General features: G+C 41.9%; 2 protein-coding genes across 12 annotated transcripts; both read right to left on the reverse strand.

Annotated features, from left to right (window-relative positions):
* Positions 1-25,389: 25,389 nt before the first annotated feature.
* LOC144493698 (uncharacterized) lies at positions 25,390-80,471 on the reverse strand. Its single transcript, XM_078213056.1, has 5 exons — positions 80,256-80,471; positions 41,063-41,168; positions 38,481-38,950; positions 34,372-34,540; positions 25,390-27,982 (listed from the first exon to the last, which is right to left on the reverse strand). The coding sequence occupies exons 1-5, from the start codon at positions 80,316-80,318 to the stop codon at positions 27,816-27,818; spliced, it is 975 nt and encodes a 324-aa protein (XP_078069182.1). The 5' UTR covers positions 80,319-80,471; the 3' UTR covers positions 25,390-27,815.
* A 26,828-nt stretch (positions 80,472-107,299) lies between these two features.
* LOC144493700 (pumilio homolog 2-like) lies at positions 107,300-243,402 on the reverse strand. Of its 11 annotated transcripts, XR_013497774.1 has the most exons (22): positions 243,038-243,402; positions 215,905-215,973; positions 187,177-187,282; positions 179,837-180,024; positions 172,574-172,740; positions 169,822-170,098; positions 161,555-161,648; positions 156,479-156,604; positions 149,678-149,823; positions 149,252-149,387; positions 139,988-140,131; positions 130,594-130,884; positions 124,492-124,728; positions 123,384-123,651; positions 121,587-121,716; positions 118,458-118,586; positions 118,178-118,315; positions 113,027-113,152; positions 112,474-112,517; positions 111,150-111,271; positions 110,593-110,785; positions 107,300-110,069 (listed from the first exon to the last, which is right to left on the reverse strand). XR_013497774.1 is itself a non-coding variant. In XM_078213060.1 (21 exons), exons 1-21 carry the CDS (start codon positions 243,359-243,361, stop codon positions 109,938-109,940), a joined length of 3,543 nt encoding a protein of 1,180 aa, XP_078069186.1. In that variant the 5' UTR covers positions 243,362-243,402; the 3' UTR covers positions 107,300-109,937. The 11 variants fall into 11 exon arrangements, 10 of the variants coding, with proteins under 10 accessions (XP_078069186.1, XP_078069184.1, XP_078069187.1 ...); XM_078213060.1 differs by lacking the exon at positions 112,474-112,517; XM_078213058.1 differs by lacking the exon at positions 112,474-112,517 and having other exon boundaries at positions 118,452-118,586.
* Between the last annotated feature and the right edge of the window lie 544 nt (positions 243,403-243,946).

Below are 243,946 nucleotides of genomic sequence, written 5' to 3' on the forward strand. Positions count from 1 at the left end.
TCTATGTTTGAATCCCCCTAATAAGTTTCCACCCTGCCATAGAATCAAAGTCACAAAATGCATTTCCTACCCATCTTATCTCGACCTGCCTTTATGGCAGACCACGCTATCCTTTTCTAATGCCTCTCTGCTGTTGTCCAGCTGGGTGGGACTGCACTTGCCTGGTTGCATTTTTAGCTCTCTGGTCATGGTCAGTGAATCACTTGCATAGACTTCTCTTCCAGCTGCCTCTGCATTATCCCTGGTGTCCCCTAAGAATCTGTCTTTGCCCCTTTCCTATTTCTCATCTACATGCCTTCCCTTGACAACATCATTTGAATACACAATGTCAATTTCCACACTCAGCTCTATCTCACCACTACTTCTCATGACCCCCTCCACTGTCTCTAAGTTGCCAGACTTCTTGTCCAACATCCAGTACTGGGTGAACAGAAAATCCATTTGGCTAACTTTGTGAATCATAGAATCCCCACAGAAGAGAAGGAGGCCATTTTGGCCCATCGAGTTTGCACCGACCATAATCCCAGCCAGCTCCTATCCCCATGTATTTGAGCTGTTAGCCCCCCTAACACTAAAGGCAGAATTTTACCGGCACGTCTGCCCAAGGTTCGTACGATCCCTCCTAAGGCTAACGGAGAATTCTGTTTTCTGAGCCTTGTCCGCCCCGGAGTTGAGGCGGACGTGCCAGTAAAATTCCAGCCTAATCGGTAATTTAGCATGGCCAATTAATCTAACCTGCATATCTTTGGACTGTGGGAGGAAACCCACACAGACACGGGGAGAATGTGCAAACGCTAAACATCACCCCTGATTTTCACATCTTGATTTTCACATTCTTATATTTGTTTTCAAATCCTTACACAGTTCTCCCTATCTCTGTAATCTTCTCCAGTCCTGTATCCTTCTGAGATATCTGTGCTCCTCCAACATCTTGCACATCCCAATTGTAATTTCTCCACCATTGGTGGCGAGGCCATGAGCTGACAAGATGTTATTCCCTCTCTCTTTATCTCTCTGACTCCCTATTGTTGTGGTTCAGGTCAGAAAGTCCAAAGTGTTTTATTGCGCCCGCCTGGATCATATGTTTTGTATCTTGAATTTGGCTAGGATAAGCATGATATGTTTCACTTCAGGTGTGATTCAAATGACCCACCAGAGAGCTTTTATCAAACAAAGTTTGTTTAAGAATATAGTTAACATGTAAGGGAAGAAAATTAGCAATATTTTTTATCAATTACAAACAAAAACAAAACAACCACAATAATATATAACCTTAACAAATATATCTAAAATGTTCCAATCAAACAAAATCCTTGCCATAGAAAAAATACCCTTTTCACAGGTTTTACACAGCAAAGACTAATGTTCACATGGTACTGAACTTGAGTCCTTTGGATGAATGCTGTGGGTCTCCTGACACTCAGAACAGTTTGAAGTCAGAACAGCTTCCCAGAACCCCAGATAGACTCTGGTCAAGCCACCAACAGCAGATTCTCCCCTTCAGAAAGGCAAAACCTTGCTTTCAGATAACCAGCAGAATTTCCGAATAAAACAGGGAGAGAGAGAAACATTCCTTTTCAGTTTGCTGTCCCTTCTAAAAACCTGCAACTCAGAACTGAAACTGAAAGAGCTCCTATCGCCTGACCTGCTGACCAGTTTTTCTCCTAACAATGTAATGTAGAGTCATAAACATCCCAGTAAAAATAAACAAACCCCTGTTTAAGCAGCAATAAAAAAAACCTCCAGACAAACCGGTGCCGTAATGAGAAAACAACTGAAGCCAAAAAGGCCTGCTTACAACTGTAGAAAACATGATTTAGGAAAAAACATCTCGTAAAGGTACACTAAAGTCACACCTACGTTGCTTTTCTCTTTTAAAACCTACCTCTGACCAAGCTGTTTGTTAGGGCTCAAAAGGCCAAATAGCCTACTCTTACTCGCATTTTTCATGTTCTTATAATCTGCCAGAAGATATCTTTATGTGGATTAATGTCATGCTGTGAACACCTTAGGATGTTCTACAACATTGAAGGTGCTATATTGACACAAGTTGCAATTGTTTCTGTAGTTGATGATAAATCAACTTTGTACTTCCAGCATGTTCTACTTTTGTTTCCCATCCAATTAGGTACTGTCCATCATGTTGGAATTTCTGGTCAACTCAGGTGCAGATTCATGAGAATTGTAAATCTGGCAATATTTTTAATTGCAAACAATAGAAAAAGATCATAGCATGCAAGTGTTTTTTTTTAATGTCACTTAACATGTCTTCTTATTCTCTATGCCAATAGAATATCAACTCTGAACAACAACGTGGCTTTTCCTTTAAGAATCCAGTCTTAGAGATTCAGGGAGAACCCCTATTCAATTATTTCTCAAAATGCTTTTGACAAACAAAGCACCACAAACCGCAGCAATTAAAAAGAAAAGAAAATGGTTTGCAGGGAATCTCACTGCAGTAATATAATTTAATATAATAGTTAGTGGAGGCTCAAAAATGAACACATAGCTACAACTGGTCGTTACAAGACTGGAAAAGGAAGAACCTTTGTTTTGTGAAAGGGATTCCTCCAGTTCACGTTCCCACAACGTAGCTACTTCACATAGGCTCATTGAGATGCATTATTGTTGTTAAGAAATAATGTACATTTTGTAGCTCCATCCACAATGTCCACACACCTAAAAGTCCTGCAATGAATTACTTGCAACAGGTTGTGCAGGACTCTGTAGTGAAACAAGGGTGTAAAGGTTTGATAATCCAGTTGGCAGAAAACGAGCATTATTGAAGACCAAGGATAAATTCTGTGGATAAATATTTATCACTTTGGAATTACCTAAGAATTGAATACAAGCATCAATGAAAAATGACAGTGAAAAGTTATTCCCTATGGGGGAGGCGATGGCCTCGTGGTATTATCACTAGACTATTAATCCAGAAACTCAGCTAATGTTCTGGGGACCCACGTTCGATTCCCATCACAGCAGATGGTGAAATTTGAATTCAATTTTTTTTAAATCTGGAATTAAGAATCTACCGATGTCGATTGTCAGAAAAACCCATCTGGTTCACTAATGTCCTTTAGGGAAGGAAATCTGCCATCCTTACCCAGTCTGGCCTACATGTGACTCCAGAGCCACCGCAAAGTGGTTGACTCTCAACTGCCCTCAGGCAACTAGGGATGGGCGATAAGTGCTGGCCAGCCAGAGACACCCATGTCCTATGAATGAATAAAATAAAATGAATGTCCTGGAAGGCCAATGCTTCTACATTTACCCACTCAAAAATCTTGCTGTTGTGGTGTGAATAGTTTGCTTCCCTAATAAGCTTCTTTGGTTGCAACTAACAAGGGCAAGTTGTTGCACATTGATGGCTCCTACTGTACACAAATCACACAGCAAAGAATATCTTTATTTCAGATGTCAGACAGAAAAATGCCATTTCAATGCCATGTGTGTTTTTCCAATTGATTCTTTCAAGCTGTTCCATAATAGCTCTCATAAATGACATAGGCCATCAGGTAATAATCAGCATGAATCTGCTCTTTGATAAGGATTTATTTTTATGGCAGGAATTTTCTAAACTACAAATGAACTTCTCAGATGTTCAGCTACAGTAAATGACCAGGTTTCTTATTACAGAGGTGAGTGAAATATGTTGGAGCATGCAAAAGATTTGCTAGGAATGTTATAGTTATGTACAAAACATTGCAAACATAGCCAGGTTATTCTGCAGATGAAAACCACTGGCAGTCAGTTTGGTTGCAGTACTAATAGGAAATCAGATTTGTATCAAAATAGAAAATTAGAGCTGCCAAGTTAAATTTGCTTTAACTCTGAAGTGTTAAAACATTGTGACTGCAACATTTGGCTCTGTAGCACCATTTGTTGCAGCATTACAGGAACAGAACGATGGAAGGAATGATGGGGATTCTGCTCCCATCGACTTCAGCACGGCACGGGTTGATCACCAAGCTTGGAAAGGCATCCCGTACCTGTGACAGAAACATGGGGAGTGGGCAGGACATGATGTCAGTCCACATCTAATGTTGATTTGGCACCAGATCTGCAATTTCGGACCTCACATCTCCTATTAGCTTCCTATCTTAAACATGTAGAGTTGAACATGGATCCAGCTGCATGAGGGGGCCCTCACAAATGCTATTTGAAGGTATCAGCATAGGGTCCTCAGGTGAGGCACTTCTGACTTTCTTTTGTTGCTGCGTAAGTAATGGATTTGCTGTGTTATTGGAGGAGATGACAATAGTTATGTCAGAAGGGAGTGATGCTGGACCTCTGGAAGATGTTATATTGATTTAAAAGGTCTCTGAGCAGAAAACTTGCTCCTACTCATGGAAGCTATGGAGCTGGATCAGAGGCAGCTGACAGTGGAAAGGAGAGAAGAGGAGGGCACTGAACAAAAGGCCATAACCATCCAGCATTTTCAGGAAGCACTTCACCTTCTTCCACCTCAACCAGGAGCAATCAATGCAGTGGCTACAATTTACAAAGGTGGGTTCCTTTCAGGTTTCAGCCTCTGCTGCAGCCAGAATGCACCTATCTTTATGAGGCACGGACTGTCTTTAATAAGTGCAGGCAAGTTTTTAAAAATGCAAGCTGGCTTTAGAAACCATTGCAGTGCAGGAAACAGGGAAAGACCCCCTTCTGGGCACGCAGCCAAATGTTCAGCATGATGGAGAGGTTCTCCGACAATTCCGAATCTGGCATTTCCCATATTTGCGGGTATAGGACTGATGTCAGGCTGCAGTTTGCCTTTCCAATGCTGGTCATTTAAATCAGCAGCTGCCTCCTCAACCCGAGCTGTGTGAATCCTGAAGTACACGGAGCAGACCAAGTAAGAGGAGACCTGAACTTCCTGGATTCTCTGGCTAGACAAGATGCCCCTTTGGAGAGGTAAGGTATCCCTTTGAATAGAGTCCCACGACCTCTTTGGGAGAGGCAAGACACCCTTTGGGATTGTTCGAATTAAACAGTTGGGTTTTGATTGTCCGAGTGCATAGATGGTAAAAGGCTAGTATGCAGTTGCAGCAAGTAATTAGGAAAGCTAATAGAATATTATTTTATATGTGAGGGGAATTGCATACAAAGTATGGAACTCCACTTCTACAGGGCACTGGTGAAACCACATCTGGAGTACTGTGTATAGTACTGGTCAACTTACTTAAGGAAGGATGTAAATATGTTGGAAGCAGTTCAGAGATGGTTTAATAGACTAATATCTGGAATGGGTGAGTTGTCTAATGAAGGAAAGTTGCAAAGGTTAGGCTTGTATGCATTAGTGTGACTTGACTGAAACATATAAAATTCTGAGGGGCCTTGACAGAGTGAATGTGGAAAGGATGCTTCCCCTTGTGGGAGAATCTAGAACAAGGCGTCACTTTTTAAAACTAAGGGGTCATCAATTTAAGACAGAGATGAGGCAATTATTTTTCTCTTGGGGGTTGTGAAGTCCTTAGAACTCTCTGCCTGAATAGGCAATAGAAGCAGAATCATAAAATAGGTTTGAGGCAGAAGTGGATAGCTTCTGGATAAGTATGGGATGAAAGGTTTCCGGGGATAGGCTGCAATGTGAAGTCAAAGTTATAATCGGATCAGCCATGATCTTATTGAATAGTACAGCAGGCTCAAGAGGTTTAGTGGTCATTCCTACTCCTAGTTCATATGTTGCATGTATGTAACATGATTATTCACTTTTAATGCACAAATTAATTGGTACTGTCCGGCTGTCAAGGAACTGTCAAGTTGTCAAGGAATTATCAAAAAATATTGTCCCGCTCTCAAGAAACTGTCCAGCTCTCCATGAAGTGTCATAGCTGGTAAAGCTGTCTGGGAAGTGTCCAAGGATTATTGATGTGTTGGCATGGAGATGGTAAGGGCTAAGTGTGGGGCGTGGGTGTCAAGGGTTGGCAAGAGTTGGCACTAAGTTGGCATAAGGTGTATGAGTGACCATTGGGGAGTAGAGCTGTATTGTTTTGTACAGGTTGACATGGATGGTGTATAAGGAATGTGGCTGTAGTGAGGGGAGTCAGGGCTTGAGGACTGTTTTTTTATTCAGCTAAACATAGTGTCAAAGTACAATGGCAGGCCTTGTGCCTGGCATGACTGTGCAACTGGCAACCTCCACGTTTGTTCTATCCTGACTCTGCTTTCAGCCCACCCTTCCTTCTCCCCACCTCCCCCGTCCCACTCCCAACCAAACATTCGAGCTGTGGGCAGGCATTTTTAAAGGTCGGGATAGCCAAGCCATGAAATCTCGCAACTCTGTACAACTGACCCAGGTGGAAAATCTGGATCCTTGCTTTTGATCCCCAATTTGTTTTGAATTATCAAATTTCTGACAGGCTGGCCTCAGCACCCCTGTGTTAATAAGAAGGAAATTGTGCACAGCCCCTTAACCTCACTAAAAGTACACGACCGAGGACTGGGCCAAACATGCCCTCGGTGGTTTTGGCTTTGGGAATTCAAAACTTTAAAAAATAATTTGGTGACATTTTTATCCTTGAATCAGTGTCAAGGCTCAGACATAAATATAATGTTCACTTAACTCAGGTCCAAGTGAGAACCTAAAATCCATGGAATCATACCTCAGCAGGAGCTCAAGAATGGGGAGAAAAATAATGCCCTTTCCTTATTAATATACCCTTTGTTTGATGCATTCGTTGACAATTATTATGGCCGCCATAGTGGCACAGTGGTTAGCACTGCTGTCTCACAGCACTAGGGACCCGGGTTCAATTCCAGCCTTAGATCACTGTCTATGTGGAGTTTGCACTTTCTCCCCATGTCTGCGTGGGTTTCCTTCTACAATCCAAAAGATGTGCGGGTTAGGTGGATTGGCCATGCTAAATTGCCCCTTAGTGTCAGAGGGATTGGCAGGGTAAATATGCTGGGTTATGGGAAAAGGGCCTGGGTGGGATTATGATCAGTGCAGATTCGATAGGCCAAATGGCCTCCTTCTGCACTGTAAGTATTTTATGATCTATTCTATGATTCTATGAATTAGATCCAAAAGCTATGCATTCACTGTACAGGTTGGAAAACAACGATATGAAATGAGCACCTGGAATAGAACGATAACATGAAAGAAAGAGGAAAAGTAAGAGTCATTAGCTCTGGTACTGCTGTTTATTCTGTCACATGTCATAACGTGGCCAGTGTTTTGTAAGTAACACATTCTTCTTTGCGGATGTGATTTTTAAATGCCCTATGGTTCTAGCGGGCTCTGTCAGGATCCCTTTCGAAGTCTCCTTTTAGTTTTTGTACCATTAAGTTTTGATAAGACAAGCTTTCATGTTCTGTTTTGTTGTTACCAGAGAAAATCATAATCCGTGAACTTCCTCTTACTCAACTGGTTACACACAATTGAGAATGACTCACTTGGGATTTCTGCAAAGGCCAAATTGCTTTTAGATCACCGACAAAACAGCATTGGCATTTACAAAAAAGTAAAATTACCCTACATAAATAAAGATGATTTTTAAACAAAATGGGTTTTATATTGACTTTCCAGCTTTTAAAAATTAACAGTAACTGTAAGTTCCATATATAATATCCTTCTATTTTACCTGTTAATTTGACCAAAATCTTCCACTTTTACAGAATTGGTGCGATGAATTGCACCCAGCATACAAATGCACCTCTAAACCTGTCTCATCTGCCAATCTTAAAATCATTTAAATTATTTACTTTTGTTGTAGAATGTATATCACACTAACAGCCGTACAACCCAACAGATCCAGATGCCAGTGTCTATGCTGCACATCAGCCTCCATCTTCTCTTTTTTAATTCACCCGATCAGCATGGTCTTCTAAATATTTTTGTTGGATGCCCCAGTATTGACCAGTGGTCTGCCAGGAGTGGTGATGGAAATTAGATACATTTTCCCGCCCTGCCACGGTGGCCGAGTAGTGTAGCGAGGCAGGAAATTTAAGCGGGGGGCCATAACCAGGAATTGCGACTGGCCATGGCACAAGGCTGATTTAAATATGTATATCCTCATTTGAATCTGTTTAGTGAGCCCAGGACCCAATAGTCCAGATTCACTCAGATTTCCGAACTCACCGCTGGTCGTCCACACCAACAGGGATCACATATGGTCCGCAGCAATCGGGACCTGATGTCATGGCTTCATTGGTTGGACCAGAGGCCGTTGAAGTCTCCGGGAGGTCAGGGGCTGGAGGGGCAGTGCCCCTTGGGCAGTGCCAGCCTGGCACACTGGCACTGTCCACTGGGCACCCTGGCACTGCCAGCCTAGCACACTGGCAGTGCCCACTGGGCAGTGCCAAGAGCGTGGGGCCTGAGGGGGCAGACTCAGACAGAGGACAGGGAAGGGGGGAACACTGCATCGGAGAGTGGGGGTTGATATGGGGCTGGCAATTGGGGTTCACGGCCAGCAAGCAGAGGTTGGGGCCGGCCATCGGGATGTTGGCCATCAGGGAGGGGGGTATCGGGGCCTGCAATGTCTGGAGGGCCGGGGGGGAGTTGGGGCCAGCGATCTCCAGGGGAGGGAGGTTGTCATGGCTGGCCACAAGAGACCAGCGATCGGGTAGGGTTTGAAATGTTTTTTACATTCAAGGTAAAGGTTAAAGAATCTTCAAAGTATCATTGCATTCACACAATATGAACTTTGGAACTATAAATATGAACTTATGAAGTGTAAACAAAAAATGAACACTTTCCTGTGGCACAAAAATGGAGCTGAGTGGTCAGGTGACCTTTCTCATGGCAGAACACAAAACTGTAAGAGCACTAGGCTAATCTTCACATCTGGACCAGTCTTGATGAAGTCAGTAAAAAGTAAATGACCTTTACTGTAATAATTGCTGTATATCTCCAATTCATTAAAAAGACTAGATTCACAACAATGTTCCAACCTCTGTGACTCCAAATTTGCAATCCAGAAACAGAGGGTGCAAAACATTCTATTTTATCAAGATTTTATGCGATGAGTGACGTCCGGACTTCATTGTTTGACTGATCTATGACTATTAAACTAGTTATGAAGACAAAGGAAAAAGATGCTTGGCCTCCTGACAGAAAATTGCTGATAAGGATTTTAAGAAGATAAATTCCAGTCGGACAGGTGAAACATCTGTGCCAACAAAGGGAAAAGGCACTGCCTACGAACACTTGCTTTATGCCACATGTAGACAGAGACTTGATTTTGCCTTGAACGCTCTACCTGAGGAACCGTACCTGGACTCCACTATTGCACTTTGACTGGAGTATAATAAAAGAAATCTGCTACCGTGAACATAAAACACGTCAAACCTGTCCTCATAAACTAACAGATTGTTCTTTGGTGTACAAGATGGATTACAGACCTGCATTGTTTCAACCATTCACCCCATGATAGAGCAAGTGTAACACAGACTCTTGAGATCATACAACAGAAATGTATGTTAATTTTATAATCGCAATCTCTTTATGAGTGTGTGTGTATCCGTGTGAGGATCAACATGGGTAAAGTCATGTATATTCAGCTAGTGAACAATAAATATTTATCTTTCTTTTGAAATGTACCAAAACCTGCCACTTCCCGTTCCTGACAATTAAGGCACTCAGGAGTTAAAAAAAACCTTTATTTTTAAACACGCTGTGATCGGTCATTGCATAGGTGAAAAAGGAAGTCTTGACGATTATCTCTCCCCTGTCCATAACAATACATGTGCAACAAGGTGAACGGAGTGAAAAACATTCTTGGATTGTTTGCAATTTCTTCTTACGCAGGCAATTACAAATGAAGATTTTCTCTCTGACAGATTAAGTGACTTCAATTAATTTCTATTGTAAATCTAAATATTAAAACAACTCCAAATGTGAAACAGTGATGCTGCAATTCATGTTGATATTTTTAATTTATATTACATTAGGGTCCTCTCAATATGAAATTGAGATTGCATAAGAAGGTTACTCATTGACATATTAATGTTTTGCTACGTTGTACCATCAATTTAAAATGAGAAACATTTATAATAACTGCTTTGTTGTGAAAGATTATAATGCTGACAGAAATATAATTGTAATAACATCTAAATAGGCTGAATGAAAGGATTCAGTTGTAACCTCTGTGTCCTCATCATAGTATTTCTCAAGCTCTCACACAGTATCCTCTTGTATGACCCACAAGTGCATCTGACAATGAAATCTTGCTTTCACTGCAAGTTGACAATAATGGGAAACAAGAGCATAGGTCACTAATGCACGATCAATACCTCAGTAACAGCGAGACAAAGGTTTGGCTAATTGGAGAACAGGTTTGCTAGTGTATAGCAGGTCATATCATACATCATTGTACAACCACGTGACTTTAATCACTGTGTCCTTACACTAGTTAAACATTTCTTAGCAAAGTTTAGTCAATGGGATATTGTTAATACTTTCAGCAATTACATCAGAAAGCCCAACAAGGATGGCACACACCTTAATTTGGTTTTGAACTTTGCTCACCATTGAGTTCTTAAACTCAACTTTAGAAATAAGAGAAAATTGTTACTAATGCTAGGAAACCCTGAGGTATATCATGAAGCCAGACCAAACCTCAACAATTTTCTATTTTGGCATTAATGTGAGGAGAGGATGTTTCACTCCAGGAGGGATTCTACTGACAAACTAGGGAGCTTTTATCAAAACAAATGTTATTTGACAACACAGTTTAACTATAACAAATTAATTCACTTAAGTTTTAACAATTGAACAATACTTAAACATGGCAAGAAACAAAATTCTGAACTGTTAATCTATCATGATTAGTTCAAGTCAGGTAATGGGCCCAATTCTCCCATTGCGACCTGCAACGTTTCTGGCGGGTCCGGTCGGGAGAATCGCATCATTGGCCTTTTTCCGGGATTTGCGCATGCACCAGGAACGCATATGGATCTCCCAGAGCCGAACAGTCGGAGCCGAGACCACGCTGGAAATCGGCAGGAAGACAGATAAGTAATTTAAGTCTTTTTTTAATATGCTTTGCATGTGATTATTGGGAACTTGCCAGGCCCGATTGAATCTCCCACCCCCGCCAGGAGTACTTCATTCCGGCGAGGTTTAGAGTAGCTCCCCACGTTCGGGGAACTAGTGGGAGACCCTGCCAGAATGAAGGGGGAGCAGTCGGGGCCCCCAGGGGGTTGGGCGGTGGGGGGGTCCCTGGCAGTGCTAGCCTGTGCCCTCTGGCACTGCCTCAGGGGCAAAGTGCCCATGCCCATGGGGCACCTTGGTACTGCCCATTGGGCATTGGGAAGTGCCAAGGGGGTGGGGCCTATTGTGGGTGTGGCCTAGGAGCAATCGGTGGGGGCGGAGGGTCCTGCTGCCACTCTGTGTGGCAATCGGTCTGGGCTGAAGGGAGGCCAGCGATCAGGGTGGGGGGGATGGGGGTCTGCCAGATGGGGGGCCGATCTCCAGGGGGCCTGCCTCCCGGGGGGGGGTCTGACCCCAGGGGGTCAGCGGGGGGGGGGGGGCGGACATCGGGGTGCTCTGGGGCGGGCAGGGTCAGAGCTGGCCCGATAATTGTTGTGGGGGTCGCGACCGGGCCGTGGGGAGGGCTGGAGGGGGAGCACTGCAGGGGTCCCAGGCTGGCCAATGATTGAGCCAGCAAACGGGGAGTCTGACAGATCAGGACCACTGCTCATGCACAGATTTCTGGAGCTGTCAGACTCTGGTGAATTGGCCCCGCCCCTCTGGGTTTTTAATTAGTTTCCCGATTGTGACCTCTGCAGTGCACAGAGTGCGGAGATTCGAGTGTGAAGCTGCACTGAAAAAACAGTCATGATCTAGAACAGTTTTCCCACCAACTCAGCACTTTTGGAAGAATCGCCCCCAATATTTCTCTTAGAGACTTAAACCCCTCTTTAAAATTAGTTAGCAAAACACGGGCATACTTGTTTTGACTTAGATTAACAGTCTTGGAGCTTTCAGAAAGCCTCTGGCGAGAGAGAGAGAGAGAGACAGAGACACACTTTATTTTTCTATCAATTCGAGGCAGCAACTGCTCTTGGTTTAAAAATGAAAATGAAACTGTTCTTCCCTGCAAGCTTAGCTCTTTTCATTAACCACATGGGCCTGTCCCTGTCAATCAACCTAATCAATAACTCATATGACTCTGCACACCTAGTCTAAAATCCCAGGAGAACGCAAGTACACAAAATGTCCATTAACTCTATAAAGTAACACATTCCTAGCTAAAATTAATAATTATCCTGCATTCTTAGCATCTGCCTCATGTTTCGCAGACAATTTGACTCTTGTAACAAAACAGAGCCTCTTAAAGCAGCCCCGCCTTAAACATAAAATAAAGCAAAATAGCACAGTATCATCACACTAAATGTATCTAATGATACCAGGGAATATCTTCAGAGTTTGGTGCTTCCATTCCATGGCAGAACATAAGTCAGATTTATAGGCATGATTGAAACAAATTAACTTTTTGCCTTCAGCAAAACAGAAGCTCTAGTGGCACAATGGCTAGCATTGCTGCCTCACTGCTCCAGGGACCACCTGGGTTCGATTTCAGCCTTGGGTGACTGTGTGGAGCTTGCATGTTCTCACGTGTCTGTGTGGATTTCTTCCGGGTGCTCTGGTTTCCTCCCACAATCCAAAGATGTGCAGGTTAGGTGGATTGGCCATGCTAAATTGCCCCTTAGAGTCCAAATATGTGTAGGTTAGGTGGATTAGCTATGGTAAATACATGGGGTTATGGGGACAGGCCGGGGGAGGTGGGCCTTGGTAAGATGCTCTTCGGAGAGTCAGTGCAGACCTGATGGGCCAAATGGCCTCCTTCTGCACTATAGGGATTCGATGGTTCTATTACACAGTACGTGGTTTCTGGTTGGCTCCAGAATGTGTTTTCTAAGAAACAAGCCCAAAAACATTCTATGAACTCTTCATCTAAAATATCTTTGTCCGTCTGATTTTTCCAGGCTATATGTAAATTACAATCCCCCATGATCATTGCCCTACTTTTCTGATGAGCTCCCATTATCTCTTCTTTTATATTCTGTTCTACCATGTAGTTATAATTAGGGGGCCTGTGCACCAGTCCCACAATTGACTTCTTGCCTTTATCATTTTTCATCTTAACCGAAGCTTCTTCCACATCCTGGTTTCCTGAACTTAGGTCACCCCTCTCTAATGTGCTAATATCATCATTGATTAAGAGAGCCGCCCCTTCATCTCTTCCTAACTTCCTAAAAATCATGTACCCATCAATATTCTGGTCCCAATTTTATGTCACCTTGCGGCCATGTCTCTGTAATGGTGATCAGATTGTACTTATTAATTTCCATTTATGCTAACAGTTCACTGTTTGGTTTCAAATGCTATGTGCATCGAGATACCAGGATGTTGCCTGGTATGGAGGGGCTTAGTTATGAGGAGAGATTGGGTAAACTGGGGTTGTTCTCCCTGGAAAGACGGAGGATGAGGGGAGACTTAATAGAGGTGTATAAAATTATGAAAGGCATAGATAGGGTGAACGGTGGGAAGCTTTTCCCCAGGTCGGTGGTGACGTTCACAAGGGGTCATAGGTTCAAGGTGAAGGGGGGGAGGTTTAACACAGATATCAGAAGGGCATATTTTACACAGAGGGTGGTGGGGGCCTGGAATGCGCTGCCAGGTAAGGTGGTGGAGGCGGACACACTGGGAACGTTTAAGACTTATCTAGACAGCCATATGAACGGAGTGGGAATGGAGGGATACAAAAGAATGGTCTAGTTTGGACCAGGGAGCGGTACGGGCTTGGAGGGCCGAAGGGCCTGTTCCTGTGCTGTATTGTTCTTTGTTCTTTGTTCTATAGAGAGCTTTTAGTTCTGTTATTTTATTATTTTTATAGTGTCTCGCCCTATCTACTGATTTACTCTGAGATTTGTACTATATGCCCCTTGGGCGGCACGGTAGCACAGTGGTTAGCACTGCTGCTTCACAGCTCCAGGGTCCCGGGTTCGATTCCCGGCTCGGGTCACTGTCTGTGTGGAGTTTGCACATTCTCCTCGTGTCTGCGTGGGTTTCCTCCGGGTGTTCTGGTTTCCTCCCACAGTCCAAAGATGTGCGAGTTAGGAGTTAGGTTGATTGGCCAGGTTAAAAATTGCCCCTTAGAGTCCTGAGATGTGTAGGTTAGAGGGATTGGCGGGTAAATATGTGGGGGTAGGGCCTGGGTGGGATTGTGGTCGGTGCAGGCTCGATGGGCCGAATGGCCTCCTTCTGCACTGTAGGGGTTTCTATGATTTCTATTATGAAACAGTTTGTTTATCATTTCTCTCATTAGTACCTTTCTCTTTTGCCTTGTCCCCACTCTTTGGTTTACCACACCTTCTAAACTTGAAACAAAAACAGAACATGCTGGAAAACCTCAGCAGGTCTGGCAGCATCTGTGGAGAGAGAATAGAGATGTTTTGTGTCAGGACAACCCTTCGTCAGAGCTGACAGAGAGAAGAGAAATATTTCTTCGGGTTGGGCATTCCTGGAAGAGAAGTGGCAGAGAGTTAAACACTAAGGTAGAGGCAAAATGCTGCAGATGTTGGAATCTGAAATAAAAACAGAAAATGCTGGAAAACCTCAGCAGGTCTGACAACTTCTGCGGAGAGAGAATAGAGCCAATGTTTTGAGTCAGCACTATTTGTCCTGCCTACAAATGGAAGGATTGATTATCATCCTAATGGGTGCATGAGCAGTTTAAGAGCATGCATGCCTATGGCAACTGCTGAGACCTACCCAGTAAGTGATTGATAAGCAGTTTGTCCTGTAACTGATAGAACATTGAGAGCATGAAGTGGCTGCTACACGTTCAGTGCACATGTTTCCATCAGCGGCTGAGTCCTGCAACCCAAATTCCTGCCTGATATCACTCAGTGCACTCACTGAGTGCACTCACTCACTTACACTGTCTGATGCCATTATGAGTACCACTTTGCACTGAGTAGATGGTGCCACTTACCCTGGCGGAGTCAGCAGATCATTCATCCTTTTTCCATATTAGAGTCCGTTTCTTTTTTTGGGTTCTATGGGCACTAACCTCCACTGTGGCCTCCACCCAGGCTCCCTTTGTCAGAAGAGAGGGCCGCTTGCTGTCAGCCGTGGGGCACAGGATGGCCCAACCGTTTATGGAGAGCCTGGAAGAGAACCTGCAAGGAGGCATCATGAACCGTGGGGCCACACATCACTGCAGCATCACTGGCATGGTGGCACAGTAGTTAGCACTGCTTCCTCACAACGCCAGGGATTTGGGTTCAATTCCGGCCTCGGGGACTGGCTGTGTGGAGTTTGCACATTCTCTCTGCCTGCATGGGTTTCCTCCGGGTGCTCCAGTTTCCTCCCACAGTCCAAAGATGTGCAGGTTAGGTTGATTGGTCATGACAAATTGCCCCTTAGTGTCATGGGGATTTGTAGGATAGATTAGTGGGTTACGGGAATAGGGCCTGGGTGGGATTGTGGTCGGTGCAGACTCGATGGGCCGAATGGCCTCCTTCTGCTCTGTAGAATTCTATGATTCTATACACTGTTTACTGCAAGATGCAAGCACCACAATAATGGTGATGCTGCTGGCTTGTAGTGAGTGACTGGCCCTCTGGGTGCCTTTTACATATGGTTTCCGGACCTTTGACCCCCTCCCCCACTTCCTGAGGTAAGGGCAGGGATAATGACATTCTGCTAACCCTGCTGTGAGATTTGGTGTGCTCCTTGCACATTTAGCTGTAATGAGCTGACCAGCGCAAGATCACATGCAGCCAGTTGCCCCGTCCTGTCCCAAGCAGAAATCCCTATCATTTCCTGCCTCCCAACTCATATTCCCGAATAGAGATACCACCTCAAGACTCTATTACATCGTGCATTGTAGAAATTTGATACTTTTCAGAAACGGCTAATCAAATGACTGGAGACTGAAATGTATACATTTCAAAGGCTGTGTTCAGATTCTTAACCACAGATTAGGCTTGTTACCAAAAACAGTGCTTATTTCACTGCTAGAAAATTACTTCCTTTTAGAGAGACAGAGACTGAGAGGTAAATATCATTACATCATTGCTGTTTGCCCTCTGATGTATAGTTTATTCAATACAAGAGTGTGACTAATGCATGCGGAGACGTCCTACCCCAATGAAGAGGCAAAACAGATTGCAGAATACTGCGGCATATACCACAAAGCCTACATACATTGTACTACAATGGGACATTTTCTGCCTGCTGTTACTGAATAGGTATATACACAACATCGACTCGGGAAACATGATTGTGGTTTCACAATTGGCACCGGGCAGAGTGAGACACAGCTTGCTTTAAAATTCCACGGAATTTTAAGATCTTGTGCAAGAAGAGAGTGAAAGTATTCAATCAAAGGAAACAAGCCTGGTTTTCCAGTAAAATATCTGATCCCATGGGAGAGAAAGGATCTGTGCCGCCTCAAGACTGTTGCTGGGTACTGATGGAAAACTGCCAAAATAGGAAAAGGAGTAGGTCAGATCTATCAAATTACTGGTTTTCATTATGAACATGAAATGTTTATATTGAAGAACAACCTTCTCAAACTTGCATAGGCCCATAACTTCCTCACAGTGGCAACCTCCAGAAGATTGCCACTCTGGATGGACTTACCCACGTTGGAATTCCAAATCCCCTGTCTTGCCTAACCTCCCCCCTGAGGCTGGGTGAGACAGGAGCAGCAAAGCATACCCCCGGCTGCATCAGCGCAAAGTCACTGGGGTACAAAGAAGAAAGAGAGGGGCACGGTCGGACCTGGGGCTGGGGGGGAGAGATAGTCGACTGGGAGAGTTGGGGGAAGGTGGGACCGGGAGGGGTGGGGGGTCAGGGGTCGGACTGGGAGAGGTGGGTGGTGGTTGGATCAGGAGATGGTTTAAGTTTATTTATTAGTGTCACAAGTGGCTTACATTAACACTGCAATGAAGTTACTGTGAGAATCCCCGGGTCATCACACTCCGGCGCCTGTTCGGGTACACTGAGGGAGAATTTAGCATGGCCAATGCACCAAACCAGCACTTCTTTCAGGCTGTGGGAGGAAACCGGAGCACCCGGAGGAAACCCACGCAAACAGAGGGAGAAGATGCTGACTCCACAGACAGTGACCCAAGCCGGGAATCGAACCCGGGTCCCTGGCGCTGTGAGGCAGCAGTGCTAACCACTGTGCCACAGTCTGGGGGGGTGGGTCAGACCAGATGGGGGGAATGGGGAGAGTTGAACCGGGGGCAGGGGGGGGGGGGGGGATCGGATCGGGAGAGGTGGGGTGCGGTGCTGACTGGGAGAAGTGGGTGGTCATACCAGGAGACAGGCTGGTGATTGGACTGGGAGGGGTGGGGAAATAGGGTCGGACTTGGAGAGAGCGGGAATGGTCATGGAGAGAGTGAAGGCAGGGTTGGAACTGGAGAGGCAGGGAGTGTGACAGGGTCAGGCTGGGACAGGGCGGGGGAGTGGTTGAACTGGGAGAGGGGGGTGGTGGTCAGACCAGGAGGGTCGGACTGGGAGATAGGTGGATGTGGTTAGTTTGGGAGAGTGGAGGGATAGAATGACTGATTGGGCCTGGGTGACATGTTGGGATGGTGTGGGGGTCCCCTGGGGTGGTCATATGTACAGGATGTCCCATATGAGGCTTGGTCTGGGCATTTAAATAGCTACTCTGGAGTTAGAGGTGAGTTTTTTTCCCTTCTAACTCTTTCAGAGTAGCCATCAGGGTAAACTGGCAGAACTATCTGAAGTTAGCACTTATAAATGACTTTGTCAGATGGTTGCCAGCTTGTCCAGGAGAAGTTAGCGCTTCTGAACAATTGCCGGGTAGACATTTACATGGGAACTTCCTAGAGCAATTCTCCAGCTCATCACTGGGGTACCCCTAAACGTGAAGTTATGGGCCATCGTCTCTGCTGTTGACTGTCCTGGTGCAGAGGGATGTTCCTGTTTCCTGTAATATTTTGCATAGAACAGTAAGAGTGCTGTTCAGTAAATGGAAAAATATCCTCAGCAGATTACAATTGATATCTGATTTGAGGGGCATTATATTTTCACCAATTTTATATTCAGTTCTGACTATAAGTTCCTTGTCAACAGTTTAATTAAAAAGTAAAAGGAGCTCTAAACAATCATTTGCATCAGAAGTTTTCTTTTGCTTTTCATTCAAGCAGTTGCTCCTGAATTGTCACATACTGGCAATTTGATGAGCTTAAATCATCCATGCAAATCACTGACATTCATGAGGAACTTCTTGCACCTTATTATTCCCGGCAGTTTAATGAGAAAATGCCACAAAGCTATAATTTTTTTAAATTAAGCAACCGTAAAGATAATGGCCTGAATTTTACAATCACGGCACTCCCAAAGTCGGTGCGGGTGGGAACGGATCTGAAATCACTCCAATCTAAGACAAGATTGTTGACATATTACACTGAGTGGCCAATTAAGGCCTGTCCAGCGTGTAACGTGTCTGCCGGTTGGGCGTCTATGTGAGCAGTAATACATCGGGTGCTGGATCCAATCTGGAACTGGCAGTGGGGAATGGTTTAAAAGGAGAGGAGGCAGCTCTCTGAAGTCTGCCAGGAATTGTGGGAGCAACTGAGGATGCTGTGAGTCTCAAGACTAATCAGAGGCATGTCATCAACACCAGGAAGCCATGGGAGGTGGGATGGCAGGATAGGTGGGCTAAGTGCCCCCCATTTTACTGATGAGTGCCTGTCTGACCTGGTGTGGGGGGCAATGCCAGGTGCAACATCCTGATGCCCAGGGACAGCAAGAGAAGGTCACACCGCCTGATCCAGAAGGCATGGTCAGAGGTGGCTGCTAAGGTTACTGAACATGACATGGTGCACCATAGCAAAAGGTTCAACAATCTTCTGCAGTCATCAAGGGTAAGTGTAGAGGTGGCATGGATCTGTGCGGAGAGGTGTAGTTGGGTGTCCATTCCCCTGTGCACTCAGAGATCTGAGTGTGTATGCCAACTGGAACTGAAGCCTGCCGTCTCAAGGCTGGACTGTCAGCATAAGAGACTGCAGTGCATTGGAGGGAATGGTGTGGGGTGGGGGGTTGTGCTGTGCCGCTATGAATTGGCCTCTGGAATGGTTCTCAAGGAAGATGGAACCCTAATGATCCTTCCTATTGCCTCTATCAGGGGAAAACAAGTCACAATACTGTGGAGCATTGCCGAATTGATGTGTGGGTCCCATCTCTGCTGGTATTGATGAGGAGCAGGAGATATCTTCGAGAGCTGGACTGCCACTGGCCAGCCCGCACCCTCCATCCTGGTGAGATGGGAGTCTAGGATAAAGGCAAGTGTGTAGGTCCCAGATTTGTGTGCGGTGAGTATGGAAGCAGTCACAGCCAGAATGCCCATTGAAGCTCCAATGCAGATGGCACCATGCAGCATTTCTCCATCGTCTCATCAGGCTACCAAGCATGTAGAGTGACGGTGATTGAATTCACTGATGTTGTGCATTCCTTCTATAGATGAGCCGACCACACCAGCCACAGATGACCCTGAAGATACCCCGCTAGGTAACCTGGAAGACATCGTTCCTGCACCTGCGTCACACTGTCTCTCACAACATGGTACCAGCACAGAACGTCATCTCCATGGTTAATGTACAGTGGTGCGGACACTACTTTATGTGAGGGGATGGCAGAGGAAAAGAGGTGCCAGGGTGCTGATAGTGGGACACTGCTGGAGACCAGGACTGTGCTGAGTCAGAGGCAGATGACGATTCTCTGGAAATGTCCATTAGGTGGCAGATGCTCAATGTCCAGCAGGATGTACAGGGAGATCTGGCAGGGATCCATGAGGGTCTGCATGCCACGGCTTCCGTCATTGAGGAATCTATGCTGAATCATTTATTAACAGGGGGTCATTGTTTAAGAGCCGTGGGGTTATGCTGCAACTGTACAGGACCTTGGTGAGACCACATTTGGAGTATTGTGTGCAGTTCTGGTCACCTCACTATAGGAAGGATGTGGAAGCGCTGGAAAGAGTGCAGAGGAGATTTACCAGGATGCTGCCTGGTTTGGAGGGTAGGTCTTATGAGGAAAGGTTGTGGGAGAAAGGGCTGTTCTCTCTGGAGCGGAGGAGGCTGAGGGGAGACTTAATAGAGGTTTATAAAATGATGAAGGGGATAGATAGAGTGAACGTTCAAAGACTATTTCCTCGGGTGGATGGAGCTATTACAAGGGGGCATAACTATAGGGTTCGTGGTGGGAGATACAGGAAGGAAATCAGAGGTAGGTTCTTTACGCAGAGAGTGGTTGGGGTGTGGAATGGACTGCCTGCAGTGATAGTGGAGTCAGACACTTTAGGAACATTTAAGCGGTTATTGGATAGGCACATGGAGCACACCAGGATGATAGGGAGTGGGATAGCTTGATCTTGGTTTCAGATAAAGCTCGGCACAACATCGTGGGCTGAAGGGCCTGTTCTGTGCTGTACTGTTCTATGTTCTATGTTCTAACATGAGCACTGCATTAAACCTGAGCACTGAGCGCACGTCCCCCTCCATTGAGAGAGTGGCGACTCTCGTGGAGAGACAACTTCAGGGTGTTATAATTAAGGTCAGAAACTCCAAGTGTTTTATGAAGTCCACCTGGATCATACGTTTTTCTAGGGGTATCAAGATGCAGCACCCACAGACATAAAATTAAGGCACCTTAAGTAGAACAGGGGCATGTCACGAGTGACATTATTGGCATCCATTACCTTGAATTTCCTGTTAGGTTTGGTACATTTGAATGCTGTTTTATGTTCAGTCAGAAACATTTTCCTGAATTCAATGGGCTGAGTTGGCTGCAGGCTTTGTACATTGACCGTTGTTGCACAGGTTTGTAAACTGAGGGCTTTGTGTGATGCAGCATTTCTGGGTTGAGTCTTAAGGGAAGTTTTATTGCGAGTGAGTCATTGCCATTGGATTGAGTTGGCCTCCATTCTTTGGAAGCCTAGCTGAAAGTTCACTGGATCAATGTGTCCCTCGTGTCCCTGGCCCCCCTGAATGTTCCTGTCATCCACCTTGAAGTCCTCACCCTGTGCAATCCCAGGCTCAGCCTCAGATCCATCAGGGAGTCATCCTCTCTCTTGCTCTCCTCAGTCTCCTCTGGGTCCCCCTCTTGTCAGAGCTAAGGTGTGCAGGTTGCAGCATACAGTAACTATGAGGGAGAAATGCTCTAGAGGATACTGCAATGGACCCCTGGGTCAGTCAAGGCATCAACAGTGCATCTTGAGCAGCCCGATGATCCTCTCCACCACCATCCCTGTGGGTGCATGACTCCTGTTCTATTTCTCCTCGGCCCCAGTTCCTGGGTGACAGAGTGGGGTCATCAGCCCCTCTTCACAAGATGACACTTGTCACCCAGGAGCCAGCTATCCAATCTTGCAGGAGTCACGAACAGTCTTGGTACCTGGGAGTGCCACAAGATGGATGAATCATGTGACCTCCTTGGATAACAGGCACATCCTTACAGAATCGGTGTCTCATGGTCATAGACCATCTCTACACTCATCAAGTGATACCCTTTATCTGTCCGGTAGCTGATGAAAGTGTGGGCGAGTCTGAAGATGTAAAGGTCACTTGCTTGACACAACTGTGTGTGAATGATTGCAAGACACAGAGCAAATGCCACACAGAGGGAAGAACTGGAAGCATAGAGATTGAGGGCCACTGTGACCTTCAACAGCACGCACATGGGGTGACCCCCATGCAGTTGGAGGCAATTTCAAGACCTATCATTTTGCAAATAGATGTCACTGTGTCCCTGGATAGGCATAGCCTTCCACAGCACTGGACCTCAGGCATTTACAGGTAGTTGGTGCCCTGCTTGTATACTCTGACTGCGGGCTAGTGTGGTGTCTTTGGCGTCGCCTCCTATATTAGCCTCCCTGCACCAGTTGAGCCTTTCCTTTCTGCCTGGGATGCTGCCTGCACTCACGTGGCCTCCTCGCCCCCCTGTCCCTCTCTTCCTCATCAGCGGAGGTCCCACCAGCAGTGTAAACTATCCCCATTGGAGCAGATGCAGATGCCTTGCAAATGATGGCTCACTGTGCTCCAAACCTCAGGGAAACCTGCCAGGGAAGTCCTGAAATGCTGTAATTCATGCTTCAAATGTCTCCTCAAACCTCCTCCATGATCATCCTCAACACTGGTGCCCCACAAGGCTGTGTTCTCAGCCCCCTGCTATACTCCTTATACACCGGCCAAATTCCCCTCCAATTCGATTTTCAAGTTTGCTGACGACACCACCATAGTGGGTCGGATCGCAAACAATGGTGAGGCAGAGTACAGGAATGAGTTAGAGAATCTGGTGAACTGATGCGGCAACAATAATCTCTCCCTCAATGTCAACAAAACAAAGGAAATTGTCATCGACTTCAGGAAGCATAAAGGAGAACATGCCCCTGTCTACGTCAACAGGGACAAAGTAGAAAGGCTCGAGAGCTTCAAGTTTTTAGGAGTCCAGATCACCAACAACCTGTCCTGGTCCCACCATGCCGACACTATAGTTAAGAAAGCCCACCAATGCCTCTACTTTCTCAGAACACTAAGGAAATTTGGCATGTCAGCTATGACTCTCACCAACTTTTACAGATGCAACATAGAAAGCATTCTTTCTGGTTGTATCACAGTTTGGTATGGCTCCTGCTCTGCCCAAAACCGCAAGGAACTACAAAAGGTCGCGAATGTAGCCCAATCCATCACGCAAACCAGCCTCCCATCCATTGACTCTGTCTACACTTCCCGCTGCCTCGGCAAAGCAGCCAGCATAATTAAGGACCCACGCTCCCCGGACATTCTCTCTTCCACCTTCTTCTGTCGGGAAAAAGATACAAAAGTCTGAGGTCACGTACCAACCGACTTAAGAACAGCTTCTTCCCTGCTGCTTTTGAATGGACCTACCTTGCATGAAGTTGATCTTTCTCTACACCCTAGCTATGACTGCAACACTACATTCTGCACTCTCTCCTTTCCTTCTCTATGAACGGTATGTTTTGTCTGTATAGCATGCAAGAAACAATACTTTTCACTGTCTGCTAATACATGTGACAATAATGAATCAAATCAAATCAAATCAAAATAATAACTAGGAAACTCAAACTAAACTCTATACTCACACAGCTATAAACTCTATCACAGAGGAACTGCTGCTGCTGCTCAGGGGCCTTTTATCCAGCTTTTGGATGAGGAAATGACAAATCATGATGATTGTCCACCCGTTTTGTCTGTGCAACAAGCTAATAATAGCATGGACAGCATAAAATTGCTTTTTATTGGCACGTCATTAAGTTTCAAGGTTATGGGCCCAGTGCTGGTAAATGGGATTAGGTGGGAGTTCACATGTGTCGGTGCGGACTCAATGAGCTGAAGGGCCCCTTCTGCGCTTCATGATTATATGATTCAAAGGCCTTAATTGGCCCTTTAATTGTTGGCAGCCATACATCCGAATCACACATGTGCCCGCTGACATCAAAATCACATGCATGTGCAAAGATGCCAGGAAACACTCCCAGCGTCTTCTTGGGAGATTTTACGCACTTCTGCAACCGTCTCAGACACATAATATTCTGACCACTAAATGAGAAGTAATATATTTTGGAAGAAAAAATGATCTATAAATTAAATGGTGCAATTTTAAAGAGGCTGCAGGAACACAGGCATGGGAGTTTACATGCACAAATATTTGAAGGTGGCAGGACAAGTTGATAATACTGTTAAGAAAGCACACAGGATTTCTTGAACTTATAAATAGAGATGTAAGAGTTTATGCCAAACCTTTACAGACACAGCTTAATCCCCAGCTGAAGTAGTGTCTCCAATTCTGAGTGCCACACTTTTGCAAAGATGTCAAAGCTTTGGTGAGGGTGCAGAGGAGATTTACTAAAATGGTACTGGTGGTGTGGGACTTCAGTTAGGAGAGACTGGAAAAGCTGGAATTGTTCTAACAGCATACAGTCCAGGATCAGGAACAATGCTGGAGTGGAGTTGAGTGAACTATTCAGGCACTGACACACAGCACTGACCCATGACATTGCTTGCACCCAGGGAATCGTCACAAGTCTATATAGTGCCATTCATGAATGAATTTCTTCTCTTTGGTCTTCAACAGTTAACAATTGGATGAAATCCTCTCGACCTTTACATAATTTTCTGCAAACACTTGTCGGTTACAGCAGTTAGCTTCACCCTATACTAAAGGATTTTCTTTCTGCCATTGTGGATAATAGCACAGTCATGCAAGTAAATCCATGCAGACTGGCAGAGTGATGCACATAATGTCCCTAAGCAAGAACATTTTATTCTGTGTCACCAAGTCTTCCACTCACAACTACCAGCACCTGCCTTAGCATTTTCCAAATTCATCAAAATATCTGAATCACTTCTGCGCTCAAGGTTCATCTGCTCCAAAATGAGGGCCATGACTATAGTCCAGTCAGTGCAACTCAAAATGCCTAATAAATAAGCTTATCTCTTTGCATAGACAAAGACAAGCTTCAAATACCGAGACACAAAAGCTCTAAACCCCAATTCATCATCAGATGAAATAGCCCAACCATCTCATAATACTCATCACTAGAAGCTGGAATATGTTCTTTCACTTCCTCTAAATGATGCCTATCTGCATCAGTTGAGATTTAAAAACTATGAAAAATAGAGCTGTCTTTTTGTTTTCATATAAATCTAAGGAACAGTTTCAACCAACTGTGAGTTCTGTGAAATGATCCCATTCTAGATGGAGTTAATATGTGGAGACCCAGATTGACATGGACTTGACCTGGCTGTCATATTGACCAAGATATTCACCTACACAGACTTAACCAAGCTATCATATTCATACAGAAACATCTGCCTCAAAATGAGCTTTTGTTGCTTTAATTGCTTTGTTGACAAACTAAAGTTACTTGGGAATTAGAATTACTTATTTGAAATGCTCATAAGGATTGATGGAAGTAACACATATTATTGTAATCTCTCAATTGGAACCATTAGGCAAAATATGTGGAATAATAAACCATGTCAAAGATATGAACACTTCACTGCGCAGTGTCTAAAGCTTGGTTACTGAAAAGGGCAATGGTAGAAAAAATGCTTCAATGTATATATCACAATCCTGATGGCTAAGGTTCAGCTCTGGAGGTTTATTGGAATTTATTTCCCCATTATATTGTGAAGGTGTTCCAAAAAATAGGTCTGATTGCTTCATTTAAAAGTCCTGTTGCTTTTCAGATGTCAAGAAACAGAATGTATCGAGATATATAACCTCCACATGGGATGGTTTTATATTTGGTGAAGTACCCCGCTGTGTTAAGTCTCTGAAATTAACCAGTAAACTAAATCTGGCGAAGTAATATTAACCTATGTGCATTAGTCTGACATGTTATTTTTCACTTTCTGCAAGAGAGAGTAGCATGTTATCATGTGATGACCATTTAATATGTCCAGAGATTGATGCATCATAATCAGAGAACTTAAGGAATCAATGTCCAGAACAAGCCGCCCACCGCCTCCACCTCTACACTTGGGCTAGACACGGAACAAGCTACATCCTCTTAGTTCCTTTATACACACTTCTTTTCACAAAAATACAGACATAATTGAGAAATTAGAAACATTACATTGTTTACAACAGTTTGAAGGAAGAACTTCTCCAATTGAAATTACACAGTCAGCCCATAATGGTGCAATGGCAGGCGTCAAAGTCACTTGCTATATATATGTTCAGAGCCTCTCACAATCTCAGTATTGCAGCTGTAACCTGCGTTGATATAGTACTTATAAAGCAGTAAACAGCCTATAACACTACCAAGATGGGCTAGTTGCTCTTCAAAAACCAGATCCTATCCTTCTAGCAATTGACACAACTTATGACACTGTTTTAATTCCAGACTGCCCCATTTTAGCTAGCCTTAAGAATGTGAAGCTCCTCACCCAAATTCTTTACTGCATAGAGAAAGCCCATTAAATCAAAAGGCTATAAAGTTTGAGTCACAAGTTAACAATGAAAGAGTAAAGGGAGACTCTGTAGTAAATAGGTATTACCTGCAACTGTAGCAGAATTGAAGGGGATGGGAGTTGCAACTTAAAATCTATGTACTTGACCTCACAGCAGTTCTCAAGTATTTTAATTTCAGACCTCATGTTAAGTGGATTCTATCACCTTCATAAAGTTTTGACAATAATCAGTGTGTCAGTGTTCTTTTATTGTTTGATATGCATAGAAATTGCACAGTTAATAAATAGAAAGCATTAATGAAGTTACAGATAAAGTCTAACATTCATGAAAAAGTCCAGACTTGCACCAAGTCACAAAAACCATGTTCAATGAAATCTTTTGACATTGAGCCATTTTTGCGAGTCATAAATGATTCTAAGCTAAGATGAACCTCTAGTGCTATCATACAAAAATAATTATATTTGGTTAACTCTTTGTTAACTTTAGAAAATGTAGATCTTAAACTGCAGAGTTGTCAAGTTGCGATTAGAACTCAAATTTACAGAACGCTAACCAATTCTCGAAAATGGCAGTAATTCATCAACAGCAAGGGGCGTACACAGTTGTCTCCTTTACACAGCCATTTGTTCAAAAATTCATAACAGCTTTAAATTGTTAGATTTTTAAAAATATAAATCAGGGATGCAACATGCTTATGGTAGTTTGCAGGAACTATGTGGCGGCTGAAAAAGAAAGAACCACATCACCAATGACTGGATAAAATCCAGCTTTTAAACAATGCATTTATACAACAAGTTGTAAGACATTTTACTTAGACTACACAGGTCACATTCAACAAGTAACTCTATTTCACGTGTGGAGCTCAGAATGACTCAATATAAGCATTTTAGATAAAGCCTGTGAAATTAGATGGAAGAATTGTGCTTTACTAGTAGTAAGAAAACAGTATCTGAGAAAGATCAATTTTATTTAATTAATTTAGAAGGTCAAGGAAAATAAAAATACATGTCTGTGCAAAAAAAAAAATGGGGTGCCTGGGGAGGGAACACTGAACTTTACTTATTTTTTCACAAACTCAAGAGGCCCAGCTCTCTAAAGGAGTAGATCAGGTGCTTCAATAACTGGTTACAGTATGGAAGCATTATCAACTAAAGGAAACAGGCTGTGATAGCTTCAGGACCAAAAAATATATTTAACTCATGAAACTGACTACTGCCCTTCCACTTTGGTCAATTGAAATATTTCAAAAGGACACATTCCACCAATCAATCCTTCAATTGCCGTAAAACTAAAGGAATGATTCAACTTAGTAAATCTTTTTAAAAAATGAAATGCATCTTTTTCAATGAGCTGCAAAACACAACACAACAATAAAACAAAATATATAGCTGAGTGCAATGGGAATCTCTAATGTAAACCTATATTATTAGGTACACATCATCAGCTTTCATACAATTTGAAATCACAATGGTAAAAGATTCTATGCCCCCCTTTCTATCCCTCCCATTTGCTTAATACTTTCAGAATATAGAAATTTACAGGTTTAGGCAGTTTGCGGCTTTACAATATTGTATTGTATATCACCAACTGGGTTTCTTTTCTCATTTAAAAATAAACGTAACTATTTTACCCCACCATTCCAGAAGGCAGTTATCCTCTATAAAAATTGTAGTGAAAGTTTAACCGAGTCTCCTCACCCACAAAGCCAAATGTCAAACATTACACAAACATATAACTTCTGTCTGCCTCAGAGCTGTCAAAAATACAATCGTCATGGCAATAGAGTTAGACCGGCATTTTTCCGATTCACTTTCTAACCCAGGCAAGAAAAAGAAAAGAAAGTGTTCACTTTGCATAAAAGATTGATACAGAACTTTTAAAAATACATTTATGCATAGAATTCCTCTTGACGTTGTGGCTTTTGGTAGGCTACATTTGGCTGCTTGGATTCATCCAATGTATAACTTCCTTCGTCCTTTTTCTTCATTCGATACACCAACACTACCACCAGCAGAACAGCAAGCACAAGTCCCACAAATCCTGCAGCAACAGTAGCTAAAACAATAGAACAAAACAAAATCAAGTTTATCAAAGTGCATTAATAGTTACATTTGAGTGGTTTCTATACTGGTGAAAAAATGTTCCAAGTTCTAATTTCCTCTTGCTAAGTCACAAAATACACAGATCAAATTGCAACAGCATGCAAAACATCTATCAGATCTATCACCTCTCAGTAATAATCCCCAATGTTTCTTGTCCTCCTGGTTCTCAGAATTTGACTCATGAGGAAGAAAGCAGAAAGGTAAAGAGATAATAACCACACAAAGAATTTAGCTTTGTGAACTGGAAATGACAGGGTCTTCAAACAGGACTATTGGTAAGCATGCATATGGAGAGTCCAATTGAAATAACAAATAAAAATTTTAAAGGAGCAAATGCCAAATCATTGCCTTCCTTTCAAATATTTTCATCGCTTTTAGCATTTCAATTTTCTTTTAAGGACAAGAGGCATAAGTTTTGCTTCTTAGGAATTGAACAAAGGTTTTTTCACATAATTTCCCTCTTGTCCTATCAGCCTGCACCCTTCCCCATTTGAACGACCACTCAAAAGGGTCATCTAAATCATCAGTGTTTGGAACTATTGTTTAGTACATACATTGAACCTTACTGTCAAATATTCATATTGAACCCTCTGCAGTAATTTTCTTCACTGCATAAAAGTTACAATTAAGTCTAACATAGAATCCCTATGGTGCAGAAGGAAGTCATTTGGCCCATTGAGTCTGCACTGACCACAATCCCACCTAGGCCCTATTCCCATAACCCCACATATTTACCTTGCTAATCCCTGACACTAACGTTAATTTAGCATGGCCAATCAACCTAACCTGCACATCTTTGGACAGCGAGAGGAAACCGGAGCACCCGGAGGAAACCCACGCAGACACGGGAAGATTGTGCAAACTCCACACAAACAGTGACCCGAGGCTGGAATCGAACCCGGGTCCCTGGCGCTGTGAGGCAGCAGTGCTAACCACTGTGCCATCATGCCACCCTGTGCCCTGTTCTCACAAATTGCTTAAACTGGAAATGCTGAGACTTTGAAGTGTGATTCCAGCTGGCTCATTTTCCTTGTTCATTTATCTATTCATTTGTCAATTTCAGCAAAATAGAATTTGTTTCAATTGTCCGGTCTCAAAACAACACATCAGACAATTTGCTAATTATAAAGACAAATGGTATAATTGTAGAACAGCAAATTTCAGTTGACCAGGGAGGGAAATCAATATATATGTGGCATGAAATCCGTTTACTACTGCAGTTGAAATTATCTATATTTGACTGTAATTTTTTTCCGACAAGACCTTCAATTGATCTGCCAATTCACATCTTGCGGAAGCAGAAAACAACTCGAAATGACAATGGAAAATTTCAAATTATGCTCTTTACCACAACTTTTATTTTGCCACCTGCTGCTTTAATTGCCTTTATCTACATTTTGATGTCAGTTGCTCAAATCTAAAACAAGGTGCAAAAAGTGGGTCCCGGCAGGGAATCCCGGCAGCGGGTGGCATTGCCGGCTGGAGCTGAAGTGGCGGGTTGAAAGCAATTGCAAGCAGCCGGCCAATTGACAAGGTGGAAGAGTGAGATCTGGTCATTCAAGTGCTGGGGTGGGAAGGAAAGTACCGATCCCGGCTTCAGGGGATGTGAAGGCAGCTGCTGGAAACATTTTCAAACAGCAGCCAGCCCTACTGCAGAGTGAATGAGGATCCAAGAGCCACAGAGATCTGACCTTGTGGCCCCTGAAGAGCTTTCCTCACGTGCTGCCCCAGAAGGATGATCAACCTCCAGCGAGCAGAGCACCAACAATAAAGTGTTACAGACAAACGCGAGAAGGAGCATTTCACAGGGTAGACAAAAGGTCGCTTCATAGTTCAGCAATGCCTCCCTTGGATTCCCATTCTGTACAGGAACAGCAGGAGGCTCTGTTCCCTCTGCATGGGAAGAAGCGACCCTTCTGTCTGACCAAGGGAGCCTGGATGGAAGTCAGCAGCGTTTGAGTTCACCAACATACATGAGTGCAAGTGAGTCAATGGCCTCCGCTGCCAGGGCAAGTGTAACTAAATGCTCAGAACGTGCTCTTGCGTCCATGTGGACAAGATGCAATGAGTCTCAAAATGGGGAGGGATGAGCACGGTAGGCAAAATAATTTTGTGTGGCAGAAGCAGTTGCCTCAAGAGGAATGGCTCCATGTGGGCGTCAAATATCTGCCTCTTAGTGTCAGCACCTTCCAAATCCTGTGAGAGTGAGCAGATTGATGAGATATGCATAAACCCCCATCATGAGTCAAAGGGACACCAGCTGATTTGGGGATCAGCAGGTCATTGTGTGGAGATTAACGTTCCCCTCCTCGCTGAAAAGAGCACACAACACAAAAGAGAGGGTGAAGATGGGTAGAGGTGTGATGGACATCCAACCCTGACACCTTCTGAGGTGGAGGCTATTAATCTGCCCAGAGAATAAAGCAGCCAGGCAACAGGAGATGGCAAGATCAGAATGTGGAGCGAAGCAAGTGAGGAGGCTTCAAGCTTGGTGCCTGCATTGGGAGGAAAAGAAACATCCATTAGGCATGGATGGGAAGTGGGAACGGAAAGACCTTAGCCATAATTGTTTCTGTTGTCTTGTGCAGGTTTTTGCCGTCGAATTCTGAGGAGGACGGATTCAGCATCACATCATCCCTGCACCCTCCACCAGTGCAGATCTGTTCGTGTCGGTCGGTATGTGTTCATGGTTCGATTCGGTGTCACAAGCTGGCAAGGACCTCACAGTCAGGCTTGCACGAACATGGAACCTACTGGAGTTTCAGTGGGAGGCAGGGGAATGTCAGGTGGAGTAACGCACAGCCATGCACAGATGATGGAAGAGTCCATGCAGGCCTTTAGCGCTGCCATCGAGTGTGTTATCGCATGGCTACCTCCATCGAGATGTTGGTGACCCTCATCGAGAGCCACATACACCAGATTGCCCTTTGACTGACAGATATGTGCGCAGATCTGCACAATGTTGCGTTGGCCATGAGCTCAAGGCAACAGTGGCTAGACAAGAAGGGTTGAGACTCCAGACCTCACCTACAGGTATCCCTCAATCTCTGGTAGATAGCAAGGAGCCATTATGTACCGTGGGAGGAGAAATGGCCGCTAACTACAACTAGGGGCTCTTCTCAAGACTCTCCAAGGGTGGACTGGTGCTCCTCAGCTCTTTTGCCTGTGAGCTGATCACCTCCAGTAAATGCAGCCACAATAGAGGCAGCTGCACCAATGCAGGAACCCCTTCGCGTGCTGGGGCCCTTCAGGCTGCGGGCACCCAGGGGTTGATCACTAACGTCATCTCAGGCCACGGGGCACTACCTTGAGCAACCTGCCCCCATCTCAGCTGCAGATGCCAAGGCCATATCTCATCAGACCACTCTGAGGCACATTAGGGTAGAATTAGTGGTTACATTCTGTACAAGGAGGCAGCTCACCACCACCTTCTCAAGCACATCTAGGGATGGGCAATAAATGCTGGCCAGCCAGCGATGCCCATGTCCCATGTATGAATTAAAAAAAAGATTGGTGGTTGTATTTCAGTAGATGGGTTTTGTGTATTGATTCCTGCATCATTTATGCAGCAAGTGTTGTCTTCTCACTTGTAATGTGAACCCTTGCACCTTCATCTGCATATCTGTGCCGGAGAAGGTGGACTCTGTCCCTCTCCATGATTGGAGCATGGAATGGAAGGTTGGATGCTGGTAAGTACTAAGCGTGATGACATGTAGTGGCCATGTGAGTTGTTGATCTGATATAACAGGCATTGTGAAGGCATCATATCTGCTGGAAGCAGGTATGAATTATGTTCTCACAAGCCTCCTTTGCACATCTCTCCATGGCTCTTTCTTTGATGCAGGTACCTCGTCCTGCTGTCCTGTCTGCTCTGCCTCCTCCTCCACATCAAAAGATGAGTGAGGATCATCCATGTCCTCTGCCTGCAGGGCCTATACTCTCTGCTGCGCTAGGTTGTGGAGAGCACAGCAGACAACAATGATCCTGGAAACCCTCGCTGAGCCCATTGCAATTCTCTACCAGAAAGGTCTGGACAATAGAACCTGATCTTCAGCGGGCCAGTCACCATTGTGGGCCAGGCTAACTATTGTTCCCCAGTCTGTAGTGTGAGTTTCTTACTAGTGTCATCAGCCAGATCTTGAAAGGCACTCCCTATCAGTGAGGATACAGCCCCGAAAGCGTGTGTGGGCTGGAACAGCTGTGGCATCTGGAAATGTCAAGAGTTCATAGGCAGCATGGGTGCCCCTGAAAGCAGCCGCATACATGGAGGACTGGCATTGAATGGTCGCAGATAGGTTGGGCATTGATTGATTAGAACTCTTTCCTGTTTTTAAGGGCCACAGGCTGGACAAGATAGCTTTGATGGCCACTTGGTACAATTGATTACACCCAACTAGACTGATAACTGGGTCAGGATTTTCTGGCCTTTCCCACTGGTGAGATTGTCTGATCCTGCCGAAGGCAATGCCCCTGCAACAGAGTTCCCTGAGAGACGGAAAATCCTAGTCTTGAAATGAGCGGGTTGCCTTATGAGGATCGGTTAGGCAGAATGGACTTGTTTCCACTGGAGTTCAGAAGAGTGAGGGATGACTTGTTTGAAATATATAAGATCCTGAATGGTAATGACAAGGCGGACGTGGAAAGGATATTTCCTCTGCTGGGTGAATCCAGAACTAGGTAGCGTTATAATGTAACCAATGGTAACATGCTGTGAGGGTCAGCTGACCAGATTGAGGCTGTAATCAATGGTAAAATGATGTGGTAATCAGCTGACCAGCTGAGCCAGTATAAATAGAAAGCAGATGGGGATTGTGGGGAGCTGGTGTGGCCCAGGGTGTGGCCCGAGTGCTGGAGTAATGAAGTTTTTTACTAAACCTTTTTCTTTGATTTACTTTGTGAAGTTTTATTGCTTGCAACTGAAGTATCCCCACTGCCGAATGAACAGGGAGCACTATTTTAAAATTCGGGGTCACCCTTTTAGGACAGTGATGAGGAGATTTGTTTTCTCTCAGAGGGTTGTGCGACTCTGAAGTTTGGTTGTCGTCGGCAGCCTGCCCTCACTCAAGCCTCACACACTCATCCCACACCTCTCAAGAGACTGCAATACCCACATCACCATCAGATCCATCAGCCACTCACTGATGGGATGATGTGAGAAGCTTTCTCACTCAATTAAAATGAGGAATTCAGCTTGCAACTTAGTTAAGTGGCATTTTTGATTAACCGGCGCCACCCATTCCCAGAACATGCCGGATAACAGAAATTCTTCTGTACTTTAATCTTTAAGAAACCCTTTAGTGGAAATCTTTGCTAAATTAATATTTGTGTTACTAGATATAGAAATGCTAGGCATTAATTAAGCACACTAGAGTTGTAGAGATGCATTTTTAAAGCAGAGATTAAAAACACACGGAAATGTCAGACACACACTAGGTTTGTCAGCACCCAAAAAGAGAATAGGTTAACATTTGCAGCATTGACCCCCCCAGCAGAACTATAAACATAGAAAAATAGAAGCAGGAGGAGGCCATTCGAGCCTGCTCCGCCATTCATTGTGATCATGACTGAATATCCCACTCAATAGTCTGATCCTGCCTTCACCCATATCCTTTGATCCTTTTCGCCCCAAGTGCTATATCTAATCATAGAATCCCTACGGAACAGAAGGAAGCTGTTCGGCCCATCAAGTCTATACCAATCACAATCCCACCCAGGCCCTAGTCCTGAAATCCCACACATTTACCCTGCTAATCCCCCTAACTCTAGGGCCAATCTAGCATGGCCAATCAAGCTAACCCGCACATCTTTGGACTGTGGGAGGAAACCGGAACACCCGGAGGAAACCCACGCAGACACGGGAAGAACGTGCAAACTCCACACAAACAGCGACCCGAGTCCGGAATTGAACCTGGAACCCTGGCGCTGTGAGGCAGCAGTATTAACCACTGTGCCACCGTGCCGCCGCCAACGAACTGCTACATCTAATCTGCCTAATTATTCTGGCCAGAGGGTTACATGTGAAAGTGCAAAGGCATTGGCCGGGATTTTGGGGCCACCCGGCAGTGTGGTTTCTGGTGACCTGCCACTGGCCGCCGGCGGGGCTCTTCTGGTCCCGCCAAAATCTATGGCATTTTTGTATGGCTCACGCCACTGGGTAACCCACTGCGGGGGAGAGGGTGTCAACTTCAGCAGAACCGGAAGATCCTCCCAGCTGGAAAGACTGGAAAATCCCACCCATTGTTTCCCTTTACATATGCTAACAAACTGAGGTGTATTTGCAGCAGTTCCAGTACTTATGTATTGCATTAAAAAATAGTGGCTGTTAAATAGCAACATGCATACCTGCCAATAATTCACTTCTTTCCAGGAAACCCCTGGATGCACTGGCGTCACGTGGGTATTTTTCCTCTGGGGTTTTTGAATCTGGAATTCGACTTTCATTCTCAGCTATTTTGGTTTCTATTGTCTCAATGAGGTAGATATCACTGTCATTTTGCCCCATGTCCAGAACCTAAATGAACCGATGAAGATATTAAGGAATGAACAAAAGTCTTATTCAATCCAAGTTATTTTATATACTACAAGAGTATTTCAACATAAGAGGTTCCACAAGGGCATTTTAATATTTACAAGATGTATTCATGTGTACTGAATGTGAATCCCTGCTTCCTGATCTAGGCTGCTATTTTTGAGGCAAGACCGTGGCATGTTTCTGTGCATGCGTCTGGAGTTCCAGCACCCCTACATCATTGAAGAAAGGTATCCCCTTATGGCTAAATATTAAAGCTACGAGCCTGGAACTTCTGCATGCTTGTGTTTGATTTTTTAGAACAATTTATTTGTGCTCTGTAACTCATGTAATAGATTAAGGCCAGAATTTTACAGCTCCTCACACCAGTGGGATCTTCCAGTCCCACCGATGTGAGCAGAGATTCCAATGGCTCATTCCCACACAGGGAGGCTCAAAGATTCTGGCCTAAGTTTCCACTATCCTTTGACATAATTTTTAAAACATCACGCAAGGCAAAAGGATATTAATAAGTAATTTACTCAGGAACTGCCCTCTGTACCCAAGACTAACTGTTACTTTGATTAAAGTACTAACCTCCCAATAAGAACAGAGTCATAGAGTCATACAGTACAGAAGAGGCCCTTCGGCCCATCGAATGCAGTGAATAACTACATTAAATCTACACTAATCCCACTTTCCAGCACTTAGCCAATAACTTTTAATATTATGACATTTCAAGTGCCTATCTGTGTACCTTTCAAAGGTTTGTTATGAAAAAGGAAAAAGGTGGTCTGCAAAAAAAGGGTTTTGGATTGGGGCAGATTTTCTTAGGATAAGGTAGGATCTGCCCAAAGTAGACTGGGAGCAACTTCTTGTGGGAAAATCTATAGCAGAGCAGTGGGGGCTGTTCTAAAAGGAAATGGGGAGAGTACAGGCCAAATTGTGTCCTTTAGGGTGAAATGCAGGAGCAACATGCACAGAGAACCCTGGATGTCTAGAAATGTACAGGAATAGATAAAAAAAGAAAAGAGAGGCTTTTAGCAGGTACAAGGGAGCAAATCAGCGGAGGTCTTTGTGGAATATAGAAAGTGCACAGGGGAAGTTAAGAAAGCAATTAGGAAAGCAAAGAGGGAGCATGAAAAAGTGCTGATGGATAAGATTAGGAAGAATTGCAAGATATTCTATAAGTATATTAAGAGGAAGAGGATAACCAGAGAAAGAGTAGGGCCCATTCGGGCGTAATCTGTGTGTGGAGACGGAGGATGTTGGTAGGGTGTTAAACGAATACTTCACATCCGCCTTCACTTGGGACTCCACCTGTGGGGGGATGAGCCATTGAAATCTCTGTTCACATTGGTGGGACTGGAAGATCCTGCTGGCATGAGGAGCTGGAAAATTCCAGCCTTAATTTTTACATCAGTTACAGAGCTCAAATAAATTGTTCTAAAAAATCAAACACAAGTATGCAGAAACTCCAGGCTCGCAGCTTTAATATTTGGCCATAAAATGATACTTTTCATCAATAATGCAGGGACTCTGGAACTCCGGACTCATGTACTGAAACATTCCCACCTCTACTACCCTCCGAGGCAGTGCATTCCAGACTGCCACCACCATCTGGGTGAAAACGTTTTTCCTCAGATCCCCTTTAAATCTCCTGCCCCACACCTTAAAATTATGCCCCCTCATTACTGACCCTGCAACTGAGAGGAACAGCTGCTTCCTATCCACCTTGTCCATTCCCCTCATAATCTTATATACCTTAATCAGGTCACTCCTCAGCCTTCTCTGCTCGAAAGTAAACAACCTGAGCCTATCTAGCCTCTCTTGATAGCTCAAATTCTCCATCCCAGGCAAAATCCTGGTGGATTTCCTCTCCAGTCCAATCATATCCTTCCTATAACGAGGCAACCAGACTACATACAGTACTCCAGCTGTGGCTAACCAATGTTTTGTACAGCTCCAACGTAATCTTCCTGCTCTTATAATCTATGTCACGATTGAGTGTCCCGAGTGCCTTCTTAACTATTCTATTAACCTGTCCTGCCACTTTCAGGGATCTGTAGACAAGTACCTCCAGATCACACTGTTCCTATGAGCTTCCTAGTGTCCTGCCATTCATGGAGTTCTCCTTTGTCTTGTTACTCCTTCCAAGGTGCATCACCTCGCACTTTTCAGGATTACATTCCACCTACCACTGATCTGCCTATGTGATCAACCAGTCTGTATCTTCCGCAACCTAAAACCTTATTCACTATTAACTACTCTGCCAATCTTCATGTCATCCGCAAACTCATCTATATTGTTTATATATCACAAATAATAAGGGACCTAGCACTGAGTCCTGTGGTACATCACTGGAAACCACCCTCTGACTCCTACTGGAGATCAATTTTTTTCCTTCAGAATTTTCTCTAATAGCTTCCTTACCACTGATGTGAGACTCACAGGTCTGGAATTCCCTGGTTTATCTCTACCTCCCTTCTTGAAAAGTGGAACCACATTAGCTGTCCTCCAATTCTCTGGCACCTCCTCTGTAACCAGAGAGAAACTAAAAATATGGGTCAGAGCCCCTGTAATTTCCTCCCTCGTCTCCCACAGCAGACTGGGCTACAACTCATCCAGACCTGGGAATTTGTCCACTTTTAAGCCCACCAAAATCTCCAATACCTGCTCACTCCCTATGTCAAACTGTTCAGGAACCTCACAGTCCCTCTCCCCAAATTCTGTACCAACGTCCTCCTTCTCCCGAGTGAAGACAAATGTGAAGTATTCGTTTAACACCCTACCAACATCCTCCGTCTCCACACACAGATTATGCCCTGATGGGTCCTACTCTTTCTCTGGTTATCCTCTTCCCCTTAGTATACTTATGGAATATCTTGCAATTCTCCCTAATCTTATCCACCAGCCCTTTTTCATGCCCCCTCTCTGCTCTCCTAATTGCTTTCTTAACTTCCCCCATGCACTTTCTATACTCCACAATGGTCTCTGCTGATTTGCTCCCTTTGTACCTTCTAAAAGCCTCAATTTTCTTTCTTATCCATTCCTATACATTTCTGTGCATGTTGTTCCTGCATTTCACCCTAAAGGAAATAAATCCTGGACTCTCCCCATTTCCTTTTTGAAAGGCCCCCAATGCTCTGCTATAGATTTTCCCACAAGGAGCTGTTCCCAGCCTACTTTGGCCAGATCCTGCCTTATTCTAATAAAATCTGTCTTCCCCCAATCCCAAACCATTTTTTGCAGACAATCTTTTTCCTTTTTCATAACAAACATAAATTATACTATGTTGTGGTTGCTGTCACTAAGATGCTCCCTCAGTGCCACATCAAACATCTGTCCAGCTTTGTTCCTCAGAATTAGCTCCAGGACTGTGTCATCCCATGTTGAACCTTCTACATATTGACATAAAAAGCTCTTCTGAATACATTTCAAGAAATCTGCCCCCTCTAAATCACTACGACGATCCCAATTAATGTTGAGGAAGTTGAAATCCCCAAATGTAATTATCCTATTATTATTACTTTACACACTTCAGTGAATTGTCTAAATATCTACTCTTTTATTATCTGCTCACTGTTTGGGGGCTACACTCCCAACAATGTGACTCCCCCTTCTTATTCCTAAGCTCTACCCACAAAGCTTCATTTGAAGACCCTTCCAAGATATCATCCCTCCTTACTGTAGTAGCTGCCCCCTTCATTAATAATGCAATACCACCTCATCTTTTACACTCTCCCCTGTCTTGCCTGAAGATCCTATACGCCAGAATGATGAGCTGCCAATCCTATCCCTCCCTCAACCATGTCTCTGAGATGGCAACAATATCACACAATTCCATGTGTCAATCCACACCCTTAACTCATCAGTCTTACCTATAATACTCATAGAATTAAAGTAGAGACAATGGAATGTTATACTTTATTTTTAAACTCACCTCATCAATTGAAGCAGATTTTTTGACCATTGTGGTCATCATTTCATTTGTTGTAACTACCCTTGAGACAGCTAAGGATTCATCATTGGTAACAGTAAGCCCATGATCAGGGATTGTGGTATGAACATTCAGGCTCACACTGGTCACTTCAGTAAAATTATGTTTGGGTTCAAAACCACGTGGCTGTGAATTACCAATTCTGACTTTAGGAACAATGGGAATATCAGTGTCTTTTGAAATGGTGGTGGAAGATACAGGACCAGTCACTGTGGCTGCTGTTGTAGTTTCAACAACTGGCAAATCATGATGTTCTGGTCCAATGTGCACATGTTGTGTTGTGGTCATTTCGCTTGTGGTCTTAGCCATGGTCACTTGGCTTGATGAATATAAATGATTTGAAACTGTTGAAGGAAGCGTGTGATAAGTTGTATGCTCTTCATTGAAAAAGTTCTTCTCAAACACAATGCCATCTAAAAGCAAATAAAAATGGAACAGTTAGACTACTATCCATTTCTGGTGCAACATTGTAAAACTGATCAATTCAATATTTCACTATAATCTTTACTATTGTTTGAAGAATCTCTACAAATAAAGATATTGCTTTTATCCCACACGTGGAAGCTAACTAGGACAATGATAATTTATGCCACGATCAAATCGATATATCTTGCCTAACTCCTTAAGTATTCTTTCACAGGCCGTGTGCATCATGGACTTGGCCACCATTTGTTACATATGCCTAAATGCCTTTGAGAAGGTGGTGGTGAGCCATCTCCTTGAATCACTACAGTCCATGTGGTGTAGGTGCATCCAAAGTGCTATTACCCAGGGGCAGCAATATCGTTCTAGGTCAGAATGGTCTTTGACGTGGAGGGGAACTTACAAGTGGTAGTGTTCCCATGCATCTGCTGCCTTTGAACTTTGAAGTTCTAGAGATAGTGGATTTGGAAGTTGATGTAAAAGGAGACTTGGAGAGTTCCTGCAGTACATCTTGTAGATGTTGCACATTGCTGCCACTATGTATTAGTGGTGGAGAGAGTGAATATTGTGGATGGGGTGATAATTAAGTGGGCTGCTTTGTTCTGGATGGTGTCCAGCTTCCTGATTGTTTTTGGACCTGCACTCTTCCAGGCAAATGGAGAGTATTCCATCACACTCCTGATTTGAAGATGGTGTACAGGCTTTGGTGAATCAGGTGAGTTACTCATCGCACAATTCACATCCTCTGACCTGCTCTTATAGCCACAGCATTTATATGGCTCGTCCAGTTCAGTTTCTGGTCAATGGTAACACCCCAGGGTGTTGATAGTGGGGGATTCAGTGATGGTAATGCTGTTGAATGTTAAGGGGTGATGTTTAGATTCTCTCTTGTTGGAGATGGTCATTGCCTGGCACTTGTGTGGCATGAATGTTACATGCCATTTATCAGTCCCAGCATGAATGTTGTCCAGGTCATGTTGCAAATGGACACAAGCCACTTCGTTATCTGAGAAGTTGTGAATGGTGCAGAACATTGAGCAATCATCAGCAAACATCCTCCTTTCTGACCTTATGATGGAGGGAAGGTCATTGATGAAGCAGGTGAAGATGGTTGGGCCTAGGACATTCCCCTGAAGAACTCCTGCAGCAATGTCCTGAAACTGACCTCCAATTGACCACCTTCCTTTGTGCCAGATATGACTCCAATCAGTGGCCACTTAAAAGCCTTAATAGGGGCAAGGGCGAGTTTCCCGTCCGCGGCCATACCTGCCCCACTGGAAAATCCCATCCAATCCATGGTGGGTGGGATCCTAGAGGGAATCCTGTCAATGCGATTTCATGCTTACCCCCATCTCGAAACCCACCAGCAGAGCATGCCATTTGGACCAAGGAGAACAATGAAAGTTTGAGCTCAGGCCTAAGCTTGGACTGGAAGAAAGAACATCCAGGCTAAGCTTCACCTTTGCTAATGAATGTAGTTGGACATGAAAATTCCCAATCTATATGTGTTAATCAAAAGAGTGCGAAAGGGGAGAGAAAGGACAACGTGTTCTATCAGAGAACAAACTAGGTAAGGTCACTGAATGAGGAGATCCCACAGGAAGCTGGAAAATCCTTTTCTGTTAATCATTTAATTTCTGTTTTCTCTCTTTCCTGCTCTTTACAGGAAGTCTCAATGCATTTTCTTGGTATGCCCCCCACATGTTGGTGGCCCAGTCACAGAACTATACAGATAATATAATACATCTGCAAACAGCCAGTTGGATAACACTCAATCTTCCCTCCTTCCTTGTAGCAGCAGTTATGCTCTGGAACGTACCCAAACCTTTTGTCTTTGGGGTGGTGGTGCTGAGGGAGCGGGGGCGGGGGTGGGGGGGGGGGGGGGGGGGTTGCGGGTGGGAGACAGGGAGAGAAGATGACAATGGAAGTAACAACAACTTCCGGTCATTCTGTCGTCTGTAGCGTGTAATGTTATTTTGTTCCAATCTTCATTGGTAATGATTTTATAAAGAACTGACTGCGGTTGAATGTCATCTGCAACTGAATTTATCATTTTAAATCAAACACCAGAACCATTATTTGACACAATAAGGAATGCTCACCACCAGAACCAGAACCGGAATAAAGATCATCGTCTTCAGAATCTGTGCCAGACCCTTCCAGTTCATCGTCAGTCAAGCCTTCAGGGATTTTTGTTGGAGTGATAGCCTATTGCAAAGAAAAGAATATTAATATTGTGCATTTTTTTTAAAAAAGGGAATGTTTCATTTTCTCATTTGAAGATTATTCTCACAGTTTTTCTCATGTTGCTGCATTCACGTGGGCTTGGATTTTGGCTCTGATTTCAGAGTAAAGAAAATGAAGAATGGCCAAAACATCTTGGTTTTGTTTTATTCTTCACACAATTAAAGCATTACATACCAGTGAAAAACAAGTTTCATGGATTTATGAACAACAGTTTTCCTCAGAAAATCCCAATATCCACTTCATTCCAATGAGATAAGGGACTTGAAGTGGTTAAATCTCCTTTGAGGTTTTACATTGGAACAAGCCTAAATGAAGTACAATAGGCCAATCTGTTCCACAGTATTTACCACAGTTCAGTTGCAGACATTAAATAAACCATTTCAGACAAAGTACTGGTAATTAAAATCATACTGACTCAGCATGCAATATGTGTGGTTTCACTTCAAAACTAGTACCTTCCTGTTTACTGAATCATGTTTCCTTCCGCCTCCAAAACACACAAGAAGCTACATTGGCCCATCACTTTTTGGGGTTTGTGCAAAGGAGAGAGAGGGAAACAAAATAGTCTGATATTGGTTAGTCCTTAGTTTGATGTATGATTCTTCAGAACAGGATCCAAAACAGCTTTTGAAAAGAAAATGGATAAGTACATGAAATAGGTTACTGGGAAAGAAAGTGGACTGAGTGGATTGCTCTTTCAGATGAAAAGGGCACTAGTGCTGGGGTACTGACAAAGCTTCCACTTATGGCATCAGATGTAAGCATCAAGCAATTCCAAGTCAGATACAACTGCAGCTTCCACTGTTCTATTCCAGCTGCAGGCTTGTAGTAACAGTGAGCATCCTTGTTCATCTTCTTTCCTACACCATATTAACCAATTGTTCTTATAGGAGATGCGATGGAAATATTAAGATAACTTACAATATGCTTGGATGCAGGTTTGAGAGGGTGAATGGCTTATATCCTACAGATTTTGTTCCCATGTATACGATACAGCCTTTAGTTTGAAAAAAATCATGAATTTATTTTACACTCAAAACATTTTTGACCCAATTGGCTTGAAAACATAACATTTTTACAAATAACAAGCTGTATAACGCTAGGTGCATGTACTTTCAAGCTTCATCTGTGTGCACAAGCATCTAGCTGTCAGCAATGTGTTTCTACAAAACTGAAGAAATTTCATAATATTCTGACATCTTTACCAAGAGTTTCAAAACAAAATCATCAAATCTGTCTCAGAGGTTGACATGCTAACATCAATGCTTGTAAAATAAATCATTCCACTCGAGGCTTCTGTGAGCCCACAAAACTTTTTTAAAAAATCTATTTTATTATTTAGCAGATTATTTTATTTATATGAGGGGAGAGAAGGAAGACATTATAATCTGAAGTGTTTTTGGGAAGGTAACATAGCCTGAGAAAACCTACAGTACAAGATTACATTGCGCAGGGTACTTCTCTATTGCAGTGTGACGAACAGCAATTAAAATCATTTGATTGCAGGTTAAGAGGCTTTCATTTCTGCTGGAAAGATGCTACTGGAATCAAATAGTAACCTGTTCACTTCACTTTCACCAACCGCTTACTCCACTTCAGGTTCCCAGGGAGTGGAAGCCTATCCCAACAGACACCTGGCATTAGGTGGGATACCCCCAGTCTATTGCAGGGTAGTACCTTGTTCATATTATACTTAATAATAGAATAGGAAATCGACTGTCTTCCTCGAGATTATCTCCAAGATTGGCAAAACTAAAAATTCATTTTTGTACTCTTATTTATAATCAAATATGTTTGCTGGAGGCTGCCAGCTATCTATGGGGCAGTAAAGAAGGTAACGTTGTACATTATTACCCAAAGGTACTAAGGTCATCTACAACATTATTATCATGTCTATCAGAGCAAAACCCAGACATTGAACTTGGCAGCTTTCTAATCTGTGAAGCCCAGCTCTAGAACAGATTGTACATTTATCTACTAAACCTATCTAGGAGCAACAGTTCTACTTACAGAATGGCATTGAATATCAACACATCTCCAATGTTAGAATCAAATTACAGGGAACATTACATGGACTTTGAACCATTTTAATACCACCTCATGGCCATATATGAGTTTTGCATTGCACAGAACAGGTACTATATCCAGCACAATTCTGATAGAAACTGTCTTTTCAACTTAGGGACTTTGGGAAAACTTTGCAATTATAAAATATTTATATATATATATATATATATATATATATATATATAAAGGAGCAACAAATGTATGGATGTGTTGTGCATTAAGTATCACATTTTGAGGACAATACTTTACAGATTACCACCAGGCAAGGTTTAAGCACTCATTGGCAAATATAAATTTATAGTGCCTGATACCCCAAAATTAATTTTGTATATTGATACAAGGGGGGAGAAAAAAGCCTTGATTCCTAAACAAGCTTAGTAAACTACCCAAAGCAGATTATATAAAGAAAGAACTGACATTTTATTGGCACTTTCAAGAACTTGGGATGTCCCAAAAAGTTTCACAGCCAATGAATTATTTCTGAAACACGCTTTCTGTTTTAATGGAGGAACGTGGCAGCTAGTTTGCACACAGTAAGACCCCGTAAACAGTAATGAGACAATGACTAGAACATTTGCATTTTTAGTGGTGTTTGTTCTTCAGGCACTCAACATAGACCCCCAGAATTCAAAGCTCTGAAACAAAAAGTAATCTGGAAAGTGAAATTATATGGCCATAGTAAGAGAATCCAATCCTCTACAAACATTAAACTGAAATACATCAGACACACTGGGTCAATATATTTTATACCTTTTAATAATACATATACTTTGTACTCCAAACATTTTCTCCTTCTGTAAACACTATCAGTATAGGTAAATGGTAAGTTAATTGTGCCAAGCAAGGAGTGGCAATGGACTTCAGACTAAAGATTAAATCATGCCCTGATCATAGTTAGGAAAAATGGAGCAACAAAGGCAGCAGAAAAGTGAAGTAAACACATGAAAACTCACAGAAGGTCCAAGAACCAATTGAACTCCATTCAGAAGTACAGATCCCATTTTCAACATTTTTTTAATGGAAAAAAGATTTTTAGCCTGTAAAATCCATTCCACCAAAAAGGTAGTTACTTTTGCAGAACACCATGCGTCAGAATTAAAGTTACAGTGTGGAAACATTACCTCAATTTCACAATTCCTGTGACAGTGGAATCTCTGTTGGAAGCATTGAATCATCCCTTTAAATTCGAGAATGAGCTCTACTCTAAAATTAATGTTTTAGCATTTGGTGTAAAGACAGATAGAAATCCAACATACTGTAAACATACTGTGAACTGAAAACGTAGAACTCAACACCTTTAATTAGATTTTGGAATGTGATCACAAAATAGCGATAGGATTTATTAATCCATAGAATCTCTATGGTGCAGAAGGAGGATATTCGGCCCATCGAGTCTGCACCAGATCTCCAAAAGAGCATCTTACCCAGGCCTCTCCCCCAGCCCCCCCACCCTTTCCAGTATCTCCATGCAATCCGCCTAACCCACACATCTTTGGACACCAAGGGGCAATTTAGCATGGCGAATCCACCTAACCTGGACATCTTTTGACAATGGGAGGAAACCGGAGCACCCAGATGAACCCCACACAGACATGGGGAAAATGTGCAAACTTGATGCAGTCACCCAAGGACAGAATCAAACCTGGGTTCCTGCTGCTGTAAGACAGTAGTGATAACCACTGTACCATCGTGCCACCCAATCTAAGGATGATTAATCGATTTGGAAACCAAAATGTTAATTTGGCTCATTAACGTTAATTTCAATATTGCAAGGAAAATAAATTATTTCCTCACAAACACCTGAGTAAATTTAATGCAAGGTTTGCTTATTTTTAAAACAGAAACCAAACTTACTCTATTCTACCTGTGAAAACAAGGACACTCGGTACAAATTTCAGATACAAAATTCTTCACATCAAAAACATCTCCCCTAGTTGACAGAGATTACAACCGAGTTGAATCTTGTTTGTTCAAAGTTGGGTTCTGGAGATGAATGGACAACGCTGTAGCATGGCCACTGATCTAATATAGGTTGTCAACCTATCAGAGGAAATTGCTTAGGTATCTGTGGCAACAACTTGTATTTATGTAACACTTTTAACATGGTATAGCCTCCCAAGGATAGTAATCAAACAAAATTTGACACCAGGCTGTGTAAGGCAGATAACCAAATGCTTGATTAAGAAGGTAGATTTTAAGGAGTCTCTTAAAGGAAGAAAGAGAAGCAGTGAGCCTCAGCGATAGAATTTCAGAGCTTACGGTCTTGGCAGCTGTGGTCAAGGTCACCAAAGGTGGAGTGATTGTATTTAGGGATGCTCAAGAGACCGGAATTGGAGGAGCACAGATACTGTAGCGGATAACATACAGAGGGGTCAGGCCCTGGAAGAATTTGAAAATGAGGATGAGAAATTTTAAATTGAGGCATTACTTGACAGGTTGCTAATGCAGGTCAGCGAAATTTGAATGGGCAAACCTACACTAACAAAGTATGGAGAAAGGGAGGTCATGTTTCAGGTCAAGATGACCTTCAAAGAACAGTTCTGCTGAAAGGTCATCTCTCCTGAAATGTTTGTTTCTCCCCACAAATGCTGCCTGGCCTGCTATGTATTTCCAAAACTTGAACATACTGAGCAGGTAAGTGGCACTTGAAATTAGATCTTTGTTAATTATCACATTTACATTGCTAGAAATGCAAGATGCAGTCCACAAGGAGCTGAACTAAAATTATTATGGAACGAATCATAGAGCCATTGAGTCATGCCAGATTGAAGGAGGCCATTTAGCCCATCGAGTCCACACCGGTCCTCTGTCGAGTTATCCCGTCAGTCCCATTCCCCTGCTTCGTCCCTATAGTTTTCTTTCCCCCAAGAACCTTTCTAATTGAATTTTGAAATCTTATGATTGTCTCCATATGTACCTGGGCAGCAAGTTCCAAGTTATTATCAGTTGTGGCGTAAAAAGTTCTTCTTCATATTCACCATGCAGTTTTTGCCCAAAACCTTAAATTTGTGTCCCCAGTCGCTAATGGGAACAGTCTATCTTTGTAGATCCTATCAAAACCTGTCATAATCATACGCACTTCTATCAAATCTCCCCTCAGTCTCCAAGAACAAGTGCCAGCTTCTCCATTATAAGAAGGATTGGAAATACATTTTTTGGTACCCATTTTTTAATCAATCCACTGACAGGCTGCTTCCGTTTTGCTAATGTGGACTCTCTCATTTAAAAACAACGCAAGCTCTCTGGGCACATGGGAAATGTCGGTTAAAATTTAAACAAAAGCTGTAATCCAAGTTCACCTTCACGGATTAGGCACAGCTATTTGCAAGGTCAACATGCTTAGTCAACCACAATTTATGTGAAAAGGGATTCAGCAACTCCTCGATAAAATTACTGAGTAGCCCGATAAAAACTGAGCTCAGAATAAAATGAAAGTAAATCACACCATAAAAGATAACAAAAAACATAAGCACCTCAAATGTAAATTCAAGCTCTAAAATGTGAGTATTCACAATGGGTTAGTCAATGTCCAAGAGACGGGCAGATAATTTCCAGTAGACAAAGCAGATGAAAGGTTGTACTCAAAATATTAGCTTTGATCGGCTTAGTGATCCATTGAATAATCGAAGCTTTGTTTTACTTGGTGGGTAACCATGCTATTCCATGGTAGAAAGTTTGTTACTTCAAACAATTGTAAAACTCCATGAAAAAGTTAAAAAGCAGGGATAAAGGTTGGCAGGAAAATTACACGATCCAACCAAACCTCAACATATGCCTTAGTCCCTAAATTCTTTCTGCTCCATTATTCTGCCCAGAGTTCAGGTTTAAGAGACTGTATTGAATTAATCAGATAATAAAAGAACCGAATGTTTACTCTGCAAAGAAACATGAATGGAAACTTCTCATTCTAGAATCATGTGTAGATTCAAGGTGACATTAGTGAAGTAAAAATGTTCAATGTTTTATAATATAATTAGTGGCTTTCAAGTACTTTGCAAGATATTCAAATATAGCTTTAGCTGCTTGAAGGCAAAACCAAATCAGTGAAAAACAAAATTGTAGCATACTCACTTGTCATCTAAGTTATTGGAATATAGTTACTTGTGTTAACGTCAAGTTGACCAACTGCATTCTGATTTAGTTCCACTAATAGTCATTCACTATAATATACATGGTTAGACCAATGAATTCAACCTCTCTTTTATTCATTCATGGAATCTGAGTGTTGTTGGCAAAGTCAGCATTTGTTGCCCATTCCTAATTGGCCTTGAGAAGATGGAGTGGGCCGCCTTCTTAAACCATCGCAGTCCATGTGGTTTAGGCATATCTACAGGATTGTTCGGGAAGGAGTTTTAGGTTTTTGACCCAGCAACAGTGAAGGGAGAACAATATAGTTTAAAGTCAAGATGGTGTGCTGATTGGAGGAGGACTTGCAGATGGTGGTGTTCCAGGGATCAGCTGCCTATGTACTTCTGGGTGGTAGAAGTTGTGGATTTTGAACATGCTGTAAAGAAGGCTTGGTGTGTTGCTGCAGTGCTTCTTGTCGATGGTACACATGACAGGCACTGTGCACCAGTGGTGCAGGGAATGGATGTCCATCTTCAAGAGTTTTGTTGGAGCTACATTTATCCAGGCATGTGGAGAGTATTCCACCACACACCTGGCTTGACAAGTTTTAAAGTTATAACGTTTATTTATCAGTGTCACAAGTTGGCTCACATTAACACTGAAATGAAGTTACTGTGAAAATCCCCTAGTCGCCACATTCCAGCGCTTTTTTGGGTACACTGAGGGAGAATTTAGCATGGCTAATGCGCCTAACCACAACTTCTTTCGGACAGTGGGAGGAAACCAGAGCACCCAGAGGAAACCCACGCAGACATGGGGAGAATATGCAAACTCCACAAAGACAGTGACCCAAGCCGTGAATCGAACCCGGGTCCCTGGCGCTGTGAGGCAGCATTGCTAACCACTGTGCCACCATTTTGGGGAGTGAGGAGGTGAATTACTTACTGCAGGAATCCTAACTTCTGTTCTTGTAGGTTTATGTGCATTTAGTATTTACGTGGCTAGTCCACAGTTACATTTCTGAACAACAGTAACCCCTGAGATATTATCAGTCAAGTATTAAAATGGAGACAGAAACAGGAAACATCTTAATATCAAAATGCATGTTAAATCTCAGCTCTTATCAAGTTGACAACTAATCAAAGAAAGGTAGGGATAAAAACCAATCGGAAAGTCAGTAGGAAAGAGAAAGAAAACAATGGGGGAGCATCAAAAAGGAGCATTAAGTGGAGCAGTAGTTTTGATGGAGGTGTACACTTCAACAGTGATACTGATGCAACAATCAAACCACTATTGTGCTGAATCTAGATTACTGATGGAGTTGATTTTCATAATTACAAATGTAAAATATTCCATAAACGAGTGCAATAGAACTTAATTGTTTCTGTTTTGCTGTCCATTAATAGATGTTCCTTGATGTATTCAAGAACAGCAGCCTGGCAGTGTTTCACTCATACAGCTGAAAATAAGTTTTTCAGAGAAAATAATGATTTTTTTAAAAGGGTGTTTAATCTTCCACCTGTGGATAATCAGATTTAAAATCAATGAAAATGACTTTAAAAGTATACTGAAACCCCACTTGCTAGGTTAATGCATAAATACCGGTCAGTTTCTTAGTAAATTAGATATTTTTGACAGTAAAAGGTTTTTAAAACATGCCTGTGTGCCTCAGAAAATGACTGCAAATTAAAGAGCTTTCCTGAACAAAGAAACTAGATGGAATCTCACAATTTCAACTTGGGGCTGTAGTCAGTTTTATGGGCAAGGTTTGAATCAAATCTTGAACTAGCAGGAAACATTACAATAAAACACAAGCGCAAACGATTTCGACACTACTCGTGTATGTTGAAAATTGCCCGATCTTTTGTGCTGGTTCGGTTAATTCTAACCGAATTGTTCTGATAGAGTCATAGAGGTTTACAGCATGGAAACAGGCCCTTCGGCCCAACTTGACCATGCCACCCTTTTTCTTTAAACCCTTAAGTAATCCCAATTGCCTGCATTTGGCCCATATCCCTCTATACCCATCTTACCCATGTAACTGTCTAAATGCTTTTTAAAAGACAAAATTGTATCCGCCTCTACTAGTACCTCTGGCAGCTTGTTCCAGACACTCACCACCCTTTGTGTAAAAAAAACTGCCCCTCTGGACACTTTTGTATCTCTCCCCTCTCACCTTAAACCTATGCCCTCTAGTTTTAGACTTCCCTACCTTTGGGAAAAGCTATTGACTATCTAGCTGATCTGTGCCCCTCATTATTTTATAGACCTCTATAACATCATCTCTCAGCCTTCTACGCTCCAAAAAAAAAGTCCCAATCTATCCAGCCTCTCCTTATAACTCATACCATCAAGACCCGATAACATTCTAGTAAATCCTTTCTGCGCTCTTTCTAGTTTAATAATATCCTTTCTATAATAGGGTGACCAGAACTGGACACAGTATTCCAAGTGTGGCCTTGCCAATGTCTTGTACAACTTCAACAAGATGTCCCAACTCCTGTATTCAATGTTCTGACCAATGAAACCAAGCATGCTGAATGCCTGGGAAAATGCTGGGAAAATTCACCCCCTCAATTGTCCAGGTCTGAGTGATTCAGGTGAGCCATGTTGTAGCAATATCCGAGGTAGGTTAGTAAAGTTCCAATAATCTGGCTGCAAGGTCAATATCATTTGAAGGTGGGGTGCGCCACCAAAGCAATTTTCACAACAGTTCTAGTTGAGTGTGCAAATGATAAAATAAGCATTTTCCAACTGGTACTGGCATTTATAGTGTCAATTAATAAGCCACTAATACTCATATATATTCAAAACTCGACTCAGGACTGAATGGGATATTGAAGTTGTGAACAGATTGCTACAGCCTGAGAGAATGACTGAGGAAGGGGAATGACGTCAGTCAATGGGAAGAATCAAAGACAACTGCTTTGATCTTCTCAATGCTTTAGCTGGAGGAAATTAAGATCCGTCCAATACTGGGTGTCAGTAAAGCTGCCTGATGGATTGCAGATGAGGAGAAGTTTTTATGTGAGTTATAATGATCTGGAATGCATTGCCTGAAAGGGTGGTCAAATCAGATTCCATAGTAACTTCCAAAAGGAAATTAAATTCTGTATATACTTAAAAATAAAAAAACAGAGGACAGGGATTCACTGGTGTTTTTTTGAAGAGTTAGCACAGGCTTGATGGGCCAAATGAGCTCCTACTCTGCAGTATAATTCTGAAAGACGTGCCGGTTAGGTGCATTGACCCGAACAGGCAGCGGACTGCGGTGACTAGGGGAATTTCACAGTAACTTCATTGCAGTGTTAATGTAAACCTTACTTGTGATTAATAAATAAACTTTAACTTTAACTTATCTTTATAATTCTAGCAAGTGATCTGATATGCAGTAACCAATACAGGAAATTGACTGGTTGATATCACATTATGATATGTGTTTAAACTGATACACAAAAAACAATTTACTGGGAAGCACTAGTCAAATTTTCACCTTTGACATTGGTTAAATGAGTCAATAAATAGATCACTCCATAGCCTCACCTCTTCCTATCTCTGATATCCTCTCTCAGTACAAACACTCATCCTTGCCCTGCTTACCCTCCCCCTTCACCCAGCACTTGGCACCTGTGGATTAATCTTCTGGCCACCTCTCATAATCCGTCTTTCTCTAGCTCAGTGTTTATTTTTCTCACACCTCTAAAATGCCATGGGATCTTTCTCAGTGGTAAATAGTCGATCTATAAAACACAAGCTGTTGTTGAGTGTGCTCAGACTGCTGAATTAGGCTACACCCACTGGATGTTCTGACTTTGTTTGGAAAGAAACAATACTGAAGATATGTAGGCACATACCCAACATTTACTTACCCAGATGCTATGAACAAGAGCTACGGGGGAACTGAGCTATCACTTCTATAGGGAACACAATCTTAACACAGAATGAGATAGTCTTCACCCATAATTCAGAAGTAGCTATTCCAAAGTGATTCTGGCTATCCAATTTAGGTGAACATGGGTGTCAGTATTATGACTGGAAGTCAGCTCCTTCTCTTCCATCCTGTCCTTCCTCACTTTGTTATGGCATATATTACGAAACATCATTGGAATGAGTCCATAAGTGTGTAAAAATCTAAATGTGCAAAACAGAACAAACCCCACTCTAAGATGAGTATGCGGAATCCCTTATCTTTCTGATTGATCATGGTTTTTAATCTCTCTACACCTCCTTTCTCACTGGGAAATCAGACACTTTCTAACCAATCAGGTCACTTCCAGGTTGGAGTCGAGAGATACCTGAAACCTTCAATGGAAACAATGACCATTTAAAATTTGAATTGAAAACCTAAGGCCAGAATTCTCCGGCCTTGCCCGCAACTGGGATTTTCCGATCCCACTGCTGAGAGTGGAGATTTGGCTGAGCACCGAATTCTCCGTTCTCATGGTAGAGGTAGTGGGTATGCCAAACCACAGCCTAAATTGAACTAACTGTAAATATTTAAGTTAAATTTTCAGCTAGCAAGGGGGAGCGCAAATTTTATTACTTGTACTTCTGGTTTTCTTACAACTCGTCCTAGATTATTTTGTTTTCTTGTATCTTCAAACACCACAAGTATAAATTCTAACTTTATCTTTAAGCATCTATCTCTGCCTTGAGATACAGATAAACGTTTGGGAATATTTGCGCAAATTAAAAGCAATCGCCATGCTGTAATTACTTTCAGGTATCACGTTAACCTACATCTCCATAAGATGCCACTCAATCTTCATGATATGATAATATGATATAATATGGTACTAATACCCTATTTCTTTCAAATTTAAAGTATGGTGCTAATTTATCATACAAACAGATAACATGCACCTACACAGTTGAAAAAACCTAATTCCCTGAATAAAATGGCAAGAGTAACTCAATTTCAGATTGCAATACAGATTCTCTAAAGTTGTGAAATACAAAAATCGATCACTACCCCATTCCACACAAGTCATTTTGCAAAACTAGGAAAATAATTGACAGGATTGATGATGTATTTATTCATATTGCAACTGTAATATTATTTTACTTTTAATGTTCAGCTTTTAATGGATAAGAGATAATTCTTTAGCTGTATCAACTAGCACTGCATGTTGTACCTTTTATATGAGTATTATTCAAATAACTTTCACATTATTTCTAAGTTTGCTTCTTTGATTAATTAGGTAATTAGCTATCCCAACTTGATACTTAACAAATAAATTTAAGAAGTTTAAATAATAAGATAGTGGTTTCTTGAGGTTAACATGCCTAACCACGCACAGCACCGATTTGCCCCAAGTTTATTTTTAAAATTATTGCAGAGTTAGATTACTCATGTCCTGACTCCCCATAGCCTGTCCACTATCTATAAGGCGCAAACCAGGAGTGTGGTAGAATACTCTCCATTTGCCTGGAGGAATGCAGCTCCAACAACACTCATGAAACTCAACACAATCCAGGACAAAGCAACCTGCTTGATTGGCACCCATTTATATCCTTTATCACCAATGCACAATGGCAGCAGTGCGAACCATCTACAAGAGGCACTGCAACAAGTCACTGAAGCCCTTCTGACAGTACCCCCCAAATCTGTGACCTCTACCAACTAGAAGGACAAAGGTGCAGATGCACGGAAACATCACCACCTCCAAATTGCCCTCCAAGCCACACCACCTTGACTTGGAAATGTGTTGCCATTCCTTCATTGTCATTGGGTCAAAATCCTGGAACTCCTTCCCTTACAGCATTGTAAATGTTTCTATAACACTGCTGTTTGTAATATTTATTAATGATCTGGATGAGGGTATAGTTGGGTGGATTAGCAAATTTGCTGATGACACCAAAGTCGGTGGTGTGGTAGACAGTGAGGAAGGGTGTCGTAGTTTGCAGGAAGACTTAGACAGGTTGCAAAGTTGGGCCGAGAGGTGGCGGATGGAGTTTAATGCGGAGAAGTGTGAGGTAATTCACTTTGGTAGGAATAACAGATGTGTTGAGTATAGGGCTAACGGGAGGACTTTGAATAGTGTGGAGGAGCAGAGGGATCTAGGTGTATGTGTGCATAGATCCCTGAAAGTTGGGAATCAAGTAGATAAGGTTGTTAAGAAGGCATATGGTGTCTTGGCGTTTATTGGTAGGGGGATTGAATTTAGGAGTCGTAGCGTTATGTTGCAACTGTACACAACTCTGGTGCGGCCGCACTTGGAGTACTGTGTGCAGTTCTGGTCCCCACATTACAGGAAGGATGTGGAGGCTTTGGAGAGGGTGCAGAGGAGGTTTACCAGGATGTTGCCTGGTATGGAGGGGAGATCCTATGAGGAGAGGCTGAGGGATTTGGGATTGTTTTCGCTGGAAAGGCGGCGGCTAAGAGGGGATCTTATTGAAACATATAAGATGATTAGAGGTTTAGATAGGGTGGATAGTGATAGCCTTTTTCCTCTGATGGAGAAATCCAGCACGAGGGGGCATGGCTTTAAATTGAGGGGGGGTAGTTATAGAACCGATGTCAGGGGTAGGTTCTTTACCCAGAGGGTGGTGAGGGATTGGAATGCCCTGCCAGCATCAGTAGTAAATGCGCCTAGTTTGGGGGCGTTTAAGAGATCCGTAGATAGGTTCATGGACGAAAAGAAATTGGTTTAGGTTGGAGGGTCACAGTTTTTTTTTAACTGGTCGGTGCAACATCGTGGGCCGAAGGGCCTGTTCTGCGCTGTAATGTTCTATGTTCTATGTTCTATAACATATGGACTGCAACGGTTCAAGAAGGCATCACACTACCAGCTTCTCAAGGGCAATTTTTATATTATATTCATTCGTGGGACATGGGTGTTGCTGGCCGGCCAGCATTTATTGCCCATCCCTAGTTGCCCTTGAGAAGTGTGAGGTTATCCACTTTGGAAGGAATAATAGCAAAATGGACTATTATTTAAATGGTGAAAAATTACAACATGCTATTGTGCAGAGGGACCTGGGGGTCCTTGTGCATGAATCGCAAAAACTCAGTTTGCAGGTGCAGCAGGTGATCAAGAAGGCAAATGGAATGTTGGCCTTTATCGCGAAGGGGATGGAGTATAAAAGCAGGGAGGTCTTGCTGCAATTGTACAAGGTACTGGTGAGGCCGCAACTAGAGTACTGTGTGCAATTTTGGTCCCCTTATTTGCAGGAGGATATACTGGCCTTGGAGGGAGTACAGAGAAGGTTCACCAGGTTGATACAGGGGATGAGGGGGTTAGCTTATGAGGAGAGATTGAGTAGATTGGGCCTGTACTCGTTGGAGTTTAGAAGGCTGAGGGGAGATCTGAGGGGAGAGACATATAAGATAATGAAGGGGCTAGACAGGGTAGAGGCAGAGAGATTCTTTCCACTTAGAAAGGAAACAAGAACTAGAGGACACAGCCTCAAAATAAGGGGGAGTCAGTTTAGAACAGAGTTGAGGAGGAACTTCTTCTCTCAGAGGGTAGTGAATCTCTGGAATTCTCTGCCCATTGAAGCAGTGGAGGCTACCTCGTTAAATATGTTTAAGTCACAGGTAGATAGATTTCTGATCAATAAGGGAATTAAGGGTTATGGGGAGCGGGCGGGTAAGTGGAACTAAACCACTATCAGATCAGCCATGATCTTATTGAATGGCGGGGCAGGCATGAGGGGCTAGATGGCCTACTCCTGCTCCTATTTCTTATGTTCTTATGTTCTTAGAAGCTGATAGTGATCTGCCTTCCTGAATCGCTGCAGTCCATGTTGACCCACAATGCTGTTAGGGAGGGAATTCCATTATTTTGACCCAGCGAATGCGAAGGGACGGCGATATTTTCCAAGTCAGGATGGTGAGTGGCTTGGAGGGGAACTTGCAGGTAGTGGTGTTCCCATTTATCTGCTGCCCTTGTCCTTCTCGATGGAAGTGATCATGGGTTTGGAATGTGCTGTCTAAGGATCTTTGGGAAATTGCTGCAGTGCGTCTTGTAGATAGTACACACTGCTGCTACTGAGCGTCGATGATGGAGGGATTGAATGTTTGCCAATAAAGCCGGCTGCTTTGTCCTGGATGGTGTCAAGCTTCTTGAGTGTTGGTTAGAGTTGCACCCATCCAGGCAAGTGGGGAGTATTCCATCACACTCGCTTGTAGATGGTGGATAGTCTCTGGGGAGTCACGAGGTGAGTTATTCGCCACAGTATTCCTCGCCTCTGACCTGTTCTTGTAGCCACTGTGTTTATGTGGTGAGTCCAGTTGAGTTTCTGGTCAATGGTAATCCCAAGGATGTTGACAGTGGGGGATTCAGTGATGGTTACACCATTGAATGTCAAGGGGCGGGGGTTAGAGTGTCTCTTATTGGTGATGGTCATTGCCTGGCATTTGTGTGGCGTGAATGTTACTTGCCAGTTGCCAGCCCAAGCCTGGGCATTGTCCAGATCTTGTTGCATTTGAATATGGTCTGCTTCAGTATCTGAGGAGTCATGAATTCTGCTGAACATTGTGCAATCATCGGCGAACATCCCCACTTCTGAACTTATGATGGAGGGAAGATCATTGATGAAGCAGCTGAAGATTGTTGGGCCTAAGACACTATCCTGAGGGACTCCTGCAGAGATGTCCTGGAGCTGAGATGACTGACCCTCCACAACCACAATCATCTTCCTATGTACCAGGTATGACTCCAACCAGCGGAGAGTTTGCCCCCTGATACCCATTGATTCCAGTTTCGCGCCAGTTCCTTGGTGCCACACTCGGTCGAATGCGGCCTTGCTGTCAAGGGCTGTCGCTCTCACCTCCCCTCTGGAATTCAGCTTTTTTGTCCATGTTTGAAACAAAGCTGTAATGAGGTCAAAAGCTGAGTGATCCTGGCGAAACCCAAACGGGGCGTCACTGAGCAGGTTATTGCTGAGCAGGTGCTGCTTGATAGCACCTGCTCAGCAATAACCCAAGCAGGTTATTGACACTACATTGGGTGTGTAAATGTTTTAAAATCCCTCCATGTTCCATCAAGTTGATTAGATACACATTATAAACAAACCCATTAAAATTCATGCTCAAAACCAGACCGAGAATTTCTGAATTCTTTTTCTGTATACTTGCAAAGTGTTCCATGTGGTTTCAGAAATGGTATGTTTAAAGTCATATTACAATATTACCACAACAATAACTTCCATTTATATAGCAACTTTAACATGGTAAAATATCCTGAGGCACTTTACAAGAACAATATCACTAACCTAACCTGAGGCGTTGGAATCATACTGGGATTATATGCAACACCAAAAAGCAGAGCGAACTGCACTAACTGGTTTCCGTGGGGAGAACAGTGATTCAAGTGCAATCCAATATTTGAAAAGAATATTTAGTGAGCTCTTACTTCATTGCAATGGTAAAGGAAGACTGCAATGCTAAGGGTGCAAACATTTTGGTCTTTAGTCAAATTATTGCATACATAACTTTCCCTTCCTCAAGGTAAAGAGGGCCTACATATATAGTGGACTCATTTCCCCTAAGACAAAGAATGATTTTGCTCCCTCCTCCCCTGAAACTGCTTGGCTATGTCAAAACTTTAATAATTGTATTACCATGGAGATCAAAATGTGCATTTGTATTCTTGCAGCAGTAACAGCAGCTTTGAAGTCAAATACTTTATTCAAATTGCAAGCATAGCCAAGGGGTAAGATAGTTAACATAACATCTGGAAAGTAAATAACTTCATTAGCAGTCCAGCTTTGCCCCCTTCCTACCACACCCCCATCACTCCATCCCCAACCACCCCCATGTCCCTCACCTTCCCACACCCCCACTACTCCACCCCCACGCCCCCCACTTACCAACCATCCCCCAACCATCCCCCCCCGCCAACACACGCACACCTAAATCTTCATAATGCAATTAGTCCAAATTCCAGTAGCATGCAATACTGAATCAAAACTGTCCATCTGCACTACCTCAGAGCTAAATGTAATGATTTTATTATATAGTAACACCATCAGCTCCTCTGCATTACTAAGAACATTTTTAAGAAGGAGCAGGAGTACACCATAGGTTCTTTTGAGCCTGTTCTTCTATTCAATTAGATCATGGTTTAACTCCTACACCAATGTCATTTCTACACCCTATTCCTTGACCACCTCTCATTCTTCTAAACTCCAGAGAACATAGATCCATTCTATTTAATCTCTCCTCACAGCCTTCTTATCCTTGGAATCATTTTGGTGGTGCACTCATCTAAGATAAGTGGATCCTTCTTTAAGTAATGAGACCAAAGCTGTATTCAGTGCTCGAGGTGTGATCTCCCCAAAGCCCTGTACAATTACAGCAAGCACCACAGATTCCAATGATTAACGATTGCCTGTATAAGTACTATCTTTCATTCCCACTAGTGAACATTTGATTTCATCAAGAACTGGAGTGGTCTAGGCTTTTCAACCCTTTCCACTGCCGCTCCAGGGGTTCTGGAAGGGACAGAGCAGAAAAATCAATTGCGTACGTATTCCTTGAATCCTCATTTTCTTCATTCCTGGAGGGTGTGCCTGGCATCAAAGTCATGTACTCATTAATATGGGACAGGCAATGTAAAATATTGAAATAAGGAAAACACAGCCAAGATCACAATCCTCATCATTTGAACATTGGATGCCCAGGCTTCACATCAAGCTTTACAATCTGACCCTTGAACAGTGAAGATATCCACTGATGTTTATTCCCAGAGATATCTCCACGGCCAATCTGAGGGAGGCTGTGCACAGTCCCCAGAACGTATAGAAATGTTATGGGAAAAGAAAATGTTTTCAATGCCGTTTTCTTCTTTACACTGTAGCACTTCTTGGCACCCCATCCACCACCTTAAACATTCACTCCCTCCACCACCAGTTCACAATGGCAGCATTGTGAATCTACAGGATGTACTGCAACAATTCACCTGGGCTCCTTTGACAGCCAAACTGATGATCTTTGCCACCTACAAAATCAAGGGTAGCTGACCTGGAGCAACATGACTGTTCTTTCGCTGTTGCTGCATCAAAATCCTGGAACTCGCTCTCTATTAGCACCATGGGTGAACCTACGTCACACAGACTGCAGCAGTTCAAGAAGGCAGCGCACCACCACCTTCTCAATGGCAATTAGGAAGGGTAATAAATGCTTGCACATTGTCAGCAACACTCACATCCCAAAAATGAATTTGAACAATCATATCCTTTGCTGAGAACTCACCATCAGATTGAGTTAAAGATGAATAATCAGCAGTGTTGTTATCAGCATGTGATCAAAAATTCAGATACCTGTGGATCACCGAAGATACCCTACTCAGCAAGGTATCAAAACATTTGCTAAAGAAGGCGTATAGACATAACTGATCACATTTTCATGCAATTAACTGTATGACTATAAAATAATGCTTGCAATTTGAAAAACAAAAGTTCTTAGTGTAATGTCAATTCTCATTCCTTCACGTTATTCAAAAGATTTGCAGAATTGTTTTCCTTTTGCATAAAGCCTGAATACATTTATTTACACAATTAAAGGCAGGGTGTACTTAAACACTTAGAATATTTCTAAAAGCAATACCAAATGCAAAATCAGTCTAAGCTTGCAGTACTTGGCAGTCTCCTTAAAACTTTATCTTGCCCTAGATTCTTGGAGTTTTACTTGGAAGTGGCTTTTGCTTTGTTGTCAAAGTATAACTTTAAAGAACAAGTCAGAACAATTTCAAATAATTCTGTTGCACCAGACCCACATTTACACCTAACTATTCATTGACCAAAATGACCTTTCAGCCAATAGGCAAATCACACATCCTTTCATACAAACCAGCTTTGTCAAGCCTTTTTTTTATTCTTTCATAAGATGTGGGTGTGGCTGAGAAGGTCAGCATTTGTTGCCCATCCCTAATTGCCCTTGAGCAGGTGATGGTGAACTGAGTCATGTTCTTGAATCACCATGTGGTGTAGGTACGCTTATCATGGTGTGAGTCAAAGATTCTTTGAAGCCTTCAAATTTACAAAATTTGTAATTCATCCCGCAACACGGTAACACTCATAAGTTGCATTTGAGAAGCAATTGAAAATATAAAGGGAAGTCTGTATCTGTCAGGAATCGAAGGCTTTAAACTACATCTTCCCATTCCCATTGTACTTGCTTTTCATCTAAGAGGACAGAATAATTAAATTTCACATAGTCACCAGTCAACCAATGCCGCTCCATGATTTTTTTTTTGTGGAATGACATGACAAGGATTCTGTGGCATGAGGCTGGTTGGGTTAACTAAAGACTGCTCAGTAGTATTGATTTCTAATCTAATCAATTTCTAATCAAACTCTCAGATTGGCTGCCTCTCCATTTTGCCCCATCAATGGCAGCTGTGTCTTCAGCTATTCCAAAGACTGGAATTTCCTTCCCAAATTACTCAGCCTCTCCATCTTAAAACTCACCACTTAATTTTTTTGTTTCCTTATCCCTCTCTCTGGCTCAAATTGACCTTTGCATTTCAGTGCAATCTGAGATATGTTAGATGATGCTAAAGGCATTATATAATTGCAGACAATTGTCATTAAATGCCACATTCTCATTAAAACCTCAGTCCACTGCTTTTAATTCAATTTAGAGCACAGAAATAGACCATCTGTCCCAACTGGTCTGTGCTGGTGTTTATTCCCTGCGCAAACCTCTTCCCACTCTTTACTTCATCTCACTGTATCAACATATTATTATATTCCTTACTCGCTCATCCATTAATCTGGCTTTCCCTTAATTAGCAAGTCATCAAAGAGCAGGTCAGAGGCTGTGTATTCTGCAGCAAGCAACCCACCTCCTGATATCCCAAAGCTTTTCCACCTCTTGAAGCACAAATCAGGAGTATGATGGAATTCTCTCCATGTACTTGGCAGAGTGAAGCTCCAACAACATTCAAGAAGCTCCACAGCATGTAGTAAAAAGTGGCTTGTGTGACTGGCACCCCATCCACCACCTTTAACATTTACTTCCTCCGCCATCAGCGCATCTATAACTTGCAATTCCCAAACACCTGACGCCCCCCCCCACCACCCCGCCCTATACACTGATAAGCTAATTGTCATTACTTGATCATTATGGATCAAAAATAGTTCTCTGCTGCTGTTGTGTTGCATTTTGATTGACGGGCTGAAATGTTCTAATTAGGATTTGTGTTTAATAAAAAATGCAGAGACAATATATGGAAGCTTATTTCACTGACTGCTGTAAAAACATTCTTGAAGAGAGATCAACCAGAACTTCACCAAACACCATTATGCTAGCTTAATTACAGAGTATACAAGACCGTGCAGTCTCCAAATCTGTCATAGGATGACTTATGAAAGATACCAAGCCCAGTAGCTTCATGGTCATATAACCAAGTTACTTCTCATGTTGCAAAGATTCCAGAAACAATCACACTTCACGTATGCATGATTACAGTTTACCGCAGAAATTCAGGGCATGCTGCTGCAAGTGGGTCAGGCCCTACAAACGGTTACTTGATGTTCCTGTTAATGCTCCACGTTTGTACCCTAAGTGCACCTGCACTAAGAACAAAAATAGTCACAAGCCAGGGCCTGCTACAATATCCTCTGTTCTTCAGGTTGCTTGGCAACATCAGTAACGTGGAAATCTTGCTGCTGACTAACATTCTGATATTCAATTAGGCTGGGTGGATCGTTATTACAGCACTTTCTAGCCTACAAAGAGTTATTTTTGTTTCACAATAACCCATCAGCTGCCACCACCCAGTGACTTCAAAACCCATGTTCTAACTTGCACAAAGCTTAGATACACTTGTGTCACTTCCTCCAGCATCAGTCATAGACATCAGTGTTCTCTTAACCCTATAAAACCTCTGTGTAATGAGTGCTTGACAAGGAAACACTTCCATGTGTTGTCACTTATTTTTCGTTCATCAGCTGGGTGACATGGAAATATATTCAAAGCATCCATGCATTGCCGATCCAAGTTCCTTGCAACTGCATAACCAAGTTACTTGAAATTCCAGTCTGTGACTTACATCAAAATGTCAGAAAAATTGCATGAGTACACAGAATCCCTACAGTGCAGAAGGAGGCCATTCGGCCCATCAAGTCTGCACCGACCAAAATCCCACCCAGGCCCTATTCCCGTAACCCCACATATTTACTCTACTAATCCCCTGACACTAGGGTTAATTTACCATGGCCAATCAACCTAACCCGCACACCTTTGGACTATGGGAGGAAACCGGAGCACCCGGAGTAAAACCATGCAGACACGGGGAGAATGTGCAAACTCCACACAGACAGTAACCCAAGGCCAGAATTGAACCCGGGTACATGGTGGATCATTTAAAAATTGGTACAAATCAAGTGGAAATCAGTGTAAACAAATGGTTTTGGAGAATAATATGTTATAAGTGCTAAACGTGTGCCATATTCCTTCTTCATGTCCCTCATTATGTGTGAAAATTAAAGTCCATGGCGATCAAACTATCATTTATACACATTAGAACCATAGAATCCCTACAGTGCTGTCTGCACCGACCCTCCGAAAGAGCACTCTATCTGCCCTATTCCCCTGTCCTAACTCCATAACTACGTGCATTGATCATAAATAGTCCACCTGACCTGCACATCTTTGGACCAAGAGGAAACCGGAGCACCCGGAGGAAACACACGCAGACGCAGGGAGAGCATGCAAACTCCACACAGACAGTGACCCAAAGCCAGAATTGAACCCGGGTCTCTGGCGCTGTGTGACAGCAGTGCTAATCACTGTGCCACCGTGCCACCCATTAGGCACAGAAAATGCAATCACGGATGCCTTTCCATTTTTTGATGCAGGCCGCGTTGATGTCATAAAGATACATGGTTACAGGAAATATAATTGAGGTCTCTGAGGAAAGATATAACTGTTACACCAGAAATATGAGATTGAATAATTCAGCCCATTCAAAACTGGCATAAATTCAGGAAATTCTTGATTAGTATCTGGTGTTCACGGAAGGCAAAGCAATGTTTCCTGAGTGGCAGGGGATTTCAATGGGAATTCCACAGATTTAGATGGAAAATGGAGTAAATATGGGTGCAGTGTAGCCACAGGTATAAGTGACTTACATATAAATTTCCCCAGACCTTTTCATCGGAATTGGGCATTATACCATCTTTTGGTGCCAATTTACAGGAAATTCTGAATTCCACCAAATGCTGAGTTTCTGGTGGCTCAATATCAAGTGAAGATTGTCTCCTCACCGACACAACACAGTTTCTCCAAGTCCACAGAGCTCTGAAGCACAGATTATTGAACTCAAAACATTAACTCTGTTTCTCTCTCCACCGATGCTGCCAGACTTGCTGGAATTTTCCAGCACTTTGTGTTTATATTTCATATTGCCAACATCGGCACTATTTTACCGTAGAGCTCAAATGCCAATTGGCAGAGCAAACTTTGAATATCTGCTGGGCTGCCAGACAGTAGCCAGGTAAAAGTTGTACTGTTTGATGGAGCAAGTTATAGAGAGGCTGTCCAAGGTAACACCCCATCTATTCAACCCTTAGTCTAGAGAACTTAACAGATCCCAGTGAAAGTCCTGCCTCTAGGCTCCACTTGACTGGAGGGTCAATAATTAGCAATGTCCTGAAACACTGCAGATTTGTTGATGTGGTTCTTAACTTTCATTATCATGCAGGTCATCTTGGAGTCATTTAAATCCAAATGGATGCCAACCAACTGTCCTTGAGATTAATCCCTGACTGCTTGCTCAATTCAGAGGTTTAGGTTTAAACCCCGTGTGAGCAGATGAGCAGTTGAATTCACCATGAAATGGACGCACACTGTCACCACCTAAATTGTCAAGAAACCAAACTTTTTATTTTACAACTGCAATTCTTACTGATTATAAGACATTTTAGAATCAGCGGAATGAGTCTATATGAATAAAACCCATCTGGTTCACTAATGTCCTTTAGGGAAGGAAATCTGCCATCCTTATCCGGTCTGGCCTACATGTGACTCCAGAGCCACAGCAATGTGATTGACTCTCAACTGTCCTCTGAACAAGGGCAATAGATGCTAGCCAGCCAGCAACATGCGTGTCCCACAAATTTACAAAATAAAAATTAAATCTGGTGCATCCAGCCAGAATCAACACAACCCACACAATTTAAACAAAAAAGTGGGGCAATTTTCAGTTTCAGAAGGGGGGAAATTAATCTTAGTTTAGCTGGAGGAAATTGGTCTATTTTCGGGTCACATTCTTTACTACAGGTCACTACAGCAGGATTAGTACAGTAATAAGTCAAACTTAATGATAAACTGAAGACAGTACCTATGCAGAAGTTGTTACAATTCATGCTGACTTGGGGGATACATCAGCTTTAACAGTTATCACAGATGTCAGGTTAATGTTATAGGTGAGAACCAAGCTGAGGATAGAATAGTTCAGAGGGCAAGTGAAAAAAAAACAAGAATTAAAGGGAGAATACGAAAAGAGACTGGCAACAAACATGAAAGGGAATTTAAAAGTCTTCAATAGGAATATTAATAGGAAAAGGGTGGGAAAATAAAGAGTGAAATCAATTAGGGAACAAAAAGGGGATTTCCACATGGAGGGAGCGGCCTTGACTCATGCATTAAATGAACAGTTTACATCTGTCCTTACCACAGAAGGTACTGCCTCAATCATAGTGAAACAGCATATATCTGAGACACTGGGAAGGGCTAAAATTTGATATAGGAGGTATTAGGTAGGCTGGCTGCACTTAAAGTTTATAAGTCACCAAGACCAGGTGACTAATAGTGGAAACTGCAGAGGGCCTGACCATAATCTTCAAAATCTCCTTAGATACAGCTATGGTGCCACAGAAGGCTGGAGAACTGCAAATGTTACATTCTTGTTCAAAAAAGCTTGTAAGAATAGACCCAGTAATAGAATCTTAGTGGTGGGAAAGTCTTTAGAAATTAAAATCTGAGACAAAATTAATAGTCACTTGGACAAGTATGGATTAATGAAGGAAAGCCAACATGATTTTTTTTAAAGACAAATCAAGTTTGACCAAAATAAAAACAGAAAATTCTGGAAAAACTTACATAGGTCTGGCAGCATTTGTGGGGAGAGAAACAGAATTAATGTTTCGGGTCCATACGACCTTCCTTCAGAGCTCTAATCATTAACTCTGTATCTCTTGTCTCACACACACTGAAAACATAGAATCATAGAATCCCTCTAGTGCAGATGGAGATCATTCGGCCCATCATGTCTGCACCGACTCTCCGACAGAACATCTTACCCAGGCCCATCCCCATAACCCCATGTACTTCCCCAGCTAATCCCCCTAAGCTTACACACCTTGAGACACTAAGGGGTAATTTAGCATGACCAATCCATCTAACCTGTACATCTTTGGACTATGGAGGGAATCCAGAGCACTCGAAGGAAACCTATGCAGACACAGGGAGAACGTGCAAACTCCACACAGACAATCACCCAAGGCTGGAATCAAACCCAGATCCCTGGCGCTGTGAGGCAGCAGTGCTAACCACTGTGCCACGCACAGGTGTTGCCAGACCTCCTGCTGAGTTTTTCCAGCATTCTCTATGTTTATTTCAGGTTTCCAATGTCAGCAGTATTTTACTTTAATTTCATGTTTAACCGAACTTGATTAGGTTTTTACAAAGGTAACAGAGAGGGTTGTTGGGATAATATGATGTACATTGACTTAAAGTATCCCATAGCAGACTTGTCATAAAAGTTAAAGCCCATGGAATAAAAGGGACATTGGAAACATAGATATGAAGTTATCTGAGTTACAGGAAACAGAAACTAGTGGTAGAGGATTTTTTTCATAGAAACATAGAAAATAAAAGCCCATCAAGCCTGCTCTGCCATCCATTTTGATCATCGCTGTCTGTAAGTTTCAGTGTGTGGAGATGCCGGCGTTGGACTGGGGTAAACACAGTAAGAAGTTTAACAACACCAGGTTAAAGTCCAACAGGTTTATTTGGTAGCAAAAGCCACACAAGCTTTCGAAGCTCTAAGTCCCTTCTTCAGGTGAGTGGGAATTCTGTTCACAAACAGAGCTTATAAAGACACAGACTCAATTTACATGAATAATGGTTGGAATGCGAATACTTACAACTAATCAAGTCTTTAAGAAACAAAACAATGGGAGTGGAGAGAGCATCAAGACAGGCTAAAAAGATGTGTATTGTCTCCAGACAAGACAGCCAGTGAAACTCTGCAGGTCCACGCAACTGTGGGCGTTACAAATAGTGTGACATGAACCCAATATCCCGGTTGAGGCCGTCCGCGTGTGTGCGGAACTTGGCTATCAGTTTCTGCTCAGCGACTCTGCGCTGTCGTGTGTCGCGAAGGCCGCCTTGGAGAACGCTTACCCGAATATCAGAGGCCGAATGCCCGTGACCGACAATCACCAGGCAAGACTGTTCTCTTCCTGTTGGGGAGCACTTCAGCGGTCACGGGCATTCGGCCTCTGATATTCGGGTAAGCGTTCTCCAAGGCGGCCTTCGCGACACACGACAGCGCAGAGTCGCTGAGCAGAAACTGATAGCCAAGTTCCGCACACACGCGGACGGCCTCAACCGGGATATTGGGTTCATGTCACACTATTTGTAACGCCCACAGTTGCGTGGACCTGCAGAGTTTCACTGGCTGTCTTGTCTGGAGACAATACACATCTTTTTAGCCTGTCTTGATGCTCTCTCCACTCCCATTGTTTTGTTTCTTAAAGACTTGATTAGTTGTAAGTATTCGCATTCCAACCATTATTCATGTAAATTGAGTCTGTGTCTTTATAAACTCTGTTTGTGAACAGAATTCCCACTCACCTGAAGAAGGGGCTTAGAGCTTCGAAAGCTTGTGTGGCTTTTGCTACCAAATAAACCTGTTGGACTTTAACCTGGTGTTGTTAAACTTCTTAGTAAGTTTCAGGGCAATCCTCCATATTTTAAAAGGACTCAGGAGAAATCTGACAGTTTAAAAGTGGTCAACTCTGGCTGCTGGCTGATAAAAACCTCCCAGAAGGCTCGGCAGGACAAACATAACCTGTCCGTGGACTGTGCTAAGGAAAAAAGGTGTGAGCCCCCTAAATATGCAAGTGGCCAAAAAAGCAGACACACCAGTGATCTAATCATCAGAAGGACAAAGGACAGTAAACAGACCAGTAGGGAGTCAATGGCCACAGGAATCGGCCCATCCACAGAAGACATTGAAATAACGACTCACGGGGGGGGGGGGTTCAAGGCAGTTCCAGCCTTTTGTGTGTGGACTTGACTAAATTAAACTGAAACTGCCGGTGATCGAAAGCCCCATTGTCCTTGAAAATCACCTACGGGGGTAGGGAAGGTGGTTTGTTAAATTGAGTTGAGAGTCAAACAAGCAGGACCGAGCTCTCTTCCAGAATCGCAAGCTGAGAAGCTGACAAGCAGGACCGAGCTCTCTTGCAGAGGTGAAGACCAACAGCAGCCCAGTTTCGACCCTGCACTAAGACATTCGATCCGACCACAAAGGAACCCCTTTTAGAATTGTGAGTATCCCAGCCAACCTTGCGAAGCTCCCGAGGATAGGATAGAGGTTGAGGCAAGGGGAGGGGTGGTGTATTGTAAGTTTAAAGTTCAGTAATCTTGTTTTGAACTGTGTAAAGTAAGATTTTACTCCCATAGTAATCGTATAAAGTGCAAGTTTTATTCATGTGTGGCGGGGTATTGGAGAGGTTGATTCTATTGTTAAATAAATCACTGTAAGTTTTGAAACTTGTTTGGAGTCCGTCTTGCCTCTTGTTCTCTCATCAGCGCACTCTGGCGAGGTCACAGTTTCAATATCCCTTACCATAAATCCGGAGTCCAGAACCGAGGGTGATCTGAGCGATTCGAACCCGCTCACTCAAGGGAGACTGCTGGTCAGGAGATAAAAAGGACAGAGTCTCTCTGTTCTCTCTCTTGGAGACCTACTCGAGTGGAGTGGGTGCAGGCTGGCCGTTGTCCCACCGACAAGGGAGAGAATCACTCAGGCCTTGGTGGCGGTTCTGGGATGGCTGTGTGATATAAGTATCAGGTTACCGGTCAGGTATAAACGGTGAGCCTGGTTCAGCGCTCTCTCCTGCGGAGTTGACCCAGTGCAGCATTCCCCGGCCTTTGAAATTTCAAGGCCTGTAAGAGAGAGACACTCACAGCTATCGGCAGACCCCCAAATACCGGCCTGTGGGTGGAGTAAAGAGAAAGATCCCGCTACACTGATCATCAAATTCAATATCCTGATCCCCCCTTCCTCCATATCCTTTGATCCCTTTAGCCCCAAGAGCGATATCTAATTTCTTCTTGAAATCACACAATGTTTTAGCCTCAACTACATTCTGTGGTAGTGAATTCCTCAGATTCATCACCCTCTGGTGAAGAAATTTCACCTCACTTCAGTCCTAAAAGGTTTACCCTATCTCCTCAAACTATGACCCCTAGTTCTGGACTCCCCCACCATCAAGAACATTCTTTCTGAATCTACCCTGTCTAACCCTGTTAGAATTTTATAAGTTTCTATGAGACCCCCTCTCACTCTTCTAAACGCCAATGAATATAATCCTAACCAACTTAGTTTCTCTTCATATGACAAAACTCCTAACCCAGGAATCAGACTGGTAAACCTTCGCTGCACTCCTTCAATAGCAAGGACAGCCTTCCTCAGATAAGGACACCAAAACTGCACACAATACTCCAGGGGTGGCCTCACCAATGCCCTTTTCAATTGTAGTATAACATCCCTATTCCTCCATGCAAATCCTCTTGCTATGAAGGTCAACATACCATTTGCCTTCTTTATTGCCTGCTGTACCTGCGCGGTTTCGTTCAGTGACCGATGCACGAGAACACCAAGGTCTTGCGGAGTCTCCAGACTGGAGGAAGGAATATATTGGGGTTCCTCAGGAGTTCATATTAGGATTTGACTTTTCTTGATATATATTTATGATTTCAGTCTGGGTGTGCCAGGCACAATTTCAAAATTTGCAAATGATATATTGAGAACTATCACAAAGATAGTGATAGGCTTCAAAAGGACATAGACAGTCTAGTGGAATGTGTGGACACATGGCAGATTACTTTTTTTGCAGAAAAGTGTGAAATGGTATGTACCAAGCGAGGCAATATAACCTAAAGATTGCAATTCTAAATGGGGTGCAAGAGCAGAGGAACTGCACAAATCATTGAAGGTGGCAGGTCAGGTTGAGAAAGCAGTTAATAAGATGTACAGGATCCTGGGCTTTAGAAAAAAAGGCACCGAATACAAAAGCAAGGAAGTTAAGATGAGCCTTTACTAAACGTCTCAACTGGAGTATTGTTCATGCTTTAGGAAGAATGAAAAGGTATTACAGAGGGTGCAGAAAAGATTTATGAAAATAGTTGCAGGGATGAGGATTTCCGTTATATGAATAAGTTTATTTATTCGTGTCGCAAGTTAGGCTTACATTAACACTGTAATGAAGTTACTGTGAAAATCCCCTAGTCGCCACACTCCGGCGCTTGTTCCAGTACACTGAGGGAGAATTTAGCATGGCCAATGCACCCAACCAGCAAGTCTTTCGGACTGAATAAATTTTGGATGGAATAAATCTGAGAAGTTGGGGCTATTCTCCCTGGAGAAGAGAAGGCTAAGAGGAGATTTGATAGAGGATTTCAAACTCATAAAGAGACTGGTGAGCCTAGGTAGGGAGAAACTGTTCACATTGGCAGAAGGTTCAAGAACCAGAAATCACAGAATTAATATAAATGGCAAAAGAACCAAAGGTGACTTTTTATGTAGCGGGTGTTTAGGATCTTGAATGAACTGCCTGAGAGTGTGTCGGAGACAGTTTCAATCATGACTTTCAGTAGGGAGTTGGATAATTACCTAAAAGAAAAGGCATTTGCAGTACAGGGAAAAGGCAGGGAGGGTGGATCTTGCCGAATTGATCTTGCAGAGAGCTGGATGGGCACGATGGGTCAAATGGCCTCTTGTGTTGCAACCATTCTCTGGTTCTATTACTAATTTTGAAAACTGTATTGTCGGCTCATAGTGACACCAATGATGACCCTCATCTACGGATGTGTAACATACATATTAAAAAACAGATCTTTTACAGAATAAAGATTGCGATATTGGAAAGGCCAGGTAGCAAAAGTCAAACAGTACAAACTATATTAACTATCCCTTTGCTATTTATTTCCAGATCTGAAATTCTTGCCTTTCCAGATGTCCAAGAATCACAATCAGGGTTCAGAATGCAAAGGTGCATTAAAAAACACAAGAGTGAAATAAATCTGAATATTATACATCATAAATATTTTATTGCAGCCTTTAATTGTTAATTAACAAACATAGCAACAAACATAGCAACAAGAAGCACGAGGAGGCTTTTTGGCCCTTTGAGCCTGCTCTGCCATTAATTTTGATCATGGCTGATCATAGAATTCAATATCCTGATTTCAATAGTTGTGAATTGGTTAGCTGTTAATGACTTGTACTCCAGCCAAGGATTGGTAAAATTCAAGATTGTAAAAGGCTGCATCTTAATCTTGGAAATGTGATGCAAGATCAGGGTTTCAATTCAGCCTACATGTAGAAATGCAGATGCAGCACTTTAATATAAATTGCATCATAGAAACATAGAAACCCTACAGTGCAGAAGGAGGCCATTCGGCCCATCGAGTCTGCACCGACCACAATCCCACCCAGGCCCTACCCCCACATATTTTACCCGCTAATCCCTCTAACCTACACATCCCAGGACTCTAAGGCGCAATTTTTAACCTGGCCAATCAACCTAACCGGCACATCTTTGGGCTGTGGGAGGAAACCGGAGCACCCGGAGGAAACCCACGCAGACACGAGGAGAATGTGCAAACTCCACACAGACAGTGACCCGAGCCGGGAATCGAACCCGGGACCCTGGAGCTGTGACGCAGCAGTGCTAACCACTGTGCTACCGTGCCACCCATCGTTTAAAAGGTAACATTGCACATCTGCTCAGTCAATCTGTGATAAAAATCCCAAGTGCAATATGACACATGACAAACACACTAAACAAACAGCGGTGATCCTCCAACGACTTCCAAGTCATTTTGGGGTGGCACGGTGGCACAGTGGTTAGCACTGCTGCCTCACAGTGCCTGGGACCCGAGCTTGGGTCACTATCTGTGTGGAGTTTGCACATCCTCCTCGGGTTCCAAATGGCCTCCTTCTGCACTGTAGGAATCTATGATTCTTGACTTCGGAGTACAATAAAAACGGAATGGAGAATAAGTCAAACAAACAATGTGGATCAACACTTCTAGAACTACCTATCCCTAATCCTCCTATCCCACACTTTCCAAACATAAGCAGACACAATTTATCCTCTTCCATTCCCGTCCATGAACATCAGCATCTCCAAAGCAGGGAAGGAAAGTTGACTCGAGAGAAATCTAAACTCAGTGTATGCGCGGAGGGGTGTGAGAGAAGAAGGAAATTATTCTCAAAGCAATGTTATCACCAATAATGCATTCAGAAGCTTTGAATACAGATTTAGCTAAAAATGATTTGCCACATCCCTGTACACAATAGTAAGTTTAATAAAAGCAAAATACTGCAGATGCTGGAAATCTGAAATAAATACAGAAAATGCTGGAAAAGCTCAACAAGTCTGGCAGCATCTGTGGAGAGAGAGACAGAGCTGAAGAAGAGACATACAGACTCGAAACACTAAAGCTGGAATCTTACCACCGTTCACGGCGGCACGAATTTCCCATCCATCTGTATTGAACAGAGATTTGGCTGGGTGGCAAATTCTCCGACCTCACTACAGCGGGAGAGTGGTGTGAACGGCAGGTAAGCTCACACCGTAACTCTCTCCCCACAGATGCTGCCAGACCTGCTGAGTATTTCCAGCATTTTCTGTTTTGATTTCACAACAATAGGTTTCTTGCATTTTGTTCCTCCTCAGATATGATTTCATTACCTAGAGCTCTGAACTGTGTTTACAGCAAAGGATTATAATCCAAATATCTCCGGTATTAAAAGTTGCTTGTTTTTTTGGAGTGGGGTGGAGTTTAACTTAGAAACTTGGGGTCCAAGTATTCACACTGCTGATCCATGCTCCAAGTCAAGAAGGACGCTTGTCACCTGGCAGTACAGAACTTGAATATTACAGAAAAAAGATAGCTGTCAAAGCTTTTCTCTTGTACTCATCAGAACAAATGCAAGAATGCCAAATTTCAAAGGGAACAACAATTTGCATTGCATGAGAAAATGGGTGCTGAGGGTTAGCAAGTTGGCTCTGATTGGTCGAGACATGGTCATAAGGAATGCTGTGGAGATGCCGGCATTGGACTGGGGTAAACACAGTAAGGAGTCTAACAACACCAGGTTAAAGGTGCAACAGGTGATCAAGAAGGCAAATGGGATGTTGGCCTATATCGCAAGGGGGATAGAATATAAAAGCAGAGATGTCTTGCTGCATCTGTACAGGGCATTGGTGAGGCCGCAGCTGGAATACTGTGTGCAGTATTGATCCCCTTATTTGTGGAAGGATATATTGGCCTTGGAGGGAGTGCAGAGAAGGTTCACCAGGTTGATACCAGAGATGAGGGGTGTTGATTATGAGGAAAGACCGAGCAGATTGGGTTTGTATTCGTTGGAATTTAGAAGGCTGAGGGGGGATCTTATAGAGACCTATAAGATAATGAAGGGGCTGGATAGGGTAGAGGTGGAGAGATTCTTTCCACTTAGAAAGGAAACTAGAACTAGAGGGCACAGCCTCAAAATAAAGGGGGGTCGGTTTAGGACAGAGTTGAGGAGGAACCTCTTCTCTCAGGGGGTGGTGAATCTCTGGAATTCTCTGCCCACTGAAGTGGTGGAGGCTACCTCGTTGAATATGTTTAAATCATGGATAGATGGATTCCTGATCGGTAAGGGAATTAGGGGTTATAGGGCTCAGGCGGGTAAGTGGAACTGATCCACTTCAGATCAGCCATGATCTTATTGAATGGCGGGGCAGGCTCGAGGGGCTAGATGGCCTACTCCTGCTCCTATTTCTTATGTTCTTATGTTCTTATGTTCTAAAGTCCAACAGGTTTATTTGGTAGCAAACGCCACTAGCTTTCGGAGCGCTGTTCCTTCGTCAGGTGAGTGGGAGATCTCTGACGAATGCACCAGGAACTATTGTTTACTTATGCTTTGGTTTATTCAAAAAACATGCAATGTTTGGACATGTGCTTTTTGCCCACAGAGCACAGGCCCCTGCCTATGAATATATAGCTTCAGCATCATGTCTCTTTTTCAACGATACTCAAAGACAGTTAAATGAATTACGTGTGCAGACTTTGCAGTAAAACAACTGTGTCGCAGCTGACCTTGAAGAAAAAAGACTGAGTGATCTCCATGGCTTAGTTTCCTCTTTCTCAATGGCTGTTTAAATCTGGTACCAATTAAAGAGAATGCAGCAGCAGTGATGGCAGCAATCAGGTGAAGAGTCAATCACATTGAAGTATTCAAACTGCTTCCTGTGCAGTGTCCCTCCTTTCCACTATCCCATCATTGAATTTCAATAGGTTTATTTGGAATTACGAGCTTTTGGAGCGCTCTGAAAGCTTGTGATTCCGAATAAATCTGTTGGACTTTAATCTGGTGTTGTGAGACTTCTTATTGTGCCCATCCCAGTCTAACACCGGCATCTCCACATCATCATTGAATTTGACATTGCATAAATAGAAAATTAGCTTCTCGTGGTGAGTTTAGCAGTAATTATGAAATTAGAATGTTGTTAAAAACCTAGTTACACCTCATTTAATAAAGATAGAACTTTTTTAAGAGTTTTGACAGCGAAACTAATAGTCAAAACATTGAAGTTCTTGTCAATTCATATGATTTCCCATTTATTGTAGCCTTGAGCTGCCTCAACATCCTCTGGACAAACATAGCATCACTGATATTAACTCCTGGATTTCTAAATCTTCGTCAGCAAGTGTGGTTGCTGTCAGTTTCAGTGGAGTAATGACAACAAACATTGGTGGTTTCACCATCATTACCACCACAAAATCTGGCCCATTATATCTGTGCAGCTGTAACACTTACCCTTTAACAAGGAGTGGTTGATGATTCACAACTAATACCTGAAACAAGTTACTTACTGTAGGAAACCCACCCTTTGATGCAGTTAAAAATTGCTTGGATTAGAGGCCAAATATTTTACATTAAAACAAAAAGGGCTCCACTGTAATAATATTGGGCTGAATGTATCTGTAAAGATTGCGTTGCGGCTCTCAGATGTCTGAAGATTATTACATATAGCTCTAAGGTTCAGACAGTTTGCTCACGCCTGGTCTATGGTAATTGATGGTTCAATGAAATGTTGTCTGGTCAGGTTTGAAAACAGCATGGTAGATTTCAATTAATGTGTTGGAATTTTCTACAGAATCAGTTCAGTGCAGAGGAAGGCTGTCGAGTCTGCATTGATCCTCTGACAGGATATCTTACCCAGACCCTCTCCCCCGCACTATTCCCATTACACGGCGTATTTACCATGGCTAATCCACCTAACCTACACAACTTTGGACACTAAGGGACAACTTAACATGGCCAATTCATTAAACCTGCACATCTTTGGACTGTGGGAGGAAACTGAAGCACCAGGAGGAAACACACACAGAATGTGCAAACTTCACACACACAGTCACTCAAGTTCGGAATTGAACCCAGGTCCCTGGTGCTGTGAGGCAGCAGTGCTACCCACTGTGCCACCGTGCCGCCCTGAGATTTACTTGAGATTTTTTGAAAGTAGGGATATAGGAAGGAAACAAATTTGTTTAATTTCACCTACAATTATTCACTTCCTTGAAATAAATTGGATAAACTCCACAATGATGTGAACTCCAGCCAAGCAAGATAACTTAAATGGTCTTACTCTTTTATACTTTAACGTGAGTGTGACTGAAAATGTTGCTCAAATATAGCAGGTTTTATGCAACCAACTGAAGAATTTGCTATAATATTTTATATTGTTCTATTTGTAATTACATTGCTAAACAATCTCACTTTTTTTCCATATGAAGAATATACATTCACAGTATGGAATTTAGCATATGGAGCAAACTAGCAGGCAGAATAAATGAAAGATAAGCAAGATCCCTAAAAGAGTTGAGTTAACTCAAGGATGGTAAACTTCTCAGTGGAAAATTAGGTTGGAATTAACCTTTTGTAGCAGATTCAGCGATCAACAGCCTGACACAGCTAAATATACAGAACTCCAGATAGTGGGCTTTTGACCAGCTAACCTTTTAGGTATTAGTGTCACAAGTAGGCTTACATTAACACTGCAATGAAGTCACTGTGAAAATCCCAGGGTCACCACACTCCGGCACCTGTTCGGGTACACTGAGGGAGAATTTAGCATGACCAATGCACCTAACCAGCACGTCTTTCAGACTGTGGGAGGAAACCAGAGTACCCGGAGGAAACCCACGCAAACACAGGGAGAACGCGCAGACTCACACTGTTGTTTCCATGCTGTAAACCTCTATGACTCTATAAAGTTACATGGGTAAAATGGGTATAGAGGGATATGGGCCAAACGCAGGCAATTGGGATTAGCTTAGGGGTTAAAAAAAGGGGTGGCATGGACAAGTTGGGCCAAAGGGCCTGTTTCCTGCTGTAATGCTCTATGACTCCACACAGACAGTGACCCAAGCTGGGAATCGAACCCGAGTCCCTGGCGCTGTGAGATAGCAGTGCTAACTACTATGCCACCATGCCACCTGCTTCATTGATTAGACCTGTTCAAGGCAGCTCAGGATATTTCCATGCAGCTCTGGATAATCTTGACCTGAAAAAATCCTAGGTAGTGGGCAAGCTGTAAATTTTTTAATGGCATGAATTCCATAAGCACCCCTGCACACAGTTGACAGGATTACAATGGTGTGATATGATAAATGAGGCTGATTAGCATGCAGACTGTGTTAGTTAGGGATGTGATAGGAGTGGCTATAATAGAGAAGAGGGGAAAAGAGAGGGATTTAGTCTTGCATGGTGAACCATGGTTAAACAACATTACAACTTCTAAGTCATGGCTATTAGATCCCTTTCCTAAAACTTATATTAACTCAGTCAAGTGTATATACAAATCATGACCATATGTTACCGACATATTCAAAATGGAGCATTCAAATGAAAATCAGAAACTCTTGGTCTCTCTGTGGTCCAATTTACTTTTTCTGTTCATCATTCTGGTATCCAGATCTTCAGTCAACTATTTAGGACTTGTGCTTTGCTTGCAGCAATGAAGTAAATACTCCTTTCATATTAGCCACCGCACTCTTAGAGATTCGAAGTATAAAGTGGAAGAGGTTGCCCCCAGCAATTGTTAACAAGAAACAATTTGAAATATAAGCATTTAACTTAAATTGCTTTACTTATCGATGATGCCAAATAAATAGCTCAGATTACTTTACATTGTGAACATGATTTGATGCAACAGCTGACTAAAAGTATTAATTTACACTAATCTACGATAAATCTACCAGAGCGCAGAAGTCAGAATTAAAAGCATTTTTTCACTAAAGGTGTGTTTAGTTTTCTAATCCAATAGAAGCCAAATTTAATTGAAAATAATAGGCAGCAGGAAGTACTGGAATCTAAAATAAGTGAACAAATGGGTTTCTTGTACCGCTGGCTTCAAAAATATGACGAGATGTTAATGCTTATCACAAGATCTGCCACCTAGTGGTAGATTTACAAAATCATTGTCTCTTTCTCCCACTTTGAGATAGAACCATATAAGGGCTTCCTTTGAGATTATTGCTTCACCTCTCATTGAGTGCTAGATAATGCAAAGTCAATTCAAAGCTGCTACACATGCCAATTGCCCCCCCCCCCCCGCCCCCCTCCATACCCCCTCAACAAGCCCCGCCAACATCAGCAACATCTAATTTTATAGATCTGGCTTTAATTACATGGTAACAGATGTCAATTGGCTAATAACAATCAACTGCATATAAAAGTAATTGTACAATAGCAAATTATTACAAGAGTGATAATGGCATCTGAAAAGCAAAGTATGAAAACAAGCAACTAGATTACACTAACCAAAGAATGGTGTGAATATATGGATTGATTTACAGTGGTGTTAGGCTTTGGATTTGTTACAGCACAAGACTTTATAAAGAGATAGAAATGCCCCATGTTTAATTTAATGCATTCACAATTTTCTAGCTTGTATCCCCTAGTTTAGTGAAAAGCAGATGTTGTATGCTGAGGATGCCTTTATCCAGATCTATTGCTGGTGCGATGCAATTTCCTGAGCTGACTGCATACCTAGGTGAAATTCATACTGTAAAATCAGTGGTGATTTTGACATCACCCTGAATCATTTTAGTTGCAAAGCTGCTTCTTTTTTAAAAAATTAAAGATTTCTGATATATGTGAGGAACTGAATCATGTTGTACCTTTGAATAGAAAAGTCCAGTCTATTTAGAAAAAATAATTTTAACATATTCTCAATCCTCCTGATAGTATATTGGGGACCATACAGGTGGTTCTCAGTGCCTTTTGCAGGCCTGTACTTTCATATGCTCCAATGTGGAAGGTACTAGGAATTCAGTTCCTCAAAACATGCAGTCCCACTTCCTTCCATCCAGGTTTCAAGGTTATAATATTGTTGCCACAACAGGTGCTGTTGAACAAGCTCTAGGCAAGTATGAACAGGCAGTGCAGGTTCATTTAAGCACTCACCATTTAAACAAAATGGTTACCAAGACACTGTAAAACTAAATCAGAAACAGAAAATTCAGTACACTCAGTAACTGACCTCAGATTTAAGAACACTCCACAGTCAGTCAAAAAATAAAAGACCATCTATCTGTTTTATCAACTACCCTGAACGCAGGACAGCATCCCCAACTGTCCATTTCCCTCACCTTATTTTTGGGATTTCATAAGTACTGTACTTAAGCTTATCATATGGATTTTTGATTCTTTATGCTCTATTACAATCCTTGCACACAGCAGAACAAAAGGAAACCAAGAGATTTTGATGGATTAGTCAGAGATAGCAGTAGATGTTTTAAACCACTGAGCCTTCCAATCCGCCAATATATATATATTTTTGTCTGATAGTTATGGTTCAAATCATATCGAACAATACCAATTTGAATAGGTACAGTTCCTTTAATAAAATAGTTGGAAGTAACAATCTAAGGATAAAGGGATATCAACTGTTTAAAAGAGACTTGGATGAAGTTGCCAGATTTGCTGACGACACAAAGGGAGAAAAATAAGTTGTGAAGTGGACATAAGGAGACTACAAAAAGATACAGATAGGTTAAGTGAATGGGCAAAGTTCTGGCAAATGGAGTATAATGTGGAAAAATGTGAAGCTGTCCATTTTGGCAGGAAGTATAAAAATGGAGCATATTATCTAAATGGTGAGAGATTGCAGAACTCTGGCATGCAGAGATTTGGGTGTCCTAGTGCATGAATCACAAAAGGCTTGTATGCAGGTACAGCAAGTAATTAGGAAAGCTAATCAAAGTTATCATCTATTATGAGGGGAATTGAATATAATGGTAAGGAGGTTATGCTTCCATTGTACAGGGCACTAGTGAGATCACATCTGGAGTACTGTGTACATTACTGGTCACCTTATTTAAGGAAGGATATACATATGTTGTCTTATGAGGAAAGGTTAGACAGGCTAGATTTAAATCTGCTGGAGTTTGGAAGAGTAAGAGACAACTTGATTGAAACATATAGGATCATGAGGGATCTTGACAGGGTGAATGTGGAGAAGATGTTTTTTCAAAGGAGAATCCAGAAGTGGGAGTCACTATTGAAAACAAAGAGTTGCCCATTTGAAAGAGAGAGAAGGCAAAATATTTTTCTATCAGAGAGTCGAGCGTCTTTGGAACTCTTTTCCTGAAAAGATGGTGGAAGCAGAGTTTTGAATATTTTTAAGGCAGAGATGGATAGATTCTTGGTAAGCAAGGGGGTGAGGTTATCAGGGATAGGCGAGATGCAGATTTGAGATTACTATCAGATCAGCCATGATCTTGTTAAATGGCGGAGCGGGCTTGAGGAATTGAATGGCCTACTTGGCTCCTTGTTCGTATTTTGTAGTTGGCAGCTCCTCAAGACAAATTAAAACATTCTGTAGAGAAAGACATGCCTGAACTTTACATATTTTTGAATGGTTAGGACATGTATGCCCCCATTACATGTAATGATTACACAAAATAATACTTTGGCTTCTTCCAAAACTTGCAGTTCTCCTTCTCATGTGCTGCAGGGATGGGCATTTAGTGCTACACCAAAATCCCATAGAATCCATAGAATCCCTACAGGCAGGAGGCCATTTGGCCCATCGAGTTTGCACCAACCACAATCCTGCTCAGGCCCTATTCCCGCAACCCCACATACTTACCTTGTTAATCCCCCGACACTACGACCCCAACAGACACGGGGAGAACATGCAACTTCACACAGATAGTGACCTGAATTGAATCCAGATCCCTGGCACTGTGAGGCAGCAGTGCTAACCACTGTGCCACCATGCCGCTGTACAGAACACAGTGGCAAAGCCAAATGGACCAATTACCTACCCCAACACCTCTCACCAACACCCCCCCCCCCAATCATTTTGAGGCCAGCAATGTGACTCTAGAAGAACTCCTCTATTTTGCTCTCTTTTTCTCTGTGCTATACCACCTGGCTCAGTCTGCAAGCCCGCACAGCCCACAGGTACAACCTGGGTACTTCAGCATTCCCCATTTCCTGTTCAGTCTACCTCCTGTCAAGTCGGTAAATCTTGAGTTTGGTTCCTCCTCCTCCTCCTCCTCATGCCACCCCCACCCAGTTTACCAACCAAAGATCTGCCAGTGCCCAATGTCCACGATGGGGTAACCTGCACATGTGCACATGGCCACGTCATGCCTGCACATACCATTTCCATCACATTAACTGGTGATGTGATGTCTAACTGAACTTGCCTTTGGGAATGGTGAACCCACTCCCCCATTTCTAAAGGAAAAGTTTGATCTACTGGGATAATCTGGCATTTTAAAACTGTTGGTAAATGAAAATCAGCTTAGATGCTTTGTTTTATTTATCCTACTTACAAGACATTATTTTCTAAGTTTCGTATCGCAATAGATCAACTGACGTCACGGGAGGGTCCCATTCAGAATAAAATTTGAGTGACATTTAATATTCCAGGTGAGATTCCAGATGTGTCTCACACAGGTTAGGCTCAAGCTGTATGATTTCATTAAGAGTTGAGTTTAGATGTGTTCACAGTTCAGCATAACTCAGTTAATTCGAGAACATCAAAGCAAGATGTATTCTTTAATTACAGATTGGACATTTTTGACTGGCACAAAATCTTAACAGGATGAGGCCGATTTTAGGAATTAGAAATTTGCAAAACGCTGATAACCGAGCATTAATCTTTAATTTAACATTAGCTCATTGTGTGCTCGTGTGTCTCGGTATGTGTGTCTTGTCTCCTCTATGTGTGAATGTGTTTCCAGCTATGCATGTTTCTCTCCCTGTCTGTTTGTTTGTGTATGTGCGCTTCCCTGTCTGTGTAAACTAAACTAAACTTCCCCAGTGCACTTCCCAGATCCGTCTCGCAATCCGCAGGTTAGCCGAAGGGAACTCCGCAATCCCCAGACAAGAACATATTCGTGGATATTGCTTTAGAGACAACACTGAAATCAAACCGAACTCTGTACTTAGTATCGGATCTCTACAAGGAGATTATATGGCTGAGGGCTACGAAACCAGATACTTCTTTTGCAAGTTAAACACTTTTGTTTTCTCCCACTTTGATCCAGAAGCGAAATTATTCAAGTGTATGCATTACCTATTAGAGTTTAATCACTTTCGATCAAATACCATATTTTATCAAAATAGTTTAGCAAAATACAAAGCTCACCAGCAGGACGAAAGGAAATCCCATGGCCAAAAGAAATGTTAGGCTGAAATGAGGCGTCTTCATTGTGGTATATCTTTTTCTGTCACTCCCAGCAAGTGGAAGCCCCTCTCGACAATTGTGAAGCTGCCTCCAACTGAGCTAATCTCACTCAACTCCCGACTAATGTAAGTTCCCAGCTCCCAGCGTCACCGCGGAACACTCAACCACTCACACTACACTGAATAAGATAAGTACTAGCCTCCAGCATGCCTGACAAAGTGTATTAGTCATGTACGTAGGTAATTAAACGCCTTCATTCATTTTACTAAAAACTCCACTTGTCTGTGCAGGATACTAGTAATATGGCATTATTATTTAAGTTTATGATTTTCCTTTTTTCGGTTTAGTGCCCATTTTTGTTTGCATCTTTTAGAAAAGGCACTCACTTAACTCTGCTAAAGCTAACACAGCAATGATAAAGTGCAACAATGTAACTGTACCTGAACCAAATTCAATGGCAACTTATCAATCTTTTTCGGAGAATGAAAGATAAGCAATGCAGTAGTATTCTTACCCTATAGCTGGCGATAGATGAATCATATCACTAAACATGGTATTGCCCATGCCGCAGAGGAGACACCCTGGGAGAGTAGGATTCACTGTATTTACTGCTTTGTAGACAAAAAAATTAAAGATGTTGGAAATACTCAACTGGTCAGGCAGCATCTGTGGAGAGAAAAACAATTGATGGGGGCGATCTTACCAGAATTTGACAATGTGTTGGCTCCAGGGAGAAAAATGGAGTGAATGACACCAACAGCTCCGGCATAGCTTCTGAGCGAATCTTGAGCCCGATTAACTAAAGTTTTTATGGCCACGAGAATCACACCACGCCACGCTCGCAGCGGCCTGCCTCTGCTTCACCCAACCCGGCTCAACGTAATCACTGTAATCCTGGGGGAGCGCCATATAAACTGCTCCCAGCACTCTCTGTGTGGAGTTTGCACCTTCTCACCGTGTCTGCATGGGTTTCCTCCGGGTGCTCCGGTTTCCTCCCACAGTCCAAAGATGTGCAGGCTAGGTGAATTGGCTAAACTACCCCTTAGTGTCAGGGCGATTAGCAGGGTAAATACGTGGGGTAACGGGATAGGGCCTGGGTCGGGTTGTTGTCAGTGCAGACTCAATGGGCCGAATGGCCTTCTTCTGCACTGTAGGGATTCTATGATTCACTCATTCCCGATCTATTAAAGGAGATGGCAGCCAGGAATCCCGCTCCGTGTTTCTCGGAGGGAACCCTCACCAGAATGCTGGATGGAGTGGAGCAGAGGCATGATGCACTCTACCCCCACTCCCGAAGGCATCAAAACCCCATCTCAGATACAGTGGCAGCCCTGATGAGTGACAGCTCACTGCAAAGATGGGGCAGCAAGAAGATGAAAGATCTTCTTCACTCAGCCAAGGTAAGTGAGCCTCAAGCAGTATTTTTCTGTACCCCCTCGCACACCACTCACACCTTCAACTTCATCTCTCACCCAGGAAGCTCCTTCCCCCCCAGTCACCATGTTCCCCCTACTCGCTGCCATGCTCCTCACACTCCAGCTCCCACTCAAGGCCCACACCTGCCACACAGTGCCGGATTTAGACTTGGTGAGGCCCTAAGCTATATAAAGCTTGGAGGCCCCTTGTTAAAACGTTACACCAAAAGGTCTCACAAAGATACGTACCAAAACAGGACCTTGGGTTGCCACAAAAAAATTGAAAACATAATTATGCCTTTTAATTATTTAATAGCAAGGTATTTAAAGTGAAAAATACAAATTATTTTCAAATGAATGCATTTACTAATTACATATTTATCATTTGGCTGGCTTGAGCTCTCTCATAGATTTTGGTAATTTTGGTAATTTTTTGAGTTGCTCTTCAAGCTGGTGCTTTCTTTTTCTTTTCTGGTATCCGCTCTTAAATGTTCTCTTCATTGTAAACCTTCTGAAATTTTGTGAGGCCCCTGCGGATTGTGAGGCCCTAAGCTGTAGCTTGTTTAGCTTATGCCTAAATCCGGCACTGCTGCCACATCTCATCACCACCTTAAATGTCAACACTGCTGCCTACACGCTTCACTATCTGTGTCATTGCAGGACAAACTCAACAACGACAAGCGTGAGGAAGCACGTCCAGCCAGAGTAATGCCGGAGCTCAGAACCCTCACACCATTTGAGGGAAGAGCCCCCGAACTGGCTGGGGAGGAGGAATAGTGCGTCTGCGTTGCTGGTGAAATGGGGGCAGCAGACAAAAGTAAGAATCCTCAAGACACGCAGTCATCTCCAAGTCTCAAGTGATTAATCAATGTTCCCTCACTCACCCCTTTGATGCACTAATGCCATCGCCCTTCTCTTGTGGGAAAAACAGCTGAGCAGCCCAGACCATCCTCACAGCCCTGGACCCTCTGAACACAAGCAGTCCTGAGGAAGACTTCTCAGATCCCACTGTTGAAGATGTATCACATTGTCACTTATACCCAGCACCAGCGCAGATACTCACACCTCGGTAGACAGGCTTCTTGGTCACACACTGGCGAACACCTCACAGCTGTAGATCCACAGTAAATGGAAGCAGGAATGTCCCAGGGAACCTGCAGTAGGAGGGATGTCAGAGCCCAGGACTCTGCTGGGCTCCTGGTCGATGACATGCCCCTGGGTCCGGTCATCCCAGAGCTGATGGGATGACAGGATCCCTCCTCAGACTGCAAGGCCGACTGGAGGAGTCCCATCATCCTCAATGAGGCCAACACTGAGGTGGTGTCTGCAGTGGAGAGTTTGGGTGGGACATGCACTCCATGGCAGGAAATATCTGCACCAAGGTTCAGCTTATGACCCCCATTTCTGAGGGTATGAACTCCATGGTGCAGGTCTTGGACAGCATGGTGCAGGTACTAATAGGAATCCACGAGTGTCAGTGCCAGAAGATGGTGGGAATTCTGGATCTCACTCCAGCTGCCCCTCTATCCCATGGAGGACCACCAGGCCCATCAGGTATCCAAAGGGATGAGGAGAGTCTGGTGCACAGCCCGGAGCCTTCCACCAAGGAATCCCTGGGAATGTCCAACCTATCTGAGTCCCCCCTTCTTGTGAGTGACACTCCTTCAACCCCACACACTGAGGAGGGCAGCACTGCAATACCCAAGCTACCTGAAAACAGGCCAGGGCCCGAAAGATCCAGGAGCCCCCCAGGGACGCCAATCAAGATCGTCTCAGGCAACAGGGTGTGGAGTCAGCGGGCCTCCTCAGCCTCAGCTGCTGATTCTGGGCAAGCACCTAGACATAGTGGGAGGGTAAGGAAGAGTAAGAAATGATAGGCACCTAGTTGGCACAAGTGAAAGTAGATGTAAGTGTTGAGAGGTCACCACTGTATATAGTTAGAAATAGTAAATCACTCGATACCCTCACAGAGCCTCCCCCTGCCATTTCATACTGCCAAGCTCGGCAGACCCACGCACACACTCAGCGCTTCATTCCTGTGGAGTGTGAGAATGCCTGTGCTATGTCTCTCCCACACTGAGGACAGAGTAAAGAAGGCCTGCCGTAGGCCACCCTTCCCTTCCCCCACCCCCATCTCCCTCCCCACCACCCCCCCCCAACCCCTTGCCACCCTTCTTGAAACCCTATTAAAGGAAGGAGCAAACCTAAATCCCAGATTTAAAATTTGCATTTAATCTGGCATTAATTAATTGCCATTTTTGAGAGCTCCAAACTTCGACCACCTTTGTGGATAGAAGTGTTAATTAATTTTATTCCTGAATGACCTGGCTAAATTTTAGACTATACTCCCTCATCCAAAGGTTCCCCAACCAACAGAAATAATTTATCTGTCTAGTTTACCTGTTGGCTCTGAGAGGGAATAAGTAAAGTAAAGTTGATTTATTAGTCATAAGTAGGCTTACATTAACACTGCAATGAAGTTACTCCCCTAGTCACCACATTCCAGCGCCTGTTCAGGTACACTGAGGGAGAATTTAGCATGGCCAATGCATCTAACCCGCACATCTTTCGGACTGTGGGAGGAAACTGGAGCACCCGGAGGAAACTCACACAGACACAGGGAGAATGTGCAAACTCCACACAGGCAGTGAACCAAGCCAGGAATCGAACCTAGGTCCCGAGCACTGTGAGGCAGCAGTGCTAATCACTGTGCCACCATGCCACCCAAAGACAGCGGGTTCATGGCAGCATGATATTGATAGGCAATAGCATCTCTACCTGCACAACCACCAACTTGCCAATGGTGGGAGACTCCAGGCGCATGCCTCTGAAAACTTGTGTCTACAGCTTATCCCGATTATATAATAAAACATTGTGAATAAATTGACATCTGTGTTGATTTAAAAAGAATGCTTCATGTTTTGTCCTGCTGTTCAGTGTCAGCTTGCCCATTACAGAATTCACCCCACCTTAATATCTATTAAAATCAAGTTGAAAATCCACCGCAATAACTCTTAGCTGGGAGGTCGGTAGTTGACGCTTCGGCAGTTTCTGTCTTTTACTCCTTTATGCAACATCTTATGATCAGCATTTTAATTTTTTTCATCAATCTCTATCATTTTTTCATGGATTTCTACACATGAAGTTGAGAATCATTCCCAAGCCATTTCCATGAATTAGATTTTCTCAAGCCCATTATTCATCTGGCTCAAATGTCTCCAACTCTCCACATAGAATCATAGAATTCCTACTGTGCAGAAAGAGGCCATTCAGCCCATCAAGCCTGCACTGACAACAATCCCACCTAGGCCCTATCCCCATAACCCCATGTATTTACCCTTCTAGTCCCCCTGACACGAAGGGGCAATTTACCATGGATAATCCACCTAACCCGCACATCTTTGAACTGTGGGAGGAAACCGGAGCACCCAGTGGAAATCCACGCAGACATGGGGAGAACGTACAACCTCCACACAGACAGTCACCCAAGGTCAGAATTGAACTCGGGTCCCTGGCGTTGTGAGGTAGCAGTGCTAACCACTGTGCCACCATGCCGCCTCAATAGAATAGAACTGAAAAATAGGGACGTTATGCTAAAATTGCATTAAACTTTGCTTAGACCACATTAGTGTGTAGTTCTGGTTGCCATATAATAAAAAGGATATAGAGACAATACATGAGGTTATGGGGGTAGGGCTTGGGTGGGGTTATTGTCAGTGCAGGCAGCATGGGCCAAATGGTCCCCTTCTGCACTGCAGATTCTATGATTCTATGACACTGGAGAGGGTGCAGAGATTCACAAGGTCATAACAGAAATGCATGGGTGTCCATATCAGGAAAGTATTTTCAGTTTGGGTCTCTATTCTCTCAGAGAAAGGTGGTGGGATAACCTAATAAAGATCTTTAAAATTATGAAAGGGTTTGATAGTGTGGATACAGAGATATGTTTTCCTCTATTGGGGAAGATTGTAACTAGGGACCATCAATATAAGATAGTCACCAAAACATTCGGTAGGAAATTCACCCTTAAATCAAACAATGATGACAATGTGAACTTGCTACCACAGGAAGTGGTTGAATTAAGCACATAGCATATAAACATTTAAGGGGCAGCTAGACAAACTTTTGAGGGAGAAAGAAACAGATGGTTCCGATGATAGATTTAGATGAGGGAAAATGGGAGGAGGTTCAAATGGAGCATAAAGACTGGAATGGGCTGGTTGGGTTGAATGGCCTGTTTTTGTGCCATATATCCTATGTACTCCGATGTAAGTGTACGTTGCAAGATTTGCACACTTCCTCTCCACAATGATGACAACAATTTACTTACAGAAAAATGGTGCATTAAACTAACCAATCATTATCACTGATTCGCATACCAATCCCCCTCTAAAGACTTCTCCCCTGCCTCACCTAAAGACAAGAAATATAGAATAGGTTATATTCAAGGTTATGTTTGATACTAGCCGTAGGATTCATGCTTCATACTGGAGAAAGGAAGCCACATCAAGGTAGGCAATTACGTAACTTAAAACTACAACAATGGAGACATATCAATAATTATAATAGCAAGCATATATTCTTTAGTACAATTTTCCAAGCTACACAATATCACTGCATACAGTCTGGAGATCGCACTATTGCATTGCAAAGTTTTTCATACAGATTGAAGGTTCTGGAATAAGGCAACAAAATCTCCACTACAAATCTGCTACCAAGTTGAACTCCAGAAATTCTTGTTTGTTTTATTTAAATTTCATACCAAAGTTTAGAAATTTGAATGGAGCAGGCATTATTTGTTAAAATGTTGCGTTCCAATGTTGTCTTCAATCAGTTGAGCACTGAATTTATAAAACATTTGGAGACATGAATGTGCTTTTAATACAGGGTTCAGGAGAACAAATTCCCAGAAGTCTGGTTCCCTAATTCACACTCAATCAGTGAAAATGGAGAGGAGCAACTAATTAAGTTGAAACTTTGAAAAAAAAGGAAAATGGTAGATTGGAGAAGACTACTCAATCCATCAAGCCTGCTCCTTCAACAAACCACTTATGCATTTTATCTATTTCTTTAATCTCCTGAAAAAAAGCTATTTATAAAGACTTCCCAATCCTCAAGGGCATCAGCTCATCTGACATTTGACTAGTGTCTAAACAGCCTATGAGTCAGCTTTGGTTTAAACTAACAGCAATTCGGAATTTGTAGTTTGAACTCCCAAATAACTGGTTATGTGGGTTTCCTCTAGCTGCTCCGGTTTCCTCTCACAGTCCAAAGATGTGCGGATTAGGTGGATTGGCCATGCTGAATTGCCCCTTAGTTTCAGAGAGATTAATAGGGTAAATACATAGGGTTACAGGAATAGGGCCTGGGTGGGATTGTCATCGGTGCAGTCTTGATGGGCCAAATGGCCTCCTTTTGCACTGTAGGGATTGTATGATTCTGGTTGGGTAGTCAGCAGTTAATTATTAGTGAAGGACTGAAGGACGGTTTGTAAATAACCAATAGATGAAAGCAGAGCAAAAATCCTTAGTTGATAAATTGCACATATTTAGCTGTTAAGATAAAGTAAGCAGAATAGAAAGCGGTATTCTCCCTAAGAAATATAAAAACCTTAACATTCCAGGGGTTTAAAAAAACTCTTAAAACTGATCATATATTTTCACATAAATGCAATTTGAAGTTTGAAGATTAATTTTCTCTTGCAGTGAAGCACACCTTTGTATATTTTGATTGAAAAAATAAAACATTACAATAATTTAAAATCAGTCAATTGGCAGCTTTAGTAGGAATGAAATCTAAGCAGAAAATACTGAGGCAACTCAGTAGGTTTGGGACACATCTGTGGAGAGAGAAGCTTCAGGTTGATAACCTTGCATTAATGAGTTTTTCAGGTGATTAAATAAGTGGAGCAGAGTCCAATACAGAGCAGACTGCCTGTGGACAGAGTGAGCTTGAGGGACCCAATTGCACGTTCTTCTTCTAAACTTTCTTCAGTATTGGCACTCTGACCAGACCAATCACAAATAAACCCATAACAATAAGCGTGCTTAATGATCAATAACTCTACGAATACAACCAGAGGGTTTTCCACAAAACAATGAATACAGTACACCCTGGAATAAATAAATGTTCCTTATAACTTTTAAAAATATCTACTTACTATTGAACTCAATTCTGACTTCTAATTCATATGAATGTTGATGCATGAGTTTCATCATTTCTGCTTATCTTTTTGGTAGTTAATAAACTTACTTTACCTTAACTCAAGAAAGTCTGGTTAAATTGGCTCCTTTTTAAACATAACTATTGGGTCTGGAAAAGTATCCAAGGAAAAGAGAACCTTGTTCGATTAACCCTTTGTTGCTACCAGCAGAAGATGGGTTGGATAAAGACACAGAGCTAATCATCCCTCCTCACCCAGGTTTGTACAATTTGGGAGTATCCTGGCCGGATGATGGCAAATGGACAGATCTTGCCCAGAACCTGGGGCTGCTCGAAACAACTTGGGAGCCTGTCTGGGAATAAATTTGAACCCAATTGAGCGCTCATTGTGCCAATATTGTTCCCACAGAGGGGTAACAAATTGGAGATTTCTGGTTCGAATTACAGTGGGGAAATAAATTGTCCCTTGAAACTGATTTTAAGAAACTGCAAAAAGACTTCCTTAAGTTTGTGCTGTTAACCTTTTAAAATGTCTATGTTTCATGCCAGTACTTTTCCAACAGAACAGTGTGATGTTTGAGGATTTAAAAGTTTGTCCTTTGAACAGTTACAAGAAAGTTTATTTATTAGTGTCACAAGTAGGCTTGCATTAACACTGCAATGAAGTTACTTTGAAAATCTCCTAGTCGCCACACTCTGGCGCCTGTTCAGGTACACTGAGGGAGAATTTAGCATGGCCAATGCACCTAAACCAGCACATCTTTCGGACTGTGGGAGGAAACCCACACAGACACAGGGAGAACATGCAGTTCCACACAGACATTGATCAAAGCCAGGAATCGAACCCAGATCCCTGGTGCTGTGAGGCAGCAGTGCTAACCACTGTGCCACCGTGCAGTTAAAGTAGCCAACCCAACCGTGGTCCCTATTGCAGAATCAGTTTTTAGAGAACGTTCATGAGGTTTGTTCCCTCTTGTCTGAGAAAAGTGTCACTGACTATGAGGCAGTGAAAGGGGCTATCTTAAGTGCGTACCACTTAGTACCAGAGACGTACATCAGAAATTCTGTACCCTCAGGAAATGACCTGACAGAACATACCGAGAATTTGAAAGGCTTAAGCAACTATCTTTTGATCAGTGGATGCGGGCACTTAAAACAGAAGTCACTTACAAAGCCCTCTATGAAATAATTCTCCTTGAGGAGTTCAAAAACTCCATGCCCTGTCCAACAAGAACACGCTCAGAAGAGCAGAGGGTCACGGGCCAGGCAGAGCAACACTGGCTGACAATTACGAGCTGATCCGCAGACCCTCTTTCCAGAAGAGACCATTCCCGAGTCAATCCCAACCAGCCGGGAAGGGTTGGGGTTGACTTGATGAATCATGGGCGAGCGGTGGGAAACTGAGCATCCATGGGATAGAGAGAAATTCTGGGGGAAATTTTCAGGAGAAAAAGGGTGGTGCTGAAATGAATACTGAGGCCAAGAAGCCTGTATGTTTTCACTGCTGAAAGTTAGGGCACATCCGGGCCAATTGCTGGAGGTCACAGGAAAAACCAGTGGGATTTATTAGGACTATACACCCTGTGCAGAGAATGGGACAGCTGGTGAGATTATGCAAGACCAGGGGCGAGCTGTGGGGGTTACTGATAATGTGACATAAATCCAACATCCCGGTTTAGGCCGTCCTCATGTGTGCGGAACTTGGCTATCAGTTTCTGCTCAGCGACTCTGCGCTGTCGTGTGTTGTGAAGGCCGCCTTGGAGAACGCTTACCTGAAGATCCAAGGCTGAATGCCCGTGACTGCTGAAGTGCTCCCCCACAGGAAGAGAACAGTCTTGCCTGGTGATTGTCGAGCGGTGTTCATTCATCCGTTGTCGTAGTGTCTGCATGGTTTCCCCAATGTACCATGCCTCGGGACATCCTTTCCTGCAGCGTATCAGGTAGACGACGTTGGCCGAGTTGCAAGAGTATGTACCGTGTACCTGGTAGATGGTGTTCTCACGTGAGATGATGGCATCCGTGTCGATGATCCGGCATGTCTTGCAGAGGTTGCTGTGGCAGGGTTGTGTGGTGTCATGGTCACTGTTCTCCTGAAGGCTGGGTAGTTTGCTGCGGACAATGGTCTGTTTGAGGTTGCGTGGTTGTTTGAAGGCAAGAAGTGGGGGTGTGGGGATGGCCTTGGCGAGATGTTCGTCTTCATCAATGACATGTTGAAGGCTCCGGAGGAGATGCCGTCGCTTCTCCGCTCCCCGCTCCACTCTGGTGCTTACCCCAGTCCAACGCCGGCATCTCCACATCAGAGAATGGAGTCAGTCAGAGAGCATAGCAGAGCAGGCTATGGCTCTGACTGTGGCTGCAAATTCCTGCGGAGGCACTCCACAGGGAGAATAAGGTTAAACAAATTCCTTAGAGTTGCGGGCATTTTGTATCCAAAGGAGGAGTGGCCATGTTTCCCTTGGGTGAGGCCAAAAAGCCTATAGTAATACTAAGGATTACAGACTCTGCTGCTGGGAAAAAGGCATGACCTTCCCACCAGAGAGTGCAGTAAGTGCCAAAGTATTAATAAAGGGGATTGAAAGAGGGTACATGCCCATTCGCCTATACTAGGCCCTATACTAGAAGTGCGACCTTGTGTCAAGACCAGTGACGGTGGGAATAGTCCCCCATCCATGGATGGGGTTTACCTGCTCCTTATAATGATGAGGATCAAGGGTGATTGCATCTTCATTGGTCTCAGAAAAGCGCACTGAAGTCAAGGAAACTGAACAGCTGCAGGAGATGGTGCTTGGCATTTTCCCTGGTTGTGTGGAAACCCTGTCTATGGCCAGACATGCTCCATCAGAGAAAGCTGAAGTGGCGCTGCAGGCAGACACAAGACCCTCCAGTCTGATTACCTGCACCTTTTCTCTGGAGACTAGAAGACACTAAGAAGGTAATAAATAAGTCTTCCTTGGTAGTAGCTCAGCAAGCTGTCCCACAAGACAGCCAATAAGATCAGTCATGATCTTATTGAATGGCGGAGCAGGCTTGAGGGGCCAGATGGCCTACTCCTGCTCCTAGTTCTTGTGTTCTTATGTTCTTAAAACCATTAGCTCAGACTGCTCACACTGTCACTGAGGCTAAATGATACAACATTAAAAATGAGGTGCCCTTGAGGAAATGGAGACCCCCCCTCACAGACTTGCCAATGAGGAGCAGACAGTGATCCACCAGGTACCGGTGTCTCAAAGGTACCCTGGAGAAATCTTGTGACAAGCCACAAAATTCCAATGGCAGGGCACATCAGTATATGCAAAACCCAAGTCCACATCAGTCAGCATTTTTACTAGCCACATCTCCACAGGGACATAGTAAGGTCTTGCCGAACCTGCCCACACATTCCAGGTCATGGGGAAACCCCAACCTACAATATGACCTGCACCGATGATTGCCTTGTTGGCTTTTGGTGAAACCATTTGATAAAACGTTAGCGGATTGTGTGGGGACCCTGTCCAAAACAAAGGGGTTCACAGGTATACCTTGACCCTAATGAACATGCTACCCATTTCCTAGAGGCTGTTCCCCTGAGAACCACGTCTGCCAAAACAGTGGAACTGACCCAATTCTTTACCAGGTATGGTCTTCCCACTGAGATCCAGTCAACCAAGGCTCAAATTTCATGTTCGAGATATTCCAGGAAGAAACCTATATCACAAAGGTGGATTAGCTCAAGGAATACCGACAGGGTTCCCTTGACAGCTTGGGCAAAGGGAAGCTCCTCTGCCTTTGTGACTCCAGACATGTTATACCAGTGTCGGGTTATGCCCTTTGGACTCTGAAATGCCCCAGGAACATCCAAAGGCTGATGAACCAAGCAGTGGCGGCCTTGTCCAATTGTGTGGTATACCTGGGTGACCTCATAGTGTACAGCAGCACCTGGGAAACCCATGTAAAGAAACTGGAAGCTCTCTCCGGAGAGTCCAGTCAGCAGACCTAGTGATCAATCTCGCAAAGAACTTGCTCGCTATAGCTAAAGTGACCAATCTAGCACACGTAGTGGGTTAAGGACAGGGCTATCAAGGTACAAGCTATAGTCCAATTCCCCATTCCAACACAAAATGGGAAATCATGAGATTCTTGGGGAGTTGGGTGTTTTACCATAGGTTTGTCCCAGACTTCAGTCCAGTAGCCGCTCTGCTGATCGACCTACTACAAAAAAAAGTAAAAGTGTATGGACTGAGAAATGCCAGAAACTTTAAAAAAACTAATGGCCATTTTAATAGGTGAACTTGTGCTTGAAGCTCTGGATTTTGACCAAGCATTTAAAGTAGCCATTGATGTGAGTGAGATCTGGGTGGGAGCTGTAGGAGGACAAATCCAGGAATGAGAATGTAGTATCTTCAAAGACAGGTGACCATCAATTAGATTAACTAATAAACAATTTAATAGAGGAAAACAACTATTTCCAGAGAGTGATATAAAGGCTACTGTACTCCGTGACCCTAACTCCTAACTGCAGGGACAACCCACACTCTGCTGATTGGTCAAACAGGTCACATGACACGCCAAGGACTTGCCCCTTAAAGGGGTACAGTACCACAGAGAGACCAATCAGGTACCTCTCCAAAAAGCTCAACCAGCATCAAATACAGTATTCCACAGTAGAGAGGGACACTCTCGGGTTGTTATTGGCTCACAATCACTTTGAGATATTTGTCTGAAGTGGGTACAGAGAGACCACAGTCGTTTACGGAAAAGTTTAAAACTCAGAATGCTAGGCTATTCCATTGTTCCTCCAACCGTACCAGTTAAAAATCACCCACATTCCTGGGAATTTGAAAGTGATTTCAGATGCCCTGTTCAGGACTGAGAGAAGATCACATTGATCATTGGTAAGAGAATGAATGTGTGTGTGAGAGTGATTTGTTGTTTTATATGTTTTTTTTCTCCATTTTTTGTAATGGAATGAGAATGAATTTCATTTCATTCCGCAAGGAAGGGAAACGTTATGATGATGGAGAAAAAACTTGGAACAATACACAGAAATATTGGACTTTAAAAAAGACCTGATTTTTATACTTTAGAAATGGACATAGACACTAAAGATGGCTGAGAATGTACAGCTAACCACTGACAGCAATGGCTGCAGGCGAAGGAGGGGGGAGGTGGTGTGTGGTGATTCTCTAAGGAACAATGGGACGCCTCCCTGTGCTTCCAGACAACCTACTTGTAAAACCGTCCAAAGACTGATTACCATCTCTGGTAAAGACAAAGGAATATAATGACTATCTCATCTCAAAGACCCTGGGTATACTTGCCTAGACGTGTGTATGCATCCTGGATCTCTAGTTAGAAAATACATAAGAGGAGGCTAAAAGCCCTCCTGCTACCAGCCTGTGGGTGTCTGTCTGTCAGTGTGAATGTGAGTGTGTGTGTGTGTGTGCATGTATGTGTCTGCGTGTGTGTGCACACGTGCTGAGACAAACAGCAGCTGGAAGTTTGTCACACAATAATTGAAGCAGGGCCCCTGCAAAATGGCCATCTTTTGCAGGAACATATAAAACTGTCTCTCTGACTGTAGAAGTCAATCAGCCAGCAGAAAGAATGCAGCTGGAGGAAGAACTGAAATCTCTTTACCAAACCACTAAATTGAAGAATCAACTATTCGTCAGCAGAAGTCAACTCCTGGAATCAATCTGTATCGACAACAATGCTCATCATCTACTCCTTGCAACTCAAAAGCTGTTCCCTAAACCTATTTTTTAATATTTATTTATTATCAGTTCTGACTTCTAATTCGTATGAATGTAGACGCATGTGTTTTATCAGTTCTTACCTTTTTAATGGTTAATAAATTTAGTCTATCTTAACTCAAGAAAGCCTAGTTAAATTGGCTCCTTCTTGTAACTAATAACATAACTATTGGGTCTGGAAAATGTATTCAAGGGAAAGGGAACCTTGTTAGATTAACCCTTTGTTGCTACCAGCAGAGGGTGTGTTGAATAAAGAGATGGAGCCAGTCATCCCTCCCTACTTCGGTTTGTAACAATTTGAGGTTGTCCCAGCCGGAGGATGACAAGCCAAGGGCTCTTGCCCAGATCAACAACTTTTGGGGAACATCACCTGGGGCTGGTTGTAACATTATCTATTGTCATACCTTTTAATTTAATTTCCCAATCTACTTTAACTAACCTGCCGCTCATACTTATGTATTGGGGTGATTATTTAAGTTTTATCCTCCAGTTACGAATACTTAATATTGCAGCAGCTATCTCACAAGATGGAATCTGTGCAATGTTTTGGTGACATCAGAGCTTTGGCATTAAACACCTTTGCCTTGTGAGAATTGTGCATAAATGGGGTGGGGGTCTGGGAGATGTTAATATTGAATCAAGTGCACTTACTAACCTGAAGTTGCTCTGTTCCTTCTGAGACTGTTTCAATTTTACTAACACTCATATCAGCAAGGCAGCGAGGAGTTTATTTGAAATGCAAATGTCATAGTCCAACAACATCAATGGCACTGCAACGTGTCAGAGGGAATACAGGACTGCATGTAACCACAACAACTGAGAAATACCATCTGGCCAAAAGAGGCCAAGGTAAGTATTAAAAATAACTTAGTTCTGAACTGTCCAGCTCCAAACTTTCAACAATTGTGGTGACAATGCCTCTTCCTCTTTCCCCTTGTGATTCCCAGTTGTGTCAACAGGGCTCCTCACTCACCCTGAGCCACTATCTCATCTACCATTCTCCCTGACTTTTCCCACAACTGTCAGTGACAAATCCTATAGGCACATAAATAGCAAAGGAGTGGTGAAAGGAATAGGGTCAATTACGGACCAAACAAAGAGGATCATGGAGGCGAGGGACATGGCTAAGTAGTGAAATGAATACATTGTATCAGTCTTTACCAAGGCAAATGCTACCCAGGCCATGGTACCAGAAGAGGAAACTCTGTCACTAGAAGGGTTCAAAATTAATAAGGAGGTATCGGATAAACTGTCTGTACTTAATGTTGACAAGGCACTGTTACCAAGGAAATTGAGAGAAATGAGAATGGAAATTGCAGAGGCACTGGCCATAACCTTTCAGTCTGCTCTAGACTCAGAGGAGGTTCAGAGGACTGGAGAAGTTCAAATTTTATGCCTTGTTCAAAAAAGATTGTAAGGTTTGCCCAAACAATTACAGACCGATCAGATTAACTTTGTTGGTAGGGAAGCTTCTAAAACTAATTATTCAGGATAGAATTAATAATCACATGGAAAATGTGAGTTGATTAGGAAGAGCCAGCATGGATTTCTTAAAGGAACATTTAACTAAATTGCTGGAGTTTTTTGAAGAGGTAACAGAGAGGGTAGATGAGGGTAATGCTGTTGATGTAGTGTACATGGACTTTCAAAGGGCATTTGATACAGCACCTCACCACAGACTTGACAGAAAAGTTGTATCTCATGGAATAAAAGGGACAGTGGGAATATGAATGCAGAATTGACTGAGTAACAGGAAGCAGAGAGTAATGGTTACTTTTCAGGCTGGAGGAACGTTTGTAGTGGAGTTCCCCAGGGCTAGGTATTGGGACCATTGCTTTTTCTGAAATGTATTAATGATCAAGATCTAAGTGTGCAGGGGACAATTTCAAAGTTTGCAGATGATACAAAACTTAGACGCATAGTAAACTGTGTGGAGGACAGTGTAGAACTTCAAATGGACATAAACAAGTTGGTGGAGAGGGCAGATAGGTGGCAGTTGAAGTTCAATATGGAGAAGTGTGATGGACAGATAATATAAAGGGTACAACTCTAAAGGGTGTGTGGGAGTAGGGGGACCTGGGTGTATGTGTACATTAAAAGTGGCAGGACAGGTGGAAATAAGTTAATAAAGCATACAGTTTCGTAGGCTTTAATAATAGTGGCAATAATAATAATGAGATTATGTTGAACTTGTATAAGACATTAGTTCGACTCCAGCTGGAATATTGTGTACAATATTCTGGGCACAACACAATAAGAAGATTTTGAATGCATTGAAGAGAGTGCAGAAGAGGTTTACAAGAATGGTTCCAGGGATGAGGAATTTCAGTTGTGAGGATAGATAGGAGAAGTTGGGACTGTTTTCCTTGGAGAGAAAGCAGCTAAGAGGAGGTTTGATAGAAATGTTCAAAGTCATGGAAGGGTTGCACAGAGTAAATAGGGAGAAAATGTTTCTGCTTGGAAAAGGATGGTGAATGAGTGGGCACAGATTTAAGATAATTTACAAAGAAGCAAATATGATGCGAGGAAAAACCTTTCCACAGAGTGAGTGGTTCGGGTCTGGAATGCACTGCCTGAAAGTGTGGTGGAGGCAGGTTCAATCAAGCCACTCAAGCTGGCATTACATGATTATTTGAACACGAACAATGTGCAGGAGTACAGGGAAAAGACAGGGGAATGACTCAAAGTCATAATGCACAGGCGAGCCAGTGCAGACACGATGGGCCGAATGACCTTCTTCTGCACTGTAACATCGCTGTGAATCCTACAAGTCCTTAAATTGCTGTTGCAGCCTGCCTGCCGGCCAGATTGTGGTTCCAGCTGGGTTTGGGCAGGACTCTGGAGATATCTATGGAAATGAGCAGCAACAATAAGTATTGGACAGCCCGCCACATCCCTGCGTTTGACACTCACTTGGAGGCTCACAGGAATTCCCAGTCACAGTACAGTATCACTCTGTAGAGCAAAAGCAGCATCATTTCGAAGCTGAGGGCAGGGGTCAGGGGAAGGTTTCTGCTGAAAACTAAGATGTAGAGCAGGGAAAGAAGGGGGCAAAGCACACAGGTGAATTGGAGCAAGAGGAAGAGTATTAGAATGAATAGGGGGGAGGGGGTGGGCAAGGTGGCAGGATTATAAGGTGCAGAGTTCTCACACGGTCCAATGTGAGGGGCCAAGTTGAAGATGGAGATAAAAATTAAAGCATGTACTTAAGCCTGTGTCATTCTGATAGTTGATTGAACAACAGAGAAAGCCAGTACACAAACACAATAAACTTTGCAGGAAATTTGGGAAAATCCCTGCAACCTCAACCTTCTATATAAGCAGCAGAATGTTGGGAATAGCAGCTACTTAAATCATGGCAAGTTCACACACTGCTGCACTTCATAATTATACATCCTGGAAACATATTCAGTTTCTGTGGCATCAGCTTCTTCAAGTCCGACTAAGCCTTGTTGAAGTAGTTGATCAGTTTTTACTAATTGCCTCGGATTGCATTGATGTAAGATGCTGCTGCTCAGTTCAACACTACATAATAATTTATTGAGCACATAACAAATTGGGCAGATTACATTTTCAGTGAGGGATTTAGATAATTTCCCACATTTGTATCCAATGAGAGTCGTGAATTAGGGACTAAACATCTCAGAACTCATCAAGACTGCGTATCATCTGCACACAAGCTTTGTTCAACTTAATTGCCTGCTTTTACTTCAGACCAACTCCCAGATGGCTGGATAACTTGGAGCCAATTTGCGCTGGATGTGTGAGCATGCTGTTCTTTTAAACTCCACCACTCAATCAGGTGTGGAAATTTGTTATAAACACATATTTAGTGAAATTGAACTATGGAACATTTTTAAGGTGTATTGCTCCCCCCAACCCCCCCCCCCCCCTCCCCCCACTTAAATTAGTTAATACTGTGACCAGCTAAATGTCACAGACCAGGAAATTTTCTGATTCAATTTAGTTCATGCTGTATTGGCTGGATTCAACCACAGCAACAAATGTTATAACTGATTTTGTCATCACTGAGATAGAGATGGGAAATCCAGCAGGCTTCCTGAGTGGTATCAATGTATCTCAGCTGTCATGTACACTGATATGGTGGGAAGATAAACTTGTGCTACTCAAACATTTTGCTGACATTAACTGTCCAAGGTCACTGTTTTGCTGAACCTTCCATGGGGAATTTGTGGCACGTATTTAAGATGCAGGTTTGTTTTTTGTTTATCTTTCCCTCTTCAAAGTATGTTTTTTCTCATTTACCTTTGTGATTGTCCTGGAATTGATTGGTCTTTTAGGAGCTATTGTTGGTATAATATTGCAAGAGGAAGGTCTTTCCCAACTACTGAATCTCCCGAAAGCTGGCATCTTGGACTGGTGGTCATTTGCTTTAGTCTGATCCGGCTGACTGACTTAATCCAAGTGTGTTGTCCCAGCTGGGCATCAATGACTTTTGACAACACTCTCTTCTGCCACCCTCACAAGCATTAACCCTTCAGTAGCACAAAACAAAATCTCATCTTAAACAATTTTATACATCTAAAATGCAGAATAAAACAAACCTTTTTTTCCCCTACTGTCTATTCCTTGTTTTGCCAACTATTAAGCTTGACTCAGTTGGTAAAACTCACATTCAAGAGTGAAAGGTTCAAGCCCCATTCCAGGACTGGAGCACATAATTTAGACTGACATTTGGGCAGAATGTTACCAGACAGTTGTACGTGGGATGGGGTGCAGGGGAGTAGGCGGCTGGGAAAAAGTCATTGGGTTAAAACCCAACATCTTCCCGCCTCCTTTTGGAGTTCCCTGGGGCAGATTGCCTGTTAGAATGAAAACCCTTGAGTGAAACTGCAAAGCCAATTAGGATAATTACAAAACCAATAAAGCGCTATTTTACAGGTACAATGGCTCTTCCTCATCAGATGTTTAATGTACCAGAAGTTCTGAGAGAAACCAGTTTTAGTGAGGAGCTGAAGGAAATCAGCATTAGCAGAGAAATGGTTTTGGGGAAATTGATAGGTTTGAAGGTGGATAAATCTTCAGGTCTTGATAATCTTCATCCCAGAGTACTTAAGGAAGTGGCGCTGGAAATAGTAGGTCCATTGGTGGTTATTTTCCAAAATTCATTGGACACTGGACTGGTTCCTACAAATTGGAGGGTAGCTAATGTAAGCCCGCCGTCCAAAAAGGGAGGTAGAGAGAAAACAGGGAACTATAGGCCAGTGAGCCTAATGTCGGTACTGGAAAAGTTGCTGGAGTCCATTATCAAGGATTTCATAACTCAGCATTTTGAAGGCAGTGGTACGATCAAAGACAGCGTGGATTTATAAAAGGGAAATCATGCTTGATGAATCCATTGGAATTCTTTGAGGATATAACTGGTAGAGTTGACCAAGGAGAGCCAGTAGATGCGGTTTATTTAGACTTTCAGAAGGCTTTCAATAAGGTCTCTCATAACAGACTACTATGTAAAGTTAAAGCACATGGGACTGCAGGTAATGTCTTGAGATTGATAGAAAGCTGATTAGGAGGCAAAGAGTTGACATAAATTGGTCATTTTCTGATTGGCAATCAGTGAGTGGTGGGATTCCGCAGGGATCTGTGCTCGGACCCCAACTGTTCACATTATATATTAATGATTTGGAAGAGGGAACTGAATGTATTATCTCCAAATTTGCAGATGATACAAAGTTGGGTGGAGGATGAGCTGTGAGAAGAATGCAGAGATGCTTCAGCGTTATTGGACAGGTTGAGTGTGTGAGCACAGGCATGACAGATGCAGTATAATGTGGATAAATGTGAGGTTATCCACTTTGGTAGCGATAATATGAAAACAGATTATTACTTGAATGGATGTAAACTGAGAGAGGTGGATACTCAGCGAGATCTTGGTGTCCTCATGCATCAGTCACAAAGTAAGCATGCAGGTACAGCAGGCAGTAAAGGCGGCAAATGATATGTTGACCTTCATAGCGAGAGTATAGGGATAGGGATGTTTCGCTGCAATTGTATAGGGTGTTGGTGAGGCTGCATCTGGAGTTTTTGGTGTCCTTATCTGAGGAAGGATGTTCTTGCTATAGAGGGAGTACTGCAAAGGTTTACCAGGCCGATTCCTGGGATGGCAATCTGTCACATGAGGAGAGACTAATTCGGTTAGGATTATATTCACTGGAGTTTAAAAGAGTGAGAGGGGATAACAGGGTTAGACAGGGTGGATTCAGAAAGAACGTTCCCAATGTGGGACCCCAGGACTAGGGGTCATAGTTTGAGGATCAGGGATAAACCTTTTAGAACTGAGGTGAGGAGAAATTTCTTCACCCAGACAGTGGTGAATGTGTGGAATTCACTACCACAGAAAGTGGCTGAGGCCAAAACGTTGTCTGATTTCAAGAAGAAATTAGAAGAGCTAAAATGATTAAGGGATATGGGCGGAAGGGGGATCAGGATATTGAATATGATCAGCCATGATCAAAATGAATGGCAGAGCAGGCTCAAAAGGCTGAATGGCCTACTCCTGCTTCTAGTTTCTATGTTTCTCAATGGCACATAGGTTGCATGCTATTTTGACAAGTTAAGGATGACAAGTAGACAGCAAGACATGAGCATATAATTTAGGTAGACACTTTAGTGTAATACTGATGGGCTACTGCACTGTTGGAGCCATTCAAGCATTATCCCAAAGAAAAATCCATTTTGTAAAATGTCAGTTTTCCTTTTACAAAATCCACTGATAAATTTCTGATTGACATGGGGATATGCTGACATCTTCTGGAGAATTTAGGTAGTGCTGTCACTTTAAATTGTACATGAATTTTAAACATGAGAAATTTTGCAGCTGTACTACATTAGAGGTTACGTAGCATTGTGTTCCAGTGTTACTTCAAACAGACCGTCATGAAGTAGCCTAAAGATTAGAGCCAGGCCTGTTCGAGGTGAAGTTAGGAAACAATATGACATAAAGAGTGGTCAAAGTTCAGAACACTTCAACAAAAGGCAGTTGATGTTAGATCAATTGTGTGTCGATCTCAAGTTTAAAATTGATTTTTGTAACCAAATGTATCAAAGGATATGGGGAAAAGGTAGAATATGGAGTTAGGCTGCAGATCAGCTATAATTTCATTGGCTGGTGAGACATATTTGAGGGACTAAATGGTCTACTGTTCCTTTAAATATGCACAATGAGAGCAGAGGTTCTATTTTATGCTGGCACATAGCGCTGTGAAATAAATCTTCCGCCACTGGAAGAACAGCGGTAAATAATTTCAGAATTCAAGGTTTAGAGTTGAGTTAGGGTCAAGAGAAGTATTCATAAGATGTATTTTCAGGCATGTAATGGAATATACTCCACTTGCTTGGATGAGTGGAACTCCAACAACACTGAAGAAGTTTGAAACCATCCCGGACAAAGCAGCCACTTGATTGCAACCCCTTCTACAAACATTCACTCCCTCCAACTCCAATGAACAGTAGCAGCAGTGTGCATCATCTGTAACATTTGGCAGCACCTGCCAAACCCATGACCACTACCATGTAGAAGGACAAGAGCAGCAGATACCTGGGAACACCACCACCTGGAGGTTCTCCTCTCAGTCACTCACCATCCCTGACTTGGAAATATATGCCATTCTTTCACTGTCACCAGGTCAAAATCCTGGAATTTCCTCCTTAACAGCACTGTGGGTGTACCTACACCCCAGGGACTGCAGCGGTTCAAGAAGGCAGCTCACGACCACCTTCTGAGGGGCAACTATGGATGGACACCCACAACTCATAAATGAATAAAATTTGATTTGTCACATTAGTATACTGTGAAAAGTATTGTTTCTTGCACGCTATACAAAGCATACTGTGCATAAAGGAGACAGTGCAGGATGTAGTGTTACAGTCGTAGCTAGGATGAGATCAACTTAATGTGAGGTAGGTCCATTCAAAAGTCTGATGGCAGCAGGGAAGAAGCTGTTCTTGAGTCGGTTGGTACATGATCTGACTTTTGTATCTTTTTCCCTACGGAAGAAGGTGAGAGTATATCTGAGGTGAATGGGATCCTTAATTATGCAGGCTGCTATTCCGAGGGAACGGGAAGTGAACACAGAGTTAATGGATGGGAGGCTGGTTTGAGCGATGGACTGGGCTACGTTCGCGACTCTCTGTAGTTTCTTGCAGTCTTGGACAGAGGAGCCATACCAAGCTGTGAAAAAACCAGAAAGAATGCTTTCTATGGTGCATCTGTAAAAGTTGGAGAGTCGTGGCGGACATGCCAAATTTCCTTAGTCTTTTGAGAAAGTAGAGGTGGGCTTAACTATGGTATCAGCATGGAGGGACCAGGACAGATTGTTAGTGGTCTGGACACCTAAAAACTTGGAAGCTCTTGATCATTTCTACTTCGTCCCCGTTGATGTAGACAAGGGCATGTCTTCCACTGCATTTCCTTAAGCCGATGACCATCTCTGTTTTATTGACATCGAGGGAGATTATTGTTGTCGCACCACTTCACCAGATTCTATCTCCTTCCTGTGCTCCGTCTCGTCATTGTTTGAGATCTGACCTACTATGGTGATGTCATCAGAAAACTTGAAAATCGAGTTGGAGGGGAATTTGGTCACACATAGGTGTATAAGTAGTATGGGGCTGAGGCGACAGCCTTGTGGGGCACCAGTGTTGAGGATGAACGTGGAGGTGGTGTTGTTGCCTATCCTTACTGATCACGGTCTGTGGGTTAGGAAGTTCAGGATCATCACAGGAGGAGGAGCCGAGCCCCAAGGCACAGAGTTTGGAGATGTGTTTTGTCGGAATAATGGCGTTGAAAGCTGAGCTGTAGTTAAAAATCATCTAGTTCTTCATGTTCCCTAGTGACAGAAGACTCAGTGAGGCCCTTCTCCTCTCCTCAAACACACATTTTCATCAGCCCACCTCCTCTACCATGCATAGATTACCCCTCTCCCTAAGCTCCTCCTCCCACTACCTCAGTAGCCCCACTGGTGAAATTAGCGACGACAATAATCTCTCCCCCAACATCAGCAAAATGAAAGAGACAGTCATCGACTTCTGGAAGCATAGTGGAGAATATGCCCGTCTGCATTCAGAACAAGGTGAATGAGTTGATGGTGCAAATCAGCACAAGTGGGTACGATCTGGTGGCCATTACAGAAACGTGGCTGAAAGGTGACCAGGACTGGGAGATGAATATCCAGGGGTATCAGGTGTTTAGGAAGAATAGACAGGAAGGAAAAGGTGGTGGGGTCGCGCTATTAATAAGAGATATCAGGGTAGTACTGAGGGATGACATAGGCTCTGAGGAACAAAACGTGGAATCATTATGGGTAGAGATGAGGAATAGTAGAGGGAGAAAGACACTAGTAGGTGTGGTATATAGGCCCCCAAATAATAATGTTGAGGTAGGGAGGGCTGTAAACAAGCAGATAAGGGATGCGTGTAAAAACGGAACAGCAATAATCATGGGGGACTTCAACATGCACATTGACTGGCAGACTCAAGTCGGTAAGGGTGGAATGGAGGAAGAGTTCTTAGAATGCTGTCGGGATAGTTTCCTTGAACAGCATGTTACGGAACCGACGAGGGAACGAGCTATTTTGGATCTGGTATTGTGTAACGAGGTAGGTAGAATTAAGGATCTTATTGTGAAGGACCCTCTTGGGTCTAGTGACCACAATATGGTCGAATTTCTGATTCAGATGGAAGAGGAGAAAGTTTGGTCTCAAACCAGTGTCCTCTGTTTGAACAGAGGGAAATATGATAGGATGAGGGATGAATTGGCTAAGGTAGACTGGGAGAGCAGGCTGGCAGGTAGGATAGCTGAGGAACAGTGGAGGATTTTTAAGGAGATCCTTTTCAGTTCTCAGCAAAAGTATATTCCAGCAAAAAACAAGGATTGTAAGAAAAGGGAGAACCAGCCGTGGATAACGAAGGAAATAAAGGAGAGTATTAAAATAAAAACAGCTGCGTACAGAGTGGCCAAAAATAGTGGAGAAACAAGTGATTGGGAAAAATTTAAGAAACAACAAAGAGAGACTAAGAAAGCGATAAAGAAAGGAAGGATAGACTATGAAGCTAGGCTAGCAATTAATATAAAAAATGATAGTAAAAGTTTTTATAAATATATAAAAAGGAATAGAGTGGCTAGAGTGAATGTTGGACCCTTGGAGGACGAGAGGGGGGAGTTAATAGTGGGAAATGAGGATATGGCTGAGTCTTTAAATACGTTTTTTGTGTCGGTCTTCACGGTGGAGGACACAAATAGTTTGCCAAATATTAACGATAGAGGGTTGGCAGCAGGAGAAATATTTAATACGATTAATGTTACCAGAGAGGCAGTGCTGGGTAGACTAATGGGACTGAAGGTGGACAAGTCCCCGGGTCCGGATGGAATGCATCCCAGGGTATTGAAAGAAATGTCAGAGGTAATAGTGGATGCGTTAGTGATTATTTATCAAAACTCGTTGCATTCTGGGGTAGTGCCGGTTGATTGGAAAACGGCTAATGTTACGCCGCTGTTTAAAAAAGGAAGGAGACAAAAGGCGGGTAACTATAGGCCGGTCAGCTTAACGTCTGTAGTAGGGAAAATGCTGGAATCCATTATTAAAGAGGAGATAGCAGGGCATCTGGATAGAAATGGTTCGATCAATCAGACGCAGCATGGATTCATGAGGGGAAAGTCGTGCTTGACGAACATGTTGGATTTTTATGAAGATGTGACGAGGGCGGTTGATGGAGGAGAACCGGTGGATGCGGTGTTTTTGGATTTCCAAAAGGCGTTTGATAAGGTGCCCCATAAAAGGCTGCTGAAGAAGATTAGGGCACACGGAGTTGGGGGTAGTGTGTTAAAGTGGATTGGGGACTGGCTATCCGACAGGAAGCAAAGAGTCGGAATAAATGGGTGTTTTTCCGGTTGGAGGAAGGTAACTAGTGGCGTGCCGCAGGGATCGGTACTCGGGCCGCAACTGTTTACCATTTATATAGATGATCTGGAGGAGGGGACGGAGTGTAGGGTAACGAAGTTTGCAGACGACACAAAGATAAGTGGAAAAGTGAATCGTGTGGAGGACGGAGAAGATCTGCAGAGAGATTTGGACAGGCTGAGTGAGTGGGCGAGGATATGGCAAATGGAGTATAACGTTGATAAATGCGAGGTTATACACTTTGGAGGAAATAATAACAAATGGGATTACTATCTCAATGGAAACAAATTAAAACATGCTACCGTGCAAAGGGACCTGGGGGTCCTTGAGCATGAGACGCAAAAGCCCAGTCTGCAGGTACAACAGGTGATCAAGAAGGCAAATGGGATGTTGGCCTATATTGCGAGGGGGATAGAATATAAAAGCAGGGATGTCTTGATGCACCTGTACAGGGCATTGGTGAGGCCGCAGCTGGAATACTGTGTGCAGTATTGGTCCCCTTATATGAGGAAGGATATATTGGCATTGGAGGGAGTGCAGAGAAGGTTCACCAGGTTGATACCGGAGATGAGGGGTTTGGATTATGAGGAGAGGCTGAGGAGATTGGGTTTGTACTCATTGGAGTTTAGAAGGATGAGGGGGGATCTTATGGAGACTTATAAGATAATGCGGGGGCTGGATAGGGTGGAGGCGGAGAGATTCTTTCCACTTAGTAAGGAAGTTAAAACTAGAGGACACAGCCTCAAAATAAAGGGGGGTCGGTTTAAGACAGAGTTGAGGAGGAACTTCTTCTCCCAGAGGGTGGTGAATCTCTGGAATTCTCTGCCCACTGAGGTGGTGGAGGCTACCTCGCTGAATATGTTTAAAGCGCGGATGGATGGATTCCTGAGCGGTAAGGGAATTAAGGGTTATGGGGATCAGGCGGGTAAGTGGTACTGATCCACGTCAGATCAGCCATGATCTTATTGAATGGCAGGGCAGGCTCGAGGGGCTAGATGGCCTACTCCTGCTCCTATTTCTTATCTTATGTTCTTACATCAATGGGGATGAATTGGAAATAGTCAAGAGTTTCACGTTTCTAGGTGCCCAGATCACCAACAACCTGTCATGGTTCCCCCCACGCCAACGCTATAGTTACGAAAGCCTCTACTTTCTCATACAGCTAAGGAAAATTCGGCATCTCCGCTACCAGTCTCACCAACAGATACATCCGGAAAGGATGCTTTCTATGGTGCATCACAGCTTGGTATGGCTCCTGCTCTGACCAGGACTACAAGAAACTACAAAGAGTTGTGAACGTAACTCAGTCCATCACACAAACCAGCCTCCCATCCATTGACTCTGTCTGCACTTCCTGCTGCCTCAGAAAAGCAGCCAACATAATCAAGGACCCCACGCATCACAGACATACCTTCTTCCACCTCCTTCCGTCGGGAAAAAGATACAGAAGTTTGAGATCACGTACCAACCGACTCAAGAACAGCTTCTTTCCTGATGCCATCAAACTTTTGAATGGACCGACCTTATATTAAGTTGATCTTTCTCTACACCCTAGCTATGACCTTAACACTACATTCTACACCCTCTCCTTTCCTTCTCTATGAACGGTATGCTTTGTATAGCGTGCAAGACTGCAAACCAATACACGTGGCAATAAAAAAATCAAATCAATTTCCCAACACGTCTGGGCTAAACACCTCAGAGACTCAGTCCCCACTGCTCCCTTTGCCTCGTCAAGCCCCAGCCATACTGGGGCTCCACTGCTCCCCCAATCTGACATCTCCTCTGCTGCCTTGGCAAACACCAAGACTTGAGCCAAGAGGAGTTGGAAAAAAAATTTAAAATATGGAGTTCAATTTTCCAAAAGTCAGAATTCTGCCAAATGGCAGAAAATTTTGCATCCCCAAACAATCAATCATACAATATGCATGGCACACAAAAACTAATTTCAACTGAGTATATCAGATTCTGTTGAAAAGAATGCAAGATTACTTGTTTAAATTATTCAATTATACTAATGTTACTCACATCCTGAAACTATATTCTTTATTTAATCTGACATGATTTTAAACATTGTATTTTTTGGTTTTATTCTCTCTCCACCCCCACCCTACTATATTTGCTGCTTTCATTTTGGAACATTGACATTGATGTAAGAAGTGTCAGGATTCAGCTACATAAGCTCTTTGAATTGGCTCCAAAATTCATTAATAGCTGATCCACTTCCGTTTCACTTTCGTGTCCGATCTCTATATCTCTCAAATCCTATGGTATCCAAAAGCCTATTCCTCTCGGTCTTGAATATAGTTAATGACTGAAGCATCCAGTCTCCCGAGGTGGAGAATTCCAAATATTTACAACCGAGTGAAATTTCTCATATCCATCCCTAATGACAGATCCTCAATCCTGAAAATAGACCCTTAGCTTGAGATTTCCAGCCAAGAGATCATCCTCCCAACATCTACACAGTCAAACCCTCGAGGGTTTTATAGGTTTCTCTCTCCTTCTCCAGTCATTATCCATCTAAGAAAGTAAGATACATCCAAGACTGTATGATTAAGGTGCTAAAATGTCATTTTAAAATAAAGAGGATAGTTGCAGAGTAAAGTTAATATAAATACACAATCAGACTGCAGAGGAAAAGATGTGGAGTCAAATTTGTTAAATTCAATTATTCGAAATCCATCTGTTGGAAATGAGGAATGTTCAATTTAAATTGTTGGCTGATACTTCCACATTGTTAAAGGATATAATTAAGGATGAAAAGGCACATCTCCTGCAGAAAACACAACAGGTTTATTTCATATGTTATTCACATTTTTTTCTTTTTTTATACAGCATATACAATTAAATGAACATAACATTACTCCATCTTAATTGCCAGGGAGCCAGGTGGCAGACCTGATTAAACACAAGATAAAATGGTCCATCAACAATCCATGTTAGAAGAAATATCAGTAAAATGCCTAGTGGTTTTGTTCCATTTGTTATCAATGTTATGTTTAAATTTCTTGATCTGCATTTTCACCCAGACCCCTGCTTTCCAAGCTAAAACCAGAGAACAATCGCACAAAGTGACTTCCTTCACACAACAAATAAATAGTTGCCATGGAAACTAGGGCTGTGCCAAAACAAACCTACTGGCTTTCTGCACGCAGTAGGTCCAACAGCCAGTCATGTAAACATGGCCAACATGCTCTTTCCCGATGATGTACTTTTTGCAGCTCTTGGAAGAGATAAGTACAGCAAAGCAATTTGAAAGTTAGCAAGCGAAGTGCCATAGTACAGCTTAACTATATCAGATTGGAAAATCCAAATGTTGTGACAGAAAAAAAGGACTGCACAAATTAATAGTATAAAATAATTACAAAATATTACAGCTTCAACATCGAATAATTTAATTCACTGATGCTTTAGTTCATTTTTTAAAAATCTGACTGCACAGCCCTAATGAAAACAACTTTTTATCTTTTCAGTGCTAAGGACATCACATCCAAAGGCCTCAAGATAAATAATTCCAGATTGTTCCAAATCCACAAACTATTCTGTTAATACAAAATACTGACTTTCAAGGATCATCAAAATACAAAGCACAATCTTTTATCTTTCAGAAACTGAATATACAAAGCATATTTCAAAATATTTCCAGAGGCAAAGAATACAAATAACTATTAATTATACACATATGGTCACAATTCTGCCTGCAAAATGTCATCAGGAAATGTACACAAGGCCTCCTGTAAAATGTACATCATCTATATGTAGTGTTACAACCTTATGTTCAAATGAAAAATTGACAATATCATACATACTTCCACTTACATGTAGGTAGACAATTCCAAAATACAGTACTCTTCTGTACAAAAAAGATCATGCCACTTTTAAAAGATGGAAAGAACATTTGGTTTCCATGGTAACTAGATGTTTTAGTTCAAACTTTTCAATTTGACTACGAACAACTTTTACTTGTACAACATTACACTTGTAAAATTTTCAAAAATTACCATATTAACAGAATTTCAACAGCTGCGATTATAAACAGAACCTACTGTCCTAATAGATAAAAGCAAGTTTAATTTTTAAGCCATATAAAGATACAATTTTTAAAAAATCTTGATTCAAAGAAATTTACATTATACAACACTATACTAGGGCAGAGGAGTGAGTTAGTGAATATACACTAAAATGCAAACTTTGTTTTCTGAAGGGTAAAAGACATTTTAACATTTACAGCATCAGGTTTACAAATGTACAACTGTACAACCAAACTATGCATTACTAAGATAGCCAAGCATATGGTTAAACACAAACAATAAATTTCATTTTTTCAAACTGTAAACTTACACCTATAAATTGCAAAGTCTACACGTATACACTACATATTTATAAGTAAAACAAAGTCTATTCCATTAGTTTTTGCATGCGTTATGGTGAGCTACCAAGCTTACCAGTCAATGGCCCCTTAATTTTCAAATCTGCCCAAGATTGCCAAATCTTTAAACTGAGAAAGTAAAAATAAATCCACCACACCTTCATAAACGTTCTTAATTTAGGTATTGAAAAATACAAATCCCCTCATCTCTTTGCAAAATAGACTGAAAAGCCAAATCTAGCAAAAAAAAACTTTTCAGACAATTTGTATATTTAGGTATGTGTACCATCATGATTCCTTACTGCCCCCTTGTACAATGGTTAAATACATATGTATGTACAGTACTTCTATACATCACTGAAATAGAAAAGCAGGGCAGTGTTTATCTCAAAAAATAAAACCTATTGAGTATTGACATCTCCGTAGTAAACATCAGGAGTTACATTACATATCAGCCTGTAATTTAAGCCTTCCCTGAATTACATATTTCAACAGACCATAACTGTTGTGCTATTTAAATATTGTTGTCAAAAAGTAACTTGCTGAAACACAACTTAACTTTATACAAGTTCTGTTATTTGATTAATTTAATATTTCTCTCCGCCATAAAATTTAATCTATTGGGCCTGAGAACTACATTATGCAGCAAGTACCTAAAATGATTAGAATTTAAAAGTTGTGAATATACTACTTGAAACTCTTCTCTCTAATGATTTTGCAAGGTTTAATTTACAAAACACACAAAAGTTATTTTGATGCTATTACATTAAGTTCATATATTCTGTGTTTTACCTAGGCTTTCCAATAAATCTCCAACAAAGGTACTTTAAGGAGAAACAAAATGCACACAAAAATTCAGGGCACATTTAGGATTTGAAGTAGAGTTGACTGGTAAAACACACAATTCATCATTAATGGAAGAAAAAAAAATAGGGGATGCAATAATTACAAGTTAAGTTGTGTTTAAAAGTCTCTCTGGTTTGGCACACACAATATTTAAGTAGAACAGTTTTCAGAAGTTCTTCTGTGTGCATCACTTCAATTTACAACATTCCATTTGGTGGTCCTCCAATTGACCCCAGGTCAGTGCTGTTCTTCATGTAATACTTTTCCAGTTTGGCTAAGATGTGTTTTCCATAAGTGTATTTCCTAAGGGTTGTAATATGAGGTCGAATCTGTATACAAACAAAAAATATATAACATTTAAGAAAATTCTTTTAAATCAGCTCAAGCATTTCATGGTTGCAATTTTTATAATGGATCAGTGCCCACTAGAAGTTCAAGTCTTTATTTCCCCCTTTTGTTAATTTTATCAGAAATTTGGCTGTAAGTTTATACTTGCATCTTTTTTAACCAAGATTAGTAAATGGAAATTAACATAATCCACCAGAAGGAAGTAAAATACAGAGTTAGAAAAGAAAGCGAGTTTTGGCCTTTGAAGATCTTTCGTGATCCGTAAAACTTGTTCATTCTAATGGAATGGTACATACATTTGAACAAAATTTATGCAATTACATCTTCAAATAAAAAGCTACATGGTTTAAATTGCAGTCTCCTTGCCCCAAGCAGCAGTAACAAAATAATTAACCCCTTATGCTAACAGCACTGAATGTGTAGTTTTGCTACTTTACCCATTTCATCTTGCACATTACATAGCATTCAATTTCAAAGTTATGCAAAAATATCAATAAAATATACCTTGTGCATGATAATTTTACGTTGAGCAGGTTCTGCTACATCAATCATTTTTTGAACCACATAGTTGGCATATTGATCTTTCATCATTGTATATAAGGCACTGTGGGGGCCATCATTCTGGCAGCAGATCTCATCAATCAGTAAAGCACGTTCAGCACGAGAGGCATGGGTGACGCACTTTTCAACAACATTGCTTAAAAAAATCCACAGTACAAGTCTAATCAGTATCCTAAGCTGAATTAATTTTATATGCAAATTTTATGGCTTGCAGAATAAAGAAAACATAAATCAGGATTTTTTTTTTTTAACTTAAATGGTGTTGGGAAGGGAGAACCTTTAATGGTAGACTTAAGAAACACTTGCAACATTTCATTGTACTATGGTTGTTTTTATGTTTACTATAACATTAACTCTGATCATATGTATATGTTCAAATATTTGGTTCAAGGACATTGTTACTCAATTAAGCACATATTCAACAAAAAAGGAACATTTTTCAGGTATTTACATTATTTAGTATTGAAGCACATTTTTACATGAAATGCAAATTCTTATACCTGGCAAATTTATGCTGACTTAGAGCAAGAACTTTTCCCCTTATCTCAGCAACAATCTTACTCTTATCTTCAGGACGCCCATGCTCCAAAACATGCTGGATGACATAATTTCCATATTGATCCTAATTAAACAAAGAAAATTAAACCTTAGAAATAAAATTCAGATAAACGTTCTCATACTAGTTTTTTAAAATATAAATTTGTTTACTATTTGTGCATTAATACATATTGTACATGTACAAGTCAGAGGACATCATTCTACCATTATATAGGTCATTGGTTAGACCGCATCTCAAGCTTTGAGGCTAGGTTTTCATGATACATTGGCCTTGGAAAAGGTTAAAAGGAGAGCTACAAGAAAGATTCCTAGCTTTAAGACTCTGATAGCTTTAAAATAGTCATCCAGTTATTTTAGAACAGCATAGCCTTAGAAGTGACCTGATAAGTATACAAAATAATGAAAAGGCTAAAATGGATATCTGTTAAGATTGGGGAGGACCAAGGAACACATTTAAGCTACACAAGAGTAGGAATAGGCTAGATGGATAGGTAACTCTCCTATTCTCAGAGTGGTATTGGCTTATTTTCTGTGTTGACTATGTATGCCTTCAAGAGGGAGCTGATCCCATTCATTGTCGCAAAGGTAAGTGGAATAACAGGTAATATTCATGTGGTCAATGGGATCTCCAAAAGTAGTTTCGAATGCCTGTAGAAGTCAGAGAGAAATATTCCAGAGGTTGTTTTTTTAAATCAGAGTCTTTTTTTTGTTTTATGCCTGCAAGAGTTAGGACTTTAATTATGTCTAATCATGATATTGCAGATCTTTTCCTGCCTGTCATTTTCATTTGTTTGCAAAATAATTTTTGTAATGGATTTACAAGAGTTGTGTGACCAAGTATACTTAAAATCTCAAATTTTCATTTGTCGAAATTAAATTCATTTCTAATATATAGCAGGAAGCTTTACATGCAATATTTTAGGATGCATGTAAAAGAACATTCTTCCTTATTTTTGTCATTTCTTTAATCTTCTCCCTCAATATTTTACTTAATAATTTGATCATATTCATATCCATACTTTTTATTTATTTAGAAAACCAAACTGTGCATTTCATTTTTGCATTGCCCCAGTTATTAGAGTGTGGGGCCCAGTAGTGAGTAAGCAGAACCTGTCCAGAGTTAAAAATGTAAATGGATATATACCAGTGCCACAAGTGCACTTCCAAATCAAAACAAATGAAGTGGATAAACGCTTGCGAGTCATTACTGATCATCTGCTTTAAGTATTGTATATAGCATACTTTCCTTTTTTTAAAATTACTTACTTTGTTTCTTAAAAGATGACTGGCATCATGTCACGGTGAGTACTCTGCACAGGTAAGCAGACAGTTTGCAATTAAAGACAATGGATGTATGATGTCGGTGGTGATTATAAGTAGTGCATGTTATGTTAGAAAGTGCAAAATACTAGTTTCCCTTTCCTAAATACAGATGTGTCCAGTATCCTGTATATATCATAATGCAAATGGTACAAGTCCTATAACGTACTCATACACCTAGAAACAAGGCCATGGGTTTGCTGCTTATAAAATGGATAAATTATTAGAATTGAAGAATGTGATCATCAAAATTGACTAAAAACCGCTAATAAAAATCCCGGAAAAATTAGAATAGAATTTAACTTATTTCGTCATCATTAACCAGTGATTCTAAATGGACAGAATTGTAGAATGTGATCTCAAAACACCGGTGAGGATCTCAGAATCCCATGTGAAAGAAAAATAATTTGATTATTTTGTCTGCTCGTCTATGATGAAAGGTATAGATTTGAATGGATTCATGCATTCTTTATGCTCATATGTTATCTGCTCCCCTTACCTGCACTAATTGCTCAGTGTGCTGATGCAGTTCCTCTAGGATCGGAAGAGTCTGCTCAGGTGTGCAGTGCTCCAAGATACGCTGTATGACTCGACAACCATAAGGATGAGTTGACAACACAAAGACCTAGAAAATAATTATCAGTTGCTGAGGAAACAAGACTTTGCTGTTAGAAAAAACCCAAGAATTTTACAAAATTAAAACAGTTTTAAAGATAGGAAAAATAAATCCAGTACAGCATTAATTCAGGGAGACAATGATGAAAGATCACTGACCTGAAACGTTAAAGCATCCCCTTCAGAATTGGGTCCTTTATTTTATATTGCTTCTCCGCATTCTTCTTACCAAATGTACCACTTCATACTTCTCTACATTCAACTTTAACAGTCACACATCTGTCAATTCCACCAGCTTGTCTTGTATTAATCACTATACTCTGCATAGTTCATAAGTTTGGTGCCATCTTAAATTGTTTAAATTGTGCACCACCCACTAGGGAATCCCAGTGTATACCTTGCTTCAGTCTGAAAATCACTGTTCACCACCAGGTCACGAGGCCAACTTTGTATCAATACCACCACTTTCTCTCTTATTTTATGGGTTTCAACTTTGCTGGCAAGTCTATGCACTATGAAAAAATTGCAATATGAAATAATTTTTTGAAAGTTCATACACATCACATCAACTGTCTGTTACCTTATTAAAAAACTCAATCTAGTTAGTTGACCATGATTTGCCTTTAAAAAATCCTTGCTGGCTTTCCCTAATTAATCCACACTTGTCCAAGGCAGGTATCAAACTATGGACTTACAATGGAGAGACTATATCATTGTTAGGAGCTTTGGAAGTAGACACTGCGTACAACAGCCAAGACGCAAGTGTACAGCTCCTGGTGATAAAAGGGCTTGTGCCAGTCTCCCAGGGTGTGACTGGTTCAGTAAAATTCAGTTGAACTGGGGTGAGACAAAGCACATGTGGGTGACAGAGGATCTCATTCAGAAATACCCTGAAGTTTTCAAAGATGAACTGAGCACATTGCGGGGCACCACAGTTAAGCTGTTTGTGGACCGTGACTATTCCTCGCTTTTTCAAGCCCAGGACTGCCCTACACCACGAAAGGCCAAGTGGAAGAGGAATTGGGGTGGCTCCTGAGGTGAGGAATCATTGTACTCATTCATTTTCACACTGGGCAGCCCCAATTGTTCCTGTTCTTATGCACCGCGCGTATATGCGGGGATTACAAACTCACCCGCGTATGCTTTATCTCACCCCAGTTCAACTGAATTTTACTGAGCCAGTCACACTCTGGGAGACTAGGAGGCAAGACATTCTTAAAACTTGACACGAGCAAAGCCTACCAGCAGCTTTTGTTAGAGGACTCCTCAAAACAGTACATCACAATCAACACCAACAACGGTTTGTTCAAATACAACCCTCTAGTTTTCAGGATGTCCTCCAGTCCTGTGATTTTTCAAAAGACAATAGACAATCTGTTGCAGGGGTTTTCCAATGCAGCAATTTACTTGGATGACATCCTGATCACAGGGAAAACTGAGGAGGAGCACCTCAACAAGTGTTTTCAGAGGCAGGGCTGTGCAAGTGCATCTTCCAGACACACACTGTAGAATATCTGGGTCACAAAGTCACAGTGGAGGGAAAGTCAGAGCTATCAAGGAAGCTCCCAACCCCAGGAATGTGTCTGAGCTCAGGTCATTTCTGGACATGGTGAATTACTACAGGAAGTTTCTGCTGGACCTTTCAACAGTGTTGGCGTCACTGCTGCTTCACAAAGAGACCCAATTGAAATGGGGGTCAGCACAAGAGAAAGCTTTCAAGAATGTGAAGCCATTGCTACAATCAGCTAATCTGCTGGTTCATCTTGATCAGGACAGAGAGCTTATTCTGTCATGTCATGCCCTATGGCGTGGTCTCTCATTTGATGGAGGACGGGTTGGAAAAAAAACATTGGATTTGCATCAAGCACCCAGCCAACAGTTGAGAAGGGATAGTCAGAGCTAGACAAGGTCTAGCCACTTATCTTCACTGTGAAACGTTTTCATCAGTACCCTTATGGTCGTTCATTCACTATATGTACAGGCCACAAGCCATGGATGAGCCTCTTCAGTAAATCCAGATGCATTCCTCCCATGACCTCGGCATGAATACAGTGCTGGGCTCTTTCATTGTTAGCCTACCAGTATAACTGTGTATAGGGTGGGGAAGGACAATGCAAAGGCACTAAGTTGCTTCCTTTACCAGACATGTCCACCAAAACATTATTTCCTCCAGAGACAATTTTCTTGCTCAAGAGACTTTGTGAATGTAAAACAGATCAAAGAGTGGACAGACTAGGACCCTGCCCTGCCCCAGGTGAAAAGGTTCCTAATGCAGGCTTGGCCTCTTGACATAGGGTACGATGAACTGAGACCATGTGCGAAACCAAAGTGGAACTAGGTGTGCAGGATAGTTGCATTCTTTGGGGTTCAGAGTGGTCGTCCAACCTGCAGGTCTTGGATGAAGTCCATGAGGCTCACCCGGGTGCCTCCCGGATGAAAAGTTTAACAAGGTCATACGTCTAGTGGCCCAACATGGATCAGGACTTGGAGAACAAGACAAAATCCTGTCTGGAGTGTGAGCTCAACCAAAAGGTGGTGCCACCAGCGCCACTTTATCCGTGGGCGTGGCCTGACTGTCCCTGGTCCAGGCTCCATGTGGACTTTGCAGAGCCTTTCATGGGACATATGTTTCTAATCATTGTGGATGCACACTCTAAGTGGCTGGAAGCACACATCATGAGCAACATCACAGCTCCTATTACAAAGTTTACGGCACTCACGACTTACCAGATTCTCTTGCCTCTGATAACAGCACATTTACTAGTGACTTGTTCCAGGAGTTCATGCAGAGAAATGGAATACCCCATGTGCGCACTGCTCCTTTTCATCCCGCATCAAATGGTTTAGCAGAGCGAATGGAGGTCTGAAAAAGGTGACAGGCGGAACCTTCGGAACCAAGCTCCCATGGTTCTTGTTTCAGTACCACATCATGCCACAAATAAAGACAGGGCTCTCACCAGCTGAAATGCTGATGAGTAGGAAGCCAAACTCTCATCTGAATCTGCTGCATCCAGATGTCAAAATGAGAATGGGAAGGAGTCAGGAAAAGCAAAAGGAGCGACATGACCACCTTGCTAAGGAGAGACATTTCAATCTAAATTACAGTGTCTGTGTGAGAAATTTTGGTAGAAGCCAACACTGGCCTCCTGGAGCCATTCTCAATCAAAGTGGTCCAGTTTCCTTAGTGATTAAACTAACTGGTGAAAGAATCACCCACAGGGGGCCAGGCTCACATTCATCGGAGCCGCAACTCTGAAACAACAAAGTCTTCAGACCACACAGCAGAAAGAAATGCTACGGTGGAGACCCAACAGGAAATGGTACCTGATGGATAGGGCATCAAGTGGTCTCTACTCCAGAAAACACAGGGGGACTGGTCACTGCTCTAAGAGAGGGTGAGGGACATTCGTTCACAGACACCTGATGCACTCCCGCACCCACAAATGTGGTTCCCCGAGGACAAGCCTCACCAAGATCTATGGAGACACCAGGGCTACTGTGCAGGTCACAGCATAGTAACAAAGCTCCTGTAAGACTGAAGTATAGTTGGGACACGAGTGTCACTGTGTGTTAATGTTTAGTTTGGAATGTTGGTTTCCACAGATTTTCAGTAGCAAAGGCTTTACACTGTTATTAAAATTGGGGGGGGGGGGGGGGGGGGGGGAGTGTGTGTGTGTGTGTGTGTGTGATACTGTGTTTATTAAGTAATTTCCTATTGAATATGCTGGCAAATGTCCCCTCACCCTCTCTTGGAGCAGTGACCAGTCCCCCTCTGTTTTCTGGAGTGGAGACCACTTGATGCCCTATCCATCAAGTACAGCTATCCATCCTGTTGGGTCTTCACCGTAGCATTTCTTTCTGCTGTGTGGTCTGAAGACTTTGTTGTTTCAGAGTTGTGGCTCCGATGAATGCGAGCCAGGTGTCTGCGGGTGATTCCTTCTGTGGAGATGCCGGTGTTGGGCTGGGGTAAACACAGTAAGAAGTTTAACAACACCAGGTTAAAGTCCAACAGGTTTATTTGGTAGCAAAAGCCACACAAGCTTTCGGAGCCCCAAGCCCCTTCTTCAGGTGAGTGGGAATTCTGTTCACAAACAGGGCATATAAAGACACAAATTCAATTTACATGAATAATGGTTGGAATGCGAATACTTACAGCTAATCAAGTCTTTAAGATACAAACAATGTGAGTGGAGAGAGCATCAAGACAGGCTAAAGAAATGTGTATTGTCTCTAAAGAGATGTGTATTGAGACAATACACATCTCTTTAGCCTGTCTTGATGCTCTCTCCACTCACGTTGTTTTGTTTCTTAAAGACTTGATTAGCTGTAAGTATTCACATTCCAACCATTATTCATGTAAATTGAATTTGTGTCTTTATATGCCCTGTTTGTGAACAGAATTCCCACTCACCTGAAGAAGGGGCTTGGGGCTCCGAAAGCTTGTGTGGCTTTTGCTACCAAATAAACCTGTTGGACTTTAACCTGGTGTTGTTAAACTTCTTACGGTGATTCCTTCACCAGTTAGTTTCATCACTAAGGAAACTGGACCACTTTGATTGAGAATGGCTCCAGGGTATTTAGTGGGGGCTGTTGCTGTAGCCAGGAGGGTTAGTCCTATTCATCGCTGTTGCTAAATTATGTGTATAGGCTGCACTGTTGTTATTTTACAGTTTAAACAATAAAGGAGATTAAGTATTTAAATGTGTTTGACCTCCTTGTCAAGTTACCACAACTCTCTATCTCAGTCATCCACGTGAGAAGTTTTTCAAAAGATTTTCTGATTCTACTGATATTGGCTCTCAAAAAAGAATATCTAGTTAGTTCACATGCCATTGTTTCATTTCACAGCTCAAAAGCTGTACAAGAGGAATTTGATTTATCCAAATTGTTAACGGCAAACCATTCTTATTTATACAATTGCACATTTGAAATCATATTTTGGAAACGTACATGAAATAGCGTTTTAATTTGATATAGTTTTCCCTGCTTATAAAGCTGGCCCCTGTGCTCATAAAACAGCAAAAAAACTGCTTACCTGCCCTTTAAAAGCATCAATAATGAACTGGAGAGATTGGGGTTGCACACACTCTATGCACTTTTGAACAACATGGTTTCCATTTTGGTCCTTAACACATTTTAAAACGTGACCATCCAGCTCCTTTACCATATCATTCTGCATGAAGAAGAGGACTATTAAAAACTACAAGCATAATTCATTGGAAAAATCTTTAAACATTAATATTTCTGCAATTATTTATTCATTTCTACCAACAATTAACTTGTATTAGGAAAAATCTGTTCAAACTTACAATTACCTGCTGGTCAGCTGATATGGATTCTAATGCTTTCTGAATAACACGACAACCATACATCTGTAGAGCCAAGGGCAAAACATGACCACGAATACGCTGAGCTAAAGCCAACTTCTGATCCATGCTTCCAAACTGAAAATATTAAAACAAAACCATAAATCTCAAATCAAACTCAAATTACAAATATAGATTCAACATCTCAAAGGTTATAATATTTTGTGTCTCTGTAATAGTGCCACTGCTCTTGGTTCAGGCTTCTGAATCAATCTCTTCTTCAGCAGTGGATGAGTTAAGTTCATGCCACAGGAGGTGGAACTCTCTCATGTCTCTTAGCACCGCCCCACAACTGCACGTAGAGTGAAGACCATGAGCCAGGCAATGGGGTTGATTCAAACATACAATTTATGAATATTAAGTCAAGTCTGTAAGACAGTAGCGAATGAGTGTTAATCATACACTGGCTGTGCACCGAGCTCTGGAGTGGGAGGGTGAAGGATTCATGGAAAAAATCAATCCTCACACCCTCAAACACCCACCATTTTTTTGAGTATTTTAAAGCCTTATAAGTTGCTCCAGAACATAGCTGAAGTAATTTTACAAATATTAATGGAATAATCCTCGACAAATTTTACATAGAAATATGCCTTACAGACCTTACAGCAAGAAAAGTACATGAATTATACATGGAACACAAATATACATCTAATTCAAAAATTCTAAATGTACATTTGCAGCTTTAGTAAGGAAAATCCCCCACTAATGCTGCATATTTACCAATTTAATATTTTAAGGATTTACAAATTCATGAAGTGATCTATTATAGAATCAGCTGTTATATCGTCAGTTATGTGACACATCAGTGATGCATAGTTACAGTGCACATTAGTCCTCTAACCTATATTAAAGGAATTCTATAACCACTAACTTCCTGTGACACTGCACATAGCATTACAGGACACTGGGCTGAGACTGGAGTGGTCAGGTTGGCCACAGAGCAAAGGATAGGGAGTTAAACATAGTGAGTTTAGAATACGAAGTCCAGTAAAAGCATAGAGTAAGAGTTGGTTTATTGCAATTATGTTTTCTTGCTGTTTTATGTATTCAACCAAAACAGGTACATTAGGTTCAATACAGCTGGATTAAAAACAAGAATATGGCTGTTGTTAAAAGCAAACCATTGAAGCCCCATGCAAGAGTTCTTCAGGGAAGCATCTGCAGCCTAATTATCTTCCACCACCTCATCAATGATAAGTTCAGGGATTGAACTGTTCACTGATGGTTCCGGTGCTCACCCAAATCTACAATTTTTCAAAAATGTAACCGTTCATGCCAGCCTACAGGAGCTGTATAACACCCAGACTTGGCTTGACAAGCAGCAGATAACATTTAACTGCACAAGTACCAGGTAATAACCACTTTGAACAAGAAAAGACCGTTGCCTACCCATGAGTTTCAATGGCACCATAATCACCAAGTCCTCCACCATCAACATCTTATGGGTCACCACTGCCCAGAAGTTTAACCGCATCAGTCATATGAACATTATGGCTATAACAGCAAGGCGGAAGACTAGGCAACAAGTGGCCTACTTCCTCTTCTCTCAAAGTTTCTTCGTGAACCTCAAGTCAACAGTGCGTACCACTTACCTGGTGGGTGCTCTAGCTCCATCACTGGCACACTGTGGCTTCAAATTGTATGATTTACAGGGTGTACTGCAACAACTCAGCAAGTTTACACTGACAGCATTGCCTGGACCTCTATCACTGATAAGGGGAAGGACAGCAATGCTGAGGGAACACTGATCTGGATATGCATCACCATCGTCACTGCTGGGATTTCTAACTTAACACCATGTGAGAGTACCACCACCAGCCAAGATAGCAACTGGGTCCTACAGTTTTTCAGGGCAACCAAGGATGAGCAATAAATGTGGCTTTGCCAGCATTGCCTATGTACACCTTGTTCTCAGGATATGGCAACCATTTCACCATTAAAACTAGGTTCAAATTTAATCAGCCTACTTGACAACCCTACCGCTTCTACTATAAATGGCAGGGTAACGTGTCTGTAACTCTTCATCAAGTGGCAAACAAAGCGAGGGGGGGATGGGATGATGAAAATGCATTTTCCATTGTAGCAGCTGCTTTGCATCAAAGCTGTGAGCGTCCATTGTGAGGGACTAAGACTATATATAGATATGCTCATCACTATTTCACTGAAACAAGGCACGGAAAGTGGCTGAAACAGTTTCTGTCTACGATCCCAGAACAAAAGAAGCCACTTGGCAGTTTTAGGAAAACGCACAGCTTGTTATCTGAGGAGCTACTAATGACCCCTTGTGGAGTGTGCAGCCCAACTTCAAAGAGAGCTACACAAAGGCCACCTGTATTTCATAACCCAGGCCATCTGCTAAGATAAAAGTTCTGCAAACTTTCTTTCAATTCCTAGTGGCTGAGACGTTTAATAGTCATTGGAATCCAGATGACGGATACACATCCTTTGTCAAAGATGATGGGGAGGCAAATCACGTGACATGGGCCTCTGGTTTGTGGAACAATTAATACTGCCTTGCTGAACTGAAAAGCTCAGTCTGCTGTTTACTATCTGGCCTCATTTGCATTGCTTCTGTTGGAAGTTCTACGCATTGCCTGCAAAACTGATTTACATCTGCACGCCTATCTTGTGAAGTCCCACACCACTGGAAAAGTGAATTCTACAACATTGGTTCTTTAGTCCGCAGACCTCAGTGAAGGAATACTTCATTGGACTTTGATTCTGGAACTCAATGAACCAATATTTAGTTTCTCTGCTGTCTCTCTACTGTAAAACCTTTTTTCTAACCCTCCCTTTACTATATGAGGCGACTTTGTGACTCTGCTCTGTGGTTTGAATGTGTGCAATAAACTTCAGCCTCTGTTCAGATCATCCTATCCCATGTTTGCTGTGGGGCTGTTAATAGAATATTGGATCACACAAAAACCAATTGGTTGGGAAATATGTCACCACTTATAAAGAGGGAAACAAATTAAACATCTTTCCGTTTACAGACGGGAGGCGAGGGGAGTGATGTTTAAATTAACTCCTGTCCGCACCCCCATCAATGTTGTAATATATTTCAGAAAATATAGTTACCTCAAAGAATTTCTGTATTACATAATTTCCAAACACGTCAGTCATCAGTTGATAAGCTGCTTGCAGGATCTCACTGAAAACCATCTGCCGTTCTGCTGGTGTAGCCCGTTCCAACTTTTGTTGAATAAATCTGCCAATTCCAAAAGGAGAACGAAGTCGGTTCTACACTTACAGCATTTTAAAATGCATTTTGCTGTAATTTTTGCTTAAAATATATAGTTACCGTTCATCTTACTGCAGAGTAGAGCTCTTTGCACAGCTGAGATGGCAGGCTGTTTGGTTACTAATCAAAATAAATACACTCCTTTATTCTCAAAGTGGAGAACAATACTGTTCTTTGATGATAACACTTGCCCTTACAACTAAGTGCATTGTTTTCTTAGAACTTTGATGGGGGTAAGTGGGCTTTTTCAGAAATCTAAAATATATATTTCTTGGATAATAAGACTCTATTTGGGGTAGAGAAGTTAAGGGATCGAGGGATACAGATGCATTACAAGTAACAAGGCAGCTTAGTAAAGCCAATTTTAAAAAATCAAACCAAACACTGCAGCTTATTTCTAGAGAGAACTGAAAAATTGAAAAGCAGAAATACTATGCTAAACTTATATGGAACATAACTGAAATACAAAAGAGACTTGAATTTCTATAGTATTTTTCACGGCCACCAGAAGTCAAAGTGCTTTACAATCAATGAAGTACTTTTGAAGCACAGTCACTGTTGTAATGTAGCAAATGGAACAAATTGCATACAAATTCCCACAAACAGCAATGTGATAATGACCACATTACTGATTTTTATGGTTTATGAGGGATAAATATTGGCACCTTCCCTGCACTTTCCCAATTGTTCCATGGGATCCTTTACATCCACCCAAGGAGGCAGATGGGACCTCACTTTAACGTCACATTCAAAAGAAAGCACCTCTGTTAGTGTTGCACTCCCTCACAACCGATTTGGCGTATCAGTCTTTATTTTTGTGCTCAAGCCCTGGAGTGGGATTTGAACCCTGAAACTTATGATTCAGAGGCAACCTCAAGTACTGATGAACAAGTTCTGGTCTCCACATGATTTTTAAAAAAGATGTAGCGACATTGGCGAAAGTTCAAAAAGGATTCACAAGGATGATACCAGAACTGAGAAGTTAAGGCCATCATCAAGAAAGACTGAACATGCTCAGTGAAAAGCTGAGGGATGACTTGATCAACATCTTTAAGATAATGAAAGGATCTGATTATGGTAGCCATGGAGAAAACGGTTCTGTATGAGGGAGACACCAAAACTAGATGGCAGTCATTAATAAATCCAAAAGCGAATTCAGGAGAAACTTGCAACAAGGAGTAGCTGAGGCAAGTAGTAGAATTTTTTTTTAAGGGGAACCCAGATGAGCATAAGTGCAAAGGGATTAGAAGGAAAGACTGGTGTGTTAGATGGAAGAAAGGAGGAAGTGGACTCATGTGAGGCATAAACGTCAACATAGGCCAGCTGGGCTGAAGAACCAGTTTTCTATACTATAGATTTGATGTAACTACGTATTCATTTTAAAACAATGATGAAAAATAATACTTTCTGACTGTATGACTTTAGTACCCTTCTCTGACACACATACTCTAAGAAGTATGAATCAGAAAACGATGAGCAAAATGGGTTGCCTGTTTAGGCAACTTGAACTCAAGTAATAGTCTTAATGACACCAACCTTGTTGAAACAAAACTCATGCTGCTGATCCTAACCAATCACTTCGAAATTAGGAACCTACATCAACTTTAAAAAAAGATTTCCACCAATTAATTTACCTGGAGCCATGTTGGTCCTGGGAGAATTCAACTATGTGACCAACTAGGTCACGTAGTTGAAGATTTGGGAAGCGATTGTTTCTGAAGTCCTCCAGCAGCCTGCTACGACCTGAAGGCATGATATCAGATCTGCTATAACGAAGACGGGAGGGAGGAAACAGCTGGCTGCTCGAACTGAACAGACTCGATGAACCAATCCCACTGCGACTTTTAGCTTCAGCACCAGGTGCTGCAGAGATGAATCGGCCACTGCCATTTGTCAGTCCACCTGCAGTGAAAACATGTGTTGATAAACTGAAAAGAATACACATGGTAATGCCACTATATATTGGCCTCTGAGAACAGTTCAAGTTTTATAATAATGGTAATATATTGCATCTTCATCAATATCGACCTTTTCCTTAATACACAAAAATTATCAAAGAATCTTAATTGCCACAGAAGAACACACAAAAAGTACTGCATGAATTTAGGATTCACAGCTTTGTGCTGTGCGCACAATAAGCTACTGTGTATTGGATATGGTTTAGTCAAATTGAAATCTAAGGTAGGCAACATTCAAAATGCAGTATTTAAAGTAGAACAATTAGCCACTTAAATGATAAATTAACTCAAGCAAATATCGTACATCAATTTTTAATGAATGAAACTGCAGCATATTAAATGTTAAAGAGATTAACCCCAATAGCAGAACAGCATATCTAAACAGAATACTTTCAAGTTGTTTTTGGAAGATTCTGATAACATGTCAAATTGCTTACTGGGGAAAGAGGAGGATTTTCACTATTCTTTGATTTTCACAATAGATCTACAATTTCTAAATCTTCTAGAGTTTTGCTTTTAACAAACTTATTATCCCAGTTTAGTATTCTTCACTGGTATAGTCAAAAATTAAGTTTTGTGAAAGCGTTGACAAATAGCTTCCCATTTTTTAAAATCCTAACCAATAGCACCCAAAGGGCATTGTATTTTGTGTATACTTATGCCAAACTCCAAAGGGATACAAATGGATTTCTCATCAATATAAAAGTCAGTCCAGGACTGAAAACTTGAATGCTAAATTACTGGTATATACACATTTTTATGCACAACAAAACAATAAACATACCAAGATGAAGACTAGATGAAGACCCATGTGAGGAGAGGGATGGAGGTGGTGTCAACGAGTGATTGGGAGTCTGGCTAGGAAGAGGCATACCAATTGGACCAGGTGATGAGGAGAATCCCAAGCTGCTGTAGAACTGCTGACCTATAGGAGCCAGACTGCTGTTTGGTCGTTTGTACAGATCAGAGCTGGTAGACAATGAATCTCTTCTCGATACACTGTTGCTTCCAGAGCTACCAACTGTAGGCACAGGATGTCAAAATAGGTTTGGGTATGAAGCTGGTAACAGCATATAATATCTGAACATTTTAGTTGCCACAAATTGTTTAACCTTAGAAATAGAACATGTGTGTGTCTATGATTGAAGGTAGCACTATTTACTACAATTTACAGCTGAATTTCTATTTTTCATTATTAGCAAGTTTTAAATTAAGCTGATCTATGTCTACTGGACAATAATTGAAGTACTTTCTCAAAATGAAAATTTTAAGAATGAATATATTTTATTGATTTAAACCTTTTTTTAAAAAAAATACAAGTGTATTTTTAAATTTCATTTATGGGATGCGGGCATCGCTAGCTAGGCCAGCATTTATTGTCCATCCCTAATTGCACTTGAGAAAGCAGTGGTGAGCTGCCTTCTTGAACTGCTGCAGTCCCTGTTGTGGGTACACCCTCAGTGCTGTTACAGAGGGGATTCCAGGATTTTGACCCAGCACCAATGATGGAACAGATATGTTTCCAAGTCAGGATGGTGAGTTTCTTGGAGGAAATTTTCCAGGTATCTGCTGTCCTTGTCCTTCAAGATGGTAGTAGTCTTGGGCTTGTAAGGTGCTGCCCAAGGTGGCACGGTGGCAAAGCGGTTAGCACTGCTGCCTCAGTGCCGGGGATCTGGGTTCAATTCCGGCCTTGGGTCACTGTCTGTGTGGAGTTTGCACGTTCTCCTCGTGTCTGCGTGGGTTTCCTCCGGGTGCTCCAATTTCCTCTCTCACTCCAAAGATGAGAAAATTAGGTGGATTGGCCATGCTATTTGCCCCTTAGTGTCAGGGGAATTAGCAGTGTAAATATGTGGGATCACAGAGATAGGGCCTGGTGGGATTGTCGTCGGTGCAGGGTCAATGGGCCAACTAGGCTCTCTCTGCACTGTAGGGATTCTACGATGTTGAGTTCCTGCAATGCATTTTGGAGATAAACAAAGAACAAAGAACAGTACAGCACAGGAAACAGGCCCTTCGGCCCTCCAAGCCTGTGCCGCTCCTTGGTCCAACTAGACCAATCGTTTGTATCCCTCCATTCCCAGGCTGCTCATGTGACTATCCAGGTAAGTCTTAAACGATGTCAGCGTGCCTGCCTCCACCACCCTACTTGGCAGCGCATTCCAGGCCCCCACCACCCTCTGTGTAAAAAACGTCCCTCTGATGTCTGAGTTATACTTCGCCCCTCTCAGCTTGAGCCCATGACCCCTCGTGATCGTCACCTCCGACCTGGGAAAAAGCTTCCCACTGTTCACCCTATCTATACCCTTCATAATCTTGTATACCTCTATTAGATCTCCCCTCATTCTCCGTCTTTCCAAGGAGAACAACCCCAGTCTACCCAATCTCTCCTCATAGCTAAGACCCTCCATACCAGGCAACATCCTGGTAAACCTTCTCTGCACTCTCTCCAATGCCTCCACGTCCTTCTGGTCGTGCGGCGACCAGAACTGGACGCAGTACTCCAAATGCGGCCTAACCAGCGTTCTATACAGCTGCATCATCAGACTCCAGCTTTTATACTCTATACCCCGTCCTATAAAGGCAAGCATACCATATGCCTTCTTCACCACCTTCTCCACCTGTGTTGCCACCTTCAAGGATTTGTGGACTTGCACACCTAGGTCCCTCTGTGTTTCTATACTCCTGATGACTCTGCCATTTATTGTATAACTCCTCCCTACATTATTTCTTCCAAAATGCATCACTTCGCATTTATCCGGATTAAATTCCATCTGCCACCTCTCCGCCCAATTTTCCAGCCTATCTATATCCTGCTGTATTGCCCGACAATGCTCTTCGCTATCCGCAATTCCAGCCATCTTTGTGTCATCCGCAAACTTGCTGATTACACCAGTTACACCTTCTTCCAAATCATTTATATATATCACAAATAGCAGAGGTCCCAGTACAGAGCCCTGCGGAACACCACTGGTCACAGACCTCCAGCCGGAAAAAGACCCTTCGACCACTACCCTCTGTCTCCTATGGCCAAGCCAGTTCTCCACCCATCGAGCCACTTCTCCTTGTATCCCATGAGCCTTAACCTTCTTAACCAACCTGCCATGTGGGACTTTGTCAAATGCCTTACTGAAATCCATATAGACGACATCCACGGCCCTTCCTTCATCAACCGTTTTTGTCACTTCCTCAAAAAACTCCACCAAATTTGTAAGGCACGACCTCCCTCTTACAAAACCATGCTGTCTGTCACTAATGAGATTGTTCCGTTCTAAATGCACATGCATCCTGTCTCTAAGAATCCTCTCCAACAACTTCCCTACCACGGACGTCAAGCTCACCGGCCTATAATTTCCTGGGTTATCCCTGCTACCCTTCTTAAACAACGGGACCACATTCGCTATCCTCCAATCCTCAGGGACCTCACCCGTGTCCAAAGAAGCGACAAAGATTTCCGTCAGAGGCCCAGCAATTTCACCTCTCGTCTCCCTGAGCAGTCGAGGATAGATGCCATCAGGCCCTGGGGCTTTGTCAGTTTTAATGTTCCCTAAAAAACCTAACACTTCCTCTCTCGTAATGGAGATTTTCTCTAACGGGTCAACACCTCCCTCCGAGACACTCCCGGTTAACACGCCCCTCTCCTTCGTGAATACCGATGCAAAGTATTCATTTAGGATCTCCCCTATTCCCTTGGGTTCTAAGCATAATTCCCCTCCTTTGTCCCTGAGAGGTCCGATTTTCTCCCTGACAACTCTTTTGTTCCTAACGTATGAATAGAATGCCTTAGGATTCTCCTTAATCCTGCCTGCCAAGAACATCTCGTGCCCTCTTTTTGCCCTTCTAACTCCCCGTTTGAGATCTTTCCTACTCTCTCTGTATTCCTCCAGAGCTCCATCTGTTTTCAGTTGCCTGGACTTAACGTACGCCTCCCTTTTCATTTTAATCAGATCCTCAATTTCCCTGGTTATCCACGGCTCTCGAATCCTACCTTTCCTATCTTTCCTTTTTACAGGCACATGCCTATCCTGCAGCCTTATCAATAGTTCCTTAAAAGACTCCCACATGCCAGACGCGGACTTACCCTCGAACATCCTCTCCCAATCAACATCCACCAATTCCTGCCTAATCCGGCTATAGTCAGCCTTCCCCCAATTTAGCACCCTGCCCGTAGGACAGCACTCATCCTTGTCCATTACTATCCTAAAGTTAACAGAGTTGTGGTCACTATTTGCCACATGTTCCCCTACCGAAACTTTGACGACCTGACCGGGCTCATTTCCCAGAACTAGGTCCAGTATAGCCCCCTCTCTAGTCGGGCTATCTACAGACTGTTCCAAAGAACCTTCCAGTACGCATTTTACAAATTCCTCCCCGTCCGGTCCCCCAGCTCTGATGGTACACATTTCTGCCACTGTTCATTGTTGATGGAGTGGATGAACGTTTGTGGATGGGATACCAATCAAATGTGTGCTGCTTTGTCCTGGATGGTGTCAAACTTCTTGAGTGTTGTTGGGCCCGCACTCATTCAGGCAAGTGGACAGTATTCCAACACATTCCTGACTTGTACCTTGTAGATGGTGGTCAGGCTTTGGGAGTAAAGTTATATTTTAAAGCATGAAATAAGTTTTAAAAGGCAATGAAAGAGAACCTATGAAGTATTTCTCTAAATAAGAAAGAAGAGACAACAAAGATTCAGAAGAAATCATGTATAAACGAGCTGCTAGAATTTTAAAAGAGACATGGTGGACTAATAAAGTGCAACTGATAAATTATTGGATTTTCTAGAAGCATTTGACAACATAGCACAAGGATGATTAATTCTTCAAGCAATAATTGCAAAATATATACAGACGGAATTAATTCCAATAATGGAAAACAGTGAAATCAGATTCATCAGCATTTGGTCTTTATAATGACTAAACCAATAGGTTACCTGAATGTAAGTAAATGTAAAATAATTTTGGAAAAAAGAATCAAGTGTAAGGTCCAAACAGTGCAGCTGTAATGACATTGAAATCATACAGCTTTAACTGTAATTAAAACTGTAAAACTGCCAGAAACTTCCGGTGTTCACACGTGCAGATAAAAGTGGAAATCCAGAAGTTGCGGACAGGCACTACCCTACTGAGTGCACTGAAATGCTCACAGAAGATCACCTGAATTGAATTTTTTGCACTATTGATCCCTTTGAAAAAGCTACGCCTTGTTGAATAAGGCATAATTGGGTTTTCCAACGTCATACTAAATTCATAATTATTGCTCAACAACCTCCAGGGCCTGAAAATCTAATTTTATATTTGTGAAATGTGAGATTTATCCATTATTTTAAAACGTCAAAATAGTATTGTAAAGTTTATGTAATCTCAGCTTCTACCTTAATCCCATACCAATGTTTTAATTTTCATTTTGCTGCAGGTAAAATGATTAAAAACTGAAAGGCAATCAGTGGTTTTTACTTCCTGGTTTGCTGTGTGAGAATTTTTCAATGGGATTGATAGCAGCAAGGCCAAGCAGCCACGTTTGCTAGATGCCCCAAAGTCCCTTTGAGCCGAAACCAGAATCCAAATAACATTGGTAAAGGGTAAAGTCATGTGACATGGAGCGAGACCTTTCTGGGCAGCTTTTTTTTGAGGTCAGCAGTGATGGGTATCGCTCTGTCATTGATAGTGAAATCCATTTTAAAAGGAATTGTCATGCAGATTTGCTTGTTATAAACAAAGTTTAAGGACCACGGTAGATATATCTATGGAACAGTCAGCACAGAGTTAGAGGTAATTAAAAATAACAAATAATTAGTTGCAAAAGAGGTTTTATGATTATAAAGAGTTCTGAACTGACTCATATCCAAAAATTCTCTCTCGAGAAGTATATGAAGGATGCTATTATCCTGAGCAGTGTGCAATGATAACAATTTAAGATTATTTATGTCATGTAATTACAAGAAAATATGAACAAAGTTTCCTAGACCTGTTTGACAAATGAGATTCTAAATTTTTGTGATTATTACAATAAACAGATGAAAAGCTAAAAGTAATTAGGAAGAATGGAAGTCAGGTGAAATTAGTTTTCTGCAAAACATTTGATTTGTGCAATAGGTTACCAATCAATTGACTGAAATGAAATGTTTAAATAACTTGAAGAAGCAGAGATGTTTCTGAAAAGAGGAGTGGTTCAAAGATATGGTGAGAAAACAAGTTGGTGGAGTTGGAATTCATGAAAAAGGAAAGACCTATTGGTCTTGCACAAACATTAACATCCACAATCTGGGAACATTTAAGGGTACAGTACTCAGGTGACTGTGAACCAAGAAACTCTAAATTTGTTTCTTCAGGATAACCTTACACTAGATAAGATTATTGCACTGGGCTCTACCGTCAACTTTGTATGCCGTACAACACGACAGGTAACAAATAATCTATGATATTCAATACAAATCTTGAATTTGGCAAGGTCAAAAACCTGGCTAAAAAAGCCTTGGAAAAACCAAAAATTATGTAGTCACTAGTCAAAGGAAAATCATGCTAACATCTGCACACACACAGTTCAGTAGGGATGGAACATTCCAAACACATGTTCACAGGTGCATTTTGTCCTGTGCCAGAATTTTGTATCCAAAACTGAATGAATTTAACTGTAACTTTCAGATGATATTTACATTGTTTAACATTACAAATCTATTTTCAGCCAAAATTAAGATTAAAACCATTCTTTAATTGTTCACTACTTCCAAGTAACTCGGGCCAATTTCATTCCTGCTGGCTGCTCAGATGTTACTACATGGATGTTTGACGTTACCACATTGTGACTGGCTGAGAAAAACTACTTCAAAAGCAAGTGGTTGACTCTCAGTTAAGTGCAGACACATAGAGGTTATAGAGGAACGGTTTACCTGCTGATCCAAATCCTCCAAGTGCTGAGCCAATAGCAGCTCCCAGAGAGTTACTGCTTCCAAAGCTAAGTGACGTGTTGCCCAGCTGACCTGGTCCATGAGAGAACAAGGAGCTGCTCTGAGAACTATTTGACAGGGAGCTACTGCCATAAAAAGAGTTTGACTGCAAGTTGTTGTTTTGCTGTTGCTGCTGCTGCTGTTGCTGCTGCTGCTGAGCTCCAATTGGACGGAAGAGGCCATTTGCTGCTGCTGCTAGGCTGCTTGCTGTCCCACTAGCTGAAGCTGCCGCAGCTGTTTAACAGAATTACACAAAAATTTAGTTCCAAGACAAGCAACATGCTCCAATTAGAAATAAATTGAAACTTGTGTTACTGAAATGGTTCCATAGCAGTACTGAATTTAAGGAAATTGCTTCATGCAAACGCACAAAAATCTCAAACTTTTGCAGCGAAATTAGGTATTATGTAATGTTACAACAAACTTTCTCAAGCGTTGTAAACCTTCAGCTAAATCAGAAACCTGAATCTAAATGAGTCTAGAAGAATACTTGGCACTATCCCCCAAGTAGTAAGCATGGTTTAAGCTTTTTAAAAAATTTTTGTGGTGCTGTCAAACTGCAAGACCACATTAAACTCCGTAATTAAGTGACTGCGTAGGAATAAAAAGTAAAATTACCCACCTCATAGGATCTTCCTTATTCTTCAAAGGGAAGCATCCTTCACATATCAATAGGAGTAAGCCTAGGTTACCAATGGGAAAAATCAAAAGGGTGAAGGTCCATGTGGATCATACCATGTCAAAAGTCTAAAGGGACTTCACCCTAATGACCCACGGTGTTCTAATTCGTTACCCAAGAAAGGCTAAAAATTGGAACACAAAAATAATTCTGCAAGATATGCCCCAAAAAGGGGCAAGCTGGGGTTGACTGGGTGTTGTTGTATGTGGAGGATGCTTCCAGTTGAAAATGAGGAGCATCCTCAAGATAAAGTTATTTTCTTCCTCATTTCAGCATCCTCCACAAAAAAGGAAATATGAAATAAATTAATGTAATGAAGTTATGCCCTTTAACAAAGAAAAACAAAAAGGTGCGATTACTGATCATTTACATAAAAACATTTAAAATAATGACGTTATCAACAAGACAAAACAAGTAGTGGGATTATTTGAAGAAATTCTTATGATAACTAATGGCAGAATATCCTGAACTTACTGCAGCTCACCGGTGAGGTCATATGTAGAGGACAGTTTTATGTACCCTCTTAAATGGTCATTGAAAAAGTTTTAAAGAGGAGCTAAAACAACAGGCATTGAAATCAGGACCTTGAATAAAAAGGGAGATCCATGTCTTTAACTACGAAGTCGTACTAACACAATTCAGAAAATAATGTTATTTGATGTTGGTCTCTATATCTAAAGGACTAGAATACGAGGAGGTAGAAGTCATGCTTCAGCTTTATAAAACCCTGGTTAGACCATACCTGGTCTAGGCAAACAGTTCTAGGTACCACACCGTAGGAAGTGGTTATACTGGCTTAAGCAGGAGTACTGAGTAGATTTATCAGAAGGATATCTCATATCTACAGGAGACCCATAATTTATAACACAATATTTTTAAGGGTACGTACAGTCCCAGGTAAACATTAGGAAAAGGGGCAGGAGTAAGCCATCTGGCACATCAAGCATGCTGCATCATTAAATAAGATTATGGTTAAACTGCTTCATCAGCTCCACTTTCCTGTATTATCACCAAATCCTGGAATTATTTTTCTATCCAATAACCTACTGATCTCTGTCTTGAATATACTACATGGCTCTCACGAGTCAGAGAATTCCAAAGATTCACAACCGTTATCTCAGTCCTAAATTGGTGACCCCTGATTCTGCAACAGTGACTCCAAATTCTAGACTCCCTAGCCAGGGGAACCATCCTGCAACAGCATCCACCCTGTCAAGAACTTTTATTTTATTTCAACGAGATCACCTTTCAGTCTTTTAAACGTTCAGGAATAGATGATTAGTCTGCTTAATCTCCTGCCACAGGGCATTCCCCTCAGCCGAGGAATCAGTCTAGTGAATATGTATTTTCTCTAAGGCAAGTATATCCTTCAAGGTGAACAAATGCTCCATTAAACATGACTTTTTACTAGTATCAAGCAAAATGCCCTTATGGAAAAATGCCCATGTTTGTAAAATGCTTTTGTGACAGTTTCACGAAGCAATACATCGTGGAACCGATTAGGAATAAAACTATCTTAGATCTAGTATTGTGTAATGAGACCTGGTTAATTACTAATGTCATACTAAAAGATCCACTGGGAAATAATGATCACAATACCACGGAGTTCCATGTTAAGTTTGAGAGTGGCATACTCCAATCACAAACAAGAATCTAAACCTTAAATAAAGCCAATTTCATAAGGTATGAGAAGAGAACTGGCTATGGTTAATTGGATAAATAGACTGAAAGATATGGTGGTAAATGAAATGGGAAACATTTAAAAAACAAATTCAAAATGTTAAACAAAAATACTTCCCAATGTAAAATGGAAACTCATCAGAAAGATCCAGTGGGAGCTCACTCAGGAAGCTACAGGTTATATTGGATTAAACAAAGAAGCTTAAAATGTTGCAAAGAACAAGACAGAAGATTGGGAGTGCTTTAGAAACCAGCAAAAGGCCTGCAAAAAACTGATAAAAGGGAAAAAATTGAATACAAAAATTGAATAGCCAGAAATTTAAAAACACTTCTAAAAGCTCTTACAAACATTGGTCCCTCAGGAGCAGAAACAGGAAAAATTATCATGGGTAAATGAGGAACTAGCAGAGAACTGAACAAATATTGTGACTGTCTCCATAGTAGAAGACACATTTGTATACCACAAATAGAGGGTAACATAGGGGCTAAAAAGAGCAGGGTAATTAAAGTAACTAACATTCCCAGAGAAAAAGTACTGGAAAAATTTAAGCGACTAAAATCTGACAAATCTTCAGGACCCGATGACCTACAACCTAGCGTTCCAAAAAAGATAGCTGCAGAGATTGTGGGTGCGCTAGCTGATTTTCCAAGATTCCTTAGATTCAGGAACGATTCCATCAGATTAGAAGCTGGCAAACATAACACCGATTTTTAACAAAGGAGGGGAAGAGCGAAAGAGGGAGAGAGGAAACAGGGAAATACAAGCTTATACAGTAAGCCTAATATCAGTCATCTGCAATATGGTAGAACCCATTAAGGAAGTCTGAACTATGTGCTTAGAAAAGTATAGCATGATTAGAACATGTGAACGTAGTTTTACAAAAGGGAAATCCTGTTTGACAAGGTTTTTTGAGAATGCAACTAGTTGGTTAGATAAAGAGGAACCAGTAGATGTAATATACCTGGAATTCCAAAAGGTTCCACACAAAAGATTAATAAGCAAAATAAGGGCTCAAGGAGTTGGGGGTAATATAGTACTATAGACAGAGGATTGGTTAACAAACAAAGGGCAAAAAGTGGGCATTAGTGTGGCACTTTGAAATTGACTGGCTAGGACTAGTGGAGTGCTGCAAGGATCAGTGCTGGGGCCTCAGCTATTTATAATTTATATTGATGACTTAGTTGAAGAGGCAAAGACCAATTTATCTAAGTTTGCTGATGATACAAGGCTAGATGGAAAAGCAAGCTGTGGATAGGACACTAAGAAGCTGCAAAGAGATATCAGTCGGTTAAGTGAGTGGGCAACAAGATAGCAGATGGAATAAAATATGGGGAAGCTTGACATTGTTACCTTGATAATAATAGAAAAGCAGAATACTTTTTAAAAGGGTGCAAAACTAATAAATGTTTATGTTCAAAGAAATTTGTGCGCTTGTTGAGTTAACTTGCAGGTGCAGCAAGCAATTAACAAGGCAAATGCATGCTGGCCTTTATTGCAAAAGGATTAGATTACAAGAATAAAGAAGTCTTGCTGTAATTGTACAGGGCTTTGGTAAGACCATATTCAGAATACTGTGCGCAGTTTTGTTCTTCATTTGCAAGGAAGGATTTACTTGGACTGGAGACGGCACAGTGAAGGTTCACCTGCGATGAAGGGGTGGACCCAGGATGAGAGGCTGAGTAAATCGGTTAATTTGGAGTTTAGAAGAATGAAGTGACCTCCTTGAAACATACACGGTTCTGAAGGGGACTGATAGGATAGATGTTGAGAGATTATTTTTGTTGGTTGCAGAATCTAAAATATGGGTGCACAGTCTCAGGATTGGGGGGGAGGGGGGAGCAATCATTTGGGACTCAGATGAAGAAAAATTACTTCAAAGGGCTGTGAATCTTTGTAATTCTCTACTCTAAAGAGTTATGGATGGTTCACTGTGTAATACATTTAAGACTGACACCACAAGGGATATGGAGAGAGGGCGAAAAAGTGAAACTGAAGTCCAAGCTCGCTAAGTCTCTTAATGCTCCCATCTCACATGTGTGTTAAAATACAAGGACAGGTGGAAAAAGACAGTTTATCTCAACTTTTAGATTGAAGGGAGAGTCAGAAATTTATACTTGGTCTCTAGTGGCAGCAGAGTTGGTTCATTTTGCATTCCATATTATCTTATATGTGAATAATTTTATGCTTGAAATTGGAGTCCAAGTAGCACTCTTGAGAAGCCTTTTAAGAGAGACCGAGGAACTTGCCATAAACACACACCTGCAAATAAATTGCTGCTCGTCACCAATTTCAAGGATAATTTTTGAAGATTTGCTTCAACTGATGGCCTTAAAGATGTTAGCCAAGATTACCATAATAACTGATTTATTATCTGGGCCAGGTGACCTTCGACACACACTGCCAAATCAGGAAATTTTATTCTGGTGAGCAGCCAGTTTTGAGCAAAAGTATTATGATCAAAAGTCAAAATTTGGAGATTGGAAGAGTTTGAGTTCCAAGTCAAGCTTAACATTAAAGAAACTTCAAAGACAATGAGATATCATCTGAAATAGAATTACTTATCTGCATTTCACAGGACACACTGTTGCTGAAGAGGAAAACACGTTGTTGAAGCTTTTCATCGGGACAAATTTAAGGCGGCTAAGTTTTAAACAACCACAACAATTTGTCCCACAGCAGAAAGCACTTTGGCCACAATTTCTGCTATTGTTTTTGCTGTTACACTAAATCAAAGTGTTACATCATCTACCATAGAATTGCTCTTCCATTTTCTTTGCAAGTTCAACTCCCACGTTTTTAGATATTGCTTTTTCGTAGCCAACATGAGTCCTCAACATTCCCTCATTGCTAATAGTCTGAAATAAGGTCTTTTAACTTATGAGACAGGTGAAACCAAAATAATCTTAGGCAAAAGAATCACTTTCCACATTTGGGATTGCACAAGAAAATAAAATATAACTTTGGTCCATCTTCCCACCGCCTGAAACAATACGACCAGTTTGATAAATGGAATATCTGCTGCTTACTGAAAGCTTCTGCAGAGTTGAAAAGCCTAACAGTTAGAATGATAGCTTAATTATTACATCAATAAACATAGAAGACAACGAGTGACAACCTGAAAATATTCTATTAGGTAACAATTAAGTTAATAATGATGCTTTTTTTGGTCTCGGGCGTGCCTATAGTTTGAACCCAAGAGGATGGTCATGAGTTTGCAGCATACCTGCATACTAAATTTGATGGATGTTTGCTTTTAAATGTCTCTTTCCTCAGAGAAGATAGTTCTTAGAAATATCCACTGGTCTGGGACAAATGTTTCTTGACTAATACTGTCAACTGCAGCTCAATTGCTAACAGTCTTGCCCGAGTCAGAATTTTGAGAGTTCAAATCCCAAGACATCAGCAAAAAATCTTGGCTGACACTCTTGCTGCATTGTCAGAGGTGCTCTCTCAGGCAGATGTAAAAGATCCCTATTGACACTACTATATTCCAAAGAGGAGCTGGGAAAATATCCCGGTATCCCAATATCCCGGTCAATATTTAGCCAGCAATCATCAAAAAGAGATTAGCTGGTCATCATCACATTGAGGCTTGCAGCAGTTTGTTGTGCATATCTTGGTTGCCACATTTCTTGCACTATGATAGTGACTACAGTTCAAAGTACATTACTGGTCGGAATGTCTTTCTTTATCAGGTAACATTGGAGCTGCTGCAGGTTGCCATCATTGATACTGAGGTTGAAGTTCTGTGTATGGTTTTTAACTTAAGCATGATTAAGGATACACTATTAATGGCTGAGCTTATTGCTAAATGTGCTCGAGTGGCACCTCAAGCTTTCTTTATAAGATATGAAGTGCTGCCAGTGGGCCGACTTAATCAGTTTTAGCTGAATCTCAATGCAAGTCTACCTGGATTAAGAAAGCGGAGCAACTGATACGGGTCATAACAAAACCCCTGCCAATGAAGGTATGTTAATCAAGGATAGTTTAACGGCTGCGGAAAGGCACTTCGAGGGGGATCTGCACACTGAGGTAATATGGGCTGAGGTTAGAAATAGGAAAGGAGCGGTCACGTTGTTAGGAGTTTACTATAGGCCCCCAAATAGTAATAGAGATGTGGAGGAAGAAATTGCTAAGCAGATTATGGATATGTGTGGGGGTCACAGGGTAGTTGTCATGGGGGACTTTAACTTTTCAAATATTGATTGGAACCTTTGTAGGTCAAATAGTTCGGATGGGGCAGTTTTTGTGCAGTGTGTGCAGGAGGGTTTCCTGACACAATATGTGGATAGGTCGACAAGAGGTGAGGCCGCATTGGATTTGGTACTGGGAAATGAACCGGGCCAAGTGTTAGATTTGGTTGTGGGAGAGCACTTTGGAGATAGTGACCACAATTTGGTGTCTTTTGTTATTGCAATGGAGAGGGATAGGGCCGTACGGCAGGGCAAGGTTTACAATTGGGGGAGAGGTAATGATGATGCGATTAGGCAAGAATTAGGGGGCATAAGTTGGGAACAGAAACTGTCAGGGAAAGGCACTAATGAAAAGTGGAACTTTTTCAAGGAACAAATACTGGGTGTCCTTGATAGATATGTCCCTGTCAGGCAGGAAGGAAATGGCCGAGTGAGGGGACCATGGTTCACGAAAGAGGTGGAATGTCTTGTGAAAAGGAAGAGGGAAGCTTATGTAGGGATGAGAAAACAAGGTTCAGATGGCTCGATTGAGGGTTACAAGTTAGCAAGGAACGAGCTGAAAAAGGGGGTTAGGAGAGCTGGGAGGGGACATGAGAAGTCCTTGGCAGTTCGGATCAAGGAAAACCCCAAGGCTTTTTACTCTTATGTGGGGAATAAAAGAATGACTAGGGCGAGGTTAGGGCCGGTCAAGGACAGTAGTGGGAACTTGTGTATGGAGTCAGTAGAGATAGGCGAGGTGATGAATGAATACTTTTCTTCAGTATTCACCAAGGAGAGGGGCCATGTTTTTGAGGAAGAGAAGGTGTTACAGGCTAATAGGCTGGAGGAAATAGATGTTCGGAGGGAGGATGTCCTGGCAGTTTTGAATAAACTGAAGGTTGATAAGTCCCCTGGGCCTGATGAAATATATCCTAGGATTCTTTGGGAGGCAAGGGATGAGATTGCAGAGCCTTTGGCTTTGATCTTTGGGTCCTCACTGTCCACGGGGATGGTGCCAGAGGACTGAAGAATGGCGAATGTTGTTCCTCTGTTTAAGAAAGGGAATAGAAATGACCCTGGTAATTATAGACCGGTTAGTCTGACTTCGGTGGTTGGTAAATTGATGGAAAAGGTCCTTAGGGATGGGATTTACGACCATTTAGAAAGATGCGGATTAATCCGGGATAGTCAGCACGGATTTGTGAAGGGCAAGTCGTGCCTCACAAATTTGATAGAATTTTTTGAGGAGGTAACTAAGTGTGTTGATGAAGGTAGGGCAGTTGATGTCATATACATGGATTTTAGTAAGGCGTTTGATAAGGTCCCCCATGGTCGGCTTATGATGAAAGTGAGGTGGTGTGGGATAGAGGGAAAGTTGGCCGATTGGATAGGTAACTGGCTGTCTGATCGTAGACAGAGGGTGGTGGTAGATGGAAAATTTTCAGATTGGAGGCAGGTTGCTAGCGGAGTGCCACAGGGATCAGTGCTTGGTCCTCTGCTCTGTGATTTTTATTAATGACTTAGAGGAGGGGGCTGAAGGGTGGATCAGTAAATTTGCTGATGACACCAAGATTGGTGGAGTAGTGGATGAGGTGGAGGGCTGTTGTAGGCTGCAAAGAGACATAGATAGGATGCAAAGCTGGGCTGAAAAATGGCAAATGGAGTTTAAAATGTGAGGTGATTCATTTTGGTAGGACTAATTTAAATGTGGATTACAGGGTCAACGGTAGGGTTCTGAAGGCTGTGGAGGAACAGAGAGATCTTGGGGTCCATATCCACAGATCTCGAAAGGTTGCCACTCAAGTGGATAGAACTGTGAAGAAGGCCTATAGTGTGTTAGCTTTTATTAACAGGGGGTTGGAGTTTAAGAGCTGTGGAGTTATGCTGTAACTGTACAGGACCTTGGTGAGACCACATTTGGAATATTGTGTGCAGTTCTGGTCACCTCACTATAAGAAGGATGTGGAAGCACTGGAAAGAGTGCAGAGGAGATTTACCAGGATGCTGCCTGGTTTGGAGGGTAGGTCTTATGAGAAAAGGTTGAGGGAGCTGGGGCTGTTCTCTCTGGAGCGGAGGAGGCTGAGGGGAGACTTAATAGAGGTTTATAAAATGATGATGGGGATAGATAGAGTGAACGTTCAAAGACTATTTCCTCGGGTGGATGGAGCTATTACAAGGGGGCATAACTATAGGGTTCGTGGTGGGAGATATAGGAAGGATATCAGAGGTAGGTTCTTTACGCAGAGAGTGGTTGGGGTGTGGAATGGAGTGCCTGCAGTGATAGTGGAGTCAGACACTTTAGGAACATTTAAGCGGTTATTGGATAGGCACATGGAGCACACCAGGATGATAGGGAGTGCGATAGCTTGATCTTGGTTTCAGATAAAGCTCGGCACAACATCGTGGGCCGAAGGGCCTGTTCTGTGCTGTACTGTTCTATGTTCTATGATGGAGCATTTGGCAATTTAAATATCCTGGGCTGGTTGTACAGTCAATGAAAAGTGGCACCAGCCTGCTGAGTGAACACAAAGGTTAAATGGATTTGTTAGCAATAAGAGTATGTTGTGTAGTTACAGCAAGCAATACAAAGATGGCTCAACCAATGCATCTTTATGGTGCATTCCTGGAGATGCTCATTATTTAACGCAGAGTTCACACAAGCTTTCATATGGAATAAAGTTGGAGATTTTTCTGTGTTCCGAGATTATTTTCTTCCAATGCAGTGTCAGCAATATTCTGTTGGATGTGAAGGCTTCACTTCAAAACACTAACTTATTAGTACTCAATGTTTGCATCAGAACTTACCAGCTTGTGCTGCTGCAGAGCTGATGATAACAGGTGTTGATGCTACCAGCCTAACTGGTGTCCCTAATCCAGTTCTTGCTCCAGGGCCCACCACCAAGGCACCAGTTTGGTCATAGTAAGCAGCCGGGGCTAAGACTTGATAACCTAAGCAAAAGAGATAACCAGAAGTTAAATCTGTATTATGATATTATGCAGGAATATCCCATCTCTTTCCCTAAAATGAACACAGAAAAAGAGGGCACTCAGTACAGCACATACCATAATGTTATTACAATTAAGCAACTCTTTCTTGAGGCGTTTCCCTTCTTAGTTGATGCTCTATAACTACAAAGCTGAACAAACGCTCTACTTTCTCAAGAGGTTAAGGAAATTTGGCATGTTCGCTACGACTCTCACCAACTTTTACAGATGCACCATAGAAAACATTATTTCTGGTTGTATCACAGCTTGGTATGGCTCCTGCTCTGCCCAAGGCCGCAATAAACTATAAAGAGTCATGAACAAACCCCAGACCATCACTCAAACCAACCTCCCATCTATTGACATTGTCTACACTTCCTGCTGCCTCAGAAAAGCAGCCAACATAATCAAGGACTCCACATACTCTCTTCTACCTTCTTCTGTTGGGAAAAATTTACAAAATTCTACGGACACGTACCAACCGACGAAAGATGTTGATTTTTCTCTACACCCTAGCTATGACTGTAACACTACATTTGCACACTCTCCTTTCCTTCCCTATGAATGGTATGCTTTGTCTGTATAGCGTGCAAGAAACAATACTTTTCACTGTATACCAATGCATGTGACAATAATAAATCAAATCAAAAAATTAAGAACTTCTCATTTCACAAGAGGAGGCTTCATGCCACATCTAATAATCTACTCTGAAAATTCTGCTCACATTTTGACAATCAGAATTTGACAATCCACATTCTACAAATAAGTCAACTTGCTCTATCTCCCAGTATTAATAATCATTTTTTTAAATCCCAGGATCTGGATCCACATTTTCATCAAAACTTAGATCGGTTCTTCCCTGTACCTTACCCTGCATACAAGTTCCACTGAAACTTGTCCATTAATTTTTGAGATATATTCTTTACTGATAAACATACAAACTGACTAACAGGTAAAAACATTACTTCTACCCACCTTCAGTGACAGAGTAAAAAGATTAATACCAAGAGGACAAGTTCCATTACTCCAAAAGCAGAAAAAACAGCTCATTACCTTTCCCGGTCAACTTATTTTCTCAGCAAATGCCTGCCAATTTCCTCCTAAAATTAGGTTTAAAACTTCACCAGAGTATAATTTAGGTTTGGTTTGAACAGCCATCACTTGGCTGTCTAATTTCACTTGGTGTGTGGTTGCAAGAAAGACATTGCATGCAAAAGAAATTTCAATAATTAACAAGGACACATCTATAGGGCTCATGACTACACTTCTGCAAGAATTACTTTAACTTCCTATACAGTCACCTTTAGTAAAATCTTTAAGTTGACCAGCTTTATATAGTCAGCAACTTTTTCTAAATTAAAAACAAAAACATAAATTTACAGATAATTCCTCAACCGTTATCTGATTTTGAAACTTGGAAAGCAGCAAACATCTGTGGCCCCTCAAAATCCCCAATGAGATTCTGTAATGAAAACACCATATAGAAATTATTGGTTCATCACATTCATACCAGCCTCTGCAAGAGCAGTCAGTCAGTCCCATTCTCCTGTCCTTCCCCCATAGTGCTATCCAGTTTTCTGGTAGGTAAGTGCATGGGTGTCTCCAATAGCAAGTTATTTTGTACTTATGCTACTGTAGATATCAGAATTGCAAGCAAACCAAATGTTCTCGTGTAATATGTTGCACATACAGCATGAACAGTATCTTGGTTATTTTCGAGTTACTACTAAGCATAAAACATTTCAACTAGGGTACTGTGTCCAATTTTGGACACCACACTTTAGGAAAGAAATTAAGGCTTTAGAGAGGGTGCGGAAAAGATTTATGAGAGTGGTTCCAGGAATGAGGGAATTCAGTCACACCGATATGCTGGAGAAGCTGAGGCTGTTCCCTTTGGAGAAGATTAAGAGATTTAATGGAAGGTTTTCAAAATCATGAGGTGTCTAGATGGAGCAGATAGAGAGAAATTGCCCCCATTGGCAGAAGGGTCAAGAACCAGAAGGCACATATTATAAGGTGATTGGCAAAAGAATCAGAAACACTTTTTTTTTAAAAACCAGGCTAGTGATTGACATTTGGAATGCACTGCCTGAGAAGGTTGTGGAGAGAATTGTGGCTTTCAAAATGGAGATGGATAAGCATTTGATTAGAAAAAATCTGCAGGGCTATGGAGAAAGAGTGGGGGGAGTGGAATTAGCCAAATTGCTCTTGCAGAGAGTCAGCACAGACTAGAAGAGTTCAATGGTCCCCTCTGTGCTGTAACCATTCTATGATTAAGAACATAAGAGCATAAGAACTAGGAGCAGGAGTAGACCATCTGGCCCCTTGAGCCTGCTCCGCCATTCAATAAGATCATGACTGATCTTTTCGTGGACTCAGCCCCACTTACCCGCCCGCTCACCATAACCCTTAATTCCTTTACTGTTCAAAAATTTATCTATCCTTGCCTTAAAAACATTCAATGAGGTAGCCTCAACTGCTTCACTGGGCAGAGAATTCCACAGATTCACAACCCTTTGTGTGAAGAAGTTCCTCCTCAACTCAGTCCTAAATCTGCTCCCCCTTATTTTGAGGCCATGCCCCCTTGTTCTAGTTTCACCTGCCAGTGGAAATAACTTCCCTACTTCTATCTTATCTATTCCCTTCATAATCTTATATGTTTCTATAAGATCTCCCCTCATTCTTCTGAATATAGCCCTAGACTACTCAGTCTCTCCTCATAAGCCAACCCTCTCAACTCCAGAATCAACCTAGTGAATCTCCTCTGCACCCCCTCCAGTGCCAATATATCGTTTCTCAAGTAAGGAGACCAAAACTGTACACAGTACTCCAGGTGTGGCTTCACCAGCACCTTATACAGCTGCAACATAACCTCGCTGTTTTTAAACTCCAGCCCTCTAGCAATGAAGGACAAAATTCTATTTGCCTTCTTAATTACCTGCTGCACCTGTAAACAAACTCCTTGCGATTCTTGCACAAGGACACCCAGGTTCCTCTGCACAGCATGCTGCAATTTTTTACCATTTAAATAATAGTCCATTTTGCTGTTATTCCTACCAAAATGGACGACTTCACATTTACCAACATTGTACTCCATCTGCCAGACCCTCGCCCACTCACTTAGATTATCTATATTCCTTTGCAGACTTTGTGTCCTCTGCACATTTTGTTCTGCCACTCATCTTAGTGTCATCTGCGAATTTTGACACACACTTGGTCCCCAACTCCACAAATCATCTATGTAAATCGTAAACAACTGCGATCCCAACACTGATCACTGAGGCACACCACTAGTCACTGACTGCCAACGAGAAAAACACCCATTTACGCCCACTCTTTGCTTTCTGTTAGTTAACCTATCCTCTATCCATGCTAATACATTACCTGTAACACCATGCACCTTTATCTTATGTAGCAGTCTTTGGTGCGGCACCTTATCAAATGCCTTCTGGAAATCCAGATACACCACATCCACAGGTTCCCCATTGTCCATCGGACATGTAACGTTCTCAAAGAATTCCACCAAATTAGTCAAACATGACCTGCCCTTCATGAACCCATGCTGCGTTTTACCAATGGGACAATTTATATCCAGATGTGTCGCTATTTCTTTCTTGATGATAGATTCAAGCATTTTCTCTACTACAGAAGTTAAGCTAACTGGCCTATAGTTACCTGCCTTTAGTCTACCTCATTTTTTAAACAGTGGCTTCACATTTGCTGTTTTCCAATCTGCGGGAACCACCCCAGAGTCCAGCGAATTTTGGTAAATTATCACTAGTGCATTTGCTATTTGTCCCGCCATTTCTTTTAGTACCCTGGGATGCATTCCATCAGGACCAGGAGACTTGTCTACCTTTAGCCCCATTAACTTGCCCAACACTACCTCTTTCGTGATAATGATAGTTTCTAGGTCCTCACCTGCCCTAGCCTTCCTGTCATCAATTTTTGGCATGTTATTGGTGTCTTCCACTGTGAAGACCAACACAAAATACCTGTTCAATGCCTCAGCCATTTTCTTATTTCCAATTGTTACATCCCCCTTCTCATCCTCTAAAGGACCAATGTTTACTTTAGCCACTCTTTTGTTTTATACATTTGTAGAAACTTTTGCTATCTGTTTTTATATTCTGTGCTAGTCCTGATTCTAGTCTATGAGAGGAGTACAGGGGTAAGTCAACACAAAACAAAGTAAAAGGCTTTGAATCTGGAAGAGATTCCTGGAACAGATTCTGGCTGATGAAAGTTTTGAAACTGTTGATGAATGTGTCACATTTAGGCAGAAGTAAATGTTATGCCTTGGTACAAGGAGAAAAAATAATGAAATTTTGTGTGCTTCGGGGGACATAATGTGATTTATAAAAGCATATTATTGTCAGTGCCATTCTGAACTTCCCTCTAGTTTTCCTTCTAAACGACAAATAAGACACCCCACAAACTTAACTTCCTTGCCACATCATCTGTGTGGAAATCATGACTTATCACAGTATCTCCTGTCCTAATTCTTTCCCAGGACCTAAACAATGGGCCTTCTTACCTCCCAGAGTCTTCCCCCTTCCTACAAAATCAAGGTTTCAACTCAAGTTTGATATCAATTAATTACCACTTCCTGAATTGCATCGTCTCTTTTGCCTATGGTGTTTTTCTGACTACATACAAACATATATGGACGAGCATACGAATTAGGAGCAGCCACCCGGCCCCTCAGGCCTGCTCCACCATTCAATAAGATCATGGCTGATCTGATTGTAACTTCAACCCCACATTCCTGCCTATCCCTAATAACCTTTCATTCCCTTGTTAATTAAGAATCGATCTAGCTTAGCCTTAAAAATACTCTGCTTCCATTGTCTTTTCAGGAAAAGTATTCTGGAGGCTGAGAGAAAAGAATTTTCCTCACCTCTGTCTTAAAAACAAAGGCGTCTCTCTTTTTAAGTGACTTCTAGTTCTAAATCCTCCGACAGGAGGAAACATCCTCACCACATCCACCTGATCAATACCCCTTAGGATCTCCAAGGTTTCTATCAAGTTGCCTCTTCTGAACTCTAGTGGATAGAAACCTAACTTCTCCAACCTTTCCTCATAAGACAATCCGTCCATTCCTGATATTCGTCCAGTATATCTTCTCTGAACTGCTTTTAATACATTATCGTTTTTCCTTAAACAAGGAGACCAATGCAGTACAGAGTACCCCAGATGTGATCTCACCAATGTCCTGTACAACTGAAGCATAACATCCCTACTTTGGCAATCAATTAACTTCACAATAAATGGTAACATTCTATTGACTATCCGAATTACTTGCTATACCTGCATACAGTAGGACACCCAGATTCAAAGAACAATGGAAAGTACAGCACAAAAACAGGCCTTTTGGCCCTTCAAGCCCGTGCCGATCATGGTGCCCTAACTAAAGTAAAAAAACCTTCTACCCTTACTCAGACCGTATCCCAGTATTCCCTCCCTATTCATGTACCCATCCAGATGCCTCTTAAAAGAACATCCCTCTGCACTGCAACTCTGCAATCTCTCACCATTTAGATATTTTGTTTTCTCCCTGCCAAATTGGACAATTATACCTGTATCCTGATATGTAAGCATGATCATCAGTGCAGCAACATCTGTGCAAGGAGAAGTAATTCGGAGACATTGGCAGCACTAATCCAGAATCTACAAAAGTCAAATCCTTTAGGTCAATAGGAGACAAAACTCTGGGTTGAGACTACTGGGAATTTAGATTTACTATGTTGGCTGTGACAAAGGGATTAAATGAACAAATATATTTTAAAGACTGGGATTACATAGAATGTTTCATTTCTGAAATAAATTAATAAATATTGTGTTGGAATAATAATTGGATTAACGGCTGGAAACAGAGGCGAGGCAAACTATGACATTGCTCTGATTTCGGACAGGGACCGGGTGCTATTATATTACCACCCTCTGCCTAAAGTCCCAAACTCCAGCCCTGATAGGTATGATCAAACTGGTAAAACCCACCATTTATGTTACTGAAGAAATCAAACAAGACCTAGAGAAATACTTTGAAAATACAAATCCAATATTAGATTCCTCCTAAAAACCTACAAAGATTTAAAAAAACAACTAACTAAGGCCTAACTGGATCTGCGTAAATGTCATACAGTGGGCGAAGGACAATAAGAAGGAAATTGAGACCATGTGAGAAAATAGCTGGTGGAGCACAAATGTTCAGACACACCTTTGACTATGAATTCGCTCTTGTATCGTAATCATTGTAATGTTTCTGATCTTGATTTATCAAATGTATACTTCAATCATGTTTAAACATTGGTTTAAAGAAATGGAAAGTAATCTAGAGATAGAATTGTTTGTAAGGAAAAGAAAACAAATGTTAAAATGAGATTGTGAGATTGTAACATGGCATGGACTTGGATATACACTCACGTGAGCCAGGTATAGTTATGATCCAATGCGCTAACGCTCAATGGATCAAAGGGGTGACTGTAGCCTGATGCATATTCAGAAGGCACCAGCAAAGTCTGATGGTTCTAAGGACTAACTCTGTATCAGGCTAGGGACTGTGGGAGCAGCAAAGAACAGATTGTGCAGCAATAGAGCAAGCATGGAAGCTGATTGGGCAGTAGCTGTTGTTATGCCTTGAACAAGCCGTGATTGAATACAGACCCCTCTGTGTTGTGCTCCTGAGAATTACGAACCCTGACAGAGGCATGACGCTTCAGCATTCATTCAAAAAGAGAGTGATTGATTAGTGCCTGTCCTGTGAGTACATGACTGGAAGCATGATCAGCGCCAGCAACATCTGTATGAGGAAGAGAGATTTGGAGACATTGGCAGCAGTAACCAGGGATCAACTGCTGCAGAAGCAGCAGCAAGACCCTGAGTCTGAGACTTGGACACATCGGAATAAGGCCCGTCAGGAGGATCAGTTCTGATTAGACCCCATTTGGAATATTGTGAGCAGTTTTGGGCTGCATACCCCCGGAAGGATTTAGTGGCCTTGGAGGGGGTCCAGAGGAGGTTCACAAGAATGATCCCAGGAATGAAGGGTTTGTCATATGAGGAGCAGTTGAGGAGTCTGGGGTTATACTCGATGGAGTTTAGAAGGATGGGGGGGATCTAACTGAAACTTACAGAATACGGAGAGGCCTAGACAGAGTGGACGTGGAAAGAATGTTTCCACTCATGGGAGAGACTACAACTTGGGTGCACAACATCAGAGTGAAGGGACGCTCCTTTAATACTGAGATGATGTGGAATTTCTTCAGCCAGAGGGTGATGAATCTGTGGAATTCAGAGGGCTGTGGAGGCCAGGTCAGTGAGTATCTTTAAGACAGAGATAAAAAGGTTCTTGATCAATAGGGGATCGAGGGTTAGAGGGAGATAGCAGGAGAATGGGACTGAGAATCGCATCAGCCATGATTGAATGGCAGAGCAGGCTCGATGGGCCGAATGACCTAATTCTGCTCTTACATTTTATGGTCTTATAGTTTGCCTTGCTGTAGGCAATATCTCTAAGATCAAGTCGTGAGTTTGGATATTTTGTGAACTTTTGAATACTGTGTGTGTAACAAAGTAGGTCAGAGGTCAGTTACTTTCTGTACAACAAAGTGAGAGGTTAAATATTTTGTGTATAACAAAGTTGATGCCTGATGTGCTAAAGTTCTGTAGTAGAATTTGATACTTTTGGAGTAACTTAGTAGAGTACAATAAAGGAGATTTGCTGTACAATAATTTGAGAATTTGAGTGTCTTTATCCACAGCGTGAGTTGACCCAAATTCAGAGCATCACACCTTTGGTTACATTGTTCTCCATTTGCCATATTTTTGCCCAACCACTTAACCTATGTCCCTTTGTAGCCTCCTTACATTCTCTTCACAATTTACATTCCTACCTATCTTTGTGCAATCAGCAAATTTAGCAACCATACTCGAGTCCCTCCAGTCATTTATATAAATTGTAAAAAAGTTGAGGCCCCAGCACCGATCCCTGTGGCATACCACTCAGCACATCCTGCCAACCAGAAAAAGACACATTTATGCAAACTCTGTTTCCTGTTAGCTAGCAAGTCTTCAATCCATGCCAATATATTACCCCAACATGAGCTTTTATTTTGCACAATAATCTTTGATGTAGCACCTTATCAAATGCCTTCTGGAAATCTTACATCGAACAGCTCTCCTTTATCCATAGTATAAGCGAGTCCTTCAAAGAACTGCAATAAATCGGTAAACATGCTCCTGTCATCATGACTTTAATTGGTCCAGGATGGACAATGCATGATAATATGCTAGATTGGTATTCTAAAAAAACCCCAGAAAATACTAGATATTTTCAGAAGATCTGGCAGCATCTGTGAAGAGAGAAAGAGTTAACCCTTTGTGCCTGTATACCTCTACTTCAGTTCTGAAGCTTCATACGGTCTCAAAACATTAGCTCTGTTGCTCTTTCCACGGATGCTGCCAGACCTGCTGAGTTTATCTAGCATTTTCTGTTTCTATTTCAGATTTTCAGCATCCGCAGTATTTAGCTTTAAATTAGCATTCTGAAGTTTTGTTTTAATTAGGAAGAGAGTTAGGGTGAAACTTTGATTAACTTTTCGCCTGCATTCTGAATGTATAAAAAAGCAGCCCATGACAAGATTGGATTATCCATTCACAGAAAAGAACAAACTTGATGAGTTGAATAATATTTTTCTGCATTTGCTTTCCCATATTCTCATGTTATGGTAGGAAACCTATCTTAATTCTGTGCCACATATGGCAGGGAAGTCCAATCCCATGATGGACTGGCCTATCTCCATCAGGGCTACGATGAGGCTGCACAAACTCACTGAGCTAGAGACTGTATTTGAGCTCCAATTCCCTGTTAAAATTGAGGATGTAACTTTAGGGGAGAATGGCTGTAATGCCCTCCACAGCCAATTAGCTTACCAACACTAATATGAGGAAACACTACTTGGGTGAAGCAGTAGAAATCTCTCAGTGTCCAGGAAATTGCATGGGCTACTGAATATTGGAAAACATACTGTGATGCACCAAGTGGCTGGACTGTTAAATAGTAAAAACAAGAAACTTGTATACCTGGCATTCCTGTAGCGAGACCTTGGCTAAAGGCAAGAGCTGGATTGGCAGCAGCAGCTGCTGCCAGTGAATCTGCTTGTTGACCCTGCTGACTCTGACTTGGGGTGAGTGGACGCTGATTTCCACCACGCAACACCTAAGAGTAGATAATAATAAGTTTTGTCACAATCAAGACATACATCAGTTAATCAAATTTATAGGTAAACTATTTCTCATCTTGAGTTTAGACAAATAATAGAGCAGGGCTTGCTATAAAGACAAGGTGGTACTCCATTATAAGCATAACCAACACCTAAAATCAACAATGAGCAAGTCACTTAAAATCTGCACAAATCTGACTGCATGGGGAAATATTTATACATCTTTTTGAAGCCATTATATTAAGAAGGGTGAACTAGCCATTGAATATCAATTAGTGTCACATACTTGTTGTTGCCCTTGTTGTGCCTGTGTTGCAGCCTGCTGGTTGGGAGTATTGTTTGCAGTTGGTGCAGCTGTTTGCTGTTGGAACAGATTGGCTGGGTACACACTCCATGGAACCCCATAATACTGAGGTGAGACAACTGTGGGGCCTAGCACAAAAACACAAAATGGTAAATCAGCAATTGTCACTGGTCTTTATTCAGCCTAGTAGCTTGACTAGAATTACATTGTTTATAAATTAAAATGGAGACCTCCTAACTAAATCTGATGATCTTGCCCAGTGAGTGACTATACCGTAGAGATCCCAGATCTGACCTCTTAACAAATCTCAGATGAGGGGGAGCAAAACTTCAGTATCCCTGACAGGAGAGGAGAGAAAATCGTTTGGAGCTTCCACTCCTGATCACTATCGAGCAAACTCTGCTTGAATTTACGTACGTGATTCCAATGTGATTCAAGTACCCATTATGATGAATGTCAACATAAGTCATTAAATCTCAAAAAGTAATGTGAAGCACTTTGGGATACTTCAACAAAATGTATGAGTGGCTGAACCGTAAGGACAGCCAAAGAGCATGAGGGGATAAGCTGGGAAAACACAAATTTAACATGTTAAATGCTGACACAGGAGAGTAGGCCCTGGCACATATTCTAATAAATTAAAAAAGGTACTGATTAGGCTAATATATATTTTAGCTGTTAATAACTGATTGCCATCTTCCATTCCTAGCTTATGTTGGCCACAGCTAAAGAGATTTTTGTTTTACTTTGCTCTATGTGGATGTGGGCAGTTCCTCAGTGGCCAAATGCCTGCAGTTACAACATGAAAACCAAATGCTGAGGTTTTCTGAATACAAAACATTAATATTGGTTTTCTTATATTAAATGTTGATGACATGGTTCAAAATATGAAACACGAGTATATAACTGTATATGCCTATAATACACATACAAATCATTTGTGGCCCTATTTAGTTTCATGGCGGAATTAGGTGTCTCTTAGCCATGTTATGTGGCAAACGGAGCGATCACAATGCCATATCTGGAGGAAAGAATATTGATACCATTGATTTCAATGGACTAACAGCACCACAATATTTGAAACTCAAGTATTTAGCTATATTATTAAAAGTCTTGCATGTCCAGTCATCAGAACTTTATCATACTTTCATGTCAAAATTTACAATGTAGCTGTGAAAATGGTATGTTAACATTTATAATACAATTGTTGTCTCTAACCACTAGATATCCATGTGGAATTAGTCATCAGGCCCCATTACCATTTCATATAACCCAGGCCTGTCCTCGCATGATTTTAAAATACTGGGGACACTATTGTTTCCCTGTACATTACTCGCCAAACCAGGGTCTGGATAATTTTCTGTTCCTGGCATGGCAACACTCTACACTATTCCTTCCAGCAGTCTCTTCTCCCCTCTCCCTGAGCCACCGCTTCTCCGAGTTGCCTGCTACATCAATCTCTCAAAGTCACGCCCTTCAATATGTTCTTGCGGCACCCAGTCTCCTTTCAATATTCTGCAACTGGTCTCTGCTCTTCATCTGAACTACCAGCTGCTACCATATAAGCATCACCTTGCTGCTATATACCCGAGTGCATTGCTTTTCCTTATATTTCCTGTTCTTACTTAACTCAGTCATATATTAGTTTTAGTAATGTTATCGTTTGAATTGTTCAGTGCATGTCCTTTCCTACAATGGAAAGCAACAAAACAAGGTTTCAAAAATTGAGTAATGGGGCCTTAATGGAGAAAAAGATTGGAGAAAGATTGGGATGAGATGGGGCAATGGGTCTGTATCTGGTAGATGCCTCTTAATACAGATGAATGCAATGTCTGCTTTTGTGTCTCACCTTAAAGTCAGATTATGAATTATAATTCTAATCCAGAGACTTGCGCACATAATCATGCTGATACTCCAGTGCAGTACTGAGGGACTGTTGCACTGCTGAAGTGTCTTCTTTAAGCTAAGATCCAGCCTCCTCCCTCAAGGGGATGTAAAAGATCACATGGCACCATTCAAAGAGTGGGCGAGAACATAACTGTCCTCACCAATATGCATCCTTCAACCAATATCAACAGCTTAACTGGTTATTTATCCCATTATCTGAGAAACGTAGATGTGCACAAATTAGTTGGGCGGCACAATGGCACAGTGGTTAGCACTGCTGCCTCACAGCACCAGGGTCCCAGGTTCAATTCCGGCTTCAGATCACTGTTTGTGTGGAGTCTGCATGTTCTCCCCGTGTCTGCGTGGGTTTCCTCTGGGTGCTCCGGTTTCCTCCCACAGTCCAAAGACGTGCTGGTTAGGTTGATTGGCCATGCTACATTAACCCTAGTGTCAGGGGGATTAGCAGGATAGATGCGTGGGGTTGCGGGAATAGGGCCTGGGTGGGATTGTGGTCGGTGCAGACTTGACGGGCTGAATAGCCTCCTTCTGCACTGTAGGGATTCTAAGATTTCCCTACATCACAATAGCAACCACACTCAAAAATACATAGTGCACAGTGAAATACTTTGACACACCCTGAAATTGTGAAAAATGCTGTATAAATGCAAGATCTTTCTTTTTTTGGGTGAGGGGAATGCAAAACATTCATAAACCATACAAGTTTGCTTGATAAAGGCTGTAGAATGGGAAAAAGATTGTACAGTGTATGATTCACTGAGCAATCATGACCAATGCAGTGACACTATTAGAAATGCAAAAAGAATGTTGCAAAGAACAGAGAACAATACAGCACAGGAACAGGCCCTTCGGCCCTCCAAGCCTGCGCCACTCATGTGCCCAACTAGACCATTCGTTGTATCCCTCTATTCCCAGTCTGTTCATGTGGCTATCTAGATAAATCTTAAACGATCCCTGTGTCCGCCTCAATCACCTCAATCAGTGCATTCCAGGCCCCCACCACCCTCTGTGTAAAATACGTCCTCCTGACATCTGTGTTGAACCTTGCCCCCCTCACCTTGAACGACCTGGGAAAAAGCTTCCCACTGTTCACCCTATCTATGCCCATCATAATTTTATACACCTCTATTAGGTCGCCCCTCATCCTCCGTCTTTCCAGGGAGAACATCCCCAGTTTACCCAATCTCTCCTCATAGCTAAGACCCTCCATAGCAGGCAACATCCTGGTAAACCTTCTCTGTACGCTCTCCAAAGCCTCCACGTACTTCTGGTAGTGTGGCGACCAGAACTGGACGCAGTATTCCAAATGTGGCCTAACCCAACGTTCTATACAGCCGCAACATCATATGCCAACTTTTATATTCTATGCCCCGTCCAATAAAGGCAAGCATGCCAATTGCCTTCTTGACCACCCTCTCCACCTGTGCTGCCACCTTTAAGGATCTGTGGACTTGTACACCCAGGTCCCTCTGTGTGTCTGTACTCCTGATGGTTCTGCCATTTATTGTATAGCTCCCCCTTACATTAGATCTACCAAAATGCATCACTTCGCATTTATCTGGATTAAATTCCATCTGCCATTTCTCCGCCCAATGTTCCAGCCTATCTCCTTCCTGCTGTATTCTCTGACAATGTTCATCACTATCCGCAACTCCAGCAATCTTCGTGTCGTCCGCAAACTTACTGATCACACCAGCTACAACTTCCTCCAAATCATTTATATATATCACAAACAGCAGAGGTCCCAATACAGAGCCCTGCGGAACACCACTAGTCACAGACCTAGAAGACCCCTCCACTGTTACCCTCTGTCTTCAATGGCTAAGCCAGTTCTCCACCCATCTAGCTAGCTCACCTTTTATCCCGTGAGATTTAACCTTTTGCACCAGCCTGCCATGAGGGACCTTATCAAACGCTTTACTAAAATCCATATAGATGACATCCACGGCCCTTCCCTCGTCAATCGTTTTTGTCACCTCCTCAAAAAACTCAACCAAATTTGTGAGGCATGACCTCCCTCGTACAAAACCATGCTGTCTATCGCTAATGAGATTATTCAGTTCTAAATGTGCATATCTCTAAGAATCTTCTCCAACAATTTCCCTACCACGGACGTCAAGCTCACCGGCCTATAATTACCCGGGTTATCCTTGCTACCCTTCTTAAATAACGGGATCACATTTGCTATCCTCCAATCCTCTGGGACCTCACCTGTGTCCAGTGAAGAGACAAAAATTTCTGTTAGAGGCCCAGCAATTTCATCTCTTGCCTCCCTGAGGAGTCTAGGATAGATGCCATCCGGCCCTGGGGATTTGTCTGTCTTAATGTTTCCTAAAAAACCTAACATTTCCTCCCTTGTAATTGAGATTTTTTCTAACGGGTCAACATATCTCTCTGAGACACTACCAGTCAACATGTCCCTCTCCTTTGTGAATACTGATGCAAAGTATTCGTTTAGGATCTCACCTACTCCCTTTGGTCCGAAGCATAATTCCCCTCCTTTGTCCCGGAGAGGTCCGATTCTTTCCCTAACAACCCTCTTGTTCCTAACGTATGTTTAAAATGCCTTAGGATTCTCCTTAATCCTGTCTGCCAAGGACATTTCGTGACCCCTTTTTGCCCTTCTAACTCCCTGTTTGAGTTCTTTTCTACTTTCTCTGTATTCCTCCAGTGCTCCATCTGTTTTTAGCTGCCTGGACCTCATGTATGCCTCTTTTTTCTTTTTGATTAGACCCACAATTTCACTGGTTATCCATGGCTCTCGAACCCTACCTTTCCTATCCTTCCTCTTTAAAGGCACATGCCTGTCCTGCAGTCCTATCAACTGCTCCTTAAAAGATTCCCACATGCCAGATGTGGATTTATCCTCGAACAGCCTCTCCCAATCAACAGCCACCAAATCCTGCCTAATCCGGCTGTAGTTAGCCTTCCCCCAATTCAGCACCTTACCCATAGGACAACACTCATCTTTTTCCATTACTATCCTAAAGTTTACAGAATTGTGGTCACTATTTGCCACATGTTCCCCCCTGAAACTTTGATGACCTGACTGGGCTCATTTCCCAGTACTAGGTCCAGTATAGCCCCCTCTCTAGTTGGACTGTCAACATATTGTTCCAAAGAACCTTCCTGTATGCATTTTATAAATTCTTCCCCATCCAGGCCCCCAGCCCTAAGCAATTTCCAGTCGATGTGAGGGAAATTAAAGTCTCCCATTACAACAACCCTATTTTTTCTGCACCTGTCCAGAATCTCCTTACATATCTGTTCCTCAACTTCCCGTGGGCTGTTGGGAGGCCTGTAGTATACCCCCAGCATAGTGACTGCGTCCTTCCTGTTTCTGAGCTCCACCCACAGTGACTCGTTACCTGACCCTTCCAAATTGTCCACCCTCTGTACCGCTGTAATATGCTCCCTAACCAGCATTGCTACTCCCCCACCTCTCCTAGCCCCTCCTCTGTCTCGCCTAAAACACTTATACCCCGGAATATTCAGCTGCCAGTCCTGTCCTTCTTTTAACCAAGTCTCTGTCACTGCAACCACATCCAAGTTCCGCGCAAGCATTAAGGCTCTAAGCTCGTCTGTCTTGCCTGTGACGCTCCTTGCATTGAAGCAGATGCACTCCAGGCCTCCAGGCCCACTGAGGTCATCCTCCCCCAGAATGCTCTTCCTCTTAGATAGCCTTGTCTTGGCCCCAACCTCGTCCCCAGCCTCTATGCTTATTGACCTATTGCTCTGATCCCATCCCCCTGCCACATTAGTTTAAACCCACCCGAACCGCACTAGCAAAACTCCCAGCTAGGATATTCGTGCCCCTCCAGTTTAGGTGTAACTCGTCCTTCTTGTACAGGTGCCATCCTCTCTTGAAGACTTCCCAGTGATCCACGAATTTGAAACCCTCCCTCCTGCACCAGTCCTTTAGCCACGCATTCAGCTGTACAATCTCCCTGTTCCTAGCCTCACTAGCTTTTGGCACTGGGAGTAGTCCCGAGATCACTACTCTAGAGGCCAGACAATGTATTGTCTGGACTTTTAGATTCAAAGTAAGTATTATTCTGTCTCAGGCAAGGCCTTGGTCAGACTCCATCTAGAATACTATGTCACGTTTTGGTCCCATCATGCAGTGTAATTGCATGACCAGTCTTGGAAAAGGTTTTTTTTAAAGAGAAGCAGTACCTGCCAGGAGATTTAATTGCAACCTTTACGCACACAAAATAAACTAAGTCCACTGACTATTCAAACTAGAAATGCTGCTGATGAACAGGGACAAGATTAAAAGCTCTTTAAGCAGAGATTGTGCTTAAATGTTAGATGGCACTTTTCGTATGGAAAAGGTTGCAAATCTGTCTAAATGTGAATGACTAACCTCATATAGAAGGTAAAATGGGTATGGGTCTGGAAACATAAAGAGAAACCCTAGTCCAATATGAACATTAAGTGAAGCCCCAATAGTATTATAAAAGTTGCAGCGATAATTTTTATTTAATAACTACTTTAATACAGAAAAGGGAGCCTGGAGGTGTCATCAATACTGATATGATTACACTATTATCATTTGTGGAGCGTGCATGTGTCTCTTTGCTGCTTCCACTGGGCCATTACCTGTTCATTCCCTCTCAGCACCAGGCAGACTCCAGCCTCACTGATGAGTGGAAATGGCAAATACCCTTAATCATTTTTCTACACTTTAGCCCAGACCAAAGGTCAATTCTAGCTTCTTTGCCACTCTCATGGCTCAGAACAGTTAGTTGAACAGAGTTAATGACAGATACGTTCTGGCCTTTATGCTTTAATGACAAACCGGGTGCAGCCCCTATCCAATAGGCTTATGCAATTTTGTTTAGTCTTTTAATACAGTTATCGCATCTGGTTGATCACCTGCTAAAGTAGCTGCTGCAGCCAGTCCTGCTGCAGTATATGGATCTGTGCCTGGTGGAGCTGTACTGATAATGTATGGGTTTGGCATAAAGGCAGCTGGAGCAAGGCCTGCAGAAAACACACCTGCTGTTCAAGACAAAAAAGTGTTAATGATTCATGCCACTGCAAATTATCCACAAATTACATTCATGTGCAGTACTTCCTCACTTTTCCCTTCCACTGACCACCTGCCTCCCAAAAAGCTCAGCAATTTTGCAAAACAATACAGGGTCTGAATTCAATATTCTATTGGCCAGATCCCAAATTTTAGTATGGTCAACAAGAGAGACAGCAAGCATAGCAGATTTTAGCAAAAAGGAAGAAAATGGAAAAGGAAAGTCTGCTGAAGAATCTTTCATCCATCTCCAGACAACTAGTTCACAGTGACAATGACGGGCCCAATTCTCCCGTCGCGACCTGCAACTTTTCTGGTGGGTCCGGTCGGAGAATCGCGTCGTTGGCCTCTTTCTGGGATTTGCGCATGCTCCAGGTAGTTTAAATAGGTTTTGCATTTGATTATCGGGAACTTGCTGGGCCCGATAGAATCTCCCACCCCGCCAGGATTACCTCATTCTGGTGGGGTTTAGAGTAGCTCCCCACATTTGGGGAATTAGCGGGAGACCCCGCTGGAATGAAGGGGGGAGAAACTCTGTGCCCCCTGGACATAAGCACCCTGGCAATGCCAGCCTGTGCCCCTGGCACTGCCCAAGGGGCAAAGTGCCCCTGCCCAGAGGGCACCTTGGCACTGCCCAGTGGACAGTGCCAAGGGGGCGGGGCCTGTTGTGGGCAGGGCCTGGGGGCAATTGGTGGGGGGTGGGGGGGTCTCACTGCCACTCTGCCACCCACCAATTCAGCATTTTTGGGAGAATCGCCCCTGTCATTTCTGTTCAGAAAAGGGGGGACTCAATTCACAAATTTGCAAAAGGGGAGGTGTAGAGTGGATTGGAGAAGGATAAAAGTTGGTCACTAACTCTTTTCATACAATTATATGAATGATTTATGAGTTTAAAAAACCCATTAAAGAATGGTAACTGTTCTTTCAATGATGCAATTAACTTTCTTTCATTAGCGGTGTAAACATGTAGAAATTATATGTAATATTCCTACATTGCGGATACTATGCTGAAATTCAAGTAACTAAAAATGCACTGGTAATAATATCTACTGGTAAGACAGTGAAGAATTACAATACCACAGTCTTCAAATTATAATCTCACTTGCTGTGAAATTAAATCACATTTCTTACCTAGAACATACTATTTCATAACCAATTTCAGGATAATACTTGTGTAATAGGTTAGGGAAAAGAACTGCCTCACAATTTTCTTACTGTGCCTGCCTCACAATTTAGCAGCTGAGTTACCACAGATGTTCCAGGCATTTCATCTTTTTTGCGATTACATGCATGATCCTGACATACGGAAATCTATGCAGCCTAAAACTTGTGAAACTAATGAACACTGAAATCTCAGTTTTAGAACAAATGATACAAGGTTGGATTACCTATTACTAATATTGCCTTTTACAAGTTGAAACTTCACATATAACAGGATGTTGGCAGTGGTGCACAGGTTTGATCCATGTTGATGGAAACAAAGCCATCCAAGTTCCAATGAGATATCTATGGTTACAAATCAGGACACAGCTCAATCTGAAGTCAAGGATGACTGATGAATAATCCCAAAGCAAATAATCTAAGTGGGTTTAAGATTCCCCTGTTTTGTTAGGTTAAGTGGCCAACTAGAACACAAGTGTGTGGGGCTCAACTGGAACATCTTTTAGAGCATGGTCTGGCCTATATTACCTGATCAGTTTCCTCTGTATTCTGATTGAAGGTGATTGAGTATTGTAGTACAGAACCAGAGCCCACAATATCTTTCACAATTCGAGACTCTATACTCAGGAGACTAAAATCTCCTTCCATCAGACCAGGTGCTCTTATCAAAGTCTACATTTTGAGTAGCGATGCATGATGTAGAAGGCAGCAAATTTAGTTGTCATGGGAGTTGGCAACATGAAAGCACAAGTAACACTTGTTTACCCCATTCTTAAAGTTACAAAGCCAATGCGCAGAGTGGACTGGGCAAGCCCGAAACCATCTCCTTGCTTGTTCCAAAAACCGATTAAAATTCAAATTGAATCCAATTCATGGTCCCCACAAGAGACATCCAAGATCCAAGCTGACAAGAAAAGACATTGCACCTGATCTTGGGCTTGATACTACTTGATCTTATCCAAACGTTTGAGAAGCAGCTGGTTATTTACTGACCTAATTAAGGTTGGTGTCAGGAAGCTCGATATTAAGTTGGTGAGAATATATGGAACATTAAAAAAAGCTGCTAATGAGGTTGCGGAGATGGGGAAGAGCACAAGGGAGGATAAGTCTAAAGCAGAGCTTCCACAATGCACCATGGTATAATAAAATGTTTTGCTGTCATGACTAATATTTTTATTCAAAAGCAAAGAAACAAACACCATTGGCGCTTTGCACCAAGATAGTCAACTATATTAGTCTTTACGATTCACAAATTGTTAATTATTTCTCATGACAAGTTGAAATCACAGAAACAGATCAATGCTGCCATTTACGCTCCACATGAGCCTCATTCCAGTCTTGATATAACCTATCAGCATATTGTTTCATTTCATGTGCCTACCTAGCTTCCACTTAGATGCAATTTTGCTACTTGCCTCAAGTGGGAAAAAGTCAAGGGAGCTGGAGGTGGATCCCATGGACAAGATGAGCTTAGAAAGGCATGAGAGAAACTAGAGAAAGATGCAAGTTCAGGGCTAGGGCAGGGAACTGGGGAAATGTTGGTCTAATGGACTACGGTCAGAGATAGAAGCGGAGAGGCAGCTGAAAAGATGGTCTCAATAATAGTGACAAAGACATGCATCGCTTGGACAATGCTGGACATGAGGGTGGCGGACTTGGGACAGAGGGGTTTAACAGGTTTCTATTGGAGGGGGGAGGCCTGGGAATATCTTTGCATTCCAAGGTAATCCTGGAATAGTGAACAATTTTGGCAGAGGAGAGCAGGATCAGAGAGGATTTGTAGTCCAACCAGATCAGGGGATGATACATATTTTAAAAAACAGCAAATACAACTTGTGCGTGGAATGAAACAGAACAGGAGAACAACCAGGGTAGGAAAGATAGTAATGGTTATTATGAGGACAGGTGCAAAGGTGAATGTGAGGGTAAAGATAAGGGTAATCAAAGTGGTAGCTGCAGAAATTCGCAAAATAGGCAGTTATTAATTGAAAATGCACTTGTCAGCAAGTCAACGCAAAATTTTTCTAAGGGAAATCAAGTTGAGGGGAAGAGGGGTGTAGATCGAGAGTGACACTAGTGATTAGAGATGACCTTACCTATGATAGACATAATGGAAGTAACAAAGTCACTTGATATGGCAAAGGAGTGGCTGTTTTAAATCAAGGGAGAGATTGGGCTCAGAGAAGAGACAGCACAATGAGTTGAGATGGAAGTTGAAATCACCAAGGATGAGAAATCACTCAGTCCAGAGACTTCGGCCTGAAAGCAGTGAAACTATTTTGGTTGCCGTGGACTTCACAGATTGGTAGAGAATGAGGATTTTAAGGAAACACCAAAATGTGATGTGGTGATAGGAACCACACTGTCATTGCATCAGTTTGGACAGGGAATGTGGTGGTGAATATAACCATAAAGGAGTCTTCACCTTGACTTTCTCATTTCGAGGAATAGAGGGTTCTCTATCCAGTTCAGTCTTTTCTGTTGGTTGTCACCTCTTAGTTCTGGTATCTTCCTAGTGAGTCTTTTTTGCACCTTCACCAATGTCCCACATCACGTACACTATTCGAAGTGCAGTCTAATTAAGGTTTTATGGCAGTTAATCATAACTTCTCTGCTTTTCAATTTTATCCATTTAGAAATTAGTATTAGTGCTTTGTGTTTTTTTTAAAAAATGCGGCCGTACCAATCTATGTTCCTACTTTTAGCAATTTGTGCATCTGTACCCTAAACCCCTTTACTCCTTTGCCTCATTTAGACTCTTATAATCCAAGGAATTTGTAGTGTCTTCATTCTTCCTACCCAAATGCGCCACCGTACTCTTAACTACACTGAAATGAATTTGCCAATTACATGCCCATTCTGCAAGTTTATTCATGTGTTCTTGCATGTTGCCACATTCTTTCTCTATATTAAATACACCTCCCAATTTGGAATTATCCAAATTCTGAAGTTGTACTTCCAATAAGAGTATAAATTGCTTGTGTAAGGAATGAGCAAAATAGCCAGTTTGTTTACTTTCTACAAACATAGCAATACGTTTATTTAAATCACGATGTCTTAGCCAAACTACTGAAACTATATTATCCTTGCATTTATTATTAAGTGCAATTTTACGGTTCATATATACCAGTGGTTCTCAAAGGGTGCGGCGCGCCACACTGGTGCAGCAAGAGAGGATGGCAAGTGTGGCGGGAAGATTCAAGGACAATCAAAGAAACATTTAAACATGGGTTAGATATTTTTCCAAAGTGATTGTTTTATACTTTCTGGATGTGCCATGATCATATTATAAAGTAGTTGTGTTCTATGTTATGAATCAAGCACTGCTAGTTGTTGTTTTTTTTTGTTTTTGAATGTATTTCTTATCAATTAAAAATTCGGTGTGGCGCGAGCAAATTGTTATTCCGAAAGTGCGGCCCAGTGAAAAAAGTTTGGGAACCACTGATATATACAGTCAGCTTAATATCAACCCTAGTTACTGCTTTCCTAACAGATTAGTTTGTCAGTCAATAAACATTACTTTTTAATCTTCCAAAAACATGTCAATGAAAACAATAAGCTTCTAAACAAAGCAGAATGAAAAACATTATTAATTAACATATTTTTCACTTCACATGGACTAACAGGTACATACCCAAGTTGGCAGACTGTCAGAATTAGCTAAACGAGTCAATTTTTTTTTCAGACTTGGCTTTGCTAAGTGAAAGTATTCACCTTTCATTTTGCTTTACCTGACTGAACAGCTTATTCTTGCTTCTTACCTATATGTGGCTGCTGGGCTGCCGCCAGTGCATACTGCTGCTGTTGGGCTGCAGTCAGTTGTTGTACTGTCAGTGCATTTTGCCGTTGGAAGAGCTGCAATGCACAATTACAAACTGAATGTAGATATCCACAGCAAAACACGCCTACATTTTCTCTTACTGATTCTTCAGTAATGGCATATAACTGAACCACAGTGGAAGGATATGGCGAAGGAAAGTTCCAATCACCAATCCAAAGAAACACACCAAAGTGCAAGTATTTAACAAAACAACATCTAATATAGTTAACGAGAAAAGAATAAGCTAGTCACAAAGAACTTTAGGAACAGTTCAGCCAAGATGCAGCATGGTTAGCATGTCAGTATTTGGTAGGTAGGGGTAGGGGGTAAAAGACAGAAAGCTGTAGCCTGCTTACAGCTCAATTCCAGCAGGACTGCAGTCATTCATTTGAAAGCAAGAAAGAATGGATGGCTCTTAGAAGCAGCTTTTGTGAGAGGCATGCCTCGGAAATTTAAGTCAGTTACTATTTTCACTCACTTTCTCTGTAGTTTTAAATTCAGTGCCAAACTGAATTTAACATATTAAAAATGATCCAGTACAAAATACGATCAATTACAGATGATCTTTCTTTTCCCACTTAGTCTCCAAAGCCCAGTTACTCTTTTCTTCTCAGCTTCTAAGATTCTTTCAAACATGCATTAAAACTCTAAAATGTTTTTAGGTAATAATCATAGTTCACACTGGTTTACAGTTAAGGTCGTCTGGGTTAACCCATGATTCCCTCAATAATATTATAATTGTAACCTCATATTTTTCAACTCCCAACATGAAATATTATACGAGAGAATTGTGGCAGACATTTGATAATGTGCACCATCCACCTCAAATAACCAGTAATTTTAATCAAAGAAAAACTATCCAATTACAAATGCAGGATTGAAGGCCAAATGAAACTTCCCAAGTAGATTGAACTCTGACATTCTTGCATAATCCAGAACTGTATCCTTCTGGACTACCTACTGGCCTTTTTGGACAGCAGCCTTGGCTATCTTGTCATACTTCTTCATCACTGTTAATAAACTACCTGTGCAGTGAGAATTATCTTTGCTGTGTACTAAATTAAAAGGTGAGATTTTGCCACAGCTGTGGAAGTTGGAGTGGGTTTTCAGATGGATAGGGCACTTACACGATATTGACAGGAGAAGCCAATTAAAATGTGACAGGTAGGGGAGGCAGCTGACTGAGGTCGCCACTGCCAAAGCAGCAAGGAGAACATTTTGAAGCACACTTGAAAGGGTGAGCATTAAAATGCATTTTTATATGGGCCAAACAAGCAGGGCCCTGAGAATAGAAACCAACCCATTGGGGCCTCTGGCTCCAACAGCCTCATGGAGAAATTGCTGGGAAACCAATTTCTTTAAGCAGCAAGTGGCCTTCCCAAATGACAGAGCTTTTCTGTCACTGGCAAAATGCCTGCAGCCCCAGAAAATTGCAGTATCTTATTTCCTTTTATCACTTAGACATTGAGGTCCCTTCCTTCTTGAAAAAATAATTTTCAAATGATACATATAATTTACATATAATACTTTCTTTCCCTGTACCATAGCATTTGTTCTGTGATTTGGCTGATAACTTCAAGAAGAATGACTGCCTGACAATTTCATGTTTTGATCAATACAGTCACTGAAAATTGCTGGTATAGCCAGCATACATAATTTACAAAACCTTCAAATTGTAACTTCTGTCATTATCCTTATAGGAATTGTATTCCAGAGGACAAGGTTGTATGGTGGACATATCAGACAACAGCAATTTTAACAGAGAAACAAAAGATGAAAACAAAATAAAAAAATTAAAAATGCAGAAAATCTGAAAGAACAGGCCCCAAGGGCATATCTAACGAGTAATGGAAACAAGGATATATCCCAGTGAGGAAGAAAGATTCTTGGAAGGGGAGAAATCAACTATGGTTAACCATGGGTCACGTGATGCGAGCACGGGAGCAGCTGCATTTTCGAAAGCTCTGCCACTATACACTTTTTAAATCATTTTTTTATCCTGATGTACAGCCCATAAGTACTTGATCCTGATGTGTATAATCTGTGCTATGTTCCTAAAAGGTCCTGTTAAAGTTCGGTGACAGGAAGCCGAGTTAAGTCAAGAAAATACTTGTTTGATTGAGGCAATCAGAGGTGACCGGGGTGGGGTCCAGTTTGCAGTGGTGGTTTCACTGGTGAGTGGGCCTACGCTTCGGCGGTGCCACAGGCATCGAGATGATTGTGAGTGAAGTTGTGGACGATAGTCTCAGCTTCCTGGCACAAATTGCTGGTGCACTGATAAACTGGGAGATATCTTAAAGAGAATGGACGTTGCGGAGAAGAGAATGCTGTCAGTCAAGTCGTCAATTTCCTCAGTGGGGGCTCATCGTCAGTCCTTGGAAATCCTGCTGCATGGTCGAATATACTGGTTGATTCGGGGAGATGGGGCTGGAGAAAGAGTATCCATGTGCCCAGTCTCCTGAGGATGAATTCCCAACCAAATTTGTCAACTCTGCCACGCTTTCACGATCTCGATTTGAAGGCTGGTCATTTTCAGTTGGATAGAGCACAATGTATCCGGTCTTCGAATTCCGGGATCGGTTCAAGACTCTGACCACTGTTCTTTGGTCTTAGTGTCTTGTCCTCAGTGTTTGCCGGGAAGGGCTGGGAATAGTCGGAACCGACAGGCCTTCGCCACCCTCTGGGGCCTAGGTTTCGGTTTACCACGGGTTCGGACGACGACATGGCGGAGATGCAAAGGCTTTAACAAAACTCTGGATGATCCTGGGTGTTGCTCGCTGATCCCATCATGGCTTTGGCCTTTTCAAGATCCATGCATGGTGACCTCCTGCAGCTGATCATTAATCCTGAAATTTATTCCCTTGTGAATATACTCCAGATTTTGTGATATTGGTTGGAATTCTCTGGCTGTTCACGCTGGTGAGATTTTCTGGTCCCGCTGGCAGCACACCCCTGCCGCAAGCTTCCCAGTGGCGTGGGCTGCAGTTAATGGGAAATCCCATCGACAGAACCACTAGATCTTGCCATCGGCGAATGGCGCACTACCACCCGTCATGAAAAACACTGTAGGACTGTCTTTTATCCTGACATGGGTGTATGATATATGAGCACAGAGGAGCTTGTCGTTTGTTAACCTGTTACAGTGTGAAAATCAGGATTTATTAACCCTGGACTGTACCCCCTATAATTACATCCCTGTGTTAATTGATGGGGGAAATCCTGTAATTGAGCTCCGAGGCAGATTTTACTGAATGTCCTGTTTAAAACTATATTCTGCAGTTCTTTGTTAATCTTTGCAAATCCTTGAAAGTATCCGCTGTAATGTAATCCCTTAATTAATCCAGTTACGTGAATTATCACATTAAGGGCAATCTTGCGAGTGAGTGTGGTAGTGAATATTTGCTTGTAATCCTGAGTTCAAGGACATTCATTTATCTTTAGTGGAATGCATCATGCAATCTACTACTTGTTTCTGAGGAGTGTGTTGTGTAGATTGTATGATACTAGAACGGTGTGATTTTTATCCGTCTTCTCTTATAATTCTGGCATATACAGTGGTGAACATTTTCACTCGATATCCTTTATTACAATTATGGTTCAAATGTATAGCGCCATTGCAGGAAGGTGGGCAGGTGATGGAGGTAATGGGCAAGGGCCTACGAGTCCTCACAGTGGGTGAAGAAAACCCCCCCTAAAATTTATGGGCTCACCTTTTTTTTCTGTATTTCCATTGTTTCGGAAACTCCTGTTATGGTATGGACAGACTATATATCCTGGGAAAAGATATTGTATTGCATCATTAGCAAGGTAGCTGGGGATGGGGGAAAATATCCTTTGGTGCATGCTCAAGTGTGGTGCAAAATTCCATGGCGGTATAACCGCCATTTTACTTAATATTAATATCCTGTATTTTTAAGGCTGACGGTTATAGACAGAGTGGGTGGGCAAAATCTTGGCAAATGGAATACAATATAGGAAAACGTGAAGTTGTGCACTTTGGTAGGAAAGAATAAAGGAGTTGAATATTACTTAAAGGGAGAAAGACTACAGAAGGATTTGGGAGTCCTCGTGCATAACAGTACTCTGGATGCACCTGCACCTCAGGGACTGTAGCAGTTCAAGACGACAGCTCACCACTACCTTCTGAAGGGCATCTAAGGATGGATAATAAATGCAGGCCAAGCGAACGACACCCACATCCTGTAAATTAGTTTTCAAAAACTAGCGAGAATTCAGTAGGTAATAGAGAAGGCAAACAGAATGTTGGCCTTTATTTCAAAGGAAATGGAGTATAAAAGGGAACTCTTGCTAAAACTATACAAGGCACTAGTTAGACCACATCTGGAACACTGAACAGCTTTGATCCCCTTACATAATGAAAGATATCCTGGTATTGAAGGCAGTCAAGAGAAGGTTCACTAGGTCGATTCCGGGTACGGAGGGATTTTCTTATAAGGAGAGGTTGAGTCTATAGCCACTGGCGTTTAGAAGAATGAGAGATGACCTTATTGAGACAGAGGATTCTCAGGGGGCTTGACAGGGTAAGTACTGAGGTTAGTTCTCCTTGCACAAAAGTCGAGGACCAGAAGGCATAATCTCAGAATACGGGGATTGTCCATTTAAAACAGAGATGAAGAGAAATTCTCTCAATGAGCAATGAATCTGTGGAATTCTTTACAGCAGAGGGTTGAGAAGCTGGGTCGTCAAGCATGTTCAAGATTGATATAGACAGATTTTTAATCAGTAAGGGAATCAAGGATTATGGGGATAAAACAGGCAAGTGGAGTTGAGGATTATCATACCAGATCAATCATGATCTAATTGAACGATGGAGCAGACTCAATGGGCCACAGCTATTAGTGTGCAATCTGTTTAAAAGAGAAAACTTGGTACTTAAAAAAAAAACTTCTCACTCCCTTGTATCATTCACTTATGAAGTAGTAACACTGATGGCTAGTTGATTAGTAATGCTACAAGTCTTCTGCTTGTCAGAGTCACTGAGTGTTCATGCTATGATTATTAGCCATACTATTTAAATTGTGGAGCACTCCAAGATGAAACCCAAAATGAAGAATACCAGGAAAGAACAATATAACGGGGAGGAATGAGCATGAATAGAGGTGCATACATAAGAGAACAAACCAAAGAAAAGTGCCCTTGGGAAGAAAACGCGTATTGGTCAAAGAGAAAAGTGTTGAGAAAAGCTCAGTAACTCTGAAAAATAATTTCAACACCAGCACACAAGTTGGTAAGTCACTGACAACTCCATTACTACAAATTTAAGTTAATTTTCACATAAAAATAGATAATCCTATAAGAAACAGCTAATCAAAGACAAAGGATCAATTATTACAAAGACAAACATACTAAGCCAAACACCAGATTTCTCAAACATGAGCCAAAGTCTAATAACTGACTGGATTTGAATACACAAAAACACTGAAGCTTATAAAATAACATGGATTCAATTCCAGCCTTTCACAACATTAAAATTCACCACTCGTGCTTCAATAGTAGATGAACTCCATACTTTTAATTATTAGACTAGAACATGATCATTTAAAGCCAAGACACAAAATAAAAAGTAGGCAATATCATGAAACAAATAATGAAGCATGATAAAATGAAATTAAACAAATTCAAAACTGGTAAGAGGATTAAAGTTGTCCTGCTTGTATTTACGATTCCATGAAATGCGACAAAGGATGCCATTCAACTCATCACACCCATTAGTGCTTTAAAAGAACCATCCAATGAACCCTACTCCTTTGCGTTTACCCCAAAATCCTGTAAATATTTTCCCTTCAATTGTTTATCCAATTCCCCTTGGTAAGTTACTATTGAATCTGTTTCCATCATCATTTCAGGAAGTGCATTCTAGATCACACTAACGTATTACATTAAAAAATATTTCTTCACATCTCATCTGGTTCTTTGACCATCCCTTAAAATAGGATCTTCTGGCTACCAACTCTTCTGCCACTGAAATTAATTCTTCCTTATTTACTCTTATCAAACAATTCATGATTCTACCAACAACTCCAAATTTCCTCTCAACCTTCTCTGCTTCAAGAACACACTGGCTTCTCCAGTCTCTCCATCAAGTCCCTCATTTGTGACAGCAGTCTAATAAATAATTTGACAACCTTCCAAATATGTAGTAGTTAGTAATTACTTAATACTGTATTTGAAATTGTACCCACATTTACAAACTCTGATGATCTTGATACGCTGCATAGAGTACATGTGTGTTGACCACCTGAACTAAGAACAGAACACAACAAAGCCCATTCAATATTCTATAAAGGATCCAAAACAAGCTTTCACCTACACTGACACAGAACTCCTAACCATTTTTAATTATCTTTAAACTCTAAATTGTGGTGCTTGATGACAGTATAAACCACAATATAACTTGATGCCGATCTGGCTTCACAATTTTTTTTAATTTTCTTACTCCATTCTTATAGTTACAAAGCCAATGCTCAGAGTGGACCAAGCAGACCCAAATCCATCTGTTTGCTTGCTTGCTCCAAAAATCAAATTCAAATTGAATCCAATTCATGGTCCCCACAAGAGAGGCAAACAAGATCCAAGATCAGAAGATAAGGCAGTGCACCCATGTTCCCCATATTTCACCGATAACATACTTAATACACTTTTTCAAACCCTTAGTTTCAACATTTTATTTTAAAAGAGTGATCTAAACAGAAACTGACCAATTATGGCATCACCAATAGTTTTGTGTGACATTATCACTTCCTTGAACCTACCTACCCACCCACCATATACCATTTACACACAGTTAAAACTTATTTGTCTTGAGAAATGCTACCATAAAACGAAACACTATTAAAATTTTGTCAAAGAGAGCCAAGCTTTCTTCCTGGCAAATCTTTAGTGACACATGTCTTTTGTTCTGGATGGCACTGTGGCTAACTGTGCCTCAGAGCGCCAGGGACCCTGGTTCAATTCACCAGGACCTCGGGTGGCTGTCTATGTGGAATTTGCATGTTCTCCCTGTACCTGTGTAGGTTTCCTCCGGGGACTCCGGTTTCCTCCCACAAGGATGTGCAGTTTAGGTTGATTGGCTATGCTAAATTGGCCCTTAGTATCAGGGGGATTAGCAGGGAAAATACGTGGGGTTACGGGGATAGTGCCTGGGTGGGACTGTCATCAGTGCGAGCTCAATGAGCCGAATAGCCTCCTTCTGCACTGTAGGGATTCGATGATTCTGTGTCAATGTTGAATGCAACTTTCCATTTGTCTACACAGACTGAAGATCTGAACTGTGAAAGATGAAACTATGATGAAGCATTAACAATTCAAAAACGGATGCATGCTATAGGAAGGAACAGACCGTATGAAATGCAGCTTGGTGGCAAACCGTACTAGCACATAATTCTGTATAGCAACTAACTATGGAAATTTTGCAAAAGGGAGCTGCCAAACTCTGTCAAGTCAATTTTAAAATAAAAACAAACAGAAGAAAGAAAATCTGCACTATTACTTCTCTTCAAATTTGCTTTAGGGTAGGATTTTCTAAGTGTGTGACTCTGAAGCTTAGTGCAATAAACCAAGTAATTGCCTGGAAGCAAGGTTAAATTGCAAGGCAAGATTTCAATTAGATGGTTTATTTTTCTTCAAGTTAAAATTTATAAAAAACAAAAGCTCGACAAAAATATTAATACATAACTCTTATTTTTAAAGCTCACTACTGCATTCTGCCAACACCAAACGTGGGAATATTGTGAGACATCATCTTCAGATTTATCTGTGGCTAGTTGTGCCCCAGCAGCAAGGCAAATACTCACCTTATGGCTCAACCAAGACATGTAATAGTACACCCAAAAGAATTTCAAATGGTGGGAGCGTTTACAGTTCCAATTAGGTTCTTGGGAGTCTGACATTCGCTAGGATTGATTTAATCTTATATCCATAAAATGTTTGTATCTCTTTTAGCAAAAGAAAATGGTATGGAAAGAGATACCAAAATTCAGAACGGATAAAAATTTTAAAATAGAATCATCCTTTGTTTTAGCTGAATCTATTTATTTAGTTGTGGTGCCAACCTTTACCAGACTGTTGCAAAGGTTTTACATCTGAGAACATGTGATGTGCTTTGCTTTTCAATTATATCCAACTCTGTGCATGATATTTAATCCCTGGGGAAAACAAACACTAAATCACTTAACGATCAAGACTGACCTGATGCTGGGAGCTATAGTCAAAAAGACCTACAGCTGCTGCTGCTGAAGAGTCCATGGATACTTGATTGCTTGAATAGTCAAACTGCAAATGATTTAGGCCAACTGCGGCCTCAATGGTGTCTAAAGTTTGAGTGTCAGAATTATGAAACTCTTCTCCAGGTGGTTTACTTGCTGTGGCATTGGCCAATTGTCCTAAAACTTCTGAAGTATTCTGGTTAGGACCCAGGCGTTCAGCCACTTCAGTGGGAGAGGCTTGACGACTTCCAGGAGTACGGCTGTGCAGCATAAAAATACAAATATGGGTTTATAATTTTTTGTTAAATGCAGCACATATGCGTATGCATACACACACATATATACTTACATTTCCAAAAATAGTCAACAATCTTGAAGAATCAAATGTTCCATAAAATATGATTTAACGGTCATGGTGTCAATACTTTGGCAACCTTTAAATATCATTTCAAATGCTACTGGACATAGAGTGCTAATAAAGGGGTCTCCATACATTTTAAATGTACCCTGTCAAATTCAAATTAGGAATATAACTGTGCTTTTTACAGTAGCAAGTGAACTGATGAAACTAATAGATTAATAAAATATCTTTATTCCTTGAATGATATTTTCCACGTATCATGGGAATTATACCCTGACATCAGTAAACCAAAAGCTCAAGAAATATTTGTACACCTGCCCTTGGGCAGAGTCAGGTCCTGATGCTACCCCAAGCAAATTTTCCTTCCAAAGCTAGGAATTTCCTTCCTATGGGAATACTCCATTAACATGTGCTACATATTTTCTTCAAATCAGAAAAGATCTCGAAAAAACTGGGTAGGATATTGGTATGTTCTGAAAAATGACTCAATTAATTCAATATTCTTCATTTATTTGCTCCAAATGCAATTATCATCATCACTAAAGCAGAGGATTGGGTTGTGCATATTTATTCCCTTAGAAAGAATCGCAAAAGATCATCATGGCACTACTATTTAGATGTCAAAGAATGCTTTGGAGGTCATAATAGTTTTCCATGTCTGTTGGGAAATTCTGTACGCTAGTTGCAGCAATCAACTAACCACTGCTGACATCATATTTATTAACCCCTGGAGGTTGCAAACCTAGTGTTTTCTATTCCATCTAGATTAAAATGTGAATCTGTGCACAGATCATTAAAGCACAACCCACAGTCTATTTCTGATTTTGTGGTAGAAAGGAATAATTAAAAATCAGCACCTGAATAACCATCAGGTATTTTTACACCATCTCCTACGATGCTTCTTTTAATTTCCTTCCAGCTAAGATAACTAGTGCCTCAACACAGTTGGTTTTAGATCTTAAGCAGTTAAGTCTCATTTTAACTAGGTTGAATACCAAACCTTCGGAATCAAACTACTTGCATAAACCTCTGCCTCATTAAACTTTCACCAACCATAATCTGTTATAAAATGGATGGCATGGGCAACAGAAAAATCTAACAATGAGCTCAGGACTCGTATCTACTGCTGTTGATTCACTAACTTCTTAGAATCTCCAGCCTTTCCATCAGGCCAAGACAATTAATTCACTATTGAAGAGATATTCCTCACTTCAATCATGGGCAACTAATATTTGTTGTAATCCTCCTTAGTTCAAAGTATATGGATGAGGATACTAAAACTTTTTCATGAGCAAGTTAGCTCTAAATCATTTGAAAATACCATCTGATGGTTCCTCCTAGTTCCTTTTGCTATAAACACATCAAGCATATGCTTTTCAGGCTTTCATTTTCCAGTATCAAAGCAGTTGTTTTCCATATTTTTCTATTCCACCTCCTCAAGTGCAAAATCCACTTGGTAAAGTCTATCATTCCCTTGGTTCAGGGCATCTTGCATTGCAATGCTGCACTCTTCTTAGCCTTTCCTCTTCCAATTTCCCCTAAACTCACTGGGAAACTAGAGAAAGGTAGTAAATAAAGTTCGATAATTTTTCTGCAGCAATGAAAGCCCAGACTTGTCAGGACAGTTCTGCAATGAGAGAAAAAATAGCATCCAATATCCAATCTAAAGGATGAAATTTGAAGTGCGTGCACTAAGATAATAACACATTAAAAAGTATTTTTAGGAAAAACTTAAGCCCCAAACATGGCAAGACCGAATACGATTTAAGGTTAAGTCATGTGACAGAGGGTGGAAAAAAGCAATACGACTTGAAGTGCCCTTAAAGCAGTAAATAAGCTTTCTCTGTGGATAATACCATCAAGACATTATCCAAATGGTTGAGAAAAAAGCCAAAATCCATGGCATTATTTAATGGAAAATGTTGGCAGAGAGATTCTTACAATTAATACTAGCTGACACTATAAATATTAGCATATAATGAACTGAATTGTCAGGATAAAACAAATATTTGGTTTAAATTTTCAGAATTTTAACTGTTTCTTATGCTATCACTGGATTTCTATCTAGATATCAACTCTAATTAGCCACACTAGCAGAAATTAATCTTGAAACTTCAGAAAGTTCCAAATGAGGCTACAGCTTACACAGCTAATCTATGATGGCAACTTTGTCTTGGTCTGCTTCCTATGTTTGGAAGGATAATCTTCATGCCATTCTCATATGATCCTACTTAGATTCTCTGAAGTGGAATCACTATAAAGCCTGGGAACAGACTGCTTTCCCTTTGATCATAGGTAACACTTCATTTCAGAAAATAAATCTGGTACTTTAGCAACCTTCACAAAATTTACAATACCAAAATGAGGCACTTACTTGAAGTCCTTGCAGTCTGTATCTATTCCATTCTGCAAAACTAGCCCATTAGTTTTGGAAATATCATCTCCTTGTTTCAGATCTCTATTTTTATCTTCCTCGAATGGTGATGATTTCCCTTTCTGATCAGCCTTCTCATTCTCATCAGGCTCAGTGTCTCCAGCACCCTAATGAAACAAAGCCACTAAGGCAGATGTACTACAGAAGTATCCTCATCATCAATGCTTAGGCATGACCATAAACAGGCTATTTTCATGCAGATGTTTCCTATATATTTTTAAATGGTCACTTTTTAAATGTTCATATGGTCTTTCTTGGTTATATTCCTTTCAAAAAGTGTTGCCTTGGCCTTCATTCTTGCTTATGTATTTTCAGTTTTTATTTTATATTGATGCATTCATGACTTTTGAACTTCGTATAATTTCTTTCTTTTACGATTTCTTCTAATATTGATTTGGTGTGAAAATCTAGTCTACAAAAACATTTCTGGAATTCTCAGGTGCAGAAGGACATTTCGAAGTGTTTCACAGCAGGGCAAAAACTAAACAATGGATACCAAGGGAAGGGGGAGATTGAGAGCAAGGGTGGAAAAATAAACTTACTGCTATTTTCCTTAATGTTTCTTTTTTGAACACATACATAACTGTACCACTTTATTGTGTGCTTTATTGAAATTATATTGACAGCCATATATTTGGAAGCATAAGTTTCATGAGCACCTATCACTATTCTGCAAGTCAGACAAAGGGCCATTCACCATGTATGATCCTGAACTAGTTCATGGTGGATCTTTAAGCCGGACCTTGAATTCACCAAAAACCATACAAGTGCACTTCCAAGCCAGGGTCAACAGATAGTGATTAGTAGCAGAAATCCAAGCAAATTTCTTGCTCCCTACTTAGGGGTGTGGAGTTAAGTGTAGTACCCCTTACTCTTCCCTGGTTCTGAAGAGCAAGCTGAGCCACCAGGGGAACTAGATTCTGAATTTGAAATCAATAGGAAACCGAGAAATCATTACATCAAATCACTGTAGTGGGATATTGATGTCTACAGATATATAGCTATATGTGACCAGTAAACTAATTAGAGCAAGGTTCAAACTTGTAAAATGTACATTTTGAGACTGATAGTAGGAAGTTTTTTTTATGTAGAGTGAATTACACTTTGAATGGGCAGATGAGAGTGATGGACAAACCCTGGATACACTGAAGCAACAATCAGGCACCAAAACAGGGCAACTTCTAGGGTATTTCTGGATGGATGGACTGAAAAGGATCTTCCTCATTTATAATCATCCTGTGAATCATCCTCAAGGGATTTAGCTTTTTGAGTAAGTTAATACATTAGAAATGTAAAATACTGTGGGGCCCTTAAAAGCAACAAATGGCTAGATCAAAGTTTTAGAAATATTTAAAATGGTGATGAAAGTCAAGGTCTATAAACATATTTTCTTAGCATTACTTTTACAGGTGATATATACAAAAAGTTAATTTAAAAGCAACACCTGGAAGTGTATTCATCCGACGTATATTTATTGAACGCAGTCTTTCAATCAGCCTTATTTGCACTTTTGTCTGTTACTTTTGAACTGTCCCATAGCATTAATTTCTTCAAGATACCAAAAGCAGTTTTTTAATCTTCTCTGTATTTGATCCCTGTAGCCTGACTCTACCATGTGACTATATTACACAAAATATAGAGAACACATCACTGTCAGCAGCTCCATTTATACACCAGACTCAGCATAAACGAATGTACGGAGGCTTATAATTTGCACACTTTTTGCCTCAAATAGTCCCCATGATTTCCATCAAAACAGTGCCTACTGCATTTTAAGCCATGTTTGAAAGCTCAAAAGAAATCCTGAAAAACCCACGGAATGTTTTTGAAAATGAAAATCGAAACAAAGAGTTTAACAAAAATCCTGCAGCTGTCAAAAGCCATTTTATCATTGTGCATCTTGACAGCCCATCAGGATACTTATTTATATACACTACTGGATATCACAGAAAACACACTGCTCGTGGCATCTCAACTTAATTTAGAAGTTATTTTCATCTTATCTAGCCCCTCTCAGGCTTTTACTATTTTCCAATAATAGAATGGCAGAATATGACATGGTAGCCAGATGTGCAAAACATGGATGGGGATTGCCTTGCTCACAAGTTTTCTAAATATGGTTTGAGAGAGGTTTAGAATCCCAGTCAAGATCAAAACTCACCCTGGGTCACTCAATCCACATTCTACAACTTGCATTTATATAGTGCCTATATAGTGCCACAATAAAACTTTGCAACATTACAGGAGTGTTGTCAAGCAAAATATAAAACTGAGCCACATGAGGAGATATTGGGGCAGATAGCCAAGAGCGATAAAGTTTTAAGGAGCGTCTTAAAGGTGGAAAAAAGTAGAGAGTAAGGAGGGATTCCAGAGCTTTGGACCTTGCAGCTGAAGACAAAGTGCCAGTGGTGGAGCAATTCAAATAGGAAATGCACAAAAAAACTGAATTACATCCAATTATCTATTTTTATCTTTGCCTTAAGTAAAACCTTCTAATTATAACAAAACTATCACAAGCACAAGGCAGTAATGATTTAGGCTCATCAAGAAGGGCAAAAAGATGAAATAATTAAACACTACTGGCCCTCTTTAAGTCGGTTACCTATGCCTTTAATATAGAAAAATACCTCAGGGTATCTTCACGGAAAGATAATTAAGAAATTGGACACCATGGTGAAGGAGGAGAAATTAAGCAGATGTTTGGCAGGTGGTAGAGCGATTCAAGGAGGAAAAGGGAGGGCATCTCAGGAAGAAACTCACATGGAGCTTGGGTACAACATACTTAAGGAATTTCATAGGCGTGAGGCTGAATATGTAACAGGTTGTAGTGCTGAAAAGGAGTTGAGACTATGGGGTGGGGGTGGTAGAGGGAGAACACGTGGTGGAGGGGGAAAGACGGACATGGTGCGAGATCAAGATGTAACCAAGCTATACTTTTACCCTGGCAATTTGGATGGAACAAGTGTAGGCAGGCCAAAAGTGAACAGATAGGCTGGAAATGAAATGTCAAGAGAGCAACTGTTGATTTGGTGACAGCATCAATGGTGAGTGAAATAGGAAGGAGCTTTGGAGTGGTTAACCATGATACAGCTCCAGGTGACCCTACTAACCAGACAAAGACAGGGTAAGAAAAGAGTGGTGGATACCTTAAATGGGGCATTTTCAAAATGTCAAGAGTAACATAGAGGGTTATAAAGGTGATTTAAGCCTGCAATGATTGCAAGAGAAACTTGAAGACTGTTTAGGACAGGAATTGAAAGCACAAAAGTATATGTAAGTGGAAAAATAAAATGTTGAGGGTGATAGGAAGGAGGAGCATGAGAAAAAAAAAAGGACTTTGATACAGGGTGGCAATCAAAATATACACGATTGGACAGAATGAATGCAAAGCTGGCAAGAATCAAAGCATTTCAAAACCTTGTACAGTATCTATGCAATCAAATGCAAACAATAATTGAGGACAAAACGGAGAGGGAACAAGTATGCCATACTCAATTCCAAAATCTCCTATCAAACATCAACAGATCATATCCAAACTAAATGTGTAATTTATATTGTGTCATTTCCCATGCATGAATAAGCAGTGAACCATATTATTACTGAGACATTGTTAGAACACAGGACATAGAACAGTACAGCACAGAACAGGCCCTTCGGCCCACGATGTTGTGCCGAGCTTTATCTGAAACCAAGATCAAGCTATCCCACTCCCTATCATCCTGGTGTGCTCCATGTGCCTATCCAATAACCGCTTAAATGTTCTGAAAGTGTCTGACTCCACTATCACTGCAGGCAGTCCATTCCACACCCCAACCACTCTCTGCGTAAAGAACCTACCTCTGATATCCTTCCTATATCTCCCACCACGAACCCTATAGTTATGCCCCCTTGTAATAGCTCCATCCACCCGAGGAAATAGTCTTTGAACGTTCACTCTATCTATCCCCTTCATCATTTTATAAACCTCTATTAAGTCTCCCCTCAGCCTCCTCCGCTCCAGAGAGAACAGCCCTAGCTCCCTCAACCTTTCCTCATAAGACCTACTCTCCAAACCAGGCAGCATCCTGGTAAATCTCCTCTGCACTCTTTCCAGCGCTTCCACATCTTTCTTATAGTGAGGTGACCAGAACTGCACACAATATTCCAAATGTGGTCTCACCAAGGTCCTGTACAGTTGCAGCATAACCGCACGACTCTTAAACTCCAACCCCCTGTTAACAAAAGCTAACACACCATAGACCTTCTTCACAGCTCTATCCATTTGAGTGGCAACCTTTAGAGATCTGTGGATATGGACCCCAAGATCTCTCTGTTCCTCCACAGTCTTCAGAACCCTACCTTTGACCCTGTAGTCCACATTTAAATTAGTCCTACCAAAATGAATCACCTCACATTTATCAGGGTTAAACTCCATTTGCCATTTTTCAGCCCAGCTTTGCACCCTATCTATGTCTCTTTGCAGCCTACATCTGCCCTCCACCTCATCCACTACTCCACCAATCTTGGCGTCATCAGCAAATTTACTGATCCACCCTTCAGCCCCCTCCTCTAAGTCATTAATAAAAATCACAAAGAGCAGAGGACCAAGCACTGATCCCTGTGGCACTCCGCTAGCAACCTGCCTCCAGTCCGAAAATTTTCCATCCGCCACCACCCTCTGTCTTCGATCAGATAGCCAGTTACCTATCCAATCTGCCAACTTTCCCTCTATCCCACACCTCCTTACTTTCATCATAAGCTGACCATGGGGGACCTTATCAAACGCCTTACTAAAATCCATGTATATGACATCAACTGCCCTACCTTCATCAACACACTTAGTTACCTCCTCAAAAAATTCTATCAAATTTGTGAGGCACGACTTGCCCTTCACAAATCCGTGCTGACTATCTCGGATTAATCCGCATCTTTCTAAATGGTCGTAAATCCCATCCCTAAGGACCTTTTCCATCAATTTACCAACCACCGAAGTAAGATTAACCGGTCTATAATTACCAGGGTCATTTCTATTCCCTTTCTTAAACAGAGGAACAACATTCGCCACTCTCCAGTCCTCTGGCACCATCCCCATGGACAGTGAGGACCCAAAGATCAAAGCCAAGATTGTTCTTCCTACAAACTTTGGCAATGGTTTTTCTTACACATACCAAAAAACAAAAACAATAATAAATACAATAGATACCTTTTAAAAAAAAACTTGAAGGGATCTATATTTGTTAGTTTGGAGGAGGCAGTGGTGTAGTGGTATTGGCACTGGACTAGTAATCCAGACACCTAGGGCAAATCTGGGGATCCAGATTCAAATATCACCATGGCAGATGGTGAAATTTGAATTCAATAAAAATCTGGAATTAAAAGTCGAATGATGACCATGAAACCAGTCGATTGCTGCAAAAATCCTTCTGGTTCACTAATGTCCTTTAGGGAAGGAAATCTGCCATTCTTACGTGGTCTGGCCTACATGCGACTCCAGATCCACAGCAACATTGTTAGTCCTCAAATGCCCTCTGAAATGGAGGGCAGTTAGGGTGGGCAATAAATGGTGACCCAGTCAGTGATGCCCACATCCTGCAAACGAATTGTAAATCTTTTAATCAAAGCCAGGTTGCAGCAGAAATGGACTGATGAATGTTATGGCAAGATGAATAAATATAAAAATTGAAATGTAATGATGAATCTATGCAAAACTTTAGTAAGAATGCAGAGTGCAGTTTTGAGCTCAATATTATAGGGGGAATGGTGATAGCATACAGCTCCGATTCACGGGTATGTTACCTGATGTGAGGGAATACAAATTTTAAAAATGGTATTCTTCCTTTAGAAGTGATTAAAGGATGATTTGATAGAGGTGTTTGAAATTATAAACAGATAGGATGAGCAAATTGCAAAGAACACAGCACAGGAATGGGCCCTTCGGCCCACCAAGCCTGCACCTATATGCAGTTTCTATCCCTCTGTTCGCCTCCCGTTCACGTGACTATCAAGGTATGCCTCGAACGTTGCTAACGTGCCTGCTTCCACCACTTCCTCGGACAGCATGTTCCAGGCACCCAGCACTCTGAGAAAATCTTTCCCCACACATCTGCCCTAAACTTATCACCTCTCACCTTAAATCTGTGCCCTCTTGTAATCGACCCTTCCACCCTGGGAAAAAGCCTCTGACTATCCACCCTATCTATGCCTCTCATGATTTTGTAGACTTCCATCTGCAGACAAAACGTTTTGTAAAAACAGGGTGCGAGACTGAGTGCGTGGTTAGGAAACGAAGCTGAAATCATGTCAATATTTAAGAACCAATTAAGCAGTCTCAGAGGCTTAGTGGAATAAAGATATATGGGAACAGAGCAGGTACAGATGATTGAAACAACTGTTTATATGGTGGAGAAACAGCTGCAGAGACTGCTTGAATCAGACCACCTGTGTTATTCCCACATAACATCAAGAGATGAAGCTGATGTTAACTGATGCAATATATATCTAGTGTTAAAGCCCAACCTGAATTGCATTCGATCATTCTGGTGTCAGGCTGGGCTCTAAGTTCAGTCTGTATTACACTGTCAGGATATCCAGTATTATCAGGACATACTGTTTAAACAAATGAACAGGGAAAAACAATCCTGAGCAATATTGGAGATTTGCTTCAATACAGGATTTAATGTAACTGTGATTTGCCATCAGCGGTGGGATTTAGGTAACAAAACTGATTATAGACCTGAAAATGGCCTCACCAAAGAAAAGGCAGAGAATATCACGGAGAGACTCTAGCAGCAATAAGAGAGACAGAGAGCGAATGTTTTAGCTGGGTAGGAATGGAACCATCAAATGCAACTTAGCTGGATGACAGAGAAGAAAGATGATGAGGGAGGATGACATTGTTAATTATGTTGAACATTGCAGAGAGGCCAGAAGAGGAAGGTGGTGCATAAAACACCACTATATCTACAAGCACTTGTATATTTGCTTGCTCATTCACAATGCGTTGATACACTATTTCCAATACACCTTAGATACAACAATTCACAGAGATTTACTTCCCCAAATGTCATACAAAATGTAAGCTGTGGCTCAAAAGTGAGGAAAGCTAATGTTCAAAATAACAGATCATATTAAATAAACTGAAGTTTCACAATCAGACCATTAAAATTAGTCTTACAATATACACAAATTCACACAAACCAAATTAATAGCAAGCTAGTTACTTACAAATGGACCTTTTCTAAAACGAGTATCCAGTTTATCCCCAGGTGAAGATCTTAAGACATATTCCACCATGCTCACTCCTAAGCCACCACTTTCTGAACGAGGAGAGAGAACAGAGCTGACTTCGTTGTTTCCATGAAAACCTTGACCAGATCTTCTCTGAACCATGATGGGCTGTGACACAGTGTGGTCTGGGTAACACAAATTTAAATATTAGGTAAAATTTTGAATTCACATTTTCAGGAACAGATGAAAATTAATTCATGGATTTATTTCGACAAGAAACTAACATTTCTGAGAAAAGATTGATGTAGATCTTATCCCGAGAGGAATGGTTAATATAGATGTCAGTAGCTTGTTAACCCAAACTAAAAGTACAAAACATAGTGGAGGTACTTTTCTTCTGCAACTCTTGAGAAACAATTTAGTCCTGGATATATATTCTGGGTGGAAATGAGATTAAAGATGACCATGAAAGAAATGATCTCACAGTACTCTGCATTCTCTAAAGCGTGATGTTAGAAATGAACAATATCCACGGAGGCCGGGTACACTTTAGGCAGTAAGTATACAAATGCTCAAATTCTGGAATAAAATCAGGAGAAGGAAAACATAGAACAGTACAGCACAGAACAGGCCCTTCGGCCCACGATGTTGTGCTGAGCTTTACCTGAAACCAAGATCAAGCTATCCCACTCCCTATCATCCTGGTGTGCTCCATGTGCCTATCCAATAACCGCTTAAATGTTCTGAAAGTGTCTGACTCCATTATCACTGCAGGCAGTCCATTCCACACCCCAACCACTCTCTGCGTAAAGAACCTACCTCTGATATCCTTCCTATATCAACCACCATGAACCCTATAGTTATGCCCCCTTGTAATAGCTCCATCCACCCGAGGAAATAGTCTTTGAACGTTCACTCTATCTATCCCCTTCATCATTTTATAAACCCCTATTAAGTCTCCCCTCAACCTCCTCCGCTCGAGAGAGAACAGCCCTAGCTCCCTGAACCTTTCCTCATAAGACCTACTCTCCAAACCAGGCAGCATCCTGGTAAATCTCCTCTGCACTCTTTCCAGCGCTTCCACATCTTTCTTATAGTGAGGTGACCAGAACTGCACACAATATTCCAAATGTGGTCTCACCAAGGTCCTGTACAGTTGCAGCATAACCCCACGGCTCTTAAACTCCAACCCCCTGTTAATAAAAGCTAACACACCATAGACCTTCTTCACAGCTCTATCCACTTGAGTGGCAACCTTTAGAGATCTGTGGATATGGACCCCAAGATCTCTCTGTTCCTCCACAGTCTTCAGAACCCTACCTTTGACCCCGTAGTCCACATTTAAATTAGTCCTACCAAAATGAATCACCTCACATTTATCAGGGTTAAACTCCATTTGCCATTTTTCAGCCCAGCTTTGCATCCTACCTATGTCTCTTTGCAGTCTACAACAGCCCTCCACCTCATCCACTACTCCACCAATCTTGGTGTCATCAGCAAATTTACTGATCCACCCCTCAGCCCCCTCCTCTAAGTCATTAATAAAAATCACAAAGAGCAGAGGACCAAGCACTGATCCCTGTGGCACTCCGCTAGCAACCTGCCTCCAGTCCGAAAATTTTCCATCCACCACTACCCTCTGTCTTCGATCAGACAGCCAGTTACCTATCCAATCGGCCAACTTTCCCTCTATCCCACACCTCCTTACTTTCATCATAAGCCGACCATGGGGGACCTTATCAAACGCCTTACTAAAATCCATGTATATGACATCAACTGCCCTACCTTCATCAACACACTTAGTAACCTCCTCAAAAAATTCAATCAAATTTGTGAGGCCCGACTTGCCCTTCACAAATCTGTGCTGACTATCCCGGATTAATCCGCATCTTTCTAAATGGTCGTAAATCCCATCCCTAAGGACCTTTTCCATCAACTTACCAACCACCGAAGTAAGACTAACCGGCCTATACTTACCAGGGTCATTTCTATTCCCTTTCTTAAACAGAGGAACAACATTCGCCACTCTCCAGTCCTCTGGCACCATCCCCGTGGACAGTGAGGACCCAAAGATCAAAGCCAAAGGCTTTGCAATCTCATCCCTTGCCTCCCAAAGAATCCTAGGATATATTTCATATATATGAGAAGTCATCAGGCTTTAAAAAGAAAGATAAGCTAGAAATTTGATTGCAACTCTTAATTATTCCAGAAATGTCTTATTATTTTCCAAGTGAAAGGGGAGAAGTGGGGGAAAAGTATAGGCTGGAATTCTCCAACCTCACCTGTAACTGGGATTCTCCAGCCATGCTGCAGTGAATGGGAGTTTTGGCTGAGCGCCAAATTTTCCATTCTCGGTGACATCGGAGAATTCCGGTCTTAATGTTCTGTGTTCGGAAAACAAAGTTATGCGATTTGTATTTGAATTGGTAAATATTAGAAATAAAGTATAGTTTTAAGTGAGTTTAATATAGTGTTTCAGCATAAGAAAGGGTAAACCTATAGTTAGGTTGGACAAAGGTGTTTGTATGTGTGGGGGTTTTGGTTTCAATTCAAACTGTGCTTCTATTGTGCTTAGAGGAATTAGAGGTTGAAGAGTAAATAAAAGCTAACAGAAACATTGTCATTGTTTAGAAACGGGGGATGCTTTTACGGTAGGATGACTTTGAGTTTAGTTTTTAGCTGGATATTGCAGTTTGAGTTATGGTAGCAAGAGAAAAGGCAACTCTCATCGCTCTGCAAGAGGCAGTTGGTTCAGAAGGCTCGAGGGGACACACCTCTCTCCAAGCTTTGAAGAAAAGCAATACCATGGAGTAATTGTTAATAAAACAAGTGCAGAGAACTAAAGTTCAGCTATTTAAGGAAACTGGAGAAAAGAAGAGAAGTTTCCAAGAAGCCCGAGGCTGAAGGTACCAGAACAAAAAACTATTCAGTGAAAGCAGGCAGAGCTGAGAAGGCAGCCGAGATGCCAATAGGATACTTGGTGGTTTGTGAGGTTTACTACAACCTATGGAACACGAGTTGAAACTACTGAAAATCGGTAACTGGTTCTTGGAGTTTGTGTAAAAGCCTTTAAGACAAAATAAATCCTGAAGGAGGTGGTGTAAAGCCGGAAAGTGAAACTTTGATTGGCGCAGTTGAGAGAAAGCATTATTTAAAATATGATCTGAAAGTGTGCCTGTTTGAAAGCTGAATTGAAAATCAATCTTTTGGAAACCAGAGTTCAGTGAGACATGGTGGCTCACGGTATAAGAATCATCTGGGGGAATTTTGAGCAAAAGTCCACAGATATTCACTTGGGTTCAGAGTGGAGAGTGTGCTTTACCACAAGTCTGTGCTTAAAGGGACTGTATTACTGAGACCATTATAGCCAAAATTATATATTATCGTGAAGCTAAAGGGGGAATAAAAGAGTATTGTATTTTAATCAAACTTTTCATGCTTATAAAATATTAGTTTCTTGTTGTCAAAACTAATTAGTAGTCCTATGACCCTGTTCCTCCAAGTTTTGAAAAAAAGTAAAAGTTATAATCTTTTGAGGCAAGGTTCCATTCTGGGACCTTCCCGTCCAGTTATAACACCAACTGGGATCGTAACATATGGAATTCTGGCTCGATTACTATTGCAGATTAAGTAGATATGCAGTACCTCCTTCCAGAAATTTAGAGCAATCTACGAAGAGAGTGAGTTAAAAAAGTAAAGTACTCAAGGAACAAAGTTTTTAAAAATGTAGAACAACGTTTCCTCTGAGCTGTGCGCCTATGCAGCCACACAAAATTCTATGAACTGCGGTGCACGCAATTATTACAGACGCACACATCCTCATGGTTAAATGAGGTTTACTGCCACACTAACCTGTGAACAAGTAGTAGTATAGACTCCCCAGTGACCCAAAATTAACGGATGAAGGCCAATGTGATTACTGATGGGGAATTGTCAGCCAAAATTCACTTATGTCAGTTCCTGGAGCATAAAACTGTCAACACTTGTTTTTCCTGTGGTCTGCCATCAACATTTCCTTCCCACTCACTGCCTACCTCATTTTTCTGTTCAAATTTGGTTTGTTCTCACTGAAACGACGGAGGTTGAGGGGTGACCTGATAGAGGTTTACAAAATTATGAGTGGCATGGACAGAATGGATAGTCAGATGCTCTTTCCTAGGGTAGAAAAGTCAAGTACTAGGGGACATAGGTTTAAGGTGCATGGGGAAAAGTTTAGAGGAGATGTGCGAGGCAGGTTTTTTTATACAGAGAGTGGTGCCCGGAGGGGTGTGGGAGCAGGTATGGTAGCGGCATTTAAGGGGCAACTAGACGAATACACGAATAGGATGGGAATGGAAGAATGCGGACTCCGTAAGTGCACATGATTTTAGTTTAGGCAGGCATCATGATCGGCGCAGGCTTGGAAGGCCAAAGGGCCTGTTTCTGTGCTGTACTTTTTTTTGTTCATCGCCTCTCTCCCCAACCCTCCTACACATCACCTCTCGTTGTACCTTTCCCTCCCAAATCTTCGCACTCCCAGCCTCAGCCAATCTTGCTCCCCATCTCCCACACAGCCTCCCTCCCCAACCCATCCACTCAGCCAACCTCTCTCCCTTCCCCGCTCTCGCTGGCTCTCTACTAACTCTGTGCTCAAAGCTAAGGTTCGGGGAAGATGGGGAGCAAGCAGGAGGGTTGGGGAGGGATGCATCAAATCAGAAGAAGTTGTACTTGGGAAGGCGAGTAGGAGTTAAGGTGAAAGAGCTAGTAAGCCATGGGACATTTTTAAACTTTGCATACTTTGAAATACTACCGCTCTCCAATTCACTTTTGCATGCACTGTGAGACAGTTTACTTTAAAAATGAACTTGTTTATTAGTTCACAATTCATAGATTTTTCATCTCAGACAAACTGGAGTATATCCCACTACTTCCCCAAAAACCATACCTCAACATGCATCCTCCCTCCTGGGTCCCAGTCTCTCTTCACTACCAAGATGACTTTCCTAGTTCCCAGATGTAGTTTTCCCCTTCACTATTCATTTAATTTAAAGAGACACCGTGTCTCTCTCTCACCTTTAGCCTCTGGGGGACGAGAGGTGGGGGACGAGAGGTGGGCGAAGGGGGCAAGAGGCAGGAGAGGCGTGCAAGGGATGGGTAGCAGAAACAGGAATAAAGTGCCAGCCTCAGCTTTGCTAAAGTAGAGTCATGTTCTCAGAGCATATATCTCTTCTCCCTGTCCCTCCCCATCCCTGAAAAGTACAATGCATTTTTAATATCTCAAGGTGGCAACTCTCAAAGTTTTATAGTCCTGTTTGGAAGTTGTTTTGTATGCTGCACAATAACGACGGCATTTTTAACCAAAGCTGTCCATATTAACTTAATAGATTCCTGCTGCTAAAAGAATGACCCATGTGTCATCAGTTTGCACTGAGTTCAAACCTGTTCCATGAGTAGCCATGCTGTATCTTGATTCACACACTACCCCATCTCAAAGTTACACTCGCAAAAAGTTACAGCAGTGCAAAACTGGCAGTGCAAAACTGGTTTGACTTACCCAATGATTAGTTACTTGATTTTGCGCCAGCTCCTAGTTATCATTATTGTTGGAAATGTTCCCATGTTGCACTAATTATAACCCACTGGAATCAAATCTGCTCCAGTGCAAGTTCTGAATTGCTTTTGTAAAAGCTTGCATATAAATTGACAACCACTTATTTGATGCATGCATATATCATAAGCTCATTTTTTTAATTCTATGGAGTAGTCATGTCTATGAACTAAAACCAAAAGATTAAAGTAACTTTATAAAAGAAAAACAACTGCACCTCCTTCAAAGTAGATCAAAGGCATTGTAACTTATAAAATAGATTGGGTTCTAATTACAAATGCAAAAATTAAATCTTCTCCAGTAGAATCCAAATTAGCATAAGCAATTCCAGATAACATGCAACTAACAAAACATGGAGACTCACAAATTGCAGGAATTTAAACTTATTCAAATTGAGAATTTCCAAAATAAAAACTGGCAGTTAGCAAGTTCAGGTAGATGGAACTGTCCCTTAGATTTTCATAATAGTTTTTCTCTGAGCCATGACCACTGGATAAACAATCCTTGCAATATCTCTGACATTGTTATTTCATGACAAGTCTACTAGCAATATACAAAGTATGTTGTGTACTAATAGTAAACAAAGTAAGTATTAAAGGAGGGTGCAAATCTTCTATACAAGCCTGCAATTTGTTTAATCTTTCAGGCTATGAAAACACAATTCACGTTTTTGTACTGAATACATGCTTAATTATTTAACTTTGTTAGCTTTTATTAATGGGCACAAGAGGCTATTCTGATTTGCATTGAGAACATTGAAGTTAATGTTAAGTTGCGCAGGATTGCAACATTAAGATTTTGATGAGAAAGGGCTGATTTCTTCTTGTATAGCAACTTATAGCTTTATAACAGTTCTTGGCATTCATTACATTTCAGTGCGGGGGGGGGGGGGGGGGGGGGGGGGAGGAGGAGGAGGAAAGAGAGAGAGAGAGGTGAAGGGGGATGAGGCGACGGCCTGGTGGTATCATCACTAGGCTGGTAATCCAAAAACTCAACTAATATTCTGGGGACCCGGGTTCGAAAAATATCTGGAATTAACAATCTACTGATGACATTGCTGATTGTTAGAAAAACACATCTGGTTCACTAATGTCTTTTAGGGAAGGAAATCTGCCGTCCTCAACTGGTCTGACTTACATGTGACTCCAGATCCACAGCAATGTGGTTGACTCTTACATGCCCCCTCAAGGGCAATTCAGGATAGGTAACAGATGCTGGTCCAGCCAGCGATGCCCAAATCCCGTGAAAGAATAAAAAAGAATGCTGATCAATTGGCATCCATTTGATCTGCCTAAAATATTGAAAATCTGACTCTTTGAACGGAAGTGTGCTTATGATTCTCAAGTACTGTGAGCAGAATGGTGAATGGAGTATGAACAATTATTAGGAAACCAAAAGAGACTGTCCTTACAAATGTAATTATGGAACAACAGTACTTATACATTTGCTACTTGAGCAGCACTCCTGAAACTGACTTGACTAGTTTTACCATAACAAAGCAGAATATACGAGGAAAATGCATTATTTTTCAACTGTTTGTGTTTACAGATAATATCTCAGATAATACATGATTTGGGTTTTAACTAAGTAGGATTATGCTCTCCCAAAATTGGAAAGGCATGAACACTAAGCAAATGGATCCACACTATTCAGGCAAGCTATTGGCTTTCTATGCTAGATTTCAAGTTATTGAAGTGAAAATGTTTCCTACAAAAATGGAAATATTGACTTAAAAGATAGTGACACTTACGAGATGCTCCCCATGCAGCGTCCCTCCACTCATCTCCCAGGAATATTCCTTTTTGACCTTCTTTAGCTGAATCATCTGATTCCCAGAATTTCTTCGCAGGCAAAAGCTATAAGTCAAGAAACAGTAAATTAGTGACAACTGCACTAAATGGGCGAACATAGGGAAACAATATTTTCATGCAGAAACAAATTGATAATCTTGGGCACGATCTTACTAGCTCGTCAGATCCGTCGATAAGTGTGAAGAACCAGGAACAGAGAGAGGCCAAAAATACGATTCACGCAAATCAGATTGCTATCTTTCCGTTTTACTGGCAAGAACAACTTCATGCCCAGAAAGGGCGCGAAGCCCATTAGCATCAGAGTGTTTGGATCTCCATGTCATAAGCAAGTCTGACACAGCTGCTTCCTCCCTCCCGGATGCTTCCCACCTCGCAAGCAAAATGTCACGCCAGTCAGAATCACTCCCCTGGTTTCGACCAGGGGAGGCCAGGCACCATGGACATGCCAAGGTAACTGGAGGCCACTGAAGCCCCGGTGTGGTCTGGGACATGGCCTGGCAGAAGTCACCTGGTCAGTGCCCTGCTGGACACTAAGTGTTCTAGGGCAGTGCCAAGGCAGTGGGGCTTGAGGGAATGATGCACTCTGACGGGGTAACTATGTGGGGGGGGTGTCTACCGGCAACCTGTGTCCATGTGGATGGAAAACAGGCTGCTGATGGGTGTTGCTGTTTGAGGAGGCGGGAAGGAGGGGGAGAAGCGGGGAGAATACTGTGGGAGGCGATCTTTCAGTTCACCGGCAGCAGATTGGGTGGCCTGCGAAATGACCCCCAAATGCTCTGGAGCTGATTTCACCAGTGCCTGTACGCTCCGCACCTCCCACCCTCTCTTCCTCCCCCCGCCACCCCTTACCAACGCCAAGCTCCCAGCTGTCAAAAAAAGTGACAGAGTGCTGGAAGATTGCAGTGCAAGCTTACTGAAAAGACTGGCATGGGGGAACTCCCGTTCTCTCTATGTTATGACACTTAGAATATTTTTTGGCAAAATTCCACCAATTATGTTGGTGGAAAAACACTCAACATTTCATTTGATGTTGATCTCAGCATTCACAATATATAAACTGGGATGCTTTGCTACAAAACAATATCACGACTGCAGAACTTATTGAACTGGGACTGATTTGGGAATCATAACTTTATGAAAATTTAAAGCAGTCAATTTTAATCATAATCTAACAGAATTATTTTAATTTCAAAGCCTTGAACACACCAGTAAGCTATAAACAAACATTGTGAATTTAAAAAAAAGAAAATATCGTCCTATACTTTATGTTCCATCATGTCTCCACAAGACATTCACCTTCTGTAGCAGACCGGGAACATTTTTCCAAGTGTTAACCAATGCTACTCGAGTTGGGCACCGGGAGACAGGAAGGATGTAAATAAGGTTGAAAGAGTGCAGAGAAGGTTCACAAGGATGTTGCCGGGACTTGAGAAGCTGAGTTACAGAGAGAGATTGAATAAGTTGGGACTTTATTCCCTGGAGCGTAGAAGATTGAGGGGAGATTTGATAGAGGTGTATAAGATTTTGATGGGTATAGATAGAGTGAATGCAAGCAGGCTTTTTCCGCTGAGGCTAGGGGAGAAAAAAACCAGAGGGCATGGGTTAAGGGTGAAAGGAGAAAAGTTTAAAGGGAATATTAGGGGGGGCTTCTTCACGCAGAGAGTGGTGGGAGTGTGGAATGAGCTGCCGGATAAAGTGGTAAATGCGGGGTCACTTTTAACATTTAAGAAAAACTTGGACGGGTTCATGGATGAGAGGGGTGTGGAGGGATATGGTCCAAGTGCAGGTCAGTGGGACTAGGCATAAAATGGTTCGGCACAGACGAGAAGGGCCAAAAGGCCTGTTTCTGAGCTGTAATTTTCTATGGTTCTAAGAAAAACCAGACCAATGAGTATTTTCCCCTTAATAAACTTACTACTCTCTAGAGGTGAATTTATTGACTCCAACTCAGCCACTACAAGTACAGCGGAGTATGATTTCACTCTTTTTGAGCGGAACCTATATTCATATCATAGTCACACAGTGTGAACATGTACACTTCCATTTTTTCCTTTTTGATGGCAAGACACAAAACAATCTGCAAGTATTTTTTGCCAACTGTGAATGTTTTTCTCTTGGTTCCTGAATGACAATAGATGTTTGTTACATGAATATAATGTGCAAAACACACATGTACAAACATGCCACCTGTTTTGTGTGAGGAGCAATTTTGATTAAAATGTGTGTACGTGGTTAAAACAATTTCACCATAGTCTCACCGAAGGCTAGTAAGCAATTTCAACTGGACAACATTGGTGTAAAGAAGTCCAGCAATTAATTAATTTGGTTTTTTTTTTCAGCACTCAAATGTTTTTTGGGGTATTGCAGAAATACTAAGTGGATGATCCATCTCAGCCTCCTCCTGCAGTCTCCACCATCACAGTTGCCAATCTTCAGCCAATCTAATTCATTCTATGTGATACCAAAGGATGTCTGAGTATAATGATTACCGCAAAGGCAATGGGCCCTAACGATATACCAAGCCCAGGGATCAAATTGGTTCAATGAACAATGCAGGAAAGTATGTCAAGAACAGCACCAGGCATACCTAAAAATAAAGCATTAATCAGACCGTCAGTAGAGACCTCCAGCTGGTCAAGACACTGCAGCAACGTGAGAACATTGGCTGCAGACAGGAGAGAATGGAGTGCTTTATCTGCTTCATGAGTCTCTAGATGTGGGAGCTAAGTCTGAGAAAGTAAACCTATTGAAGCTACAACACATGACCATGTTCATGCCAAACAGCTGAAGCAACATACAAAAGAAAGAGCAAAGCTATCCTAAGCCAATGGATCAGATCAAAGCTCTGCGGCCCTGCCAGATCCAGCCATAAAGAGTGGTGGACAATTTAACAATTAACCAGTGGAGGAGGCTCCACAAAAATACCCATCCTCAATAATGGGGAAGCCTAGCGTATCAATATAAAGGCAAGGCTGAAGCATTTGTTCAGCCAGAGGTACCATGGATTGCACATTTCAGTGTCCTGCAAAGTTTCTGAAGAACTGAAGACTTGTGCTCCAAAACTAGCTGTGCCCCCAGCCAAGCTTTTTCAGTACAGTTAGAACCCTTGCATGTAGCCAATGTGGAAAACTGCCCATGTATATCCTGCCCACAAACAGCAGGACCAATCTAATCCAGACAATTACTGCTCCATCAGTCTACTCTCAATTATTCACAAGGGAAGGGCTATCAAGTGACACACCGTAACGACCTGCTCAGTTTGGGTTCCATCAGGGCCACTCAGCTGTTGACCTCATTACAGCCTTGGTTCAAACATGGACAAAAGAACTGACTCGAGACAAGGTGAGTGACTGCCCTTGGTATCTATGCAGCATTTGATAGTGTGACATCAAGGAGCCTTAGATAAACCGGAGTAAATGAGAATCAGGGAGAAAACTCTCCATTGGCTGGAGTCATTCGTAGTATTAAATAAGACTTATGATTATTGGAGGCCATCATCTCAGTCCCAGGACATCACTGCAGGAGTTTCTCAGGGTAGTGTCCCACATCTAACCATCTTCAGTGGCTTCATCAATGATCTTTCCCCTATCATTAGAATAGGGATGTTTGCTGATGATTGCAAAATAGTCATCACCATTTGCAACTCCTCAGATACTGAAACAGTTCATGTCAATATGCAACAAGGCCTGGTCAGCATTCAGGCTTGGGTTTATAAGCAGGGACAGGGAGGGAAAGAATGAGCCCTAGTGCTTCTTCTGTTTCTGGGCCCTTGTTCCATCCCTTCCTCTCTTCAACCATCCCCTCTCATATCATTCAGGTGCACAGAATTGGGCACCATAGGCATTGGGCTCAAATTCTTACCGGTTTACCAAAACTTATTGGCTTTTGCACTCAATGCTTCGATTTATAAAGGCCATTGAATGCTCAGGTTTCAGAATAATAGACTTTACAATCGCAGCTTTGTCGAAAGATTACATATAACGTGTTTAATATTATGCAACCACTTCTGCTTCTTTGAAACTGGCTCAATGCAATATCCAGACATCAACATTCAAAAGCCTTGAACGTCATAAGCACTGCAAACAACAATAGTTTGTAGAAATGAGAATATCTTGAACTAACATTGACATATTCAATTGGCACACAATGTCTGATTTCACTTCACCTGCAATAATGGGTGGCACGTTGGTAATGGTTAACACTTCTGCCTCACAGCACCAGGGACCCAGGTTCAATTCTGACCTTGGGTGACTGTGTGGAGTTTGCACGTTCTCCCCATGTCTGCATGGGCTTCCTCCAGGTGGTCCGGTTTTCTCCCACAGTCCAAAAATGTGCAGGGTAGGTTGATTGGCCATACTAAATTGCCCCTTAGTATCAGGGGGATTCGCAGGGTAAATATGTGGGGTTATGGGGATAGGACCTAGGTGCAATTTTTGTAGGTGCAGGCACGATGGGCTGAATGGCCTCCTTCTACACTGTAGGGTTCTATGATTCTATGAATCTGCTACTTCTATCCATACAAGTTGGTTTTGTTAACAGAAAAATTACCCTTTGCGTTGAGTGATAAATATTTTCTTCTGAAATTAACCACAGTCACAAATGCCCAGCAAGGAGCATAAAATAACAGAACAAATCTAACATATAAACAGAAACTGCTGGAAATATTCAGAAGGCCAGGCTACATTTCTGAGCCAGAAACAGAGTAAATGCTTTAGGTCCACAATCTGCATTAGTTCTGATGAAGGGTCACAGATCTGTTTCTCTCTGCATTAATGCCACCAAACATGCTGGGCATTTCCAAGTTCCTATTTTTACTGGAGAAAAAAAAAACCCCTTTTGTCACCTCTCCAGAAAACAATCAGATTCCTAGTGAGTAACCTGCCAGTCGGGATGGTCTAGGCATCAGATTGGTTGTTTTAGACATCGACCATCCTAATTGACAGGTTCCTCACCAACATACCCAGACACCCAGTGTTTTGCACCTTGTGCACCCACCTCTCCCAGGCCTTTGAGCAGATGGCAAGTAACACAAGTGCCAGGCAATGACCATTTTCAACAATAAAGAATCTAACTATCTCTTTTTGACAGATAACGAGCATTATCATTGCACTAACAGCCACCTGGAGGTTAACAGTGACCAGAAGCTGAACTAGATGAAAGGTACATAAATACTGTAGTTATGTGAGTAGGTCTGAGGCTAGGAATTCTATGGAGGGTAACTCACCTCTAGACTTCCCAAAGCCAATCCCCACCGTCCAAAAGACACAAGTCAGGAGTGCACTAGAATACTCTCCACTTATCTAGGTTAGAGTGGCTCCACAACAGTCGAGAAACTCGACATCATCCAGGATGATTTGATCAGCATCTCATCCATCACCTTAAACTTACTCTCTCCACCACCAGTGCACCGCAGCAGAAGAGTGTATCATCGATAAGGTGCATTGCAGCAACTCACCAAGTCTCCTTCGACAGCACCTTCTAAATATGCGACCTAAAAAGGACAAGGGCACAAAACACTATCACCTAAAAGTTTCCCTCCAAGCCACACACCGTCCTGACTTGGGACTATATTACCGTTCTTTCACTGTCACTGGGTCAAATCTTGTAACTGCCTTCTGAACAGCCATGTGGGTGTATTTCCACTACATGGACTGCAACAGTTCATGAAGATGGTTCACCACCACCTTCTCAGGGGAATTTCATATTTCAATCCCAGTTGGTGTTACTCTACTGAATGTGAAAGTCCAGAGTGAAACTCTGGCTCAAAAACCTTTTTTTTAAAAAAGAAAACATGGATGAGCAGAGTCACAGGACCGTCTACTAGCTTTTAACAACAAAAAAAACATGAAAAGTTTGACTACAACACAATACTCCTTCACTTTCACTTATCTTCACAAATATACATAGATTTTAAGGATAACACAAGTTACAAAATATATCTTATGCTACAAGGTTTTCAGTAAACAAAGTTTCTGTAACCCAACAGACTAACTGTGGTCAGATGACACCCCACTCTGAAACCAAGTGCTAGATGTCATTCAATCAATCTTCTGTGAATTTCTCTTCAAAATCCCCCAGACGATTGTCACAAGTGTTTCCAAACTCCACTCTCAAAAAGACATGTTTTAGAATCTTCTTAAAAACAATGTTTTCTCTCAGCTTTTTTTTAAAGCAAGGATCCACCCTCCAGATTTTACAATACTTTCAATATTCTTGAGTCTTGAATGGCCACATACTTTCAACCTTTCGTACAAACTCTCAGATCCCGCCATCAACGGTTTCACAATTGCTTCAACTAATTGCTTCACAGGCTGTAGCAAGTTATCACCAAACTTAGAATTACTTCAGATATCTCAGGCTTCTTGCCAACTTCATCAATTGCTTCACTTTTCAGCTGTCTTTAACTTCAATGAACAGTATTCTGTTCCAGTTGTTGTTTTCTTTTTATTTTAAACTTCCTGGAAACTTATATTTGTATTCTCTAGCTTCCATGACTAGCTATTCTTTAGTCTTTAGTGTTATTTTTAGGAAGTCTGCTTTTTGCAACTCCCTTATCCTGCTTCTGTTTCTAGCAAGGCTGAGAGAGCTGTTCTCTCTCTCACTTCCAAGCTCCATCTGCTGTGAATTCAGCTAAAACTAAACTCTAAAAACCTTCCTACCCTAAACATACACCTAAACTAGTTGCTAAGCAACAGCTAACCCTTTCTCCAATGCTTATTTATTTTTCACATGGTAAACTCTCTAAGCACAATACGGACACAGTTTGAACCGAAACCAAATCCCCCATACATGCAAACACTTTTGTTTTAACATGAATCTAACTAGAGTTTTACCCTTTCTTACACAAAAAACTAAACTAAATTCACTTAAATCTATACATTATTTCTAATATCTAACTATACAAACCCAGATTACTTGCAACTATCTTTGCTTCCTGACATTAGGTACAAGCGACAAATGCTGGCCTTACTAACAATGCCACACCCCTTCAAAGAATAATTTCTTTAAAATTCTGTGCTGGCTAGTCAGATAGATTACTGCATTAGCATTAGATTTAACATTGGATCTTAAAATGGTCTTAGTTTAAATGAGAATCCACAAGGATGAGAACCTTCAACATCAAACAATGGAGTTAATACAGCGGATTCACCAGTGGATTATGAACATATGAATAGGCAGCAAGAATTGGCTCCTCAGCTCCTTCCATCGTTCGACAAAAAACAAAGCTGATCTGATTGTGGCTTCAACTCTAATTTCCCATCTACCCCCAACACTCTTTAATCTCTTAGCAATCAATAATCTAACGCAGTCTTAAAAATCTACAATGATTGTCTCCATTGCTCTATGGGGAGGAGAATTCCACACATGCACAACTTACGGAGAAAAAAATTATCACTGCTGTTTTAAATGGAAAACGACTTATTTTTAAACTGTTCCCTTCGTTCGAGGCTCTCCCAGAAGGGGAAACATCCTCTCAGTATGCACCCTGTCAAGCCCCCTCAGGACCCTATATGTTTCAATAAGATCACCTTTCATTCTTCTTAACTTCGATCATTCATTGCCCAATCTGTTCAAGGTTTCCTCAAAAGTCACCCCCTTCATTCCAGGAATCAACATTGTGAGCCTTTTCAAACTGGTGGCAATGCAAGTACATCCTTCCTTCAGCGAACAAACCAAATCTGTACACAGTACTCTAGGTGTGTCCCATAAATGCAATGTACAGCTGTAGCAAGAGTTTTCTGTTACGCTCCAACCCCTTGCAATAAAGGCCAATCGTCCATTTGCCTTCCTAATTGTGTGTTGTACATGCATGCACATTTTATTTTAAAATGTATACAAGGATACCCTGTACAACGATATGCTGCAGCCTCTCTCCATTTAAATAATATTCTGTTTTCCCATTCTTCCCAACAACCTTGCATTTTTGCACATCATACGCCAGACTGCTCCCACTCACTTAAACTTTGCAGACTCTTTGTATCCTCCTCACAATTTGCTTTCCTACTTATCTTGTATAAACAATAAATTTGACTAAAATACCACCAGCTCTTTCAGCCAAGTCAATGATATAGATTGTGAGCATTTGATGCCACCGCACTAGTCACTGCGGCACTCCACTCATTAATTTGCCAAATTGAAAATGATCTATTTATCCAGATTCTGCTTCTTATTGCTAATTAGCCAATTCTCTATCAATGTTAATATATCATCCCAAACATCATGATCACTTATCTTATGCAGTAACCTTTAAGGGGCACTTAATAGAATGCCTTTTGGCAATCCAAATACACTACAACTACTGGTTTCCCCTTTATCCAACTTGCCACTTACATCTTCAAAGAACTCTTAATAATTTGTCAATCATGGTTTCCTTTTCACAAAACTATGCTGACTATGCATGGCTGCATTATGATTTTCTAAATGTTATTAAAGTGAACGGGATTGAGGGTAGCATATTGAGATGGTTAGAAAGCTGGTTGGCAGACAGGAAACAAAGACTAGGAATAAAAAGGTCTTTTTCAAAGTGGCAGGTAGTGACTAGTGGGATACTGCAGGGATCAGAGCTAGGACCCCAGCTATTCACAATGTATAGCAATGAGTTAGATGAGGGAACTAAATGAAATATCGTCAAATTTGCAAGTGACACAAAGCTGGGTGGGACGGTGAGCTGTGAGGAGGATGCAGAGAGGCTTCAGTATGATTGGACAAGTGAATGGGCAAATGCATAGCAGATCCAATACAACGTGGATAAACGTGGGGTTATTCACTAATATATGAGGAGAGATTGAGTACTTTAGGATAATATTCACGAGAGTTCAGACGAATGAGAGGGTTATCTCATAGAAACTCAAAATTTGAATAGGATTAGACAGCGTAGATGCGCAAAGGATGTTCCTGATAGCAGGGAATCCAGAAACAGTCTGAAGATATGGGGTAGGCTATTTAGGCCTGAGATGAAGAGAAATTTCTTCACCCAGAGAGTGGTGAGTTGTGGAATTCTCTACCACAGAAAGAATAGAAGCCAAAACATTGGGGGTAATTCTCCCCAAAAAAATTCTAAGTGTCGAATTAGTGTAAAAACTGGAGTAAATCCCGTTGGATTTTTTAGCGGGAGTTTCAAAATGAATCTCCCACACTGTGCACTGCTGAGGGCACTAGCGTATATCTCTCCAAAATTCAATGGGCGGAGTCTATTCCTGCTGAAGAGGACGGCAGCATAGCCGATCCCCCACCCCCCCGCTGCAAAACCAGGAAGGCAGATTATTATCTGAAAGGCTATAGCTTGAGAGAGGAGAATGTGCAACAAGGCCTTGATGCCCTTGCACCCCAGTCACTGAAAGTAAGCATGCAAGTGCAGCAGGCAGTGAAAAGGGAAAATGGTCTGTTGGCCTTCATCGCAAGAGAATTTGAGTACAGGAGCAGGGATGTCTTGCTGCAGCTATGCAGGACCTTGTGACAGACCACATCTGGAATAGTGTGCAGTTTTGGTCTCTTCATCCGAGGAAGGATGCTCTTGCTATGGAGGGAGTGCAGCGAAGGTTTATCAAACTGAGTCCTGGGATGGCAGGACTAATATATGAGGAGAGATTGAGTACTTTAGGATAATATTCACGAGAGTTCAGAAGAATGAGAGGGTTATCTCATAGAAACTCAAAATTTGAATAGGATTAGACAGCGTAGATGCGCAAAGGATGTTCCTGATAGCAGTGAATCCAGAAACAGTCTGAAGATATGGGGTAGGCTATTTAGGCCTGAGATGAAGAGAAATTTCTTCACCCAGAGAGTGGTGAGCTGTGGAATTCTCTACCACAGAAAGAATAGAAGCCAAAACATGGGGGGTGATTCTCCCAAAAAAATTCTAAGTGTCGAATTAGTGTAAAAACTGGAGTAAATCCCGTTGGATTTTTTAGTGGGAGTTTCAAAATGAACCTCCCACACTGTGCACTGCTGAGTATATCTCTCCAAAATTCAATGGGTGGAGTCTATTCCTGCTGAAGAGGACGGCAGCATAGCCGATCCCCCACCCCCCCCCGCTGCAACCCCAATTGCTGGCCTCCCTCCATCACAGGTCCTGACTGCAGAGTGGCAGTGGGACCCCCATCCCCAGCAGTCACCCACCCAGAGGCTCTACAACCTTTAGGCCCTGCCCCCATGGATGAGTAGTGCCAAGATGCCCCTGAATATTGCCACTTTGTCTCTTGGGCAGTGCCAGGGGGCCAGGCTGGCACTGACAAGGTGGCAATGCCTGGGGAAACACCCCCAGGATGCAAAATAGAGTCAAATGATCATAAAAGAACATAAGAAATAGGAGCAGGAGTAGGCCATCTAGCCCCTCGGGCCTGCCCCGCCATTCAATAAGATCATGGCTGATCTGATAGTGGTTTAGTTCCACTTACCCGCCCGCTCCCCATAACCTTTAATTCCCTTATTGATCAGAAATCTATCTACCTGTGACTTAAACATATTTAACGAGGTAGCCTCCACTGCTTCAATGGACAGAGAATTCCAGAGATTCACTACCCTCTGAGAGAAGAAGTTCCTCCTCAACTCTGTTCTAAACTGACTCCCCCTTATTTTGAGGCTGTGTCCTCTAGTTCTTGTTTCCCTTCTAAGTGGAAAGAATCTCTCTGCCTCTACCCTGTCTAGCCCCTTCATTATCTTATATGTCTCTATAAGATCTCCCCTCAGCCTTCTAAACTCCAACGAGTACAGGCCCAATCTACTCAATCTCTCCTCAGAAGTTAACCCCCTCATCTCCGGTATCAACCTGGTGAACCTTCTCTATACTCCCTCCAAGGCCAATACATCCTTCCGCAAATAAGGGGACCTAAATTGCACACAGTACTCCAGTTACGGCCTCACCAGTACCTTGTACAATTACAGCAAGACCTCCCTGCTTTTATACTCCATCCCCTTTGCGATAAAGGCCAACATTCCATTTGCCTTCTTGATTACCTGCTGCACCTGCAAACTGAGTTTTTGCAATTCATGCACAAGGACCCCCCAGGTCCCTCTGCACAGTAGCATGTTGTAATTTTTCACCACTTAAATAATAGTCCATTTTACTATTATTCCTTCCAAAGTGGTTAACCTCACGCTTGTCAATGTTATACTCCATCTGCCAGATCCTCGCCCACTCACTTAGCCTATCCAAATCTCTCTGCAGACTTTCCGCATCCTCCACGCAATTCGCTTTCCCACTCATCTTTGTATGATCCGCAAACTTTGTTACCCTACACTCGGTCCCCTCCTCCAGATCGTCTATGTATATGGTAAACAGTTGAGGCCCCAGCACCGGTCCCTGCGGCACGCCACTAGTCACCAACTGCCAACCAGAAAAGCACCCATTTATTCCAACTCTCTACTTCCTGTTAGATAGCCAATCCTCAATCCACGCTAACACTTTACCCCCAACTCCGTGTACCCTAATCTTCTGCAGCAACCTTTTGTGAGGCACCTTATTGAACGCCTTCTGGAAATCCAAAAACACCACATCCACCGGTTCCCCTCTGTCAACCGCACTCGTTACATCTTCATAAAAATCCAGTAAATTCGTCAAACACGACTTTCCCTTCATGAATCCATGCTGCGGCTGCTTGACCGAACCATTTTTTTCCAGGCGTCCTGCTATTTCTTCTTTAATCATGGATTCCAGCCATTTCCCAACTACGGAGTTAAGCTAACCGGCCTGTAGTTACCCGCCTTTTTTAAACAGTGGCGTCACATTAGCTGTTTTCCAAACAGCCGGCACTTCCCCAGAGTCCAGTGAATTTTGATAAATTACAACCAACGCATCCGCTATTACTTCTGCCATTTCTTTCAGTACCCTGGGATGCATTCCATCCGGACTTGTCTACCTTTAGTCCCATTATCCTACCAAGCACTACCTCTTTAGTAATGGCAATCCTTTAAAGGACCTCACCCCATACAGTCCCACGACCATCAATTTTCGGTAAGCTATTTGTGTCCTCTACCGTGAAGTCCAACACAAAAAACTTGTTTAAGGCCTCAGCCATTTCCTCGTTTCCCATTATTAAATCCCCCATCTCCTCTTCTAAGGGTCCAACATTTACTTTAGCTACTCTTTTCCTTTTTATATATTTGTAAAATCTTTGACTATCAGTTTTTATATTTTGTGCTAGTTTAGTTTCATAATCTATCTTTCCTTTCTTTATCGCTTTCTTAGTAGTTCGTTGTTGTTTAAAGCTTTCCCAATCTTCTAATTCCCCACTAGTTTTGGCCACTCTGTACGCATCGGTTTTTAATTTAATATTCTCCTTTATTTCCTTAGTTATCCACGGCTGGCTATCCCTTTTCTTACATTCCTTTTTTATCACAGGAATATATTTTTGCTGAGTACTGAGAAAAATTTCCTTAAAAATCCGCCACTGTTGCTCAGCTGTCCTATCAACTAGTCTGCGCTCCCAGTCTACATTAGCCAATTCTGCCCTCATCCTATTGTACTCCCCTCTGTTCAAGCAGAGGACACTGGTTTGGGACCCCACTTTCTCACCCTCCATTTGTATTAGAAATTCAACCATATTGTGATCACTCATTCCAAGAGGATCCCTCACAAGAAGATCATTAATTTTACCTGTCTCATTACACAGCAAGAAGTTTAACAACACCAGGTTAAAGTCCAACAGGTTTACTTGGTAGCAAAAGCCACACAAGCTTTCGGAGCTCTAAGCCCCTTCTTCAGGTGAGTGGGAATTCTGTTCACAAACAGAGCTTATAAAGACACAGACTCAATTTACATGAATAATGGTTGGAATGCGAATACTTACAACTAATCAAGTCTATAAGAAACAAAACAATGTGAGTGGAGAGAGCATCAAGACAGGCTAAAAAGATGTGTATTGTCTCCCGACAAGACAGCCAGTGAAACTCTGCAGGTCCACGCAACTGTGGGGGTTACAAATAGTGTGACATGAACCCAATATCCCGGTTGAGGCCGTCCTCGTGTGTGCGGAACTTGGCTATCAGTTTCTGCTCAGCGACTCTGCGCTGTCGTGTGTCGCGAAGGCCGCCTTGGAGAACGCTTACCCGAATATCAGAGGCCGAATGCCCGTGACCGCTGAAGTGCTCCCCAACAGGAAGAGAACAGTCTTGCCTGGTGATTGTCGAGCGGTGTTCATTCATCCGTTGTCGCAGTGTCTGCATAGTTTCCCCAATGTACCATGCCTCGGGACATCCTTTCTTGCAGCGTATCAGGTAGACAACGTTGGCCGAATTGCAAGAGTATGTACCGTGTACCTGGTGGATGGTGTTCTCACGTGAGATGATGGCATCCGTGTCAATGATCTGGCACGTCTTGCAGAGGTTGCTGTGGCAGGGTTGTGTGGTGTCATGCTCACTGTTCTCCTGAAGGCTGGGTAGTTTGCTGCGGACAATGGTCTGTTTGAGGTTGTGCGGTTGTTTGAAGGCAAGAAGTGGGGGTGTGGGGATGGCCTTGGCGAGATGTTCGTCTTCATCAATGACATGTTGAAGGCTCCGGAGAAGATGCCGTAGCTTCTCCGCTCCGGGGAAGTACTGGACAACGAAGGGTACTCTGTCCACTGTGTCCCGTGTTTGTCTTCTGAGGAGGTCGGTGCGGTTTTTCGCTGTGGCGCGTTGGAACTGTTGATCAATGAGTCGAGCGCCATATCCTGTTCTTATGAGGGCATCTTTCAGCGTCTGGAAGTGTCTGTTGCGATCCTCCTCATCCGAGCAGATCCTGTGTATACGGAGGGCTTGTCCGTAGGGGATGGCTTCTTTAACGTGTTTAGGGTGTCACGGGCATTCGGCCTCTGATATTCGGGTAAGCGTTCTCCAAGGCGGCCTTCGCGACACACAACAGCGCAGAGTCGCTGAGCAGAAACTGATAGCCAAGTTCCTCACACACGAGGACGGCCTCAACTGGGATATTGGGTTCATGTCACACTATTTGTAACCCCCACAGTTGCGTGGACCTGCAGAGTTTCACTGGCTGTCTTGTCTGGAGACAATACACATCTTTTTAGCCTGTCTTGATGCTCTCTCCACTCACATTGTTTTGTTTCTTAAAGACTTGATTAGTTGTAAGTATTCGCATTCCAACCATTATTCATGTAAATTGAGTTTGTGTCTTTATATGCTCTGTTTGTGAACAGAATTCCCACTCACCTGAAGAAGGGGCTTAGAGCTCCGAAAGCTTGTGTGGCTTTTGCTACCAAATAAACCTGTTGGACTTTAACCTGTTGTTAAACTTCTTACTGTGTTTACCCCAGTCCAACGCAGGCATCTCCACATCATTACACAGCACCAGATCCAAGATAGCTCGCTCCCTCGTAGGTTCTGTAGCATACTGTTCGAGGAAACTATCCTGACAGCATTCTAAGAACTCTTCCTCAAGTCCACCGCATCCGACTTGAGTCAACCAATCATAAGAACATAACATAAGAAATAGGAGCAGGAGTAGGCCATCTAGCCCCTCAAGCCTGCCCCGCAATTCAATAAGATCATGGCTGGTCTGAAGTGGATCAGTTCCACTTACCCGCCTGATCCCTATAACCCCTAATTCCCTTACCGATCAGGAATCCAACTATCCGTGATTTAAACATATTCAACGAGGTAGCCTCCACCACTTCAGTGGGCAGAGAATTCCAGAGATTCACCACCCTCTGAGAGAAGAAGTTCCTCCTCAACTCTGTCCTAAACTGACACCCCTTTATTTTGAGGCTGTGCCCTCTAGTTCTAGTTTCCTTTCTAAGTGGAAAGAATCTCTCCACCTCTACCCTATCCAGCCCCTTCATTATCTTATACGTCTCTATAAGACCCCCCCTCAGCCTTCTAAATTCCAACGAATACAAACCCAATCTGCTCAGTCTCTCCTCATAATCAACACCCCTCATCTCTGGTATCAACCTGGTGAACCTTCTCTGCACTCCCTCCAAGGCCAATATATCCTTCCGCAAATAAGGGGACCAATACTGCACACAGTATTCCAGCTGTGGCCTCACCAATGCCCTGTACAGATGCAGCAAGACATCTCTGCTTTTATATTCTATCCCCCTTGCGATATAGGTCAACATCCCATTTGCCTTCTTGATCACCTGTTGCACCTGCAGACTGGGGTTTTGCGTCTCATGCACAAGGACCCCCAGGTCCCTCTGCACAGCAGCATGTTGTAATTTCTTTCCATTTAGATAATAATCCAATTTGCTATTATTTCTTCCAAAGTGAATAACCTCGCATTTGTTAACATTATACTCCATCTGCCAGATCCTCTCCCACTCACTCAGCCTGTCCAAATCTCTCTGCAGACCTTCTACATCCTCCACACGATTCACTTTTCCACTTATGTTTGTGTCGTCTGCAAACTTTGTTACCCTACACTCAGTCCCCTCCTCCAGATCGTCTATATAAATGGTAAATAGTTGAGGCCCCAGTACCGATCCCTGCAGCATGCCACTAGTTGCCATCTGTCAACCAGAAAAGCACCCATTTATTCCAACTCTCTGCTTCCTGTCGGATAGCCAATCCCCAATCCACGCTAACACCCTACCCCCAACTCCGTGTGACCCAATCTTCTTCAGCAACCTTTTGAGAGCCACCTTATCAAACGCCTTTTGGAAATCCAAAAACGCCGCATCCACCGGTTCCCCTCCGTCAACCGCACTAGTCACATCTTCATAAAAATCCAACAAGTTCGTCAAGCAGGACTTTCCCCTCATGAATCCATGCTGCGTCTGCTTAATCGAACCATTCTTATCCAGATGGCCTGCTATTTCTTCTTTAATGATGGATTCCAGCATTTTCCCAACTACAGACGTTAAGCTAACCGGCCTGTAGTTACCCGCCTTTTGTCTATTTCCTTTTTTAAACAGCGGCGTAACATTAGCCGTTTTCCAATCCGCCGGCACTACCCCAGAATCCAACGAATTTTGATAAATAACCACTAACGCATCCGCTATTACCTCTGACATTTCTTTCAGTACCCTGGGATGCATTCCATCCGGGCCCGTGGACTTGTCCACCTTCAGTCCCGTTAGTCTACCAAGCACTGCCTCCCTGGTAACATTAATTGTATTGAGTACCTCTCCTCCTACCAACCCTCTATCGTTAATATTCAGTAAACTATTTGTGTCTTCCACCGTGAAGACCGACACAAAAAACGTATTTAAAGTTTCAGCCATTTCCTCATTTCCCACTATTAAATCCCCCCTCTCGTCCTCCAAGGGTCCAATATTCACTCTTGCCACTCTATTCAATATGCAGGTTAAAATCCCCCATGATTATTGTTGTTCCGTTTCTGCACGCATCCATTATTTGCTTGTTTATAGCCCGACCCACCTCAAAGTTATTATTTGGGGGCCTATAGACCACGCCCACCAGTGACTTTCTCCCCTTACTATTCCTTATCTCCACCCACAACGATTCCACATTCTGCTCTTTAGAGCCTATATCGTCTCTCACTACCACCCTGATGTTATCTTTAATTAACAGAGCTAACCCACCTCTTTTTCCTTCCTGTCTATCCTTCCGAAATGTCTGATACCCCTGGATATTCAGTTCCCAGTCCTGGTCACCCTGCAACCACGTTTCTGTAATGGCCACGAGATCATGCCCATTTGTACTGATTTGTGCCATCAACTCATTCACTTTGTTTCGAATGCTACATGCATTCAGGTAAAGTGCCTTTATGCTAGCCTTTGTATGGACCCGATTTGTTAGTGCATTCTTTTGATTGCACGCTCTGTCCCTACCTGTCGCTAACTGGTTATCCTTCCCCAGACCATCTCCTTGCACTGCGTTGACCACCACACCCCCCCCCCCCCCCACTATTTAGTTTAAAGCCCTATTTACAGCCCTGGTTACACGATTTGCCAGGACTCTGGTCCCAGCACGATTCAGACGAAGACCATCCCATCTGAACAGGTCCCATCTTCCCCAATACTGGTGCCAATGTCCTATGAATTCAAACCCATTCCTCCCACACCAATCTTTGAGCCAATCATTTACCTCCTTAATCTTATTGACCCTACGCCAATTCGCTTGTGGCTCAGGTAGTAATCCAGAGATTACCACCTTGTTGGTTCTGCTTTTTAATTTGGTTCCTAGCTTTTCATACTCCCTCTCTCCCTGAAAGTTGGCACCCAGGTTGATAGGGTTGTTAAGAAGGCGTACGGTGTGTTAGCTTTTATTGGTAGAGGGATTGAGTTTCGGAGCCAGGAGGTCATGCTGCAACTGTACAAAACTCTGGTGCGGCCGCATTTGGAGTATTGCGTACAGTTCTGGTCGCCGTATTATAGGAAAGATGTGGAAGTGTTGGAAGGGTGCAGAGGAGATTTACCAGGATGTTGCCTGGTATGGTGGGAAAATCGTATGAGGAAAGGCTGAGGGGCTTGAGGTTGTTTTCGTTAGAGAGAAGACAGTTAAGAGGTGACTTAATAGAGGCATACAAGAGGATCAGAGGATTAGATAGGGTGGATAGTGAGAGCCTTTTTCCTCGGATGGTGTTGGCTAGCACGAGGGGACATAGCTTTAAATTGAGGGGTGAGAGATATAGGACAGATGTTAGAGGTAGGTTCTTTACTCAGAGTAGTAAGGGCGTGGAATGCCCTGCCTGCAGCAGTAGTTGACTCGTCAACATTAAGAACATTCAAATGGTTACTGGATAAACATATGGATGATATTGGAATAGTGTAGATTAGAGGGGCTTTAGATTGGTTCCACTGGTCGGCGCAACATCGAGGGCTGTAATGTTCTATGTTCTCGGCAAAACCTCTGTTCCTGTTCTGCCTAAGTCATTGGCACCTACGTGGATCACTACAACTGGATTCTTACCCTCCCACTCCAAGTTCCTCTGCAGCCCAGATGAGATATCCTGGACCCGAGCACCAGGCAGGCAACACAACCTTCGGGATTCTCGATCCTGGTCACAAAGAACAGTAGCAATGCCTCTAACTACACTATCCCCAATTACCACTACATTTCTTTTGTCTTCCTCCACCTGAACAGCTCCCTGTACCACGGTGCCGTGGGCAGTTTGCTCGTCCTCCTTGCAGTCGCCATTCCCGTCCACACTGGGAACAAGAATTTCAAACCTGTTGCACAGATTCGGGGACTGAGGCTCTTGCAACTCTACCTTCTGGATCTCAATTCCTGCCTCACTCACAGCCACACCCTTTTGTCCCTGACCCCCGGCTGAATTAGTTAGTCTAAGGGGTGTTACTGTCTTCTGAAACACAGTGTCCAGGTAACTCTCCCCCTCCCTGATATGTCGCAGTGTCTGAAGCTCAGACTCCAGCTCATCAACCCTGAGCCGGAGTTCCTCAAGCAACCAACACTTACTGCAAACATGCTCACTGGGAACCACAGTGGGGTCCACCAGCTCCCACATCATGCAGAAACAACACATCACATGACCCTCCATCACAATTACCTAGTTTAAGTTATTACAAAATAAGAAGTAATCCTACCTTGCCTCGCCCGTTGCCGCCTAAGCCCGATGAGCCAAAGCCCTTTAGCTCTCACTCTGCTCCCTGCTCACTCCGCTCCCTGCTCACTCCGCTGCCCGCTAACGAAGCTGCCTGCTGAATAGTGCGGCCTACTTATATACCTCCCGCGCGCTGAAGAAAATTTAGACCCTTCCCATAACACCCAGCGGCCTACTTCCGGGTTAGAGTTCAAAGTTTTTTTTTAAAAAACACCCGCGAAAAAGTAATTTAAACTAAATTAAAAGTATTATTTTTAAATTAAAAGTATTTTAAAAGTAGATCTCTTAACCCAGCACTCCTGTAATAAATCTCTCCTCTCTGTCTCACTCTGGCTGAACAATCATTTAAATAATTTATACAGCTTCACACCGATTACTGGCGCGGAGCTGACGGTGCCGGAAATCTGGCTGCCGGAGATTTGCGGAGGTCATAATGCCCAACGGGGAGCCTGTGAAATGGCCTCTGCTTGAGTCTCCCGGCCCGCTACACTGGCTGGGAGAATCGCCCCCATTGTGTTTTCAAGGCGTTAGTCATAGCTCTTGGGGCTAAAGGGATCAAAGGATGTGGGATGAGATCACTGAGTTGGATGACCTGCCACGATCACAAAGAACGGCGGAGCAGGATTGTAAAACCAAATGGCCTACACCTGGCTCCTATTTTCTGTTTTATCTTCCCAATGACAGATGTTTGGCTATCCAACCTATAATTTCCTACATTCTGTTTCCTTCCTTTCTTGAATAGGTGTGTTACATTTGCGGTTTTCCAAATCCAGAATCTAGGCAAATTTGGAAAGTTAAAACCAATACAATCACTATTACTATAGCCAGTTCTTTTAAGATCCTAGGATACAGGCCATCAGGTCCAGGCAACTCATTAGCCTTTAGTCTTCCAATACTTTTGCTTCGGTGATTTGTGTCATTCCCTCCCTTTTTTCCCCTCGGCTTTTCGACCATTTTCTACCATGCATTTTCTTTCTCCTACTGTGAAAACAGATAGGGAAGATTTTTACCTGGCTTCTCCCTGTCTCCAGTCACTACAGATATCGAAGTTCACAGTTCCTTCATGTTTAGCTCAGTTGCATTACAGGGACCAGTGGCGATGCCCTCTGCAGCATTTTACAGGACACCAGTGGCGATGCCCTTGGCTGCATTTTACAGGGCACCAGTGGTGATGCCCTTGGCTGCATTTTACAGGGCACCAGTGGTGATGCCCTTGGCTGCATTTTACAGGGCATCAGTGGCGATGCCACTATAAATATCTTCAGTTACATTTCAGGTGGCCAGTGGAGATCCCCTCAGTTACAGGAGCCAGTATACATTCCCTCAAATAAATTACAGTGAGTCAGTGGAGAGCAGGTCAGTGACCAGGGGAGATCCCCTCAGTTATGCTACAGGGGCCAGTGGAGATGCCCTTAAGTTAGGTTCCCGGAGCTAGTGAATTATCCTTCCATTATATTACAGGAGCCAGTGTACATCCATCTGGACAGGCAGATTTGGCTCCTTTTAACAGTTCAAAGCTACCAACAATGTAACACTCCACTGAAGTGCAGCCTAAAAGATGCACTGAAGTCTTGAAGTGGGGCTTGAACCAAGAGTCTTCTGCCTAAGTGACAAGGCTCAGAATTGAGCCAAACTCCAGACTCTTCTACTCAACCTGCATCAAGCTACTCAGCCATCCAACTTTTCATGTATACATGGCTAAGGATATTAGCATCAAAGGAAACCAACACCACACCAAAAAAGCATGGCCAAATTATAATAAGGCAAAAAAAGCAGGTGGACATTCATGTTAAATTTAAAGCTGCAAAGGATCTTTATACTAAAAGTGTCCTGACTGTTTAGGCAAAGTAGGTTTACAAATCTCAGAATCTAACAATGAATCCAAAATTACAGCATTTATTAAAAGTGATAAAGTATACATAAACGTAGAGCCTGAAATATTAAAGATATTGCAGTTTATTTCAGGTGACTCTGGCTCATCTCCCAGAAAAAAAGATTTGTAAAGAACTGATAGCTCAAAACTTCAATATAGAGCCCGACAGTTCTCTCCTGGCTATCTCGCTTGATCATTGCAACATAGTACTTTGTATGGTAGAGGAAAACTAATTACTTTTGGTGACCATTAACCACATTCAGTGTTCCAAGCATGCCCAACATGAATATTGAATTGCCCTAGAGCCTAGCCGAAGAATATACGAGTTGATCAAACTAGGAAGATTTGACTTGTTACTTGTGGAGTATCCTAATCCCAGCAGAGTCATGGTAGAAGTACATTTTGTCTCAGACTAGGTTACTGAAATATGGTGGCGGGGGAGGAGGGGGTAGTAGTGCTGGCAGAGAAATTGCTCAAGTTTCTATTTCTACTGGAACTTCATCTGTACAACATACCAAGTTAACACAAGATTGGGTTCAGTGAAGTCATTCTCAAAATCTCTGCACAACACTCACAGGGGGAAACAACCATTTGGGCTAGTTGGGGGTGGGCGGGGGGGAGGGGGGGGCAGAGATTTTGCACTTTGACAACAGCAAGTAATTAAATTTCAGAATTAAAGATCACCATAATGAATATACTACAGCGCAACACAGGTGACAATGGTGTCTATTAAAATGTAATGGTGCAAAATGAGGAGTCTTTTCCATGGCATTTACAAGAGAAGCATTCACTCAACCATTAAAAAAACCCAAGATAAGCTTACAGAATAGAAGAGCAAACCACAAAAAAATTATGAAGTTGTGCCTCATTGAAGTTTCATTTCCTCATTAGTAAGATTTTCTCGAATGGGAAAGATTCAAAATACTGTCCTTTCAAGATGGCCGTGCATGGTCCAAAGGTCAAATAACCTTTCAACATTTTACCTTATGTAAGGCTTTGTTCTGGATGCACCAATGTTCTTGAATTGAAGGAGGCAGCATTCAGATCCCAAAAATACAGCACCAATACCTACATACAGAAAGAGAAATGAAGGGTAGGTAGACTGCTAGTTCTATATGGATGCTGCAATTTTTTCGAAGAATGAGGAAAGCCAAACTTCTAGTAGTTAATCGAACACTAGCTTCTTATTCCTTCAACCTGCCATGTACAAATAAATGCATCCTGAAGAAGTGCACTAAAGTGAAGGTAGAGACTCTGAGAATTAATATCTTTAAGGCTAACTTGGACCACCACAGTACTATAACACTCACTACTCTGCGTCATTAGATCAAAGAGGTGGAGAGTTTTGTCTTGAAATGCCCTGTTTGTGAACTGAAATCCCACTCACCTGATGAAGGAGCAGCACTCCGTAAGCTAGTGGCTTTTGCTACCAAATAAACCTGTTGGACTTTAACATGGTGTTGTGAGACTTCTTACTGTCATGAAGTATATGTGGTTTATGTGTAGGCTCCACAGTCTTTTAGGGACTTCAAATTCTCTTCCAGTATTGGTTGCAAGTTTGTGCAATCTTCAGGCTAATTGGAGTCGTTAGTGCTCTGTCACTTACCAAGAATTAATTTTGGATCATTCCATTGCTCCAATTGGCTTCACTTTTAACATACTTACTTCAAGCAGTCAAAATTAGGTTTATAAAGAAAACATACAAGCTGCACAAAAAACATGGAAAACCTGTCCCCAAGTTTAGAACACTGTCATGGCACAGAGTAGATAGTAAGTTCATCTTTTCCAAGTGGATATAATGCCAAGGATTTACACAAGAAATTGCACTCCCTTAATCCAATCTGCTAGCATTACCTTCTGAAATTAAATTAGGCATGGACCATTTTCTTTCTTTCAGATGTCAAATTACTTGAATTGATGAAAACTTCATGTTCTGTTAGCATACTGAGTGAATTCAGTCACATTCAATGGAAGGAAATTGTCGGGTTAAATCTATTCCGTTACTAATGAGACTCTTTAAAGCCCTTTGTAGCAGGACAGGGTGGTGTAAAATAAGCCTGATCTCTTGGGCCAATATTTACTGTCAACAATGCTTCAGGTGATTAGTCTGATAGCTAGTAGGAATCCTAAAGAATATATGCAGTTAAAACCAAAGAAATTCTGTTGGATAAAATCACTACCTCCTTTTCTGAAGAGATAGAAATGTAAATCAGAAAAGTGGCTTTAGGTGGCAAAAATGGAACTAAAAAAATTAAGCATTTCATAGAATGCCGACATTGCTATGCCAAAAGTCAGCAGTCAAGTTGAGCCCTGGAACTTGGACTACACAGGTCACCACTAATTATTTTTGCTGTCATGCTAAGGGACAATAGTAATCAGGTGACAAACACCATGCAGAAATAACCCAATAAAAGATGAAGCAGCAATGCAAGCAATTTTTGTCATAACAGAAATACATTTAATACATTTTCCTTTGTTCAGTCTTGGTATCAGCATTGATTTCGGTCATCACTAAAGTTGTATGGACTGCTTGAAGTAAGTATGTTAAAAGTGAAGCCAACTGGAGCAATGGAATGATCCAAAATTAATTCTTGGTAAGTGACAGAGCACTAATGACTCCAATTAGCCTGAAGATTGCACAAACTTGCAACCAATACTGGAAGAGAATTTGAAGTCCCTAAAAGACTGTGGAGCCTACACATAAACCACATATACTTTGCTAAACTTGAACTCAGGCACAGTGGTTAGCACGGCTGCTCACAGTGCCAGGGACCTGGGTTCAATTCCGGCCTTGAGTGACACTCCTGTGTGGAGTTTGCACATTCTCTCCATGTCTGTGTAAATTTCCTCGGGGTGCTCCGGTTTCCTTCCATAATCCAAAGATCTATAGGTTAGGTGGATTGGCCATACTAAATTGCTCCTTAGTATCCAGCGATATGTAGGTTGGGTGGATTGGCCATGGTAAATGCATGGGGTTGCTGGGGTAGGACTTGGGGATGGGCCTTGGCAAGAAGCTCTTTCGGAGAGTTGGTACAGACTCAATGGGTTGAATGGTCTCCTTCTGCACTATAAGGATTCACAGACTACAGTGCAATACAAAACTAGAATAAACAATCAATGGAGTGCAACAAATCATCCTTTTATGGTATGCATGTAAATAACCAAAAAACTGAATGGTACTGCCCAAAATGAGGCGCTATGGCAAAATAAATCATCTGATCTAGATCAGTGGTTCTCAAGTATTTCCAGCGATGGACCACTTAGGCAGCACAAAATGTGCAGACTATTTACCTATCCTACACTAACTGCTTTTGTGTGCCACCATATAAAGAACTTAGCAGAAGGGAAGAATGACGCTGCTTTTGATGAGACACCAGTGAAGCAACATCTGGTTCCAAGTTGGAGAGCTTCAGTCTGATGCCAGGCTCCATGTTCAGATGGTTCCTCTTCCTGTTTTCAGACCCACAGGTGTTGAAAATTCAATCTCATGGTTATGTGTTGTTGGGAATGGCAGCAAATGTTTCACAGCTGTGTAGACGAGTCGAGGATAATTGGATTGTTTGTGGAGCTAAGGACCTTATTACTGGTTTTAGTCTGAAAGATAGACTTTTCCTATTGAATACCACCTTCAGTGACTTGCAATGCAATGACCACACAATGGTCAGCACCATTCACAACTCCGCAGTCCATGTGCAGCAAGACCTGGATGCCATTTAGGCTTGGCAGATAAGTGCCAGGCAATGACCATCTCCAAAAGAGAGTATCTTACCACCTGTGCCCTTGGCATTACCAATGGTGAAACTCCTACCACCAATATTCTGGGGGTTGACAGAAACAGATCTGGATCAACCATAGAAATACTGTGGTGGCAAGAGCAGGTCAGAGATTGGGAATTCTTTGGCAAGTACGACTCCCCAAAGCCTCTCTGGATATGTGCAGCTCCAACGACACAATAAGCACAACACCACACCATAGAGGACAAAGCATCCGACTTCACTTACATCCCATCTCCTACCTTAAACATTTATTTCCTCCACCATCAACGCACAATGGCAGCAATGTGTATGATCTGCAAGATGCACTCCAGCAACTCACCAAGGCTTCTTCAGCAGTGTCTCCTAAACACACAATCACTACAACCTTGAAGTATAAGGACAGCAGATCCATGCAAGCACCACCACCTCAAAGCCACACACCATCCTAACATAGCAATATAGGGGCATTCCTTCAACATCACTGGGTCAAAATCCTGGAAATCCCTCCCAGCAGTGGGTGGATCTACATCACACAGCCTGCAGTAGTCAGGGCAGCAACTCATCATCACCCTCTTAAGGACAATTAGGGTTGGACAACACATGCTGAAAGAATTTAAAAAAACAAACTTGTATTTTGTGGTCCACATCACAGGCCCTGTGACACCTTAATAACTATTGATTTAGATTAGGGGCTCCCAAACTGGGGTACGCAGACCACCGGGGGTCTGCGACAGGTCTCCAGGCAGTCTGCAGAACTGGCGGCTGCCACATGACCAGCAAACACTGATTCAAAAGAAGCAACTGACCTATTTCAAAAATAATTACAGCAATGAAATAAGCCAATTAGAGCAAGGCATCGAAGAACATTGGATGCGGATAGGCTGACTAGTCAACCTATCAGCACCTAGTGATCTAAAAGGCTTTTCTTTGATTTATTCCATCTTGCTGTTGCTGGGCAGAAAAGCATGCGGCCAGCAGCAAGGATTGATCCTGAGAATGGAGTTGATGGAAAAAAGAGGTGACGGGAAGCTTGGGTGAGACAGTGGTGGGGGGAATGTGCAAGGGGCAAGAGCGGGGGGCAGTGCATGTGCAAGGTAACAGAGCGAGTGCCTGTATAAGAAAGGGGTGAGTGAGAGAGTTGCATGTGAATGTCAGACACAAGTGTGTTGTGTGAGGAAGTGATGTGTGTGTGTGTGCATGCACGAGAGAGAGAGAGAGGTGTTCCAATATGAGAATCAGCTTTCTTACATCATTCCCCCCATTAAAAATGACAAAAGCTAAGACCTAAGTTTGTTAAAAAGAGAACTTTTTATTTATTACGAGATTATCCACTTCTAAATTACTTCCAGGGATTAATGTTAAGGGGGTATGGGAGAAAACCTTGTCCAGGGATAAATGTTAAGGGGCCGTGTAGCTAGCGAACGTATTTCTGACCGTGTGCCTCTTCCTAATATATGCGTAGATATAGCTAGAAGAGACTTAGTTACATTTGATTTCTGTGTTCGCACTATTTCATGGGGAAAAAAAGGGTGTTGACATTATGAGAAAGTCTGGGGCTTTCCGATTATCGAGGGAGATCACTAGGGATTCCGCAACTTGAAACGTTTGGGAAACCCTGACCTACATAGTTGCCCATGGCAGAAATATCTACAAGGGATGGTACTCCTGGGCCATTCCCATACTAATTTGAATCAAAAAACAAGAACTATGGAATACATCTAAGTAAATATCAAATACCAAGACCTTACTGATTCCTCCAGAAAAGTAAAGACAGACTAGTATTTATACACCCTTGACTACTTCAAAATGCTTTACAACCAATGATATATTTCTGAAGTGTAAGCACTGTTGCAATGTAGAAAATGCAACACTCAGGCTCTCACAAACAGCAATGTTATAAATGACCTGATTATCTGCAATTGGTGACAACTGATTTAATATTAGGTAGAAAAGATTCAAACGTTATAGAACTTTTACAGTGCAACGTCACAGCAACTGCCTTCAATTTCTAGAAAACACAATAACCATCTAATGGGATAGGAGAGGAAGCCTAGCCCAAATGCTATTTCAGACGGTCACAAAAAGCCATTTTATCTGCTTTCTCTGATACAACTAATGGATGAATTTTGAGCAAAAAAGTGTACACTTCAGTTCAATTACTAATGGACTGCAAAATTATCGTAACTATTTCAACTTTCATAAGCTTCAACATTATGAATGCCCTTCAGTTACAAGATGTCAATAACTGAGGTTCTACAAATTGATGACTTTTTCCAAAGTGAATTTAAAAACGAACTTTAAAAAAATTGTATCAACTACAACAAAACTGAGAACGTAAACTTCTGCAGAATTTTCTGATTGGCAGCTTTGTAGTTCCCTTCCCTCAGGCCATCTTCTCCCAAACAAAAAAAACACAATTAGGTACTATAGTAGGAATATATTAAAGTAGGAGACATAGAGAAAATATACTTTTTAATTAATTTGTTGGGCAAAAAATAATTTAAAAGTGACGTAGCAAGGTAAAAGTATCACATTCATTCATGATCATTGAATATATTAGTTATTTCTTTCCTTAGCTTGCTTTCGGATAAACGATCAGTTGCTAACATTTGAAATCTTACATTGTGTTCTTTGATGCTTGGAGTAGGAAAAAATTGGATGTGCCACGAAAAAAAGTATAAACCAAATATTTTCCTATAAAATTACTATATAACCTTCAATACTGCCAAGATTGGTCTATTTCAAGACTGGCTTAATTATCCTTGCTCCTGTACACTTCTCATGTACATTCGCCATATCATACTAATTTTCATCTTGGCACTACACAGTCTTCAAATTAAACATGTCCTAATTTTGTCTGATTTTCAATTATTCTCACCTCGCCCTCTCTCTCATCCTCCCTTCCATCTAAACTCACCTGCCAATATGCCCAATCACTCCCGTGACCTGTCTATTTCCATTCCTTAATTACTGACAAGCAGATCTCAAACTACATCCATATATCATTCACCACCAATAATTTCCTACCCTACCAACCTTCAACCTTTGTTCTTTTTACATCTGTCCCTGGAAAAAACAACTCTCCAAGTATCGTATAACTGCACTTTAAAATCCCAACTGTCTTGCCATTGGCTCGCAATTTGCCATGATACTTATGCAGTTGGTGACTAGCTCAACCACTCCCTCACCATCACCTCGAGTGCTCTTGTCTCCAATAATATTCTTATTCTCTCACCCAGCCTGGTTGTTCCCTAGTTTGGTCCCCTTCTTTATCCAAGGATGAAAAAGAACTCGAACTTCCTCCCTAAAGTTTTCCATTTTTCTCTACTTCTTCAAAAGCCTCCTTAAAGTCCACCACTTCAGCCAAATTTTGGATGATTACATTTGAAATGCCTTGTACCTTTTTCTATTGAAAGCATTCACATAAATGCAAGTTGTTAAATTCTTCAAGTTTCCTGTTTAATCATATTTTTGCTGAAAAAATACAATTTTTGTTGTAGCTTCTGGCCTTGCACTCATCAAGACAATTCACAAGAATACCAATGTCAGGGGAGACAACAAACTTATACTGTATAAGAGAGTGCTGATTGGTTGACAAGTGGACTCTGATTCGTAATAATATCATGGGAAATGCACCAGTTTATGGTGACCGAGTTAACTGCCAAGCATTGTTTGAAATTTGAAAGAGGCCGCCTGACTCTGACTGGAATAGGCATTGTCCTGAGGAATGAACCAGTCAATGACTGTCACTTATTTTGCTTAGCTGAAACAGGTGCAATGTGTGTACATGTTCCTTCTGTCTGCAAAGAACAGGGCCCGGATTACTAATATATATATAGCCACACTGCGAGCCCGACTGACAATCTTAAATTGCTTATCAGCAATAATATTCAACACACTGACTACCATTTGTCAAATATTGTTCAATTGTGGAATCAAATCTAATGTTGGACATTGTTTTTTTACAAGCACGACCTGGTTGGATACAGTCTGTACCTTGCCCAATGTGAACAGCAGAAGGGACATGCAGTTTGGTATCATCTGCCTGGCTTTGGGATGCACCACCTACATACCAAGCATCACACTGACACTGAAATTCATACATCACATTATTCGTTCATATTCTAAGCAGAATGTTCTTTGGTTTTACGGCAGTGGCGAACACCACCCATTCCCTGACATTGGTACTCTTGCAAATTGTCTCGAGTTCAAAACGAAAAGCTTCGACAAAGTCTCTTATCAGAAATATTGAAGTTCCATACCACCAAATGACTATTAATCTTTTTACTCCATCAATTGTAGATAGATATTTTTGGATCAATTGTCACTTTAAAATATGTACTATAAATTTCCACTTCAATATACTTACCTAAATAAAGCTCCTAAGCCATTTTTAAAAGTAACTTCAACATTTATACCATGGAACACATACAGAATTTTAGTTGGGACTCTGACACTACGTTCCTTTTTCTGTCTCACTGGTACATGTAGGTAACTAGGATGGTGAAAATAAAACACCAGCCTTTTTCGGAGTTGAGTCTGGTGTTCACAAAAAAAAAACACATTTTAGCCAACTTACTTCTCCCATTCCCCGTCCCTCCAGTGCAAGAGCTTGAAAGTCATGATTCATCTCATCCACAGATCGAACCTGCAAAAAACATACTTCTGTTATTAAAGAAACTGTGCTACATGATAATGGAGCGCATTATGTGAAGCTTTTACTTAAATACAACTCAAGAGACTTAACGGTTTTGTTCACATTTGGATAACATATCATGAAACACATGCGATATGAATAGTAAAAAGATGGTCAAAGGAAGGGTTGAGCCAATTAGGGACTATAAAGAAGATCCTGTAGTAGCAGAGCAATTAAAGGAGTACATTGCACATTTTTTTTGCAAAACAGAGTTGAAGGAGGAACTAATAGAGAAAGTGGTGGAAAACTATCACCAGATGGGATGCCTCCTAGAATTACTGAAGGGTAGAAATAGTGGAGGTTCTCATTACAATCTTTTAATACTCCTTAGGAATGGGAGTAATGTCAGAGGACTGGAGGGCTGAAAAGTTACACTCCCATTCAAAATAAGAAAGAATAATGAGCCTGGCAACTGCAGGATAGTTAGCATGACCAGTGATGAGGAAACTTTAGAGACAGTAACTGCAGAAGAAAACTTGAAAAGGCGTGGGTTAATAAATCACAACCCATGCTCGTTTGTTGAAGCCAAATATACAGTCTGACAAATTTGATTATGATCTTTGAAGTAACAGAGAGAGTTGATGAGAGCAGTGCAGTTTATGCTGTCAAAAGGTGTTTGACACAGTACCAAAATTAATACTCGTTAACAAACTTGAAACTCATCTGATTAAAGGATCAGTGGCAGCATGGATTTGAAATTGGTGAAGTAGTGAACAGCTGCTTTTCAATTATAGAGTGGTGTTCTAGGGCTTAGCATTAAAACCACTTTGATTTACATTAATGACCTGAGCATGCAGAGGCATTATTTCAAAGTTTGCTGGTGACAAAATAACTTGAAAATGTAGTAAACAGGGAAGAGGATAGTAGCAGACTTCAGATGGAGCTAGAAAGGCTGCTGAAATGGCAGAAACATGACCGATTAAATTTAATGCAGAGAAATGTGAAGTGATGCATTTTCAAGAGACAACAGCAACTAAAAATTTTAAAGCAGTGTAGAAATTGAGACACCTGGGTTTCATGCACGCAAATCTGTGCTAGGACAAGCTGCTAAGACTGTTTAGAAACAATGCGGGTGCAGAGGAGATACACTAGAATGGTATCAGGGAGGGAGTTTGAGTTATGTGGAGAGATTAGAGAAGCAGAGGTTGTTCTCTTTAGAGCACAAAAATTTGAGGGGAAAATTAATAAAGGTATTCAAAAAGTTTGAGGGATTTTGACAGCTTTACCCTATGCACTGCTTCCTCAGGCAGGAGGGTCAGGAACCAGAGGGAATGAATTTAAGATAATTGGCAAAATAACCAGACAGGAGATGAGAATTTTCTTTTTAATAATTGTGATGATACAGAATACGCTGCCTGAAAGAGTAGTGGAAGCAGGTTCAACAGATAATTTCAAAATGCAATTGGATAAATACTTGAAAAGGTAATACAGACTAGTTTGCTAATCCAGTCCATCAAACTACAAATCTAAATTTTATATAAAAGTTTTAGCTGTATGTCTGAAGCAAAATAACATGCAAATAAAATATCAGTTAAAAAGCAAAATCTTCCAGTCTCCAGATAGTCGGAGATCAAACATATGGCCCAAGATGCACCATGAGACCCCTCGAAAGTCCCAACATACTGATTTATAGTAGGCTTGCCTCCTGTTCCCCAAGACCTCTGAAAAAGTCTCCAACTTTGACTTAGATTTATTGACTTCAGACAGTTCCAGCTTATTTACCTGAATAGTTACCCAGGAAATAGGAAAATAACCTAGTCTAAATTGACAACCAGCACCACCCCTCTGGGACATTTAAGCTCTTTATTTACTGGAACATTGCAGATGGCGCCATGAAAAGGGGTGAGGCATTTGCATAGATTCTCTGTGCTGCTCCCTCACAAGTTTGCTGCACTGAGTTGGATGTGGAGGAGCCTCCATCGGAGGATCTCCCAGAGAAATCGGAGGAGGGTAAGTGTGCATTTTCTTAATCTGATCAGGGTCAGGAATACGGTTTCCAATCCTGACAGAGATCTGGTCCAATATTTTCTTGCTGGCTTTCCTGATCTTGGGAGGATCCAAGCATTTAAAAGCCCTGCTTAATCTGCACAGAAGTTATCTGAACAAAAATAATCAAAGCTCACCATGATATTTCTTTTGTATATTTTTCAATGAGCATTACATGATCAATATAGCACAACCTTCCCTCATATTTGAGCCTCAACACAAAATTAAAAATGACACCATTACAAGAAGTGAAACTCCAAATGTGAAGCATGTTATAATGAACTGGTGGATCAACGGGATCAGCAAAAATTAGTAAAATAATTCAAGTTTTTTGACACCTTCAAGAGTAAACTTTCACAAATTTGCCAATTCAATTCCCACTGCGTGAAAGTGAGGGTGACAAAACAAAACAATTTCCTCTTGGTGGCTCTTCAATCAATTAAAGAAAACTAAATGCTACTTTCCTTTCTTATTTTGTTCCCATGGGAAAATGATTGAACCAGTGAACACTATTCTGAGAAGAACTCAATCGTGTTTCCTTTCAACTGAGAAATGGTTGTCAAAGTTCCAGCTTCATTTTCAAAAAACATGAAATATTTGTCCAAACCATTTGAGAATATACAAAAAATGTTTACTAATGTTAAAAAAAACTAGGGTCACATGGAAAAAAAGTCCTACTCCAAGACGACAATTTGTTCCCAACTCTATCAATATAAACATGGGCATTCGGTTATAAAAGACAATCACATTGTTTTAAGGTCTGTAAAAGTTTATCAAAAGAAATGCACAGTTGCATTATCAGTTTCTGATTTCACAGGCCGACACCTAAAATGTGGGCATAAGTTCCATCTTGCTTATTTATATATCTCACTGCTTCAATGATATCTAAAATCTCAATAATGTTGAAAGTGTAACGTCTGACAAGATGACTGGAATTTGAATGTTTTACAAGCCAGAAGCATGTGATTAGTTCCATATTCCTGTCCTTGCACACTTGGAGACCAAGGATTTTGGAGGAAGATAACTGAAATAACAGTAATAGCCCTTAGCCAGATTTGAAAATTCAACTCAAGCCATTTTAAAGAACGAACATCTGCTTGCTCACTCACACCCCTCACTTCTTTACCAACCCCCAATATTTTTAAATTCATTCATTGGATATGGACATCGCTGGCTATAATAGCATCTATTGCTCATCCCTAATTGTCCGAGGTGGTGGTGGTGGTGAGCTGCCTTCTTGAACTGCTGCAGTCCATGTCAAATAAGTACACCCAGAGCGCTATTAAGGAGGCACTTCCAGTATTTTGACCAAGCAATGATGAAGGAAGGTGATGTATTTCTGAGTTAGGATAGTGAGTTATTTGGAAGGGAACTTCCAGGTAATGGTTGTTGTGTATTGGAGACGTGATATGCAGGACAGACTTTGGTTAAAAATGAATGGATGAACTGAGCTTTATTAATGGCGCACAATCTCTTCCATGCTTCTTCTCTCTCAGTTTCCCGTACTAGGTCTATTACATCCCTTCCGATGCAAACATTAATACAGTGTAGCTCTGCATGAGCTAATAGACATAAATGCAAATACATAACAATGGTGTTCTTATGTCCGATGTCCTTGTCCTGCTAAGTGGAAGCGGTTGTGGATTTGGAGGATTCTGCATAAGAAGTATTGGTGAGTTCCTGCAGTGCATCTTGTAGATGGTACTCATTGCTGCCACGGTCTGTCAATGGTGGGTGGAGTGAATGTTTGTAGATGGGATGTCAATCAAGTGGACTGCTTTGTCCGAGATGGCGCGAGTTTCTTGAGTGCGGTTGGAGCTGCACTCATCCAGGCAAGAGGAGAGTATTCCATCACATGCGTACCTTACAGATGAAGGGCAGGCTTTGGGAAGTCAAAAGGTGAGTTGGCCGCCACAGGGTTCCTAGCGTCTGATCTGCTCTCGTAACCACAGTATTTTGAAAGCTGGTCCAGTTCAGTTTCTAGTCAATGATAATCCCCAGGATGTTGGTAGTAGGGGATTCAGCAATTCAATTATGTCATTGACTATAAAGGAGCAATGGTTAGATCCTCCCTTATTGGAGATGGTCATTGCTTAGCATTTGTGGGGCACAAATGCTACTTGCCACTGGTCAGCCCAAGCCTGGATATTGTCCAGGTCTTGCTACATTTGGACACGAACTGCTTTAGTATCTGAGGGGTCACAAACTGTGCTGAACATTAGAAATTATCAGCGAATCTTCCCATGCTGTTATAAGGTCATAGATGAAGCAGCTGAAGATGGTTGGGTCTAGAACACTACACTGAGGAACTCCTGCAGTGATGTCCTGGAGCGGAGATGATTGACCTCCAACAACCACCACAATCATCTTTCTTATGCCAGTATGACTCCTACCAGCAGAGCACCCCCCCCCCCTAATTCCCATTGACTCCAGTTTTGCTAGGGCCTCTTGATGACATATTCCGTCAAATGCTGCCTTGAAAAGTACAGTCACTCTCACCTCACCTCTGGAGTCCAGCTCTTTGTCCATGTTTGAACTAAGGCTGTAATGAGTTCAGGAGCTGAGTGACCTGGCAGAACCTAAACTGAGCGTAAGTGAGCAGGTTATTACTCAGCAAGTGCTGCTTCATAGAACTGTTGATTATCCCTTCCATCACTTTACTGATGATCGAGAGTAGCTGATGGGGCAGTAATTGGCCAGGTTGGATTTGTCCTGCTTTTTGCATAGAGGACATATCCGGGCAATTTTCCACATTACTGGGTACATGCCAGTGTTAAAGCTGTACTAGAACAGCATGGCTAGGGGCACGGCAAATTCTGGACCACAATTCTTCAGTACTGTTGCCACAATATTAAGACGGTTGATTGCCTTTGCAGTTTCCAGTGCCTTCAGCATATCACGTGAAGTGAATTGAATTGGCTGAAGATTGGCATCTGTGATGCTGGGGATTTCCAGAGAAGGCTGAGATGGATCATCCACTCTGCACTTCTGGCTAAGATTGTTGCAAAAGCTACAACTTTTTTATTTTACGCTAATGTACTTGGCCCACCCATAATTGAGGGTGGGGATATTAGTGGAGCTTCCACCTTCCAAATAGTTGTTTAACTGTCTACCACCTTTTCACAACTGGGTGTGGCAGGACTGCGGAGCCTAGATATGACCTGTTGGTTCTGGAATTGCTTAGCTCTATTACTTGGCATCCAAGTAGTCCTGTGTGTAGCTTCACCAAGTTAACATATTTTTATGTATACCTGGTGCTGCTCAAGGCATGTCCCCCTGTTCTCTTCATTGGAAGATAGGATATTAAGAAGCTCTGAAAAGAAAAGGAACAAACTTTGCTGTTGTAAGAGGTTGGAACTATTTCTAAAATTCTTCTCGGAACATGCAACCAAGAACACTGCAACTAAAATTCTTCTATCTTTTCCTTTTGTAATCATCACAACATCTAGTGAACAAGCTCATTGGCACCCCAGAGGTTTGCTTCCCCAGTACAAAACCTTTGCTATTCAGTACTATGAAACTAATAGAATGTTTTTCATTTAAATGTCAAACACCATGTCTAATTTGAAAAGGAATAAAGAACGTGATCAGGAATTACACGAAGAACAGAAGTTAACACTTCAGTATTGCCAATTCTATATATTGAATGACATCATTTACTATTTGGTGTAACAGTCAAAGCTTTTAAATTATGAAGTGTTAATCACAACATCTGTAATCCCAGCTACTGAGTGAACATTTTAGAAGCACCATTTTATTATAGAATCTGAGGCAGTTCTGCAATACTGTTGCTATGGAAACTGTTGTTTATGTTGCAGGCTAATTGTCACGTTGTATATCTCTTTAGATGTCTTACCCCCAATACAAATACTTTTCTTCAAGAGGGAGTCTCTGGAGCTACCAACTTCACAGTGTCCTTTCTTCTGCTGATCAGTTCTGATGAAAGGTTATTCATCTCAAAGGTTAACTGTTTCTCTCTCCACAGATGCTACCTGGTCTAAGCATTTCCATCATTTTCTGCTTTTATTTCAGATTTTCAGCACCTGCTGTATTTTGCTCCTATATCATAGTACCCATCCCATCTATACTGTGGAACAAATTCCACAGTAATGTGACAAATAATATGACAAATAACAGTTACGTTCACAGCTTGGTTTCTAGCCACCAGTTGATACTCAACATACAAAAGTAATCCAAAGTCTTATCGAGGCAGGTTGAAAGCCATGCTTACCTACAATCAAAGAAGATGGTAAGACTGGTGTTGTCTAACGCAAGTTGACTCGAATACACCTATATTTTAGATCAGGATATAAAAATGAGCAACAGATACAGTCGTGCATATAATCACAACAGTTAACTATAAGTTTCTTCTGGCCAATTTTTATTAGACAATGCAGTTCTAACAGGAGAGGCACACAGCATGTATCTGTGCACTTTTAACGTTTTCTGTTTTTCTTCAGCATACAAATTAGAAGCTGTAGGTCATTCAGCCCCTTGAGCCTGGCTGATTTTATCATGGCCTCAACTCTATTTTCCTGTCTATCCGCTATAACCTTTGACTCGCATTAATCAAGAATCTAACTTGAACTTTAAAATATTCAACAACCATGCCTCCACAGCTCCCCAAGAGAATTCCATAGCCTAATTACCCTCTCAAGAAAACAAATAGTCTTAAATGGGAGATTCCATATTTTTTAACTGTGCCCCCTAGTTCTCCCACAGGGAGAAACATCCTCTCAGAATTCTCCTGTCAAGTCCCTTGGGATCGTATATATTTCAATAAGATTACCCATGGATTCAACAGGCCCAATCCTTCATGAATCTTCTTTGAACTGCTTCTAATTATATCCTTTCTCCAGTTCGAAGACCAAAATTATCAACAGTGCTCGATGTGGTCTTACAAGAAGCAAGCTTTTACACTCTTAGAATAAACGTCAACATTCCATCTGCTTTCCTAACCACTTGCTGTACCTGCATTCTTTAACTGCTAAATTTTAGCCCACTGTTTATATCTCTTTGGAGACTCATGTTCTCTTTACAACCTACTCCTATAACTTGCCTAGTTTTGTCTCATTGCTAAATATAGCAACCATACACTCAGTTCCTTCATCCAAGTCATTGATACAGATTGTAAATAATTCAGACCCCAGCACTGGCCCTGTGGCACTTGACTAGTTACAGCTTGCCAACCCGAAAACAATCCATTTATTGCATCCCCCTGCTTCATGTTAACTAACCAATCCCCTATGCATGCTAATATTCTAGCCCCTGCAACATTAGCTCTTATGTGTAGTAATCTTTAATGTGGCACCTCATTAAATGCCTTTCAGAAAACCAATTACACCACAATCATAGATTTCTCCTTCTCCATGTTGTTTGCTACTTCCTCAAATCAGTCAAATGTGATTCCCTTTTCACAAAACCATGTTGACTCTTCCTAAGTATATTAGAGTTTCGAAGTGCCCTGCTGTATGTAACGTCCTCAATAACAGATTCTAGCATTTTCGCCATGACGGATGATCAGCTATCTGGCTTGTAATCGGTTTTCTGTTTCCTTCCTTTATCATTTGCAATCTGGTGAGACCATTCCAGAATTTAAGAAAACTTGGAAAATGACAACCAATACACTTACAATCTCAGCTACCATTTTTATGGCGCTAGGATGCAGACTATCAAACCCCGGAGATTTTTCAGCCTTTACATCTAATACCTTCCTCAATACCCTTTCCCTGGTGATTGCAATTGTTTTAAGTTTCTCCCTTCTTTCCATCTCCTGATTTACAAGAATTTCTGGTATGTTACTTGTGTCCTCCACAGTGTAGACAAATACAAAATACTTGTTCAATGCTTCCACCATTTCCTTATTACCCATTATTAATTCCCCACTCTCTCCAGAAGACCAACAATTCCTTTAGTTATTCTATTCCTTTTTAAGCATTAGAAGAAACTCTTGCTATCTGCTGTTACATTTCTTGCTGGCTTTCTGTCATCTGAATTTTCCCCTCATTTTTCAAGCCATTCTTTGCTGGTTTTCAGTTTTTGTCCAACCTACCAATAATTTCACAGAATTGTATGCTTTTACTTTCAATCTGATATCAACTTTTAATTAGCCATGCATGGTGCATCCTTCTCTTAGATTCTCCTCATTGCAAAGAATCTTTGCTGAATTTTATAAAATATCTCCTTAAATATGTGCCTCTGCATCTCTTCAGTCCTACCTTATACCTAATTTCCCAGTTCACTTTAACCAGCTGTCTTCATACCCCTGCAATTGCCTTATTTAAGTTTTAAACACTTGTCTTAGACTCTCTCTTCTCACCCTCAAACTGAATATAAAATTCAGTCATGTTATGATCACTACCACTTAACTAGATCTTGCTATTGGCATGACAAAAAGGAAAATGTGCAATTGACTTTTGATCAGCATGGGTTGCTTTACTTCCTTGACTGCTGAATGGTGGTAGATGTTTAAATCCATGTGCATGAAGTATTCTCACGTGACACAAATGTTCACGCATCAAATATTGTCGTGGCTGTTGGCAATTTTTATTGGACAAATTGTTTTAGAGGTGCTTGTAGAAGCTTAGCTATATTGGGTTCTTTTTCAATAAAAATTTTGCTGAACCCAAATTCTGTTTTAAATAAGCAACAAGCTCAACTGATTTGTTTTAATCACTAGTTCACTTGTCAAATGTAGTTTATGAAAGTTAACATTCAAGCTATAAAACATGGCTTTTTAATTTTGTTCATTATCGTACCACTACATAGATAAAATAAATTGTCCATTTACAGAATGACTTATCCTATCGCAGCAATATTCCAAGGACTTCATGGGCATGAATTACTTGAGCTGCTGTAACTTTAAGACTCATACTCGCCATTTTGCCAACAATATAAACTGCTACAAAGTCAGTAAAAGGGAATGAAACCAGACGGACCACCTGACATTGACCTAGGCACTGGAAACGACAATGCGAATCCAGCCCTGCCAACTCTGCAAAGTCCTCCTCAAGAACATCTGGGGCTTGTGCCAAAACTTGGAGAGCTGTCTCCGAGACGAGTCAAGCAACAGCTTGACAGAATCATACTCTCAGAATCATACTTTAGTGCCCCAGACACCACAATCACCATTCCTCAATATGTCCTATTCCAACGTCAGGAAGATTCAGCAGAGGTGGCAGCATAGCAGTATACAGTCAGAACAGAGTTGTCCTGGAAGTCCTCAACATCAACTCTTGACCCTAGCACTGCTACAAACCAAGTTGGCTGAGTCCTAAAAGGCTGCACCAGGTTCAGAGTGAACCAACCAGCAGGAAAAACATACTTGACCTCATCCTCACCAACCTGCCTGCTGGAGATGCATCTATTCATGACAGTGTCGGCAGGAGTGACCACCTTGTGTCGATGACGTCCTGTCTTCATACTGAAGAAACTCTCCATCGTGTTCTGTGGCACTACTACTGTGATAAATGTGATAGACTTTGAACAGAGTTAGCAACTCAATACAGGGCATCCATGAACGCTGTGGGCCATCAGCAATAGAATTGTACTCAACTACAATGTGTAACCTCATGGCCCAACATATCCCCCACTCTACCAATGCTACCAAGCCAGAGGTCCAGCCCAGGTTCAATAATGAGTACGGGGGAGCATGCCAAGAGTAGCACCAGGCGCATCTAAAAATGAGGTGTCAACCTGGTGAAGCCACAACACAGGACTACTTGCATGCCAAACAGCATAAGCAGCAAGTAATAGACAGAGCCAAGGAAATTTGGCATGTCAGCTACGACTCTCACCATCTTTCAGATGCACCACAGAAAGCATTGTTTCTGGTTTTATCACAACTTGGTATGGCTCCTGCTCTGTGCAAGGAACTATAAAAGGTCATTAATGTAGCCCAATCCATCACGCAAACCAGCCTCCCATCCATTGACTTTGTTTACACTTTCCGCTGCCTCAGCAAAGCAGCCAGCATAATTAAGGCCCCCTCGCACCCCGGATATTCTCTCTTCCACCTTCTTCCATCAGGAAAAAGATACAAAAGTCTGAGATCACATACCAATCGACTCAAGAACAGCTTCTTTCCTGCTGTTGTCAGACTTTTGAATGGACTTACCTTGCATTAAGTTGATCTTTCTCTACACCCTAGCTATGACTGTAACGCTACATTCTGCACTCTCTCATTTCCTTCTCCATGAACGGTATGCTTTGTCTGTATAGCGCGCAAGAAACAATGCTTTTCACTGTATGTTAATACATGTGACAATAATAAATCAAGGCGGTTCCACAAACAATAGATCAGGTTTAAGAACAGCAGTGGTGCCACTGCCGTTGTGCCACAGCCAGTCACAAATGGTGATGGACAATTAAAACAACTCACTGGAGGACGAGGCCCCACAAATATCTCTATCCTCAATTACGGAGGAGTGCAAAAGATAAGGCTGAAGCAAATGCTACAATCTTCAGCCAGGAGTGCTGAGTGGATGATCTATTTCGGCCTCCTCTGGAGGTTCCCAGCATCACACTTGCCAGTCTTCAGTGATATTAAGAAATGGTTGAAGACATGGATACTACAAATGCCATGGATTTTGACAATATTCCAGCAATAATACCGAAGGCTTGTGCTACAGAATTTGCTGCGCCCTAGCCAAGCTATTACAGTACAATACAACACTGACATTAAACCAATAATGTGGAAGATTTCCCAAGTTTGTCCTGTACACAAAAAGCAGGACAAATCCACCCTGGCCAATTTCCGCCCGATCAGTCTACTCTGATGCAAAGTATCAGCAAAGTAATTGAAGAGGTCATTAACGGAGCCAACAAATACAAGGGCAAAATAATTTATATTTCTGTTATTTTATTGCCATTCTTCAAATGGCAATGAGACAACCAATTGTTTGGTTGGGAGAGAAATATTGGTCAGAGTATCAAAGTATGTGATTAACGTCCATCTTCTATTAAGTCAGTCTACAGACAAACTTTTTTTGTATTTTTATATTTGATTTGGAATGAGTGATTATAAAATTTACTTCAGCCCATGGCCACAAAAGAAATTGATTTTAAATAAATAATCCTTTGATCATAGGCTCTTAAGTTATCAAATGAGCCAATCGCACATTGGATAAATCAAATATGTTTACTGCTCAAATAGGTTTGCAAACAGACAGCATAGAGGCACCATGGTCTGCTACACTTTTTTTTGTGTATAGAAATTGAGGGCGTTTCCTATAGAATATCCAGCACAAACTAGCCATTGAACCCAACTATTGATGCTTTGTGCTCCACAAGTCTTCTGTCATCTATTCTTATGAACATTAACTTCTATTCCTTTCTTTCTTGTGCTAATTTATCTTCTTGAACACATTCAAGTTTGCAACTCTTCTTGTACCACATGCAGTTAGCTATACCATAACCAGACTGAAGATGAGACACCGTAAGTGGTCTCACATCAACAGTAAACACCAAGCCATTACTGGATTGGCTATAACTACACTTCAATTATTATTCAAAGTGATGCATTTTTAAAATGTTTAAAAAATTACCAGAAAGCAGAAATCATGTTATGACTGATTCAAAATGTACGATATCTCTAGATTAAATAACAAAAGCTGCTGCAATCAGTAATATTCATTTATTCCTGCCAGTTGAATGCTCTTAGCTTACAAAATAAATGAGCTGAGGCACTCCAAACAAATGCAAATTTTCACACACTGGTAGAAAGTGTAAATGATTGCTTTTCTGGCAAACCATTAAAAAAGTAAATAAAGACAAACTCATTGCAGGCAAAAATAAAGGGAAAAGAGCTGAAAACTCATACCTATTTTGGACTCTGCATAGTAATTTAGCTCAAAATAATCTTCAATCAAGGCTGCAAACTGATCCATAATACAGACATGCTTGTAGCATCTACTACTTTAAAAATGCATCAGGAACTTGGTAGTTTGCATTAGATTAGCACTTGCAATTAGTCTCTCTCTGAAACAAGAGACAGAACATTGGTCTTGTAGATGCCATGGAAATTTTACACAGAAGTACATCTAGTTCCTCAACATGTGAAATTATCAATTGTTGTAAAAACTCATTTGGTTTACTAATGTCTTTTAGGAAAAGCTATCTGCCACCCTTGCCTGGTCTACATGTGACTGACTGTATGTCCAAAACAATGTTAACTGCCCTCTGAAATGGCATACCAGTCCACCCAGCTCAAGAAAAATTAAACATGGACCAAATGCTGGTTTTGTCAGGAACACCCACATCCCACGAAAGAAGTTTTAAAAATGCTATGCTGTCTACTCAGTTAGATTTCTGCAGGTTTAATATTAAATCTTAAAATGGCCATGGTTTGAATGAGAACTCAGGAGCAAGAACCTTCAACACCAAGCAGTGGTACAGCACAATCATCATACAAAATAATAAATTCACCAAATTCAAGCATGTCAAATGTTACTGAAAATTTTCACAATTATTAGTTTGGTTGAATTTATCCCCAAACATACATCCTTCAACCAAAAACTTAATTCCCTAAAACAAACTTAATGTATGGAGAATTTAGTCTCCCCTTCATTGCTCATCCACTGATGACCTTCAAGCTGAACAGTCATAAAGAGCACTCCTCACTAACTGCATGACAAACCATTGATTAATGTTTCTGCTTCTATCCTAATTCTATTATGCATTCCGCCTCTTCTTATTCTGAGCATCTGTTTCTTTAATCTTATTTCCCACACAATACTTGCTGCTGAATTCTCAGATCGGCTAAGACAAATTTATTGCCTAATATTAAAGCCTGCAGTAACTTAGCGGGGTGTGAGAGGGTGGCGGGGGGGGGGGGGGGGGGGGGGGGGGGTCTGTGCTAGAGCGGGCGCCAGTGTGAGAGAGAAAGAGAGAGGGAGAGAAAGACAAAAAAGTGTGAGAGAGAGAGGAAGTGTGAGAGTGTAGAGAAGAGACCTGGTCAGCGATAGGGGAAGGTGGTGGCCTGGGGTTGGGGAATTAGAAGAGGCTTTATTTCTTCTAAATTTTCAGAGTAACTATTGGTACAACCTTGGATGAACCATGCGAAGTTAGTGATTTTAAGCGCTTTGTCGGATGTTTCCCAGCACAGTACAATTACCCTCGGGAAATTAGGGCTTTTGGACAATTGTGGTGCAAACACTTACCTGGAAGTTCTAAGAGGGATTTCCCAGCACATCTTTGCGTAATTCCAATGCTGGGGAACGCAGAAGTTACGAGGACAAGCAGGTTTAGAGAGTAGGAGAGAATTGCACTGGGGAACAGGGGGAAAACCAGGTAAGAGATCTATCCCACTGGAGTAGAGTGGTGCACTACATAACCAAGCATTGAATCTAACAGAGACTTACATTGAGGGCACAAAATTGTTTCTCAGTGAAGAATAGACATTAAAAGCCCAGGACACCTGCAAAGAAATCAAAAGGTTGGTGCCATTCCCTAAAGTGTTAGCAAGGTTTCACTGTACCACAACAGGGCAAGATTTCCACCATGCATTTTGTGCAGTAAAATTATGAGCATATTCCTTATGACTGGTTGTATGATTCTCCCCTTTGTCACTTCGCCCATTTATCTCCTGCAAATATCCACCAAAATTATGGCTAGCTAATTTCTTCTCAAATTAAATGTGCACTTGATGATCCATAAACTCATGAAATCTGCAGATTTCACATTTTCTCCCTTTTCTATCAATGGCTAACTCTACTCATCATTCATACCTACGTTTCTTGTTTCTGATGTCAGTCTAAATTAAACAACTTTGCTATAGAACTTGTGCAACAGCTGAATTGTTATTGAGTTCTTCACTGCCCACCAACAGAGCAACAGAAACCTCACTACTTTCCATTCTTCAAAGACATCATTCCTTTTGACTCCCAAGTCTAGTCAACAACTAGTTTCCAAACCCTGTCTCAATTTAATGAATACTATCAATTCTCATCCAAACTTTCCTCACATTTTTCAAGGTTACCCACAGCCACTCCACGATTCAGCTTCTTTCTATATCCAAACTATAGTGAAAAGAAGAACCATCACTTCTCGTTCTCAATCTTTAGTCCAGGATATGAAAACTGTCCAATGTCATCCTCGATCTTGAGGCTTTTAAAACCCAATTTGGCATTACTTATAAGTTCTACATATATTCCAAGTCCTCTTTCACCTTGGTAACATCCTAGACTATGGATCAGGGAAATCTTGGACTTCCTATGCAAAGTCAAAACTGCTTTCCAGTAAAATATGATAAAATTTCAGAACTATTTTGTGCATCAAGGATTCCTGCATACCGGACATCTGACAATATAAAATATTTATATTAAAAAACCTCAAGACTTTGCGCTTTTTACCTGGGGCAGCACAGTACTGCTTCACAGCACCAGGGATCCAGTTTCAATTCCCAGCTTGAGTCACTGTGCGGAGTCTGCACATTCTCCCCGTGTCTGTGTGGGTTTTCTCCAGGGGCTCCAGTTTCCTCCCATAGTCCAAAAGACGTGTGTTTAGGTGCATTAGCTATGCTAAATTCTCCCTCAGTGTACCCGAATAGGCACCGGAGCATGGTGGCTAGGGGATTTTCCATAGTAACTTCATTGCAGTGTTAATGTAAGGCTACTTGTGACACTAATGTATAACCTTCAAAACTTTAAACTGAACCGATGTAATCCTGCTATACTCTGCTCACTTTATTCCAAGTTTGATGCACTGCAGCAACTTGTCAAGGCTCTTCCAAACCCACAACCTCAACCACATAGATGGGCAAGAGGAACAAGGGCAGAAGGCACTTCAAAAGAACTTTCAGGTGATGATGTTCCCAAGGAACACACCATTCTGACTTGGATGTAGCCTTTTTTTAATTCAATCAAGCGATATGGGCATTGCTAGTCTGGCCAGCATTTTTATTGCCCATCCCTAATTGCCTTGAGGTGGTGGTATGCTGCCTTCTTGAACCACTGCAGCACATGTAGTGTAGGTACACCCACGGTGCTGTTTGGGAAGGTGTTCCAGGATTTTGAATCAGTGGCAGTGAAGGAAAAGCTGTATAATTCCAAGTCAGGATTGAGAGAGATTTGGATTGGAATTTGCAGGTGGTTGTGTTCCACACATCTGCTGTTCTTGCCCTTCAGGGTAGTAAAGGTCGCAGGTTTAGAAGGTGCTGTTGAAGGAGCCTTGGTGAGTTGCTGCAATGCATCTTGCAGAAGGCACACACTGCTGGCATTGTGTGTCGGTGGTGGAGGGTATGAATGTTGAAGATGGTGGATGGATACCAATCAAGCAAGCTCTTTTGTCCTGGATGGTGCCATCTTCTTGAGCTTTGACGGACCTACATTCAGTTAGGCAAGTGGAGAGCAATCCATCATATCCCTGACTTGTGCCTTGCAGATGGTAGACAGGCTGTGGGGAGTCAGGAGATGAGTTACTGTCATTTTTTCACTATTGTTGGAACAAATACCTGAGAACTCCCTTCCTAACAGCACTTTGATTGTACCTACACCACATGGACTGCAGCAGCACAAGTTAGCAGCTCATCACCATATTTTCGAGGACAATTAGTGATGCACAAAAATGCTGGCCTTGCCAGAGACACACACATCTCATGGACAAATAAAAATAATCCACTTCAAACATGCAGGACAGGGTGGAATGGAAAACATGGAAACAATGCCCATAATTTTACATAAAAGATGCAACTGATGCCATCGATGAACCATAGAACATAGAACATTACAGCGCTGTACAGGCCCTTCGGCCCTCGATGTTGCGCCGACCAGTGAAACCAATCTAAAGCCCCTCTAATCTACACTATTCCAATATCATCCATATGTTTATCCAATAACCACTTGAACGCTCTCAACGTTGACGAGTTCACCACTGCTGCAGGCAGGGCATTCCACGCCCTTACTACTCTGAGTAAAGAACCTACCTCTAACATCTGTCCTATATCTCTCACCCCTCAATTTAAAGCTATGTCCCCTCGTGCTAGCCAACACCATCCGAGGAAAAAGGCTCTCACTATCCACCCTATCTAATCCTCTGATCATCTTGTATGCCTCTATTAAGTCACCTCTTAACCTTCTTCTCTCTAACGAAAACAACCTCAAGCCCCTCAGCCTTTCCTCATACGATTTTCCCACCATACCAGGCAACATCCTGGTAAATCTCCTCTGCACCCTTTCCAACACTTCCACATCTTTCCTATAATACGGCGACCAGAACTGTACGCAATACTCCAAATGCGGCCGCACCAGAGTTTTGTACAGTTGCAGCATGACCTCCTGGCTCCGAAACTCAATCCCTCTACCAATAAAAGCTAACACACCGTACTCCTTAACAACCCTATCAACCTGGTGGCCAACTTTCAGGGATCTATCCAGATGGACACCCAGATCCCTCTGTTCATCCACACTACCAAGTATCTTACCATTAGCCCAGTACTCTGTATTCCTGTTACTCCTTCCAAAGTGAATCACCTCACACTTTTCCGCATTAAACTCCATTTGCCACCTCTCAGCCCAGCTCTGCAGCTTATCTAGGTCCCTCTGTAACCTGCCACTTCCCTCCGCACTGTCTACAACTCCACCGACTTTAGTGTCATCCGCAAATTTACTAATCCATCCTTCCACGCCCTCATCCAAGTCATTAATAAAAATGACAAACAGCAGTGGCCCCAAAACAGATCCTTGCGGTACACCACTAGTAACTGAACTCCAGGATGAATATTTCCCATCAACCACCATCCTTTGTTTTCTTACAGCTAGCCAATTCCTGATCCAAACCACTAAATCACCCTCAATTCCATGTGTCCGTATTTTCTGCAAAAGCTTACCATGGGGAACCTTATCAAATGCTTTGCTGAAATCCATATACACCACATCAACCGCTTTACCCTCATCCACCTCTTTGGTCACCTTCTCAAAGAACTCTAAGGTTTGTGAGGCACGACCTACCCTTCACAAAACCGTGCTGACTATCCCTAATCAAATTATTCCTTTCTAGGTGATTATAAATCCTATCTCTTATAATCCTTTCCAATACTTTGCCCACAACAGAAGTAAGGCTCACCGGTCTATAATTACCAGGGTTGTCCCTACTCCCCTTCTTGAACAAGGGGACAACATTTGCTATCCTCCAGTCTTCTGGCACTGTTCCTGTAGACAATGACGACACAAAGATCAAGGCCAAAGGCTCTGCAATCTCCTCTCTAGCCTCCCAGGGAATCCTAGGATAAATCCCATCCGGCCCAGGGGACTTATCTATTTTTACCCTTTCCAGAATTGCTAACACCTCCTCCTTATGAACATCAATTCCATCCAGTCCAACAGCCTGCATCTCAGTACTCCCCTCAACAACACTGTCCCTCTCCAGTGTGTATACTGACGAAAAATATTCATTTAGTGCCTCTCCTATCTCTTCAGACTCCACGCACAACTTCCCACTCCTGTTCTTGACTGGCCCTAATCTTACCCTAGCCATGGCACTGATACTTACAGCGAAGTTGTTTAACTGTGATTTTGCACAGGTTGCTTAAAGAGTTGAAACAGTGCATATAGAGTGTCTACCTACAGTGTAGATGGAGGCCATTCGGCCCTGAGTCTGCACTGGCTAATCCCCTAACCTTTAGACACTATGAGGCAATTTAGTAGAGAAATGGTTTGGGGAAATTTATGGGATTGAAGGTGGCTAAATCTCCAGGTCCTGATAATCTTCATCCCAAAGTGTTTAAGGAAGCGGCGCAGATCCACTGGGGGTTATTTTCCAAAATTCTTTGGACTCTAGGATAGTTTGTACAGATTGGAGGATAGCTCACGTAAGCCCACTATTCAAAAAGGGAGGTAGAGAGAAAACAGGGAACGATAGACCAGTGAGCCTAACGTCGGTATTGGGGAAGGTGCTAGAGTCTATTATCAAGGATTTCATAACTCAGCATTTTGAAGGCAGTGGTACCTTTAGACAAAGACAGCATGGATTTACAAAAAGGAAATCATGCTTGATGAATCCACTGGAATTCTTTGAGGATGTAACTAGTAGAGTTGACCGAGGAGAGCCTGTGGATGTGGTTTATTTAGACTTTCAGAACGCTTTCAATAAGGTCTCACATAACAGACTACTATGTAAAGTTAGTGGTTTATTTGATGTGAATTATTTACACTTTCAACAAGGTCTCACATAACAGACTACGTAAAGTTAAAGCACTTGGGATTGCAGATAATGTCTTGAGATGGATAGAAAGCTGGCCAACAGATAGGAAGCAAAGAGTTGGCATAAATGGGTCATTTTCTGATTGACAATCAGTGACTAGTGGGGTTCCACAGGGATCTGTGCTAGGACCCCAACTGTTCACATTATATATTAATGATTTGGAAGAGGGAACTGAATGAATGTTTTATCTCCAAATTTGCAGATGATACAAAGTTGGGTGGGAGGGTGAGCTGTGAGGAGGACACAGAGATGCTTCAGCACGATTTGAACAGGCTGAATGTATAGGCATCGGCATAGCAGATGGAGTATAATGTGGATAAATGTGAGGTTATCCACTTTGGTAGCAGTAATAGGAAGATAGATTATTGCTTGAATGGGTGTATATTGAGAGAGGTGGATACTCAACAAGACCTTGAAGTCCTTGTGGATCAGTCGGTGAAAGTAAGCACGCAGGTACAGCAGGCAGTAAAGGAGGCAAATGGTATGTTAGCCTTCATAGCGAGAGGATTTGAATACAGGGATGTTTTGCTGCAATTGTATAGGGCATTGGTGAGGCCACATCTGGAACAGTGTGTGCAGTTTTGGTGTCCTTAGCTGAGAAAGGATGTCATTGCTATAGAGGGAGCCCAGCAAAGGTTTACCAGGCTGATTCTTGGGATGGCAGGTCTGTCATATGAGGGGAGACAAAGTCGGTTAGGATTATATTCACTGGATTTCAAAAGAGAGAGAGGGGATCTCATAGAAACTTACAAAATTCTAACAGGGTTAGATAGGGTGGATTCAGAAAGGACGTTCCCAATGGGGGAGTCCAGAACGAGAGATCATAGTTTGAGGATAAGGGGTAAACCTTTTAGAACTGAGGTGAGGAGAAATTTCTTCACCCAGACAGTGGTGAATGTGTGGAATTCACTACCACAGAATGTAGTTGAGGCCAAAACATTGTCTGATTTCAAGAAGAAATTAGATATAGCTCTTGGGGCTTATGAGATCAAGGGATATGGGGAAGAAGGGGGATCAGGGTATTGAATTTGATGATCAGCCATGATCAAAATGAATGGCGGAGCAGGCATGAAGGGCCGAATGGCCTACTCCTGCTTCAATTTTCATGTTTCTATGGTTAATTCACCCTACCTGCACAACGTTGTAAAGTGAGAGAAAACTCAGAACCCGGAGGAAACCCACACAGGCACAAAGAGAACATGCAAACTTTACACAGTCACCTGGAATCGAACCCAGGTCTCTGGCGCTGAGAGGCAGCAGCGCTAACCACTGTGCACCCACATATCTTGCAAGGAAACAAATGCAAAATACCATTGATTGGTGTTTGGCAACAGCAACTAAGAATCTTCTTTCTAGTGCATCAGGCATGCAGGGCACTGGAGAACAAAGTTCAGATATCTTCATTTGTAACATATTCCACGTTTTGACTTAAAGAGTTCCAATATGGTTTGAGTTGATATGGCCATATCCATAGACCATCTCTAGTTGTCTGGAGACAGAAGTGGACATTTTGTTTGAATTGCTACAGTTTCTGCAATGGTAATGCTTCCACAATAGTATTAAGTAGGAAATTCCAGGATATTGACCCAGTTTGTTCCATTCTGTTGCATGATCGAAGTTTCACTATAATATTTCCAGGTTAACTTATTTTATGTATTAATCAGCCACTGCATACATCAACAACAATATTCACTATCAATATTCACAATCACTTCTGTGGCAAAATTCAAAAATATACTCTGCAAAGTTCACATCTCATCTTAAAGTGATGTCAAATTAATTATATCAGACAGCAAATGAGAATTTTAAACATTCATATTTCAGTCAACTGTTTTTCGTGCACTTGTGTTGTCAGCTCCCAATGAGCAATCTCTTCAAATTGGTCAAATATAAAACTGCTCGAGCCCTCTAAAAACCAACAACACATCAATGACTTCTAGATCTGCATAATGCAACAGCAGGTCAAGAATAAAATCCAAGTGCTTTAGGAATATTGAAGTCACCAGTTTTAGCAAACCCAAATTGTTTAACATTCAGATGGCAGGAGGCTATGTGCAATCTCCGCTTTAGGAAGTGCCAGAACAATTATAGTTCTCGCCCAATTTAAAAGCAACTGACATCTAACAAATTATTGCCCTGCAAATTATATATAATTTTTTTTAAATCACTGAATTTATTCAGAAACTTACAGGTTACAATGTTTAATTCTTCACGGAATAAAGTTTTGGTTAACTTGATGACCATCAAATGGTCTATTTTATGTATACCAATAGTCCATGAAAGTTCCTCTGTAATTCAGATTGTGTTGTGCTTTATGCAAAAGGGGGAAAATATGTAGCTTTCATTCCCAACTCAGAATTCAATGAAACATAATGATTGCAATTTGCCTTTAATGCAAATGTTCTAGAGGGATTTATAGGCTTGTAATCAGCCAAACATTGACAAAGCCAAAAAAAGGCATATTAGGGCAGGCAACTAAAAATCTGGCCAAAGAGTTAGTTTTAAGGGGCACCTTAACGGAGAAAAAGTGAACTAATTTACGGAAGGAATTGTAGAACTTGGGGCCTTGACAGCTGAAGCCATGGCCACCATTGATGAGGCAAAATAAGTGGGGATGCACAAGAGGTCAGAATTAAGGAACAGAGAACTCTTGGAATCTTGTAGGGCTGATTTGAACACTAGGGTGAGAATTTCAAAAAAATTAGGTTTTAGCAAATCAGGAACCAGTGTAGGTCAATATGTCATTAAGAAAATTATATTATAATAGTTGTTGATTTCACCCGTCCAAACTCTGGCTGTCTCAGATCATCATTTTGAACATTACTGCACTCAGATGAAATCACTGATGATAAAAGCAGTTTGAATACAAGGGTTATATTGCTATTTTTTCTTAAAATTGGTTTATGAAGAGGGATTGAAAGTGGACTATATAACCAAGATGCGTGCCACAATGCTTAACCAAGTGAAATAGTCAATTCATACTTATTCTTGCTAATCTCTATGTACTTTACTGTTATGCAAGGCTACAAACAAATTAAGTAATTTATATAAATAATTCAATATCTTAACTCTCGGATGATTTAAGCCAATCACATTTACATTTTTACTACACAATAAGTACAGATGTGGGTTGGCTTTGGAATGGTCTTTTGGATCATTTGGCTTTTTTGCCTTCCTCCCAAAGTTCAGGTGTTTTACTTGTTACAAGCAACTTTATATTTAATTCTGGAAGACCAGCATCTTTAAGTTGCCTCAGGGCATTTGCATTGCGAAATGCCCAGACTAATATCTAACTCTCAAACAATAACACAGGGAGAGATAGAAACAAAGAAACTAGAAGGAGGAGTAGGCCATTTGACCCTTCGAGCCTGCTCTGCCATTCATTTTGATCATGGCTGATCATCAAATTCAATATCCTGATCCCCCTTCTCCCCACATTCTTTGATCCCTTTAGCCCCAAGAGCTATATCTAATTTCCCCTTAAAATCAGACAACATTTTCGCCTTAACTACATTCTGTGGTAGTGAATTTCACACGTTCACCACCCTCTGGGTGAAGAAATTTCTCCACACCTCAATTCTAAAAGGTTTACCCCTTATCCTCAAATTATGACCCCTAGTTCTGGACTCCCCCACGATTAGGAACATTCTTTCTGAATCTGCCCTGTCTAACCCTGTTAGAATTTTAAGTTTCTATGAGATCTCCTCTCACTCTTCTAAACTCCAATGAATATAATCCTATCTGATTTAGTCTCTCCTCATATGACAGACTTGCCATCCCAAGAATCAGCCTGGTAAACTTTCGCTGTACTCCCTCCTTTTTCAGAATAGGACACCAAAATTGCACACAATACTCCAGATGTGCCTCACCAACACCCTATACAAACATCCCTATACTCAAATCCTCTCGCTATGAAGGCCAACATACCATTTGCCTTCCTTACTGCCTGTTGCACCTGCGTGCTTACTTTCACCGACTGATCCACGAGGACTCCAAGGTCTTGTTGAGTATCCACCTCTCTCAATTTACACCCATTCAAGCAATAATCTGTCTTCCTATTATTGCGACCAAAGTGGATAACCTCACATTTATCCACATTACACTGCATCTGCCATGCATGTGCCCACACACTCAACCTGTCCAAATCATGCTGAAGATCTCTGCATCCTTCCCACAGCTCACCCTCCCACCTAACTTTTTATCATCTGCAAATTTGGAGATAATACATTCAGTTCCCTCTTCTAAATCATTAATATATAATGTGAACAGTTGGGGTCCTAGCACAGATGCCTGACTGTCAATCAGAAAAAGGCCCATTTATGCCAACTCTTTGCTTATCTAGCGACTTAACTTATTCCTACATGACAGACATAGCTGTGAATTTGCCTTTGATAATGACTGGACTTTAAAATATTTCAACAGCTGTGTAGACCTTGAGGGTGCTCAGAGGACATGAATGTGTGTACATAAATCCAAGGTTTTTTCCTAAATTCAACACCCTTATGATAGAACTACTGACTTGTGGAAAACTTGGTTTTACAAATGAATGAAGACTTAGAGGCAGGCATTTCAAAGCCACCTTATGGAAATGAGCTTCCCAGAATCCAAACTGAACAAGAATCTTTAAAATCAACTATAAGGTTTATATAGCAGAGGAAGATTCACTGAGCTTAAACCTAGAACTATGTCCCATCAGGTCTGCCATTCATATGCAACCTATGATCATCAGAAGATCTGGCAAAAATTAAGCCACCAGCTGTCAGTCATGGCAAATTCCACATTTACTATCGAACTGCAGCTGGCTGCACAACATCTAGGCTGGGAGTCCGTGCCACTAGCACTATACAGAAGCAGCTCTATTCAGCAGTTTGGAAGTCAACATATTTTTTGTTTTTCATCTTTCACCATATTACACAACTTTGTCACAACATCGCAGGTCTAAACTTTAAGCACAACATAGTAGTAACAGCAGGATTCAATGCACACAAGTACTGTAATACCTAGGTTCATATGTACAGACTAAAGCAATGTTTGAGGGTTCGGAAAAGAAAGCAGATTTTTCTAAAACCAGTCTGCATGTTAAATAATGGGTTCAGCTTCACCAAAGTACAAATACTGATCTTATAATCTGGCTTTAAGTTCTCTGCTGCAAATGGTACAAGTATACAGTAGTTCCCTAAATACAGCAAGTTTTCCTTGGTTCACAATAAAGTAGTACTTCATCAAGACGGTTGCAGATTTACACAAATTACAGAATTATCTGATATCCCATGAAAACTCCCTCTTCAGCAAACAGAACTTAAATTACACATAAGGATAGTTGAACAATTTTATCTTAACTTGCATTTATATAGAGCCTTTAACATAATAAAAGGTCCCAAGGTGCTTCACAGGACCATTATGAAACTAAATTTGAGGATTATTCAAAACTCTTGCCAGTGCCCTTACTCCAAGTCCCATTAACCCATCACCCATGTTCACAGACCTACACTGGCTCCCAGTCAAACAATGCCTCAATTTTAAAATTCTCATTCTTGTTTTCAAACCCCTTCATGACTTCCCTCCTCTCTAACTCAGTAATCTCCTCCAGTTGCACAACTGAGATCCCCGCACTCATTGAATTCTGGCCTCTTAAGCATCCCTGAATTTAACTGTTCCACAATTGGTGACCACACCTTCAGTTGCCTCGGCACGGACCACTGAAATTCTCTCCCTAAACATTTTATCTCACTTTGCTCCTTTAAAAATGCTCTTTAAAATCGAGCTCTTCTAGCTTTTAACTGCCCTAATATCATTATGTGACCGAGCGAGGGAAGCAACACAGGCTGCTGGTCAAATGGTCTCCATTTTAGTGACAAAAGTTCTATGAACTCCTTGCACTTATTGTTGGTGGTGAGAGTTTTAAGAGGGTTTTAACAGAAATGAAAATCGCGGTTACCACTGCATTCCAGGTGGACAGCTAACTAGCTGTCAGTTTTATTTGTTCAAACCTGTGTCTTTCGGACTTACACTGATAACAGTATGTAATCAATATGTTATCAATATGTAATGACTTTACTCTAATTTATTTGGAATATTTCAAAACAGGATACTTGAAAGAGACATGATATTGAGGAAGCCTTCAAAGCATGAAAATGCAGTGGGGGAGGGGGGGGTTTGTTTATCTGCAGATATCAATAGGTTCTTCCTATTCATAATCAACAGACAAAAAAAAAGAGGCCAAAATGGCATAAAGGAACATGGTTCACAATGTGTTCTAAGTACAGACATATAAAATTGCTTACGACTCTAAGATCAATTTTCCTTTTATCAAATAAAATAGCACCTAAAATTATGAAAATCACAAAAATTCTGTTATCTACTCGCATCAAAAAAATCTGCCATACTATTTACATCTTGGCTGTCCAAACCCTTGTCTTTTTGAAACAATTAGCAAGCCACACTTATGCAAAAGCTTTTGTTTGGATTCTGGGAGAAAGGTGCCTGTAAACTGACTCCCTGTTTACATTGTTAAATTCAGTTCCCTTACCCCTGCAACATATTTGTGGATCAGGAACAGTAGGTTGGCTGTCACAAAATAAGTAGATTTAATATAAATACCAGCATCAGATTCACATATGACATTTTGTATTCTCAGAAATGAAAACAGCACCAGCATAAGATGTGCAAGACAAAAAAAACAAGGAATATACACAAAGGTATGAATCTGGTCATCTGTTTTAGAAGGCTGCAAGAGGGAGGATGAGGGCTTCATAGCCAACACATGGCCCACCAGCTGTCGGTTAGATATCTCTACTATACAGTAATCTGCACATGCAAAACCTGACACACAGGAAGTATTTTATTTACAAAACACAAAAACACTTCAAAATACTTGAATTGCTTTCTTCTCCTTTCAGAGACCCTTTTCAAAAGAGTAATCATAATCATAAAACTGTATAAATGCAAGTTAAACACTCTGCCCATTCATTATATCTCCTTTAAAATGTAATACAAAGCAGTCAACTCCACCCTAATTAATAATTTCCTCAAGTGAAGTAGAAAGGGTCGAGAGCTTCAAGTTTTTAGGTGTCCAGATCACCAACAACCTATCCTGGTCCCCCATGCCGACATTATAGTTAAGAAAGCCCACCAACGCCTATACTTTCTCAGAAGACTAAGGAAATTTGGCATGTTAGCTATGGCTCTCACCAACTTTTACAGATGCACCATAGAAAGCATTCTTTCTGGTTGTATCACAGCTTGGTATGGCTTCTGCTCAGACCAAGACCACAAGGAACTACAAAAGATCGTGAACGTAGCCCAATCCATCACACTCTCCAGCCTCCCATCCGTTGACTCTGTCTACACTTCCCGCTGCCTCGACAAAGCAGCCAGCATAATTAAGAACCCCACACACCCCGGACATTCCCTCTTCCACCTTCTTCCGTCAGGAAAAAGATACAAAAGTCTGAGGTCACATACCAACCGACTCAAGAACAGCTTCTTCCCTGCTGCTGTCACTTGAATGGACCTACCTTGCATTAAGTTGATCTTTCTCTACACCCTAGCTATGACTGTAACACTACATTCTGCACTCTCACGTTTCCTTCTCTATGAACGGTATGTTTTGTCTGTATAGCACGCAAGAAACAATACTTTTCACTGTCTGCTAATACATGTGACAATAAATCAAATCAAGTGAAAACTGACAGCTTCACAAAAAGTACACATTGCAACACTGCAAAACCAAGCACACCCGTACTAGTATCACAATTTTTAAATGGTTGTGTATATTCTGGCTTTAGTTTCTAAACCTGATCTAGCAACAAATGCTCTAAAAAAAATAGCTCAAGTTGAATTTCCAAATATTTAAAAGAATCGTAACTCGGCAAGCTTCCTTTGACAGTACTTTCCAAACCTGCAACCTCTACCATCCTGATGGTGCAGAGCAGCAGGCCCAGGCAGCATCACCTGCAAGTTCCCCTCCTGGCCACACACCACCCTGATCTGGAATTTGTGTGTTTCTTCACTGTTGTTGGGTTAAAATCCTAAAATTCTCTTTGCCAATAGCTCTGTGTGTCTACCTGCACCAAATGGACTGCAGCAGTTCAAGAAGGTGGCGCACCATCACCTTCTCAAGGCCACTTAAGGATTGACAACAAATGCTAGCCGTGCCAGCAACATTCACATCCCATAAAAGAATAAAAAAGACTGGTAGTTTAACAATGTGTAAAAAGGCCACACTGCAAAAGAATTAGTGCTTAGAATTTTTGATAACTGATATTGGAAGATTTTGCAAAATCAAAAAATATTACAGTGCTACATATCATCAGAATCATCAACTGGCTTAAGGTAGAATATTGCCATTCAGGTGAAAAAATGGAGCCCTCGTAAAACTATATGTAAATAAGATGATTTAAATACACCATTTTGATTAGAATCAAAGCAGGGAGAATACAAGATACAATGGCAAAAAGCTGCTTCAAATTTTATAATTGAACGTTGCAAAAATAAACAATATTTAAAAGGTTATTTATACATCCAGATGCTGAGAACTTAACATGGACTAGCCAACGTGCAACACCTAAAACAAACTGCTTTTGTTTTACTACCTTTGCAGAAGGATGCAAACAGAGAACAATAACAAACAATACTGCCAAACTTACATAGAAACAGCCAGCCATCCCAAAAGTTTTTTTCACAGACCACACCCAAAGCATAAAAAGTTGGTAACATGCTAATAGAAAATAGTGCAGACAGCTCCATTTTAAATTCTGAGGAAGGGATAGGAGTGTTTTGCAGCGGGGTGCGTTCCAGCAGGAAAGGAGGATCTGAACTCGAGAGAACCCACCTGATGTTCCATATGGGCTCCATCCCCCGTGGGCCAGCGGTGTTTGCTCGAGTAGCCGCCCAGTTGTTCCCCTGGCTGTCTCTGGAAGAAATAACCCACGGTGGCGTCGTCCTGAGAGCGGCCGCTGAGAGGGGGCTGGACTCCGGGGTTGTTGGAGGCTATGTTCGGGGCTGCTCCCGAGGCCGCCGCCGCGCTCAACACCATTCCACCTCCACCGTCCGGAAGCATCCCGCCGCCGCCGCCTCCTCCTCCATGCATCATCCGAGCCGCGTCCTGCTGCCAGGACACTTCATTCATCCCCAGGAGGACACATGGAATATTCATTCCACGACAACCTGTGAGAGAAACAGACCAGGGTCTGAGCCATGAGGCTGGATCCAGCACAACACCCCCCCCCCCACACACACACACACACACATACACGCTAAACCCCACCCCCACATACACACTATGGGGTTAACGCCTGGGTGGGGTTGCGGTCGGTGCAGACTCGATGGGCCAAATGGCCTCCTTCTGCACTGTAGGGTTTCTATGATTCTATGATTTCTATGACTAACGCCCCCCCCCCACACACACATACAAACACAAACCCCCCCCACACACACACAAACACAAACCCCCCCCCACACACACAAACACAAACCCCCCCACACACACACACAAACCCCCCCCACACACACACACAAACCCCACCCCACACACACACACAAACCCCCCCCCACACACACACACAAACCCCCTCCACACACACACACAAACCCCCCACACACACACACACAAACACCCCCCACACACACACACAAACCCCCCCCACACACACAAACCCCCCCCCACACACACACACAAACCCCCCACACACACACACACAAACCCCCCACACACACACACACAAACCCCCCACACACACAC

This window comes from Mustelus asterias, chromosome 5, assembly GCF_964213995.1.
Source record: "Mustelus asterias chromosome 5, sMusAst1.hap1.1, whole genome shotgun sequence".
In the NCBI taxonomy this organism is placed as follows: domain Eukaryota; kingdom Metazoa; phylum Chordata; class Chondrichthyes; order Carcharhiniformes; family Triakidae; genus Mustelus; species Mustelus asterias.

What these genes read in the sequence shown, in the direction of transcription:
- LOC144493700 (XM_078213058.1), bottom strand. Translation starts at nt 243,361, where the DNA reads ATGAATATTCCATGTGTCCTCCTGGGGATGAATGAAGTGTCCTGGCAG. An exon ending in GAGCCCATATGGAACATCAG is followed by an intron (nt 215,974 to 243,037) that starts GTGGGTTCTCTC and finishes TGTTTTTTGCAG; the next exon opens with GTTCGATCTGTGGATGAGAT. An exon ending in GTTTTAGAAAAGGTCCATTT is followed by an intron (nt 172,741 to 179,836) that starts GTAAGTAACTAG and finishes TTGTTTCATTAG; the next exon opens with GGTGCTGGAGACACTGAGCC.
- LOC144493698 (XM_078213056.1), bottom strand. Translation starts at nt 80,318, where the DNA reads ATGAAGACGCCTCATTTCAGCCTAACATTTCTTTTGGCCATGGGATTT. An exon ending in GATTTCCTTTCGTCCTGCTG is followed by an intron (nt 41,169 to 80,255) that starts GTGAGCTTTGTA and finishes TCTTTGCAATAG; the next exon opens with GCTATCACTCCAACAAAAAT. An exon ending in AATCTGCTTCAATTGATGAG is followed by an intron (nt 34,541 to 38,480) that starts GTGAGTTTAAAA and finishes CGGTTCATTTAG; the next exon opens with GTTCTGGACATGGGGCAAAA.